A 205,000-nucleotide genomic window follows, 5' to 3' on the forward strand; every position below is an offset into this window, starting at 1 on the left:
CAATAATTTTTACTTAGTAAAACCAAATAATTTCAATATTTACTGTAGTATAACCTTTTAAACAATATTTATGTAGTATACCTTTAATTATCTATATATTACTGTAGTATAATTTTTAAAATATCATATATTACTGTGTATAACCTTTAAAATTTATATATTACTGTGAAAACCTTTTAATATCATATTTTAAACTGTAGTATAACCTTTAATATCTATATATTACTGTATTAAAACCCCTTTAATTAATTTTACTTATATTAAATTGTTATAACTTATTCCTTTAAATTCATATATTACGGGTTTAAATTTTTTATATCTTTTTAAAATTACTGTGTAAAACCTTTAAATCACATATATTATGTAGATAACCTTTTTATTAAATTTATTTTACGTGTAAAACCCTTAATATCATATTATTACTGTGTAAAACTTAATATCCATTTCCCTGTAGTAAAACCCTTTAATTCAATATATTTACTGGTATAACCTATACCTTTAAATCTTTATTTATTCTGTTTTAAAACCTTTTTAATTTTTCTTTAGTATAACCTTTAAATTCTATTAAATTATGGTAAATTTTAAATTCATTATTACGTAGAATTTAAATTAAATTTATTTTTTCCCTTTTTATCCCCTTTAAATCTTTATTCGTTATTTTTATAACCTTTATATAAATTATTACTGTGTTAACCTTAATACATAAATTATTTGAAACCTTTAATCATTATATTACTGTTTTTAAACCTAATTTCCTGTTATTCACCCCATTTTTCTCCCACATGACCCCGGACACATGACAAAATGACTGCATCCCCCAGGATACACACACCCTTTAAGGATCAGGACTTTAATCCCCCAAAAAGCCAAGAAAACTCTATCAAATGTAAAGGCATTTCAAAACAAAAGCGTACCTTAGGCCGGGACAACAGGTCCACGGGTTATCTTTAAAACTTACGTCTTCCTGTCGACCCGCAAACTGGGTTTTAAGAGACTGAAACGTGAGTATTTGTCCCCAGAAAGAGAATCTGTGAAGCGGGTAATATCATTTAGAATAAAGGACACGCTGCAGACTGTTCCTGGGAACATGGAGGCACATATCCTGACTGAGCAGCTTCAGCGTTATATAACAGAGCCTGACAGTTCCCTCTGAATTAATTAAACTCTTCCTCATTTCCCTCGACGGCTCTCTGACTGGAGGAAAAGAGGAACACTTCAATAGCTGCTAACTCACTTAGCAACTTACCAAAGCCAACCATAGAAGCCGATGAGCTAACAGGCAGCTAACGTAAGTCAAATACAAACGCAAGCTGTTAGTTTGAGTGAAGGTCCAATAAAAGACCAAGCGTAGATGCTGGACAGATACATGTAGGTAGCCTAGCTTGAGTGGAAGCGAATACAACTCAACGCTAATAATTTGTCAATGCTAATACTCAATGCTAATAGTCTAGTAGCGCCGCAAATTCCATGCGAACAGTCAGTGTTTGTTTTCTAAAGTCAAGGAAAAAGGAAAGAAGGATGTTGTAGCTGACGTCAAAAAACAAAGCTAGTAGCCTAGCTTCAGTGGAAGCTAACAGTCATATTCATTCAGTGCTAACAGATCAGTAGCTCACTAATGTCAAGGCTAACAGCTTTTTTAATACATGACATGCTCATGGCTAAGTTAGCTTGATGCTAACAGTCTGAGAGTTTAGTCAACAAGGAGAAGCTAAAAAGATGTTGAGTCGAATAAAAACATCTACAGTTCTTACTTTGAACAAACCATCAAGAGCCTAATCAATGAGAAAATAATGAACCACAGAGGAGGCTAACAGTAGCTAGCATAAGTTAGCCGGGTTCAGGTGAATACAGTCGACCATCCACACGACCTTTGACCTGCGACACAACACAACCAAACTAGTCACACATTAAGATTATTTTGGAGACACAGTTCATCCAATCAGAGAAGAGAATCTGCCCTCATGACAGCCTGATTGCCCCCCCCCCCCCCCGGAGCCAATCAGGCTGCTCTGAGCTAATTAGCGCTGTGAGCGAGGTTCCTACCATCATCCTCTGCCTGTGTCTCTTAGCTTTCCTCACGTTGTTGATGAAGCGTCTTCCCATCTTCTTGGCGTACCACACCGACACAAACATTCCTCCCCTGTCTCCCCCTCGCCTGTCTGTCTCTCCGCCTGTCTGTCTCTCTACAGGCTGTTACATAAAGACGGATGGAGATGGACTGACGGATGAATAATTAACGACCAGCAGCGCGGCAGCAGCAGAAGAAGAAGCTTGTTAATCTCGTTAGCCGTCCCTTCCTAACGAAGCCTGCGACTTGACAGCTCAGCACATCCCTCCCTCACTCAGGGGGGAGAGGGGGTGGCAGATGGGAGGCATCCTTTGTTAGACAAAGAAGAGAAACCAGGAGCATCAAAACCTACGAATAAGAAAAAAAAAAGAGAGCAGCTGAAACGCTCGCCCTCTGTCATCCCTCCTTCCTCCCCCGCTCTCTCTCTCTCACCCTCTCTCTCTCAATGCCTCTCTACCTCCCCCTCCTTCACGTCTCTGAAGGAATCCCCTCCCCTCCGTGATGTCACCGTCAGCCCGGAGCAAGGAGAGGAAAAAAGATTTTCCTTTCAAAGGAAATAAAACAGGAAACAGGAAACAGGAGTCGGTTTAGTAAATTAGCTAATGTGTGTTTTTTTAGCTACGTTAGCAAGACACACTCTTGCTATGCTAAAGCAGGATCTCTGAGTCAGAGGACCTTCAAGCTTACAAAAACAGAGGGCTCACACACACACACACAAACGCACACGCACGCACACACACACAGACAGACTAATGTTGTTGCCATGGTAACACCCCCATCCCCTTCTGCTGCCCCCCTCCTTCCATTCTAGTCGTTGCCATGGTGATGGCCCGAGCAAGAAAACAGTGTGTGTGTCTGTGTGTGTGTGTGTCAGTAATTAAGATGAACTCCCTCGGCTGCAGTGTGAATATTAATAACATGAAACGGCTGACCTCACATCACTCACTCTGAAGTGGGGGCAGCAGTTAAAGACTGCAGTACTGTGGAATCGCTTCTGATTCCAGACTATGAGTTCTCCTGATCCTGGGATCGAACTCATGTGAGTAGCAGCTCACAGAAACCTCCTCAACTTCCTCAAGAACATATCAGACCTTCTCAAAGACCTCCAGGTATTCACAAGTCGCCTCAAGGACACGTTTTACGTCTCTAACAACTTATCAACGTATGCCGCTTCCTCAAGGACCTCTCAAACCTCTTCAAGGACTTATCAAACTTCCTCTAGGACCTCAAGGACCTCTCAAACCTCTTCAAGGACTTATCAAACTTCCTCTAGGACCTCAAGGACCTCTCAAACCTCTTCAAGGACTTATCAAACTTCCTCTAGGACCTCAAGGACCTCTCAAACCTCTTCAATGACTTATCAAACTTCCTCTAGGACCTCAAGGACCTCTCAAACCTCTTCAAGGACTTATTAAACTTCCTCTAGGACCTCAAGGACCTCTCAAACCTCTTCAAGGACTTATCAAACTTCCTCTAGGACCTCAAGGACCTCTCAAACCTCTTCAAGGACTTATTAAACTTCCTCTAGGACCTCAAGGACCTCTCAAACCTCTTCAAGGACCTCTCAAACTTCTTCAAGGACTTATCAAACTTCCTCTAGGACCTCAAGGACCTCCCAAACCTCTTCAAGGACTTATCAAACTTCCTCTAGGACCTCAAGGGACCTCTCAAACCTCTTCAAGGACTTATCAAACTTCCTCTAGGACCTCAAGGACCTCTCAAACCTCTTCAAGGACTTATCAAACTTCCTCTAGGACCTCAAGGACCTCTCAAACCTCTTCAAGGACTTATCAAACTTCCTCTAGGACCTCAAGGACCTCTCAAACCTCTTCAAGGACTTATCAAACTTCCTCTAGGACCTCAAGGACCTCTCAAACCTCTTCAAGGACTTATCAAACTTCCTCTAGGGCCTCAAGGACCTCTCAAACCTCTTCAAGGACTTATCAAACTTCCTCTAGGACCTCAAGGACCTCTCAAACATCTTCAAGGACTTATCAAACTTCCTCTAGGACCTCAAGGACCTCTCAAACATCTTCAAGGACTTATCAAACTTCCTCTAGGACCTCAAGGACCTCTCAAACCTCTTCAAGGACTTATCAAACTTCCTAAAGGACTCAATGACCTTTCAATCAAAACTCCTGATCCTGATAAGATAAGATGAACCTTTATTAATCCCCGTGGGTGATCCTGATCCTGATCCTGATCACGATCCTGATCCTGACTCTGATCTTGATCCTGACCCCGATCCTGATCCTAATCCTGACCTTGATCCTGATCCCGATCCTGATCCTGACCCAGACCCTGACCCTGATCCCGATCCTGACCCTCACCCTGACCTTGATCCTGACCCTGACCCTGATTCCGATCCTGACCTTGATCCTGACCCAGACCCTGACCCTGATCCCGATCCTGACCCTGACTCTGACCTTGATCCTGACCCTGACCCTGATCCCGATCCTGACCCTGATCCTGACCCTGACCTTGTTCCTAACCCTGACCCTGACCCTGATCCTGATTCTGACCCAGACCCTGACCCTGACCCTGATCCTGATCCTGACCCTGATTCTGATGAGTCTCTCTGAAACCCTCACTGTTCTGATGTTTGCATTTCTGCTAACAAGTCCTTCTGTTTCAGGATGTTCTTCCTATGTGTCTGCAGGGCTCACACACACACACACACACACACACACACACACACACACACACACACACACACACACACACACACACACACACACACACACACACACACACACACACACTGTTTCTCTGACAAACAACAAAAGCCCATTCAAGGACCTCTTGAACTTTTAAAAGTATTTGTATGTGTGTGTGTGTGTGTGTGTGTGTGTGTGTGTGTGTGTGTGTGTGTGTGTGTGTGTGTGTGTGTACATACGGTGAGAGCTGCAGGGTGTGTGTATCCGTCCAGGTGTGTGTGAATAAGCTCGGTGCTGCATCCGTGAGTCAGGTGACCGGGGCTGGGATCGGCAGGTGGAGTCTCATCGCCCTGGTAACGGTACTTCTGAAAAGAAACAGCACTTTAGCTGTTAGCATGTTAGCATGTTAGCATGTTAGCATGTAAAGACTCGACCAGAGCTGAACCCCTGAGAATAAGAGACCCTACCAGAGCTGAACCCCTGAGAATAAGAGACCCTACCAGAGCTGAACCCCAGAGAATTAGAGACCCTACCAGAGCTGAACCCTAGAGAATTAGAGACCCTACCAGAGCTGAACCCCAGAGACCCTACCAGGGCTGAACCCTAGAGACCCTACCAGAGCTGAACCCCAGAGAATAAGAGACCATTCAAGAGCAGAACCCCAGAGAATAAGAGACCCTACCAGAGCTGAACCCCAGAAACACGACCAGAGCTGAACCCCAGAGACCCTACCAGAGCTGAACCCCAGAGAATAAGAGACCATTCAAGAGCAGAACCCCAGAGAATAAGAGACCCTACCAGAGCTGAACCCCAGAGAATAAGAGACCCTACCAGAGCTGAACCCCAGAGAATAAGAGACCCTACCAGAGCTGAACCCCAGAGAATAAGAGACCCTACCAGAGCTGAACCCCAGAGAATAAGAGACCCTACCAGAGCTGAACCCCAGAGAATAAGAGACCCTACCAGAGCTGAACCCCAGAGAATAAGAGACCCTACCAGAGCTGAACCCCAGAGAATAAGAGACCCTACCAGAGCTGAACCCCAGATAATAAGAGACCCTAGCAGAGCTGAACCCCAGAGGCCTTACCAGAGCTGAACCCCAGAGACCCTACCAGAGCTGAACCCCAGACACCCTACCAGAGCTGAACCCCAGAGAATAAGAGACCCTAGCAGAGCTGAACCCCAGAGAATAAGAGACCCTACCAGAGCTGAACCCCAGAGAATAAGAGACCCTACCAGAGCTGAACCCCAGAGAATAAGAGACCCTACCAGAGCTGAACCCCAGATAATAAGAGACCCTAGCAGAGCTGAACCCCAGAGGCCTTACCAGAGCTGAACCCCAGAGACCCTACCAGAGCTGAACCCCAGACACCCTACCAGAGCTGAACCCCAGAGAATAAGAGACCCTACAAGAGCTGAACCCCAGAGAATAAGAGACCCTACAAGAGCAGAACCCCAGAGAATAAGAGACCCTACCAGAGCTGAACCCCAGAGAATAAGAGACCCTACCAGAGCGAAACCCCAGAGAATAAGAGACCCTACCAGAGCTGAACCCCAGAGACCCTACCAGAGCTGAACCCCAGAGAATAAGATACCCTACCAGAGCAGAACCCCAGAGACCCTAGCAGAGCTGAACCCCAGAGACCTTACCAGAGCTGAACCCCACAGACCCAACCAGAGCTGAACCCAAGAGAATAAGAGACCCTACCAGAGCAGAACCCCAGAGACCCTAGCAGAGCTGAACCCCAGAGACCTTACCAGAGCAGAACCCCAGAGACCCTACCAGAGCTGAACCCCAGAGACCTTACCAGAGCTGAACCCCAGAGACCCTACCAGAGCTGAACCCCAGAGACCCTACCAGAGCTGAACCCCAGAGACCCTAGCAGAGCTGAACCCCAGAGACCTTACCAGAGCAGAACCCCAGAGACCCTAGCAGAGCTGAACCCCAGAGACCCTACCAGAGCTGAACCCCAGAGACCCTAGCAGAGCTGAACCCCAGAGACCTTACCAGAGCTGAACCCCAGAGACCCTACCAGAGCTGAACCCCAGAGACCCTACCAGAGCTGAACCCCAGAGAACAAGAGACCCTACCAGAGCTGAACCCCAGACATCCTACCAGAGCAGAACCCCAGAGAATAAGAGACCCTACCAGAGCGGAACCCCAGAGAATAAGAGACCCTACAAGAGCAGAACCCCAGAGAATAAGAGACCCTACCAGAGCTGAACCCCAGAGAATAAAAGACCCTACCAGAGCTGAACCCCAGAGAATAAGAGACCCTACCAGAGCTGAACCCCAGAGAATAAGAGACCCTAGCAGAGCTGAACCCCAGAGGCCTTACCAGAGCTGAACCCCAGAGACCCTACCAGAGCTGAACCCCAGACACCCTACCAGAGCTGAACCCCAGAGAATAAGAGACCCTAGCAGAGCTGAACCCCAGAGACCTTACCAGAGCTGAACCCCAGAGAATAAGAGACCCTACAAGAGCTGAACCCCAGAGAATAAGAGACCCTACCAGAGCTGAACCCCAGAGAATAAGAGACCCTACAAGAGCTGAACCCCAGAGAATAAGAGACCCTACCAGAGCTGAACCCCAGAGAATAAGAGACCCTACCAGAGCGGAACCCCTGAGAATAAGAGACCTGACCAGAGCGGAACCCCTGAGAATAAGAGACCCTACCAGAGCTGAACCCCAGAGAATAAGAGACCCTACAAGAGCAGAACCCCAGAGAATAAGAGACCCTACAAGAGCAGAACCCCAGAGAATAAGAGACCCTACCAGAGCTGAACCCCAGAGAATAAGAGACCCTACCAGAGCGGAACCTCAGAGAATAAGAGACCCGACCAGAGCAGAACCCCAGAGACCGTACCAGAGCAGAACCCTAGAGACCCAACCAGAGCTGAACCCCAGAGAATAAGAGACTCTACCAGAGCTGAACCCCAGAAACACGACCAGAGCTGAACCCCAGAGAACCAGAGTCCCTACCAGAGCAGAACCCCAGAGACCCCTAACAAAGCAGAACCCAAGAGACCCTACCAGAGCAGAACCCTAGAGACCCAACCAGAGCTGAACCCCAGAGACCCTACCAGAGCAGAACCCTAGAGAATAAGAGACCCTACCAGAGCAGAACCCCAGAGACCCTACCAGAGCAGAACCCTAGAGACCCAACCAGAGCTGAACCCTAGAGAATAAGAGACCCTACCAGAGCTGAACCCCAGAGACCCTACCAGAGCTGAACCCCAGAGACCCTACCAGAGCTGAACCCCAGAGAATAAGAGACCCTACCAGAGATGAACCCCAGAAACCCTACCAGAGCTGAACCCTAGAAACCCGACCAGAACTGAACCCCAGAGAACAAGAGACCCTAGCAGAGCTGAACCCCAGAGACCCTACCAGAGCTGAACCCCAGGGACCAGAACTGAACCCCAGAGAACAAGAGACCCTACCAGAGCTGAACCCCAGAGACCCTACCAGAGCTGAACCCCAGAGAACAAGAGACCCTAGCAGAGCTGAACCCCAGAGACCCTACCAGAGCTGAACCCCAGAGACCCTACCAGAGCTTAACCCCAGGGACCAGAACTGAACCCCAGAGAACAAGAGACCCTACCAGAGCTGAACCCCAGAGACCCGACCAGAGCTGAATCCCAGAAACCAGAACTGGACCCCAGAGAACAAGAGACCCTACCAGACCTGAACCCCAGAGAATAAGTGACCCTACCAAAGATGAACCCCAGAAACCCTACCAGAGCTGAACCCTAGAAACCCGACCAGAACTGAACCCCAGAGAACAAGAGACCCTAGCAGAGCTGAACCCCAGAGACCCTACCAGAGCTGAACCCCAGGGACCAGAACTGAACCCCAGAGAACAAGAGACCCTACCAGAGCTGAACCCCAGAGACCCTACCAGAGCTGAACCCCAGAGAACAAGAGACCCTAGCAGAGCTGAACCCCAGAGACCCTACCAGAGCTGAACCCCAGAGACCCTACCAGAGCTTAACCCCAGGGACCAGAACTGAACCCCAGAGAACAAGAGACCCTACCAGAGCTGAACCCCAGAGACCCGACCAGAGCTGAATCCCAGAAACCAGAACTGGACCCCAGAGAACAAGAGACCCTACCAGACCTGAACCCCAGAGAATAAGTGACCCTACCAAAGATGAACCCCAGAAACCCTACCAGAGCTGAACCCTAGAAACCCGACCAGAACTGAACCCCAGAGAACAAGAGACCCTAGCAGAGCTGAACCCCAGAGACCCTACCAGAGCTGAACCCCAGGGACCAGAACTGAACCCCAGAGAACAAGAGACCCTACCAGAGCTGAACCCCAGAGACCCTACCAGAGCTGAACCCCAGAGAACAAGAGACCCTAGCAGAGCTGAACCCCAGAGACCCTACCAGAGCTGAACCCCAGAGACCCTACCAGAGCTTAACCCCAGGGACCAGAACTGAACCCCAGAGAACAAGAGACCCTACCAGAGCTGAACCCCAGAGACCCGACCAGAGCTGAATCCCAGAAACCAGAACTGGACCCCAGAGAACAAGAGACCCTACCAGACCTGAACCCCAGAGAATAAGTGACCCGACCAGAGCAACAGGGTGACGGTGCATTTTACCGAGGCACCGACCTGTTGCTGTGAAATAAATCAGAACATTTTTATCGTTTTAAAAATAAAATAAAACGTCTGAAAAACACATTTACAGAAGCTACAGCCATGCTAACAGCTAGCTACAGGCTACGGGCTGTATGTTAGCCCGAGCTAACATACATGCTAATGTGGCCATGCTAATACACACACACACACACACACACACACACACACACACACACACACACACGGAGACACAGTGGATGAAAACATGACGGACAGCGAGCGATGAAACCCGGCTTCATGGTTCACATGGACTCATGTGTCCTCCTGAACATACGTGTGTGTGTCCTGATGAAGTGTGTGTGTGTGTGTCCTGATGCAGTGTGTGTGTGTGTGTGTGTGTGTGTGTGTGTGTGTGTGTGTGTGTGTGTGTGTGTGTGTGTGTGTGTGTGTTTTAGCGGGATGTGTGCGGGCGGTCTGCTCTTACCTTGGTGGTGACAATGCAGAGGCAGTCCATATCCACACACACACACTCACACACACAAACACACACACACACACATCTTTACAAACACACACGCACTCATCTCTCTTGGTCGCCCTCCCCCCTCTCTCTCTCTCTGTCGGTCCTCGCCGCCACGGTTCCGCCGTCTGTCGGGGGGGCAAGATGTGTTTTTTGGGGGGGGCTCCTTGAGTGTGTGAGGAGCGAGACGAGGGGGGGGGGGGTGGGCTCCTGTTGCCATGGTGTTATGCAGCTGTTGCCCCGGTGACGCTGCAGCAGCTGTTGCTAGGTAACAGAGACGGGTGTTGCCCTGTGGATTGAAGAGAGGGGGGCGGTGGGGGGGGCTGTACCTGTGCAGGTGTGTGTGGCCGGCTCGTCATCGTCTGGTTCTCACACACCGTCAGCTCATAGAACTCCTGGATGTCTGCACACACACACACACACACACACACACACACACACACACACACACACACACACACACACACACACACAGTTAAGTGGCTGACACAGATTTATTTTGAAGTTTAACGCTTTAAATGTTTCTGTCCGAAAAATCCCCAAAATGTCACAAAAAAAATCTGAAAAAGATGTTTATGTTTATTTTATGTGTGTGTGTGTGTGTGTGTGTGTGTGTGTGTGTGTGTGTGTGTGTGTGTGTGTGTGTGTTTGTGTGTGTGTTTGTGTGTGTGTGTTACCCAGCAGGGCCTGGAACAGGTCGCTCTGGAAGACGTTTAGCAGTTTCTCAGCGCGACCTTTGACCCCGTCTGCAACGCTGGCCTGGCACGCCTCCATCACCTGCAGGGCGCGCTGCGTGTCTGTCACATGTCACAAGTACACATCATGTATGTTATATGTATTTTACATACATCCAACCCCCCCATGAGCTGTTTATATGCAGAGTCACAGCGGTCACAGAGTCACATGTCCCCAGCTGGTCACATGTATATGACACCCCTGAAACACTGCAGGTGAGCAGGGTAGACTACACACACACACACACACACACACACACACACACACACACACACACAGTGAAGTCCTGATGCACTTCCTCCAGTCTGGAGTGAAACCCGTTATAGATCACACACCTGATTTAAAGGTGGATGCATTGTGTGCTGTGTCTGAAACAGTGTGTTACTGTGCTACAGTAGTGTGTGTAGTTATACTAAAGAGTCAAGAGGACAAACACACACACACACACACACACACACACTTTACATTAAGTACACACTGATGGTGTGTAAGGTCACAGAAAACATGTGGTATTCTTATATCGAGGTTTATTTGCTTTAAAGCGTCTCACCTTTTCTTTTCAGCGGCATGTCGTCTCTGTGATCCTCATAAATCCTCTTTAGGGATTTTACAAACACACGCAGGGCATGCTGGGTAATGCAGTCCTGACCTGCAGCGCAGATTAAACCCACGTGATTGGACGAGGCTCAGTTTGATTGACAGCTCAAAGTGATGTAAGCTAAAATCAAACATCACTTAAAGATGTGATTTAAACAGAAAGAGTTAACAGAAGTTATAAATGAAATATAGAGCAGTAAAACAATCATAGAAAGTCAGACAATAATTAAATAACCAGTCAGACAATAATTAAATAACCAGTCAGACAATAATTAAATAACCAGTCAGACAATAATTAAATAACCAGTCAGGTAATAATTAAATAACCAGTCAGACAATAATTAAATAACCAGTCAGACAATAATTAAATAACCAGTCAGACAATAATTAAATAACCAGTCAGACAATAATTAAATAACCAGTCAGACAATAATTAAATAACCAGTCAGACAATAATTAAATAACCAGTCAGGTAATAATTAAATAACCAGTCAGACAATAATTAAATAACCAGTCAGACAATAATTAAATAACCAGTCAGACAATAATTAAATAACCAGTCAGACAATAATTAAATAACCAGTCAGGTAATAATTAAATAACCAGTCAGACAATAATTAAATAACCAGTCAGGTAATAATTAAATAACCAGTCAGACAATAATTAAATAACCAGTCAGGTAATAATTAAATAACCAGTCAGACAATAATTAAATAACCAGTCAGACAATAATTAAATAACCAGTCAGACAATAATTAAATAACCAGTCAGACAATAATTAAATAACCAGTCAGACAATAATTAAATAACCAGTCAGACAATAATTAAATAACCAGTCAGGTAATAATTAAATAACCAGTCAGACAATAATTAAATAACCAGTCAGACAATAATTAAATAACCAGTCAGACAATAATTAAATAACCAGTCAGACAATAATTAAATAACCAGTCAGACAATAATTAAATAACCAGTCAGACATTAATTAAATAACCAGTCAGACAATAATTAAATAACCAGTCAGACAATAATTAAATAACCAGTCAGACATTAATTAAATAACCAGTCAGACAATAATTAAATAACCAGTCAGACATTAATTAAATAACCAGTCAGACAATAATTAAATAACCAGTCAGACATTAATTAAATAACCAGTCAGACAATAATTAAATAACCAGTCAGACAATAATTAAATAACCAGTCAGACATTAATTAAATAACCAGTCAGACAATAATTAAATAACCAGTCAGACAATAATTAAATAACCAGTCAGACAATAATTAAATAACCAGTCAGACAATAATTAAATAACCAGTCAGACAATAATTAAATAACCAGTCAGACAATAATTAAATAACCAGTCAGACAATAATTAAATAACCAGTCAGACATTAATTAAATAACCAGTCAGACAATAATTAAATAACCAGTCAGACATTAATTAAATAACCAGTCAGACAATAATTAAATAACCAGTCAGACAATAATTAAATAACCAGTCAGACAATAATCTGCATTATGATTAAATAAGAAGTCAGTTGTTGTTGTTGTTGTTATTGTTGTTGTTGTTTTCTTTTGGAGACTGGCACGATGTGACTATGAGCCCTCAGTCTAACCTGTCAGGCTGGATTCAATGCGCATGAAGTGTGTGACTACAGGTGTGTCACTACAGGTGTGTGACTACAGGTGACTACAGGAGGACAGTACACTCAGACACAGTCAGGTGTGAGGTTATTAACGGAGAGGTGTTTTTATGGAGGAGTTGACCAGAGAGTTGGCGGTACCTGCGAAGCTCCACTCAGGGTATAAGCTCTCACTGTAAGGCTTTCTGTGGCTCAAAGAGACAGAATCAGCTGTTTCCGGTCTGAACTTTAGTAAACATCCTCACTGTGCGTGTTTTAATCCGCAGTTCATACATTATAACGTGGTTTTTTATTTTATTGACGTTAAATCTTGTACTGGTTTGTGTTTTCGGTCAGGCAGCGCTCAGGACGCGGTCTTTCTCCCGCCCCCCCGAAGTGTGTCCAATCAGACGCCTGCTCGGACCAGAGAGTTTGTCTGATTGGTCACAGCTTGGGAGAGGCAGGAGCCCAGCTCGGCACGTGATTGGCGGGATGAGCCGTCGCTCAAGTGGCCTCGCGGCTGGAGTATAAATTGAGAGGATCGGAATCTGGAGTGAGAAGAAGCAGCTAGCCTTAGTTTAGAGCTAATCTGTAACATAGCACACACATTAACAAACACACTAACACAAACAGACAAACACACGCACGGTGATCAGCAGGAGCTCGCTCTCATGCACTTTTTATTAAGCTGTGTTTGTGCAACAGAACTCCCTGCATGTTAGCAGGACTGGGCTAGCTGCAGAAGCTAACTGTTTACCAGGTTAGGTTTAATTATTCATGAGGGTGCTACGTGATTGGTGGAGGCAGCGGAAAGGGCGGAGCTAGAGAAGTGAACGTTTTCTGCAGACAGTGAGTATAAAAAGTACTAATACTACTCTGTATACACTCTGTATGATACTACTCTGTAAACATACTCTGTATAATACTAATACTACACTGTATAATACTAATACTACTCTGTAAACACTCTGTATAATACTACTCTGTAAACATACTCTGTATAATACTAATACTACTCTGTAAACATACTCTGTATAATACTAATACTACTCTGTAAACATACTCTGTATAATACTACTCTGTAAACATACTCTGTATAATACTAATACTACTCTGTATAATACTAATACTACACTGTATAATACTAATACTACTCTGTAAACATACTCTGTATAATACTACACTGTAAACATACTCTGTATAATACTAATACTACTCTGTATAATACTAATACTACACTGTATAATACTAATACTACTCTGTAAACATACTCTGTATAATACTAATACTACTCTGTATAATACTAATACTACACTGTAAACATACTCTGTATAATACTAATACTACTCTGTAAACATACTCTGTATAATACTAATACTGCTCTGTATAATACTAATACTACACTGTAAACATACTCTGTATAATACTAATACTACTCTGTAAACATACTCTGTATAATACTAATACTACTCTGTAAACATACTCTGTATAATACTACTCTGTAAACATACTCTGTATGATACTACTCTGTAAACATACTCTGTATAATACTACTCTGTAAACATACTCTGTATAATACTACTCTGTAAACATACTCTGTATAATACTAATACTACTCTGTAAACATACTCTGTATGATACTACTCTGTAAACATACTCTGTATAATACTAATACTACTCTGTAAACATACTCTGTATAATACTAATACTACACTGTATAATACTAATACTACACTGTAAACATACTCTGTATAATACTAATACTACTCTGTAAACATACTCTGTATAATACTAATACTACTCTGTAAACATACTCTGTATAATACTACTCTGTAAACATACTCTGTATGATACTACTCTGTAAACATACTCTGTATAATACTAATACTACTCTGTAAACATACTCTGTATAATACTAATACTACTCTGTATAATACTAATACTACACTGTAAACATACTCTGTATAATACTACACTGTAAACATACTCTGTATAATACTAATACTACTCTGTATAATACTAATACTACACTGTAAACATACTCTGTATAATACTACACTGTAAACATACTCTGTATGATACTACTCTGTAAACATACTCTGTATAATACTACTCTGTAAACATACTCTGTATGATACTACTCTGTAAACATACTCTGTATAATACTAATACTACTCTGTATAATACTAATACTACACTGTAAACATACTCTGTATAATACTACACTGTAAACATACTCTGTATGATACTACTCTGTAAACATACTCTGTATAATACTACTCTGTAAACATACTCTGTATAATACTACACTGTAAACATACTCTGTATGATACTACTCTGTAAACATACTCTGTATAATACTAATACTACTCTGTATAATACTAATACTACACTGTAAACATACTCTGTATAATACTAATACTACACTGTAAACATACTCTGTATAATACTACACTGTAAACATACTCTGTATAATACTACACTGTAAACATACTCTGTATAATACTAATACTACTCTGTATGATACTAATACTACACTGTAAACATACTCTGTATAATACTAATACTACTCTGTAAACATACTCTGTATAATACTACACTGTAAACATACTCTATAATACTAATACTACACTGTAAACATACTCTGTATAATACTACACTGTAAACATACTCTGTATAATAGTACTCTGTAAACATACTCTGTATAATACTAATACTACTCTGTAAACATACTCTGTATAATACTACTCTGTAAACATACTCTGTATAATAGTACTCTGTAAACATACTCTGTATAATACTAATAATACTCTTTATATCTACTCCAATCGTGCATCAGTTGAAACTCTTAAACCACGCTGTTTATATACTTATACCCGAGTTAAAGTACTTCTGCTGTAAACTACTCGTTACACGGTGCGTTTCTAAAGTTTCAGGAGAAAGACACATTAATAATTAAAGAGTAAATTGTATATATTATATTGTAAGTAAAGTTATCACACGTGTGTTTCTATATTACTGATTATTTTAATTAGTTTGGTAAAGTACTGATGAATCTGATTGGTTCTGCCCCCTGTCCGTCACACTGATCCCTCCCCTCTCTGTTATTGGCTGGTGTGTCCACAGGAGGAAGATGATCAGGATGTCATTAGACACAGAGACTGTCCTCCCTCATGAGGTCAGCCCCGCCGCTGTCAGCCTATCAGAGCAGCCGCAGCTGGCCAAGTCCCACCCCCTACATGCTGCATACGGACTCCAGTTGCCCGACAACAGCCAGCCTGCCGCCGCTGGAGCTCAGCGAATAGTAAAGCGCCGTTACTCGATGGGCGTCGGGTTCAAGGGACTGGCCAAGCGTCGCCGCCGCACCAACAGCGACAGCCAATCAGAATCCGTGCTGCCGAGCCACTTCCTGTTGGGCGGGAACATCTTCGACCCGCTGAACCTCAACTCACTATTGGACGAGGACGTCAACAGGTGGGGGATTCATTTAATAAAACAGCAGTGAAACTCCCCAGCTCATTTCTGAAATACTACCTTTAAGTATTCTGATGAAGCATGATGTGACGCTGACCGGCAGCATTTACTCCTGCTCCCTCCTCAGAGCGACCAATCAGGAGACACCAAAGTGCTCACCCCTGCCACTGCGGGGCGGAGACCCTGTAGAGATCCTGGTTCCCCGTGACATTACAGACCCCCTGAACCTGAAGGGGGGGTGCCGCGGGGGTGGTGAGGTAGGGGGGCTGCTGCTCTCCCCCCTGAAAAGGAGGAGACACAGGAACAGACACCATGGGGGGGGTGGCGGGGGTGAGAGGGAGGCCGTACCTGCCCGGCTGTTCAGCTCCACGGTGGCTCTGACAGGTGAGAGGCCGGTGACGGTAGTAACCGGAGAGGTATTCATGTCAGTAATGATGTGACTGTGTTGCAGTTCCTCTGCTGACCAGAGAGGGCGGTGTCTCTGCGTCTCCGCTGCCCTGTGAACTGAACACCGCCATCACCTGTCGGGATGACGTGGTCCTGCCCCCCATCCTCCTCCGCAGACACACCCACCCCGCGCCGGGTAACCAGGGCGAGGGTCGCCAGCGGAGACAGCGCCGCACCACCTCCATCAGGTCGTTCGACTGTGCCGCTATTGCAACCACCGCAACCACAACACAGCCAACCAAATTCGAGACACCTCTGGTGGGAGGGGCTAAAGCTGGCAGGTGTGTTTTCTCTAAGTATTCAGACTTGTTCTCTAAGTATTCAGACTTGTTCTCTCAGTATTCAGACTTGTTGTCTAAGTATTCAGACTTGTTCTCTAAGTATTCAGACTTGTTCTCTCAGTATTCAGACTTGTTCTCTCAGTATTCAGACTTGTTCTCTCAGTATTCAGACTTGTTCTCTCAGTATTCAGACTTGTTGTCTCAGTATTCAGACTTGTTCTCTCAGTATTCAGACTTGTTGTCTAAGTATTCAGACTTGTTCTCTAAGTATTCAGACTTGTTCTCTCAGTATTCAGACTTGTTGTCTAAGTATTCAGACTTGTTCTCTCAGTATTCAGACTTGTTCTCTCAGTATTCAGACTTGTTCTCTAAGTATTCAGACTTGTTCTCTCAGTATTCAGACTTGTTCTCTAAGTATTCAGACTTGTTCTCTCAGTATTCAGACTTGTTCTCTAAGTATTCAGACTTGTTCTCTCAGTATTCAGACTTGTTCTCTAAGTATTCAGACGTGTTCTCTCAGTATTCAGACTTGTTCTCTCAGTATTCAGACTTGTTCTCTCAGTATTCAGACGTGTTCTCTCAGTATTCAGACTTGTTGTCTAAGTATTCAGACTTGTTCTCTCAGTATTCAGACTTGTTCTCTAAGTATTCAGACTTGTTCTCTCAGTATTCAGACTTGTTCTCTCAGTATTCAGACTTGTTCTCTCAGTATTCAGACGTGTTCTCTCAGTATTCAGACTTGTTGTCTAAGTATTCAGACTTGTTCTCTCAGTATTCAGACGTGTTCTCTCAGTATTCAGACTTGTTCTCTCAGTATTCAGACGTGTTCTCTCAGTATTCAGACTTGTTCTCTAAGTATTCAGACTTGTTCTCTATGTATTCAGACGTGTTCTCTCAGTATTCAGACGTGTTCTCTCAGTATTCAGACGTGTTCTCGACTTTTTAGTTTTGTGATGTTTGCCTTAGTCATTGAATGTTACACCTGAGTGAAATGCTGTTCTCTGACAGGTGTGGAGGCCCTCAGTCCGGCTCAGCTCAGCCACCACAGAAGAAGAAGAAGGACAAGCACCGCTATCAGCATGGCAACCACAGCCGTTACTACGGTTACCTTGGTTTCTATGGTGACGGGTGTGAGGGGCGCGTGGGCCCGCAGGACGACCCGCGGCTCCGCCTCCTGCAAGCCGATTGGTTCAGAGACAGGAAGGTGCTGGACATTGGCTGCGGCGCCGGTCACATGACGCTCGCTGTCGCCCGCAGATTTAACCCCCGCCCACATCCTGGGGGTGGAGCTTAACGAGAGGCTGGTCCACGCAGCCAATCAGAACATCAGACACTTCATGTCGCATGACCTGGTGCTGAAAGAGGAGGAGGAGAGGAGGAAGAGGAGAAGACGAAGAAGGAACAGGATATGGAGGAGGTGATGGTGGAGAAAGATGAGGTGATAGAGAAGGGGAAGGAGGAAGATATCATGGAGGTGATTAAGTTATTCCAGTGCTCTGTCTCCCTCCTTTCTCTCCCCCTTTCCTTCAGGGTGAGTCGGGGTCCTCTCTCAGCTCCACCCCTGCTCCTCCCCTCCTCCTCCAGGTTCCCTCAGAATGTCACATTCATCCAGGTGAATCTCTGATCTACAGTCAATCATGTTTAAATATACGCACGGTGACATCACTGTGACATCACTGTGACATCACTGTGACATCACTGTGACATCACTGTGACATCACAACTCCTCCTATAGGGCGATTACGTGTCACTGCAGGAGCTGTGGCCTGGGCGAGGCCAGTATGACGTCATCATTTGTCTGGGCGTGACCAAGTGGGTGCAGCTGCATTCAGGTGACGGGGGCGTGGCCACGTTGTTCAGGCGAGCCTATCAGAGCCTGTCGCCGGGCGGACTATTCATCCTGCAGCCCCAGCCATGGAGCAGCTACTGCCGCAGCAAGAGAGCCTCGGTACCATGCCTAAAATATACAGTATATATTTATACAGTACATATATTATAAATACAGTATATATTTATACAGTACATATATTATAAATACAGTATATATTTATACAGTGTACATATATTATAAATACAGTATATATTTATACAGTGTACATATATTATAAATACAGTATATATTTATACAGTACATATATTATAAATACAGTATATATTTATACAGTACATATATTATAAATACAGTATATATTTATACAGTGTACATATATTATAAATACAGTATATATTTATACAGTGTACATATATTATATATACAGTATATATTTATACAGTACATATATTATATATACAGTATATATTTATACAGTGTACATATATTATAAATACAGTATATATTTATACAGTGTACATATATTATATATACAGTATATATTTATACAGTACATATATTATATATACAGTATATATTTATACAGTACATATATTATAAATACAGTATATATTTATACAGTACATATATTATAAATACAGTATATATATATACAGTGTACATATATTATAAATACAGTATATATTTATACAGTGTACATATATTATATATACAGTATATATTTATACAGTACATATATTATAAATACAGTATATATTTATACAGTGTACATATATTATAAATACAGTATATATTTATACAGTACATATATTATAAATACAGTATATATTTATACAGTGTACATATATTATAAATACAGTATATATTTATACAGTACATATATTATAAATACAGTATATATTTATACAGTACATATATTATATATACAGTATATATTTATACAGTGTACATATATTATAAATACAGTATATATTTATACAGTACATATATTATAAATACAGTATATATTTATACAGTGTACATATATTATAAATACAGTATATATTTATACAGTGTACATATATTATAAATACAGTATATATTTATACAGTGTACATATATTATAAATACAGTATATATTTATACAGTACATATATTATAAATACAGTATATATTTATACAGTACATATATTATAAATACAGTATATATTTATACAGTACATATATTATATATACAGTATATATTTATACAGTACATATATTATAAATACAGTATATATATATACAGTGTACATATATTATAAATACAGTATATATTTATACAGTGTACATATATTATAAATACAGTATATATTTATACAGTACATATATTATAAATACAGTATATATTTATACAGTACATATATTATAAATACAGTATATATTTATACAGTACATATATTATAAATACAGTATATATATATACAGTGTACATATATTATAAATACAGTATATATTTATACAGTGTACATATATTATAAATACAGTATATATTTATACAGTACATATATTATAAATACAGTATATATTTATACAGTGTACATATATTATATATACAGTATATATTTATACAGGTACATATATTATATATACAGTATATATTTATACAGTACATATATTATAAATACAGTATATATTTATACAGTACATATATTATAATACAGTATATATTTATACAGTACATATATTATATATACAGTATATATTTATACAGTACATATATTATATATACAGTATATATTTATACAGTACATATATTATATATACAGTATATATTTATACAGTACATATATTATATATACAGTATATATTTATACTGTACATATATTATATATACAGTATATATTTATACAGTACATATATTATATATACAGTATATATTTATACAGTACATATATTATATATACAGTATATATTTATACAGTACATATATTATATATACAGTATATATTTATACTGTACATATATTATATATACAGTATATATTTATACAGTACATATATTATATATACAGTATATATTTATACAGTACATATATTATAAATACAGTATATATTTATACAGTACATATATTATATATACAGTATATATTTATACAGTACATATATTATAAATACAGTATATTTGTATACATTAATACAGTACATCGACTGTGTGTATACGTGTACACTTCTTTAAAGCGTTCTGTTTTGATCAGGAGAGGACGTGTGATGCCTTCAGGACCCTGAGGTTCAGACCAGAGCAGTTCACCTGGTACCTGACAGAGAGAGAGGGGTTCACCTCATACAGGATGCTCACACACACAGGTACACAAACAGGTACATACACAGGTACATACACAGGTACATACACACACACTTAGTCGCTAATCAGTTGTGTGTGTCCCCAGGTGACAAGAGGCCGATCTACCTATTCAACAAAGGCCCCGCCCGCAGGAAATGACAGCCTCTCTCTGATTGGTCTTTTTGTATTTGACTCTAACCTCGCAGCTAGATGGCTGAGTAGCCGATGACATCACAGAGGAGAATGAACTCTGATTGGAGCACAGTGTTTCTGTGACTGCGATTGGCTGCCAGAGCAAAGGATTGTGACTGCTGATTGGACGCTGACAGGAAGTGACACGTGTACAGGTCGACATGAAAACATTTATTGTTCAGTTTTTGTCAAAATAAAGAGAATTAACCCGTCTGTGGCTCTGAGGATTCATGTGTTCATTAACCCGTCTGTGGCTCTGAGGATTCATGTGTTCAATAACCCGTCTGTGGCTCTGAGGATTCATGTGTTCATTAACCCGTCTGTGGCTCTGAGGATTCATGTGTTCAATAACCCGTCTGTGGCTCTGAGGATTCATGTGTTCAATAACCGTCTGTGGCTCTGAGGATTCGTGTGTTCAATAACCCGTCTGTGGCTCTGAGGATTCATGTGTTCATTAACCCGTCTGTGGCTCTGAGGATTCATGTGTTCAATAACCCGTCTGTGGCTCTGAGGATTCATGTGTTCAATAACCCGTCTGTGGCTCTGAGGATTCATGTGTTCAATAACCCGTCTGTGGCTCTGAGGATTCATGTGTTCAATAACCCGTCTGTGGCTCTGAGGATTCATGTGTTCAATAACCCGTCTGTGGCTCTGAGGATTCATGTGTTCAGTAACCCGTCTGTGGCTCTGAGGATTCGTGTGTTCAATAACCCGTCTGTGGCTCTGAGGATTCATGTGTTCAATAACCCGTCTGTGGCTCTGAGGATTCGTGTGTTCAATAACCCGTCTGTGGCTCTGAGGATTTCGTGTGTTCAATAACTCGTCTGTGGCTCTGAGGATTCATGTGTTCATTAACCCGTCTGTGGCTCTGAGGATTCATGTGTTCATTAACCCGTCTGTGGCTCTGAGGATTCATGTGTTCAGTAACCCGTCTGTGGCTCTGAGGATTCGTGTGTTCATTAACCCGTCTGTGGCTCTGAGGATTCATGTGTTCATTAACCGTCTGTGGCTCTGAGGATTCGTGTGTTCATTAACCCGTCTGTGGCTCTGAGGATTCATGTGTTCAGTAACCCGTCTGTGGCTCTGAGGATTCATGTGTTCAGTAACCCGTCTGTGGCTCTGAGGATTCGTGTGTTCATTAACCCGTCTGTGGCTCTGAGGATTTGTGTGTTCATTAACCCGTCTGTGGCTCTGAGGATTCGTGTGTTCATTAACCCGTCTGTGGCTCTGAGGATTTGTGTGTTCAATAACCCGTCTGTGGCTCTGAGGATTCGTGTGTTCAATAACCGTCTGTGGCTCTGAGGATTTGTGTGTTCAATAACCCGTCTGTGGCTCTGAGGATTTGTGTGTTCATTAACCGTCTGTGGCTCTGAGGATTCGTGTGTTCATTTACCCGTCTGTGGCTCTGAGGATTCATGTGTTCATTAACCCGTCTGTGGCTCTGAGGATTCATATGTTCATTAACCCGTCTGTGGCTCTGAGGATTCGTGTGTTCATTAACCCGTCTGTGGCTCTCAGGATTCGTGTGTTCATTAACCCGTCTGTGGCTCTGAGATTCATATGTTCATTAACCCGTCTGTGGCTCTGAGGATTCGTGTGTTCATTAACCCGTCTGTGGCTCTCAGGATTCGTGTGTTCATTAACCCGTCTGTGGCTCCGAGGATTCGTGTGTTCATTAACCCGTCTGTGGCTCTGAGGATTTGTGTGTTCAATAACCCGTCTGTGGCCCTGAGGATTCATGTGTTCAATAACCCGTCTGTGGCTCTGAGGATTCATGTGTTCATTAACCCGTCTGTGGCTCTGAGGATTTGTGTGTTCAATAACCCGTCTGTGGCTCTGAGGATTCATGTGTTCAATAACCCGTCTGTGGCTCTGAGGATTTGTGTGTTCAATAACCCGTCTGTGGCTCTGAGGATTCATGTGTTCAATAACCCGTCTGTGGCTCTGAGGATTCATGTGTTCAATAACCCGTCTGTGGCTCTGAGGATTCATGTGTTCAATAACCCGTCTGTGGCTCTGAGGATTCATGTGTTCAATAACCCGTCTGTGGCTCTGAGGATTCATGTGTTCAGTAACCCGTCTGTGGCTCTGAGGATTCGTGTGTTCAATAACCCGTCTGTGGCTCTGAGGATTCATGTGTTCAATAACCCGTCTGTGGCTCTGAGGATTCGTGTGTTCAATAACCCGTCTGTGGCTCTGAGGATTCGTGTGTTCAATAACTCGTCTGTGGCTCTGAGGATTCATGTGTTCATTAACCCGTCTGTGGCTCTGAGGATTCATGTGTTCATTAACCCGTCTGTGGCTCTGAGGATTCATGTGTTCAGTAACCCGTCTGTGGCTCTGAGGATTCGTGTGTTCATTAACCCGTCTGTGGCTCTGAGGATTCATGTGTTCATTAACCCGTCTGTGGCTCTGAGGATTCGTGTGTTCATTAACCCGTCTGTGGCTCTGAGGATTCATGTGTTCAGTAACCCGTCTGTGGCTCTGAGGATTCATGTGTTCAGTAACCCGTCTGTGGCTCTGAGGATTCGTGTGTTCATTAACCCGTCTGTGGCTCTGAGGATTTGTGTGTTCATTAACCCGTCTGTGGCTCTGAGGATTCGTGTGTTCATTAACCCGTCTGTGGCTCTGAGGATTTGTGTGTTCAATAACCCGTCTGTGGCTCTGAGGATTCGTGTGTTCAATAACCCGTCTGTGGCTCTGAGGATTTGTGTGTTCAATAACCCGTCTGTGGCTCTGAGGATTTGTGTGTTCATTAACCCGTCTGTGGCTCTGAGGATTCGTGTGTTCATTTACCCGTCTGTGGCTCTGAGGATTCATGTGTTCATTAACCCGTCTGTGGCTCTGAGGATTCATATGTTCATTAACCCGTCTGTGGCTCTGAGGATTCGTGTGTTCATTAACCCGTCTGTGGCTCTCAGGATTCGTGTGTTCATTAACCCGTCTGTGCTCTGAGAATTCATATGTTCATTAACCCGTCTGTGGCTCTGAGGATTCGTGTGTTCATTAACCCGTCTGTGGCTCTGAGGATTCGTGTGTTCATTAACCCGTCTGTGGCTCTGAGGATTCAGTGTGTTCATTAACCCGTCTGTGGCTCTGAGGATTTGTGTGTTCAATAACCCGTCTGTGGCCTGAGGATTCATGTGTTCAATAACCCGTCTGTGGCTCTGAGGATTCGTGTGTTCATTAACCCGTCTGTGGCTCTGAGGATTTGTGTGTTCAATAACCCGTCTGTGGCTCTGAGGATTCATGTGTTCAATAACCCGTCTGTGGCTCTGAGGATTTGTGTGTTCAATAACCCGTCTGTGGCTCTGAGGATTTGTGTGTTCAATAACCCGTCTGTGGCTCTGAGGATTTGTGTGTTCAATAACCCGTCTGTGGCTCTGAGGATTCATGTGTTCAATAACCCGTCTGTGGCTCTGAGGATTCATGTGTTCAATAACCCGTCTGTGGCTCTGAAGATTTGTGTGTTCATTAACCCGTCTGTGGCTCTGAGTATTCATGTGTTCATAAACCCATCTGTGGCTCTGAGGATTCATGTGTTCAATAACCCGTCTGTGGCTCTGAGGATTCATGTGTTCATAAACCCGTCTGTGGCTCTGAGGATTCATGTGTTCATTAACCCGTCTGTGGCTCTGAGGATTCATGTGTTCATTAACCCGTCTGTGGCTCTGAGGATTCATGTGTTCAATAACCCGTCTGTGGCTCTGAGGATTCATGTGTTCAATAACCCGTCTGTGGCTCTGAGGATTCATGTGTTCAATAACCCGTCTGTGGCTCTGAGGATTCGTGTGTTCATTAACCCGTCTGTGGCTCTGAGGATTCGTGTGTTCAATAACCCGTCTGTGGCTCTGAGGATTCGTGTGTTCATTAACCCGTCTGTGGCTCTGAGGATTCGTGTGTTCATTAACCCGTCTGTGGCTCTGAGGATTCATGTGTTCATTAACCCGTCTGTGGCTCTGAGGATTTGTGTGTTCATTAACCCGTCTGTGGCTCTGAGGATTCATGTGTTCATTAACCCGTCTGTGGCTCTGAGGATTTGTGTGTTCATTAACCCGTCTGTGGCTCTGAGGATTCATGTGTTCAATAACCCGTCTGTGGCTCTGAGGATTCATGTGTTCATTAACCCGTCTGTGGCTCTGAGGATTCATGTGTTCAATAACCCGTCTGTGGCTCTGAGGATTCATGTGTTCAATAACCCGTCTGTGGCTCTGAGGATTCGTGTGTTCATTAACCCGTCTGTGGCTCTGAGGATTCATGTGTTCAATAACCCGTCTGTGGCTCTGAGGATTCGTGTGTTCATTAACCCGTCTGTGGCTCTGAGGATTTGTGTGTTCATTAACCCGTCTGTGGCTCTGAGGATTCATGTGTTCATTTACCCGTCTGTGGCTCTGAGGATTCGTGTGTTCATTTACCCGTCTGTGGCTCTGAGGATTCATGTGTTCATTAACCCGTCTGTGGCTCTGATGATTCATGTGTTCAATAACCCGTCTGTGGCTCTGAGGATTCATGTGTTCAATAACCCGTCTGTGGCTCTGAGGATTCATGTGTTCAATAACCCGTCTGTGGCTCTGAGGATTCGTGTGTTCATTAACCCGTCTGTGGCTCTGAGGATTTGTGTGTTCATTAACCCGTCTGTGGCTCTGAGGATTCATGTGTTCATTAACCCGTCTGTGGCTCTGAGGATTCTGTGTGTTCAATAACCCGTCTGTGGCTCTGAGGATTCGTGTGTTCATTAACCCGTCTGTGGCTCTGAGGATTCGTGTGTTCATTAACCCGTCTGTGGCTCTGAGGATTCATGTGTTCATTAACCCGTCTGTGGCTCTGAGGATTCATGTGTTCATTAACCCGTCTGTGGCTCTGAGGATTCATGTGTTCATTAACCCGTCTGTGGCTCTGAGGATTCATGTGTTCATTAACCCGTCTGTGGCTCTGAGGATTCATGTGTTCATTAACCCGTCTGTGGCTCTGAGGATTCATGTGTTCATTAACCCGTCTGTGGCTCTGAGGATTTGTGTGTTCATTAACCCGTCTGTGGCTCTGAGGATTCATGTGTTCATTAACCCGTCTGTGGCTCTGAGGATTTGTGTGTTCATTAACCCGTCTGTGGCTCTGAGGATTCATGTGTTCATTAACCCGTCTGTGGCTCTGAGGATTCGTGTGTTCATTAACCCGTCTGTGGCTCTGAGGATTCATGTGTTCAATAACCCGTCTGTGGCTCTGAGGATTCAGTGTGTTCATTAACCCGTCTGTGGCTCTGAGGATTCATGTGTTCAATAACCCGTCTGTGGCTCTGAGGATTCATGTGTTCAATAACCCGTCTGTGGCTCTGAGGATTCGTGTGTTCATTAACCCGTCTGTGGCTCTGAGGATTCATGTGTTCAATAACCCGTCTGTGGCTCTGAGGATTCGTGTGTTCATTAACCCGTCTGTGGCTCTGAGGATTTGTGTGTTCATTAACCCGTCTGTGGCTCTGAGGATTCATGTGTTCATTTACCCGTCTGTGGCTCTGAGGATTCGTGTGTTCATTTACCCGTCTGTGGCTCTGAGGATTCATGTGTTCATTAACCCGTCTGTGGCTCTGATGATTCATGTGTTCAATAACCCGTCTGTGGCTCTGAGGATTCATGTGTTCAATAACCCGTCTGTGGCTCTGAGGATTCATGTGTTCAATAACCAGTCTGTGGCTCTGAGGATTCGTGTGTTCATTAACCCGTCTGTGGCTCTGAGGATTTGTGTGTTCAATAACCCGTCTGTGGCTCTGAGGATTTGTGTGTTCATTAACCCGTCTGTGGCTCTGAGGATTCATGTGTTCAATAACCCGTCTGTGGCTCTGAGGATTTGTGTGTTCAATAACCCGTCTGTGGCTCTGAGGATTCGTGTGTTCATTAACCCGTCTGTGGCTCTGAGGATTCATGTGTTCATTAACCCGTCTGTGGCTCTGAGGATTCATGTGTTCATTAACCCGTCTGTGGCTCTGAGGATTTGTGTGTTCATTAACCCGTCTGTGGCTCTGAGGATTCATGTGTTCATTAACCCGTCTGTGGCTCTGAGGATTCATGTGTTCATTAACCCGTCTGTGGCTCTGAGGATTCATGTGTTCATTAACCCGTCTGTGGCTCTGAGGATTCGTGTGTTCAATAACCCGTCTGTGGCTCTGAGGATTCGTGATGTTACAGGCTTGGCCTGTCCCCTTTTAGTAACGGAAGCCGGGAGGTATGTGTGTGACGTGTGCACCTGGGGGTTGTGGGAAAGAGAACTGTCCGGCTGTGTAATGGCGACGACCGCGGTGAGGCGCACATGTGTAGTGTAGAGAGGGGAAAAGTGTCCAGTTTAGCTCATTATGAACCTGCTTGAAGACATGTTATCACGTTCTGAGTGAGATAAAGCGGCGGGTCTTCCAACGGCACCCAAACGCCTCCTCATCTTTTTGTGAAGGTAAAGATATCCTGGGCGGCTGATTACCGGCCTGACAACCAGCAAGGTCAGACATTCAAAGGCCAGTGAGCATCCCAGCTACGATTCAGGGCCGAGATACTGTCCAAGACTGAAGGAAAGGTAACACTGGGGGCTCGTCCGTGATGGCAACGTTCGTATTTAACGCTAACGCTAATCATGGACTGATGAAGCATGCTAATGTAGCGAGCCCAAAATCAGCTTTAATCCATTCCTGGTGGACATTAAAGAGTGTTGGAGCTAATGTGGACACTTTTAACCGGGCAAATGGTGGATTCGCTGGGTATGGGAATAGCACTAACCCCTTCATAACGAGTGTAGCGGGGTTCTATTTCATACCTGCACAAACACAGGCATAGGCGGAGAAGTAGTGATGTTACTTTATTTTGCCGGTCTCCCAAAGTGAAAAACAACTATTTACACCAAAATGAAAATAGTGGAAAAAGACTGGAAACATAAATAGTTTACCATGTAACAAATATTCACAACCAATGGAGTTCCTCAATAACTCTGACATACAATAACTCTGACCTACAATAACTCTGACCTACAATAACTCTGACCTACAATAACTCTGACCTACAATAACTCTGACATACAATAACTCTGACCTACAATAACTCTGACATACAATAACTCTGACCTACAATAACTCTGACCTACAATAACTCTGACATACAATAACTCTGACCTACAATAACTCTGACATACAATAACTCTGACATACAATAACTCCGACCTACAATAACTCCGACCTACAATAACTCTGACATACAATAACTCTGACCTACAATAACTCTGACCTACAATAACTCTGACCTACAATAACTCTGACCTACAATAACTCTGACATACAATAACTCTGACCTACAATAACTCTGACCTACAATAACTCTGACATACAATAACTCTGACCTACAATAACTCTGACATACAATAACTCTGACCTACAATAACTCTGACATACAATAACTCTGACCTACAATAACTCTGACCTACAATAACTCTGACATACAATAACTCTGTCATACAATAACTCTGTCATACAATAACTCTGACATACAATAACTCCGACCTACAATAACTCCGACCTACAATAACTCCGACCTACAATAACTCTGACCTACAATAACTCTGACCTACAATAACTCTGACATACAATAACTCTGACCTACAATAACTCTGACATACAATAACTCTGACCTACAATAACTCTGACATACAATAACTCTGACCTACAATAACTCTGACCTACAATAACTCTGACATACAATAACTCTGACATACAATAACTCTGACCTACAATAACTCTGACCTACAATAACTCTGACCTACAATAACTCTGACCTACAATAACTCTGACCTACAATAACTCTGACCTACAATAACTCTGACCTACAATAACTCTGACCTACAATAACTCTGACCTACAATAACTCTGACATACAATAACTCTGACCTACAATAACTCTGACATACAATAACTCTGACCTACAATAACTCTGACATACAATAACTCTGACATACAATAACTCTGACATATAATAACTCTGACCTACAATAACTCTGACATACAATAACTCTGACCTACAATAACTCTGACATACAATAACTCTGACATACAATAACTCTGACCTACAATAACTCTGACATACAATAACTCTGACCTACAATAACTCTGACATACAATAACTCTGACATACAATAACTCTGACATACAATAACTCTGACCTACAATAACTCTGACATACAATAACTCTGACATACAATAACTCTGACATACAATAACTCTGACCTACAATAACTCTGACCTACAATAACTCTGACCTACAATAACTCTGACATACAATAACTCTGACATACAATAACTCTGACATACAATAACTCTGACCTACAATAACTCTGACCTACAATAACTCTGACCTACAATAACTCTGACCTACAATAACTCCGACATACAATAACTCTGACATACAATAACTCTGACCTACAATAACTCTGACATACAATAACTCTGACCTACAATAACTCTGACCTACAATAACTCTGACATACAATAACTCTGACATACTCTGACATACAATAACTCCGACATACAATAACTCTGACATACAATAACTCTGACCTACAATAACTCTGACATACAATAACTCTGACCTACAATAACTCTGACATACAATAACTCTGACATACTCTGACATACAATAACTCTGACCTACAATAACTCTGACCTACAATAACTCTGACCTACAATAACTCTGACATACAATAACTCTGACCTACAATAACTCTGACCTACAATAACTCTGACCTACAATAACTCTGACCTACAATAACTCTGACCTACAATAACTCTGACATACAATAACTCTGACCTACAATAACTCTGACCTACAATAACTCTGACCTACAATAACTCTGACCTACAATAACTCTGACCTACAATAACTCTGACCTACAATAACTCTGACCTACAATAACTCTGACCTACAATAACTCTGACATACAATAACTCTGACCTACAATAACTCTGACCTACAATAACTCTGACATACAATAACTCTGACCTACAATAACTCTGACATACAATAACTCTGACCTACAATAACTCTGACCTACAATAACTCTGACCTACAATAACTCTGACATACAATAACTCTGACCTACAATAACTCTGACCTACAATAACTCTGACATACAATAACTCTGACCTACAATAACTCTGACATACAATAACTCTGACCTACAATAACTCTGACATACAATAACTCTGACCTACAATAACTCTGACATACAATAACTCTGACCTACAATAACTCTGACATACAATAACTCTGACCTACAATAACTCTGACATACAATAACTCTGACCTACAATAACTCTGACCTACAATAACTCTGACATACAATAACTCTGACCTACAATAACTCTGACATACAATAACTCTGACATACAATAACTCTCAAAACAACTCTCACTGGGTCTTACAGGTGCTACCTGCTCTGTAGCTTCCCAAGACTGAACCCCGTCCCAGGCCAAAACAGCCCCTTTTAACTGTATAGCCCCTCCCACTGGGCTTAACTTTCTCATACCAACAATAGTTTCATCTCGCAAGCGCGCGAGAATTCACTACCTAAACGGGAGAAATGGTGCGCCCCGTCTTGCCAGCCACTCTTGCCGGAAGAGGAGACGGTGGTGCATATGCCTCCCACACTTCAGGAAATGTCCGTCTAAAATCAGGTTTGTGTAAATGTATGATTAAATGCAACGGGAACGGCCAAGTGTGCACCCATGGTCGCGCTACTAACACCGAGGAGAAAACAGTGATAATAGTGAGGTTTGTCAACCAACATGCAAGAACGGAAGGGAACAGGGAATGTGTGTGAATGTGAACGTGTATGTGTGTGTGTGTGTGTATGCGCTGCCCGCAGCCAGTGGCGATTCTAGAGTCTGTTGGGGCCCCAAGCAAAAATTCCCAGGGGCCCTTCCGACCGGTGTCTTTTACAAATGCTGCTTACGGGCCTTGGCTTGTGCAAATGCTGACACTATGTCCTCCAGATCCACAGACCTTCGCACACTGTGCTCTATTGAAATAAGAGCCAGTCCTGAAAGTCTCTCTTGTGACATGGTTGACCTGAGATAGGTTTTGATTTGTTTTAAAGCTGAGAAACTTCTCTCTCCAGAGGCAACAGTGACTGGAAGAGTTGATGGCAGACGGAAGGCAATGCTGAGATTTCCATAAAGATCCAGAAGCTGTTCCTTGTAAATGTAATCAAGCATCTCTCTTGGGGAGGCAGATACATGATCAGGAAAGGCATAGACAGCAGCCCTGATCTCCAGAACCAAATCCTCAGAATCAATGTCATGTAGTGTGTTTTCCAGTTTCTTGCAGCCGTCTTCAAGTTTGCCACCCTGAATATTTGTTGACATATTTCCTTTGGAGAAGATAAAACCCTAAAGGGCATCAACATCCTCCATTTTTGAAAGTCTTTCATCCAAACGAGTGAGGGCTGTGTCCTCTAGGGGCAGAAGAAACTCTCTGTTAAAGTGCTCATCTGGAGTGGGCTGGTTTCTTCTCGGCCCTCAGACAGGAACTGCCTGGTTGTTTTCCGCTTTCTTTTTTCAGGAAACTTCATATCAATCTCTGGGTTTTCTGCTAGCTCTCTAGCATCAGTCCGAGAGGCAGCAAGTCCATTTCCCCTGAAATTCTCCAGATACACTCTCACTGTGCTTGTTTCTCTTTTAAGTGTTTCAAGAGGAACAGTGGGACTCTGGAGAATCTTGCTGACGTGGTTGATCTGATACAATATGTTGTACCAGATTACAGTGCACATTACAAAACTCCATGTCAGGAGTTGATCCTTAATGCTGGTTGCTGTGGACAATGTCTCTGAGTCCTTCTTCTGCACTGAAAGTTTTTGGAGAGCAGACAAAGCTTGTATGATCTCCGGCAGGTGGTAACGCACCACTTTCACACTGTCAATCCTGGCCTCCCATCTGGTCACTGACAACGATTTTACTGTTAACTGTTTGACATGTTCCTGTAAAACTGCCCAGCGTTGCACAGAGGAGCTAAAAAGATTATACAGTCTCTGGAGAACACCAAAAAAGGAGATGGAGACTACTGAAGATTTTGCAGCATCTGCTACAGCCAGATTAAGAGTGTGACTACTGCATGGGACACACAGTGCCTTCTCATTCATTTGCAATATTCTTGCTTGAACCCCTTGTTTATGTCCCATCATGTTGCTCCCATTATCGTAGGATTGTCCACGGCAATCTGCAATGCTCAAACTGAACTGGTCCAGCTTCTCCAGGAATGTGTCACACAGACCTTTGCCAGTGGTGTCTTGAACATCAACAAATCCTACGAAATGTTCAGAGATAGATGCGCCAACTGATGGCTCGCAGTTCACCACTCTCAAGACAACAGAAAGCTGCTCGGTGTGGCTCATGTCAGGAGTACAGTCCATTATGACAGAAAAGTACTTTGCTTCTTTCCCCTTTTTATCTATCTCATGAATTACTTTGTCTCCAATTAGTGCTATGATTTCCTTTTGGATTTGACTGCTGAGGTAGTGCACCTTTGTTTCCTTGTTTTGGATCCTCCTCAAATGTTCATTCATGATTGGATCAAATTGTGCCATTAATTCCACCTGTGACCAAAATGACCATTATGTGGGTCATATAGCACATTTGTATGCCCTCTCAAGGCGAGGTTCCTTTCAGCTAGGTGGCATATTATGGCAATCACTCTGCGTATGACACCTCTCCAGTGCTGCATCTCAAGATGCATCAAATCCTTGTTGATCTGATCAATGGCTGTTTTAGTTTTGAGCCTCATCTGGAGTTCATGCCAAGTTGTCATACAGGTAATGTGTGTTTTGGAATATTCATGTTCCTTTAGATGTCCAGCCAGATTCCTCCAATTTCTGAAACCTCCTTTTGTAAGTGCATTGTCCTGTTTACCAAAAACTTTGCACGCAAAGCAGAAGACAGAGTCTGTGCTAACTGAATAAAGAAGCCGTGTTCGCTGTATCTTTTCCCCATTTCTCATTACCATTTCGTAGTTTCCTTTGTGAATCTACGTGGATTTTTCTCAGAATTCTGTGGGAACATCTTTGATCTGCTTAGGCCTACTTGTGACTAATGCACACACTTCAGTATGGATGGAACACTGGACTTACGGTTTTCATCGTCAGCATTTGGTAGGGGCACTTCATCTGTGTTTTTTGGGGTCATAAATGTAAGTAAAGATCCTGAGGAGAGATCTGAAAGAGATGTGTACTTGTTCTCCTCGGGCATAGCTTTCATTATTCATTGCTATCATAGCATTCATAGTAGCTAGCTTAACACTAGCTGCTAGTCTGTCTCCCTGTTAGTTCAACAATAACTAACACTAGTCAGTAGTTCAATAACAGGAGTCATGTACTGTTGATGTTATCTTAGATCAGTATCTGCTCCGCTTACCACTGTCTGTCTGTCTGTCTGTCTGTCTGTCTGTCTGTCTGTCTGTCTGTCTGTCTGTCTGTCTGTCTGTCTGTCTGTCTGTCTGTCTGTCTGTCTTTTTCTTCATCATCTTTTTTTCCTTCTTCTTCTCACAACCAGATGGATAGCTCCTCTTCATTTTCCTCCAGCTTAGTTTCCAATTGAATGAACGATGGCATCACACGGGTTAACGTGAAGTGGGATAACTGACCTAGAGTCGTCACCCATTCACTTACGTTCATTTTCGAAACCGGGCGGGAAGTTGGGTTTCTGACTCGGCAAAGCCAATGTCAATCAACATTCCATCCTTACTTACTTTCATAAGGTAACTAGTAGTTGGCTTAACATGCCAGCTCTTGGGGGCCCCCTAGCGGCTCGGGGCCCCAAGCAGTTGCCTGCCTCGCCTGTTCACAAGCTGCGCGTCTGGACGGAGCCGATCCGTCACAACCGGCACGTGGCGCAGCAGACCGCGCAGTCCGTGCCTCCCCACCGGCATCACTTAACCCTTTCATCACCCTGACTAAGCAACGAGCGCTCACTGTAAGTGAGTTTATAAGCCCCTTTGAGCCAACATGTGACTGTTTAATGAACATGGCATCGACCCCATTGAAAGCTGTACATTGTGGGGGAGGACAACACTCGTCTCCGCTAAATAACCCCTTCACTGCCGTGGATTATCACTATTTTTCGCCTTTTATTCCAAGTGATTCAGCCTACGCCCAATGCCACTGTTCACACCTTTGCCCCCACCTGCCACACAGCCTTAGGGAGCACATGCACAGCCCAGCTCAGCCGTGCACTGCAGAGCTGCACCCCAACAGAGCGGGGAGCCTGACTGTGGCCAGCCTAACATGAGGAGGGCTCGGTCTGAACCGGGCAGCAGCTCAGCTCATGCAGCACGAGAAGAGGATGTTATTGACTCTAGTGATGACGAACAATATGGACAGAGAGAGAGAATTCCCACATTACGCCAGAGTCAGTTCGATGGTGTGGGATCTTGGAGAGACTTTCTTTATCAGTTTGAAAGTTGTGCTAAGGCTAACCACTGGTCAGAGAGGACCATGGCTGTGCAGCTTAAATTCAGCCTGACCGGCGCAGCGGGTGCCATCATCCACAAAAATACCAGGTCCGCTCGATGGAGTTATCAGCGGATTGTGAGTGAGATCGAGGCAGCCTACGGGCCATGTTCGGAGCATGCTGCAGCCATCGGCATGGAACTAAGACAGAGAGTGAGAGGACCAGGTGAGGCCCTACACCTTTTAAGAGACGATATCTACAAGAAAATGTCCATTGTGTACGGTGACCGTACTGAGTTGGAGCAGGACAGTATCAGCGTGGAGGTATTCACCAACGCCCTGGCTGACGCAGAGTTAATTCAAAGGCTATTGGAGGAGAAGCCATGCACCCTGGCTAAAGCCTACGAGATAGCCCACAGGTATGAGGCCACCAGGCGGGCCGCCAGAGCCGTCACACAGCTAATGCAGCCTGGTCATCGTAACGCTTCAGAGCGGAGACCCAGGGCAGCTATGGTGTATGAAACTGCTGACGTGTCAGCCTGTAAAGACCCAGTGGGGGTGGCTGAAGAGTGAGCTGCGGAGCCCGCTAGCACCCCCAGAGGAGCACCAAGGTTTCACCAGCAGTGGCAGTCCAACAAAGCTAAACCTGTAAAAATGAACTTTAAAGAAGTCATCTGCCACAACTGTTCTGGAGCTGGGCACATACAGAGAAACTGCCCTTCTCCCCGCAAGCCCAAGCAGCATGCACTTAACACCAGCACTTCTCCGGCTCCTAATTCAGGTACGGTGGTCACATGCACTGAAGGCTCAGAAGACGATATGAGTATCAAAATACAGATACATGGACTGGAACTGTGTGCTCTGCTAGACTCTGGTGCTCGGCAGAATGTACTCCCCCTCCACCATTTCGACGCCATTGCCACTGCATCCAGGCCTCAAATCCAGTCATCCACCGTGCAAGGAGAAGTCAACCTGCTAGTGCGAGTCGGGAGCAACTTTATTATGGCAGAGACAGCTGACAATATGGAGGTTATTATGGGGCATCCTTTTCTGCTGCAGTCACAAGCTCACCAGGACTATGGTCACAAAGAAATCACTCTTCGGTGAGAGTGGCTCGCACAACAGTGTTGGAGTCAGGATGTGAGGATGTAGTGCCTGGTGCTGCCTGCCTCCTCAATGCTGTTTGTGGAGATATGATGTTGACACCCACCACAGGCTTCATTGAGAGACAGCATGTCCTGGCAGCCCTTGTCGTCGTCCAGACCCAGCAGTCCTCCAACCTCCCCATGAGAGTTTACAATACTGGCCCCACACCAGTAACGCTGAGGAAAGGGACAGTGGTTGGGGTCCTCCAGCCGGCAGAGGTGCTGGGGGACATGGATCTCCAACTGACCAGGAAACCCGCTGCCCCAGAGTCTAAGGACAATCCTGCTCTCCCTGTACCCAGCCATCTACAGCAGCCTTTCTCAAACTGTTTTCAGTCAGTGCACCTTTCAAAAGTGCATAAAATCCCAAGGCACCCCAATGTAAAATATGATTAAAAACGACACTGCATAACTGCATAGCCTAAACATAAATGCAAATGTCCTGTTTATTTAGACGGGACAGTAAAGTGCAACACGAACTGTGAATAGTAATAATGATAATAACAACTTTATAGGAACTTTATCTCGCAGCACCTTTAAAAACACAGAAGTGCTTCACAAAACAATAAACCAGTCACAAATGTCATAAAACCACAAGTAGTAAGCAAGAACTCCACAACAAATTGAGACCAGGAGAACTCAAATGAAGTGCCGGATGCAGTTAAAATAAAATAAAGGGGGTAGACATGACAACAAATAAAATGAGATACAATGAACAAGATAAGAAAAAGATGCAGGTTAAAAAATGTCATCATAGTCCTTGTTTCCATCCGTGTTTCCATCCGTGTTTCCATCCGTGTTTCCATCCGTGCCATCTGCGCACCTACACACACACACACACACACACACACACAATAATCCACAATGAGAGAGGAAGAGAGAGAGAGGTCGACGTGCACGCAGAGCGCAGGCAGGCTGAGGCTCCATGTTACAGTCAACCATGTCCGGATCTTGTGGGGCTTTTCTTTTTAAAAAACGATCCATGCTGTTGTTGCTTGTTCCTTGCTCTTTTTGAAATGAAATGTATTTTCGCAGTTAAATCAAACAATGCGCTGCGCTGGCCTCTGACCCCGGCGGGCGGGTCCGCGAGTCAGATTTGTACATTTAAATGTTTTAAAATAAAAATGATATACATTATCAACATTATTTACAATGTTAGTAATCCATTAGCAGGTAAAATAATGTATTTATGTATTCAGATTTAAATATTTTTTGGGTTTTTTTAATTTTTTTATGTCAGAATACGTAATTTTTTTGGCGGCACCCCTGACACAGTCAGAGGGCACCCCAGTGTGCCGCGGCACCCACTTTGAGAAAGGCTGATCTACAGGACATGTACACTGAGAGTTGTGCTCGGCTGTCTGAGGGGGACCTAGCTGGATTAGCCCACGTGCTAAAGTCATACAGTGATGTGTTCTCCACTGGACCTACCGATCTTGGCCGCACGAACATAGTGCAGCATGACATTCAGACCACTCCAAGGCCTCCTGTGAAACAGCCACCACGCGGAATGGCCAGAGACAAACAGATCACTGCAGACCAGCAAGTACAGCAGAGCCTGGAGGCTGGCGTAGCCCAACCCAGCAACAGCGGCTGGGCTGCACCAATTGTATCTTATCTATTTACACATTACATGAGCGAAAAGGAGCAGGGAGAAGAATGCATCTTATTTAGCCTGCCCCTTACTCAAAACATGAATAAACAATCAAAATAAATGGTCTGTCAATTATATGAAATATTTAAAACAAATACAAATGTACTTATTATAAAGTAGTGATTCCTGAACCTATCACTTTGGATATCACAATTCAACATGTTTTAAAGCGCTTCAGAAACCCCACACAGGTCAGTGACTCTGAGACTCTATTTGATCCTTTCAGTAAAAACTTAGCCTTTAGCTTAGCGGTGGTGGAACGAAGTCATGTGACCGTGCTGTAGTTCCTTTATAGCCCAACATTAGCCTCCTTTAGCTTAGCGGTGGTGACCTGAAGTCATGTGACCGTGCTGTAGTTCCTTTATAGCCCAACATTAGCCGCCTTTAGCTTAGCGGTGGTGGAACGAAGTCATGTGACCGTGCTGTAGTTCCTTTATAGCCCAACATTAGCCTCCTTTAGCTTAGCGGTGGTGACCTGAAGTCATGTGACCGTGCTGTAGTTCCTTTATAGCCCAACATTAGCCGCCTTTAGCTTAGCGGTGGAGACGTGAAGTCATGTGACCGTGCTGTAGTTCCTTTATAGCCCAACATTAGCCTCCTTTAGCTTAGCGGTGGAGACGTGAAGTCATGTGACCGTGCTGTAGTTCCTTTATAGCCCAACATTAGCCTCCTTCAGCTTAGCGGTGGAGACGTGAAGTCATGTGACCGTGCTGTAGTTCCTTTATAGCCCAACATTAGCCTCCTTCAGCTTAGCGGTGGTGACCTGAAGTCATGTGACCGTGCTGTAGTTCCTTTATAGCCCAACATTAGCCGCCTTTAGCTTAGCGGTGGTGGAACGAAGTCATGTGACCGTGCTGTAGTTCCTTTATAGCCCAACATTAGCCGCCTTTAGCTTAGCGGTGGTGACCTGAAGTCATGTGACCGTGCTGTAGTTTCTTTATAGCCCAACATTAGCCGCCTTTAGCTTAGCGGTGGTGGAACGAAGTCATGTGACCGTGCTGTAGTTCCTTTATAGCCCAACATTAGCCACCTTTAGCTTAGCGGTGGTGACCTGAAGTCATGTGACCGTGCTGTAGTTCCTTTATAGCCCAACATTAGCCGCCTTTAGCTTAGCGGTGGTGACCTGAAGTCATGTGACCGTGCTGTAGTTCCTTTATAGCCCAACATTAGCCGCCTTTAGCTTAGCGGTGGTGGAACGAAGTCATGTGACCGTGCTGTAGTTCCTTTATAGCCCAACATTAGCCGCCTTTAGCTTAGCGGTGGTGACCTGAAGTCATGTGACCGTGCTGTAGTTCCTTTATAGCCCAACATTAGCCGCCTTTAGCTTAGCGGTGGTGGAACGAAGTCATGTGACCGTGCTGTAGTTCCTTTATAGCCCAACATTAGCCGCCTTTAGCTTAGCGGTGGTGACCTGAAGTCATGTGACCGTGCTGTAGTTCCTTTATAGCCCAACATTAGCCGCCTTCAGCTTAGCGGTGGTGGAACGAAGTCATGTGACCATGCTGTAGTTCCTTTATAGCCCAACATTAGCCGCCTTTAGCTTAGCGGTGGAGACGTGAAGTCATGTGACCGTGCTGTAGTTCCTTTATAGCCCAACATTAGCCGCCTTCAGCTTAGCGGTGGTGGAACGAAGTCATGTGACCGTGCTGTAGTTCCTTTATAGCCCAACATTAGCCGCCTTTAGCTTAGCGGTGGAGACGTGAAGTCATGTGACCGTGCTGTAGTTCCTTTATAGCCCAACATTAGCCTCCTTTAGCTTAGCGGTGGTGACCTGAAGTCATGTGACCGTGCTGTAGTTCCTTTATAGCCCAACATTAGCCTCCTTTAGCTTAGCGGTGGTGACCTGAAGTCATGTGACCGTGCTGTAGTTCCTTTATAGCCCAACATTAGCCGCCTTTAGCTTAGCGGTGGTGACCTGAAGTCATGTGACCGTGCTGTAGTTCCTTTATAGCCCAACATTAGCCGCCTTTAGCTTAGCGGTGGTGGAACGAAGTCATGTGACCATGCTGTAGTTCCTTTATAGCCCAACATTAGCCGCCTTTAGCTTAGCGGTGGAGACGTGAAGTCATGTGACCGTGCTGTAGTTCCTTTATAGCCCAACATTAGCCGCCTTCAGCTTAGCGGTGGTGGAACGAAGTCATGTGACCGTGCTGTAGTTCCTTTATAGCCCAACATTAGCCGCCTTTAGCTTAGCGGTGGAGACGTGAAGTCATGTGACCGTGCTGTAGTTCCTTTATAGCCCAACATTAGCCTCCTTTAGCTTAGCGGTGGTGACCTGAAGTCATGTGACCGTGCTGTAGTTCCTTTATAGCCCAACATTAGCCTCCTTTAGCTTAGCGGTGGTGACCTGAAGTCATGTGACCGTGCTGTAGTTCCTTTATAGCCCAACATTAGCCTCCTTTAGCTTAGCGGTGGTGACCTGAAGTCATGTGACCGTGCTGTAGTTCCTTTATAGCCCAACATTAGCCGCCTTTAGCTTAGCGGTGGTGGAACGAAGTCATGTGACTCTTTAAAGTAGAGACTCTACATACTGATATACACCTGAACATCAGCAGGAGAGGACTCTTTAAAGTAGAGACACTACATGCTGATATACACCTGAACATCAGCAGGAGAGGACTCTTTAAAGTAGAGACACTACATACTGATATACACCTGAACATCAGCAGGAGAGGACTCTTTAAAGTAGAGACTCTACATACTGATATACACCTGAACATCAGCAGGAGAGGACTCTTTAAAGTAGAGACACTACATACTGATATACACCTGAACATCAGCAGGAGAGGACTCTTTAAAGTAGAGACTCTACATACTGATATACACCTGAACACCAGCAGGAGAGGACTCTTTAAAGTAGAGACGCTACATACTGATATACACCTGAACATCAGCAGGAGAGGACTCTTTAAAGTAGAGACTCTACATACTGATATACACCTGAACATCAGCAGGAGAGGACTCTTTAAAGTAGAGACACTACATACTGATATACACCTGAACATCAGCAGGAGAGGACTCTTTAAAGTAGAGACCCTACATACTGATATACACCTGAACATCAGCAGGAGAGGACTCTTTAAAGTAGAGACGCTACATACTGATATACACCTGAACATCAGCAGGAAAGGACTCTTTAAAGTAGAGACGCTACATACTGATATACACCTGAACATCAGCAGGAGAGGACTCTTTAAAGTAGAGACTCTACATACTGATATACACCTGAACATCAGCAGGAAAGGACTCTTTAAAGTAGAGACGCTACATACTGATATACACCTGAACATCAGCAGGAGAGGACTCTTTAAAGTAGAGACTCTACATACTGATATACACCTGAACATCAGCAGGAGAGGACTCTTTAAAGTAGAGACTCTACATACTGATATACACCTGAACATCAGCAGGAGAGGACTCTTTAAAGTAGAGACGCTACATACTGATATACACCTGAACATCAGCAGGAGAGGACTCTTTAAAGTAGAGACGCTACTGATATACACCTGAACATCAGCAGGAGAGGACTCTTTAAAGTAGAGACACTACATACTGATATACACCTGAACATCAGCAGGAGAGGACTCTTTAAAGTAGAGACTCTACATACTGATATACACCTGAACATCAGCAGGAGAGGACTCTTTAAAGTAGAGACTCTACATACTGATATACACCTGAACATCAGCAGGAGAGGACTCTTTAAAGTAGAGACACTACATACTGATATACACCTGAACATCAGCAGGAGAGGACTCTTTAAAGTAGAGACACTACATACTGATATACACCTGAACATCAGCAGGAGAGGACTCTTTAAAGTAGAGACACTACATACTGATATACACCTGAACATCAGCAGGAGAGGACTCTTTAAAGTAGAGACTCTACATACTGATATACACCTGAACATCAGCAGGAGAGGACTCTTTAAAGTAGAGACACTACATACTGATATACACCTGAACATCAGCAGGAGAGGACTCTTTAAAGTAGAGACTCTACATACTGATATACACCTGAACATCAGCAGGAGAGGACTCTCTAAAGTAGAGACACTTCATAAACCTGAACATCAGCAGAAGAGGACGCTGGCTCTGGGGTAGGGGGCGGGACTAACACCTGTCTGTCAGCTTCCCCTCTTCCTGTTTGACAGACAGGTGAAACTTTCCCACAATCCTCCTCCGTTGCCTCTTAACCCCCCCCCCCCCCACACACACAGTTTTTATTAAACTCAGCAAAATAAAGTCACAGTTAGCAGTTTAGAGTAAATCCCAGAGTGTGTCTGACTTCCATCAGAATGAAAGCTTTACATATTTTTTTTTAAATGTGTGTTTATTAGAGCGACAGACAGGCAGAGAGCGGCAGACACATTCCTGCGCGGCACTCTGATGATTGACAGATTGGACAGCTAATCACAGACCGGAACACTTGAACGGCGTATCCTCGTAGCCAATCACAGGCGGCAGCGGGCAAGGAGGCGTGTCTTCTCGTGTTTCTCCGAGCTGAAACTTTTTGCTGCTTTTGTTCGGAAGTTTCTGTGTAGCTTTAAACCGGGAATACCGGGAACACCGAGGATACTGGGACACAGCAGGACGACAGAGCTCTCACCGTCGAGAGGAGCATGATATGAACTGGGTATTCCTATGATTTTCTTCGGGAGATCCACTGACCCCTCTCCTCTTTCTAATCCGCCTCTCGGAGACTCTTTCTCGGCCTCGGAGGCCGCCGCGCCCCGCTCCTCTTCTCCGGAGCATAGACTAATATTTAAGAAGAACCAGATGTGAGAGGATTACCGGGAGTTTACCCGCTCTGCCCCCGCTTTCAATCACCCTTTGGGGAGTCTTTCCTTCTGGCCTGCGTTCTGGAAGAGTTACTCCATGAGGCTCCTCTCAGCCCGCTGAGCACCGCCTCTCTGCCCGGAGAGGAGACGCTGTTCCCGGGGAGATGGAGGCTGAGAACCTGGCCTCCTGCTCCGGGCTGAGGCTGCTGCCGCTGCTGGTGCTCTGCTGCTGGGCAGAGGAAGGTACACACCTCTCATATTTATTACTCATTTCATATTATATTAGCAGTATGGGCGGTGGTGGCGAAGTCCATAGGGACTTGGCATGGGAACTAAAAGGTCACCAGTTCAAGTCCCCGACAGACCAAGTGCTACCGTGGTGTCCCTGAGCAAGGCACTGTTCCCTACACTGCTACCCACGCTGCTACCCACACTGCTCCCCGGGCGCCGTACACATGACAGCCCACTGCTCCCAACAGTAGTATGGTTCCCTCCGTGGGACGTTTAAGGGTTCCTTCTTCTATTACTTATATTTATTATATTTATATATTACCTATATTTATTATACATTATGTTATATTTATAATTTACTATTTATTATATGCTAACTACATATATTATATATTTATTACATATTTATTGTATGTATTACATGTTTTATAGATTCTTCATTCATCTCTAATCGCTCCTGTGTAACAGCAGCAGTGTGTTCAGGCATTAAAATAATTAAAGGTGAAATAAAGAAGAAACTTAATCAAATTAAAACATAGAATATTATCTAATAAATAAATGATACACCGTATGAAATATTCTGAATGAATTCAAATGTTCAATAAAAGAAATATTAAAGTCTCTGTGCAGAGAGAGAGCAGCTTGGTGTGCAGTCCGGTTACTGTCAGGGGGTCTCATGGTGAACCCCTTGGTGTGCAGCCCGGTTACTGTCAGGGGGTCTCATGGTGAACCCCTTGGTGTGCAGCCCGGTTACTGTCAGGGGGTCTCATGATGAACCCCTTGGTGTGCAGCCCGGTTACTGTCAGGGGGTCTCATGGTGAACCCCTTGGTGTGCAGTCCGGTTACTGTCAAGGGGTCTCATGGTGAACCCCTTGGTGTGCAGCCCGGTTACTGTCAGGGGGTCTCATGGTGAACCCCTTGGTGTGCAGTCCCGTTACTGTCAGGGGGTCTCATGGTGAACCCCTTGGTGTGCAGCCCGGTTACTGTCAGTGGGTCTCATGGTGAACCCCTTGGTGTGCAGTCCGGTTACTGTCAGGGGGTCTCATGGTGAACCCCTTGGTGTGCAGCCCGGTTACTGTCAGGGGGTCTCATGGTGAACCCCTTGGTGTGCAGCCCGGTTACTGTCAGGGGGTCTCATGGTGAACCCCTTGGTTTGCAGTCCGGTTACTGTCAGGGGGTCTCATGGTGAACCCCTTGGTGTGCAGCCCGGTTACTGTCAGGGGGTCTCATGGTGAACCCCTTGGTGTGCAGCCCGGTTACTGTCAGGGGGTCTCATGGTGAACCCCTTGGTGTGCAGTCCCGTTACTATCAGGGGGTCTCATGGTGAACCCCTTGGTGTGCAGTCCCGTTACTGTCAGTGGGTCTCATGGTGAACCCCTTGGTGTGCAGTCCCGTTACTATCAGGGGGTCTCATGGTGAACCCCTTGGTGTGCAGTCCGGTTACTGTCAGGGGGTCTCATGGTGAACCCCTTGGTGTGCAGTCCGGTTACTGTCAGGGGGTCTCATGGTGAACCCCTTGGTGTGCAGCCCGGTTACTGTCAGGGGGTCTCATGGTGAACCCCTTGGTGTGCAGCCCGGTTACTGTCAGGGGGTCTCATGGTGAACCCCTTGGTGTGCAGTCCCGTTACTGTCAGTGGGTCTCATGGTGAACCCCTTGGTGTGCAGTCCCGTTACTCAGTGGGTCTCATGGTAACCCCTGGTGTGCAGTCCGTTACTGTCAGGGGGGGTCTCATGGTGAACCCCTTGGTGTGCAGTCCCGTTACTATCAGGGGGTCTCATGGTGAACCCCTTGGTGTGCAGTCCGGTTACTGTCAGGGGGTCTCATGGTGAACCCCTTGGTGTGCAGTCCGGTTACTGTCAGGGGGTCTCATGGTGAACCCCTTGGTGTGCAGTCCGGTTACTGTCAGGGGGTCTCATAGTGAACCCCTTGGTGTGCAGTCCGGTTACTGTCAGGGGGTCTCATGTTGAACCCCTTGGTGTGCAGCCTGGTTACTGTCAGTGGGTCTCATGGTGAACCCCTTGGTGTGCAGTCCGGTTACTGTCAGGGGGTCTCATGGTGAACCCCTTGGTGTGCAGTCCGGTTACTGTCAGGGGGTCTCATGGTGAACCCATTGGTGTGCAGTCCGGTTACTGTCAGGGGGTCTCATGGTGAACCCCTTGGTGTGCAGTCCGGTTACTGTCAGGGGGTCTCATGGTGAACCCCTTGGTGTGCAGTCCGGTTACTGTCAGGGGGTCTCATGGTGAACCCCTTGGTGTGCAGTCTGATGGCTACAGGCTCAAAGGAGTTTCCCAGCTGTTAGTGCTGTGCCGATTTGGGATGAGTCTGTGAACGTACTCCTCATCTTCACTAGCTCTGCATGGAGGGGGAGGGGTTATCCAGGATACTGTCCTGTGTGTGTGTGTGTGTGTGTAGCTGTTAGGAGCAGTGGGCTGCCATATGTACGGAGCAGTGTAGGGAATGGTGCCCTGCTCAGGGACACCACTTTGCCACCAACGCCCTAAGGTGGTGGAATGAGGAATGAATCGAAATGAATACCTGTCTTTCAGCCTCTCACCTGTCTCTCTCTCAGAGGTGTTGATGAACACTAAGTTGGAGACTTCTGATCTCCACTGGACCAATCACCCGGCAGAGGATCCTCAGGTAAGCGCTGTTAGCTCAATGCTAATGCTCCCATTGATTCTTATGGAGGATGCTAACGGATGTGTCCTCAGTGGGACGAGGTGAGTGGAGTGGACGACGAGCAGAACAGCGTCCGGATCCACGAGATCTGCACCCCCGACAGCCCAGACTCCTATTGGCTGAGGACGCGCTGGATCCCCCGGGGGGCGGCAACCACACTCTATGTGGAGATCCGGTCCGTCCAATCACACGCTGACACACAGACACACCGGCCAATCATCAGAGATAACCTGCAACCAGACAGAGTTCACATTACACCAGTTCAGTACACCAGTTCAATACACCAGTTTATTAAACCAGTTCATTAAACCAGTTCAGTACACCAGTTCAGTACACCAGTTCAATACACCAGTTCATTAAACCAGTTCAATACATCAGTTCATCAGTTACACCAGTTCAATACACCAGTTCATTAAACCAGTTCAATACATCAGTTCATTAAACCAGTTCATTAAACCAGTTCATTAAACCAGTTCAGTACACCAGTTCAATACACCAGTTCAGTACACCAGTTCATTAAACCAGTTCAATACATCAGTTCATTAAACCAGTTCATTAAACCGGTTCAGTACCCCAGTTCATTAAACCAGTTCCTTACACCAGTTCATTAAACCAGTTCATTACACCAGTTCAGTACACCAGTTCAGTACACCAGTTCATTAAACCAGTTCATTAAACCAGTTCAGTAAACCAGTTCAATACATCAGTTCATTAAACCAGTTCAATACATCAGTTCATTAAACCAGTTCATTAAACCAGTTCAGTACCCCAGTTCATTAAATCAGTTCAATACATCAGTTCATTAAACCAGTTCATTAAACCAGTTCAGTACCCCAGTTCATTAAACCAGTTCATTAAACCAGTTCTTTACCCCAGTTCATTAAACCAGTTCAGTACACCAGTTCATTAAACCAGTTCATTAAACCAGTTCAATACATCAGTTCATTAAACCAGTTCAGTACCCCAGTTCATTAAACCAGTTCATTAAACCAGTTCAGTACACCAGTTCAGTACACCAGTTCAATACACCAGTTCATTAAACCAGTTCAATACATCAGTTCATTAAACCAGTTCATTAAACCAGTTCATTAAACCAGTTCAGTACACCAGTTCAATACACCAGTTCAGTACACCAGTTCATTAAACCAGTTCAATACATCAGTTCATTAAACCAGTTCATTAAACCGGTTCAGTACCCCAGTTCATTAAACCAGTTCCTTACACCAGTTCATTAAACCAGTTCATTACACCAGTTCAGTACACCAGTTCAGTACACCAGTTCATTAAACCAGTTCATTAAACCAGTTCAGTAAACCAGTTCAATACATCAGTTCATTAAACCAGTTCATTAAACCAGTTCAGTACCCCAGTTCATTAAATCAGTTCAATACATCAGTTCATTAAACCAGTTCATTAAACCAGTTCAGTACCCCAGTTCATTAAACCAGTTCATTAAACCAGTTCTTTACCCCAGTTCATTAAACCAGTTCAGTACACCAGTTCATTAAACCAGTTCATTAAACCAGTTCAATACATCAGTTCATTAAACCAGTTCAGTACCCCAGTTCATTAAACCAGTTCATTAAACCAGTTCAGTACACCAGTTCAGTACACCAGTTCATTAAACCAGTTCATTAAACCAGTTCATTAAACCAGTTCATTAAACCAGTTCTTTACCCCAGTTCATTAAACCAGTTCATTAAATCAGTTCAGTACACCAGTTCAGTACCCCAGTTCATTAAACCAGTTCATGAAACCAGTTCATTAAACCAGTTCAGTACACCAGTTCAGTACACCAGTTCATTAAACCAGTTCATTAAACCAGTTCAGTACACCAGTTCAGTACACCAGTTCATTAAACCAGTTCATTAAACCAGTTCATTAAACCAGTTCATTAAACCAGTTCAGTACCCCAGTTCATTAAACCAGTTCATTAAACCAGTTCAGTACACCAGTTCAGTACCCCAGTTCATTAAACCAGTTCATGAAACCAGTTCATTAAACCAGTTCAGTACACCAGTTCAGTACACCAGTTCATTAAACCAGTTCATTAAACCAATTCAGTACCCCAGTTCAGTACACCAGTTCATTAAACCAGTTCCTTAAACCAGTTCATTAAACCAGTTAAGTACCCCAGTTCATTAAACCAGTTCAGTACCCCAGTTCAGTACACCAGTTCATTAAACCAGTTCCTTAAACCAGTTAAGTACCCCAGTTCATTAAACCAGTTCAGTACACCAGTTCATTAAACCAGTTCATTAAACCAGTTCATTAAACCAGTTCAGTACACCAGCTCATTAAACCAGTTCATTAAACCAGTTAAGTACCCCAGTTCATTAAACCAGTTCAATACACCAGTTCATTAAACCAGTTCATTAAACCAGTTCAGTAAACCAGTTCATTAAACCAGTTCATTAAACCCATTCAGTACACAAGTTCATTAAACCAGTTAAGTACCCCAGTTTCATTAACCAGTTCAGTACACAGTTCAGTACACCAGTTCATTAAACCAGTTCATTAAACCAGTTCAGTACCCCAGTTCATTAAAGTAGTTCAGTACCCCCAGTTCATTAAACCAGTTCATTAAACCAGTTCATTAAACAAGTTCATTAAACCAGTTCATTAAACCAGTTCAGTAAACCAGTTCATTAAACCAGTTCATTACCCCAGTTCATTAAACCCGCTCAGTACACCAGTTCATTAAACCAGTTCATTATACCAGTTCATTAAACCAGTTCAGTAAACCAGTTCATTAAACCAGTTCATTACCCCAATTCATTAAACCAGTTCAATACACCAGTTCATTAAACCAGTTCAGTACACCAGTTCATTAAACCAGTTCATTACACCAGTTCATTAAACCAGTTCAGTACCCCAGTTCATTAAACCAGTTCATTAAACCAGTTCATTAAACCAGTTCAGTAAACCAGTTCAGTACCCCAGTTCATTAAACCAGTTCATTAAACCAGTTCATTAAACCAGTTCATTAAACCAGTTCAGTACACCAGTTCAGTAAACCAGTTCATTAAACCAGTTCATTACACCAGTTCATTAAACCAGTTCATTACCCCAGTTCATTAAACCAGTTCATTAAACCAGTTCATTAAACCAGTTCAGTAAACCAGTTCATTAAACCAGTTCATTAAACCAGTTCATTAAACCAGTTCATTAAACCAGTTCATTAAACCAGTTTCATTAAACCAGTTCATTAAACCAGTTTATTAAACCAGTTCATTAAACCAGTTCATTAAACCAGTTATTAAACCAGTTCATTAAACCAGTTCATTAAACCAGTTCATTAAACCAGTTCATTAAACCAGTTCAGTAGACCAGTTCATTAAACCAGTTCAGTAAACCAGTTCATTAAACCAGTTCATTAAACCAGTTCAGTACACCAGTTCATTAAACCAGTTCAGTACACCAGTTCAGTACCCCAGTTCATTAAACCAGTTCAGTACCCCAGTTCATTAAACCAGTTCAGTACACCAGTTCAGTAAACCAGTTCATTAAACCAGTTCAGTACCCCAGTTCATTAAACCAGTTCAGTAAACCAGTTCATTAAACCAGTTCAGTAAACCAGTTCAGTAAACCAGTTCAGTACCCCAGTTCATTAAACCAGTTCAGTACACCAGTTCAGTAAACCAGTTCATTAAACCAGTTCAGTAAACCAGTTCAGTACCCCAGTTCATTAAACCAGTTCAGTACACCAGTTCATTAAACCAGTTCATTAAACCAGTTCATTAAACCAGTTCATTAAACCAGTTCAGTACACCAGTTCAGTAAACCAGTTCATTAAACCAGTTCAGTAAACCAGTTCATTAAACCAGTTCAGTAAACCAGTTCAGTACCCCAGTTCATTAAACCAGTTCATTAAACCAGTTCATTAAACCAGTTCAGTTAACCAGTTCAGTACCCCAGTTCATTAAACCAGTTCATTAAACCAGTTCATTAAACCAGTTCAGTTAACCAGTTCAGTACCCCAGTTCATTAAACCAGTTCATTAAACCAGTTCATTAAACCAGTTCAGTACCCCAGTTCATTAAACCAGTTCATTAAACCAGTTCATTAAACCAGTTCAGTAGACCAGTTCATTAAACCAGTTCATTAAACCAGTTCAGTACCCCAGTTCATTAAACCAGTTCAGTACACCAGTGCAGTACCCCAGTTCCTTAAACCAGTTCATTAAACCAGTTCAGTAAACCAGTTCAGTACACCAGTTCATTAAACCAGTTCATTAAACCAGTTCAGTACCCCAGTTCATTAAACCAGTTCATTAAACCAGTTCATTAAACCAGTTCATTAAACCAGTTCAGTAAACCAGTTCAGTACACCAGTTCAGTAAACCAGTTCATTAAACCAGTTCATTAAACCAGTTCAGTAAACCAGTTCATTACACCAGTTCATTAAACCAGTTCAGTACCCCAGTTCATTAAACCAGTTCATTAAACCAGTTCATTAAACCAGTTCATTAAACCAGTTCAGTACACCAGTTCAGTAAACCAGTTCATTACACCAGTTCATTAAACCAGTTCATTAAACCAGTTCAGTAAACCAGTTCAGTACCCCAGTTCATTAAACCAGTTCATTAAACCAGTTCATTAAACCAGTTAAGTAAACCAGTTCATTAAACCAGTTCAGTTAACCAGTTCAGTACCCCAGTTCATTAAACCAGTTCATTAAACCAGTTCAGTACCCCAGTTCATTAAACCAGTTCAGTAGACCAGTTCATTAAACCAGTTCATTAAACCAGTTCAGTACACCAGTGCAGTACCCCAGTTCCTTAAACCAGTTCATTAAACCAGTTCAGTAAACCAGTTCATTAAACCAGTTCAGTACCCCAGTTCATTAAACCAGTTCATTAAACCAGTTCATTAAACCAGTTCATTAAACCAGTTCAGTAAACCAGTTCAGTACACCAGTTCAGTAAACCAGTTCATTAAACCAGTTCAGTAAACCAGTTCAGTACACCAGTTCATTAAACCAGTTCATTAAACCAGTTCAGTACCCCAGTTCATTAAACCAGTTCATTAAACCAGTTCATTAAACCAGTTCATTAAACCAGTTCAGTAACCCAGTTCAGTACACCAGTTCAGTAAACCAGTTCATTAAACCAGTTCATTAAACCAGTTCAGTAAACCAGTTCATTACACCAGTTCATTAAACCAGTTCAGTACCCCAGTTCATTAAACCAGTTCATTAAACCAGTTCAGTAAACCAGTTCAGTAAACCAGTTCAGTAAACCAGTTCAGTACACCAGTTCAGTACACCAGTTCATTAAACCAGTTCATTAAACCAGTTCAGTACACCAGTTCAGTACACCAGTTCATTAAACCAGTTCATTAAACCAGTTCATTAAACCAGTGGTCTGACTTCCTGCCCCCCCAGCTTCACCATGATGGAGTGCTCCTCTCTGGACCGCCGGCACTGTAAGGAAACGTTCACCGTGTTCCTGTTGGAGTCGGACGTGGACTCAGCGAGCGCGTCCCGCCCCCCCTGGATGGAGAACCCGTACAGGAAGCTGTCCACGGTGGCGGCGGATCACCTGCGGCGGCGCGGCGGCGGCGAGAAGTGGAGCAACGTGAAGCAGCTGAGGCTGGGGCCGCTGGGGGGGGCGGGGCTGTACCTGGCCTTCCAGTCTCAGGGTGCCTGCATGGCGCTGCTGGCCGTCAGGGTGTTCTACAGGAAGTGCCCCCCCCTCCGACGCGCCTTCGCCTCCTTCCCCGAAACCATTCCTCACTCACTGGTGGAGCAGGTTACCACGGCAACATGGAGCAGACTTTGCAAAATAAAAGCGCTGATGCTAGCTTAGCATTCTAATTTACTACAGTTGATGCGATAGTCCTGTTTCAGGCTCTTATTTTGAAATGTGTGTGTGTTCCAGGCTCAGGGTGTGTGTGTGGAGAACGCAGTGACTCCGCCCGGCGAGCATTCGCGTCCTCCCAGCATGCTTTGCGGCGAGGACGGTCAGTGGGTGGGGCAGCCGACCTCGAACTGCTCCTGTCGTCCCGGTTACGAGACGGAGGGGAACGACGTGCGCTGCAGGGGTGAGTTTCAAAATAAAAGCACCGGGATTTACCGAGACTCGACTGAGGACAGACGAGACAGCACTTTCCACTTCCTGTAGTAGTCGAGGTCACTTCCTGTCTCTGTGTGTCTCCTCCCTGCCGTTGCTGAAACAGCAGTGCCCTGTTCCAATACCCGTACTTTCCGCCCTTTCCGCCCTGTGTTTGGGTACGTAGGGTGTTCCATTTCTAATCGCGGCAGTGAAGTGCACTGTAAAATACCCGATACGCCCTCAAATCGTCCATTTTTTGAAGTGTGGAGTTACTGGACACTCAACCGCACTCAACGGCCGCCATATTGTCTACGTACAACCTACGTAGCGGAAGTTACGTACGTACGTACGTACGTACGTGCCCGCGAAAACAGAAAGGAGAAAATTGATAAAGGAGGGTACCTCCTCTCAAAGAAGAGAGGGCTGTTCCGGAGCACCCTCGCATCATGGACCGAGCCAGGAAAGCCCACACACACATCGATGTATTTGGTTGTGTGGTCACACACTGCCTGGAGCTGTATTGAATGGAACAGCTTCCTGTTAAAATACTGTAGTCCAACTGTAGTCACGTTCAGCATGTGGTAATAAGCACGGTATTTGGGAGAAGTTTTTTTTTGTGCAGAAGGAATTAATCGCCCAAAATACACGCATGCTCACTTATGTAATTCAGACAAATAAAAGCCCCGGCTGTATATTCGTAGTTCATGGTATGCAACAAGCTTCGCATCACATAGGTATACACACCAGTGCGTTGTTGGCCATTAGAAAGACACGTTGACGACGGCGGCGACGACAACGTATCAAAAACAGATTAAGGTTCACGAACAAAAGCAGTACAACAATGGCATCCATTTTGACAAAAGATTTGAATTATTGTATTTTTCGCGGTTTCTGGGGGTTTCGTTGTACACATCCAACGTAATTTCCGGTAAGTGCGGCAGGCAGGGTGAAGTTTGGAACGATACTCAGCCGTCGAATTTCGCCCACTCTCTGAGGGCGGACAGTGCACAGTGCACAGTACACAGTACACAGAACGGGTAACGGAACAGGGCACAGGATCCACCAAACCGGATCCGATGTTTTGAGTGTTCTGGTTCTAGCCTGCAGCACCCCTTGTGTTTCCACCAATGGTTTCCACCGCTCAGAGGCCGAGTAGAGCTCAAATGGAGCTGCGTCATCGCGTAACCGTTTGCGTGCCACTGATTAATTTTCACTGTCTGACTGTCACATGAGCTGTGTGACCCCCCCCCCCCATCAGTGACTGTTTCAGTCTGACGCTGTTTCTTCACAGCGCTGTTCTGAAAGTGTCTCTGGCTTTATCCGATGCTAATGCTAACATGTGTTTCAGCATGTTTATCCAACGCTAATGCTAACGTATGCTAATGTGTGTTTCAGCATGTTTATCCAACGCTAATGCTAACGTATGCTAACATGTGTTTCAGCATGTTTATCCAACGCTAATGCTAACGTATGCTAATGTGTGTTTCAGCATGTTTATCCAACGCTAATGCTAACGTATGCTAATGTGTGTTTCAGCATGTTTATCCAACGCTAATGCTAACGTATGCTAACATGTGTTTCAGCATGTTTATCAGATGCTAATGCTAACGTATGCTAATGTGTGTTTCAGCATGTTTATCAGATGCTAATGCTAACGTATGCTAATGTGTGTTTCAGCATGTTTATCAGATGCTAATGCTAACGTATGCTAATGTGTGTTTCAGCATGTTTATCAGATGTTAATGCTAACGTATGCTAATGTGTGTTTCAGCATGTTTATCAGATGCTAATGCTAACGTATGCTAATGTGTGTTTCAGCATGTTTATCAGATGCTAATGCTAACATGTGTTTCAGCATGTTTATCCAACGCTAATGCTAACATGTGTTTTAGCATGTTTATCCAACGCTAATGCTAACATTTGTTTCAGCATGTTTATCAGATGCTAATGCTAACATTTGTTTCAGCATGTTTATCAGATGCTAATGCTAACGTATGCTAATGTGTGTTTCAGCATGTTTATCAGATGCTAATGCTAACATGTGTTTCAGCATGTTTATCAGATGTTAATGCTAACGTATGCTAATGTGTGTTTCAGCATGTTTATCAGATGCTAATGCTAACGTATGCTAATGTGTGTTTCAGCATGTTTATCAGATGCTAATGCTAACATGTGTTTCAGCATGTTTATCAGATGTTAATGCTAACATGTGTTTCAGCATGTTTATCAGATGTTAATGCTAACGTATGCTAATGTGTGTTTCAGCATGTTTATCAGATGCTAATGCTAACATGTGTTTCAGCATGTTTATCAGATGTTAATGCTAACGTATGCTAATGTGTGTTTCAGCATGTTTATCAGATGTTAATGCTAACGTATGCTAATGTGTGTTTCAGCATGTTTATCAGATGTTAATGCTAACGTATGCTAATGTGTGTTTCAGCATGTTTATCAGATGCTAATGCTAACGTATGCTAATGTGTGTTTCAGCATGTTTATCAGATGCTAATGCTAACATGTGTTTCAGCATGTTTATCAGATGCTAATGCTAACGTATGCTAATGTGTGTTTCAGCGTGTCCTGTGGTGCAGTTTAAGGCAGGCTCGGGGCCGGAGGGGTGCAGCCCTTGTCCAGCCAATAGCAACACTCTGATCCCAGGCTCCGCCTACTGCCTCTGTCACCATGGTTACTACCGAGCAGACTCCGACCCCCCCAACGCCCCCTGCACACGTGAGTTATTTAGTGTTTCAGGTCAAAATATAAAATAAAGAGCAGCTTCCTAATAAATGTGTGTGTGTGTGTGTGTGTGTTTGCGTGTATGGTATTAACCAGGCCCCCCCTTGGCCCCCCGCCTCATCATCAGTCAGACCAACGAGTCGTCTCTGAGTCTGGAGTGGAGCGAACCACTGGAGCGGGGGGGGCGAGCAGACCTCTCCTACAGGGTGCTCTGCTCCCTCTGCACCCCCCCCAACACCCAGGTAACGAAACACATGATACTTTTACTATCAGCTGTTCAAACATTTCCTTTGACTTTACCAAAGTGAAGTTTTACAACATGTTGAAAAATGATTCCATTTTTTGCTTCAATTAAAACAACCTTATTCTTATTGTTGCTACATCAAGACTTTTTACCTCCAATTATGAAAGATTTGCTCTCTCAAAATAAGTTACTTTTAGTAACAGTTTTTATTTCCCCAAAGTTATTCTTTAATTACTCACAAATGTTTTTTCTAAAATGTTTGACTAATTATTCTTTCCTCATTATTTAAATCCATGTCGCTGACTCCGCCCCTCTCACATTCTGACTCCGCCCCTCTCATATTCTGACTCCGCCCCTCTCAAATTCGGACTCCGCCCCTCTGTCGTTTTGGCTCCGCCCCTGTCACATTCTGACCCCGCCCCTGTCACATTCGGACTCCGCCCCTCTGTCATTTTGACTCCGCCCCTGTCACATTCGGACTCTGCCCCTCTGTCGTTTTGGCTCCGCCCCTGTCACATTCGGACTCCGCCCCTCTGTCGTTTTGACTCCGCCCCTCTCACATTCGGACTCCGCCCCTCTCACATTCTGACTCCGCCCCTCTCATCAGGTATTGCTCGGCTCCTGCTCCCCCTGTGATGACAGCGTGTTGTACCGGCCGGCTCAGAGCGGCCTGACTCAGCGCAGAGTCATCGTTTGGGGGCTCCGCCCACATTCCAATTACGTTTTCACCGTCCAATCCCTGAACGGCGTCTCCGCTCTCAGCCAATCGGAGCCGGCCTCTGGATCAGTGAACGTCAGCACCAGCAAAGACGGTACACACACCTGAAGGCAGTGTGACACACACCTGATCCTTCCACGTTCATTCATACAAACAAAGTGTGTGTGTGTGTGTGTGTGTGTGTGTGTGTGTGTGTGTGTGTGTGTGTGTGTGTGTGTGTGTGTGTGTGTGTGTGTGTGTGTGTGTGTGTGTGCAGTGCCCCCCCCTGTGTCTGGCCTACTGCGTGCAGCAGCCTCAGAGTCCAGTCTGTCTTTGGAGTGGAGCAACCAGAACCAGAACCAGAACCCAGTGCTGGACTACCAGCTGCGTTACAGCCTCAAGGTACACACACACACACACACACACACACCTATGAACTCAGTTCTAATTCAGCAGAATCTAAATGTTCAATGTGTAACAGACTCATACACACACACACACACACACACACACACACACACACGTACACACACACCTGTCTGACTGTCCTCAGGAGGACGCTGAAGGGGGGGGGCAGTGGCAGTACGTGTCCTGCAGCTCTTCGTCGGTGGTCTTGTCCGGGCTGCAGCGGGGGGGTCGATACCTGCTGCAGGTCCGAGCCAGATCCCAGGCCGGGTTCGGAGCCTTCAGTGCTGCCAGCGTCTTCAGCACGCTGCCCGATGGTACGCCTCTCACTCACACACACACACACACACTATACACAATGTCAGCGTGCAGAATCAGAACCCCTCTGATGGTCCCACAGAGGGGAAGGTTCATGATTACAGCAGAGCCACAGACAGCTTCCCGTTTCACCCAGGTACTAAAACATATACAAGAAGCACGCAGTTTAGAAAATACACAGCGATAAAGGTATGGCAGCCAGACGTGTGCTGCAGCTATTAACACTCAGGAGGGTTATAGTCTGTGTGGGGGGGTCTGCTAGGGGCCATGATGGTTATAGAGTCTGACCGCTGCAGGAAGGAAGAACCGGCCAGCCTGCCGCTGCTGTACTAGCGTCTGTGTACTAGCATCTGAGTACTAGCGTCTGTACTATTGTCTGTGTACTAGTGTCTGTACTAGCGTCTGTACTAGTGTCTGTACTAGTGTCTGTGTACTAGTGTCTGTACTAGTGTCTGTACTAGTGTCTGTGTACTAGTGTCAGTACTAGTGTCAGTACTAGTGTCTGTGTACTAGTGTCTGTACTAGTGTCTGTGTACTAGTGTCTGTACTAGTGTCTGTGTACTAGTGTCTGTACTAGTGTCTGTGTACTAGTGTCTGTACTAGTGTCTGTGTACTAGTGTCTGTGTACTAGTGTCTGTACTAGTGTCTGTGTACTAGTGTCTGTACTAGTGCCTGCACTAGTGTCAGTAATAGCATCTGTGTACTAGTGTCTGTACTAGCGTCAGTGTACTAGCGTCAGTGTACTAGCGTCAGTGTACTAGTGTCTGTACTAGTGTCTGTACTAGTGTCTGTGTACTAGCGTCAGTGTACTAGCGTCAGTGTACTAGTGTCTGTGTACTAGTATCTGTGTACTAGTGTCTGTACTAGCATCTGTGTACTAGTGTCTACTAGTGTCTGTGTACTAGTGTCTGTACTAGCATCTGTGTACTAGTGTCTACTAGTGTCTGTGTACTAGCGTCTGTACTAGCGTCTGTGTACTAGCGTCAGTGTACTAGCGTCAGTGTACTAGCATCTGTGTACTAGCGTCAGTGTACTAGCGTCTGTGTACTAGTGTCTGTACTAGTGTCTGTGTACTAGTATCTGTACTAGTGTCAGTACTAGTGTCTGTGTACTAGTGTCTGTACTAGTGTCTGTGTACTAGTGTCTGTACTAGTGTCTGTGTACTAGTGTCTGTACTAGTGTCTGTGTACTAGTGTCTGTACTAGTGTCTGTGTACTAGTGTCTGTGTACTAGTGTCTGTACTAGTGTCTGTGTACTAGTGTCTGTACTAGTGCCTGCACTAGTGTCAGTAATAGCATCTGTGTACTAGTGTCTGTACTAGCGTCAGTGTACTAGCGTCAGTGTACTAGCGTCAGTGTACTAGCGTCAGTGTACTAGCGTCAGTGTACTAGTGTCTGTACTAGTGTCTGTACTAGTGTCTGTGTACTAGCGTCTGTGTACTAGCGTCAGTGTACTAGTGTCTGTGTACTAGTATCTGTGTACTAGTGTCTGTACTAGCATCTGTGTACTAGTGTCTACTAGTGTCTGTGTACTAGTGTCTGTACTAGCATCTGTGTACTAGCGTCTGTACTAGTGTCTGTGTACTAGTGTCTGTACTAGTGTCTGTGTACTAGTGTCTGTACTAGTGTCTGTGTACTAGTATCTGTTTACTAGTGTCAGTTTAGTAGTATCTGTGTGCTAGTATCTGTTTACTAGTATCTGTGTACTAGTATCTGTTTACTAGTGTCAGTTTAGTAGTATCTGTGTACTAGTGTCAGTGTGCTAGTGTCAGTGTGCTAGTGTCAGTGTGCTAGTGTCAGTGTGCTAGTGTCTGTGTGCTAGTGTCAGTGTGCTAGTATCTGTGTACTAGTATCTGTGTGCTAGTATCTGTTTACTAGTGTCTGTTTACTAGTGTCTGTGTGCTAGTGTCAGTGTGCTAGTGTCAGTGTGCTAGTGTCTGTGTGCTAGTGTCAGTGTGCTAGTATCTGTGTACTAGTATCTGTTTACTAGTATCTGTGTACTAGTATCTGTGTTCTAGTATCTGTTTACTAGTATCTGTGTACTAGTATCTGTGTACTAGTATCTGTGTACTAGTATCTGTGTGCTAGTATCTGTTTACTAGTGTCTGTTTACTAGTGTCTGTGTGCTAGTGTCAGTGTGCTAGTGTCTGTGTGCTAGTGTCAGTGTGCTAGTATCTGTTTACTAGTATCTGTGTACTAGTATCTGTGTTCTAGTATCTGTGTGCTAGTATCTGTTTACTAGTGTCTGTTTACTAGTGTCTGTGTGCTAGTGTCTGTGTGCTAGTATCTGTGTTCTAGTATCTGTGTGCTAGTATCTGTTTACTAGTGTCTGTTTACTAGTGTCTGTGTGCTAGTGTCTGTGTGCTAGTGTCAGTGTGCTAGTATCTGTGTTCTAGTATCTGTACTAGTATCTGTTTACTAGTGTCTGTGTGCTAGTGTCTGTGTGCTAGTGTCAGTGTGCTAGTGTCTGTGTTCTAGTATCTGTACTAGTATCTGTTTACTAGTATCTGTTTACTAGTATCTGTTTACTAGTGTCTGTGTGCTAGTGTCAGTGTGCTAGTATCAGTGTACTAGTATCTGTGTTCTAGTATCTGTTTACTAGTGTCAGTGTGCTAGTGTCAGTGTGCTAGTATCTGTGTTCTAGTATCTGTGTTCTAGTATCTGTACTAGTGTCTGTGTGCTAGTATCTGTGTGCTAGTATCTGTTTACTAGTGTCTGTGTGCTAGTGTCAGTGTGCTAGTGTCAGTGTGCTAGTGTCAGTGTGCTAGTATCTGTGTTCTAGTATCTGTGTTCTAGTATCTGTGTGCTAGTATCTGTTTGCTAGTGTCAGTGTGTTAGTATCTGTGTACTAGTGTCTGTGTTCTAGTATCTGTCTGTTAGTATCTGTGTACTAGTGTCAGTGAACGTGTACTGAAGTCACTGACCCGTCTGACTGTCCCTGAAGGTCCCTCGCAGCCCGTAGTGACCGGAGTCCTCGTCGCCATGGGGATCCTGCTACTCATCGCTATGGTGACCGTGGCTGTGTTTTGTTGCCGGTGGGTGTGTGTGTGTGTGTGTGTGTGTGTGTGTGTGTGTGTGTGTGTGTGTGTGTGTGTGTGTGTGTGTGTGTGTGTGTGTGTGTGTGTGTGTGTGTGTGTGTGTGTGTGTGTGTGTGTGTGTGTGTGTGTGTGTGTGTGTGTGTGTGTGTGTGAGAGAGAGAGAGAGTTCAGGAATTGTCTGAAAACCAGCTCATCATTCAGCACTGAAACCAAAGCATTTTGAAAGCTCCACATGTTCTGAAACTCCCCCACATTTTCTGTCAGATGAAAATAACTGAAATCAGTTTTGACCCTCGCTCTCACCATGCATTTAAAGATCAGCACAGCATCACAGGCCATCGAGTCCCCAACTTTATTTCTCCTGCTGAGGTAGATGGCCATTTTGGCCTGGCCCAACAAAAAGTTCAGGAGCTGACATTTCACCTTTTGTCTCTGGGTGTACCTGTAACCAAGGATAAACACTTGGGGGGAAAAAACCTCACCAAACCAAACAAACATCTGGGTCAGTAACTGAAAGAGACAGAGGAGTCGATCACATTCTGAGAAACAGTGGAAGATGGTTTCCCTTTGGTCACAGAACGGACAGGTGTCAGAAACAGCCGGGTTGATCACTGAAACAAAGGCATTGACAGCAACCGTGCAGAATCCTCCACTGTAGATCCCCCAGCCTCTTTGTCAGGCTTGTAAAGCGCTCTCCACTCAGGCCTCTGAGTCTCAGTCAGGGCCTGGTGGGCTCTCCACCGGGTGTCCACTCGGCCCTGCAGTCTGCTCTGGTTTAACACTTTGGTCATTAAATAATACATCCTTTTGTTGGACATGGTGCTAAACTTAAAATCAGTGACATTATTAAACCTTAACAGAAAACTATCACATGTGACGTCAGGAACACAAAGTATCTCTGGAAAAGAGTCATCTTCGTTTGGTTCAGTAAGTCCGTTACAGAAAGCAACAGCCAGTGCCAGTTCTGGGTCGCTGAGCTGCTGTTTCCACCCACTCAGCAGGAGGCCGGTCACTCGGACTGACCTGATGCCCAAACGTGCCGCCAGGCCCGCAGCATTGTCCAGGCGAGGGCCACACACCTCCAGCACATAAATATTAATGAAACATATTTTTACCTTCTCGAAAACAGCATTTAGTTTCAACAAGTGACCTGGAATGACGTCCTCAACAGTGCAGGAAAAGGGTGTGAAACCTCTGGCAAAGAGAATAGCAACCCCTCCACTATTGCTGCATTTATGGCTGAAGAAGCCCTCCCCACTCCATGCCCTCCTCCAGTCACTCTCATTGTCAGCAGTGCTGTGAGTCTCCTGGAGAAACGTCACATTTAGATTCTTACTCTCTATTAAAGAAACCAAAGATGCTCTCTTGGCATCCCCTCGAGCACCGTTAATATTCAGAGAGCCCAGCTTTATGTCACCCATAATGAGAGTATAGCTGCCTCCTAACCAAGTCAAAACGATAACTGAAGAAAAGGAAAGGAGAGAAAAGACAAACAACATGTACTTAATCATGACTTCCAGCAGTTTCTTCTCATATCTTCAACAGTAATGTCCTCAGCCTGTAGATCTCCTGTTCGCTAAAAGTAAGCTGCCCAAGGCCTGCTGTGCGCCGCATGAGAGCCCTAGCAGAGTCACGAAACATCAGCTGATCAACAAAAAAATCCTGCACCCTTACCGCCTTCCTCCCTTTAGTGTCCTTCAGGAAGCCTCTGATCCTCTGGAAGGAATACTCCTCACCCCTGTCTACCTGCATACTTTCACTGAAAGCCTCCCTGTCACTGTCACTGTCCTCCGAGTCCTCTGAGAGTCCCTCTGGCTGAGAGGAACACAGCGACTCTGTCTTCAACACCTTTTTTGTTTGGGCCCCGTTGTTGTTGCACACCTCTGCACTTTTTCTTTTAACCGGTAATTTGAGCAACTCCTCATCCATGATGACTTCCTCCAAAACAGATTCAGCCACCCTGGCTGCGGTGTGCCCACTGTCCCCGAGTGAGTTACTGAGTGAAGCGACAGCCGGCCCCGCCCCCTCCCCAGCGTTCCCAGCCGCCACCACAGCGACGGGAGCACCGACAGGCGGCACTGCTACCGCCCCAACGAAAGGCGGCACCGCTACCGCCCCAACGACAGGCGGCACCCGCCACCGACCCAACGGCAGGCGGACCCGCCGCCGGAGAAGCGACAGCCGGCCCCGCCCCCGGAGCAGTGTTCCCAGCCCCCACCACAGCAATGGGAGCACTGACAGGCGCCACAGCGACAGCCGGCACCGCCACCGCTCCAACGACAGGCGGCACCGCCACCGCCCCAACGACAGGCGGCACCGCCACCACCCCAACGACAGGTGCACCCGCCAACGACCCAACCGCAGTCGGACCCGCCGCCGGAGAAGCGGCAGCCGGACCTGCTGCCAGAGCAGCAGCAGGCGGACCCGCTGCCAGAGAAGCGGCAGCCAGACCCGCCCCCGGAGCAGCGGCAGCCAGACCCGCCCCCGGAGCAGCGGCAGCCGGACCCGCCGCCGGAGCAGCGGCAGCCGGACCCGCATCCGCCGCCGGAGCAGCGGCAGCCGGACCGCAACCCGCTCCCTCAGGGCACGCGCGGATCAGATGTCCCTGAGCTCCACATCCAAAACATCTCAGCGTATCAGACGTGACATGAACAGTGTAGGCAAAATCGTCAATACGAAAACTAAGAACCAAGTTGAGTTCCCCCTCATCCTCCTTTAGGATCATAAGCACCTGTCTCCTGAAAGAAACCACGTGCTTAAGGTGCGGTGACTTGCAGCCGAGGGGGATCATTTTTATCGGAGACACAAGCTGCCCGTGCCGAGCCAACTCTCTCTCCAACAACTCGTTCCGCAGAAACGGGGGTACATTTGATATTACCACTTTTTTCGCGGGAGTGGCAAGGGGTAGCACGGGTAGCAGCGTCCCTTTAACCACTATCCCGCTCTCCACCAGCTGATTAGCTTTCTCAGTGCTGTCTAAGAAAATAACCACAGCACTGTTCATCCGTGAGGCAGATTTCACCCTGCCATATCCCACCACAGCACCCACAGCCAAACTACACTCCTCTACCGAAACACCGCCAGGTGGAGAGAGCTTGACGGCGTGCTGGCGAGTCAGCTTCTCCAACCCGGAGCTGCTGCCACGAGACGCCATGCCGAGCCGAGAGGCTGCGGTAGCAGCCGCCTGGCAAACAAACCCACCAAACTTCGGTGACGTGATGCACAAAGTTATACACAATCACCCAGTGAAAGAAACAAATGTTTAAAAGGGTTTGAAAACTTACGAAACCGATAATCACCACTCTCCGCTATACTCACGATCCACTCAGAGAGAGAGAGAGAGAGAGAGAGAGTATACTGGTGTCAAGCGAACATACGGCTGTGGCCAACATACGAGCTAACGGCTGTGTGGCTAACATACGGCTGTGTGGCTAACATAGGAGCTAACAGCAGTGTGGCTAACATACGGCTGTGTGGCTAACATACGGCTGTGTGGCTAACATACGAGCTAACGGCTGTGTGGCTAACATACGGCTGTGTGGCTAACATAGGAGCTAACAGCAGTGTGGCTAACATACGGCTGTGTGGCTAACATACGAGCTAACAGCAGTGTGGCTAACATACGGCTGTGTGGCTAACATATGAGCTAACGGCTGTGTGGCTAACATACGGGCTAACGGCTGTGTGGCTAACATACGGCTGTGTGGCTAACATACGAGCTAACAGCAGTGTGGCTAACATAGGAGCTAACATACGGCTGTGTGGCTAACATACGAGCTAACGGCTGTGTGGCTAATATACAAGCTAACGGCTGGTAACCAGAGAGGATCAGCTGATGGCTTCTGAGGTAGCAGGAGTTCTGTTTCCTGTCGGGAATGTGTCTGATGTTTCAGAACCTCCAGAGAGACCTGTGATGTGTTCAGGATGCTCCCTCCCTGCAGGACAATGGAGTGCTGACCCCAGGGGCACACACACACACACACACACACACACACACACACACACACACACACACACACAGACACACACACACACACACACACCTCAGGAATGTTATTATCTGTTTGTGTGTGTGTGTGGTTTTGAAAGTTCTTAGAAACTGCTTTACCTTATAATACACTGAAAACTAAAAACCTGTCTGTCTGCCTGTCTCTCACCCTTCTCTCTCTCTTTCTGTCTCTCACCTGTCTGTCTGTCTTTCTGTCTCTCACCTGTCTCTCTCTCAGCAGGAAGTCTCTCTCCTCAGTGATCAGTGAGACTCATTACCAGATGGGACATAGTGAGTATCAGATCGACCAATCAGAAGCTGTCACTGCTGATGATGTCATGATGATAATGATGCTGTGATGTTGTGGTTGCCGTAGCGATGAAGGTGTACATCGACCCCTTCACGTACGAAGACCCTAACGAGGCAGTGAGAGAGTTCGCTAAGGAGATCGAGGCGTCCTTCGTGAAGATCGAGGAGGTCATCGGAGCCGGTGAGGAAACACTGAGATGTGTTCCATTTAGGAACTCTGTGGGTTTAAGATACACTTTAGGAACTCTGTGTGGGTTTAAGATACACTTTAGGAACTCTTTGTGGGTTTAAGATACACTTTAGGAACTCTGTGTGGGTTTAAGATACACTTTAGGAACTCTTTGTGGGTTTAAGATACACTTTAGGAACTCTGTGTGGGTTTAAGATACACTTTAGGAACTCTGTGTGGGTTTAAGATACACTTTAGGAACTCTTTGTGGGTTTAAGATACACTTTAGGAACTCTGTGTGGGTTTAAGATACACTTTAGGAACTCTGTGTGGGTTTAAGATACACTTTAGGAACTCTTTGTGGGTTTAAGATACACTTTAGGAACTCTTTGTGGGTTTAAGATACACTTTAGGAACTCTGTGTGGGTTTAAGATACACTTTAGGAACTCTGTGTGGGTTTAAGATACACTTTAGGAACTCTTTGTGGGTTTAAGATACACTTTAGGAACTCTTTGTGGGTTTAAGATACACTTTAGGAACTCTTTGTGGGTTCATTTACACTTTAGGAACTCTGTGTGGGTTTAAGATACACTTTAGGAACTCTGTGTGGGTTTAAGATACACTTTAGGAACTCTGTGTGGGTTTAAGATACACTTTAGGAACTCTGTTGGTTTAAGATACACTTTAGGAACTCTGTGTGGGTTTAAGATACACTTTAGGAACTCTGTGTGGGTTTAAGATACACTTTAGGAACTCTGTGTGGGTTTAAGATACACTTTAGGAACTCTTTGTGGGTTTAAGATACACTTTAGGAACTCTTTGTTGGTTTAAGATACACTTTAGAAACTCTTTGTGGGTTTAAGATACACTTTAGGAACTCTGTGTGGGTTTAAGATACACTTTAGGAACTCTGTGTGGGTTTAAGATACACTTTAGGAACTCTTTGTGGGTTTAAGATACACTTTAGGAACTCTTTGTTGGTTTAAGATACACTTTAGAAACTCTTTGTGGGTTTAAGATACACTTTAGGAACTCTGTGTGGGTTCATTTACACTTTAGGAACTCTTTGTTGGTTTAAGATACACTTTAGGAACTCTGTGTGGGTTTAAGATACACTTTAGAAACTCTTTGTGGGTTTAAGATACACTTTAGGAACTCTGTGTGGGTTTAAGATACACTTTAGGAACTCTTTGTGGGTTTAAGATACACTTTAGGAACTCTTTGTGGGTTTAAGATACACTTTAGGAACTCTGTGTGGGTTTAAGATACACTTTAGGAACTCTGTGTGGGTTTAAGATACACTTTAGGAACTCTTTGTGGGTTTAAGATACACTTTAGGAACTCTGTGTGGGTTTAAGATACACTTTAGGAACTCTGTGTGGGTTTAAGATACACTTTAGGAACTCTGTGTGGGTTTAAGATACACTTTAGGAACTCTTTGTGGGTTTAAGATACACTTTAGGAACTCTGTGTGGGTTTAAGATACACTTTAGGAACTCTTTGTGGGTTTAAGATACACTTTAGGAACTCTTTGTGGGTTCATTTACACTTTAGGAACTCTGTGTGGGTTTAAGATACACTTTAGGAACTCTGTGTGGGTTTAAGATACACTTTAGGAACTCTTTGTGGGTTTAAGATACACTTTAGGAACTCTTTGTTGGTTTAAGATACACTTTAGGAACTCTGTGTGGGTTTAAGATACACTTTAGAAACTCTTTGTGGGTTTAAGATACACTTTAGGAACTCTGTGTGGGTTTAAGATACACTTTAGGAACTCTGTGTGGGTTTAAGATACACTTTAGAAACTCTTTGTGGGTTTAAGATACACTTTAGGAACTCTGTGTGGGTTTAAGATACACTTTAGAAACTCTTTGTGGGTTTAAGATACACTTTAGGAACTCTGTGTGGGTTTAAGATACACTTTAGGAACTCTTTGTGGGTTTAAGATACACTTTAGGAACTCTTTGTGGGTTTAAGATACACTTTAGGAACTCTGTGTGGGTTTAAGATACACTTTAGGAACTCTTTGTGGGTTTAAGATACACTTTAGGAACTCTGTGTGGGTTTAAGATACACTTTAGGAACTCTGTGTGGGTTTAAGATACACTTTAGGAACTCTGTGTGGGTTTAAGATACACTTTAGGAACTCTTTGTGGGTTTAAGATACACTTTAGGAACTCTGTGTGGGTTTAAGATACACTTTAGGAACTCTTTGTGGGTTTAAGATACACTTTAGGAACTCTTTGTGGGTTCATTTACACTTTAGGAACTCTGTGTGGGTTTAAGATACACTTTAGGAACTCTGTGTGGGTTTAAGATACACTTTAGGAACTCTTTGTGGGTTTAAGATACACTTTAGGAACTCTTTGTTGGTTTAAGATACACTTTAGGAACTCTGTGTGGGTTTAAGATACACTTTAGAAACTCTTTGTGGGTTTAAGATACACTTTAGGAACTCTGTGTGGGTTTAAGATACACTTTAGAAACTCTTTGTGGGTTTAAGATACACTTTAGGAACTCTGTGTGGGTTTAAGATACACTTTAGGAACTCTTTGTGGGTTTAAGATACACTTTAGGAACTCTTCGTTGGTTTAAGATACACTTTAGAAACTCTGTGTGGGTTTAAGATACACTTTAGGAACTCTTTGTGGGTTTAAGATACACTTTAGGAACTCTGTGTGGGTTTAAGATACACTTTAGGAACTCTGTGGGTTTAAGATACACTTTAGGAACTCTGTGTGGGTTTAAGATACACTTTAGGAACTCTGTGTGGGTTTAAGATACACTTTAGGAACTCTGTGGGTTTAAGATACACTTTAGGAACTCTGTGGGTTTAAGATACACTTTAGGAACTCTGTGTGGGTTTAAGATACACTTTAGGAACTCTGTGGGTTTAAGATACACTTTAGGAACTCTGTGGGTTTAAGATACACTTTAGGAACTCTGTGGGTTTAAGATACACCTTAGGAACTCTGTGTGGGTTTCATTCCCCCTAATATTAATATCATATTTACAGGTGAGTTCGGGGAGGTCTGCCGCGGCCGGCTCCGGTTGCCGGGCAGAAAGGAGAACTACGTGGCGATAAAGACTCTGAAGGGCGGGTTCACGGAGAAGCAGAGGCGGGACTTCCTGTCGGAGGCGTCAATCATGGGTCAGTTCCAGCATCCCAACATCATCCACCTGGAGGGGGTCATCACCACTTCCTGTCCCGTCATGATCCTCACCGAGTTCATGGAGAACGGGGCGCTGGACAGCTTTCTCAGGGTATCCGTCTCCCTCTCTACCTGTCTGCCTGATTAACTGTCTCCCTCTCTAACTTTCTGTCTGCTAACCTGTCTCCCTCTCCACCTGTCTCCCTCTCTAACTTTCTGTCTGCTAACCTGTCTCCCTCTCCACCTGTCTGCTGTGTTGCAGATGAACGACGGGCAGTTCACCCCCATCCAGCTGGTGGGCATGCTGCGGGGGATCGCTGCTGGGATGAAGTACCTGTCCGACATGAGCTTCGTCCACAGAGACCTGGCAGCCCGGAACATCCTGGTGAACGCCAACCTGGTCTGTAAGGTGAGGGTCCTGAGGGGGTCCTGAGACCCCAGGAGTCCTGAAGGGGTCCTGAGACTCCAGGAGACCTGAAGGGGTCCTGAAGGGGTCCTGAGGTGGTCCTGAAGGGGTCTTGAGGTGGTCCTGAGGTGGTCCTGAGGGGGTCCTGAAGGGGTCTTGAGGTGGTGCTGAAGGGGTCCTGAGGGGGTCATGAAGTGATCCTGAAGGGGTCCTGAGGTGTTCCTGAAGGGGTCCTGTAGGGGTCCTGAGGTGGTCCTGAAGGGGTCCTGAGGTGGTCCTGAAGGGGTCCTGAGGGGGTCCTGAAGTGGTCCTGAGGTGTTCCTGAAGGGGTCCTGAAGGGGTCCTGAGGTGGTCCTGGAGGGGTCCTGAAGGGGTCCTGAGGTGGTCCTGAAGGGGTCCTGAGGTGGTCCTGAAGGGGTCCTGAAGGGGTCCTGAGGTTGTCCTGAGGGGTTCCTGAGGGGATCCTGAGACTCCAGGAGTCCTGAGATGGTCCTGAAGGGGTCCTGAGGTGGTCCTGAAGGGGTCCTAAAGGGGTCCTGAGGTGGTCCTGAAGGGGTCCTAAAGGGGTCCTGAGGTGGTCCTGAGGTGGTCCTGAAGGGGTCTTGAAGGGGTCCTGAGGTGGTCCTGAAGTGGTCCTGAAGGAGTCCTGAGAGGGTCCTGAGACTTTCACAGACACATTATCTGGGACTCCTCTTAAACAGTTCCTATAGGTTCCTAAACAGTTCCTATAGGTTCCTAAACAGTTCCTACAAGTTCCTAAACGTTCATAAACAGTTCACAAATGTTCCTAAACAGTTCCTACAAGTTCATAAACAGTTCCTACAGGTTCCTGAACAGTTCACAAATGTTCCTAAACAGTTCCTACAAGTTCAGTTCCTACAGGTTCCTAAACAGTTCCTATAGGTTCTTGAACAGTTCCTACGGGTTCCTAAACAGTTCCTACAGGTTCCTAAACAGTTCCTACAGGTTCCTAAACAGTTCCTATAGGTTCCTAAACAGTTCCTAAACAGTTCCTACAGGTTCCTAAACAGTTCCTACAGGTTCCTAAAAGTTCATAAACAGTTCCTACAGGTTCCTAAACAGTTCCTACAGGTTCATTAACAGTTCCTACAGGTTCCTAAACAGTTCCTAAAGGTTCATAAACAGTTCCTACAGGTTCCTAAACAGTTCATACAGGTTCCTAAACAGTTCCTACAGGTTCATAAACAGTTCCTACAGGTTCATAAACAGTTCCTAAAGGTTCCTAAACAGTTCCTACAGGTTCCTAAACAGTTCCTACAGGTTCATAAACAGTTCCTAAACAGTTCCTACAGGTTCATAAACAGTTCCTACAGGTTCCTAAACAGTTCCTAAAGGTTCATAAACAGTTCCTACAGGTTCCTAAACAGTTCCTACAGGTTCATAAACAGTTCCTACAGGTTCCTAAACAGTTCCTACAGGTTCATAAACAGTTCCTACAGGTTCCTAAACAGTTCCTACAGGTTCATAAACAGTTCCTACAGGTTCCTAAACAGTTCCTACAGGTTCATAAACAGTTCCTACAGGTTCATAAACAGTTCCTAAAGGTTCCTAAACAGTTCCTACAGGTTCCTAAACAGTTCCTACAGGTTCCTAAACAGTTCCTACAGGTTCATAAACAGTTCCTAAACAGTTCCCACAGGTTCATAAACAGTTCCTACAGGTTCCTAAAGGTTCATAAACAGTTCCTACAGGTTCTTAAACAGTTCCTACAGGTTCATAAACAGTTCCTAAACAGTTCCTACAGGTTCATAAACAGTTCCTACAGGTTCCTACAGGTTCATAAACAGTTCCTACAGGTTCCTAAACAGTTCCTACAGGTTCATAAACAGTTCCTAAAGGTTCATAAACAGTTCCTACAGGTTCATAAACAGTTCCTAAAGGTTCCTAAACAGTTCCTACAGGTTCCTAAACAGTTCCTACAGGTTCATAAACAGTTCCTACAGGTTCCTAAACAGTTCCTACAGGTTCATAAACAGTTCCTACAGGTTCCTAAACAGTTCCTACAGGTTCATAAACAGTTCCTACAGGTTCCTAAAGGTTCATAAACAGTTCCTACAGGCTCATAAACAGTTCCTAAAGGTTCATAAACAGTTCCTACAGGTTCCTAAACAGTTCCTAAAGGTTCATAAACAGTTCCTACAGGTTCCTACAGGTTCATAAACAGTTCCTACAGGTTCATAAACAGTTCCTACAGGTTCATAAACAGGTCCTACAGGTTCATAAACAGTTCCTACAGGTTCATAAACAGTTCCTACAGGTTCCTAAAGGTTCATAAACAGTTCCTACAGGTTCCTAAACAGTTCCTACAGGTTCCTAAAGGTTCATAAACAGTTCCTACAGGTTCATAAACAGTTCCTACAGGTTCCTAAACAGTTCCTACAGGTTCATAAACAGTTCCTACAGGTTCCTAAACAGTTCCTACAGGTTCATAAACAGTTCCTACAGGTTCATAAACAGTTCCTACAGGTTCCTAAAGGTTCATAAACAGTTCCTACAGGTTCCTAAACAGTTCCTAAAGGTTCATAAACAGTTCCTACAGGTTCATAAACAGTTCCTACAGGTTCCTAAACAGTTCCTAATGGTTCATAAACAGTTCCTACAGGTTCATAAACAGTTCCTAATGGTTCATAAACAGTTCCTACGGGTTCATAAACAGTTCCTACAGGTTCCTAACCCTGGCTGTGTCTGCAGGTGTCGGACTTCGGGCTCAGCCGGTTCCTGACGGAGAACTCGTCCGACCCGACGTACACCAGCTCTCTGGTACCCCCCCCTCCTCTTCATCACATTGCTCAGTGCTTTCTCTGTGACCCCCCCCCACTAACACTCTGTGTCTCAGGGAGGAAAGATCCCCATCCGCTGGACGGCGCCTGAAGCCATCGCCTACAGGTGAGCCTTCTTTACTCCCCCGCTAATGCCGCCTCATTGCTTTAGTGTTGTTGTTGTTTATTCCTGTTTGTTTGAAGGTAAATAAATCTAAGTGTTGTTGTTGTTTATTCCTGTTTGTTTGAAGGTAAATAAATCTAAGTGTTGTTGTTGTTTATTCCTGTTTGTTTGAAGGTAAATAAATCTAAGTGTTGTTGTTGTTTATTCCTGTTTGTTTGAAGGTAAATAAATCTAAGTGTTGTTGTTGTTTATTCCTGTTAGTTTGAAGGTAAATAAATCTAAGTGTTGTTGTTGTTTATTCCTGTTTGTTTGAAGGTAAATAAATCTAAGTGTTGTTGTTGTTTATTCCTGTTTGTTTGAAGGTAAATAAATCTAAGTGTTGTTGTTGTTTATTCCTGTTTGTTTGAAGGTAAATAAATCTAAGTGTTGTTGTTGTTTATTCCTGTTTGTTTGAAGGTAAATAAATCTAAGTGTTGTTGTTGTTTATTCCTGTTTGTTTGAAGGTAAATAAATCTAAGTGTTGTTGTTGTTTATTCCTGTTTGTTTGAAGGTAAATAAATCTAAGTGTTGTTGTTGTTTATTCCTGTTAGTTTGAAGGTAAATAAATCTAAGTGTTGTTGTTGTTTATTCCTGTTTGTTTGAAGGTAAATAAATCTAAGTGTTGTTGTTGTTTATTCCTGTTAGTTTGAAGGTAAATAAATCTAAGTGTTGTTGTTGTTTATTCCTGTTTGTTTGAAGGTAAATAAATCTAAGTGTTGTTGTTGTTTATTCCTGTTTGTTTGAAGGTATTGTTGCTCTGTTTTTGTTGATCAGGAAGTTCACGTCGGCCAGCGATGGGTGGAGCTACGGGATCGTCATGTGGGAGGTGATGTCATACGGGGAGCGGCCGTACTGGGACATGAGCAACCAGGACGTACGAGCAGGCAGTATTACAGCCCCCCCCCCACTGTGGCAGTCTTCCTGTTTGATTGATTTGTTAATTTCCTGCGTCAGGTGATCAACGCCATCGAGCAGGATTACCGGCTACCCCCACCCCCGGACTGCCCCCCCTCCCTGCATGCTCTGATGCTGGACTGCTGGCAGAAGGAACGAGCCAATCGGCCGAGGTTCTGTGATGTGGTGGCCTCGCTCGATAGGTTGATCCGAAACCCCGCCTCCCTGAAGGCCACGAGCGCCGAGGGAGTCAGGTGAGGCTCGTTTACACACCTCCTTCCGGGGGGGGGGGGGGGAACGTTAATGCAGCTTGTTAGAGGGGGGGTCGTTAATGCACCTTGTTAGAGGGGGGGTCGTTAATGCACCTTGTTAGAGGGGGGGTCGTTAATGCAGCTTGTTAGAGGGGGGGTCGTTAATGCAGTTTGTTAGAGAGGGGGTCGTTAATGCAGCTTGTTAGAGGGGGGGTCGTTAATGCACCTTGTTAGAGGGGGGGTCGTTAATGCACCTTGTTAGAGGGGGGGTCGTTAATGCAGCTTGTTAGAGGGGGGGTCGTTAATGCAGTTTGTTAGAGGGGGGGTCGTTAATGCAGCTTGTTAGAGGGGGGGTCGTTAATGCAGCTTGTTAGAGAGGGGGTCGTTAATGCAGCTTGTTAGAGAGGGGGTCGTTAATGCAGCTTGTTAGAGGGGGGGTCGTTAATGCACCTTGTTAGAGGGGGGGTCGTTAATGCAGCTTGTTAGAGGGGGGGAACGTTAATGCACCTTTTCAGAGGGGGGGTCGTTAATGCAGCTTGTTAGAGGGGGGGAACGTTAATGCACCTTTTCAGAGGGGGGGTCGTTAATGCAGCTTGTTAGACGGGGGGGTCGTTAATGCAGCTTGTTAGAGGGGGGGTCGTTAATGCAGCTTGTTAGAGGGGGGGTCGTTAATGCAGCTTGTTAGACGGGGGGGTCGTTAATGCAGCTTGTTAGAGGGGGGGTCGTTAATGCACCTTGTTAGACGGGGGGTCGTTAATGCAGCTTGTTAGACGGGGGGTCGTTAATGCAGCTTGTTAGAGGGGGGGTCGTTAATGCAGCTTGTTAGAGGGGGGGTCGTTAATGCACCTTGTTAGACGGGGGGTCGTTAATGCAGCTTGTTAGAGGGGGGGTCGTTAATGCAGCTTGTTAGAGGGGGGGTCGTTAATGCAGCTTGTTAGAGAGGGGGTCGTTAATGCACCTTGTTAGACGGGGGGGTCGTTAATGCAGCTTGTTAGACGGGGGGTCGTTAATGCAGCTTGTTAGAGGGGGGGTCGTTAATGCAGCTTGTTAGAGGGGGGGTCGTTAATGCAGCTTGTTAGACGGGGGGAACGTTAATGCACCTTGTTAGACGGGGGGGTCGTTAATGCAGCTTGTTAGAGGGGGGGTCGTTAATGCAGCTTGTTAGAGGGGGGGTCGTTAATGCAGCTTGTTAGACGGGGGGAACGTTAATGCACCTTGTTAGAGGGGGGGTCGTTAATGCACCTTGTTAGAGGGGGGGTCGTTAATGCAGCTTGTTAGAGAGGGGGTCGTTAATGCACCTTGTTAGAGGGGGGGTCGTTAATGCAGCTTGTTAGAGGGGGGGTCGTTAATGCAGCTTGTTAGACGGGGGGAACGTTAATGCACCTTGTTAGAGGGGGGGTCGTTAATGCAGCTTGTTAGAGAGGGGGTCGTTAATGCAGCTTGTTAGAGGGGGGGTCGTCAATGCACCTTGTTAGACGGGGGGGTCGTTAATGCAGCTTGTTAGAGGGGGGGTCGTTAATGCAGCTTGTTAGAGGGGGGGTCGTTAATGCACCTTGTTAGACGGGGGGGGTCGTTAATGCAGCTTGTTAGAGGGGGGGTCGTTAATGCACCTTGTTAGAGGGGGGGTCGTTAATGCAGCTTGTTAGAAGGGGGGTCGTTAATGCAGCTTGTTGGGGGGGGAACGTTAATGCAGCTTGTTAGAGGGGGGGTCGTTAATGCAGCTTGTTAGACGGGGGGGTCGTTAATGCAGCTTGTTAGACGGGGGGGTCGTTAATGCAGCTTGTTAGACGGGGGGGTCGTTAATGCAGCTTGTTAGAGGGGGGGTCGTTAATGGGGGGGAACGTTAATGCAGCTTGTTAGAGGGGGGGTCGTTAATGCAACTTGTTAGAGGGGGGGAACGTTAATGCAGCTTGTTAGAGGGGGGGTCGTTAATGCACCTTGTTAGAGAGGGGGTCGTTAATGCACCTTGTTAGACGGGGGGGTCGTTAATGCAGCTTGTTAGACGGGGGGGTCGTTAATGCAGCTTGTTAGACGGGGGGGTCGTTAATGCAGCTTGTTAGACGGGGGGGTCGTTAATGCAGCTTGTTAGACGGGGGGGTCGTTAATGCAGCTTGTTAGACGGGGGATCGTTAATGCACCTTGTTAGACGGGGGGGTCGTTAATGCAGCTTGTTAGAGAGGGGGATCGTTAATGCAGCTTGTTAGAGGGGGGGTCGTTAATGCACCTTGTTAGACGGGGGGGTCGTTAATGCAGCTTGTTAGAGAGGGGGTCGTTAATGCAGCTTGTTAGAGAGGGGGTCGTTAATGCAGCTTGTTAGAGGGGGGGTCGTTAATGCAGCTTGTTAGAGGGGGGGTCGTTAATGCACCTTGTTAGAGAGGGGGGTCGTTAATGCAGCTTGTTAGAGGGGGGGTCGTTAATGCACCTTGTTAGAGGGGGGTCGTTAATGCACCTTGTTAGACGGGGGGTCGTTAATGCAGCTTGTTAGAGGGGGGGTCGTTAATGCACCTTGTTAGAGGGGGGGTCGTTAATGCAGCTTGTTAGAAGGGGGGTCGTTAATGCAGCTTGTTAGAGGGGGGGTCGTTAATGCAGCTTGTTAGAAGGGGGGGTCGTTAATGCAGCTTGTTAGAGGGGGGGTCGTTAATGCAGCTTGTTAGACGGGGGGGTCGTTAATGCAGCTTGTTAGACGGGGGGGTCGTTAATGCAGCTTGTTAGACGGGGGGGGGTCGTTAATGCAGCTTGTTAGAGGGGGGGTCGTTAATGGGGGGGAACGTTAATGCAGCTTGTTAGAGGGGGGGTCGTTAATGCAACTTGTTAGAGGGGGGGTCGTTAATGCACCTTGTTAGAGAGGGGGTCGTTAATGCACCTTGTTAGACGGGGGGGGTCGTTAATGCAGCTTGTTAGACGGGGGGGTCGTTAATGCAGCTTGTTAGACGGGGGGGTCGTTAATGCAGCTTGTTAGACGGGGGATCGTTAATGCACCTTGTTAGACGGGGGGGTCGTTAATGCAGCTTGTTAGAGAGGGGGATCGTTAATGCAGCTTGTTAGAGGGGGGGTCGTTAATGCACCTTGTTAGACGGGGGGGTCGTTAATGCAGCTTGTTAGAGGGGGGGGTCGTTAATGCAGCTTGTTAGAAGGGGGGTCGTTAATGCAGCTTGTTAGAGGGGGGAACGTTAATGCAGCTTGTTAGAGGGGGGGTCGTTAATGCAGCTTGTTAGACGGGGGGGGTCGTTAATGCAGCTTGTTAGACGGGGGGGTCGTTAATGCAGCTTGTTAGACGGGGGGGGTCGTTAATGCAGCTTGTTAGAGGGGGGGTCGTTAATGGGGGGAACGTTAATGCAGCTTGTTAGAGGGGGGGTCGTTAATGCAACTTGTTAGAGGGGGGGTCGTTAATGCACCTTGTTAGAGAGGGGGTCGTTAATGCACCTTGTTAGACGGGGGGGTCGTTAATGCAGCTTGTTAGACGGGGGGGTCGTTAATGCAGCTTGTTAGACGGGGGGGGTCGTTAATGCAGCTTGTTAGACGGGGGATCGTTAATGCACCTTGTTAGACGGGGGGGTCGTTAATGCAGCTTGTTAGAGAGGGGGTCGTTAATGCAGCTTGTTAGAGAGGGGGATCGTTAATGCAGCTTGTTAGAGGGGGGGTCGTTAATGCACCTTGTTAGAGGGGGGGTCGTTAATGCAGCTTGTTAGAGAGGGGGTCGTTAATGCAGCTTGTTAGAGAGGGGGTCGTTAATGCAGCTTGTTAGAGAGGGGGTCGTTAATGCAGCTTGTTAGAGGGGGGGAACGTTAATGCAGCTTGTTAGAGGGGGGGTCGTTAATGCAGCTTGTTAGACGGGGGATCGTTAATGCACCTTGTTAGACGGGGGGGTCGTTAATGCACCTTGTTAGACGGGGGGTCGTTAATGCAGCTTGTTAGAGAGGGGGATCGTTAATGCAGCTTGTTAGAGGGGGGGTCGTTAATGCAGCTTGTTAGACGGGGGATCGTTAATGCACCTTGTTAGACGGGGGGTCGTTAATGCAGCTTGTTAGAGGGGGGGTCGTTAATGCACCTTGTTAGAGAGGGGGTTGTTAATGCAGCTTGTTAGAGAGGGGGTCGTTAATGCAGCTTGTTAGAGGGGGGGTCGTTAATGCACCTTGTTAGAGGGGGGGTCGTTAATGCAGCTTGTTAGAGAGGGGGTCGTTAATGCAGCTTGTTAGAGAGGGGGTCGTTAATGCAGCTTGTTAGAGGGGGGGAACGTTAATGCAGCTTGTTAGAGGGGGGGTCGTTAATGCAGCTTGTTAGACGGGGGATCGTTAATGCACCTTGTTAGACGGGGGGTCGTTAATGCACCTTGTTAGACGGGGGGTCGTTAATGCAGCTTGTTAGAGAGGGGGATCGTTAATGCAGCTTGTTAGAGGGGGGGTCGTTAATGCAGCTTGTTAGACGGGGGGTCGTTAATGCACCTTGTTAGACGGGGGATCGTTAATGCACCTTGTTAGACGGGGGGTCGTTAATGCACCTTGTTAGACGGGGGGTCGTTAATGCAGCTTGTTAGAGAGGGGGATCGTTAATGCAGCTTGTTAGAGGGGGGGTCGTTAATGCACCTTGTTAGACGGGGGGGTCGTTAATGCAGCTTGTTAGAGGGGGGGTCGTTAATGCAGCTTGTTAGACGGGGGGTCGTTAATGCAGCTTGTTAGAGGGGGGGTCGTTAATGCAGCTTGTTAGAGAGGGGGTCGTTAATGCAGCTTGTTAGAGAGGGGGTCGTTAATGCAGCTTGTTAGACGGGGGATCGTTAATGCACCTTGTTAGACGGGGGGGTCGTTAATGCAGCTTGTTAGAGAGGGGGTCGTTAATGCAGCTTGTTAGAGAGGGGGTCGTTAATGCAGCTTGTTAGACGGGGGATCGTTAATGCACCTTGTTAGACGGGGGGGTCGTTAATGCAGCTTGTTAGAGAGGGGGATCGTTAATGCAGCTTGTTAGAGGGGGGGTCGTTAATGCAGCTTGTTAGAGAGGGGGTCGTTAATGCACCTTGTTAGACGGGGGATCGTTAATGCACCTTGTTAGAGGGGGGGTCGTTAATGCAGCTTGTTAGAGAGGGGGATCGTTAATGCAGCTTGTTAGAGGGGGGGTCGTTAATGCACCTTGTTAGAGGGGGGATCGTTAATGCAGCTTGTTAGAGAGGGGGATCGTTAATGCAGCTTGTTAGAGGGGGGGTCGTTAATGCAGCTTGTTAGACGGGGGATCGTTAATGCACCTTGTTAGAGGGGGGGTCGTTAATGCAGCTTGTTAGAGAGGGGGTCGTTAATGCACCTTGTTAGAGGGGGGGTCGTTAATGCAGCTTGTTAGAGGGGGGGTCGTTAATGCAGCTTGTTAGACGGGGGGTCGTTAATGCAGCTTGTTAGAGGGGGGGTCGTTAATGCAGCTTGTTAGACGGGGGGTCGTTAATGCAGCTTGTTAGAGGGGGGGTCGTTAATGCACCTTGTTAGACGGGGGGGTCGTTAATGCAGCTTGTTAGAGGGGGGGTCGTTAATGCAGCTTGTTAGAGAGGGGGTCGTTAATGCAGCTTGTTAGACGGGGGGGTCGTTAATGCAGCTTGTTAGAGGGGGGGTCGTTAATGCACCTTGTTAGACGGGGGGGTCGTTAATGCAGCTTGTTAGACGGGGGGGTCGTTAATGCAGCTTGTTAGAGAGGGGGTCGTTAATGCACCTTGTTAGACGGGGGGGTCGTTAATGCAGCTTGTTAGAGGGGGGGTCGTTAATGCACCTTGTTAGACGGGGGGGTCGTTAATGCAGCTTGTTAGAGAGGGGGTCGTTAATGCACCTTGTTAGACGGGGGGGTCGTTAATGGGGGGGAACGTTAATGCAGCTTGTTAGAGGGGGGGTCGTTAATGCACCTTGTTAGACGGGGGGGTCGTTAATGCAGCTTGTTAGACGGGGGGGTCGTTAATGCACCTTGTTAGACGGGGGGGTCGTTAATGGGGGGGAACGTTAATGCAGCTTGTTAGAGGCGGGGTCGTTAATGCACCTTGTTAGACGGGGGGAACGTTAATGCACCTTGTTAGAGGGGGGGTCGTTAATGCAGCTTGTTAGACGGGGGGGTCGTTAATGCAGCTTGTTAGACGGGGGGGTCGTTAATGGGGGGGAACGTTAATGCAGCTTGTTAGACGGGGGGGTCGTTAATGCAGCTTGTTAGACGGGGGGGTCGTTAATGCAGCTTGTTAGACGGGGGGAACGTTAATGCACCTTGTTAGACGGGGGGGTCGTTAATGGGGGGGAACGTTAATGCAGCTTGTTAGACGGGGGGGTCGTTAATGCACCTTGTTAGACGGGGGGGTCGTTAATGGGGGGGAACGTTAATGCAGCTTGTTAGACGGGGGGGTCGTTAATGCAGCTTGTTAGACGGGGGGGTCGTTAATGCAGCTTGTTAGACGGGGGGAACGTTAATGCACCTTGTTAGACGGGGGGGGTCGTTAATGGGGGGGAACGTTAATGCACCTTGTTAGACGGGGGGGTCGTTAATGGGGGGGAACGTTAATGCACCTTGTTAGACGGGGGGAACGTTAATGCACCTTGTTAGAGGGGGGGTCGTTAATGCAGCTTGTTAGAGGGGGGGAACGTTAATGCAGCTTGTTAGAGGGGGGGTCGTTAATGCAGCTTGTTAGAGGGGGGGTCGTTAATGCAGCTTGTTAGAGGGGGGGTCGTTAATGCAGCTTGTTAGAGGGGGGGAACGTTAATGCAGCTTGTTAGAGGGGGGGTCGTTAATGCAGCTTGTTAGAGGGGGGGAACGTTAATGCAGCTTGTTAGAGGGGGGGTCGTTAATGCAGTTTGTTAGAGGGGGGAACGTTAATGCAGCTTGTTAGAGGGGGGGTCGTTAATGCAGCTTGTTAGAGGGGGGGTCGTTAATGCAGCTTGTTAGAGGGGGGGAACGTTAATGCAGCTTGTTAGAGGGGGGGTCGTTAATGGGGGGGAACGTTAATGCAGCTTGTTAGAGGGGGGGTCGTTAATGCACCTTGTTAGAGGGGGGGTCGTTAATGCAGCTTGTTAGAGGGGGGGTCGTTAATGGGGGGGAACGTTAATGCAGCTTGTTAGAGGGGGGGTCGTTAATGGGGGGGAACGTTAATGCAGCTTGTTAGAGGGGGGGTCGTTAATGCAGCTTGTTAGACAGGGGGGTCGTCCTGTCTGTTTCTCTCCCGTCTGTCTCTCTCCTGTCTGTCTCTCACCTGTCTGTCTCTCACCTTTCTGCCTCTCTCCTGTGTGCTTCTCACCTGTCTGCCTCTATCCTGTCTGTCTCTCTCTTGTCTGCCTCACTCCTGTCTGCCTCTCACCTGTTTGTCTCTCTCCTGTCTGTCTATCACCTGTCTATCTCTCTCCTTTTGCCTCTCACCTGTCTGCCTCTCTCCTGTGTGTTTTTTACTTGTCTGTCTCTCTCCTGTCTGTCTCTCACCTGTTTGCCTCTCTCCTGTCTGCCTCTCTCCTGTCTGTCTATCACCTGTCTATCTCTCTCCTTTTGCCTCTCACCTGTCTGCCTCTCTCCTGTCTGCTCTCTCCTGTCTGCTCTCTCCTGTCTGCTCTCTCCTGTCTGCTCTCACCTGTCTGCTCTCACCTGTCTGCCTCTCTCCTGTCTGCCTCTCTCCTGTTTGTCTATCACCTGTCTGCCTCTCTACTGTCTGTCTATCACCTGTCTGCCACTCACCTGTGTGTTTCTCACCTGTCTGCCTCTCACCTGTCTGTCTCTCACCTGTATGTCTCTCTCCTGTCTGCTCTCTCCTGTCTGCTCTCTCCTGTCTGTCTCTATCCTGTCTGTCTCTCCCGTCTGTCTCTCTCCCATCTGTCTCTCTCCCGTCTGTCTCTATCCTGTTTGTCTCTATCCTGTCTGTCTCTCACCTTTCTGCCTCTCTCCTGTGTGTTGCTCACCTGTCTTTCTCTCTCCTGTGTGTCTCTCTCCTTTTGCCTCTCACCTGTCTGGCTCTCTCCTGTCTGTCTCTCTCTTGTCTGCCTCACTCCTGTCTGCCTCTCTCCTGTGTGTTTCTCACTTGTCTGTCTCTCTCCTGTCTGTCTCTCACCTGTCTGTCTCTCACCTGTTTGCCTCTCTCCTGTCTGCCTCTCTCCTGTCTGTCTATTACCTGTCTGCCTCTCTCCTTTTGCCTCTCACCTGTCTGCCTCTCTCCTGTCTGCTCTCTCCTGTCTGCTCTCACCTGTCTACCTATCTCCTGTCTGCCTCTCTCCTGTTTGTCTATCACCTGTCTGCCTCTCTCCTGTCTGTCTATCACCTGTCTGCCTCTCACCTGTGTGTTTCTCACCTGTCTGCCTCTCACCTGTCTGTCTCTCACCTGTATGTCTCTCTCCTGTCTGCTCTCTCCTGTCTGCTCTTTCCTGTCTGTCTCTATCCTGTCTGTCTCTCTCCCGTCTGTCTCTATCATGTCTGTCTCTCACCTTTCTGCCTCTCTTCTGTCTGTCTCTCACCTGTCTGTCTGTCACCTGTCTGCCTCTCTCCTGTGTGTTTCTCACCTGTGTGTCTCTCTCCTGTCTGCCTCTCTTCTGTCTGTCTCTCTCCTGTCTGCCTCTCACCTGTTTGTCTATCACCTGTCTGTCTCTCACCTGTCTGTCTTTCTTCTGTCTGTCTCTCTCCTGTGTGTCTCTCTCCTTTTGCCTCTCACCTGTCTGCCTCTCTCCTGTCTGTCTCTCTCTTGTCTTCCTCACTCCTGTCTGCCTCTCTCCTGTGTGTTTCTCACTTGTCTGTCTCTCTCCTGTCTGTCTCTCACCTGTCTGTCTCTCACCTGTTTGCCTCTCTCCTGTCTGCCTCTCTCCTGTCTGTCTATCACGTGTCTGCCTCTCTCCTGTCTGTCTATCACCTGTCTGCCTCTCTCCTGTCTGCCTCTCTCCTGTCTGCCTCTCTCCTGTCTGCCTCTCTCCTGTCTGCTCTCACCTGTCTGCTCTCACCTGTCTGCCTCTCTCCTGTCTGCCTCTCTCCTGTCTGCTCTCTCCTGTGTGTTTCTCACCTGTATGTCTCTCTCCTGTCTGCCTCTCTTCTGTCTGCCTCTCTCCTGTCTGCCTCTCTCCTGTCTGCCTCTCTCCTGTCTGCCTCTCTCCTGTCTGCTCTCACCTGTCTGCTCTCACCTGTCTGCCTCTCTCCTGTCTGCCTCTCTCCTGTTTGTCTATCACCTGTCTGCCTCTCTCCTGTCTGTCTATCACTTGTGGGTTTCTCACCTGTCTGCCTCTCACCTGTCTGTCTCTCACCTGTAAGTCCCCCTCCTGTCTGCTCTCTTCTGTCTGCCTCTCACCTGTCTGCCTCTCACCTGTCTGCCTCTCTCCTGTCTGCTCTCTCCTGTGTGTTTCTCACCTGTATGTCTCTCTCCTGTCTGCCTCTCTTCTGTCTGCCTCTCTCCTGTCTGCCTCTCTTCTGTCTGTCTCTCACCTGTCAGTCTGTCACCTGTCTGCCTCTCTCCTGTGTGTCTCTTTCCTGTCTGCCTCTCTTCTGTCTGTCTCTCTCCTGTCTGCCTCTCACCTGTCTGTTTCTCACCTGTCTGTCTCTCACCTGTCTGTCTCTATCCTGTCTGTCTCTCTCCCGTCTGTCTCTATCCTGTCTGTTTCTCACCTGTCTGTCTGTCACCTGTCTGCCTCTCTCCTGTGTGTTTCTCACCTGTATGTCTTTCTCCTGTCTGCCTCTCTTCTGTCTGTCTCTCACCTGTCTGTCTGTCACCTGTCTGCCTCTCTCCTGTGTGTTTCTCACCTGTCTGCCTCTCACCTGTTTGTTTATCACCTGTCTGTCTCTCAGCTGTCTGTCTCTCTCCTGTCTGTCTCTCAGCTGTCTGCCTCTCACCTGTGTGTTTCTCACCTGTATGTCTCTCTCCTGTCTGTGTCTCAGTGTGTCTCACCCCCTGTTGGACCAGCGTACCCCCCCCCCTCTCTCGGCCTGTGCCTCGGTCTCTGAGTGGCTGCGGGCGATAAAGATGGAGCGTTACGAGGCCAGCTTCCTGTCGGCCGGACTCTCCAGCCTGGACGTGGTCTCGCAGCTGGACACAGAGTAACTATTCTCACACTTCCTGTCCTTCTGTCTGGTGTCTCCTTCAGTCAGACACCTGTCTCACTACCTGTCTGTCTGCAGGGATCTGCTCAGAGTGGGCGTGACCCTCGCCGGGCACCAGAAGAAGATCCTCTCCTCCATCCAGACACTCAGGATACAGAAAGCCCCGCCCACTCTGCTCCACTGACCAACCACTACACTCAGGACGCTGAGCCCGCCCTCTTTTTAACTGACTTTACACCAATCAGAGAGCCCCTCGTGATGGTCGGACTGTGACGTTTAAGAAGCACAAAATAAAACACTAAATATGAAAGTACGGTTACAAAGGTGCAACAGGACTCCGCCCACCTTGCTCCTCCGACCAATCAGAGAGGAGGACAGATCCTGTGTCCTGCAGTAGGGCTGCTCATAGGGGACACTCACCCACAGTACAGGACTGCAGTATAAAAGTGAGGAATACCCCCGCCCCCGCCCACCGCTCAGGTAAAAACCAAAGCTCCTCACACCCCAACCCTCCCAGCCAATCAGCATCAAGCAACTGTTCTGACCGCCTCATCCCAACACTTTGACTACAAGCACGACGGACGCTCTACAGACCGGCTGCTGCCATGACGACTGCACAGACTTTTAGTGAACTGAGGATACCTCCCAACACTCCTTTGGGAATATTATGGGATTCTAACCCAGGCGATTTCAAGGAACGTTGGGAAAACACTTCATTAAAATGGTAATGTTATCTGAAAGGAGTTCCAGGCCCTCGGCAGGATTCAAAGAGCCGTGTGGGATCCTGTTGTGGTCAGAGTCCAGCGTCAAAACTCTCCTAAATCTGAGAGGAGTATTCTGGGATGGCCTCAGGAAACAGCGGTGAACCTTTTCAGGAAATCTCTGGGAATCCTTGAGATTCCCCAAACTTTAGTGGAAATCTTTCGCCAGCATTGATGATTCCTCAGGGATCCTCTCCCCTCCGACGTTGGGGAACATCAGGAAGACTTTGGGAATGTTAGCCTGAAGGTCGACTGGTTTCTCTATTGGAGGATCTTCTCATGGTCCCTGGAGTCCGCTTCAGATGAAACACTAATCTCTAAACTGCATGACTCGCTCCTCTCCAAAGATCCAAACACTCCCAAAGCTCCTATGGACGTTTGAACCTTGTGGGACCCCTCCCTGCGGAGGGGGCTTTAGAGGACCTTCATGAAACCGATGTCTGATGTCTTCAGAGTTTCCACTCTGACGTTACGCAACGTTTTGTAAAACTGATTTTGTATTTTAGCACTTTCTTTATACCTGATATCATGTTTCAGAGATCAACGTTTTACACTAAAGTCGTTTCCTTTTTGTAAAAATAATCAAAAGCGATTTGTCCTATATTTCAAATCTCTGGGACGGAGGTTCAGGACCAAAGATCGTCCTGCGCATAATCAAAACGTCTGGAGATCTGAAACTGTGCTGTTGGAGGTGTTGTCTTTTTGGTCCGGGGTTGGCTTAGCATTAGTGTTAGCTAATGGGAATGTCATGAACCTTTTTGTTGTTGACTAAATCTAACGTGGGAGTTCTGAATACCACCAGTGAGACGCTTCTCCAGTTTCTCAGATTTTACATATCTGGAGATCGAGTCAGTCGGTTGATGTCCGACTTCAAGGCTCTTCCCTCATTGGTCCACTGAGCTGTCAGTCAAGCCTTTAACGAGCCAATAGCAGCAGACTGCCGCAGTGATGTCATCAGTGAGGTGATCATGTGACCACAACTTCTCTGCCTTTCCATGAATGTAAGTGTTATTGTTGATATTTAGCAGAATGTCCGCAGCCAATCACAATAAAGATGAACCGTCCTGACCAATCAGAAGTCTCCAGACTGTTTGTCTCCCAGTTAAATATTTTTAGGATTTATAAACTCTGGGACCGCCTCAGAAACACGGAGACTCTGCGGTAGGGAGCGTCTAAAAACCAAGAACCTGAAGAATCATGTCCCAATTACCCAGATCGGGAGCTGTTGAGGGAACCAGGGAGGCTTTATAGGGAACCAGGGAGGCTTTATCTACTTTAGGGAACCAGGGAGGCTTTAGACAGGAGCTTATAGGAACCAGGGAGGCTTTATATACTTTAGGGAACCAGGGAGGCTTTATATACTTTAGGGAACCAGGGAGGCTTTATATACTTTAGGGAACCAGGGAGGCTTTATATACTTTAGGGAACCAGGGAGGCTTTATATACTTTAGGGAACCAGGGAGGCTTTATATACTTTAGGGAACCAGGGAGGCTTTATAGGGAACCAGGGAGGCTTTATATATTTTAGGGAACCAGGGAGGCTTTATAGGGAACCAGGGAGGCTTTATATACTTTAGGGAACCAGGGAGGCTTTATATACTTTAGGGAACCAGGGAGGCTTTATATACTTTAGGGAACCAGGGAGGCTTTATAGGGAACCAGGGAGGCTTTATATACTTTAGGGAACCAGGGAGGCTTTATATACTTTAGGGAACCAGGGAGGCTTTATATACTTTAGGGAACCAGGGAGGCTTTATACTTTAGGGAACCAGGGAGGCTTTATATACTTTAGGGAACCAGGGAGGCTTTATATACTTTAGGGAACCAGGGAGGCTTTATATACTTTAGGGAACCAGGGAGGCTTTATAGGGAACCAGGGAGGCTTTATATACTTTAGGGAACCAGGGAGGCTTTATATACTTTAGGGAACCAGGGAGGCTTTATATACTTTAGGGAACCAGGGAGGCTTTATACTTAGGGAACCAGGGAGGCTTTATATACTTTAGGGAACCAGGGAGGCTTTATAGGGAACCAGGGAGGCTTTATATACTTTAGGGAACCAGGGAGGCTTTATAGGGAACCAGGGAGGCTTTATATACTTTAGGGAACCAGGGAGGCTTTATATACTTTAGGGAACCAGGGAGGCTTTATATACTTTAGGGAACCAGGGAGGATAAAACATACTTTAGGGAACCAGGGAGGCTTTATATACTTTAGGGAACCAGGGAGGATAAAACATACTTTAGGGAACCAGGGAGGCTTTACATACTTTAGGGAACCAGGGAGGCTTTATATACTTTAGGGAACCAGGGAGGCTTTACATACTTTAGGGAACCAGGGAGGCTTTACATACTTTAGGGAACCAGGGAGGCTGTATATACTTTAGGGAACCAGGGAGGCTTTACATACTTTAGGGAACCAGGGAGGCTTTATATACTTTAGGGAACCAGGGAGGCTGTATATACTTTAGGGAACCAGGGAGGCTTTATATACTTTAGGGAACCAGGGAGGCTTTATATACTTTAGGGAACCAGGGAGGCTTTATATACTTTAGGGAACCAGGGAGGCTTTATATACTTTAGGGAACCAGGGAGGCTGTATATACTTTAGGGAACCAGGGAGGCTGTATATACTTTAGGGAACCAGGGAGGCTGTATATACTTTAGGGAACCAGGGAGGCTTTATATACTTTAGGGAACCAGGGAGGCTTTATATACTTTAGGGAACCAGGGAGGCTTTATATACTTTAGGGAACCAGGGAGGCTTTACATACTTTAGGGAACCAGGGAGGCTTTATATACTTTAGGGAACCAGGGAGGCTTTACATACTTTAGGGAACCAGGGAGGCTTTATATACTTTAGGGAACCAGGGAGGCTTTAATACTTTAGGGAACCAGGGAGGCTTTATATACTTTAGGGAACCAGGGAGGCTTTATATACTTTAGGGAACCAGGGAGGCTTTACATACTTTAGGGAACCAGGGAGGCTTTACATACTTTAGGGAACCAGGGAGGCTTTAATACTTTAGGGAACCAGGGAGGCTTTACATACTTTAGGGAACCAGGGAGGCTTTATATACTTTAGGGAACCAGGGAGGCTTTAACATACTTTAGGGAACCAGGGAGGCTTTATATACTTTAGGGAACCAGGGAGGCTTTACATACTTTAGGGAACCAGGGAGGCTTTACATACTTTAGGGAACCAGGGAGGCTTTATATACTTTAGGGAACCAGGGAGGCTTTATATACTTTAGGGAACCAGGGAGGCTTTACATACTTTAGGGAACCAGGGAGGCTTTACATACTTTAGGGAACCAGGGAGGCTTTACATACTTTAGGGAACCAGGGAGGCTTTACATACTTTAGGGAACCAGGGAGGCTTTACATACTTTAGGGAACCAGGGAGGCTTTATATACTTTAGGGAACCAGGGAGGCTTTACATACTTTAGGGAACCAGGGAGGCTTTATATACTTTAGGGAACCAGGGAGGCTTTACATACTTTAGGGAACCAGGGAGGCTTTATATACTTTAGGGAACCAGGGAGGCTTAACATACTTTAGGGAACCAGGGAGGCTTTATATACTTTAGGGAACCAGGGAGGCTTTATATACTTTAGGGAACCAGGGAGGCTTTACATACTTTAGGGAACCAGGGAGCTTTACATACTTTAGGGAACCAGGGAGGCTTTACATACTTTAGGGAACCAGGGAGGCTTTATATACTTTAGGGAACCAGGGAGGCTTTATATACTTTAGGGAACCAGGGAGGCTTTATATACTTTAGGGAACCAGGGAGGCTTTACATACTTTAGGGAACCAGGGAGGCTTTATATACTTTAGGGAACCAGGGAGGCTTTATATACTTTAGGGAACCAGGGAGGCTTTATATACTTTAGGGAACCAGGGAGGCTTTATATACTTTAGGGAACCAGGGAGGCTTTACATACTTTAGGGAACCAGGGAGGCTTTATATACTTTAGGGAACCAGGGAGGCTGTATATACTTTAGGGAACCAGGGAGGCTTTATATACTTTAGGGAACCAGGGAGGCTTTATATACTTTAGGGAACCAGGGAGGCTTTACATACTTTAGGGAACCAGGGAGGCTTTACATACTTTAGGGAACCAGGGAGGCTTTAACATACTTTAGGGAACCAGGGAGGCTTTATATACTTTAGGGAACCAGGGAGGCTTTACATACTTTAGGGAACCAGGGAGGCTTTACATACTTTAGGGAACCAGGGAGGCTTTACATACTTTAGGGAACCAGGGAGGCTTTACATACTTTAGGGAACCAGGGAGGCTTTATATACTTTAGGGAACCAGGGAGGATAAACATACTTTAGGGAACCAGGGAGGCTTTATATACTTTAGGGAACCAGGGAGGCTTTACATACTTTAGGGAACCAGGGAGGCTTTACATACTTTAGGGAACCAGGGAGGCTTTATATACTTTAGGGAACCAGGGAGGCTTTATATACTTTAGGGAACCAGGGAGGCTTTATATACTTTAGGGAACCAGGGAGGCTTTACATACTTTAGGGAACCAGGGAGGCTTTATATACTTTAGGGAACCAGGGAGGCTTTATATACTTTAGGGAACCAGGGAGGCTTTATATACTTTAGGGAACCAGGGAGGCTTTACATACTTTAGGGAACCAAGGAGGCTTTATATACTTTAGGGAACCAGGGAGGCTTTATATACTTTAGGGAACCAGGGAGGCTTTACATACTTTAGGGAACCAGGGAGGATAAAACATACTTGAGGGAACCAGGGAGGCTTTATATACTTTAGGGAACCAGGGAGGCTTTACATACTTTAGGGAACCAGGGAGGCTTTACATACTTTAGGGAACCGAGGAGGCTTTATATACTTTAGGGAACCAGGGAGGCTTTACATACTTTAGGAAACCAGGGAGGATAAAACATACTTTAGGGAACCAGGGAGGCTTTATATACTTTAGGAAACCAGGGAGGATAAAACATACTTTAGGGAACCAGGGAGGATAAAACATACTTTAGGGAACCAGGGAGGATAAAACATACTTTAGGGAACCAGGGACGCTTTATATACTTTAGGGAACCAGGGAGGCTTTATATACTTTAGGGAACCAGGGAGGCTTTATATACTTTAGGAAACCAGGGAGGCTTTACATACTTTAGGGAACCAGGGAGGCTTTATATACTTTAGGAAACCAGGGAGGCTTTATATACTTTAGGGAACCAGGGAAGTTTTATGTACTTTAGGGAACCGGGGAGAGGATTATATACTTTAGGGAACCAGGGAGGCTTTACATACTTTAGGGAACCAGGGAGGCTTTACATACTTTAGGGAACCAGGGAGGCTTTATATACTTTAGGGAACCAGGGAGGCTTTACATACTTTAGAGAACCAGGGAGGCTTTACATACTTTAGGGAACCGGGGATGCTTTATACACGTTCCACAAGGAGGGGAGGATGTATTATCTGTGGAGATGAAAAGCACCGGGAGAAGATTTTCTTTTGCAAGCGGTTAAAAGAACTGAAGCCTGGCGAGAAGCTGAGTGCTGTGGAGAAGTTGGGAGCATGCAAGCGATGCTTAGTCTGTCATGGAGAAGATGAGTACTGTAAAGACACTTACCTGTGCAGGAACAGGGACTGTAAAAAAGGGAGCTCTTCGGACCACCATTTCTTTCTTTGCTCAAGAGGAGACTTCAAGATGAAGGAATCTGATGGAGGAAAATCCACCTGGAGAAAGCAAAAGTAGTGAAGTATCAAGAAATCACTGAAGCACAGGAGTTCAAAGCTGAAACCAAAAGTACGGTTGCTGGCAAAGAGTTCTTGGACTGGTGGAGATGGGACAGCATTGGAGCAGCCTGCGAACCAAAGTGTGGAGGATGCCGGTGCGGCAACTGTCAACCAGGAGGCAAGGAAATGACTCTGAGTGAAGAAAGAGAGCTGGAGATCATAAGGAAGGGGCTAACCTACATCAGAGCAGATGCACACAGTGATGGACCACACTGGGACACCAAGTATCCCTGGATTCAAGATCCAAGTTCCCTTCCCAACAACAGGAGTGGGGTGGAAGCCACTTTCTTGAGGACAGAGAAACAACTCAAAAAAGAGCCAGAGTGGAGAATGGCATACACAGCTCAAGTCCATGAGATGGTGGAGAGAAGAGCAGCAAAGAAACTCACCAAAGACATCACTGCAAGCTGGAAAGGACCAGTATGGTATGTCAGCCACTTGGTGGCACCAAATCCGCACTCGCTCACAACACCCGTGCGACTGGTATGGAACAGCAGCCGGAAGTTTAAAGGGCTCAGCATGAATGACCTTCTGCTGAAGGGGCCTGATGTCCTCAATCCCATCCGAGCAGTACTACTCAGGTTCAGAGGAGGTGTCCATGCTGCCCTTGGCGACATCAAGAAAATGTACAATTCTGTGTGGCTGGAAGACCTGGAGATGCACCTCCACAGATTTCTCTGGAGAGACACTGAGGAGGGAGAGATCGAAGAGTATGCCATCACCAGAGTCAACATTGGCGATCGACCAGCAGGGTGCATTGCACAGCTGGCCATGAGGGAGACAGCAAAGCTGCCCATGTTTGCTCACCTGGAGGAGGAACGTAGGATCCTTGATGAGGATGCTTATGTCGACGATGTCCTGACCTCCCATAATGACTTGCTAAAGCTGGACCAGAACACCAAAAGAGTTGAAGAGATCCTGAAGGCAGGCGGGTTCTTCCTCAAGCCCTGGGTCCGGTCAGGCCAAAGTGGGAGGCAGGAGGTTGTGCCAGGAGAACAAGGAGCAGAGGAAAACAGAATACTCATTCTTCCAAACCAGATGAGGGAAGGGGACAACAAAGCCCTTGGAATTGGATACCTCGTTGAAGAGGATAAACTTTACCTCATGACCTCAATCAACTTCTCAAAGAGGAAAAGGAAAATGAGAGTCGGCCAAAATCTCCTTGGTGAAGAGGTGAGAGAGAACACTCCAAACCCACTGACGAGAAGACAACTGCTAAGCCAAGTAGCAAGCCTGTATGACCCGCTGGGCCTTGTCACACCTGTCAAACAGAAGGGTGCTATTCTTGTCAGGAAGGCATTTCAGGAAGCTGGAGGCAAAGCTCTGACCAGAGACACTTGGGACAAACCTCTGTCTGAAAAATTGAGGGAAGAAGTCATCCTGCTGTTTGAGGAATACACACGTCTTAGGCAAATCACCTTCCACAGAAGCCTCACACCAGTCGATTGGATTGGAAAACCTTGGGGAGTAACATTCTCTGATGGAAGTGACAAGAGCTATGGAGCTGTGGTGTACTTCAGATGGGAAACTGAACAAGGCATCCGAGTCAGACTGGCTGAATCCAAAGCAAAGCTCACACCATTGGACCAAAAGGGAGAACCAGTGAAAGCTGAAACCTGCGGAGCGGTCTTTGCAGCACGACTCAGGAAGTACATTGAAAAACGAATGGAAATCGAACGATGGCTCCATCTGCTGGACAGTCGAACAGAGTTGGAGAGATCCAGAAATCCACCTCTGTCGAAGACTGGTGGTGGATCCCAGGAGACCTGAACATTGCTGACCTCGTAACAAGAGGAGCAAGGCCAGAAAACCTTAAAGAGGATTCTGTGTGGCAGAACGGACCAGACTTTCTGAAGGACCCTGTGGAAGAGTGGCCAAAAAAGCCAGCCAAAGAAGTCGCTGCATTTGCCAAAGAAGGCATAGACCAGCTCCAAAGGAAGTCTTTCACAGCAGCACTGACCAGAACCAAGGTCAAAAAACAAAGTGATGTCCCTTCTTTGACTGCAATGCCAGAGTCTCCAGTCTCAATTCAAGTGATGAGTGACCAGGAGGATGCACAGCAAAGTAGCCCTGATGAAAAAGAACCCAAGATCCAATTCCAGAGAGTACCAGCTGGTTCTGCAATGGAGGGAATCCTTGACACCAGGAAGTTCAGCAATTTGACCAAGCTGACCAGAGTCATCGCCTGGGTATGGAGAGCTGTAAAGAAGTGGAGGAAACTACTGACAAAGACCTCAGGCTCTAGCAAGCCAAAGTGGGAGGGAATTCCTTCAACACCAGAGATAACGTCCCGAGCTGAAGAAGCTGTACTCACCATTGCAGAATGTGAAGATGCACTCCGCGATCTATTCCTTGCGGCTCAAGAAGGTGAAACCTTTCCAGACACCACACTGAACACACTTGTCATGTACAAGGAGGAAGACACCAGACTTTTGCTCTGTGGAGGAAGGTTCCAAATATTTAACGAGGACAAAACTACAGTTCCAGTTATACCATATGATGCATGGATATCCACGCTTCTAGCTCAAGAAGCCCACGGTGCAAACCATGAAGAAATAGCGGGCACACTACTCCGGATGAGAAGCAGAGCCTGGGTGATAAAAGGCCGGAAACTGGCTCAGAAGATTGTTGACAGCTGTGTGACATGCAGAAAAGCTCGGGCAAGAAAGTGCCAGCAGATCATGGGAGACCTTCCATTGGAGCGGATAACACCGGCCAAACCATTTGAGTACACAACAGTGGACTTATTTGGACCTTGTGAAGTCAAGGACGAGGTGAGAAAGAAAGTCAAGCTCAAGGTGTGGGGAATTGTCTTCTGCTGCATGGCATCCAGAGCTATGCACACAGATGTTGTCAGTGACCAGTCAACTGAAGGCTTCTTACTGGCGTACCAGAGATTCACAGCACTTAGAGGGCATCCGAAGAAACTGTGGTCAGATCCTGGAAAGAACTTTGTGGGAGCCAGACCGGCCCTCAAAGAGCTCTACCTCTTCCTGGACCAACTGGGAAAATCTGAGCTTGAGAATGAAGCTTCCAAGCATGGAACAGAATGGAGTTGGAAAATCCACCCAGCAGACTCTCCTCACAGGAATGGAGCTGCAGAAGCAGCTGTTCGTGCTGTGAAGCGGGCCTTGCAAAACCTGGGAGGAGAAGGACTCTTCACATGGAGTGAGTTCCAGACATTCTTGTTCATGGCTGCCAATCTTGCTAATGAAAGACCCATTGATGCCAGGGTGCAGAGCCGGGAGGACTGCATAGACTACATTAGCCCAAATACCCTTCTGCTTGGACGGACTGGACCCAGAGGAGATCTTGGAAGCTTTAACCTTGAAGGCTACCCCTACAGAAGATTGAGGGCTATTCAAACAGAAATCGACCGATTCTGGAGGAAATGGAGTCAGTTAGCTGGGCCTAACCTATTCGTGAGGACTAAGTGGCACACAGTGCAAAGGAATGTGGCAGTTGGAGATGTTGTCTGGCTAGCGGACCAAAACGCCCTGAGGGGTCAGTATAGGCTCGCCAAAGTGATCAATGTCAACGCTGACAAGAAGGGCATCGTCAGGGATGTTCACGTCAGAACTTTTCCTAGCTACCCGGTCCCAACTATGAAGCCTGCTCAAAACCAGAAGGCAAAAAGACTCAAAGCCAAAATATCAGCTACAGTTCTTCAGAGATGTCAAGAGAAGAGCAACACTGAAGGGGCAACTTAAACAAACCCTGCCCAACACTAAGGTGCTGTGACCTCCTTGAGTTCAAGAACCAGGAGGTCAAGTGGGAGGTGTGGCGTCAAACAAGTGTGAGCATAGGACCAGCATCTGTGGAGGAACTCCAGGCCTGAAGGGCGCAGAGAGAGCTCACCCAACAGACAGGATGCAACCCATGTTTCTGGAGGGACCGATTTCACCTGCGCACCTCTAATCAAGCATGGGTATAACATGTTTGGAGTTAGCTCGGCGAGCCCTCTTTGCTCGGTCTCCTCAGCCTACTGACAGCTCATGTTCAACCACAGACGCAACTGGTATGGACTTCAAATGTTTAGTTTGAGAGAATCATTTGTTTGCTGTTTTCTGTTTGAGTTTGATCTGTGTTGAATTTAAATGAGATGTTTAGTTAAATGATTAGGATTGATGCGTACTGATGTGGAATGTAATTTGCCCTTTTGTTTCTTAAAGGTTATCAACCTATCTTCCTCTGGAATTTCTCTTTGTGCCATCAATCTGAAAGAAAACAAATCACCAGAACGGAACAGAGTTGTCCCCTTGCATCATTTGTGTTGAACAAGCCATTTTCAAGTTTGGGCAGAGCTGAATCTGAATCTTAACATCTGGATAACTTGACACACACATACATGTATATATATGTATTATACACATCTGCCATATACATCTGTTATACGTAAAATGTGCATCTGTCCATACCTCCTCATTCAACAGAGTAAAGTGTTTAAATACTCTCAATGTATTCCACATATATATATACAGTGGGGCAAAAAAGTATTTAGTCAGCCACCAATTGCGCAAGTTCTCCCATTTCAAAAGATGAGAGAGGCCTGTAATTTGTCATCATAGGTATACCTCAACTATGAGAGACAGAATGGGGGAAACAATCCAGGAAATCACATTGTAGGATTTTAATGAATTCATTTCAAACGATTGTGGAAAATAAGTATTTGGTCAATAACAAAAGTTCATCTCAATACTTTGTTATATACCCTTTGTTGGCAATGACAGAGGTCAAAGGTTTTCTGTAAGTCTTCACAAGGTTTCACACACTGTAGCTGGTATTTTGGCCCATTCCTCCATGCAGATCTCCTCTAAAGCAGTGATGTTTTGGGGCTGTCGCTGGGCAACACAGACTTTCAACTCCCTCGAAAGATTTTCTATGGGGTTGAGATCTGGAGACTGGCTAGGCCACTCCAGGACCTTGAAATGCTTCTTACGAAGCCACTCCTTCGTTGCCCTGGCGGTGTGTTTGGGATCATTGTCATGCTGAAAGACCCAGCCACGCTTCATCTTCAGTGCCCTTGCTGATGGAAGGAGGTTTTCACTCAAAACCTCACGATACATGGCCCCATTCATTCTTTCCTTTACACGGATCAGTCGTCCTGGTCCCTTTGCAGAAAAACAGCCCCAAAGCATGATGTCTCCACCCCCATGCTTCACAGTAGGTATGGTGTTCTTTGGATGCAACTCTGCATTCTTTCTCCTCCAAACACGACCAGTTGAGTTTTTACCAAAAAGTTCTATTTTGGTTTCATCTGACCATATGACATTCTCCCAATCCTCTTCTGGATCATCCAAATGCCCTCTAGCAAACTTCAGACGGGCCTGGACATGTACTGGCTTAAGCAGGGGGACACGTCTGGAACTGCAGGATTGAAGTCCCTGGCGGCGTAGTGTGTTACTGATGGTAGCCTCTGTTACTTTGGTCCCAGCTCTCTGCAGGTCATTCACTAGGTCCCCCCGTGTGGTTCTGGGATTTTTGCTCACCGTTCTTGTGATCATTTTGACCCCACGGGGTGAGATCTTGCGTGGAGCCCCAGATCGAGGGAGATTAGCAGTGGTCTTGTATGTCTTCCATTTTCTAATAATTGCTCCCACAGTTGATTTCTTCACACCAAGCTGCTTACCTATTGCAGATTTAGTTTTCCCAGCCTGGTGCAGGTCTACAATTTTGTCTCTGGTCTCATTTGACAGCTCTTTGGTCTTGGCCATAGTGGAGTTTGGAGTATGACTGTTTGAGGTTGTGGACAGGTGTCTTTTATACTGATAACGAGTTCAAAAAGGTGCCATTAATACAGGTAACGAGTGGAGGACAGAGGAGCCTCTTAAAGAAGTTACAGGTCTGTGAGAGCCAGAACTCTTGCTTGTTTGTAGGTGACCAAATACTTATTTTACCGAGGAATTTACCAATTAATTCATTAAAAATCCTACAATGTGATTTCCTGGATTTTCTTTTCTCATTCTGTCTCTCATAGTTGAAGTGTACCTATGATGAAAATTACAGGCCTCTCTCATCTTTTTAAATGGGAGAACTTGCACAATTGGTGGCTGACTAAATACTTTTTTGCCCCACTGTATATATTTCACCTCCTCAAATCTTCATTGTTATTGTAAATATTCTTCTCTCTTTCTGCACTATTTTATTTATCTTATCTGCACCATGTATGTTGAGTTGTTGGAGGAGCATGGGACATAAGATTTTCATTGCCAACATATACGCTGTATCTGCTGTGCATATGACCAATAACACCTTGAAACCTTGAAACCTTGAAACCATCTCTGCAGCTTCGTGTCTTCTATTAGGAGACCTGTATCTCTGACAGAGGGATACATCTGTCTGCAGCTTCATGTCTTCTATTAGGAGACCTGTATCTCTGACAGAGGGATCCATCTGTCTGCAGCTTCATGTCTTCTATTAGGAGACCTGTATCTCTGACAGAGGGATCCATCTCTGCAGCTTCATGTCTTCTATTAGGAGACCTGTATCTCTGACAGAGGGATCCATCTGTCTGCAGCTTCATGTCTTCTATTAGGAGACCTGTATCTCTGACAGAGGGATCCATCTCTGCAGCTTCATGTCTTCTATTAGGAGACCTGTATCTCTGACAGAGGGATCCATCTCTGCAGCTTCATGTCTTCTATTAGGAGACCTGTATCTCTGACAGAGGGATCCATCTCTGCAGCTTCATGTCCTCTATTAGGAGACCTGTATCTCTGACAGAGGGATCCATCTCTGCAGCTTCATGTCTTCTATTAGGAGACCTGTATCTCTGACAGAGGGATCCATCTCTGCAGCTTCATGTCTTCTATTAGGAGACCTGTATCTCTGACAGAGGGATCCATCTCTGCAGCTTCGTGTCTTCTATTAGGAGACCTGTATCTCTGACAGAGGGATCCATCTCTGCAGCTTCATGTCTTCTATTAGGAGACCTGTATCTCTGACAGAGGGATACATCTGTCTGCAGCTTCATGTCTTCTATTAGGAGACCTGTATCTCTGACAGAGGGATCCATCTCTGCAGCTTCATGTCTTCTATTAGGAGACCTGTATCTCTGACAGAGGGATCCATCTCTGCAGCTTCATGTCTTCTATTAGGAGACCTGTATCTCTGACAGAGGGATCCATCTCTGCAGCTTCATGTCTTCTATTAGGAGACCTGTATCTCTGACAGAGGGATCCATCTCTGCAGCTTCATGTCTTCTATTAGGAGACCTGTATCTCTGACAGAGGGATACATCTGTCTGCAGCTTCATGTCTTCTATTAGGAGACCTGTATCTCTGACAGAGGGATCCATCTCTGCAGCTTCGTGTCTTCTATTAGGAGACCTGTATCTCTGACAGAGGGATCCATCTGTCTGCAGCTTCATGTCTTCTATTAGGAGACCTGTATCTCTGACAGAGGGATCCATCTGTCTGCAGCTTCATGTCTTCTATTAGGAGACCTGTATCTCTGACAGAGGGATCCATCTCTGCAGCTTCATGTCTTCTATTAGGAGACCTGTATCTCTGACAGAGGGATCCATCTCTGCAGCTTCGTGTCTTCTATTAGGAGACCTGTATCTCTGACAGAGGGATCCATCTCTGCAGCTTCGTGTCTTCTATTAGGAGACCTGTATCTCTGACAGAGGGATCCATCTCTGCAGCTTCATGTCTTCTATTAGGAGACCTGTATCTCTGACAGAGGGATCCATCTCTCCAGCTTCGTGTCTTCTATTAGGAGACCTGTATCTCGGACAGAGGGATCCATCTGTGCAGCTTCATGTCTTCTATTAGGAGACCTGTATCTCTGACTGCTGTAGTGTGGAGGGTTAGCAGAGGAAGGGTCTCCTCCTGCTGGACTTTGAGGGAACTACCCCCCCTTCAGCTGAATCCTGTTCCACCCTTAATGTTATCTATCCAGTAATGGGGGGGGGGTCTCACGTCTCCTGACATCTCAATAAACACGCTGTCTGTTTCCCTTCACTTACACTGTTCGTGCTAAGCTAACAGAAGAACACACGAGGCCAGAGACAGACTGAAAACTTTATTGAAAACAAAACACAGCTCTGTGTGTGTGTTAGTGTGTGGAGAACTTGGGCAGCTCGTTCCCCAGGATGACCCGTCTCTCCACCCCCGCCTCGGAGATGCTGGCCAGCCGGATCACACCCCCGCTGGACCCGTCCCTCTCCATCGCCAGGGCAACCGCTGAGAGGCAGACAGGTGAGAGGGAGACAGGTGAGAGGGGGACAGGTTGTATCATTTTAGGGAGTTTTAACAAACGAGATATAACAGTAAAGCCCTCCAGTGGACCACATATCCCAGCATGCCTTGCAGCAGCCCTACAGAGGAACACATATCCCAGCATGCCTTGCAGCAGCCCTACAGAGGAACACATATCCCAGCATGCCTTGCAGCAGCCCTACAGAGGAACACATATCCCAGCATGCCCTGCAGCAGCCCTACAGAGGAACACATATCCCAGCATGCCCTGCAGCAGCCCTACAGAGGAACACATATCCCAGCATGCCTTGCAGCCTACCTGCTCCTACGAGCTCCAGGCTCTGTTCCTGGGTCATGTTGGGTTTGTAGTTGGAGTCCATGAAGCCATAGATGTAGGAGGAGCCGCTCCCTCCCACTGAGACCGGCTGCCTCACCAGCATCCCACCAATAGGAACGCAGTACACCTGGGGGACAGACGGAGACAAACAGTTTTTATGAATGGACAGTGTGTAGTAGTGTGTACAAAGTGTTATTACTGGCTGTGTGTGCATGCGTGTACCTGCCCCCCCCTCCTCCGGTCCCAGCCTGCCACCAGGATGCCAGCACTCAGCTCCTCTCTGTACCTGTAGCAGCTGGCTCTGAACAGGTTGGCTGCCGTCTCCACCAGCGGGGGCTCGTCCAGCTCAATGCTGAGGTCAACAACACAGGTCAACAACAACACAGGTCAACAACAACACACCTGAGGGAGCTGTCAATCAATGAGTGTGTGTGTGTGTGTTACCTGTGGAAGCCCAGCTGGTAGGTGACCACATCAGCGATGGCCTGAGTGTCAGCTGCTGAGCCCGACCTGAGGAGAACACACACTAGGGCTGCTCGATTATGGAAAAAAAATCATAATCAGCATTATTTTTAAATTTGAAAACACAATGCATTTATTCAGCACTTCTCTCCAAAAAACCTCACTGTAACTGAGAATGTTCTAAATGTCCCTTAAAAAGATAAGCCTATTACACAAAATGTTCAAATCGCATCAGCTGTGATTTTATTGTGCCCATCCGAATTCGACGGATAGGGAGTCGCATTATACAGTGTTTGAAATAGACGTCGGTGTTGATGTCGTGGGGGTTGTGGCCTTGTCTTTTCGTTTCTTTACTAATTCGTCCTGAGCGACTTTGTGCTTCAGTTTGAGGGGGTTGAATACGTTTGTTGTGTTGGCGCAGATATCACTTTGTAGCACATGGTGTCGTGCTGTGCCTCGAAGTGTTCCCATACAAGAGAACTTGTTCTACTCTTCCACTTGCACTGTTTTTTTTTTTTAATACAGCTGCTTTGAGAGCCAGTCAGCAGGGCCTAGTTGAATGCTTTGGGGGAGGGACTGAATTGCGCATGCACGTCTCTCTTCAAAATCTCTAGGCCTACCATAGACAACGGAAAACGCCAAATTAATCGTTTCGACTCGATTATGTTAGTTTGGAGATCGTTTGACCCAAAAATCGAAATCACGATCAAAATTTGATTAATTGCACAGCCCTAACACACACCATCAGACCACTAGAACCACTCACTACGCTTTGCAATACTAAAGAGAGGTTTGTGTGTGTGTGTGTGTGTGTGTGTGTGTGTGTGTGTGTGTGTGTGTGTGTGTGTGTGTGTGGTGGGGGGTACCTGCAGCAGAAGATCCGGTCGTGGATGGGGGTCAGTTTGTCCGTCACCCTGTTAGCGATGTATGCTCTGAGAGACAGACAGGCAGAGACAGAGAGACAGACGGACAGATGTCAGTATTTAGTGTAAATAAGAGCTGGTAATTAACTAATGTGTAATTGATCCTCACCCCGTGGTGGTTCTGGAGTCCGCTCCAATCACCACTCCTCCATCATACTCTACTGCCATGATGGTGGTCTACAGACAGACAGGACAGAGACAGGAGACAGACAGGCAGGTAGCGTTCATTAACATCAGGCAGCTGGTGCCTTTAACTCAGAACCAGGCAGGGCTGGAGCAGCATCCCTGCCTCCCTCAGTATCTCTGTATTATATTGGGAGGGATCAATAAAGTGTATCTCTCTATCATCCATTATCGGACACCGCCTCCAGGTGACCCTATTATCGGACAGTTGACTGGAAGGTGACATTATCCTGGAGAAGGAGACCGAGTTAGGTCCATCTAAACTGGGTTGGGTCTGTTAGGTCTCCGATAATAGGCTCACTTGGTAAACGTTTCACTGCTTTATTCAGTTAGCATTAGCCACCGTTAGCTCCTGAACTGCTGTCTCATCCAGCCGCTAAGGTTAATATCTCTTTAATGTCTATGTATATTATCCGTATATTGTATCTCCTCTCGGGTCCTGGGACCCGGTACTCACCCCGGTGCTGACTTCCTGAGAGGTCCAGTCCGGAACCAGAGAGTTCTGACTAATATTCGGAGAGAAAAACGGACTCACTGCTGCTGCCGCCATCTTGTCTCTGTGTACTGTGAGTCTCTTCTTCTTCTAAAAGGTGTGTGGCGGGAACCCTCTTAAATGCACAGTACCGCCCCCTGCTGGAGACATGTATTGATCGAGGATAGGGAGATTCAGTCTGATTAGATTAGAAAGCTACTTTCTGGTTAAAATTGCTTTTTCTGATCCTGAAAACATTTCTTTAAATATTCAGGTTAGTTATAAAAAACACCAAAGACAGTTTTAGTTCCGGCATGTCAGGGACAGCCTACCGCGGGTCCTGAGCTGAAACCGGAAAAGAAGGTAAACAGCGATTCTGCTTCTAAAATATCTCATGAAATCATTTAAAAATCACTTTAAATGCTGAATTTAATGTGTCTAACATCAAATGCTGCTCGTTGATAGGTCCTCGTACCTGTGTTGTTAGTGTTTTGTTTAAATGGTGTTTTAGGAGAGAAACAGTCGTTAGACCAGAGTCTGTTTAGTAAAGGGTCATTTTAATCCCGGTCTTTAACATCAAAAACACAGAAACAAACTCGAGATTAAAATGAATTTCAAAGTTTATTTATAATCAACACGAGCTTAATGTAAATTCGGTTTATATTTAATCCCCCATAGCTGTTTGATGTATTGATTTCTGACAGATAAACGCGTTGATGTTCATTAAAGTGTCAGAAATGTTTCCTGATAACATTATCCCTGCAGTAGGAAAGGATCTGTAATCATCTTATATTTAATACGAAGAAAAACACCTATCTTTTACAGCTGGTTTCTGTTTTGATGATAACAGCTGATACTACAGGTGTTGTTTCAGATGACGGTTCATAACCTGTACATATTCGACCGTAATGGCAGCTGTCTGTATTACAACGAGTGGAACCGCAAGAAGCAGGCGGGCATCTCAAAGGACGAGGTGAGATGCATCCAATCTGTCTGTCTGTCTGTCTCTCACCTGTCTCTCACCTGTCTCTCACCTGTCTCTCACCTGTCTCTCACCTGTCTGTCTGTGTGCAGGAGTTTAAGCTGATGTACGGGATGCTGTTCTCCATCCGATCCTTCGTCAGTAAGATGTCTCCCCTGGACATGTATCCTTCACGTCTGTCTGTCTCTGTCTGTCTCTGTCTGTCTGTCTGTCTGTCTGTCTGTCTGTCTGTCTGTCTGTCTGTCTGTCTGTCTGTCTGTCTGTCTGTCTGTCTCAAACCCACCCACCCAACCAACCTGTCTGCGGTCCTTAGCTACTCGTCCCCTGCAGGAAGGAGGGCTTCCTGTCCTTCCAGACCAGTAAGTACCGTTTGCATTACTACGAGACGCCCAGCGGCCTGAGGTTCATCCTGAACACCGACCTGTCCGTCAGCAACGCCCGAGACACCCTGCAGAGCATCTACAGCAGCGTGAGGCACACACACACACCCTGCAGAGCATCTACAGCATTGTGAGGCACACACACACACCCTGCAGAGCATCTACAGCAGCGTGAGGCACACACACACACCCTGCAGAGCATCTACAGCAGCGTGAGGCACACACACACACCCTGCAGAGCATCTACAGCAGTGTGAGGCACACACACACACCCTGCAGAGCATCTACAGCAGCGTGAGGCACACACACACACCCTGCAGAGCATCTACAGCAGCGTGAGGCACACACACACACCCTGCAGAGCATCTACAGCAGTGTGAGGCACACACACACACCCTGCAGAGCATCTACAGCAGTGTGAGGCACACACACACACACACCCTGCAGAGCATCTACAGCAGCGTGAGGCACACACACACACCCTGCAGAGCATCTACAGCAGTGTGAGGCACACACACACACACACACCCTGCAGAGCATCTACAGCAGCGTGAGGCACACACACACACCCTGCAGAGCATCTACAGCATTGTGAGGCACACACACACACCCTGCAGAGCATCTACAGCAGCGTGAGGCACACACACACACCCTGCAGAGCATCTACAGCAGCGTGAGGCACACACACACACCCTGCAGAGCATCTACAGCAGTGTGAGGCACACACACACACCCTGCAGAGCATCTACAGCAGTGTGAGGCACACACACACACACACCCTGCAGAGCATCTACAGCAGTGTGAGGCACACACACAAACACCCTGCAGAGCATCTACAGCAGTGTGAGGCACACACACACAAACCCTGCAGAGCATCTACAGCATTGTGAGGCACACACACACACACCCTGCAGAGCATCTACAGCAGTGTGAGACACACACACACACCCTGCAGAGCATCTACAGCAGTGTGAGGCACACACACACACACACACACCCTGCAGAGCATATACAGCAGTGTGAGGCACACACACACACACCCTGCAGAGCATCTACAGCAGTGTGAGGCACACACACACACCCTGCAGAGCATCTACAGCATTGTGAGACACACACACACACACACCCTGCAGAGCATCTACAGCAGTGTGAGGCACACACACACACCCTGCAGAGCATCTACAGCATTGTGAGGCACACACACACACCCTGCAGAGCATCTACAGCATTGTGAGACACACACACACACCCTGCAGAGCATCTACAGCATTGTGAGACACACACACACACACACCCTGCAGAGCATCTACAGCAGTGTGAGGCACACACACACACCCTGCAGAGCATCTACAGCAGTGTGAGGCACACACACACACCCTGCAGAGTCTCTACAGCAGTGTGAGGCACACACACACCCTGCAGAGTCTCTACAGCAGTGTGAGACACACACACACACACACCCTGATGTTGTTAGCTGATTCTGAGTCTGGGCTTTTATTGTGAAGGACCTGCAAGATAACAGTAAAACCTCTGTCTGTCTCTCCCCTGTCTCTCACTCTCCCCCGTCTCTCTGTCCCGTCCCTCTCTCCCCTGTCTGTTTCTCTCCCCGTCTCTCTCTCCCCTGTCTCTCTCTCTCCCCTGTCTCTTTCTCTCCTCGTCTCTCTCTCCCCTGTCTCTCTCTCTCCCCTGTCTCTCTCTCCCCCGTCTCTCTCTCCCCTGTCCATCTCTCTCCCCTGTCCATCTCTCTCCCCATCTCTCTCCCCTGTCTCTTTCTCTCCCCGTCTCTCTCTCCCCTGTCTCTCTCTCTCCCCTGTCTCTTTCTCTCCTCGTCTCTCTCTCCCCTGTCTCTCTCTCTCCCCTGTCTCTCTCTCCCCCGTCTCTCTCTCCCCTGTCCATCTCTCTCCCCATCTCTCTCCCCTGTCTCTTTCTCTCCCCGTCTCTCTCTCCCCTGTCTCTCTCTCTCCCCATCTCTCTCTCCCCTTTCTCTCTCTCTCCCCGTCTCCCTCTCCCCTGTCTCTTTCTCCCCCAGCTGTATGTGGAGTACGTGGTGAAGAACCCGGTGTGTGTGTTGGGTCAGAGTCTGGACAGTGAGCTATTCAGCAGCCGCCTTGACGCCTTCATCAAAGCTCTGCCCTACTACAGCCCCCGCGCTGCATAACACACACACACACACACACACACACACACACACACACACACACACACACACACACACACACACACACACACACACACACACACACACACACACACACACACTGTTTTGTATTTATTTGTTGGATTAAAGTCTCCTAACACGTGACTGCAGTCTGATGTTTTCCTCTCTATGTATTACCGTGGATCCTCTCCTGGAGGGGGGGCTATAGTTCTCCTCTGGACTCCTTTGTTTACTTCTGGAACATAGTGACATCACTATAGAACACTCGCGCTGCTATTGGTTAGTGCTCCGATACATTGTTCCTGAGTAAAAAAAAATCTAATCTTTTAGGAAAGAAGGGACAGTTTTGAAGAAATAGTTTGACACAATCCTGTCCACATTTAGAATTTTGGGGGGATTTCATAGGGGAACAAAATCCAAAATTTTAGGAAAAATTGATAATTTTGCAAAACTAATCGGACATTTAGAAAAAAAATCTGTTGATGTCGGAATTTGGAAGAATAATTGGACACTTTTAAAAGTCAAAGTTTTGAAAACAAGTCTGAATTTCTTTTTTAAGTCAGAATCTTTTTGGAAAAAGGGACAATAACAATTAAAAAATGGATATTTAGAAAAAAATTCTGAAATTTGATAAAAGGATTGAGAGTGATTTTGAAACCCTCATCATATCCACTAACAGCGAACTGAACGTGCACTCCTTCAGACTGAACGTGCACTCCTTCAGAATGAACGTGCACTCCTTCAGAATGAACGTGCACTCCTTCAGAATGAACGTGCACTCCTTCAGAATGAACGTGCACTCCTTCAGAATGAACGTGCACTCCTTCAGACTGAACGTGCACTCCTTCAGAATGAACGTGCACTCCTTCAGAATGAACGTGCACTCCTTCAGACTGAACGTGCACTCCTTTTGGTACATTTCTCATTTTTACTTTTAGTTCTAATTATTTGTTTTGCTTCTTCTTTTGGTATTGTGCTGCTGCTATCAAAGAATAAATAAAGTATTTCTGATTCTGACTTCCTGCTGATCACTCATCTCTAAACTGGAAAATCTGCTTTAATCCAAGGTAATCCTCCGTTAGCATTAGCTCCGTGTGCTTACACAGATGTAAATCGGTTGTGTGTGTGTGTGTGTGTGTGTTCAGCAGTCAGATAATCTCTGTGTGGGTTCAGCAGATCACAATGACAGCCCTCTCTTACTTAATCAGCGTTTTAATTCTTTGAATAATGAAGGTCTGTTACCCGTTAGCGGTTCGCTGTTAGTGGATATGAGGAGGGTTTCAAAATCACTCTCAATCCTTTTATCAAATTTCAGAATTTTTTTCTAAATATCCATTTTTTAATTGTTATTGTCCCTTTTTCCAAAAAGATTCTGACTTAAAAAAGAAATTCAGACTTGTTTTCAAAACTTTGACTTTTAAAACTAAGCTGAATACTAAATACTAAATAAAGTGAAAGTGAAGTGAAATGACAGCATTGCATGAAATAAAGTGTCACTGAGTCTCCAATGTTCCTCTAACGACCTGAGGTGGATGAGTTAAAGAGTCTGATGGCCACAGGAAGGAAGGACTTCCTGTGTAGCGTTCTGTCTCACACCGGGGTGGAATGAGTCTATTGCTGAAGGTGCTTCTGTATGAGGTCAGCACCTGGTGGAGAGGGTGAGCGTTGTTGTCCATGATACTACGCAGCTTGCGCAGCATCCCCCTCTCAGACACCACCAGCAAAGAGTCCAGCTGGACCCCCAGGACGGAGCCAGCCTTCCTGACGATCCTGCTGATCTTGTTGGCGTCTGCTGCCCTCAACCTGCTTCCCCAGCACGCAACACCAAAGAGGATGGCACTGGCTACCACCGACTGGTAGAACATCTTCAGCATGATGTTACATACATTGAAGGACCGGAGCCTCCGCAGGAAGTAGAGTCGGCTGTGTAGTCCTGAACAATGTCGGCAGTCACCCCCTTGATGGAAATGGGTGTGGAGGTAGATTTCCTCCTGCGGAAATCCACCACCAGCTCCTTTGTCTTGGCGGTGTTGAGCTGCAGATGGTTGAGCTCACACCACTCAACGAAGGAGTCCGCGACACCCCTGTACTCCTCATCATTTCCCTCGCTGACACAACCAACAACTGCAGAATCGTCTGAAAACTTCTGCAGGTGGCAGGACTCAGAGGAACTGAAAGTCTGAGGTGTACAGGGTGAACAGGAAGGGAGACAGAACGGTTCCCTGTGGAGTCCCTGTGCTGCTGACCACAGTGTCAGACACACAGTCCTGCAGTCTGACAAACTCGACCCGTCAAATAGTCCGTGATCCAGGAAACCAGGGGAGGGTCAACCTGCATCGCCGTCAGCTTACTCCCCAGCAGGGCAGGCCGAATGGTGTTGAACGCACTGGAGAAGTCGAAGGACATGATTCTCACAGTGCTTCCCGGTCTGTCCAAGTGGGCGTAGGCACGGTGAAGCAGCAAGATGATGGCGTCTTCCACTCCTAGCTTCGGCTGGTAGGCAAACTGCAGAGGGTCCAGCGATGAACTAACCAGGGGCCGAAGAAGTGACAGGACCAGCCTCTCCAGGGACTTCATCAGGTGGGACGTCAGCGCCACCGGTCTGTAGTCGTTGGAGGTGCTGGGACGCGCCTTCTTCGGTACTGGAACCAGGCAGGAAGTTTTCCACAGCACAGGGACCCTCTCCAGACTCAGACTCAGGTTAAAGATGTACTGCAGGACTCCACTCAGCTGGGCAGCACATGTTTTGAGGACCCTCGGGCTGACGCCGTCGGGACCTGCAGCCTTGCCTGGGCCACAAAATTCTGGGTTGTATAACAGAACCCATTCACAAACACCGGCCATAATGAAAACACAAACACAACAAAGCAGCATGAACCAGCAAAAGGAGCTTCCTATCAAAAGGATAAGAGAATTTGAGATTCGCTTGGCGCCTAGCAACAACTCATAATACTCCATAGACAAAATGAGGTGCCTTATACACCACACATATTCAGGCCAAACAACGTGGGTCCATGGACAAGAAACAGGGTTTGATACAGCAGTACATCACTATACCAACATAAAGAGTAGCCAAAGAACACATCATTGAAAACAAAAAAATATACCACTCAGATTTACACACTTCACACATGAATACCAGCACGAGAGTCATGCTCAACCCCTAGAAGGAACTCAAGTTGTGTCATGGACTCAATTAAACGACACATTGGCCTAATGACTCTGCCAAACCGTGAGGTAAGTCGGCTTTCAGCATTAGATGCCTGAGGCGGACTTGAGCAGGCAGGTGATGGATGTGGTAGGGGAGCAGGGAAAGCTGGTGAGAAGTCCACAACTTCGGCAGGAACATCTGAAGAGGGGGAGGCCACAACAGAGGGAGATGGTGGACTATCTGGGCCATGGGACCCGTCAATGGAGGGCTGCTCACGGACCCATGAGGCGGTGCGGCCATCATCCCAGTCATCAACACTCGAGAGGGACCCAGCAAGTGATGGTTCACCCATTGCGGCTGCAGTGTCTTCCAGACATCTCAGTTTCAAGCCAATCAGATGGAGGAGGGGCATTGGCCACACTAGAGGCAGGCACGGACACAGGAGTAGCTTCATCATCCAAGGTTTCATCTACGGGTAGGAAGTTGATCTGGAGCAGCAGGTTTCGGTGAACGACACGTTCATGTCCGCCCTGATCCCTGATCCAGTAGATATGTATGGCGGGTTTCGCAGCCACTACAGTGTAGACAGTGGGCTCCCACTTGTCAGAAAGCTTACGTTTCCCTCTGATACCCTTGTTTGCCAGCAGCACCTGGTCACCGAGAGACAGAGGCTGACCCTTGACCCGTTTGTTGTACTGATCACACTGATGTCTCTGCTCAGCTGTGCAATTCTTCTGAGCCAGTGCCATTGTGCAGTGCAGGTCTTCCAAAAGGGACTTCACATAGGCATCATAGTCACACACGGTCATATCATGGAGTACATTCTTTAACAGGAGGTCAACCAGCAGCCTAGGGACCCTCCCGAACATCAAATAGAAAGGTGCGAACCCGGTGGTCTCATGAACAGTGCAGTTGTACACAAAGGTCATGGTCTGGATCAACTGCGGCCATTTCTGTTTGGAACGAGGGGGTAGAGATCTCAACATGTTACCTAGGGTGCGGTTAAACCTCTCTGTGCCGCCGTTCCCCATAGGATGGTAAGGAGTGGTGTGTGACTTGTCAACCCCTGACAGCCTCAAGAGCTCAGCAATCAGCTCACTTTCAAAGTGTGCTCCCTGGTCGGAGTGCGGGCGCTGAGGGAAGCCGTAGATGCAGAAAAAGTTGTCCCACAGCTTCTTGGCTACCCTCTTGGCAGTCTGATCCTGACAGGGGAAAGCATGTGCCATCTTGGTAAAATGATCAGTGATCACTAGGACATCCACAGACTTGTTGTTACTGTCTTCAGCTGACCAGAAGTCCACACACACGAGTTCCAGATGAGCAGAGGTTTTAATGCTCTCCAGTGGGGCTCTGGCGGAGGGCTCAGGGGTTTTGCTGAGGACACATCTGTGGCAGCACTTCACATGATTGCGGACATCCCTCTCCATGTCATACCAGAAGAAGCGCCTGCGAGCCAGAGAAAGTGTGCGGGGCTGACCTTGGTGACCAGCGCGGTCATGAACACCAGACAGGGCATCTGCCTTCAGGGACTCAGGTACAATAAACTGGAACCTCTTCTGCTTGGTCAAGGGGTCCTTTGAGACCCTATAGAGGATGCCGTTCAGAAGTGTCAGTTTATCCCACTGCTTAAGGACTCTCAGAATAGGCTGACTCTCATTGCAGCATTCACGCCTGGGGGGCCTGCGTCTCCTGTCAACATAATGAGCAACCCTTGAGACGACTGGGTCCTGCTGCTGGTGTGACCGCAGGTCGGTGAGGGATAAGGAAGGCAACATGTCTTGGCCAGGAGGTTCCAAGATGGTGAGATGGTCAGCAAGAGAGACTGCACGCTGTCTAGGAGCAGAATCCCAGTTGTCCAAAGAGGAGAGAAGAGAGGAGACGTCATCTTCAGACAGGGAACCATCAATGGCAGCCGAGGGAGAGGGACTCCCCAAGGACTGTGGCTGGCAGGTGAGGCGAAAGGTGTCCTGCACACATCCATCATTGACATCATGAACTTGACCCAGCAGCTCAGAGTAAGGCTCGCACAGCAGCCGTTCCCTTAACGGCTTCACGAATGGGTCCCTACTGAGAGCATCCGCCACCACATTCAACCTCCCAGGGATGTGTTTGATCTCAAAGGAATACGGAGCCAGTTTGGAGACGCTGCTCACAGGCATCAAGCTTTGGCTTGGTCAGGATGTACGTGAGAGGACTGTTGTCTGACCAGGCGGTGAACCTGTGGCCCTTGAGCCAATGACTGAACTTCTCACAAACCGCCCATTTGAGGGCCAAGAACTCTAGCCTGTGAGCAGGATAGTTGGCTTGACTGCGACTGAGAGATTTGCTCGCAAAAGCGATGGGTCTTGCTCTCTCTTTGCCAGCAGGCACCTGTGAAAGGACAGCACCCAGACCATCAAGGGACGCATCGGTGGAGAGGATGAAAGGTGTATCAAAGTCTGGGTGTGCCAGCACCACACTGTCGAGGAGAGCACTTTTCAGATCTTCAAACGCTTTCTCGCAGGCAGGAGTCCAATCCTAGGGAGTCAGTTCTCGGAAGGGACCAGCTCTCCGTCGACCAAAGGAGCCTTTAACTCTCCTCTTCTGCCCTGCAGTCAAAGTGTAGAGCGGCTTTGCGATGGAAGAGCAGCCAGGAATGAAGTGCTGGTGATACAGCACCATCCCAAGGAAAGATTTAACTTTCCGCTGAGATGGAGTGCAGCTGTCATTGTTCATTAGGTCCTCCTTCCTAAAAGCTGAGATGACCTTCACTTTCTCCTGGTCAACTGAGACACCACTGCAGTCCACCACATGGCCAAGAAACCCCACAGACTTCCGAAGAAAGTGGCATTTCTTCTGTGTCAGCTTTAGGTTGTTGGCCCTGAGACGTGAGAAGACCATGTCCAGTCGCTTCAGGGCTTCCTCTTCAGAAGGTGCAAAGACGAGTACGTCATCCAGATAACAGAGGAGACTGGAGAAGTTCAGGTCACCAAAGACACTGATCATCATCCTTTATGCGGGGCTGTTGCACAGGCCCTGGGGAAGTCTGTTATATTCATACAGGCCTAAGGGTGTTGTGAAGGCCGTGCACCGCCTGTCAGACTCATGGAGGGGGATGTTGTAGAACCCCGATGTGAGATCCATGGTACTGAAAAAGGCGTTTCCACCAAGGGCAGCGAGACAATCAGCCTGGTGGGGCAGCGGGTGGGCATCCTTGACGGTCTTGGCGTTAAGCCAACGGAAGTCGGTGCAGATCCTCAAGTCTCCAGACTTCTTCCAGACCAGGACCAGCGGCGAGGCATATTCACTGACTGACTTACTGATGATGCCTTTCAATTCCATCTCAGACAGCACCTCTCTCAATTTATGATAATGTGCTGGAGGGACACGGCGATAGGGCAGCCGGAAGGGGTGATCATCAGTAAGGTGAATTCGGTGAACGAACTCCTTCACTTCCCCACAGTCCAGCTTGTCCTTCGAGAAGACATCCTGGTAAGTGAGCACTAGGTCAGCCAGTCGCTGTTTCCACTCATCTGACACATCACAGCCTTCAAGGTCGATATCTGTCAATCCACAGTCTTTCAGTCGCTGAAAGGGGGCCGAAGTGGCATCTGAGTGTGAGGCAGGGTCAGGAGCCCGGTCAGCCTGTGGCCTACTCACACCCTGGGAGATGGGAAGATCCTCCACTGCAACACATGGAAACACATCTGCCACTTTTGCATTGCGGCGCGGTGTTACAGGACTCTTTGTTGCGTTTAGGATTTTCAACGGGACCCAGCGATCACCCCACATGGGTGCAACAACCCGCCCGACAATAATGTCCTTAGGGGCTGAACGGGAGGAGGAGGGCTCCACAATGATAGTGCTCCCAGGTGAAACAGGGGCACTACTGGGCAACTTCCCCCACACCAAATACTCCTGCTGTGGAGCAAGGGTGACAGCCTGCCGTAGCCTAACGGTGCCAACCTTGTCAGGCAGTTCAGGACCAGACCAACGGGTTATGCAGCCAGACGCGCAGCTTGTGAACAGGCGAGGCAGGCAACTGCTTGGGGCCCGAGCCACTAGGGGGCCCCCAAGAGCTGGCATGTTAAGCCAACTACTAATTGATCATTTTTAAGAAACAAACACAAAAAAATGTACACGATCGTTTCAAAATAAGATACCGTGACTCATTTCATGATTTTTCGACCTTACAGTTTTTCGCGGGATTTAAAACAAAAAGACTTTCTGTCTTTTTCGTGATTTTGATGCTCTAGTTTTTCGCATGTTTTCCAAGTTAAGATCAAATCACTCTCACACTTGACCTTCAAAGATCTTTTTTAATACGTGAAACAGCTGCACCAATCAAATGAATGAACGGTTTTATACTTTTCTGTTCTCTCTTCTAGGATCCAACAGCTGTGTGCACAATAACATGACTCAGATCTAGAAGCTAGGCTATCTATACATACACAATGAGTTTTAAATGATTATTTAAATATATATTATTTATTTCTTTATAAAGGGATTTCTGTTGCGCTGCGTTCAGGTGCAGTTGGAAATGAACTCATATCGCTAACATAACTGTATATAATCAATCAATAATCTGTATTTGCTTTTGCTTGAATGTGTAATAATAGAACGGAGGTTTTGCTGAAGAAATAATTTATCATTAGTGTTAAATTGGAAACTAAAAACTACATTTTATATTTAACAAACCTTGTGGTAAATGCGCTAAAGGCGACATTTCATACGGTGATCAGATTACCGAGCTGTGACTGGGACCCTGAAGGCAACAGAACAATCCTCACCTACTGATTGGTCAGCCGGCTCTCCGTGTCTCCGGAACTATTCGCTCCAGAGGGTCACCTTGCAGCTTCTGATCCGCTTCAGAGGCTCCACAGACCGGCAGAGAGAGGCTCTTCTCACCGGGGACTGATCCACCGATCCGGAAACATGGCGGAGGCGAAGCCCAAGACCTCCCCGAAGGCAGTGAAGTTCCTGTTCGGAGGACTAGCTGGGTACGTGCTGCTGCTAACAGCTACTGTCAGGGGAGCAAACAGGGAGCTAACATGCTAACAGTAAACCAAAGTGTAGAAGTATACCTAGATAGAATCAGAGGGTTTCATCCTCCGATTCTATCTGATTCTATCTAGGTGTTACACGCAGCACCTGACAGGCTGATACTGACACATAGCAGGCAAGCTGACAGGTACATTAATAAGAGCATACCTTACAGGTGTTCACAGTCCAGATGCTAACAGTCCAGATGCTAACAGTCCAGATGCTAACAGTCCAGATGCTCACAGTCCAGATGCTAACAGTCCAGATGCTAACAGCAGGAGCGTTTCTGAGGCTAAACCTCTCCAGTGCAACAGTGTGTTAGCTGTTAGCAGCTAATGCTATTGTCGGGTAGTTTTTAATTGAACCATTATTCCACTTTATCAGAGAAAAGGCTCAAACCTCAGGAGAACTTTTAATCAGAGTCATAACCTCAGATACTAGCAGATACACTACAGTGTGTGTACAGTGTGTGTACAGTGGGTGTACAGTGTGTGTACTGTGTGTGTACAGTGTGTGTATAGTGTGTGTACAGTGTGTGTACAGTGTGTGTACAGTGGGTGTACAGTGTGTGTACTGTGTGTGTACAGTGTGTGTACAGTGTGTGTACTGTGTGTGTACAGTGTGTGTACAGTGTGTGTACAGTGGGTGTACTGTGTGTGTAATTGCTGTTGGCTGTAACACTCAACACACTCGCGTTAGAAGATTAAATCTGTAAAACTGGTTTTGTACTTTGTGACATTCCAGTACTAACACAGGGGCCACACACACACACACACACACACACACACACACACACACCGTAATGACCTCTGAGTTGAAACAATCAGCTCTGTGTTTTGTATTATTTTTGCTCTACACGTTAAATATACTTTCTGTTTTTTAAAAGTGATTAAAAGGTCAATAATAATAATAATTATTAGTCACGACGCTGACCGCAGATAAAGGCATTAAAACTAAACTTCAAAAATGTAGTTACACATTTAGTTTTTAAGCAATTCTTAAAAACAGAGAAATAAATCAAATATAAAAAAACATCTGTAAAAGAAATAGAATAACGAGGCAAAAAATCCAAGCAAAAATCTGTGGGTTTGGAATAAATAAGAACAGGTGTAAGAAAACACTGATCTATAATAACCTGCACTGATGCATTGTGGGGGATTTGTACAGTGTGATCTGGGCTCTAAATGTCACGACCCCCCTGCTAACTGTCAGAAGGCTCCAGCTGCTGGTGTCTGACACACACACACACACACACACACACACACACACACACACACACACACACACACACACACACACACACACACACACACACACACACACACACACAGTGTCTATACTCCAGGAGATTCTGCAGGTTATGGAAGAGTCTCACATTGGAAACGTTATGAAAGCTCTGGAGGAAGTGAGCACGGTGACTTCCTGAGCGATGTCTCAGCTCGGGGGCCGGGGGTCTGAGCAGATCTTTAAGTACAGATATGAATAATAATACATCTCAGAGTCTCTGAACCCTGACCTGCAGCTCACAACTTTTTTTTATGGAAGTTTTCTTCGACATAAGCATACACAATGTCATTTCAAAACAGACAGTTACATTTATGCGTAGTATAGAGAGAAACACAGAGTGAAAAAACAAACAAACAAAGAAATGAGATCAACTGCTCGCTTGGTCGCCTAACCCATCAAACACAAATACAAAGACCATAAACATTATCAAACACTATTCTAAAGTCCTGCCCAGAGAGAAGAAGAATAATGATGATAAAAACAGAGTGCCGTGATCAAACGTCTCAAAGAAATGCACCCAAGTCACCATGTCCAAAAAGAGAAGACAGAAACAGAATAAAAATAAGACGCTACGAAAGGATCTATGGTACATCGAAAGTGTGGTGTTCCTGGATGTAACTTAGAAAAGGACCCCATGTTTTATAACATCTGGACGCTGAGCCCCTTATGACACACCTTATCTTCTCCATCTTAATGAAATACAAGATGTCTCTTAACCATACAGCATGAGACAGAGGAGAGGGGGATTTCCACTTCAATAGAACCAACCGTCTGGCTAGAAGGCTTGGAAAGGCTATTAGATCTGCCTTATAGTGCGGTAGTACCAAAATCAGCTGTTAGGGCTGTTGGATCAATTGGAATGTCGATACTATCTGAAATAGTTTAAAACATTTCAGACCAAAATCGTAATGTAAGGAAGGGCACGACCAACACATGTGGCTATAGGTGGCCGGGGCCTGATGGCATCTCTCACAGGCGGGGTCAGTATTACCATAAATCTTGGAAAGTCTACCTTTGGTTAAATGTGTGCGATGGACCGTTTTACATTGCATCAGCCCGTGTCTGGAACAAATTGACGAGGAATGAACCCGGCGCAGAATTACATCCCATAGCTCCTCGGTAATCTCCTCACCCAGGTCCTCCTCCCACCGGTGCTTAGTGTTTTGTAGAGAGTTAGGGCGTAGTGAAGAGATCAACATATACATAACAGAAATTGTTCCCTTAGTACACGGTACAGGCTTCAAAAAGGAGTCAATGGGGACAGAGTCCGGGTGATTGGGAAACTGTGGACTTACATACGGACAAAATTGCGGACTTGCAGGTATCTAAAAAAGTGTGGTCTTAAAAGTCAGTACTTTTTATATAATTGTTCAAATGATGCAAATACATTTCCTATATATAGCTCTTTGAAGGTTCTGATACCAATTGTGGACCAGGAGGAGAAAGCCCTATCCATTACAGAGGGAGGGAAAACGGGGTTGGCTGCAATCGGAGCCAGTAGAGAAAAAGATTGTAAGCCAGTGTCGTCTGAACTGGTTCCAGCCCTGAGTGTTGATTTAACAATAACATCTTTAGAGTAGGGGGAAAAGAAAAGTTTAAAGGAGCGTGTGCAAGTGCTGCCAAGGAAGCGGGACTAGAAGAGGAGGCCTCTCAGGCCAGCCATGCAGGAGGAGAAGGGGAGTTCTCCTATCGAGCCCAGTGTTGCAGTATCCTGATATTGGCTGCCCAATAATAACATTTAGAAGCAACGCCTCCCAGAGATTTGGGGCTTTGTAATATAAGCCTGCTAAGCCTAGGGACTTTACCATTCCAGATGAATTCAGTCACCAAATGATCAACTTAATGAAAAAATGACTGCGTAAGGAAAATGGGTAGAGACTGAAAGAGGTATGAGAATTTGGGTAAGGAGTCATTTTAACCGCATTGACTCGTGCCGACAAGGATAAGGTCTGATATTTTACAAACAGGCTAAAAATGTCAAGGGCAGCTGGGGTAGACACAGAGAGATTAGAAACATACAATAACCAATCATCAGCATAAAGGGAGGTCTTCTGCTCAACTCCAAATCGCTTAATGCCAGTTATATGAGGGCTTGTTCTAAGGGCAATGGGCAATGGTTCAGTTGGAATTGCAAATAGCAATGGACTCAGATTGCAGCCATGCCTAGTAGAGCGAGCAAGAGAAAAATAGTCAGAGTAGGTGTTATTGGTCCTAACTGAGGGGGAGGTATAGAGCAGTCTAACCCAGCCAATAGAAGTGCCACCTAGGCCAAATTTCTCCAAGCGGCGAAAAAGGTAGTCCCACTCGATGCCGTCAAAGGCCTTTTCCGCATCAAGCGAAACCACAGCCTCCGACAGTGATGAAGTGGAGGGGGTGTACATGACATTAAGAAGCCTCCTGGTGTTGAAGAAAGAATATCTGTTCTGTGTAAAGCCAGTCTGGTCAGGGGAGATAATCGAGGTTAAGACAGATTCTAGGCGCATAGCTAGTAATTTGGAGAGAAGTTTCAAATCCACTGATAGTAAACTTATAGGGCGGTAGCTTCCGCAGGAGAGAGGGTCCCTGTTTTTTTTAGAATTTAAGAAACTGTAGCTTGAGTAAGTGTGTGTGTGGTAGCTTAAGAGAATGAAAGGATTCGTTGTAAACATCAATAACAATTGGTGCTAATTTATCAAAAATGTCCTATAGAATTCAATTGATATCCATCCGGACCCGGGCATTACCCGCCTGCATAGCGTGAGCAGCCCTCTGAAGCTCTTCCACAGTTATAGGCTCCTCTAGCTTCTCAGCTGAGTCAGAGTTGATCGTAGTAATGTCTACAGGATCTGAAGAGATGTTAAATGTAGACGGATCGTCCGGCGGCTCCGCCATATGAAGAGAGGAGTAAAATTGCTTAAATTGTGCATTAATCTGTTTGGGGTCAGTGGTTATACCTGATGGAGTCTGAATTTGAGGGATTTGATGAGAAGTTGATTTCTGTCTTAATTGGTGAGCTAGTAATTTACTTGCTTTGTCACCAAATTCGTAGTTAGCACTTCTGGACTCAAACAGCAGTTTCTCAGTGTGAGCTGTAGAGAGAACATCAAATTCCGCTTGTCGCAAAAGGCGTTCCTTATATAGATCTGGTGATGGAGTTACAGAGTAAGTGTCATCAATCTGTGTGATCTGTTCGGTCAAATTTGTCAGTTTCCTCCCCCTGGCTCTACTTTCGTGTAAAAAATGATTTACCCCCTCAAATATGCCTTCAGTGTCTCCCACAGTAATGAAGATGAGATCCCTGGTGTCATTCATTTCTAAAAAAAAGTCAATCTGCGGGGAAATAAAAGTGACAAAATCTTCATTTGATAACCGACATGTATTCAGTCGCCAGGATGGATGGGCATTATCGCATCCCTTTATTTGCAAGTCCATTAGAACTGGGGCGTGGTCTGATATGACAATAGCATCATATGAGCAGGATAATACCAATGGAATAAGCCGATTTGTCAATCAAGAAATATTCAATGCGTGAGAAGGTGTGATGGACATGAGAAAAAAAGAGTGTATCTTATTGGATAGATTATGAAAACGCCAAGGGTCTGAAAGTGAGAACCCGTCCACAGAGGACCGAATAACTTTGACAGAGCTTGATAATACTGTCGTTTTTGTGGATGAGCGATCTAATGATGGATTAAGCCAGCAGTTGAAGTCCCCCCCCTAAAATGAGATGAAGCTAGACTGATCAGGAATGAATGAAAATACTGATCTGAAAAAGCAACTGTCATCCCAGTTGGGGCCATAGACATTAAGTAGAGCTACCAGGGGGCCATTAAGTATCCCAGACACAAGAACATATCTACCATTTGGATCAGAGAAGATATCTGAGCACGTAAAATTCACTGATTTATGAACCAAGATTGCCACACCTCTGGATCTACTCTGGAATGATGAGTGATACTCTTGTCCAACCCACCTCTTCCGCATCCTGGTGTGATCCACTCTGCCGCGAGGCAGGCCCATCAGGACGGCTCATAGACTGGTGCTGGGTGTAAAATGTATATCACTATAGAATATGCTCTGCGAATGAATTCAGATCGTGGCAACCAAGCAATAAACAAAATATTGGAAATAACGTTCAAACAAAATTGTAAACAAGACGAGCGGTTCTCCCGTCTTAGGTTTGGCACGCAGGGTGCGATGGGCTCTGTCGAGTAGCGGGACTTCGTCTAGCTTCAGCAGGCCTTTCAAAAAACCCCGATGAATTCTGTTGGACGCTGTCCTTCAGAGCCCTCAGGTATTCCCACCAGTCGTAGGTTGTTCCTCCTCGATCTTCCCTCTAAATCCTCACATTTGTCCGTCAGTGTTTTCACTTGGGCTTTGAGTGCACTGACGGTGGAATCAAGTCAGGAGAGTCGGTCGCCATGATCGTTCGCCGCGAGCTCCAAGTTCTGAAGAGTTTGTCCATGTTCATTGATCTCTTGCAGCAGTGGTTCGGTTGCATTCTTCAATTCTGTGCATACTGAGCTGATTTCGGTTCTCAAATCAGATGCCAACGAGTCGATTCTGGCACATATATCCTCCCTTAGTGAATCCAGCATAGACTGCAAAGCCCGTAGATCGATGGAGTTAGCTGTGCTAGTAGCTTTGCCCAGCGATGGTGGTAGCTCAGTTGGCTGGTGGGCTTTGTTGCGGCCTCCCCGCGTCAACTCGGATTTCCGCTTTACAGAAGACATTGGTGAATTCAAAGCACAATACCAGCTCGGCACACTGATAAGCAAATAACATTGAGTCAGCTAGTATAAAGAAATGTTGATGAAGGGACTGTTTATAATGCACCACAGGACTGTCTCTCTGACCTGTCTTTCTGTAACCTGTCTGTCTCTCTGACCTGTCTGCAGTATGGGGGCCACAGTGTTTGTGCAGCCTCTAGACCTGGTGAAGAACCGGATGCAGCTGAGCGGTCAGGGGACGAAGAGTAGGGAATATAAGACCAGTTTCCACGCTCTGGTGTCCATCCTGAGGAACGAGGGGGTGGGTGGCATCTACACTGGGTAAGTCTAATCATCGTCGTCATCATCATCATCATTGTTATTATTGGTAATACAGAGGGTGATATACGTTGGTATGAGGGGGTGTGAGTGACGCTGTCTCCGTCAGTCTGTCTGCAGGGCTGCTGCGTCAGGCCACCTACACCACCACCCGGCTGGGGATCTACACCATCCTGTTCGAGAAGATGACCGGCTCCGACGGGCGGCCGCCCAACTTCCTGCTCAAGGTACCGCCCACCTCCGGCTGTCAGCGGCAATTCTTGTTGTCAACGTCACTTCCTGTGAGTAATGGCTCCCCCTGCAGGCGCTGATCGGGATGACGGCCGGGGCCACGGGGGCGTTTGTTGGGACCCCAGCGGAGGTGGCTCTGATCCGGATGACGGCTGACGGACGGTGAGATACATAAAGATCATCAGTTAGTTATTTACAGGAAAACAACATGTTTATGTGTGTGTGTGTGTGTGTGTGTGTGTGTCTGTCTGTTTAGTCTCCCTGCAGATCAGAGGAGAGGTTACAGTAACGTGTTCAACGCTCTCGCTCGCATCACCAGAGAGGAGGGGGTCACCACTCTGTGGAGGGTACACACACACACACACACACACACACGCACACTAGTTTATATGTCTTAATACAGTCTTTATTAACTGTGTGTGTGTGTGTGTTAGGGCTGTATTCCCACGATGGCTCGGGCGGTGGTGGTGAACGCAGCTCAGCTCGCCTCGTACTCTCAGTCCAAACAGGCTCTGCTGGACTCAGGTACTCCAAATACTCACTAAATACACAGCAGTACACAGAAGTACACAGAAGTACACAGAAGCACACAGAAGTACACAGCAGTACACAGCAGTACACAGAAGTACACAGAAGCACACAGAAATACACAGCAGTACACAGAAGTTCATTGAAGCACACAGAAGTACACAGAAGTACACAGAAGCACACATAAGTACACAGAAGCACACAGAAATACACAGCAGTACACAGAAGTACACAGAAGTACACAGAAGCACACAGAAGTACACAGAAGTACACAGAAGCACACATAAGTACACAGAAGCACACAGAAATACACAGCAGTACACAGCAGTACACAGAAGTACCCAGAAGTACACAGCAGTACACAGAAGTTCATTGAAATACACAGGGTTGAGTGGTGTTGTGTACTTGTGTTCAGGGTACCTGCAGGACGGTATTCTGTGTCACTTCTGTGCCAGTATGATCAGCGGACTGGTGACCACAGCGGCCTCCATGCCTGTGGACATCGTGAAGACCAGGTGAGGCTAACAGCTAACAAAAGCTAACAGAGAGACAACCAGCAGATAACAAAAGCTAACAGAGAGACAACCAGCAGATAACAAAAGCTAACGGAGAGACAACCAGCAGATAACAAAAGCTAACGGAGAGACAACCAGCAGATAACAAAAGCTAACGGAGAGACAACCAGCAGATAACAAAAGCTAACAGAGAGACAACCAGCAGATAACAAAAGCTAACAGAGAGACAACCAGCAGATAACAAAAGCTAACGGAGAGACAACCAGCAGATAACAAAAGCTAACAGAGAGACAACCAGCAGATAACAAAAGCTAACGGAGAGACAACCAGCAGATAACAAAAGCTAACGGAGAGACAACCAGCAGATAACAAAAGCTAACGGAGAGACAACCACCAGATAACAAAAGCTAACAGAGAGACAACCAGCAGATAACAAAAGCTAACGGAGAGACAACCAGCAGATAACAAAAGCTAACAGAGAGACAACCAGCAGATAACAAAAGCTAACAGAGAGACAACCAGCAGATAACAAAAGCTAACAGAGAGACAACCAGCAGATAACAAAAGCTAACAGAGAGACAACCAGCAGATAACAAAAGCTAACAGAGAGACAACCAGCAGATAACAAAAGCTAACAGAGAGACAACCAGCAGATAACAAAAGCTAACAGAGAGACAACCAGCAGATAACAAAAGCTAACAGAGAGACAACCAGCAGATAACAAAAGCTAACAGAGAGACAACCAGCAGATAACAAAAGCTAACGGAGAGACAACCAGCAGATAACAAAAGCTAACGGAGAGACAAACAGCAGCTAACAGAGAGACAACCAGCAGATAACAAAAGCTAACGGAGAGACAACCAGCAGATAACAAAAGCTAACAGAGAGACAACCAGCAGATAACAAAAGCTAACAGAGAGACAACCAGCAGATAACAAAAGCTAACAGAGAGACAACCAGCAGATAACAAAAGCTAACGGAGAGACAACCAGCAGATAACAAAAGCTAACGGAGAGACAACCAGCAGATAACAAAAGCTAACGGAGAGACAACCAGCAGATAACAAAAGCTAACGGAGAGACAACAGCAGATAACAAAAGCTAACGGAGAGACAACCAGCAGATAACAAAAGCTAACGGAGAGACAACCAGCAGATAACAAAAGCTAACGGAGAGACAACCAGCAGCTAACAGAGAGACAACCAGCAGCTAACAGAGAGACAACCAGCAGATAACAAAAGCTAACAGAGAGACAACCAGCAGCTAACAAAAGCTAACAGAGAGACAACCAGCAGCTAACAAAAGCTAACAGAGAGACAACCAGCAGCTAACAAAAGCTAACGGAGAGACAACCAGCAGATAACAAAAGCTAACAGAGAGACAACCAGCAGCTAACAGAGAGACAACCAGCAGCTAACAAAAGCTAACAGAGAGACAACCAGCAGATAACAAAAGCTAACAGAGAGACAACCAGCAGCTAACAGAGAGACAACCAGCAGCTAACAAAAGCTAACAGAGAGACAACCAGCAGCTAACAAAAGCTAACAGAGAGACAACCAGCAGCTAACAGAGAGACAACCAGCAGCTAACAAAAGCTAACAGAGAGACAACCAGCAGCTAACAGAGAGACAACCAGCAGCTAACAAAAGCTAACAGAGAGACAACCAGCAGATAACAAAAGCTAACAGAGAGACAACCAGCAGCTAACAAAAGCTAACGGAGAGACAACCAGCAGCTAACAAAAGCTAACGGAGAGACAACCAGCAGCTAACAGAGAGACAACCAGCAGCTAACAGAGAGACAACCAGCAGCTAACAAAAGCTAACAGAGAGACAACCAGCAGATAACAAAAGCTAACAGAGAGACAACCAGCAGCTAACAAAAGCTAACAGAGAGACAACCAGCAGATAACAAAAGCTAACAGAGAGACAACCAGCAGCTAACAAAAGCTAACAGAGAGACAACCAGCAGATAACAAAAGCTAACAGAGAGACAACCAGCAGCTAACAAAAGCTAACAGAGAGACAACCAGCAGATAACAAAAGCTAACGGGGAGACAACCAGCAGATAACAAAAACTAACGGAGAGACAACCAGCAGATAACAAAAACTAACAGAGAGACAACCAGCAGATAACAAAAGCTAACGGGGAGACAACCAGCAGATAACAAAAACTAACGGAGAGACAACCAGCAGATAACAAAAGCTAACAGAGAGACAACAGTAGGGTGGCCAGACGTCCGGCTTTAGGCCGGACTGTCCGGCCTAAAGCCGGACTTCTGGCCACCCTAGACAACAGCAGCTAACAAAAGCTAAGGAAGCTAACGAAAGCTAACTTGGACAACAAGCAGCTAACAAAACCTTTCTATTTATTAGCTCATTAGCTGCTAATGTACAGCTAACAGCAACTTACATAAGCTAATCAGGATCCAAGGAATAGCTAACAAACGGCTAACAAACAGCTAACGATCCACAGGGCAGCTCTGTGACATCTAGCTAACAGCTAGGGAAGAGCTATCAGAAGCCTGCATGCAGCTAACGCTAGGCTAATGAAGTTGACCTCTCACTCTGTTCCCCGTACCCGTCCCCCGTCACTCCCCCCTCTCTCTCTCAGGATCCAGAACATGAGGATGATTGACGGGAAGCCCGAGTATAAGAACGGTCTGGTGAGTCTTTAAAGGTTTTAACCTCACAGCTCTTCTTCTGCTCATTAATAATAATAATGTAAAATAATGTATAATATATATCCTGTGTGTGTGTGTGTGTGTGTGTGTGTGTGTGTGTGTGTGTGTGTGTGTGTGTGCGCAGGAGGTCCTGCTGAAGGTGGTGAGGAACGAGGGCTTCTTCTCGCTGTGGAAAGGCTTCACTCCGTACTACGCTCGCCTTGGGCCGCACACCGTGCTCACCTTCATCTTCCTCGAGCAGATGAACCGCCTCTACAAGACCCACGTGCTGGACCGCTAAAACACACACACACACACACACACACACACACACACACACACACACTCACACTCACACTCACACACACACACACACACACACACACACACACACACACACACACACACACACACACACTGTATTCAGAATTGTTTTTATAAGGAAAAGAGTGTAAGATATAAATCGTCACTTAGTGATGTTAATAAATAATAATGATGAAAAAAGTCTTATTTGTGAAACCATGATCTGTGCAAGGCATTATGGGATGGCTGTGTAACCATGACAACGGCCAAGTGAATAAAGGAATGGAGCCTCACTTTGTTTGCTGTGGATTTATTGTAATTATGTTTTTTGTTTTGTTATTAGTTTAAATGTCTTATTTCCATTTAATTAATTCCTAAAATATTAATTAACTTTCTAATAAAATATATTTGCAATATTTCTAAAATTCATCTAAATGTATATTAAAATAAAACAAATATATTTTTCATTACATTGAAATATCAGAAGTCTCGAGATCTTAAAACTAAATGTAACATTAAATGTTTTACAAAAATATGAACTTTCCCTTTATTTAGGATGCAGGAAGTACTAAACTACCAGAATAAAAGTCGATCAAATCACCCATATTTCTTTAAATACTTTATTTATCCCAAACTATATATCTACACATTTATTGTAAACATGAATTAAATATATATTTAAAATATTTCTGAAGTGTTGTTTTTTGATTGATTAAATACGAGTTGTTTAACTTATTGTTTTCTTGCTAAAGGTTCTTATTCTTTTTCCCTCATGAATTAAATGTAACATTTTTAATTTACTTCATCGAATTTAATCTGAATGTTTGTTTTTAATGATCAATATTTACTTTATTTATATTTAGTGCGAAATATGCTTTTATGATTAAAACGCTTTTTAAAACATTCATTATTTTAAGTGAGTTTTTTTACTTCCTTTTTATAAATATGTTTTTTTAATTTGACTTTAACGTTTTCTTTTCTCTTAAAAGGTAAGAATTTATTTTACACTTCTAAAATATTGTTCTTCATTTCGTGAAGAACAATATCAGAGAACTTTTAATATTGACGAGAACGTTCACTCTCAAAACCGTTCCGGTATGGTACTGCACCTGGGGGGCGCTGGTGGGCCAGTGCAGAATGAATGTGGTCCTATGGAGCCCCACCCATAGATTCCTACATTTCTTTGGATATAATTTTTTTTTAAATCACTGCTATAGTTTTTTAAACATGGAATGGATAATCCTCACAAACGACACATAGCTAGTATTTTATATTCGCTTGATTTTGACTAAAATTAGGTTTTTGTAAATCGGATGACGTCATGCGTGATAAATTGCTTTACGGCACCTTGTGTCTCTCCTTCCCTTTCCTTTCCTTTTAATATCGAACATACGCTCAAGGTAAGAAAACAAACACATGCTCGTAATCAGTTAACTTTCAAATTTATTTTTACAATACAATGTATGTGTGTGGTAGGATCAGTACATCCAAAGTTGACCATAATCAAATAAAAAAGTTCGATTGTAATGTCCTTTCAGAGTCCTCCTTAAGAGCTTTCTTCTTCTTCTCTTTTAACGGCGGTTGGCACCCTAAGAGCGTTGTTGATGTTCTGTGGACAGGTACCACAAAGCGTATTCTTCGGTCGTAACCAGTCGTGAGTTCTTCATTGACCAATCGGCTTTCATTAGCCAGATGCTAGCAGAACCTGGGTCGCAACTGCCCAACCTGTAAGAAAACAAAAGGCTATGACCCCCAGATTATTCCACTTTTGACGAAAAATCCCTGTCGACCTCTCGGAAACCACAGTAGTATTTTGGATTTTGTAGACGATATGCTAGGAGAATGATGTAGCTAGCCGCCTAGCTCCATAGGGGTCCATGTATTCTGCACTCGCCCGCGATCGCCCCCTAGGTGAACTGCAGCCAAATTCGGTACAATGGGGGTGAATAGAGAGTGAAGGGGCTTTCCGTAGACGGGCTTTGACAATATTCTCTCACATCCTAAAGTTGTGTGTGTGTGTCACATGAACAGGAAGTGGAGGCTGGCGACAGGAAGTGTGTGTGATCTGTTTATAAGACGCGAGAACATGAATTATCTCCAAAAAAACCTGAACCTCATTAAAATGCTGTGTGTGTGTGTGTGTGTGTGCGTGTGTGTCCTTATAAGGCAAAGAAGAAATGGTGTTTAGCTGAGATCACACACATACACACACACTTGCTCTGTAACGGTGAACTTTTTGGAGTAAAGTTGAAAATAGTTGAGGAAGTGTAAGTGTGTGTGTGTGTGTGTGTGTGTGTGTGTGTGTGCAGCACTTCCCCTCTCGTTCTTCTGCTTCAGCTTAAACTCAGAATCTTTAAATGCTTATTATTTAATCAGAGCGCCGCTCAGGAATACAACATTAGAAAATGAAATGTGGGAAACAGAGAGCGAGAGGAGAGGACCAAAGAATCGATTAAAAACAAACAACAAACAACCTTTCCTGTGAATAAAGATGAGCTGTGTCTTCAGGGTCACAAGGGTTCGCTGCCGGCGCTCCTCAGGGCGGCTTGGACCTTATAAAGTCACACAACACCAGGAGAGGGCTGCTCCCGATGGCCAACGATGCAGAGCTGAATAAGAACAGAACATTGAGCACAGAAACTTTACTGACACGTGTTTAAAGATTTCAGTTTGGGTTGAGGTTCAACTTCCTGTCTTCTTACAAACAGAGAGGGAGAGTGTGTGTGTGTGTGTGTGTGTGTGTGTGTGTGTGTGTGTGTTTTCCCCAGGGGTATGCATAATGTAGAGATGCTGGCTTGTATAAACCTGCCGGACTGAGACACCACACCCTTCCCCTTGCACGCGCGCGCACGCACACACACAGCCCTCCCTCTGCTGTCTGTCACTGATAATGCTCATCATGCTACATGTATGTGTTTGTTGGTTTATTGATATTCAGACTGCTGAAGTGGAGTGTGTACTCTCGCTGTTGGCCTGAACAGCGTGTGTATTCTGCTGCAGTCTGATGTAGTAATACTCTGGTACTTCATGTACTGTGTGTACTGTTTGTTCTGAGGAGGATTCACACCGAGTCACAACACGTCCCCCTGCCTCCTCACACACACAGGCCACAACTGGCTCAGGTATTCAGGGGTGTGTGTGTGTGTGTGTGTGTGTGTGTGTGTTGAAGACAAAGTCAGACACATCAGCAGGAAGTGGTTTGTGTGGAAACAAACTGCAGCTGTATTTATTTTCTCACTGGATCTGCAGGGAGAACTTTTTATTAAAGGAGAACTATTTTCTTTCAGGTCGTTTTAAAAACGATAAGACTTTTGAAGGACATTCAAATAACATAAGAATGTGTGAGGACACGGACACGCACATGCACACACACACACACACACACACACACACACACACACTTCCTTGTTTTCTCTTCCTTGGTGAGACTGAGGGGGCGGAGCCTCCTGTCTATAAAAGCAGACTCGTCTTCCTCCTTTCTGCATTTGACTCCTGCCTTCACCTCTTCCTCATACCTGAGACTCTACCTGCACAGGTACGCTGACGTGTTCTCTCTCTCTCTCTCTCTCTCTCACACACACACACACACACATTGTGTAATGCTTTTGTTGGTGTTTGTCTTTGAGTTTTTATCTCCTGAAGCTGGTTAGGGTTAGTGTGTTTAAGTGTTTCATATCACTGTGTGTATCTTACTGATCTGTGTGTGTGTGTGTGTGTGTGTGTGTGTGTGTGTGTGTGTGTTAGTTATTGATCACGATGTCTTGGGATGAGTACATAGACAACCTGATGGCGCCTGAAAAAAACGTGACTATCCTCATCGGGGCAGCGATCTGTGGACAGGACGGCAGCCTTTGGGCGGCATCACCTGACATGAAGAAAATCACGGTACACACACACACACACACACACACACACACACACACACACACACACACACACACACACACACACACACACACACACACACACACACACACACACACACACACACACACACACACACACACACACACACACACCTGGAGGAGCTCCTGGTGTTATCTCTCTCATATTTTCTCCTGGTGTTCACACATCTGGACGAGTGGCGTGTTGTTCTGCGTCGTGTCGCAGGTTTCTTCTTCTTGAGTTTCCGGCGTGTTCGGTCGCTCGGCTGGTTCCCGCTCTCCAGGCGGGGCCGCGCTGCCTTCAGATGCTGCAGGAGAAACCCTCACTCTTTTATGCTTGGTTTCTTTACTCTGAATTCAGTTCAAACGTCCTCTGGACTGCACTCATGGAGCTTTCAGGAAACAAAGGCAGCATTTCTAGCCTTTTTGTTCAAACTATTTGTTTAGAATTTGCTGATTTCACACCGTGATAAATACCTTCAGGTTTCTGATGAAGACCCTCACCATCCCTCAGCTTTAGCGAACAAATACAACAAATGAGAATTGTTTTCTTAATTTGTGCTGAAGTCGTTTCTTTAAAATCCTCAAACATTTAATTTGTGATTTGTGTCTGTAAAGTATAATTGGCCCCTGATCATGTGATCTCTTTCATGCTTCAGACATTTTCCGTTGGTTTCTACGAAACAAAAACATGACTTTTATCGATTTTACAAAACGGTCGTTATTCCCGAGCGAGGCGAGAATCTAACGGTCGTGTGAGAAGAGGATTTCTGTATCCTCTCTGCGGGCGCGTTGTTTCCGGGCGTTTCTGCGGGGCGGCTGCAGATCGACTCTGCTTTAAATGCCTTATAAGGACATGATGTCAGAAAACAGCAGCGAATACAGGAAGCACCGACGACCACTTCTGGTTTCTGCTGAGGCCTCTGATTGGCTGCAGGCAACAGGAACTGCTTGTTAGTGAGTGTGAGTGTGAGTGTGTGTGTGTGTGTGTGTGTGTGTGTGTGTGTGTGTGTGTGTGTGTGTGTGTGTCATGTCTGTGCTCGTCCTCACATTCTTCTGTAGCTCGTTGAAACCCGCTGATCTCTCGTCTCTTTGAATGTGTAAAACTTCAGGAATCCTGAGAAAAAACTACGTTGGAGGTTAAAGTACTGCGTTCAGAAAGAAGTACAAGTGCACAAAGTACACAGTACTCTCAGATTACTGTAGTTTAAAACAACCCTCAAGTTATGTGATGGAATTCCACAAAAATCAATTGTTATTATTTGAGGTTATTTTAAACATGACTAAACATCAATAATATTAAGAATAATTAAATACTGCATTTCCCACAACACTGTCCTAAATCATTTCAGAATAAAAGCCTTGTATTTAAAAAGAAAGGGATGCTAAAATAAAATAAAACACAGAAGGCTTTTATTTTGAGAAAACAGGAAACAGCTTGTGCTAATTTAAGTGTAACACATGTGTATGGCCGTCCTATAGCTCAGTAGGTAGAGCAGGCGGCCATATACCAGGTTCGAACCCCCCCTTTGCCGCGCGTCTTCTTCTCTGTCTCCCCGTTTCTGAACTGTACTATATTAAAAGGCACTGGTCGCCCAAAAAAAACGTGTGTGTGTTCCAGTCAGCGACACACTCGTCAGAGACAAGCAGAAGTGTGTGTGTCTGCAGCATTCAATAGTGGAACCTGTTCAACCAGTTTAAAGGAATCCATGTCAACACTGGAGGAGTCTGAGGAAAACAAGGGGAATGAGGATGTTTCTAAAAACGTTCACATGAATTCGATTTAGCGCCAAATGTAGAAAACAGCTGTTAGCTCTTACCTCCGTTAGCTGTTACATCCGTTAGCTGTTACCTCCGTTAGCTGTTACATCCGTTAGCTGTTACCTCCGTTAGCTGTTACATCCGTTAGCTGTTAGCTTCCTTAGCTGTTACCTCCGTTAGCAGTTAGCTTCCTTAGCTCTTACCTCCGTTAGCTGTTAGCTTCCTTAGCTGCTACCTCCGTTAGCTGTTAGCTTCCTTAGCTGTTACCTCTGTTAGCTTTCTTAACTGTTACCTCCGTTAGCTGTTAGCTTCCTTAGCTGCTACCTCCGTTAGCTGTTAGCTTCCTTAGCTGTTACCTCTGTTAGCTTTCTTAACTGTTACCTCCGTTAGCTGTTAGCTTCCTTAGCTGTTACCTCTGTTAGCTTTCTTAACTGTTACCTCCGTTAGCTGTTAGCTTTCTTAGCTGTTACCTCCGTTAGCTGTTAGCTTTCTTAGCTGTTACCTCCGTTAGCTGTTAATTGTGTTAGGTCTGTTCGCTTAGCTGCTACCACCGTTAGCTGTTAGCTCGCTTGCTGTTAGCTGGTTTGCTGATAGCTGGTTTGCAGATCGCTCCACCAACGATTTAAGATTACACCAACAAAATATTCCCAACTCAAAGAAGCAAACAGTATAAATAATATATAAAACTGAGCAGGCACACTTCAAGGTCAGAATGTATCAATGAATGTGAGGTTATCCACTGATAATAACCCGTCTGTCTGCCTGTCTTTCTCTCAGCCAGACGAAATTAAGAAGCTGATTGGGAAAACGACTAGTTTTCACCAGTGCGGTCCTACCGTCGCTGGGTTGAAGTGCATGATGCTCAAAGACCAGTACGATGACTCCAAATGTCCCTGCCTGCAGCTGAAGAGCCGGCCGGACGCTGATGGCGCCACCTACAACATCGTCGTTGGCAAGAGTATTCAAGGTTAGTCAGCAGACGGTACTGCAGGAATGACTCATCGCTGGTCTGGAGGTCAATGGCTGCTTGTGTGTGTGGTTGTCATCCATGTCTGTGGTTAACACGAGCTGAAGAGACTTTGATCTTTAGTTCTACGACAAATACTTCAGTAAATACCTCTCTGGTGGATTAAAAACGGAAGTTGTGATGACGTGAAGTCATGTGACCGTGCTGCAGTTCCTTTGTATATATATCTGAAGATGGTTTGTTTCTGCAATAATCCAAAATCTCACGAAGGAATCCCATTGGACCAGAGAGATGCTCCCTTCAGGGACCAACATCAGGAATATCTATACAAGGTACACTGTTCATCAACCTTATCTCTCTCTCCTCCAACAGCTCAAGCAGTGCATGGGCAAAGATAAATAAGCTAGTGACAAAAGTAACAAGGTAGATATTGAGTCAAATTTTTAACCCCCTATCAAGATTTAGGTATTGAAATATTTCATATGTGGATAAACAAGTATTTCAGAATTATTACACGGATGTTAGCAGATGCATATATTATTCGCAGATTTTAATGGAATATGTGAAATATAAAATATGTTACTAAAACACCGAGTTGTGTAGTGGCTGTGTGTTACAGTCACTATGTTACTGTGCTGCTACTGATAAAGATCGGAGTAATCATTCACCTCTGTGTTGTGTGTGTTGTGTGGTTATGTCTCTGGTCTGGTGGTCTTGGTCGGTGCATCTTGGGATCTACACGTTCTACACTTCACACGTACCACTCAGAAACACAGTATTTACTGACAGGGTTATGGGAGTCTCTGCAATATTCTAACGCTATTTTACACACTTAAAAACTACTGGTATAAGAGGTTCCCTCAATTATGATGCAGCTCTTCTCTGGTGACTTGTAACTGAGCAGATTTTTCACACCTACTGTAAGGGCTTACGTTGTCTGTCACGCGTGCAACTTTCTCATGGTCAAGAGCTGAGTGGTGGGGTCTTAGGATAGACTCTGGGTGTGATCCAAATCTCCTTCTGTAGAAGTAAATGAAGTATTTATAACATGATTGACTTCATTGTCTCAATTGCTTACCTTTCTGAGGAAAGAGTGTGTATTTTGGTTTGGATATGATCCCTGGTTGAATGTCGTAACATATTTAATCTGCAGTCATGTGGAACTTTTTTAGTTTACCAGAGGCTACAAGTGCTGACCGACTGCTAAAGGAGCCGTGTGGTGTGGTGTGTGTGTTTGTCTTAGCCTTTGTGTGTTAGCCACAATCCCCTTATGTTTGTGACCGTTGAGATGGAGGGTCGTCCTGCACCAAGTATGTCAGAGCTCTGACTCCTCACTGTACGCCAGTCTCGTCGCCGTCTGTGATCAGGACGATGACGGTCGTGTCGTCAGCAAACTTGATGATGGTGTTGGAGCGTGTGTGTGGCCACGCAGTCGTGCGTGAACAGGGCAGTAGAGGAGAGGGCTGAGCACACAACCCTGAGGGGCTCCGGTTTTTGAGGGTCAAGGTGGAGGATGTGGGTGTTCCCCATCCGCACTGCCTGGGATCTGCCGTCAGGAAGCTCATGATCCAGTCACAGAAGGGCGCTGTTGAGCCCAAGGTCCCTGAGCTTAATGATGAGCTTGGAGGGCACAATGGTGTTGAATGCTGAACTGTAGTCAATGACAGCTCTGTATGATTGCGCTTTTGATTGTTTCGTATAAAAGGTGACCTGTCTCACCCACCTTTCTCTCTTTCTCCACAGCTGTAGTCGTCGCTAAGGGCACGAAAGAATCCAACGCGGCTCAGGTGACCAAGAAGGTTTACACAATGGTAGACTATCTGCAGTCAAAGGGTTATTGAGATCCCCCCTCCATGTGTCCACCCTGAGCTTTAGGTATCTGAGTTCTGTCATCAGGGGTAAACAAAGTGTTCAGAGGTGTATTCCCACACGGCCTGTTAGCAGTGTTACCATTCCCCCCCCCCCCCCCCGCAGATCTTTGGAAATCTGGAAAATATCTGATGAATAAAAATATCTTTATCTTAAAAACAAGTACTCCGAGGGTTTGTGTGTGTCTGTGTGTGCACAGTCACTACTGTTACTGTCGCTGCTTTGAGTAGAAGATCAGAATAATTCTTCCTCTGTGTGTGTGTGTGTGTGTGTGTGTGTGTGTGTGTGTGTGTGTGTGTGTGTGTGTGTTGGTGTAGCATTCTTTGTGAGGACCTCTACACGTTTCCATTTAATACAACTTTAAATTTTCACATTTCTGTACCACTCAGATATACACAGTATTTACTGACAGGGTATAATGTAGTACTAATCTGCACAATATTTATAAATCTATATTTTACACACATTAAGAAACTACATGTATAACAGCATGGGATAATACCCATAACAATAATAATACTCACTGCGTAGTATTTCTCTTCTCTGTGTACGTACTTTGAGTTACACTGAAACGCGGAACGTAACTTCTTTTAACTAACTGTCAATGGGCTTACTGTTGTCTGTCACTTTCTGACTTTCTATTGGTCAAGAGCTGAAGTGGGTGGGGCTTAGAGATAGAACCTGGGGTGTGATCCAAATGCTCCCTTCTGTAGGTAAGAAATGATGTAATTTATAACAAATTGATTTGACTTCATTTTGTCTCCAATTGTCTTACCTTTTCTGAGTAAAGATGTGTATTTTGTTTGGATAAAGATCCTGTTGAATTCAGTAACAGTATTTAATCTGCAGTCATGTGCAGATACTTTATATTTAGCTTCAGTTAAAGGCTACAAGGACACCGGACTGCTAAAGGTGAGCCGTGTGTGTGTGTGTGTGTGTGTTTGTCGGGGTTAAGGCCTTTTGAATGAATGTTGAGCCAGTCTCACATTTCCCCTTCACATGAACTTTGACCTTCTGCCAGAGTTAGGGGTCGTCACTAAAGTACACACTGCAGTGTGTAGGTACACAGAAGTTTAGCACAGAGAAAATACTACGACAAGTTAAAGGAAAATGTATTTAATAAATATAAAAAATACAAAATTAAAAATAATAGATATTATTAGTTTGGTTTAAAAAATATATAGAAGAAAATTAGAAGAAAAACATGAGAAAATACTTAAAATACAAAAATAATATTCTGGAAAATACATTAAAACATAACCAAATGCAATATATATAAAAAGACGACAATAAAATATGAAGACCAAATGTATATAAAAATAATACAAAAAACGTCATTAAATACAGTCGGAAATAAAGGGTTAACATAAGATTTACAATAATTATGTAAATTAAAATAAAATAAGCAACAATAATATAAAATCTGTCCCAGAACAAAAAGATTCAGAATAAAAATAAAGATTGACCAACAAAATATCTCTAATAAAACATGTCAGGAATAACAAAGGTTATTCAGAGAGTGTGTGAGCTGTGTGTGTGTGTGTGTGTGAGCAGTGTGTGAGCAGTGTGTGTGAGCAGTGTGTGTGTGAGCTATGTGTGTGTGTGTGAGCAGTGTGTGTGTGTGTGTGTTTCTGCTGAACGGTACATGCAGACGCTCCCTGGGGTGGGGTGAGGGGGTGTCTGTCTATAAGAGCCCTGCAGCTGACAGACGGACACTTTCCAGTCAGAGGACAGACGGACGGACGCTCCTCTCCCTATCAGGTCGGTGGATACTCTGCTATAAAATAAAAGCTTTTATTTTGAAAATCCTCTTCAGTTTGCAGGAGAGCTGAGAGGATGTTTGTCGCTCTGTGTGAAATACAGGTTTATTTTAGAGCACCGTTGGCTTCTTCTGATCTCAGCGTCACTCTTTATCTGAGACACACAAACACCAGAGGACTTGAACCTTCAGACGATACGCAAGGTCAAACAACAACGAGACAAACAGAGACAAAGTCCAGACAGACAGACGGACAGACAGACAGACAGACAGACATCACATCAATACAAAGCAGTAGCAGTGTTAGCGTTAGCATGAAAGTCCACAAATAGCTTTAGCATTAGCTGCAATATTTAGCAATACTAGTATCAGTATGAAAGGTATTTAGAAGTAGTTGTATCTGTATCAGAAGTATTAGCAGTACTTGTATCTGTATCAGAAGTATTAGCAGTACTTGTATCTGTATTAGCAGTATTAGCAGTACTTGTATCTGTATTAGCAGTACTTGTATCTGTATTAGCAGTACTTGCATCTGTATCAGAAGTATGAGCAGTACTTGTATCTGTATCAGAAGTATTAGCAGTACTTGTATCTGTATCAGAAGTATTAGCAGTACTTGTATCTGTATTAGCAGTACTTGTATCTGTATTAGCAGTACTTGTATCTGTATCAGAAGTATTAGCAGTACTTGTATCTGTATTAGCAGTACTTGTATCTGTATTAGCAGTACTTGTATCTGTATCAGAAGTATTAGCAGTACTTGCATCTGTATCAGAAGTATTAGCAGTACTTGTATCTGTATTAGCAGTACTTGTATCTGTATTAGCAGTACTTGTATCTGTATTAGCAGTACTTGCATCTGTATCAGAAGTATGAGCAGTACTTGTATCTGTATCAGAAGTATTAGCAGTACTTGTATCTGTATTAGCAGTACTTGTATCTGTATCAGAAGTATTAACAGTACTTGCATCTGTATCAGAAGTATTAGCAGTACTTGTATCTGTATTAGCAGTACTTGTATCTGTATCAGAAGTATTAGCAGTACTTGTATCTGTATTAGCAGTACTTGTATCTGTATCAGAAGTATTAGCAGTACTTGTATCAGAAGTATTAGCAGTACTTGTATCTGTATCAGAAGTATTAGCAGTACTTGTATCTGTATTAGCAGTACTTGTATCTGTATCAGAAGTATTAGCAGTACTTGTATCTGTATCAGAAGTATTAGCAGTGATAGCTGGTGGTGTGTGAATATTCTGGTTTCAGTGGTGTTGTGGGGTCACTTATTCTTTAGGGACACAATGTCCCCGTAGTGTGTGTGTGTGTGTGTGTCAGGGAAGAAGTCATGACCTCTGCAGAAAGGTCAGGCAGAAGGTCAAACACAAGTCCAGTATTAATAATACCTCAGGAGGATAGGGGACATCCCCCCTCCTTTTCTCCACACAATGGTCTCTCCCTCTCTCCTATTGGTGCTCATTGTGCGCCTGTCAGGGGTAGTGCGCTGTGATTGGCTGAGAGGGGTGATGGGGCGGGGTTTGATCAGGTTCAGAGGCCTGCTGCTGCCAACATCAAGTCAGTATGGCTTTACACAGGATCTCTGCAGCAGGTCTCACACACTTACAAATTCACACATTCACCCACACACACACACACACTCACACACTCACAAACTCACACACACTCTCTCTCACAAACTCACACACACTCACACTCACACATTCATACACACACACTCACAAACTCACACACACTCTCACACACACACACCCAAACACATTTGTTCTTTTTACTCAAGGGCACTGATTTATTTTACCTGTCTGTCTCTAACCTGTCCGTCTCACTTGTCTGTCTCTAACCTGTCTGTTTCTACCTGTCTGTCTCACTTGTCTGTCTCTACCTGTCTGTCTCTCAGTCAGGATGTCTATCACTAAGATTCATGCCCGTGAGATCCTGGACTCAAGGGGAAACCCCACAGTGGAGGTAGACCTGTACACTGCCAAGGGTGAGCACACACACACACACACACACACACACACACACACACACACACACTGTGTTAACACCTGTCTGTCTCAGGTCTTTTCAGGGCCGCCGTCCCCAGCGGAGCTTCAACAGGAGTCCATGAAGCTCTGGAGCTGAGAGACGGAGACAAAAGCCGCTACCTGGGGAAAGGTGAGACTCACACCTGTCTGTCCTCACACCTGTCTGTCTGCCTGTCCCTCTGTAATGCTGTTCCCCACCCCCCTTCAGGTACGGTGAAGGCTGTGGATCACGTGAACAAAGACATCGCCCCCAAACTGATTGAGAAGGTAAACACCAACAAGTCTGAGAAAAGACAACAATGTGGATCCATTGGACCTGGAATAATAGCCTGTCTGCCTGCCTGTCTGCCTGCCTGCCTGCCTGTCTGTCTCTCCAGAACTTCAGTGTTGTTGAGCAGGAGAAGGTCGATAAATTCATGCTGGAGCTGGATGGCACCGAGAACAAATGTAAGCACCTTTCTGTCTCTCGCCTGTCTGTCTCTCCCCTGTCCTCTCTCTATATAACTGTCTCTCTGACCTTTCTGTCTGCAGCTCAGTTTGGAGCTAACGCTATCCTGGGCGTGTCTCTGGCGGTCTGTAAGGCCGGAGCAGCGGAGAAAGGAGTTCCTCTGTACCGCCACATCGCCGACCTCGCCGGGAACAAAGACGTCATACTTCCTGTTCCGGTGAGTGGGCGGGGCTTCACCGCAACCAACCAGCAAGCTCACACTGATCACTCTTAGCCAATGAAAATGACTTTGTTAGTGAGGTGTCATTTCTTCTGGCTGTCAGCAAGTAATTCTGATTGGTCCGCTAGTTTAGGTTCTTCTTTCAATAACATTGTTAAAGTGTCAATCAAACATGTTGTCTAGTTTTTCAAAGTAAAAGCGCAGTCTGCAGGTTTCAAAGTAAAAGCGCAGTCCTCAGTTTTCAAAGTAAAAGCGCAGTCCTCAGTTTTCAAAGTAAAAGCGCAGTCCTCAGTTTTCAAAGTAAAAGCGCAGTCCGCAGGTTCCCAGTGATCCTTCTGGTTGGCTGAAAGGCTCATAAACGCGTCTCCTCCGCAGGCCTTCAACGTGATTAACGGAGGCAGCCATGCTGGGAACAAGCTGGCGATGCAGGAGTTCATGATCCTTCCCGTCGGAGCCGCCAACTTCCACGAGGCCATGAGGATCGGAGCCGAGGTGACGGGGTTTACTTTAATGCACCTTGAGTTTGATCTTTGCAAGCACTGTGTCTGACTGTGTTCGGCGCTCAGGTGTACCACAACCTGAAAAACGTGATCAAGGCCAAGTACGGGAAAGACGCCACCAACGTGGGAGACGAGGGAGGGTTCGCCCCCAACATCCTGGAGAACAACGAGGGTGAGCTGCCAGCAGGGGGTCGCTGTGGGGGTTAGATGCTGCTTCTGGACGGTCTGCACCAGAGCAGGCAGGGAAACCGCATGAATCAGGTAGACTAGGCGAGAGCAGCGGGGGGCATCGCTAGCAATCAAGCTAAAGTAGCTACCATTAGCATAGCCACAGGAAAAGCAACTGGACTTAGCATAAGTTGCTAACAATGTGAATTCAACTGAAATATACCCCCCCCCACCCCCCACCCCCCCAGCCCTGGAGCTCCTGAAGTCGGCCATTGAGAAGGCCGGCTACCCCGATAAGATCATTGTGGGGATGGACGTCGCCGCCTCCGAGTTCTACCGCAGCGGGAAGTACGACCTGGACTTCAAGTCGCCCGACGACCCGGCCCGGCACATCAGCGGAGAGCAGCTGGGAGACCTGTACCGCAGCTTCATCAAGGGATACCCCGGTACTCTATATACTACAAATACTACAAATACTACAAATACTCTGTATACTACATATTCTCTGTATACTCTACATACGAATATACTCTGTATACTACATATACTCTGTATACTCTACATACGACATATACTCTGTATACTACATATAATCTGTATACTCTACATATACTCTGTATACTCTACATACGACCATATACTCTGTATACTCTACATACGACATATACTCTGTATACTACATATACTCTGTATTACTTACACTTACTACATATACTCTGTATACTACATATACTCTGTATACTCTACATTCGACATATACTCTGTATACTACATATACTCGTTACTCTTCTTACTCTGTTACCTCATAACTTTTTCTGTTAAAAACATTATTGTTAATTTCATACTTGTATATCACTCGAAAATATCCTGATACTACATAACTCGTTCCTAAACCATTTCTCTACATCGAATTACTCTGTTCTCTACATCGACATAACTCTGTTATCTATACTCGTATACTCTACATACTACATTTCGTACTACATTATCTTTATTACTACGACATATCCTGTTACTCATATACTTGTATACCCTACATAATCTGAAAATTAAAATACGACATAACTCTGTAAAAACAAATATCGTTTAAAATACAATATTGTTACTCACTACGACATATACTTTAAACAATTACTCTGTATACTACATATCTTACTACTACATATACCTCTATACACTATATCTTATATTACTACGAATTCCTGTATACTCTACATCGACAATACTCTGTTACCTTTTATACTACTTACTCTGAATACTCTCTACTACATATACTTCTACGACATATACTCTGTATATAAAATTTTCCCATATACTCTTACACATATACTCTGTTACTCCATACGAATAACTCTGTATACTCTACATTACATTTCTACATACGACATATACTCTGATACTCTATACTCTATATACCTAATACGACATATACCCTTTACTACATAACTCTTAACTTACATACGAATATATTGTATACACTACTACATTACTCTGAATACTTACATTTTACAATACTCTACAAAAAATAACTTGTATATTACATCGACATATTTCCCTTTTACTCTAAAACTACATTTAATCTGACAATACTCTGTAATACATTCTCTAAACTTACATCCATATACTCTGTAACTAATATACCATATACTCCATGACAATATCTGTATACTTAATACTCATATAACCGTATACGACTATACTCGTTACTACATATACTCGTATACTCTACTATACAATACTCTTTTACTCCAACAATATACTTGTAACTCTAATTACATATACTCTAATCTTACATCGACATATACCCGTATACTCTACTACAATTTTAAATCTATATATCTACTACGACATATACTCTGTTTACTCTAATATAATATATCATATACCTACTACGCAATATCTGTATACTTACTACTCAATATCTAATACTTACATTTAACTCTGTTAAAATTTTATACCTTACTCTGTATTCTTTCTATACTCTGTGTTCTTCATACCATAAACCTTTTTGTACTTACATACTACATTAATCTGTATTCTACATACAATATACTCTTATATTACATACGAATATACTCTGTATTTCCTACAATTTTATATATCTGGTTTCTTCTACTACATATCTCTTGTACTTCCCAACTACATTTCTCGTATCTTAAAAGAAATACTCTGTTACTCTAATCTTTATCCACATACACATTCTCGTATACTTACATAGGGGATTACTCTGTTACTCTACATACTAATATACTCTGTATACCCACAACTACATAACTCGTATACTTACATACTACATTTACTCTGTATCTCGTATAAAAATATCTGTATATTTATACTACATTACTCTGTTACTCTACAACTACATATACTCTTTATACTACATTACCTGGGTTTCTAATACTGTATATTCTACATACAATATACCTGTATACTCTACATAGTAATATACTCTGATCTTACTACTGTTATACTTACATTCTCTGTTCTTACATACTGATATACTTACATATACATATACTCTGTATATCTACATAGTACAATTTCGTATACTCTACATAGTCAATACTCACATACTCATATCTCTACTAGTAAATTATTGTTTTACTCTACAATACTTACTCGTATCTCTACAACTACAAAACTCTGTATACTCTACATATCATTACCTGTATATCTACAACTAAATACTCTGTTTTACTCTACAAACTACATATACCTGTATACTCTACATATACAAACTCTGATACTCACATACTACATTATTGTTATCTACATACTACATTATCGTTACCTAAATACTACTTTTCTCTTATACTTACATACACTATACCTGTATATCTACGTTAAACTTACTCTGTTAAAATACATTACTTGTAACGACAATATCTGTTAACAAAAACTCTGTATACTCACATACTACATAAAAATCATATACTTACTTTCATTTACCGTTTTTCCTCTACTCTATACTCTGATACTCTACTACGACATTACTCTGTAACTCACATACACATAACTCTGTTACTCACATACTAAATTTTTCTTGTTACTCTACAAAAAATTTTACTTGTTACCCATATACTAAACTCTTAATCTAAATAGTACATATCTCTGTAATCTCATCTTATATACTCTACTATACATATACTCTGTATACTCTACATACGACATATACTCTGTATACTCTACATACTACATATACTCTGTATACTCTACATACTACATATACTCTTGTATACTCTGTATACTACATATACTCTGTATACTCTACATACTACATATACTCTGTATACTCTACATACTACATATACTCTTTATCTACATATACTCTGTATACTCTACATACTGTATATACTCTACATACTACATATACTCTGTATACTCTAATAGTACATATACTCTGTATACTCTACATAGTACATATACTCTACATACTACATATACTCTACATAGTACATATACTCTGTATACTCTACCATAGTACATATACTCTGTATACTCTACATACTACATATACTCTGTATACTCTACATACTACATATACTCTGTATACCTCTACATACTACATATACTCTGTATACTCTACATACTACATTTACTCTGTATACTCTACATACTAATAACCTGTAACTCTACTAAACCCTAACTTACATACATTACTCTGTATACTCTACAAAAATCATTACTCTGTATATCTAATACTACATTTATCTGTAACTTACAACTACTATACTCTTTACTTACATACTAATTACTCGTATACCTACATACTCATTTACCGATACCTACATACACATATACTCTGTATACTCTACTTACAATACTCTACATAACATATACTTTTACTCTAATACTACATTACTCTGTATTCTACAATAATATACTCGTATACTCTACATATACATATACCCGTAACTCTATCAATAACTCTTATATACATAAATTGTATAGGGCATATACTTGTAACTACATTACTCTGTATATTACATACTCTTACCATATACTCTACAACGACATATAATCGATACTCTAAAATACATTTTCTTGTATACTCTAATACTCATAACTCTGTATACCACTATACATATACTCTGTATACGACATACTCGTAACCAAAAATCTCTGTTCTCACATACTACATATACTCTATTATCACTACGACTTACTCTGTTTAAAATCTAATACTACAAAACTCTACATAGACATATACTGTTACAATAATCTAATACTCACAACGACTATACTCGTTTAAATTAAAATACAATATACTCTTATACTAAATTTATCTATATATCTACAAAGCATATACTCTGTGTACTCTCTACTACATTCTCTTATACTTACTTACATATTCTTTTTACTACAATTTTCTCTGAAATCTACATACTACATTACTTGTAACACATATACTTTAAAAACTCTCATACGACTTTACTCTGTGTACTCTACATACTACATATACTCATAACCTCATAAATTTTACTCTGTAAGACATTCTCTGTTACTCTTATCTGTAATCTACATATACAATACTCATATACTCTACATACACATTACCTGTTACTCAATACTACTATCTCCATCGACAAAAACTCTGTTCTAATATACTCTATAACTCTACTTCCATATCTCTGTATACTCTACATACACATATACTCTGTATCTCTACATAGACTATATTGTTTACTCTACATATACTTTTATTTATACTCACATCGAATATTTCGTAATTTTAAAACTACATATACTCTAATACCTTTCATATATCTTTAACTTAAAATACACAATACTCTGTAACTCTAATAACTCTGTTTTCCCACATACTCATATACTCTGGTACTCTAAACTACATATATCGTATACTTACTTTCGACATTACTTGTTTACTCTACAACGACATAAAATTTTTACTTCATAACTCTGTGATCACAAAAATTACTCTGTTACCCTTTCATACTACATATATCTGTAAATCTACAAGACATATACTTTTTATCTCTAATACAATATCTCTGATACTCTACTATACTTCTCTGTGTACTTCATACTCATATACTCTGTGTCTCTACATACACATTATCTGAACTCACTAGTACATATACTTGTATACTCTAATACTGTATAACTCTACAACTACTTACTCGTGTATCTCATACGACATATTCTGTATACTCTACATACTACTTTAAAATCTGTATACTCACATACTACTATCTTACATTCGACATATACCTGTATACACAATTTCCCATATATTACTACGCATATACTCTGTATCCTCATATCATAACTTTATCTTAACACGACATATACTTTTTTACTCTACTAAATAACCTTTTATATCACCACATTACTCTGTATACTCTACATATACTATCCTGAACTCTACATATACTCTGTTACCTACTAGACATTACTCTGTATACTAACAATACTCTGTGTACTCTACATACTACTATACTTGTTACTCTCAACACAATTCCCGTAACCTACATACAAAATAAAACCCGTATACTCACAAAAGCAAAACTCGTATTTAAATTACCTGGTAACCCCCAAAAAAAAATTACCTGTGTACTCTACTACACATACTCGTATACTTACTCGCATATATCTGTATACCTACCTACGACATATCTCTGTTTTACTCTACATCACATATACCTTTTGGGACTCACAACACATATACCTTTTGTACCCACTACTACAAATTTTCCTGATACTCTACATATTAAAAAACTTGTATTACTCTAATACTGTAATACTCTAAAATACATTTACTCTGTGTACTCTAAATCAATATTCTGTTACTCTCATAACATTACTCTGTATATCTACATAAAAATATCTCTGTAATCTACAAAATCATACCTGTTTTCTTACATACTAATTTCTCTGTATACTCGTAACACATATACTCTGTATACCACATACTAATATTCTGTTACCCTATACAATACCTTTATACTACATATATCTTATAATCTACATACTTAATACTCACTATACATATACCTTTTTTATTACAAGTACAATACCTGTTACTCTCATGTAATATACTTAAACTACATATATTAAAAAAGACTATACTTGTTACCTACAAGTACATAATCTGTATATCACATACTACAATACTCGTATTTCCCACTACTAATTACTCTGTATACTCTACGTATAATATACTCTGTATATACTATACCTGTTACTTACTACTACAAACCTGTATCTTACTTGTACATTACTCTTAACTCTACAACTGATATTTCCCACTAACATATACTCTGTAACTCTACATATACATTAAAATCTGTATACCTACTATGAATATACTTGAAATCTACTACAAAATAACTCTGTTACCTAAAACGACATATACTCTTATACTCTACAAACTACAAAAACCTGAAACTCTCTAATTTGTATACTCTTCAAAAACATTACCTGTATACTCACATAACATAACTTGAATACCTAATATACTCTGTTCTCTACATTACATATACTCTTATCTCTAATACACATATACTCTGTATACTCAATACGACAATACTCTGTTACTTACAACGCATATATCTGTTACTTACATACGACATATATTGTTTCCCTACATCGACATATACTCGTATACCTACAACGACTTACTCTGTTATCTACATATCATATACTCGTAAACTACATATACTTTCATAGTAATATATTCTGTTACTCACTTTAAAAAATATTTTATACTCTAATTGACTAACTCTGATACTCTACATTACATATCTCTTTTACTCTACTAACTATCTCTTATACCTACTACGACATAACTGTATCTCTACATACTAATAACCTGAATACTCTACAATACTTGTTAAAACTAATACAATATTTTCCTGTAACTCTACTTATCTGTGACTCTACAAACACATATACCTGTGTACTCTACTCTACATATCTCTTTATTCTACATACACATATACCTGTATATCTACATAGAGTATACTTACATATCATATACTCTTGTTTCTCTACATATACCTATACTCTGTTAACCCACATAACATTACTCTGTATACTTACATATACTCTGTGTATTAATAACTATACTTGTACTCACATACGACATTTCTTGTATATTACATATTTCTCGTGTACTCTACAACAAAATTCTCTGTGTACTCTACATACCATATACTCTGTATACTTACATCGGGCTTTTCTCTGTATACTCTACTATACTAACTCTGTTACTCTACATACTACATTACTCTGTGTTCCCCATAATACAATCTCTGTATACTTACAATACTCTGGTACTTAAAATACTTACTTGTGTCTCAATATACATTTCTGTTACTCACATATACATATACCTGTTACTCTAATACGACATTTCTCTGTATACTCACAACGAAAAATACTCTGTATACTCTACAACTACTATATTTATACTTACAACACATTACTTGTAACTTCATACGACATATATCTGTATACTTTTACATATTTACATTACTCTGTGAAATTTTCCCTAAACAATACTCTGTTTTATTTTACATACAAACCTTTTACTCTGTTACTTACATACTAATATACTCTGTATACTCTACATACTAATTATTCGGGTTTTACTTCCTACTACATTTTACTTGTATACTCTACATACTACATAAAACTAAATTTCCAGGGTTAGTGTTTTAAACTCGAGTTTAAAACCAGGTTCCAGTTAGAAAAACATGTCTAAGAAAGGTCCGGAACACCAAAAACTGTAAGTGGTTCTAAATTGAGTGTGATACCCAATCAGCTAAAGACGCTGTATAAAGGGTCTGCATGCAATCAAAAAAACGGGATTGTCAAAAAACAAAAAAAGGGAAACAACAACAAAAAAACCCAACATGTCCCTGGAGCTACGAACCGAACCAAGGTGGGTTATTTTAGGTTCCATCGGGCTGGGAAAACCATAGGGAGAATGTTAGTTTTCCCACTCGGGCTAAAAAAACCACACGGGTAGTTATTTTTTGGGGTTCCACTGGGGGCTCAGAACCCCCACTTTTGTTATGTTAGTTTTCCCATCGGGCTCAGAACCACACTGTAGATATTTTTGGGGTTTCCACTCGGGTCAGAACCCCCACTGTAGAAAGGGTTAGTTTTCCCACTCGGGTCAAAACCCACATGTAGATTTTGTTAGTGTTCCCCGGGTCAAAACCCCCCCCAAAACACTGTGTTTTTTAGGGTTCCATCGGGCTAAAAAAACCATACTGTAGTTGTTAGTGTTCCACTCGGGTCAAAACCAAAACTGTAGATATGTTAGTGTTCCACCGGGTCAAAACCCACATGTAGTTTGTTAGTGTTCCCCCGGGGGTCAAAACCCACTTTTAGATATGTTAGTGTTTTCCACTGGGGGTCAAAAACCACACTTAGATTTTTTAGTGTTCCATTTGGGTCAAAACCCAATATTGAAAAGTTTAGGGGTTTAGTTTTCCCATGGGGGCTCAAAACCCCACTGTAGATAGTTGGGGTTTCCCACTCGGGCTCAGAACCCACTGTAGATATGTTAGTTTTCCCACTCGGGTCAAACCACACTGAGATATGTTGGTTCCTCGGGCTCAGAACCACACTGTAGATATGTTAGTTTTCCCCACCGGGTCAAAACCCCAAAACTGTAGTATTTGTTTTTCCAAAACCGGGCTCAGAACCTACTTTTAGAAAAGTTAGTGTTCCATGGGCTCAACCACACTGTAGATTTGTTAGTGTTCCATCGGGCTCAAAAACCACACTGTGTTGTTAGTGTTCCACTTCGGGCTCAGAACCAATGTAGATTTGTTAGTTTTCCCACTCGGGCTCAGAACCACATTTTAAGATATGTTAGTTTTCCCATGGGGCTCAAAAACCCACTGTAGATATTTTTGGGGGTTCCACTCGGGTCAGAACCAAAATGTAGATATGTTAGGGTTCATCGGGTCAAAACCATACTGTAGATATGTTAGTTTTCCCACTCGGGCTCGGGAACCCCAAAATTTTGATATGTTAGTGTTCCACTCGGGTCAAAAACCCACACGTAGATTTTGTTAGTGTTCCACTGGGGGTCAAAAACCACACTGTAGATATGTTAGTTTTTCCACTGGGTCCAAAACCATACTGTGATATGTTGGGTTTTCCCCCGGGTCAAAAACCACACTGTAAATATGTTAGGTTCCCTGGGGTCAAAAACCAAACTGTAGATATGTTGGGGTTTTTCCCCCCTCGGGCTCGGAACCCCACTGTAAAATTTGTTAGTGTTCCACTCGGGTCAGAACCCACGTAGATATGTTAGTGTTCCACTCGGGTCAGCCCCATACTGTGGGATAGGGTTAGGGTTCCATGGGTAGAACCACACGGTTAGATAGGGTTAGGGGGCCCCACTCGGGCTCAGAACCACACTGTAGAAAAGTTGTGTTCCCTGGGGCAGAACCATATGTAGAAAATTTTTGTTTTCCCACTCGGGCTGAACCCCCACTTGAAAGATTTGTTAGTTTTCCATCGGGTCGGGAACCCCAAAAACACTGTAGATATTTAGGGTTCACTCGGTCGAACCTTTAATGTAGTTTTTTTGGGGTTTTCCCTCGGGCCCAGAACCACATTTGATTGTTAGTTTTTCCAATGGGGGTCAAAAACCCACACTGTGATAGGGTTAGTTTTTCCACTCGGGCCCCGAACCACACTGTAGTTTTGTTAGTTTTCCCTCGGGCTCAGAACCACACTGTAGATATGTTAGTGTTCCACTCGGGCTCAGAACCACACTGTAGATATGTTAGTGTTCCACTCGGGCTCAGAACCACACTGTAGATATGTTAGTGTTCCACTCGGGCTCAGAACCATACTGTAGATATGTTAGTGTTCCACTCGGGCTCAGAACCACACTGTAGATATGTTAGTGTTCCACTCGGCTCAGAACCACACTGTAGATATGTTAGTGTTCCACTCGGGCTCAGAACCATACTGTAGAATGTTAGTGTTCCACTCGGGCTCAGAACCACACTGTAGATATGTTAGTGTTCACTCGGGCTCAGAACCACACTGTAGATATGTTAGTGTTCCACTCGGGCTCAGAACCATACTGTAGATATGTTAGTGTTCCACTCGGGCTCAGAACCACACTGTAGATATGTTAGTGTTCCACTCGGGCCTCAGAACCATACTGTAGATATGTTAGTGTTCCACTCGGGCTCAGAAACCATACTGTAGATATGTTAGTGTTCCACTCGGGCTCAGAACCACACTGTAGATATGTTAGGGTTCCACTCGGGCTCAGAACCACACTGTAGATATGTTAGTGTTCCACTCGGGCTCAGAACCACACTGTAGATATGTTAGTGTTCCACTCGGGCTCAGAACCACACTTAGACTTGTTAGTGTTCCCTCGGGCTCAGAACCATACTGTAGATATGTTAGGGTTCCACTCGGGCTCAGAAAACCATACTGTAGATATGGTTAGGGTTCACTCGGGCTCAGAACCACACTGTAGATATGTTAGGGTTCCACTCGGGCTCAGAACCACATGTAGATATGTTAGTGTTCCACTCGGGCTCAGAACCACACTGTAGATATGTTAGGGTTCCCTCGGGCTCAGAACCATACTGTAGATATGTTAGTGTTCCACTCGGGCTCAGAACCACACTGTAGATATGTTAGTGTTCCACTCGGGCCTCAGAACCACACTGTAGATATGTTAGTGTTCCACTCGGGCTCAGAACCACACTGTAGATATGTTAGGGTTCCACTCGGGCTCAGAACCACACTGTAGATATGTTAGGGTTCCACTCCGGGCTCAGAACCATACTGTAGATATGTTAGGGTTCCACTCGGGCTCAGAACACACTGTAGATATGTTAGGGTTCCACTCGGGCTCAGAACCACACTGTAGATATGTTAGGGTTCCACTCGGGCTCAGAAACCACACTGTGATATGTTAGTGTTCCACTCGGGCTCAGAACCACACTGTAGATATGTTAGGGTTCCACTCGGGCTCAGAACCACACTGTAGATATGTTAGGGTTCCACTCGGGCTCAGAACCACACTGTAGATATGTTAGTGTTCCACTCGGGCTCAGAACCACACTGTAGATATGTTAGGGTTCCACTCGGGCTCAGAACCATACTGGTAGATATGTTAGTGTTCCACTCGGGCTCAGAACCATACTGTAGTATGGTTAGTGTTCCACTCGGGCTCAGAAACCACACTGTAGATATGTTTGGGTTCCACTCGGGCTCAAGAACCACACTGTAGATATGTTAGGGTTCCCACTCGGGCTCAGAACCACACTGTAGATATGTTAGGTTCCACTCGGGCTGTGTGTAGAACAGAGAGATCAGTAGCTTTTGGAAATGTGTGCATCTCAACAGAGCTGAATGTAGAGAGCACAGAAAAGAGCAGCTGGAGGTTCCCTTTCTGAGAGAGATCTGAACAGTTATAGAACCATCAGAACCATCAGAGGACATCAGAAACATCAGAGACATCAGAACAGTTTACGGTCTGTCTTTCTGTCCCTCTGATGTTCCTCTCCCTCACTGTCTGGGGTTAGAGCACTGAGCTCCAGTCTGTCCCCACCATTTCACATCGGGGCTGAATTGGCGCCATTCTCTCCCCCTGCGCTCTCTGTCTCCCACTAACTCGTCTCTCCCCCTGCTCTCTGTCTCCCGCTAACTCGTCTCTCCCCTCACGCTTCTCTCCCGCTAACTCGTCTCTCCCCTGCTCTCTGTCTCCCGCTAACTCGTCTCTCCCCTCACGCTTCTCTCCCGCTAACTCGTCTCTCCCCCTGCTCTCTGTCTCCCGCTAACTCGTCTCTCCCCTCACGCTTCTCTCCCGCTAACTCGTCTCTCCCCTCACGCTTCTCTCCCGCTAACTCGTCTCTCCCCTGCTCTCTCTGTCTCCCGCTAACTCGTCTCTCCCCTCACTCGTCTCTCCCCCTCCTCTCAGTCTCCACTAACTCGTCTCTCCCCCCTCCTCTCTCTGTCTCCTGCTAACTCGTCTCTCCCCCTCCTCTCTCTGTCTCCCACTAACTCGTCTCTCCCCCTCCTCTCTCTGTCTCCCGCTAACTCGTCTCTCCTCCTCCTCTCTCTGTCTCCGCTAACTCGTCTCTCCCCCACCTCTCTGTCTCCCGCTAACTCGTCTCTCCCCTCACTCTTCTCTCTCTCTGTCTCCCGCTAACTCATCTCTCGCCTCACTCTTCTCTCTCTCTGTCTCCCACTAACTCGTCTCTCGCCCTGCTCTCTCTGTCTCTCGCCCTGCTCTCTCTGTCTCCCGCTAACTCGTCTCTCCCCTTCCTCTCCCTGTCTCCCGCTAACTCGTCTCTCCCCTCTCTCCCTGTCTCCCGCTAACTTGTCTCTCGCCCTGCTCTCTCTGTCTCCCGCTAACTCGTCTCTCCCCTTCCTCTCCCTGTCTCCCGCTAACTCGTCTCTCCCTGTCTCCCGCTAACTTGTCTCTCGCCCTGCTCTCTCTGTCTCCCGCTAACTCATCTCTCGCCTCACTCTTCTCTCTCTCTGTCTCCCACTAACTCGTCTCTCGCCCTGCTCTCTCTGTCTCTCGCCCTGCTCTCTCTGTTTCCCGCTAACTCGTCTCTCCCCCTCCTCTCTCTGTCTCTCGCCCTGCTCTCTCTGTCTCCCGCTAACTCGTCTCTCCCTTCCTCTCCCTGTCTCCCGCAACTCGTCTCTCCCTGTCTCCCGCTAACTTGTCTCTCGCCCTGCTCTCTGTCTCCCGCTAACTCGTCTCTCCCCTCACGCTTCTCTCTCTCTGTCTCCCGCTAACTCGTCTCTCGCCCTGCTCTCTCTGTCTCCCGCTAACTCTTCTCTCCCCCCTCCTTTCTGTCTCCCGCTAACTCGTCTCTCCCCCTCCTTTTCTGTCTCCCGCTAACTCGTCTCTCCCCCTCCTTTCTGTCTCCCGCTAACTCGTCTCTCCCCCTCCTCTCTGTCTCCCGCTAACTCGTCCCTCCCCATCCTCTCTGTCTCCCACTAACTCGTCTCTCCCCTCACTCTTCTCTCTCTGTCTCCCGCTAACTCGTCTCTCGCCCTGCTCTCTCTGTCTCCCGCTAACTCTTCTCTCCCCCTCCTCTCTCTGTCTCCCGCTAACTCGTCTCTCCTCCTCCTCTCTCTGTCTCCCGCTAACTCGTCTCTCCCCCTGCTCTCTGTCTCCCGCTAACTCGTCTCTCCCCCTGCTCTGTCTCCCGCTAACTCGTCTCTCCCCTCACGCTTCTCTCCCGCTAACTCGTCTCTCCCCCTGCTCTCTGTCTCCCGCTAACTCGTCTCTCCCCTCCTCTCTCTGTCTTCCGCCCTCCTCTCTCTGTCTCCCGCTAACTCGTCTCTCCCCCTCCTCTCTCTGTCTCTCGCCCTCCTCTCTCTGTCTCCCGCTAACTCGTCTTTCCCCTCCTCTCTCTGTCTCCCGCTAACTCGTCTCTCCCCCTCCTCTCTCTGTCTCCCGCTAACTCGTCTCTCCCCTCCTCTCTCTGTCTCTCGCCCTCCTCTCTCTGTCTCCCGCTAACTCGTCTCTCCCCCTCCTCTCTCTGTCTCTCGCCCTCCTCTCTCTGTCTCCCGCTAACTCGTCTTTCCCCTCCTCTCTCTGTCTCCCGCTAACTCGTCTCTCCCCCTCCTCTCTCTGTCTCTCGCCCTCCTCTCTCTGTCTCCCGCTAACTCGTCTCTCCCCCTCCTCTCTGTCTCTCGCCCTGCTCTCTCTGTCTCCCGCTAACTCGTCTCTCCCCCTCCTCTCTCTGTCTCCCGCTAACTCGTCTCTCCCCTCACTCTTCTCTCTCTCTGTCTCCCGCTAACTTGTCTCTCGCCCTGCTCTCTCTGTCTCCCGCTAACTCGTCTCTCCCCTCACTCTTCTCTCTCTCTGTCTCCCGCTAACTCGTCTCTCGCCCTGCTCTCTCCGTCTCCCGCTAACTCTTCTCTCCCCCCCCTCCTCTCTGTCTCCCGCTAACTCGTCTCTCCCCCTCCTCTCTGTCTCCCGCTAACTCGTCTCTCCCGCTAACTCGTCCCTCCCCATCCTCTCTGTCTCCCACTAACTCGTCTCTCCCCTCACTCTTCTCTCTCTGTCTCCCGCTAACTCGTCTCTCGCCCTGCTCTCTCTGTCTCCCGCTAACTCGTCTCTCCCCCTCCTCTCTCTGTCTCCCGCTAACTCGTCTCTCCCCCTCCTCTCTCTGTCTCCCGCTAACTCGTCTCTCCCCCTCCTCTCTCTGTCTCCCGCTAACTCGTCCCTCCCCTCACTCTTCTCTCTCTGTCTCCCGCTAACTCGTCTCTCGCCCTGCTCTCTCTGTCTCCCGCTAACTCTTCTCTCCCCCTCCTCTCTCTGTCTCCCGCTAACTCGTCTCTCCCCCTCCTCTCTCTCCCGCTAACTCGTCCCTCCCCATCCTCTCTGTCTCCCACTAACTCGTCTCTCCCCTCACTCTTCTCTCTCTGTCTCCCGCTAACTCGTCTCTCGCCCTGCTCTCTCTGTCTCCCGCTAACTCTTCTCTCCCCCTCCTCTCTCTGTCTCCCGCTAACTCGTCTCTCCCCCTCCTCTCTATGTCTCCCGCTAACTCGTCTCTCCCCTCACTCTTCTCTCTCTGTCTCCCGCTAATGGCAGTCCGCCTGTTGGGGAACTGCTTTAGATACTACATCTGTATACTCGGAGGAAAGCAGCTGGGAGACCTGTACCGAATCAAGGGATACCCCGGTATACTCATACTCTACATTCATTAACGGACGTCCTCTCTACCTGTCTGTCTCTCTACCCGTCTCTCTACCTGTCTCTCTTCCTATCTCTCTTGCTGTCTCCAGTCCAGTCCATCGAGGATCCATTCGACCAGGATGACTGGGAGAACTGGGCCAAGTTCACCGCGTCCACAGACATCCAGGTGAGGCAGTCAGGCAGGCAGGCAGGCAGACAGGCAGACAGGATTGTTCAGGGACTCACCTTTATGTTTTTAACCAATCAGATCGTAGGAGACGACCTGACGGTGACCAATCCCAAGAGGATCCAGCAGGCTGTGGACAAGAAGGCTTGCAACTGTCTGCTGCTGAAGGTCAACCAGATCGGCTCCGTGACCGAGTCCATCCAGGCGTAAGACCTGTCTGTCTGTCTGTCTGTCTGTCTGTATTTAGGCTTAACTTGAATTTACCAATTTTTTCCTGTCTCCCTCCCCCCTCATTCTTTTACCTTTCCCTCCCCCCTCTACCTGTCCCTCCTCCCTATACCTGTGTCCCAGGTGTAAGCTGGCTCAAAGCAGTGGGTGGGGGGTGATGGTCAGCCATCGTTCCGGAGAGACTGAAGACACCTTCATTTCTGACCTGGTGGTGGGACTGTGCACCGGACAGGTGAGCTATGAGAGACATACAGGGGGGGGGGGGGAGACGGGCAGCAAAGTAACAGCTGTGATGATGCTCTTTTTTTAATCAATAGTATGCTAATAGCCTGTCCCCTTCATCTGTCTGTCCTCTACCTGTCTGTCTCTCTCAGATTAAGACCGGTGCCCCCTGCAGGTCGGAGCGTCTCGCCAAATACAACCAGCTGATGAGGTGAGAACTTCCTGTCCTTTAAACCTTTACTCAGTGTACAGTAAAAGCATGGCTGTTTGGTTTTCAAAATAAAAGCATGGCTGTTTGGTTTTCAAAATAAAAGCATGGCTGTTTGGTTTTCAAAATAAAAGCATGGCTGTTTGGTTTTCAAAATAAAAGCATGGCTGTTTGGTTTTCAAAATAAAAGCATGGTACTTATCTTTTTTCAAACTAAAAGCATGAGCCTTTTGTTTTCAAATCAACACAAGATATTTTCAGTTAACAAAATAAAAGCATGGCTGTTTAAAGTATAAGCACAGTATTTAGTTTTTGAAGTAAAAGCACGGGGCTCGAGTTCAAGAAGTTAAAATCACGGACTCCAGTTTTCAAAGTAAAAGCACTCTGTGCCCTCTGACCTGCAGGATCGAGGAGGAGCTCGGAGACAAGGCCAAGTTCGCTGGTAAAGATTACCGTCACCCGAAGATCAACTAGAGCTCCGTCCTGACGTCCTGTCGGTCGCCACGACACCTGATGACCCCAGAGATTATTCCATGCAGATGTTTTCTACACAAAACATAATAAAGACGAACCAGTGAAGCTGTGTGTGTTTTTTGAAGTACCAGAACCAGCCATTCAAACCCAGAGAGTCCAGAGGTTCCTACTGGAGCTTCAGCACCTGAACGCATCAGAGAGGATCCAAAAGGGAATCTAAATTTAGCTTGAGAGCGAGATTACTCACACTCCACTGGAGACCATTACTCAGGGCCACACACACACACACACACACACACACACACACACACACACACACACACACAAAAGGCTGTGACGTCAGTGCTGATTGGCTGGGGGCCGCGCAGCCGTGTGTGAAGTTTTACTGGAGCAGCGAAACATCAAAATGAAAAGTTTAAAAAGTACTGAAAAAAAAGTTTGGATAATTTAAACAAACTTAAAAATGATAAAATATTAAGAGAAAAAAATGTTTTAATTAAAAGGGAAAAAAATCTGAAGATGAAAAAATATATTTGAATGAAAAGTTAATTAGGAAAAATGATTAGAAAAAAAAGTTGGAAATAAAACCAAAGAACTGTTTGAGAAACTATGAGAATAAATTAAAAAAAGGGGGGTAAACCGACAGAGGAAGCATTCTGAACACTTTGAAGACAAACTCAACAGGAAATGCGTTTAAAATAAAGTCAGAGAATGTGTTTATATTTGAAGTTTAACACTCGCACATGTGTGTGTGTGTATCCCTATTAGTGGGCAGGAATTTCTTGTGCGTCACAACACATACACACACGCACTCACACACACACACACTCAGTATAGGTTTTGTGATCAGCGGCCTCTCTCTCTAATAGGGTGATTAATGAGCCATTCTAACTCTGTGTGTGTTCTCTGTGACGTCGGAGCTGAATGGGGGACGGAGTTTTGTCTGATGGGCACAAAGACGATGGGGGGTCATTAAACACACACACACCTTCCCTCCGTACGATGTGATGTAACCCCGCCCCCTTCCGCAGGAAATAGTTGCTAACCACGATGCAGTCGCTGCGGTGACGGTTTACGACAAGGCGGGCTGCCGAGGTCAGAGGTCAGGAGGGTCTGGGAGAAACTGTCATCAGAATACTGGCTTCTGATTGGCTGGGGTAGGACGACAGCCCTATGATTGGCTAGCGTAAGGAATACTGCCCCCTAATTGGCTTAGGGGAGGAAATACAGCCCTCTGTTCGGCAGGGGGGAGAAATACTGGCCTCTGATTGGCTGGGGGATGAAATGCTGCCCTCTGATTGGCTTGGGGAGGAAAATTGCCCTCTGATTGGCAGGGGGAAGAAATACTGCCCTCTGATTGGCAGGGGGAAGAAATACTGCCCTCTGATTGGCAGGAGGTCTAGGTGTATTAACCTGCAGGTGACTCGTTGAATTGTCAATTTTCTAAACTTTCTTCCAGAGTAAGATAAATGATGAGCTTTGACTCCTTATTATGGGCTGTCTGTTCACCTATGAAGACGAACAAATATTTGGAGGAGAAAACGATCGTCTTCAGTCAACTTGAGATAAAAGGTTTTTCCGAAAAGTAAATTTAGAAAAAAAAATATGTTCAGAGAAACAAAGTTAAAATAAATAGACTCATGTTGAGATGAGAATAGTAAACGTGTCATAAGTTATTCGAAGATCTTAATATGTGTTTAAAGCGCTGATGTCGCTCCCCTCTCATGGGGAACAGAGCTCAGTTTATCAATGAACCGTCAGCTGATTTCTGCTTCAATTAACCTTTGAATCTGATCGTCTGATTGGTCGATATTCTTTTATCTTTCTTGCTCAAAGTTTCAATGTTTCTTTGTGTGAGTGTGTGTGTTGTCGGGGTTACAGCAGCAGAATGTGTGTGTGGTCGTATATAAGGCGGAGTGTCCTCAGCGTAGAGACAGACCCGTCCTGACACTGAGACAGGACAGACCCTTCCCTCCAATCAAACATCTTCTTATTGGATTAAAAAAACGGCGTTTGGATTGAATTCCTCTGAAACTCCTGAGACCAGAAACCAATCATCCTTTTATTGTTTTTTTTATTTTGTATTGAAAACATCTTGGGGATTGTTGGAATATTTCTTCATTTTTAGGTGAGTTTCATTTTCACTTCATTCCTGTAATATTTCCTTTTACATTTAAATACAGTTTGATTAAAGGCTTTTGAAGAGAAACCAGCAGAAACCTCTTTTGGTTTGTCTTTATTTGAATAATAATTCATTATTACAATTCTAATAAAGACATTTTATTTATTTGTATATTCATGTTATTTAAGTATTGACCTCACCTTTTGGAATTTCAATTATTATAAATATATAATATATTTCCATTAAAAAATGTTGAAAGTTAAATTCACAAATTTATTTGAATTTTGAATCAACAATTCATTTAACTGTTTTACCTAAAATATTTTGACGTCTGATTTATTTATCTTCAAAAGAAACAAAGATGGCTGCTTCCTCTATCTGCTCTCTCCTTCCTCTCCTCCTCCTCTTTCTCACCGTCGACGTGGAGTCGAGACCGTCACCTCAACGACACGACAAACAGGTAGAAGAATGTCTTCATCTTCATCAGCATCACCATCATCATCTCCATCTTCACCTAAAGAGTCACACTTCTTTTCCTTTTCAAACTTCAGATTCTTTTTCAAATTTCTGACAAATTCTTCAAAATGTTTTTTTGGTAAAGTTTCTGTAACTTTTTTAAATACAGTTTTTTCAAACTTCAGATTTTTCTCCAAATTTTGACTTTTTTGAATTTCCGACCCAATCTCCTGAACCCGACCCTGACCCCATCTCTCCCCCGGAACCTTCCCTGCAGGTTTTGGACTCTCTGTTCGGGTCTCTCCTCTCCGCTCTCATTCTGGCCCCGCCCAACTCTGATGACATCACAGAGGGCTATGCACAAAGTCCCGCCCCCTCCTCCTCGGGATTGGCTATGAGCCGCATCGACCGGAGGGAGGAAGTGCCGCAGTTCTTCCAGGATTTCCTGCGACGGCAGTTGATGATGAGGAGGCGGAGCAGGAAGTCGATGGTGGCCGGAGGAAGAGGATGCTTCGGGATGAAGATGGACCGCATCGGATCAATCAGCGGGCTGGGCTGCTAGAGGCTGGTGCCCCGTGTGAGGCTCCGAGCCTTCCTCACTAACGACGGACTAAACTAAAGACAGGTAGACGCAGGTAGACGTCCTACCGGTGACCCCTGACCCCCGACACCTGGTTACTACACAGCCAGCCGTGTGTGTGTGTGTGTGTGTGTGTGTGAACCAGCAGTCTGACTGCAGGATGTAATAAAATAAAAGAGAAACTCCTCTTGGCTCACGCTGCTTTATTTCTTTCATTTATCCAAAAGGTTCTGTAGAAAGCACAGAGAGAACCATCTGGAGGACGGGTCTCACTTTGAGTACTTTTGGTGATACAAAGGGTGCAGCTGGGACCTGCGTTTAGTATTAGTAATGACTGAATAGAGAAAAGTAAAGCAATGGTTGCTCCCGCTTTGCAGCTTTGCGCTACCGAGGTGTCCCTGAGCAAGGCACTGTTCCCTACACTGCTCCTCGGGCGCCGTACATATGGCAGCCCACTGCTCCCAACAGTAGGATGGATCAAATGCAGGATGTGAAATTTCCCCTCCGTGGGACCATTAAGGGCTCCTACTCCATCTCCTTCTTCATCATCTCCTTCTTCATCTCCATCTTCTCCTTCTCCTTCTTCTTCTCCTTCTCCTCCTTCTCCTTCTCCATCATCTCCTTCTTCATCTCCATCTCCTTCCTCTTCTTCTCCTCCTTCTCCTTCTCCATCATCTCCTTCTCCATCTCCTTCTTCTACTCCATCTCCATCTCCATCTCCTTCTTCTACTCCATCTCCATCTCCATCTCCTTCTCCTTCTCCTTCTCCTCCTTCTCCATCATCTCCTTCTTCATCTCCATCTCCATCTTCTTCTTCTTCTCCTCCTTCTCCTTCTCCTTCTTCATCTCCATCTCCATCATCTCCTTCTTCATCTCCATCTCCTTCCTCTTCTTCTCCTCCTTCTCCTTCTCCATCATCTCCTTCTCCATCTCCTTCTTCTACTCCATCTCCATCTCCATCTCCTTCTTCTACTCCATCTCCATCTCCTTCTCCTTCTCCTTCTCCTTCTCCTCCTTCTCCATCATCTCCTTCTTCATCTCCATCTCCATCTTCTTCTTCTTCTCCTCCTTCTCCTTCTCCTTCTTCATCTCCATCTCCACCATCTCCTTCTTCATCTCCATCTCCTTCTCCTCCTTCTCCTTCTCCTCCTTCTCCATCATCTCCTTCTTCATCTCCATCTTCTACTCCATCTCAATCTCCTTCTCCTCCTTCTCCTTCTCCATCATCTCCTTCTTCATCTCCATCTCTATCTTCTCCTTCTTCTCCTTCTCCTTCTCCTCCTTCTCCTTCTCCATCATCTCCTTCTTCATCTCCATCTTCTACTCCATCTCCATCTCCTTCTCCTTCTCCTCCTTCTCCTTCTCCATCATCTCCTTCTTCATCTCCATCTCCATCTCCTTCTCCTTCTCCTTCTCCTCCTCTTTCTCCATCATCTCCTTCTTCATCTCCATCTCCATCTCCATCTTCTCCTTCTCCTTCTTCTCCTTCTCCTTCTCCATCATCTCCTTCTTCATCTCCATCTTCTACTCCATCTCCATCTCCTTCTCCTTCTCCTCCTTCTCCTTCTCCATCATCTCCTTCTTCATCTCCATCTCCATCTCCTTCTCCTCCTTCTCTTTCTCCATCATCTCCTTCTTCATCTTCATCTCCATCTCCTTCTCCTTCTCCTCCTTCTCTTTCTCCATCTTCTCCTTCTTCATCTCCATCTCCACCATCTCCTTCTCCTCCTTCTCCTTCTCCTTCTTCATCTCCTTCTCCATCATCTCCTTCTTCATCTCCATCTCCTTCTCCTCCTTCTCCTTCTCCTTCTCCTTCTCCATCATCTCCTTCTTCATCTCCATCTCCATCTTCTCCTTCTTCTCCTTCTCCTTCTCCTTCTCCATCATCTCCTTCTTCATCTCCATCTCCATCATCTCCTTCTCCTTCTCCTCCTTCTCCTTCTCCTCCTTCTCCTTCTCCTTCTCCTTCTTCATCTCCATCTCCACCATCTCCTTCTCCTCCTTCTCCTTCTCCTTCTCCATCATCTCCTTCTTCATCTCCATCTCCTTCTCCTCCTCCTTCTCCTTCTCCTTCTTCATCTCCATCTCCATCTTCTCCTCCTTCTCCTTCTCCTTCTCCTTCTCCATCATCTCCTTCTTCATCTCCATCTCCACCATCTCCTTCTCCTCCTTCTCCTTCTCCTTCTCCATCATCTCCTTCTTCATCTCCATCTCCTTCTCCTCCTTCTCCTTCTCCTTCTCCTTCTCCATCATCTCCTTCATCTCCATCTCCATCTTCTTCTCCTTCTCCTTCTCCTTCTCCATCATCTCCTTCTTCATCTCCATCTCCATCTTCTCCTTCTTCTCCTTCTCCTTCTCCTTCTCCATCATCTCCATCTCCATCTCCATCATCTCCATCTCCATCTCCTTCTCCTCCTCCTCCTCCTCCTCCTCCTCCTCCTTCTTCTTCTTCTTCCGGTGCATGCTGGGAGATTTTGGAGTGTGAGCGAAAGAAAAGAGCGACGCTTTATAAGCTACATGTTTCCGTTTGTGCTGTTTTATGGGTGTTAGTTTCATATAGTTTATCGGTGATAGTTTACTTTGCTTAACTTTTGGGTGTTTTGGTGGTGGGTTTGGGGTGTTTTGGTGGTGGGTTTGGGGTGTTTTGGTGGTGGGTTTGGGGTGTTTTGGTGGTGGGTTTGGGGAAGCACGGCATCAAAATATCGGCCGGCTTCCCATGCACTGTGGAGGATATCGGGCTGGCTGTGGGGGAGAAGGTCGGACACAGCAGCATTAAGTCCCTGGCGCGGATGAACAGTGTGGTCGTGATCTTTCTGGACCAGGTGGAGAAAGTGAACCGCGTTATCGAGACGGGCATCACGGTGAGTGAAATGTTTGTGCGGGTGCAGCCGCTGACGCTCCCTGCAACCAAAGTGGTTTCAAGGTTTCAAGGTGTTATTGGTCATATGCACAGCAGATACAGCGTATATGTTGGCAATGAAAATCTTATGTCCCATGCTCCTCCAACAACTCAACATGCATGGTGCAGATAAGATAATAAAATAGTGAAAAAGAGAGAAGAATATTTACAATAACAACAGTAAAGATTTGAGGATGTGAAATATACATATGTGGTAATACATTGAGAGTATTTACACACTTTACTCTGTGGAATGAGGAGGTATGGGCAGATGCATATATTATGTATAACAGATGTATATGGCAGATATGTATAATATATAGATATGTGTACTATAAACAGATATGTATAATATATATATACATACAGTGGTATGCAAAAGTTTGGGCACCCCTCTGAGATTTCATGACAATTTGCTTTTCCTTTATAATAGAAGATCACAGCAACAACATTTGTTTTCCTACAAAGATGTAGACGTTTTAGTGTTTTCCAGACCAAAATTCTTAGGGTAGCATTACATAGTTTTATTATAATAAAATCAAATGCAAAAAATGGGATGTGCAAAAGTTTGGGCACCCTTATAAATAGCATTCATTTCAACACCTGTACGGATTTATAGCTGACAGGTTGCTGCACAAAATTGCTTTGATTAGCTCATTAGACCTTCAATTACAAAGACAGGTGGAACAATCATGAAAAAGGCTATTTAACATAGGTAATAGCTGGCTGTGCCTGGCCTAGGTTCTTTCTTAGGGAGTGGCAAGATGGGGACCTCAAAACAACTCTCCACTGACCTGAAAGCTAAGATAATCCAACATTAAAAATTAGGAGAAGGGTACAAAAAATTATCTGACAGGTTTAAACTGTCTGTCTCCACAGTCAGAAACGTAGTTGTGAAATGGAAGGCCACAGGAACAGTCCGTGTGAAGGAAAGATGTGGTAGGCCGACAAAAATAGGGGAAAGGCACAGGCGAAGGATGGTGAAAATGGTCACAGAGAAGCCACAGACCACCTCCAGAGAACTACAACAACATCTGGCTGCTGATGGTGTAGTTGTTCACCGTTCCACAATCAGCGTACTTTGCACCAGGAAGAGCTCATTGGAAGGGTGATGTGCAAAAAGCCTTTCCTGAGTGTTAATCACAAGAAGAGTCGCATGAGGTATGCAAAAGCACATCTGGACAAGCCAGAAGCATTTTGGAACAAAATACTGTGGTCAGATGAGACCAAGATTGAGTTATTTGGTCATAACATGAACAGGTATGCATGGCGAAAAAAACACACTGCATTCAATGAAAAGAACTTGTTGCCCACTGTAAAATTTGGTGGAGGATCTATCATGTTATGGGGCTGTGTGGCTAGCACAGGTACTGGAAAACTTGTTAAAGTTGAGGGCCACATGAATTCCTTACAGTACCAGGAGATTCTTGACAAGAATGTTCTAGAGTCAGTCACAAAGTTGAAGCTACGCCGGGTTGGATTTTTCAGCAGGACAATGATCCTAAGCACCGATCAAAATCCACCAAGGAATTCATGCAGAAGCACAGGTACAATGTTCTGGAATGGCCATCCCAGTCCCCAGACCTTAACATCATTGAAAATGTATGGATTTATTTGAAGAAGGCTGTCCATGCACGGAGGCCAAGAAACCTGACTGAACTGGAGACGTTTTGTGTGGAAGAATGGGCCAAAATACCACCTGCCAGGCTTAAGGGACATGTCTGTGGCTACAGGAGGCGTCTACAGGCCGTTATTGCAGCAAAAGGAGGCAATACTAAATATTAAATGGAATTATTTCTTAGGGGTGCCCAAATTTATGCACATGCCTATTTTTGTTTGAATGCACATAAACATGTTTCTGTTTGACCAATAAAAGTTATTTCACTACTGAGATGTTCTGTTACCATAAGGTATAACATATGTTAGAATGAAGTTGCTGCTTCAAAAGCTCAGCAAGTGACAAACTGATGCAGTGGTTTTCCTAAGGGGTGCCCAAACTTTTGCATACCACTGTATATATGTATATATACAGTGGGGCAAAAAAGTATTAGTCAGCCACCAATTGTGCAAGTTCTCCCATTTCAAAAGATGAGAGAGGCCTGTAATTTTTATCATAGGTATACTTCAACTATGAGAGACAGAATGGGGGAAACAATCCAGGAAATCACATTGTAGGATTTTAAAGAATTTATTTTCAGATGATTGTGGAAAATAAGTATTTGGTCAATAACAAAAGTTCATCTCAATACTTTGTTATATACCCTTTGTTGGCAATGACAGAGGTCAAAGGTTTTCTGTAAGTCTTCACAAGGTTTCCACACTGTTGCTGGTATTTTGGCCCATTCCTCCATGCAGATCTCCTCTAAGCAGTGATGTGTTGGGGCTGTCACTGGGCAACACTGACTTTCAACTCCCTCCAAAGATTTTCTATGGGGTTTGAGATCTGGAGACTTGCTAGGCCACTCCAGGACCTTGAAATGCTTCTTATCGAAGCCACTCCTTCGTTGCCCTGGCGGTGTGTTTGGGATCACTGTCATGCTGAAAGACCCAGCCACGCTTCATCTTCAGTGCCCTTGCTGATGGAAGGAGGTTTCACTCAAAATCTCACGATACAATGGCCCCATTCATTCTTTCCTTTACACGATCAGTCGTCCTGGTCCCTTTGCAGAAGAACAGCCCCAGAGCATGATGTCTCCACCCCCCATGCTTCACAGTAGGTATGGTGTTCTTTGGAGGCAACTCTGCATTCTTTCTCCTCCAAACACGACCAGTTGAGTTTTCACCAAAAAGTTCTATTTTGGTTTCATCTGACCATATGACATTCTCCCAATCCTCTTCTGGATCATCCAAATGCCCTCTAGCAAACTTCAGACGGGCCTGGCCATGTACTGGCTTAAGCAGGGGGACACGTCTGGAACTGCAGGATTGAAGTCCCTGGCGGCGTAGTGTGTTACTGATGGTAGCCTCTGTTACTTTGGTCCCAGCTCTCTGCAGGTCATTCACTAGGTCCCCCCGTGTGGTTCTGGGATTTTTGCTCACCGTTCTTGTGATCATTTTGACCCCACGGGGTGAGATCTTGCGTGGAGCCCCAGATCGAGGGAGATTAGCAGTGGTCTTGTATGTCTTCCATTTTCTAATAATTGCTCCCACAGTTGATTTCTTCACACAAAGCTGCTTACCTATTGCAGATTCAGTTTCCCCAGCCTGGTGCAGGTCTACAATTCTGTCTCTGGTCTCCTTGACAGCTCTTTGGTCTTGGCCATAGTGGAGTTTGGAGTATGACTGTTTGAGGTTGTGGACAGGTGTCTTTTATACTGATAACGAGTTCAAAAAGGTGCCATTAATACAGGTAACGAGTGGAGGACAGAGGAGCCTCTTAAAGAAGAAGTTACAGGTCTGTGAGAGCCAGAAGTCTTGCTTGTTTGTAGGTGACCAAATACTTATTTTACGAGGAATTTACAATGAATTCATTAAAAATCCTACAATGTGATTTCCTGGATTGTTTTTCTCATTCTGTCTCTCATAGTTGAAGTGTACCTATGATAAAAATTACAGGCCTCTCTCATCTTTTTAAATGGGAGAACTTGCACAATTGGTGGCTGACTAAATACTTTTTTGCCCCACTGTATACATATGTATGTGTGTACTATAAACTGATGTGAGTAGACATTCACACAGCTCAGGAGTTCAGTAGTCTTATAGCCGTGGTATAAAACGTCCGGGGTCTGGGGGGTCTTGGCCCGGGATGCGCAAAAACCGCTTGCCAGACGGCAGCAGCAAAAACAATTGGTGCGGGGTGATGGGGGCCCCTTTAAATCCAAACCGGGCCTTCTTTACAAAAAAAGGGGTTGGGTGGTGGGGGGTTTTCCCCCCCTTTTGGATGGAAAGCCCCGGGCCCTGGGGATGTGCGAGAAATTTTTCACCACCCTCTGTAGAGCCCTTAAAGGGTTTTTGGGGGCGGTGCAACTGCCAAAAACCGGGCGGTGATGCGCCAGTCGGGAAAAACTCTGGGAGGGTTTGGCCCCCTGTAGAAGTTGAAAGAGAAATCCTGGGAGCCCCAGGTTGAATTTCCGCACCCCGGGGGAAGAAGAGCCGTTTTCGAGCCGTTTTGGGATAGACCCTGGTGTAAAGTGCCCATGTCGGGCCCTCACTGAATTTTAACCCCGGGGAAACCCCTGAAGCTGCTGCCTCTCTCCCACGGGAGTCCCGCCCGAGGGTAAAGGGGTGTGGGGTGCCTCTCTCTGCCCTTCCTTTTAGTCCACAATCGGGCCCTTTTTTTTTGCTGACGTTGAAATGGATTTTTGTTGCCCTGGCACCAAGATGCCCCGGGCTCTGACCCCCTCCTGAAACGCCGCCCTCGTCCCCCGTCTTGACCCGGGCCATACGGTCCGGGGGTCGTCGGGAAAAACCTTAAAGATGGGTTGGAGCGTGTGTGGCCACGCAGTCGTGCGGGGAAAACGGGGAGAAAAGGGGAAAGGGGGCGAGCACAAAACCCGGGGGGGCTCCGGTTTTGAGGGTAAAAGGTGGGGGAATGTGTTGTTCCCCACCGCATTTGCCGGGGATCTCCCCCGTTAGGAAGCCCCAATGATCCATCCCCCGGGGCGCTGTTGAGCCCAACCCCGGACTTAATGATGACCCGGGTTTTCGGGGCCCAAACCCCCCCCCCTTTCCCAAAACCCTGATAAAGTTCCTCAGTAGAGAGCTATCCAGACACGGGAAACTTGTTTCTCCGGTGAAGAAGATGCTGTCTGGGTGTAAGTCTCAGTTACTGAAGCACGTGGTGTCTCATCGCAGACAGGTCTATATGATACTGAATAATCGGAACGCGGAGCTCAACCTCCGTTTTCACGTTAAAGTAGATGATTATGACTACGTGATTTGTTTTGGTTGCGGGGAAGAGGGGCACACCGTGAGTGCCTGTCCGGGGCGCGGGGGACTCGGCTCCGCCTGGTCCAGATGTCACTTCTGCCTCCGCGCCGGGGCCGGCTGCGGCCGTGCCGGTTGTAGTGGAGCAGCGGGCGGCTGCTGCTGCTGAGGGTGGGGTGCTCCAGCGGCGGTGTCCGCTGGTGCGGCCGCTGTGGCGGTGAGGGGCTCCCTTCCGGAGGCGGCGGCGGCTGCTGAGGGAGGGGTGTCTCCAGCGACGGTGGCCGTTGATGTGGCCGCTGTGGCGGTGGGGGGCTCCCCTCCGGAGGCGGCCGCGGCTGCTGACAGCGCCGCTGCGCCGGAGCAGCCGGCTGCACTGTGTCCGACGGGGCATGCGCAGAGTCGGCGTCAGAGCAGATCTACAGGAGGGGCATTGGTTCAGCAGTGGGGGGGCACTGCCGTTTGATAAATATTTTAAAAACAAAATATGTTTTTCTTTATTAATAATGATAATAATTTCATTAGCGAATTTCGTTTTTTGTTGTTGCTAATTTCTATATCATGTCACTCAGGGAAGCTACACCGGGCACATAACTGAAGCGTTCCGTTCGCGACACTTAAAAAACAACAACAACAGATTACCCCACCTCTGACATGTCAGAAATAGGTTTAAATGCACCTCCAGAAAACCATTTAGTAGGCGGTAGGCTGGTTATATACATATATACATTTAGACCACCTCATCACAGGGGCGCAGATAGGTTTTTGAAACTGTGGGGGGACAAAGCTGTCAGCAACGCCCCCCCTCCCCCCAACCCTGTGTTGTGCGAAGAATATACTCTGATGCCCTCAGGGCGGCGCTATTACTCAGCCATGACATAACCCATCAAACTTATTTGCCCATCATTGCAAGAAATAAAGCATATTGGTACTGCTTCCAATCACTCACCAAGCATGCCACATGCAGTATGCAAAAACTTTTTTATTTAAACATTAACTGACTTTAAGCACACTGATTCACACCAAAAGAGCAGGCTGTAAAAAACAAAAATGTAATTAAAACACTTCTTACTGTGCCTTACAAACACAAACAGCAAAGCCTACATATATACAAAAATAAGTTTGTAAAAAAGTACTCTACATGAGTTTTCAATAAGTGGCCTCAAATGCAAAAACAGATTAAGTGAAAGATCCAAAAATCTCTCTCCTCCGATCCTTGCCCTGAATATACTGTTGGGCAATGTCTTTGCTATTAAGTTTGTCCAGCCTCTCTTGGTGGATATGGCACACTGCCATTCCATTCACCCTTTTTTGGGTAGTGGTAGACCGCAACCATGTTTTAAGCCTGCGCAAGCCACTGAAACTCCTCTCTGCCTCAGCAGACGATGCAGGCACAACCATTAACAATCGGAACCACTGTCTCAACTTGCGCAAAAAGGGCACGAACTTCAACAGGCATTGCTTTTAGGAGCTGTGCAGCATCTGCAGTGGTTTTGTAATTGTACTTGTTCTTAAACATAGCTAATTGGATTTTCAAATCTTCCCACTGGAGCTCAGGTATTTCTCTGCATTTCTCTGGGCATCTCTCTCTACATTGCTTGCAGTGGGGGTCAGCAGCAAGGCCTCCAATTCCTTAAGTGCATCTATTCCAGGCTGCATAAACCTGTCGGTAAGTTGTGTGTCTACTTTGTCCAGGACTCGGTAGAACTCCACTCTGTGGAACTCCACAGCAGATGCAGGCCTGTGTGCAGGTGCTGGCCCAGAATACCTCTTAGGGGGCCTTTGTGTGCGAGGTAGAGCAATGGGCTCTAGAGACAGCTTCTCAACCATGTCCTCTGCTTCCTTAAAGACTGCCTCAAAGTGGTCTGACTTTCTTTGGATCTTAAACTCTCTTGGACAACAGAGACTGCAGAGACCATGCCCTCCACTGTCTGGGTTCTTTTCTGGAGAGATGTATTCAGCAATTCCAGTTCCCTAATCACATCTAAGGCCAGCATGAGCCCCAGTACAACATTGCCTTGTTGCAGCCTAACATGTAGGCCCTCTGCCCGACTTGCAGATTCCGAATTGCTTGCAGACATCTGATCGAGTGATTGCAGCACTGTGCCATATTGCCCGAGAACAGCACGGATAGCAGGTGTGCGTACTGTCCACCTTGTGGGACATAAAGGCCTGATAGACTGCACTGGCCCTTCTCCTTCAGATGCGGCAATGGCTTTGAATTTGTCTTTCAGTTTGCCAGACTGACCACAAAATGTGCCAAGGTCATGGATCCAGTCAAGGGCATTTCTGATGAAAGGGGAGGTTGTGCAAGCTTGCTGTGTGACTAAATTTACACAGTGTGCACCACAATGGATATATGGTGCTAATGGCTGGCTTCTTTGGATGACTGCTTGGGCGCCTGCATATTTGCCAGACATATTTGAAGCACCATCGTATGCCTGACCTCTAAGGCTCGATATTGGCAGATTTAATCTCAACAGCACATCCAAAATGATTTTGGCAAGATTTTCGCCTGTTGTTGAAGTTGTCTCATACAACCCAATGAACTCTTCATGCACCATCAAATCTTTGTCAACATAACGTAGACACAGGGCCTCCTGCTCCACGCCTGAGATATCCCTTGTCCCATCCATTATGATGGCATACTGTAAAACTGGGAGGGACTGTATCTCATGTGCAATTTCCCTGATGATTGATGTACTCATCAAATCTAACATCTCATTTTGGCAATCCCAAGATGTGTGCACTCCCCTCTTTGCAGACAACCATCTTGTAAAAGCTGGATCCCCCTCAGCTTTGTATTTCAGGAGCTGGTTAAAGTTGCCTTCATGATGTTCATGCCCCCTAAAGGCCATCCCCTGCCTTGCCAGGTGCATAACACCCCCTATTATTTTTAACAGGCTTTCTCTGCTTTCTGCCTGTTGCGCACTGACTGCACTGCTCAATTGTGTGGTTATAGGTTTACTTTCATATGCAGCTGTTGTGACAGCCACTTTGTGACCAGCTGATTTTTCGTGGATGGAGAATCTTTCCAGGGCTTTTCTCCAGTTTCTAAAGCCGGAGTTTACAAAGCTGGGTCTATGCTCTTGGCTTGAGCTGGTTTTGCACTTCTGTAATATTTAGAGCACTGAAAACACAGAACACCATCGATGCCAGGATTGACATGCAGCCAGGGATGCTTTTCATACCATGCTTTCTGGAATGACAGAGTACGGTCCTTCATCACTTGTTTTTTTCACAAATTTAGGGTCAGGTTGATTTGGTTTCGTATATGTACTAATCATGTCAACCTCCTCTCCCTTTCCTACATCTGCCTCTGGCCTTGCCATCTCGTCTCCTGTCCATCCTTCTTCTGACCCTCCTCCTCTCTCTCCTTCTTCTGTCCCTCCCTCTTCTCCCTCTCTTCCTTCTGCCTCTTCCAGCTGTAGGCCTAATGCACTACTACTGCTGCTACCCTCCAGTGGTGGATCACTTTCAGTTTCACCTCTCTCACTGCCATCTTCAGGAACTACCTGCAGGCCAGGACCATGATAACATTTTAATATACTATAAACATTATAACTGCTTTAAGGCATTAGCACCATTAACAGTAACTTAACGTGGACATACAAGCTACCACAGAGGCTACCGGTCCCAGACGGCATATCTCTACAAGAGATTGTAAGATTCTATAAGTATGCCAACATAATGTGTTGCTATGGGAGGCAAACTTCCTGTCTGTATAAATGAGTGTGTCAACCAGCATCATAGTAGCCTACAAGCATTTTATTTTCATAAGCTTCAAAATAATAAAATATATGTAATTTTGTGTAGTGCACTTTTGTCTATAATGGTTAGTAATGCCTACAAAGTTCGATTCTGGACAAAAAATAATGTACTGTGTCTGGTAAGATAGCAAGCTAACAGGCTCAGTCATTCAAGTTCAATGGAGGTTCAATGGGGATCTGCTAAACGCCAACACTGATTCACCTTAAATTGAACACATTGCGTCAGTCTAAATGATTGAATATTACCATGTCCATTTCAGTTAATATCTGTCATGATATCTGACTGAGTGTTAGTAATTAAAATTACTGTTTATAGTTTAAAATGATCACGTTAGCGCCACTACAGTGGCATTTGTCTAGCTCTAAAGTTCGTTTTTCTCATGATTCAACCTGTAACAACTTAGGCTAAGCCTACACCATTAGATACACCATCACAGATTCAAGTACACATTTCCAAAAGACCCCCAACAACTCCAGAAAGTTGCAATGGCCGATTAAACTGATAATAAATAAATAAATAAATGCATAAAGGTTGATTCCCTCCCCTTGTGAAATTGGCACTTCTCTTCCTCTACGTTCTCACTGTCTGTCTCTAGGCCTACTCCATACAGTGTTTCTTAAACGGCGACATTACTCCGAACAGACAACCAAAAAAATGCAAGGTGATATGATACCGTAATGCACAGTTTACTTACAGTTGATGCTTTTAAAAAAAACGATGCAATAGTTTTCTGCTTCTTAGGTTTGGCTGGCCTCATCCTGCATGTGTTATGGGGTCCTGAATTAGGAGGTGTCTCACTGATGCCTGTCATACTCGTTCTGGGTAACCATGGAAACCAGGCGTGAGACAACGCCAGAAAGATAACTTTTAGAATCTCTGAAAACGAAGATCCGTCTTTGATCTGACTGTTTTATGTGAGTTGTTGCAAAGCAGTAAATTAGTCTTTTGATTGTCTGAGAGGTTCGCCTTATGCAAAGACAGAAAGCTGATTTTTTTTTCCAAATAAAAGTGAGGGGGACGGATTGAAGGTCGTTCGAATCTGTGTACGTCAGAACCCCCACGACGTACACGCTATCTGCGCCCCTGCCTCATCATCATAAACAGGGCCGTGTACAACATATATATTAGGTCTAGGTAAAATGACCGGACGTTATCGGCTGACATCACGACATATGGCCTAGGCACGCATTCGGGCAGCAAGTAGCCTAACAGACAAGCCACACACCAGGCAGAAAAGTCATAAGCCCATGTATTTTATAGGCAGCCGAGTATAAAACACAAATGCAGATAGACCCAGTAAACGTTAATCAACAATTCACCTGCTTAGGCCTTATCATGAAAGCCAGGGCTGGCTTCAACAAGTGAAATTAACAAACAACAACTTACGGTCAGAAGAGCTGCAGGCGACGAGTGTTGCTGCTGAACTTTCGAAGTACTGTGTCCTTCCATTCGCTTGTGCATTTGCGAGTCAAGTCTTTTTCGAATGCAAGCTGTACCAACCGGGCCTTTCTCTCGTGTAACATTGAGCGTCTGTGTTCCGAAAAAACATTTCTCAGAGTGGAGAATGAATTCTCACACATTGCTGTAGATGCACCAAACGTTAATGCATGTTTAAAAGCAGTCAGCACACTGGGCATGGCAATCAGATGGTTGAGGTACTTTGAGATGATGTGCTGTATGGTCCAGTCTCCCTCCATTGCTTGCTTTTGTGACATTAAAAACTCTTTAGCAACTTCGAACTCAGCGTCAATTAAAACTGATTGTGACAGGTCGAGAATATGCTTCACAGCTTTCACACCAAGGAAATGATCACCTTCAGGATTTAGTGCTGCAAGTGCACTTGCCAGTTGTGAGTTGCACTCGCTGAATCTACGCTCCAGTTCCCCAACCACCAAATCAATCGTGTTGTAGTACAATCTCCGAAGTTCAGTTTCGCAGTCATCATCACCTCTGGCTCTGTATCCTCCTGTAGGCCCCATAACGATGTAACCATCCATCCGTGTGTTCTCTGTGCGTCTCCGTTTGGGCCCAGGTCTCAGTGACTCGCTGGTGGCTGTGGTAGTATCCAGCACCTGCTTAAACTCCTCATCACAACGCAGTTTTTTAACACATGCTGTTGCACTCGCCACAACACTTACACCCGTCAACAAGTCAGTGTCCTCTCTCTGTAGAAGCTTGTTCGGTGGATCCAATAGAGAAAGGACCCTGTGGGTTAAGTTGACAAGGAACATGAAACTTGGCTCAGACACCTCGCGTAGTAGGCCAGTAGCTTCCATTCTCGTCTCTGCGCCATAGTTCAGCACTGTGTCAGCATCGGTCAGAATCGATTTGATGTCATTGAAAGACTTACGAATGACTGAGACAGTGGCAAGATGCCCTGTCCATCTCTGCTCCAGAAGACGTTTAAGCTGAACACCTTTGTAATGCATAGCAACCGTTGGCTTCCTACAGAATTTGTAGAGGGAATTGCAAACCTCAAAAAACTCTGAAAGTGCAGACTCTGCAGACATGACATGGACCACAACCAAATGCAACTGATGGTTGAGGCAGCACACATACGGAATCTCACGTCCAAGTCTCTCCTGTAGAATTTTCTGAACACCACCACGTTTCCCCGACATAAGCGAAGCTCCATCATACACCTGACTCAGAATTTTTGAGGTATCCAGGCCAACCTTGTTCAGCTCTGTGAGAACGGTATCAGTTAATGTCTGTGCGTCACCTTTCTGACAAGTAGCGATGCACAGTAGACGCTCTGTAACTTCGTATGAATCATTCACAAACCGAAGCACAATGGAAATATTTTCACATCCTGTGGGGTCACGCGTTCCATCAACTTTCGAAGTATAGTAGGAGTCACCAACTTCTTCCACTATAGCCTCTGTCACGACACTACTGAGTGTTCTTATTAGTTCATTTTGCATATCATGACAGGTGTAAGTGGCATTGCGAGGGATTGTCTTCACGACATTAGCCAATTCAGGATCCTTGTGGATGGTATAATTAAGCATGGAAAGGAAAAGTCCAGACCCCCCTCCGACATGTCATCAAAAGCATCAACCTTCCCCCGTAGCGGCAACTGGTTTCCAACCAAGAACCCAACTATATCGATGAGTGACGACACATAATACCGGTTTTTCTTCAGTTGGCTTGCATTGACAAGGGTTGATACCTCATTCTCTGTATTGCGACGAATCTCTCTCTCTTTCCACATTGCATAACAAGACATGTGGTCCTTCGAAGTTTCATGTTTATGAAATCCACGGTCTTTGGCCATAGCGTGTTTCCAGTTACGATAGCCCACATTAGCGAAGGCATCCAATGTTCCAGATTTTCTAGTGCAGCTGAACATCCGACAGCAAAAACAAAATGCTGCGTCTGCCTTGACACTATACTCCAACCACTCTGTTGTGAAACCATTTCTCAACAAATGATCGCCCCTTACCATTGTAGTCAGTTACAGGATACTGTTTTAACACAATTTGGACAGGCCCGTCAGTCCCCAGATCATCAACCACTGTCCGCTGGCTAGGCGAGCTTGTAGATCGTTGCGCTGCGCTGGTTAAGACCGTTGGCGGTTGTCCGAAGCTAGCGTTAGCCGAAGGGCCAGGACCAGGTCGACTCTCAGAGACCGTGGCTGTACTGGTGGTGGTGGTGGCTGGATTGTCAGAGTCTACTGCTGGAAGAGGCTGGTGAAGAGGAGGAGGTGGAGGTCTAAGCCATTTTCGTAAATCCATTGTCGATAATTAGGCCAACTGCATTATGATATAGACGGACAAACTTTTCAATTTCAAACCAACAACTTGAAATGGATTCTGCGCGCTGCAGCTCACTGTTATGTTTAGAATGCGAAATCAAATGTATCAAGTTTATTCAGCGACCAATGAGCATTGACCAAGCCTAGTAGCTATGCATGCACAACCAAAATGATGCGTTCTTAAGTTACACTTTGCACATTTAATATTCAAAGAATAACTAAAAGGGATATTTTTTTTGCCGAGGTAAGTCCTGTGGTAGGGGGGGCATCAATGACCGCTAGGGGGGGCACGGCCCTCGAATGCCCCCCCATAGCGCCGGCACTGGGCATGCGGGGGTGTTGCACAGGGTGTGGGTGATGGTAAAGATGTTCACGAAAGGGAGGTTGTGGTTTTGTGTAGAGGTGAAGAAAATCATGTGGTGGGAGAAAAAGAAAAAAAAATGGTGAAAAAAACACAAGAAAAAACTGAGGTAATGTAAAAGATGGTAGAGACGGGTGAAGTCTGCCAAACACAGGAGGAAAATATGGTGAAAACAGGAGAGGAGAGGAAAACATGGGGTGAGCAGGTGGAGATTGCTGAGATGGAGGATGAAGAGGTGGCAACAGCAATAGCAACAACAAAAAAGACTGCTAATAAACGCAGAAGCACGAGGAACAACGCACCTACTGTTAGAAAGAGTAGCAAAGTGGTGAGCGAGGGAAAGAGAGGAAGAGAGCAAGGGCAGACAGATGAGAGTGGGGATGAGTGTGTGTCAGACGGCAGTGACGTGATAGGGTTCAGTGACAGTCAAAAGGGAAAAATGTACACAGCGGAAATGATAAAAAACTATCTACTGCAGACAAAGAACCAGCATGGGGTAGTTGTGGAAGACTATTTCCCTGATTTGGTCGTTTTTTGCTCTTCGGCCAAGTTCCATCTTAGTCGAAAAGAGGAGTCTGCCTTCACAGAACAGGAAGCTTGGAGACTAAAGAAACTGGTGCATAAAGTACGAAAACAGATAAGCAGCAATGAAGTTAAAACCCCTTATGTGTGTTTTATTTAACCTATTTGTCTTTATTGTTGTATGCACCACCTCACTCACAATGGACACTTTTAGAGTGGGAAGCCTGAACGTCAATGGAGCCAGAGAGCTAAGAAAGAGGGCGTTAATTTATCAAACAGCAAGTATAAAACATGTGGACGTGCTTTTTTTACAGGAGACGCACAGCGACGTTGGTAACGAGAATGACTGGAAAAAGGAGTGGGAGGGGGAAGTCATTTTAAGCCACAGCACCTCTCTCAGTGGAGGGGTGGGCTTCCTTCTCTCCAAGTCTTTTAATCCTGTCTCACTGGAGGTCGAGCAGTTTATCAAGGGGAGGTTGCTTCTAATAAAAGCACGGTTTGACCTTTTTACGACTGTTTGTATAAATGTGTATGCTCCAACAAACGGTGCAGAGAGGAAGCTGCTTTTACAAAAAGTGAATGAGGTTTTAAACGGCTGTGCCACGGAGGAGTTTTTATTCTGGGTGGGGATTTTAATTGTACGGAGAATGCATCTTTAGATCGCAACCATGCAGAGCCGCATCCAGCATCCCAGCATGCTCTGAGGCAGCTGGTCCACTCCCACGGCCTGGTGGATGTATGGAGAAGGATGCACACAGACGATAGGCAGTACACCTGGTCCCACATCCGAGAGAATAGGATTTCATCAGCCAGACTAGATCGCATTTATTGCTTTAAGCATCATTTCAATACTTTTAAAATGTGCAGTATACTCCCTGCTGGTTTTACAGACCACTCTTTGCTTCTATGTAATGTGTTTATTAGAAATGTTTTACCGAGAAGTGCTTACTGGCATTTTAATTCGGTTTTAACATTTGATAGACATTTTAAAGAGGCCCTCACTTATTTCTGGAGTGTTTTTAGACAGAGGAAGGGAGAGTTTAGCAGTCTTAGGCAGTGGTGGGACCATGGTAAGACTGAGATAAGAATGCTCTGTCAACAGCACACCCTCAATGTCACACAGGACAACATCAGATCTATGAAAGACCTGGAGAGTGATATAGTGGAACTAGAAACAATAAGCGAGTCCACAGGAGATCGAGGATATATTGAAATCCTCAAAGAGAAAAAGATGGCTCTAGCCAGCCTGCTGGACGTTAAAGTTCAGGGTGCACTGGTCAGGTCCCGGTTCTTAAACATAAGTGAGATGGATGCCCCCACTAGTTTCTTCTTTGGCCTGGAGAAAAGGAATGGGCAGAGGCGGGTAATCCACTCACTGCTGTCAGACACAGGGCAGGAATTAACAGAGCCAAGCCAGATCAGGAGGCGAGCTGTGAGTTTTTATTCCACCCTCTACAAGAGTGAGTACAACAAGGACGAAACGCTCTCAGAGGAGTTTTGTGCAGAACTACCTTAGGTCTCTGAGGAGGCCAACTCACAGCTCGCAGGGCCGTTGACAACGCAGGAGTTGCAGGCCGCACTGCAAGGCATGCAGGGACGGCGGGCTCCTGGTATCGACGGCCTCTCGGTTGAGTTTTTTAAAGCGTATTGGGACATCTTGTCTCATGACCTGTTAGACGTTTGTAACGAGAGTCTGGCCTCTGGCTCTATGCCAATGTCCTGCAGCAGAGCGGTGATCACGCTGCTGCCAAAAAAAGGGAACTTGCAGGACATCAAAAACTGGCGCCCTGTGTCTTTGCTGTGTGTGGATTACAAGCTTCTGTCCAAGGCTTTGGCCACCAGGTTGGGGAGAGCTATTGAGCAGGTCATCCATCGGGACCAGACCTACTGTGTGCCCGGCAGGTCCATGGTGGACAATGTCCACCTGATTCGAGATGTTTTGGAGGTCTCCAGCTCATTGGGCATTGATACTGGTCTGATTTCTCTAGATCAGGAAAAGGCTTTTGACCGCGTTGAGCACAGCTTCCTCTGGAAAGTAATGGAGAAGTTTGGGTTCAGCGCTGGTTTCATAGCTAAGATCAAAGTGTTGTACAATAAGATTGAGAGTGTGCTGAAGTTCAACGGTGGGCTGTGTGCTCCTTTTAGAGTGTGTAGAGGGGTCCGGCAGGGCTGTGCTCTGTCTGGGATGCTCTATGCACTCTCCCTAGAACCCCTCCTCTGCAAAATACGCTCTAAATTGCAAGGGTTGTTTTTACCTGGTTTTAATGGAAGCACGGTTTTATCTGCGTATGCGGACGACATCGCTGTTTTTATTAGAGACCAGAGGGATGCAGACATTTTAACCAATACTGTGACAGATTTTGGTTCAGCATCGGCAGCGAGGGTCAATTGGAAGAAAAGTGAGGCCCTCGCTGTCGGTGAGTGGCGTGGCGGTCTCCCAGTTCTTCCCCAGGGAATGACATGGAAAAGAGATGGCATAAAGTACCTGGGGGTGTTTGTAGGGAACACACATATAGTCCAGAAGAACTGGGAGAACGTCACAGAGAAGATTGAGGAAAAACTGTCCAAATGGAAGTGGCTGCTCCCGCAGATGTCTTTTAAAGGTAGAGTGTTGGTTTTAAACAACCTTGTGGCATCCCAACTGTGGCACCGCCTTACCTGTGTAGACCCTCCCTCAGGCCTACTGGCCCAAATACAAAAGAGATTGGTAGATTTCTTTTGGGATGGGCTACACTGGGTGCCACAGGGGGTGCTGTTTTTATCTAGAGAGGAGGGGGGACAGGGCCTTGTCCACCTGGCCAGCCGAACAGCCACTTTTAGAGTGCAGTTTCTGCAAAGGTATCTTACCGGCCCGGCTGATTTGGTGTGGAGAGATGTGAGCAGCTGCATTCTAAGACGCGTGAGTAACCTGGGGCTGGATGCTGCTCTGTTTTTAACTGATTGAACCAGTCTAAAGTTAAGTGGGTTACCTCCCTTTTATCAGGGTGCTTTTAAGTCTTGGGCCCTTTTTAACCATAGAAGGTGTCCAAAGACTGACTCTCTGCACTGGTTGTTAAAAGAGCCTCTGATTCATGGAGCCAGGCTGGACGTTAGCTGCAGCGAGACACCAGGACTGGCGGTGGTGCTGCGCAGATCTGGGACCCTGAGCCTTCAGCAGGTGGTGGAAGCAGTGGGGCCGGAGCTGAGCGATGCCCGGGCCTCGGGCTCTCTGCTGGGTCTACACTCTGTCCGGGTGGCCCAGAGGATCCTGCAACTCTGGAGCCGGAGCCTCTGCGCTGAGGAACAGAGACTGTTAAGGAGCTACGGACAGGGCAGAGCCAAACCAGACCCAACAGACCCTTTCCCGGAGATATACCTGAGCCCAGGGCTCGGAGAGCTGACGGGCCCCCTGCTCAAGGTTGCAAACCCAGAGAAAATGACTATACACAAAGCTGACAAAAAGACTACATACATGAACATTGTAAAAACCACTAACAAAAATGGACTGAAGGACAGGGCCTCCACTGTGTGGAGCACTAGACTGGGTGGCGGAAACGGACCAGGCCCACAGTGGAGGATTCTGTACAAACCCCCCTTAAAGAAACGTACTGCCGACCTCCAGTGGAGAATTTTACACGGCGCTATCGCCTCCAACTCTTTTATCTCTGTCATCAATCCTGCTGTCAGTAACAACTGTCCATTTTGTGGTTTTAGAGAGACTGTCTTCCATGTTTTTACAGAGTGCCAGAGACTCACGGGTTTCTTCTCTCTTAACATTGGTTTTTAGTCTTTTTAGTATAGCTTTTACAGAGAGCGTGTTTATCATGGGAGCGCCATACAAAAAGACAAGCAAGGAAAAGTGGCAGCTCCTAAACTACCTCTCTGGTGAGGCTAAAATGGCTATATACTTAAGTAGGAAGAACAGAGTGGAAAACAAAAAGGGACAAGAAGCAAAAGCGATCTGGCTGTGCAACATCAGAGCCAGACTCTGGCTAGAGCATCGTTTTTATAAACACATCGGGGACTTGGAAGCTTTTAAACAACGGTGGTGTTATGAAGATATTGTATGTTCTGTGGTTAACGACGATTTGCACTTTACACAAGTTTTTAAGGCTTAGCTTTTTATTTACCTATTCTAGGTAAATAGATTCTTGTTGTACTTGATATAAACCTGTAATAAAGTGTTTTTGTAAAAGTCAAAAGTCTTCTTCTTCTTCTTCTTCTTCTTCTTCTTCTTCTTCTTCTTCTTCTTCTTCTTCTTCTTCTTCTTCTTCTTCTTCTTCTTCTTCTTCTTCTTCTTCTTCTTCTTCTTCTTCTTCTTCTTCTTCTTCAGACGCGTCAAAAAAGTGCTGTAAGAATATGTGTGTATAGGTATGTTTGTTTGAGGGGGCCCTTAATTCAGCAGGTTTTTTAAATTATTAATGATACATTTTATTTGTATTGCACTTTTCATTTCAGCAATCTCAAAGTGCTACAGAGCAGGACAATAAATATTCTGTCTCTCAGTTTTGTTTGTATATTTCGCATGTGAGGTTTATTGTAATGTGCCTTTAAGAGAAGTCTATTGATTTGCGAGAATTACCGCCATCTAGTGGCGTTTTGCGGGAGCAGGAAGTGAGTTTGTATTGAAAGCTAGAGTACAGCCGAGTTCTCCGCACATGTCGTTCCTGTGTTGTCTGCCGTTTTCCTCACCTGGTGCACTTAAGAAAGGCATAATCTGTAAGTTCAGTACAAAGATGCCCTATTATGGATGCGTGTTGATACTTTCGTTTTTGTGTTATTATGGTCGGAATGTGATTTAATCCGTAAAAGCTACGTGTTAGCGTATAGCATTTTGATCGCTATTTGATATGTTATTAGTTGCTAATGCTAAAACCGGAGATTTGTTTATTTTACACATGGCAATACTGTTGAATGTGAAATGTATGTTTTTATACTGAAACTATGCTCTTTATTCTTTTTCTATTGTCACAGTTTTACAAATTAAGAAATGGTTTTGCCAGTAAAGCTCAGAAGAATTCCACGAGTGACTCACGAGTGATTACTGAAGCCATTTATGTTAAGCTCGCTGCATAAGCTAAAGCATTCAGTTTAGCCGAGGGCCGAAGAATAAAATCTGAAATAGTGACCCCTCTTCTAACATATATTTTGTTATGATATTTATTCTTATGAACCAGTTCTTCTTCCCGCCACTAGAGGGCTGCCTGTCCCCTGTCACGTGACTTGGGTTTTGCTTCACGCTTAGCTCGAGCTAACTGTTAGCCTCTTCAGACCGGCAGAGACTCTCCTCCTGCGGGACGTTTTCTCTCCGGTACCGGCCCTCCTGCAGACTCTGGTTCTACTTCTCTCCGGTACCGTTTTCCAGACTCCTTCTCCTCCCCGACCAGAACCCTGAACCATGTCTGCCATACAGCGAATGAAAGTGGCGAACGAGCGGCACAGCAAGAGCATCACCCAGCGGGGACACGTCCAGAAAACATCGGTATTTATTATTATGTGTTTGTTTAAATGTACAGTCTGCGGTACTGAACACATCGCTACTGTTATTTTATATTATTAAATATTATCATATATTATTAGATACAGCCTTTGGTGCTGACACGTCCAGAAGATACCGTTACTCTATACTTCTATATTGTCATTACACACTGACAGCCAGGCTAACCGCTAACAATGCTAACCGGCTAACCGGCTTGCAGATCCACGCAACCCCACACATTACACCAGAAACATCACACACATGCGGAATAATCCTTATTTAATTCAGCTTTTTGTGTTTAAATATCCAGGAACTAGAATACAGCTTAGCCGGGTGGAGCTAACATTAGCATTAGCAGCTCCACTGTAGGAAGAGAGAGCCAGACTGCCTCCAGAAATCTGCGGGTTTTCATGTTTCTGTGTGCACAGAGATATTTAATGATCATACATATTACTTTATGCGCTTAATTTACAGTTTTACAGATGATATTTGATTTGGCATACATATAACTCAATGTTTATTGTTAGTTTTGTGGTATTTTAACCGGTTCTCCCGGTCCAGACAGGTTGTAAACAGAGGAACAGGTCTGACACACTCACAGAGTTTATATATGACTTTAACAGCTAATTAAGCAGCAGACGAGTTAAAGAAAGGCTTCACAGGACAATTACCACGTATTGTATTTTGAACTGGTGTGTACTTTAGCAAACACAAAGTCAACATTAAATACAGAGATCTCTAAAGTTAGTCTGTGATTGGTTCAGCTTGAAGCTGTCAGCTGTGTCTGAGCCAATCAAAGCAGTGTGTTACCTTCACTAAAATAAACAGCAGGATTTAAGCGTGTGTGTGTGTGTGTGTGTTTCAGCGGCCTGTGAACGAGGAAAAGTCTCCGGTCGGTCCCTGGCTCCTTGCTCTCTTTGTCTTCGTGGTCTGTGGATCAGGTGAGCTGCCAGATATTTTCCCAATATAAATATATATTTGGGAACATTTAATATTTTTCCTTTCTTCATCTATTTTTGTTTTAAAATTTTATTTGTATTTTATTACATTTTTAATGATTTCTAACTATTTGTGTTGCAGCCATCTTCCAGATCATCCAGAGCATCCGGCAGGGCATGTGATGACCTCTGACCCCGAGGAGCATGACCCCCCGCACCACACACACACCCCACACACACACACACACACACACACACACACACACACACAGACAGACAGACAGACAGACAGACAGACAGACAGAGACACACTCACACACACACTCCCACACACACACACACACACAGACAGACACACACAGAGACACACTCACACACATGCACAGACACAGTTCCTGTGGAGCTGGTTTTTCTTCTGTTTTTTTACGCACCGATGAGGCTGATCAGATATTGGTTATTGATTACTGTTGGTTGTTCCCGTCAGAATAAAACTACTTCCTGTCGGTGTGACGCCGGTTTCTCAGTGACCTGAGATCAGAGGTTAGATCTAAAGTAACACGCTGCTGATTTAATCTCTTTTATCTCTATCTCTGTTAACTTTCCAGTAAAAGTCCTCCAGATTATCAGACTTTTATTGTGAAATATCAACAGGAAGTGTTGGTTTTCAGTGCTTTGGAGGAAACAAGTTTGACTTTTACGATTGGAAGTTAAATGATGTGCTTTATATGAAGCAGGAGTAAGATGTCTGCAGGTAAACAGAGAGGGGGGGTCACACAGAGGAAGGGGGGTCAGCTTAATGGGGAGCAGAGACCCAGAGAGAATACAGAGCTAAACAAAATAAAATGGCACTGTTTTAAAAACGTTTTTTTAGACTACTTTAACAAATGAAAATGAAAGACAATATTTACTCAGGATATAAAGAAGAACCTCCCCTTCAGATCGGTATTATTGATGCCCATTAACAATTAAATGTGCCTGAAACACCTCCATTGGATCCTTTGTTTACTTCAGGAAAACAGGGACATTGCTATGGAACACTCACGCTCCTATTGGCTACTGCTCCAACACATTGTACATGAGCAGCTGACAAATCCCAGCAGCCTCTGTAAATCAGCAGTTTGATCCTTTAAATCCTTCTTAAAGTGGGTAGAGTGCACCTGTCAGAAGCGCTGTGTCGCCGGGCAGACGGTGAACTGTTTTTAATGTGAAGAGCTCCGCTCCACTTTTCTACAAAATAAACGGCAGATATTTTCTCTACGTCTCTGTCTGTGTGCTGCTGGGTCTCCTCTAGCATCAGATAATAAAACTAGAAGTGATTCTTTAGAGTTTCACATGAATTTAATCCAATATGAGTTTCTTGTCTGTTATATTAATTTATTTTGTATTAAATATTATTTCTATAATTATATTTGTGTGAATTGAATCCTAACTGTGATCTGTTTTTTTATTTAAAGTGAATTATTTTTCATTAAACAAAAGAATATAAAAGTATAACGATTATAAATGTACTTTTCTGAATAAAAGACAATTTCATAGGAATTTTAATTAATCTGATATTTGGGAAACCTGAGCAGGTGGAAACCCACCAAATCTTTTTTCATGATAATGAGGGGAAGCCCGATTATCCCGTCATAATGCGGCCGAACCTGGAGACACCAGGGGAAACTGTTTAGTGTAATTCAATCTAATTCATGTGGACTTCCTTTTGCTTCCGACAGCTGAAGACTCCACTCTTTCTCCATCATCATCTTCACCCTCAGCTTCCTCCCAGATCCACTGTTCTAATATCCATACTGGCTGAGTGTCAAACCTGCACCATTAGTCTAAAAAATAATATTTGAAAAATCTCAAGAAGAGATTTGAAAACATTTTTGAAAAATCACCCCCCAAGAAATGAAAAATCTCTAAAATATATGTGAAAAAATTCTTAACAATACGTGACAAATCTCCCAAAAACTGAAAGATTTCTAGACAACTCCCCCCCCAAAAATGTCCAAATGCAATCTTTTCACATTTATTTGAAAAATGCCCCTAACAAATGTGAAAACTCTCTAAATAATATGTGAAACCCTCCAAAAAAGGTATGATAATAATTTGTGTCAGCTTTATTACTGTTATTATTGTTGTTGTGATTCCTGCCCCTCGCGCCGCCCCCGCAGAGACGTGGTGACGTCACAGAGAGAAGATGGCTGTGCTGAAGGCGGAAGGTAAAGAAGCTTAAAAACTCTCTGTTTTTATTATAAAAACTCCTTTTATATTTCTATTCAAACCGGGTTATTTGGTGTGATATCTTCAGGGTCCACAGCCCGCAGTATGGCCCGGTTAAACCCGGGTCAAAGAGCTGTTTAATCTGTTAGCTTAGCTGAGCTAACCTGCTAAAAACATTATTTATTAATAATTATTAAAAACTGAATTAATGTGGCTCGTTGGTTTTTTTTCAGCCTGTAATGATGCCGATGTGGTGTAAGCTGTATGTGTGTTAGAACCTGTTCTCGTGTCGTTAAATTATATAAAGAAGCGAAACTAAGAACCATGCTAACGTTAGTTTAGCAGACCGCCGGGTGGGGGCAGAGCTCCTGAAGCCGGGAATGAAGCTCCGAGAGGTGGGGAGAGCATCCAGGAGAGACCGGGGTCTGAGCCCGGCCTCCTTGAGCCCATCAGTGTGTATTAATATTGTATTGAAAGGGTGATATTTCATTAGTTAAAGCTTTATTATTACATTTTGAATTCACATGAGTTATCGTTTCAATAATAAAAAACATCAATAAAGAATCAGTATTTCTTACATTTAAATTATGTTTAAATATCTTTCATCATGTTTGTGAACCTTGACTGCGCTGGAGTGTGTGTGTGCGATATATAGATCCTGTGTGCGTTTCTGTGCTTATTGATGTTTATCAATCAGGGATTGGATCTAAGTCAAGTGTACAGATAAAACACACACACACACACACACACATAGTTGTATGTAACTGTAACACACACACTAACACAGACTCTTGTAAAGTGCCAGTGATGAACAAACACACACACCCACACTACTCATTTAAAGTGGGTGCAATTGTAGCTGTTGCTAGGGAACAGGGAGCTATTGGAGAAGTGTGTGTGATACTGGTGTCCTGTTGCAGACCTTGTTTCCTGTTAATCAGACTGTGTGTTTGTGTGCGTGCGTGTGTGCGCGCAGAGGGGCTGTGTGGGTGGCCGCATGGTGTGTGAGGCTCTTCCCCTGCATGGACTCGTCGCCATGAGCAACAAGGAGATGGTTTCCACGGAGACAGGTCAGTCTCACTCTCACCTGTAGAAACACAGCTCTGTTGCCATGGCAACCACCTGTCACTGATGACGTCACTTTCACTGTGTGTGTGTGTGTGTGTGCGTGTGTGTGCGCAGAGAATAAAGGCCAGAGGAAGGTGTTTGTCCCTAACAAGTTGTTCGAGTGTCTCCCTCGTCTGTCCAGTCTGCCCAACGAGCGCCTGCGCTGGAACACTAACGAGGTGACGATAATAAATCTATTCAAACAGCTATTCTTTATTTATACTTCCAAATCTTTTACTCTCTTTCCTTAATATTAAAAATACCCTTTTTGAAATACCTTCTTTTGTGTTTTCATTTATCTGCTATCATTTTTACATGTTTCCTCATTTCTCTTTTGAACTTTCAGTTACATATTTCTCTTATTTCATGTATTTCACTTTTTATCACTTTATTTTTTCAATATTTTATTCATTGTTCAATTTATCAGCTTTTTATTTGTAATATTTTTGTTTTATTTTGTAATTATTTTATTTATATTTTCACATTTTATACATCCAGTTTTTAATGGCATTAACATTACTACATAATCATCTAAGTGTGTGTGTGTGTGCGTTTGTGCGCAGGAGATAGCGTCGTACCTGATCTCCTTCGACAGACATGACGAGTGGCTCTCCTGCTCCCTGAAAACCAGGTCTGAGTATTGATGAAGTATCTGAGTGTTTATTATTGACTGTCAGCAGCAGCTGATGTGTGTGTGTGTGTGTGTGTGTGTGTGTGTGTGTGTGTGTGTGTGTGTGTGTGTGTGTGTGTGTGTGTGTGTGTGTGTGTGTGTGTGTGTGTGTGTGTGTGTGTGTGTGTGTGTGTGTGTGTGTGTGTGTGTGTTGCTCCTCAGGCCGAAGAACGGCAGCATCATCCTGTACAACAGGAAGAAGGTGAAGTACAGGAAGGATGGATACTGCTGGAAGAAGAGGAAGGACGGGAAGACCACCAGAGAAGATCACATGAAGCTCAAGGTCCAGGGCACCGAGGTCTTTATTGTTGTTGTTGTTTTTATTATTGTTGTTATGAATCACATGAAGCTCAATGTCTGCACTAACATTAATATTACTTACTGTCTGTGTGTTTCAGTGCCTGTACGGCTGCTACGTCCATTCCTCCATCGTGCCTACATTCCACAGACGCTGCTACTGGCTGCTGCAGGTACACACACACACACACACACACACACACACACACACACACACACACACACACACACACACACACACACACACACACACACACACACACAGAGTGAGTCTCTGACTGTGTGTGTATGTGTGTGTGAGACAGAACCCCGACATTGTGCTGGTCCACTACCTGAACGTGCCGTCCCAGGAGGATTCTGGGAAATGCAGTCCGCTGCTGTGTGCTGTTAACGAGCGCCACGACAGCCTGAGGTGGAGCAGAGAGGAGCTGCTGAGTCAGCTCAAACCCATGTGTATGTACAAATACTGCATGTACAAACACATGAAATACTGAGGCACAGTACTAATGCATGTACTAATGCATGTACTAATGCATGTACTAATGCATGTACTAATGCATGTACTAATGCATGTACTAATGCATGTACGGCGAGTACTTCTGATATTTATAGTACTTTGTTGTTGGTCACACGCAGTATCTGGTATATTTTTGAAGTGTCACAGGCTGTTTGTTTGTGTACTTTATGGTACTACTGTGCACTAATACTAACACTGTGTACCTTCAGTGTTTTAAAGTAGTAAAGTGCAGCATATTTGTGTGTAGTTGTATGTGTGAAAATGACTCACGTGCAGTATTCAGTCCACAGTATGAAGTGCTCTCTGGGCTCGGGGGATTTCAGCATCGAGGATCTGGTTCAACACATCCTGGAGAGGCAGAGAACCAAGCCTCAGCCGCGCACACACACCTGCCTCTGCACCGCCGCACACGGTAACACACACACACACACACACACACACACACACACACACACACACACACACACACACACACACACACACACACACACACACACACACACACACACACACACACACACACACACACACACCCTGACCCTAGTTTCTTCTTGTTTCTCTCAGTGTCTGCAGGAGGGAACATTCCTCACCGCTGTAACAGCACTAAGCACCGCATCATCTCCCCCAAGCTACCTCCCTCCTCCTGCACCTCCTCCCCCCTCAGAGGAGAGAGAGATGCCAAGCTGTCTCACCTGAGCAGCCCTGCTTCCTCACCCTCCCCCTCCACCACGTGAGTCTCTCTGTGAATACAGAAGAGTTCCCTTAAATGTCCTTAACTATCTAAGTGATTCAGTCTGTGTGTACTTTAAAGTACTGACACGCAGTCTGTGTGTACTTTAAAGTACTGACACGCAGTCTGTGTGTACTTTAAAGTACTGACACGCAGTCTGTGTGTACTTTAAAGTACACACAGACTGCGTGTACTTTAAAGTACTGACACGCAGTCTGTGTGTACTTTAAAGTACTGACACACAGACTGCGTGTACTTTAAAGTACTGACACGCAGTCTGTGTGTACTTTAAAGTACACACAGACTGCGTGTACTTTAAAGTACTGACACGCAGTCTGTGTGTACTTTAAAGTACACGCAGTCTGTGTGTACTTTAAAGTACTGACACGCAGTCTGTGTGTACTTTAAAGTACTGACACGGAGTCTCTGTGTACTTTAAAGTACTGACACGCAGTCTGTGTGTACTTTAAAGTACTGACACGCAGTCTCTGTGTACTTTAAAGTACTGACATTATCCCTGATGGTTAGATGTGGATCAGCTGTTAGCATGTTAGCTGTTAGCATGTCCTCCCTGATGATGGGATGTGGATCAGCTGTTAGCGTGTCCTCCCTGATGGTGGGATGTGGATCAGCTGTTAGCATGTTAGATGTTAGCGTGTCCTCCCTGATGGTGGGATGTGGATCAGCTGTTAGCATGTTAGCGTGTTAGGTGTCCTCCCTGATGGTGGGATGTGGATCAGCTGTTAGCATGTTAGCTGTTAGCGTGTCCTCCCTGATGATGGGATGTGGATCAGCTGTTAGCATGTTAGCTGTTAGCGTGTCCTCCCTGATGATGGGATGTGGATCAGCTGTTAGCATCTTAGCTGTTAGGGTGTCCTCCCTGATGATGGGATGTGGATCAGCTGTTAGCATCTTAGCTGTTAGCGTGTCCTCCCTGATGATGGGATGTGGATCCTGATGAAATATCTTTATATTTTCTCTCCCTTTTTCCTCCCGCAGCTCATCGTCCCCCCCGCAGCCTCACAGAGCCACCCTTGCAGTGGGTAACCACAGCAACGGTTTCTACGGTGACCGTCGAGGCAACCTGGCGACCGTTGCACTGCCTCAGAACGCAGTCATCGTCATGGCAACAACCGCCATCCCTCCTCCCGCCGCCTCCCCCTCCCCTCCCTGCTCCTCACCCACCCTCCCCACCCTCTCCCTCACCCTCCTGCCCTCCCCTGTCATCGGAGGCCTGCTGCTCACCCCTCCTCAACCCCCGTCTCCTCCTGCACCTCCTCCGTCACTCCCCCCCGCCTTCGACCCAGACTCCTTCCTGAACTCTCCCAAACAGGGGGAGACGTATGGAGGTCCTCCTCCTTCATCCTCGCCCCCCGTCCCCCCTCTCTCTCCCCCATCTCTCGCCCTTTCTCTCTCCCCCACGTCCACCCCTCCCTCCTCTGTCTCGCCCCCTTCCTCCCTCTCCTCTCTCTCTTCTTCCTCCTCCTCTTCCTCCCCCCCCTCATCCTCAGTCCCCCCCACCCTCTCCTTGTCTCCCACCGCTTCGCCCCCCCTCCCACCCCTCTGCCTGGAGCTGGGGGCTCAGGGTGAGGCGGTGGGCAGGCAGGCGGAGGAGGGGGGAGATAAAGAGGAGGAGGGAGGAGATGATGATGATGAAGATGATGAAGGCAGAGCCCCACCCACAAAACTGGCTCTGCTGCAGGTGAGACACGGGACCTGTAAGCATCAGTAGTAATAATGTAGTGAGTAAAGGACCATGTTTATAACGTGTTCATACCATGTTTATAACGTGTTCATACCATGTTTATAACGTGTTCATACCATGTTTATACCGTGTTCATACCATGTTTATAACGTGTTCATACCGTGTTCATACCATGTTTATAACGTGTTCATACCATGTTTATACCGTGTTCATACCATGTTTATAACGTGTTCATACCATGTTTATAACGTGTTCATACCGTGTTCATACCATGTTTATAACGTGTTCATACCATGTTTATAACGTGTTTTTTAATAAATTGTTCAACTCTGTGTGATCCAGACAAGCCACACCCCCTCCTGCCCGTCTCCACGGCAACATACAGGAAGTAGTGCTGCAAGCGAGTGGGCCAATCAGATGCAGCAGGACCCTCAGCTTTATAACCACCTAAGTGAAACCCCGCCCCCTGTCGCCGTCGCCATGGATACGGCTCCTGTGGCCTCACCGCCGGTGCAGGTGAAGGAGGAGCGGAGGCGAGGCTTAGAGGAAGCCCATATGGAGGAGGAGGCGGAGCCGGAGCCCCGTGGGGGGGACGGGGGGCACGAGCTGGACATCTCCTTCGACAGCTCCTTCCCCGACCTCATCTCTGACCTCATTACCGAGGAGGCCCCGCCCCCCGTGGTCACGCCAACCCCCCCCCTGTTCCCAGCAGGGGTCCGATACATGGTGCCCCCCCAACCCTCCCCATCCTCCTCCTTCCTCCCCTTCCCTCACCCGCTGCCATCCTCCAACCGCCTCGCCTCCATCACCGACTTCTCCCCGGAGTGGTCCTACCCCGAGGTGAGGAAGGAAATCTGCCCGGTTACCGTATACAAGTACACCGCTGACACACTCAATATAAAATAAATATTTATAGTGTCGGCAAAATATATGAAAAAACTATATATATATTTATATATATCAACAAAAAATAATATGTAAAAAAATGGAGAATTTCTAAACATTTCTGAATTTTTTTGAGAAAATGTAAAAAAAAATATTAAAATCTGTCAAAAAATAACCGAGCGTTAAATACCAGGGACATGAGGACAGATCATGTGTATGACCAGCAGGGGGCAGCAGAGACTTAGGAATCACTTTAGTGTGTGTGTGCGTGCGCGTGTGCGTGCGCGTGTGCGTGCAGGGAGGAGTGAAGGTGTTGATCACCGGACCGTGGAGCGAGCCGTCGGGTCGGTACTCGTGTGTGTTCGATCAGAGCAACGTCCCAGCAACCCTCATCCAACCTGGAGTGCTGCGCTGCTACTGCCCTGGTATACACACACACACACACACACACAGATTATAAACAAGTACATAATAAATGAATGAATCATAAAGTGTGTGTGTGTGTGCGTGTGCGTGTGCGTGTGCGTGCAGCTCACGAGGCTGGGTTGGTGTGTCTGCAGGTTCTGGAGTCTGGAGGCTCTCTCTCCTCCTCTGTTCTGTTTGAGTATCGGGCGAGAAACGCCAGCTCTCTGCCGAGCTCTCAGCTGGACTGGCTTTCTCTGGACGGTAAGACACACACACACACACACACACACACACACACACACACACACACACACACACACACACACACACACAATACAGCTTGAATTGAATCTGAGGTGGTAAAATGACAGACGTGTGTGAGCTGTATTTAAAGGAATAGGATGATATTTGAACGAGACGCAAACTGTGTGTGTGTCATTGAATAATGATGCGTGTCTGTTTTCCACTGTCACCACCATTAAACACACACATCAGTTTCTATTTCTGCCTGAAGCTGAGCCCCCCCCACACACACACACACACTCACACTGAGTTTCTCTGGGATATTTTATTTATCTGAAGGTCATGTGACCTGCAGGTTGTTTCATTACATTTTATAAAATAATTAGTGTTTGAAGTTTGTGAGGTTAAAGAGTGTGTGTGTGTGTGTGTGTATCATCATACACACACACTTCTTCTGTGCTGCCAGGAATGTGAGACAGCCAACCCCCTTTGACTGAGGATTTCCCATCATGCCTTGCTGCTGTTCACACACACACACACACACACACACACACACACACACACACACAGAGAGACAGCGAGATGGACAGGAAGTAGGAGGATGTTTTTTGGGACAAACACAGAGTGAAGATGCAGCAGTGACAGGAAAGAGTGTGTGTGTGTGTGTGTGTGTGTGTCAGGCTATATTAGGGAGTCTGCTTTTATTTCACAACCACACACACACTTACACTCAGTGGAAACTATCTCGACTTCAATCGTCCTGCCGCCTGGCTGCCACATGTGTGGCTCTTTAAACAGTTATTTAAGAGAGGAGTTTTCCACTTGCCCCCTGGTTAGAGCTGTCAACACACACACACACACACAGTAGTTTCGCTGTTAGCGCCGTGCTAGGTGGCAGCCTGTATGTACTTAACTGTTGAACAGCTAGGCTGACGTTCTGTTTGAACGTTTTTCACTTTTCTGCACTTTTTGTGACGGAGAGCCACGCTCAAAGCAAGCAGCTGATCACGCTCTGCAGACCCGTGCTGCTGCCGGGAGACTGGCATGACATCCTGGAGGAACCGGCGGAAGTTGAAGAGGAAGAGGAGATACAAGCCTTCCGTGCCGCCGATAGTAATGGGGAACGTGAGATCCTCTGCAAATAAGATGGAGGAGCACGGCGTGCTGACCAAGACCCAGCGGGAGTACCGTGAGAGCAGCCTCGTGTTTTACGGAGACGTGACTGCACTCGCATATCCCGGACAACAGCACGGCTCTCCCCGGCATCACGAGCGTTCGGGCGGACAGGGACGCTACTCTGAGCGTAAGAAGAAAGGGGGGGGGGGAGGGGGGATGCTCTGTATGAGAATGAACGATGGTGTAATCCCGGACATGTTACCATGAAGGAGCGTTTCTGTAGCCCGGACATTGAGCTGTGAGCTGGTGGATTGCGTCCTCACTACCTGCCCCGAGAGTTTCACTGCGCCGTTGTTGTGGTTGTTGTTGTTGTTGTTGTTGTTGTTTACATTCCTCCATCAGCTGATGGGGAGCTGGCTGGGGACGTCATCCACTCCACTGTGGCCAAACTCCAAACACTACACTCAAATGCTTTCATCCCCATCACTGGGGACTGTAACCAGGCTAAACTGGACAGAACTCTACCTACACTCACTCAGTATGTGAAATGCCCCCCCAGAGACAACAACACTCTGGACCTTTTATATGCTGATACCAAGAATGCATGGTATCAGCATATACCCCCCCCCTCAACCCTAACCCTAACCCTAACCACAACCTGGTCTTTCTGGCTCCAAAATATGTCCCCCTTGTTCAGAGGCAGCCCGTATCCACTAGGAGTGTGGGGAAGTGGACCCCTGAGGCCAATGAGGCTCTACAGGACTGCTTTGAGACCCCGGACTGGGATGTGCTTTGTGTGCCACATGGAGAGGACATCAACAGCATGACCCACTGCATCACCCGACTACATCAACTTCTGTGAGCAAACACTGCCAGCTAAAACTGTTCACTGCTTTCCAAACAATAAACCCTGAATCACCAGAGACCTGAAACAGCTTTTAAACAAGAAGAAGGAAGCTTTCAAGTCTGGGGACAAACCACTGCTGAGGAGCATCCAGCACGACCTGAGGGACAGGCTGAGGGACGACCTGAGGGAGAGGCTGAGGGACGACCTGAGGGACAAGCTGAGGGAGAGCAGGGATTCCTACAGGGAGAAGCTGGAGGCCAAGCTCCAGTAGAACAACAGCAAGGATGTGTGGACTGGGATGAAGACCATCACGGGGTTCAAGGGGAGAGACAGACTGACCTGGAGGGGTCGGGGTGCACTGTGAGAATCACCCTCTCTGATTTCTCCAGTGCATTCAACACCATCCAGCCCCGGCTCCTGAGGGACCAGCTCAGGCTATGAGGGTCCACCATCTCCTGGACCACCAGCTACCTCACAGACAGGCCACAGTGTGTCCGGCTGGGCAGTGTCCTGTCTGAGGTGGTGGTTGGTAGTACAGGAGCCCCTCAGGGGACTGTGCTGTCTCCCTTCCTGTTCACCTTACACACCACTGACTCTCATACAGCTCAGAGTCATGCCACCTGCAGGAGCTCTCTGATGACCCTGCAGTGGTAGGGTGTTTAAGGGATGGACGGGGGAGGAGTACAGAGCGCTGGTGGAGGGTTTAGTGTTTTTTATTTTTTTTATAACTTACATTTTTATTACGTTTTCACACACATAAGCAATACAGCAAACAAGGTACAAGTGAAGTAACAATAATAATAACACTAACACACTGTCTGGAGATGTTCCACTATTCAGTCCACTGTTCCATTTAACATTCGTTCAGTTGGTGTCATGTCTCATATAAATGTTCCATTTTTCCCAGTTCTTTTCAAATACGTTCTCTTTGAGTCTCAACAGGTATGTCAATTTTTCCATAACAAGGATTTCCTGGACAATTTCCAACCACTGTTCCTGTTTTGGAGTATTTACATTGAGACAGTTTCTTGTGACCGCTTTCTTACTTGCTGCGAGTAATACTTTAGTCAAGTACAGGGGTTCTTTCATTACAACCTCCTCAATATTCCCAAGGTACATCACTGGACAAGTATTTGGGATTTCATATCCCAAGACATTTTTTACAACTGAGTTAACATTTTGCCAGTATATCCTCATTTTTATACAGTTCCAGAAGTAACGCGTTAGAGTACTCACATTACTTTTATCGAGTAACGTAACGCGTACGTTTCGTGCGTTCGGTAATCAGTAACTTAGTTTTTTTTTTTTTTTTAAAGTAATCCGTTAAAATCCCGACTGCAGCCTGCTTTGTGTCAGACAGGTCTGTGCCACCTGCGGATGTGTCAGCGGAGGCGCAGCGCTGTGATGCGCCTGTGCCCTGCTGCTGACCTACATTACCTGTGTGTGTGTGTGTGAGAGAGGTCAGCGTGTTCATCGTGGAAGTACGCACATTATTTTCAATTCACCAGCGAAAAGGACAAGAACAACAGAACGGTAAAACGCACTCTCTGTGTTGTTGAAAAGCTTCTGTCGACCTCAAAAATTCCACTTTGAATTTAAAAACATCTTGCATCGAAGCAGCACTCTATCCCGCTGGTAGCAAGGCCTGCTGAGGAGGACGACGGTGGTGCACCAGCTCCAAAGCAACAGCGTCTGAGATTGAGCTCAGTACCCTCTCTGCCAGTGAGATTAAGAAGGTTGTCGCCGGTTATGTGGTTGAGGAGATGCTTCCAATTTCAACTGTGGAGTCTCCATCTTCGAAGAGTGAATGTGAGTTTAGGCCTGTGATACTTGAACAGTGTTTTCATAGTTCAGCTATGAGGCTATATTTGTCATGTGCCCGCTGTGTGCCAGTGAGCGATTTCATTGTTCGTTTTATTCGGCATGTTTGTTAGATCGTTGATTGGTCGTTAATTTATAAATGGATCTGAATCTGCAACCTGTTTACCTCAGATTCTGTTTACTGAAGCGCACGTAAATGTAGGCACTTTCATAACTGCATCATATCGGCTACCTGGGCTGGGTACCAAACGTTAGGCAACTCCTGAATGTTGATCACATGATCAGTGATTTAAAAAAGGCATATAACTGACTGTCTTGTTATTGTTATCCTGCAGAGTTCATTTGGTTGCGTGATGTTATTCATTGTCAGGACGTCTCGGTGCATTTAAAGTAGGCTGTGTGTCTGCGTCAGTTAAGCTGCAGCATGTGCGAGGCGCTGCACCCGGCTTTTAATTTTCGGTAACGCAGGAGTACTCTAACGCGTTACTTTTATGAATAGGTAACGCTGTAACGTAACTGATTACTTTTAATTGATAGTAACGTTGTAACCTAATTAACTACTTTCCAAAGTAACTATACCCAACACTGGTAGCGAGTTGCCTAGATTTTATCTTTGGTGTTATAAAATATCGAGTTAGATTTTTCCAGCAGAACTCCCTCCATATTAAGGAGTTTGTTGATGTACATTGTGTCTCACACATGTGGTACCACTCCTCCTCTTGTATTTGGATTTTTAGTTCTCTTTTGTGAAATAATCTCTCAACTGCGCATTTTGTCTTTAGTTCTTGGAAACTTAGAAATTCTCCACCCTCTGAAACTGAACATATTGCTGTCATACCTTTTTGTGCCCATTCTTTGAATGCTGGATCATATGTCCCTGGCTTAAACTTTGAATCATACGCGAACCACCTCAGAGTGGTACATCCCTCTTAAGTTTGTATTTTCTTACTACAGCGCTCCATATTTCTAGTGTAAAGGCTACTATTGAGTTCATAGCATGTTTCAAAGCACCTATCAAATGTTCATCCCCCACCAATATCTGGGTTTGATAGCCCTGTACTTCCCTTTCCATTTCTTTCCATTTAGATTCATAGTCGCGTCTACACCAACAAACCAGATGTCTAAGTTGGGCTGCATGAAAATATTCTGTGAGGCTAGGCAAAGCCCTCCCACCGTTGCTGTTAGGTAGTTGAAGTGTTGTACATTTCATTCTTGGTTTTTTACTATTCCAAATTAATCTAGAAATCATCTTGTTCCAGGTTATACATTTGTTTTGGGGGATATTTATTGGAAGAGCTTGAAATAAATATAACAATTTAGGTAGAATATTCATTTTGACTATCTGTATTCTAGCACTGAAGTCTAACGGAAGGGTAGGCCACCTTTCAATATCTTTTTGAATGCTTTTTTCAATTTCGCTATAATTGTTTTCAAACACGTCAGGAAGTGTTTTACTCAGAGTTACACCAAGATACTTCATTGATTTAGAATTCCATTTCAAATTATTTGTATCTCTTATTTGTCGGGATGGAGAATAATTTAAGGTGAGAATTTGTGTTTTTGATAGATTCAGTTTATACCCTGAATAGTTTTCATACGTTTCCAGTAGAGACATTAGGGGTGGGCAACATATATCTGGTTGTTCAAGAAAAACAATGACATCATCCGCGAATAGGCCAATGATATGTTCTGTCCCCCCTACATTGACACCCTGTAGTTCCTCACTCTGCCTTATTGCCTGTGCTAAAGGCTCGGCATATAAAGCAAAACCAGTGGGGGACAGACAACAACCTTGTCTTGTCCCCCTCTCCAACTGAATTGTATTGGACAGGCTTCCGTTTACTCTGATCTGAGCTGTGGGATCTTGATAAATAGTTTTAATACATTGGATTACCTTTTCATTGAAGCCATATCTCTTTAGTACCTCATACAAGAATAACCAACTAACACAATCGAATGCCTTTTCGGTCTCGTTGATCCGTGCTTCTGCTTCATCCAGCCTAGTTTCATGAGCCTGGATCCGAGCGGAGTTAGCAGAAAGGTTTTGGTAAATTTCCTGCTTGAGATCTTTGAGTTCATTTTTCATGTCTTCTTTGAGAGTGTGTAAGTCCGCTTTATGCTCAGTCCTGAAGTCGCGTATTTCCTTACTGATACTTTGAAGCACATGTTTTCTGCAGAGTTGTTGTTAGCGCGCTGAGCGTCGTCCATTTCTGGTGTATTCTCCCTTTCTTGTGTGTCACGTTTGGTTGACTTCTAGTCGTTACTCCCCTATTCATTCCAGAGTGAAATTACTATGAATTGTTCAACATATAGTGAATTTAGGGGGGTTGATTCTAACTTGCTATCGGGAGCTCAAGCTCATGCAGCCATCTTGTCGTCTTGCTCCACCGGAAGTCCCGTGTTTTGTTTTTATATTTAGTTTTTGTTAATATTTTCTTTAATTTTTTTGTCACAAATGTATATTTCGTTGTATTGTAATTTCATTGCCTTGTTTTTATGATGCTGCAACATAAACATTTCCCAAATTGGGATCAATAAAGTAATTCTATTCGATATCAGCAACAGCAGGTCTCACTCTGCGCGTTTTCTGGTGGTTTAATAAGAACTACAAAGATGGCTGTAGTCTAACAGGAGGTCTCACTCTGCAGATAATCAGTTCCGGATGTCGATCCTGGAGCGTTTGGAGCAGATGGAGCGCAGGATGGCAGAAATGGCCGCCCGCGACAACCATCAACAACAACAACAACACTACCACCATAAGCATCACCATGGCAACCAGCTGGCCACGCCCCCTGCCATACCCCTACCTGAGGACCAGGAACAGGTGAGAGGAACTGCGGCTCTCATTGAAGAGTTCCTCTCTGCCTGTGTGTAACCCTGAGTGTGTGTCTGTTCTCCCCCAGTCGTCCCAGTGGTTCGAAAGGAGGATAGTGGGAGTGTGTGAGAGGATGAAGAGAGGAGGAAGATGGTGCGGAGGGAGGGGAGGAGGAGAGAGGCTGCATCACTCCCCCCGACACCGAGGGATGACCCTGCTGCACCTGGCTGCTGCTCAGGGATACACACACCTGATACACACCCTCATCCACTGGAGGTAAACACACACACACACACACCTGATACACACTCTCACCCACACTCTCATCCAATGGAGGTACACACACAAACACACACACACACACACACACACACTGACTGTGTGTTGTTGCAGGTCCGTTAACCCCGACAGTTTGGACTTGGAACAGGAAGTGGATCCTCTCAACATCGACCACTTCTCCTGCACGCCGCTGGTAAACACACTCTCACACACGCTCTCTCAGACACGCTGATCCTGTTAGCGTGTTGTGTTCACGCATTTCCTGCGTGTTCAGATGTGGGCGTGTGCGCTTGGCCACCAGCGGGCGGCGGAGCTCCTGTACGGCTGGAACAGCTCGGCGCTGGGGATCCCTGACTCACTCGGGCGCCTGCCGCTCGCCGTGGCTCGGTCTCGGGGACACACTCGACTCGCCACGGCGCTGGAGGACCTGCACACACACACACTGCCTCGCGACATACACACGCCTCCCGAGGACACGCCACAACCGCCGTCTCCGCTGTCCACCAGCCCCGACACAGGTACACCTCCTGACGGTCAGGGGACCTCTTCCTACGCTCTGATTGGCTGCAGAATGTGAAGTATAAAAAAATGTCCAAATAAATCCTTTAAATGACTCTGCCCCCTGCAGGTCTGAGCTCCTCCAGCAGCCTTCCCTCCCCCTCCCCCTCCCCCTCCTCACCCTCCCCCTCCCCAAGTTCCGCCTACTCCAGTGGCCCTGCCCCCATGGACACCTCCCCTTCCCCCCCCTCGTCTCCTTCATCCTCCTCCTCCTCCCTCCCCATCTCCCCCTCCTCCCTCCCCCCCCTGCCTGAGTCCATGTGGGGGGAGGACCCGGACTCCGGTGCAGGTAAGCCTCCTTCAGGTTCTGAATGTTTAAATATCTCACTGTGTCTCCGGCTGACGGTTCTGTTGCCGGGCAGGTTTGAACCCCGGCGGCTCCAGAGCCTCTCCTCTGTTCCTGATGGATTACAGCGAGAACACCGAAACCGAGGAGGAGGAGGAGGAGGAACTTCTGGAGGAAGAGGTGCTGCAGGTACAAACACTGACACACCTACACACTCCTACATACACCTACATACTCCTCAGTGCAGACGGGGTTCGTCCACCCTCTCAGTTTCACCCTTACTCAACACAGTGCTCTGTTGCCATGGTGACTGCCCCCCCTCCACAGGTTGACATGGCGACGCTGGCGGAGCAGATCATCGAGGCGACTCCTGAGCGAATCAAACAGGAGGATTTCCCCCGGGGGGCGGAGTCTCCGCTCAGAGAGAGGCGGGACAACCCGGACATTCAGGACACCTGGTTGGCTACTTACCTGGACTCGGTCGACGCCCATCCACACTCCCCACCCAGGTGAACGCCCCCACCTGTATAACCCTGAAGATGTTCACAGTGAAAGAGTTCAGACTGAATGATATTTGACTTTGTTGCAGGCGGCTGTGCCCCCCCTCCCCCCTAAGTGTTGTCGCCCTGCAGAGGCTCCGCCCCCCCTCCTCCGCTGCGTGGGCAGAGTTCCTTAATGCCTCGGCCAATGGGAAGATCGAGAGAGACTTCGCCCTGCTGACACTAACAGACGGGGAGCAGAGAGAGCTGTACGAGGCGGCGCGGATCATACAGAACGCCTTCAGGAGATACAAGGTACACATGCTGACAACACGCTAATAACACGCTGACAACACGCAGACCACCACCTGAAGACACGCTGACTACAGTCTGACAACATGCTGACTACAGTCTGACAACATGCTGACAACACGCTGACTACAGTCTGACAACATGCTGACAACACGCTGACTACAGTCTGACAACATGCAGACAACACGCAGACTACAGTCTGACAACACGCTGACTACAGTCTGACAACACGCTGACTACAGTCTGACAACATGCTGACAACACGCAGACTACAGTCTGACAACACGCAGACTACAGTCTGACAACACGCAGACTACAGTCTTGACAACACACTGACTACAGTCTGACAACATGCTGACAACACGCTGAGTACAGTCTTGACAACATGCTGACAACACGCAGACTACAGTCTGACAACTCGCTGACTACAGTCTGACAACACGCTGACTACAGTCTGACTACAGTCTGACAACACACAGACTACAGTCTTGACAACACGCTGACTACAGTCTGACAACATGCTGACAACACGCTGAGTACAGTCTTGACAACATGCTGACAACACGCAGACTACAGTCTGACAACTCGCTGACAACATGCTGACAACACGCTGACTACAGTCTGACTACAGTCTGACAACACGCTGACTACAGTCTGACAATAGCTAACAACAGTCTGACAACACACTGACTACAGTCTGACAACACGCTGACTACAGTCTGACAACACACAGACTACAGTCTGACAACACGCTAACAGTCTGACAACACGCTAACAACAGTCTGACTACAGTCTGACAACACGCTGACTACAGTCTGACAATAGCTAACAACAGTCTGACTACAGTCTGCCAACACGCTGACTACAGTCTGACAACACGCTGACTACAGTCTGACAACACGCTGACAACACGCTGACTACAGTCTGCCAACACGCTGACTACAGTCTGACAACACGCTGACTACAGTCTGACAACACGCTGACTACAGTCTGACAACACGCTGACAACACACTGACTACAGTTTGACAACACGCTGACTACAGTCTGACAACACGCTGACAACAGTCTGACAACACGCTGACTACAGTCTGACAACACGCTGACAACACGCAGACCACAGCCTGAAGACACGCTGACTACAGTCTGAAAACACGCTGACTACAGTCTGACAACAGTCTGACAACACGCTGACTACAGTCTGACAACACGCTGACAACACGCTGACTACAGTCTGCCAACACGCTGACAACACGCTGACAACAGTCTGACAACACGCTGACAACAGTCTGACAACACACTGACTACAGTCTGACAACACGCTGACTACAGTCTGACAACACGCTGACTACAGTCTGACAACATGCAGACTACAGTCTGACAACAGTCTGACTACAGTCTGACAACACACTGACTACAGTCTGACAACACGCTGACAACAGTCTGACAACACGCTGACAACAGTCTGACAACACACTGACTACAGTCTGACAACACACTGACTACAGTCTGACAACACGCTGACAACACGCTGACTACAGTCTGACAGCACGCTGACTACAGTCTGACAACACGCTGACTACAGTCTGACAACACACTGACTACAGTCTGATAACACCCTGACTACAGTCTGACAACACGCTGACAACAGTCTGACAACACACTGACTACAGTCTGACAACACGCTGACTACAGTCTGACAACACACTGACTACAGTCTGACAACACGCTGACAACAGTCTGACAACACGCTGACTACAGTCTGACAACACGCTGACTACAGTCTGACAACACGCTGACTACAGTCTGACAACACACTGACTACAGTCTGACAACACACTGACAACAGTCTGACAACACGCTGACTACAGTCTGACAACACGCTGACAACACACTGACTACAGTCTGACAACACGCTGACAACACGCTGACTACAGTCTGCCAACACGCTGACAACACGCTGACAACAGTCTGACAACACGCTGACAACAGTCTGACAACACACTGACTACAGTCTGACAACACGCTGACTACAGTCTGACAACACGCTGACTACAGTCTGACAACATGCAGACTACAGTCTGACAACAGTCTGACTACAGTCTGACAACACACTGACTACAGTCTGACAACACGCTGACAACAGTCTGACAACACGCTGACAACAGTCTGACAACACACTGACTACAGTCTGACAACACACTGACTACAGTCTGACAACACGCTGACAACAGTCTGACAACACGCTGACTACAGTCTGACAACACGTTGACTACAGTCTGACAACACGCTGACAACAGTCTGACAACACGCTGACTACAGTCTGACAACACGCTGACTACAGTCTGACAACACACTGACTACAGTCTGACAACACGCTGACAACACGCTGACTACAGTCTGACAACACACTGACTACAGTCTGACAACACACTGACTACAGTCTGACAACACGCTGACAACAGTCTGACAACACACAGACTACAGTCTGACAACACACTGACAACCTGAGTGTGTGTGCAGGGACGCAGGTTAAAGGAGCAGCAGGACATGGCTGCAGCCGTCATTCAGAGGTGCTACAGGAAGTACAAACAGGTAAGTGTGTGTGTGTGTGTGTGTGTGTGTGTGTGTGTGTGTGTGTGTGTGTGTGTGTGTGTGTGTGTGTGTGTGTGTGTGTGTGTGTGTGTGTGCACTAACCTGTCTCTTTACCTCTCTCTCTCTCTCTCTCTCTCTGGCTAGCTAACATGGATAGCTCTGAAGGTAACATGTGTGTAGACGTAGTGATGTATGTGTTGGTCGGTTGATAAGTTATTAATAGTTAACGAGTTGTTAATAACTTGTGAGGGAACGGTTGCTCTCCGGGAATCAGGGAATGTTTTCCAAAAGAAATGTTCACTTATTGGTGAGATAAAGCCGCACATTTCCACAATGTTTGTCCTTCACACATTTTCAGACCCTTGAACCCTAACATGGAACCTTTGAGAAACAGCAGCTTACTCTCCCTTAGTGAACGATCCCGCGGTGTGTCCCCGTCAGGGGGTCTGACATCAGGAAGGTGTGTAATCGTTCTGCCTGCTTTGCACACTCTCTCTCTCTCCCCCCCGCCCCCCCCCAGTACGCACTCTATAAGAAGATGACGCAGGCGGCCATCCTGATCCAGTCCAAGTTCCGCTCCTATTATGAGCAGAAGCGTTTCCAGCAGAGCCGCCGCGCTGCCGTCCTGATCCAGCAGTACTACCGCAGCTACAAGGAGTACGAGAGGCTGAAGCAGGGGCCGCGGGGAGCTGCGGGGGCCCACCCCAAGATCAAGTCAGTAACAACACGGGAACACGTTCAATTACAGTTTTACAAGATCTCTCAGATATCTTGTAAATGTTCTACATTTCTTTCATATTCTTAAAGATCTGTTTTGTAATATTCATTATACATACAGTGGGGCAAAAAAGTATTTAGTCAGCCACCAATTGTGCAAGTTCTCCCATTTCAAAAGATGAGAGAGGCCTGTAATTTTTATCATAGGTAAACTTCAACTATGAGAGACAGAATGGGGGAAACAATCCAGGAAATCACATTGTAGGATTTTAATGAATTTATTTTCAAATGATTGTGGAAAATAAGTATTTGGTCAATAACAAAAGTTCATCTCAATACTTTGTTATATACCTTTTGTTGGCAATGACAGAGGTCAAAGGTTTTCTGTAAGTCTTCACAAGGTTTCCACACTGTTGCTGGTATTTTGGCCCATTCCTCCATGCAGATCTCCTCTAAAGCAGGGATGTTTTGGGGCTGTCGCTGGGCAACACGGACTTTCAACTCCCTCCAAAGATTTTCTATGGGGTTGAGATCTGGAGACTGGCTAGGCCACTCCAGGACCTTGAAATGCTTCTTACGAAGCCACTCCTTCTTTGCCCTGGCGGTGTGTTTGGGATCATTGTCATGCTGAAAGACCCAGCCACGCTTCATCTTCAGTGCCCTTGCTGATGGAAGGAGGTTTTCACTCAAAATCTCACGATACATGGCCCCATTCATTCTTTCCTTTACACGGATGAGTCGTCCTGGTCCCTTTGCAGAAAAACAGCCCCAAAGCATGATGTTTCCACCCCCATGCTTCACAGTAGGTATGGTGTTCTTTGGAGGCAACTCTGCATTCTTTCTCCTCCAAACACGACCAGTTGAGTTTTTACCAAAAGGTTCTATTTTGGTTTCTTCTGACCATATGCCATTCTCCCAATCCTCTTCTGGATCATCCAAATGCCCTCTAGCAAACTTCAGACGGGCCTGGACATGTACTGGCTTAAGCAGGGGGACACGTCTGGAACTGCAGGATTGAAGTCCCTGGCGGCGTAGTGTGTTACTGATGGTAGCCTCTGTTACTTTGGTCCCAGCTCTCTGCAGGTCATTCACTAGGTCCCCCCGTGTGGTTCTGGGATTTTTGCTCACCGTTCTTGTGATCATTTTGACCCCACGGGGTGAGATCTTGCGTGGAGCCCCAGATGGAGGGAGATTAGCAGTGGTCTTGTATGTCTTCCATTTTCTAATAATTGCTCCCACAGTTGATTTCTTCACACCAAGCTGCTTACCTATTGCAGATTCAGTTTTCCCAGCCTGGTGCAGGTCTACAATTTTGTCTCTGGTCTCCTTTGACAGCTCTTTGGTCTTGGCCATAGTGGAGTTTGGAGTATGACTGTTTGAGGTTGTGGACAGGTGTCTTTTATACTGATAACAAGTTCAAAAAGGTGCCATTAATACAGGTAACGAGTGGAGGACAGAGGAGCCTCTTAAGAAGAAGTTACAGGTCTGTGAGAGCCAGAAGTCTTGCTTGTTTGTAGGTGACCCAATACTTATTTTACCGAGGAATTTATAATGAATTCATTAAAATCCTACAATGTGATTTCCTGCATTGTTTCCCCCATTCTGTCTCTCATAGTTGAAGTATACCTATGATAAAAATGACAGGCCTCTCTCATCTTTTGAAATGGGAGAACTTGCACAATTGGTGGCTGACTAAATACTTTTTTGCCCCACTGTATTTGCACACATTCGTCTCTCGAGAGGAGGTGTGCTAAATGAGCTCCACTCGTCTGTCTCAGGGGCTCGTTCCTGACCAAGAAGCAGGACCAGGCAGCGAGGAAGATCATGAGGTTCCTGCGCCGCTGCAGACACAGGTTCGTTACCAACCGTCCAGAGCTTGTTAGCAGCTCGTTAACTCTGGTTCCAGAGCTTGTTAGAAGCTCGTAAGCAGCTCGTTCACTCTGTTTCTCGTTAACTCTGGTTCCAGAGCTTGTTAGAAGCTCGTAAGCAGCTCGTTCACTCTGGTTCAAGAGCTCGTTAGGAGTATGTTAGCAGCTCGTTAACTCTGGTTCCAGAGCTTGTTAGAAGCTCGTAAGCAGCTCGTTCACTCTGGTTCAAGAGCTCGTTAGGAGTATGTTAGCAGCTTGTTAACTCTGGTTCAACAGCTCGTTAGGAGTATGTTAGCAGCTCGTTAACTCTGGTTCAAGAGCTCGTTAGGAGTATGTTAGCAGCTTGTTAACTCTGGTTCAACAGCTCGTTAGGAGTATGTTAGCAGCTCGTTAACTCTGGTTCAAGAGCTCGTTAGGAGTATGTTAGCAGCTCGTTAACTCTGGTCAAGAGCTCGTTAGGAGTATGTTAGCAGCTCGTTAACTCTGGTTCAAGAGCTCGTTAGGAGTATGTTAGCAGCTCGTTAACTCTGGTTCAAGAGCTCGTTAGGAGTATGTTAGCAGCTCGTTAACTCTGGTTCAAGAGCTCGTTAGGAGTATGTTAGCAGCTCGTTAACTCTGGTTCAAGAGCTCGTTAGGAGTATGTTAGCAGCTCGTTAACTCTGGTTCAAGAGCTCGTTAGGAGTATGTTAGCAGCTCGTTAACTCTGGTTCAACAGCTCGTTAGGAGTATGTTAGCAGCTCGTTAACTCTGGTTCAACAGCTCGTTAGGAGTATGTTAGCAGCTCGTTAACTCTGGTTCAAGAGCTCGTTAGGAGTATGTTAGCAGCTCGTTAACTCTGTTCCAAGAGCTCGTTAGGAGTATGTTAGCAGCTCGTTAACTCTGGTTCAAGAGCTCGTTAGGAGTATGTTAGCAGCTCGTTAACTCTGGTTCAAGAGCTCGTTAGGAGTATGTTAGCAGCTCTTTAACTCTGGTTCAAGAGCTCGTTAGGAGTATGTTAGCAGCTCGTTAACTCTGGTTCAACAGCTCGTTAGGAGTATGTTAGCAGCTCGTTAACTCTGGTTCAAGAGCTCGTTAGGAGTATGTTAGCAGCTCGTTAACTCTGGTTCAAGAGCTCGTTAGGAGTATGTTAGCAGCTCGTTAACTCTGGTTCAAGAGCTCGTTAGGAGTATGTTAGCAGCTCGTTAACTCTGGTTCAAGAGCTCGTTAGGAGTATGTTAGCAGCTCGTTAACTCTGGTTCAAGAGCTCGTTAGGAGTATGTTAGCAGCTCGTTAACTCTGGTTCAAGAGCTCGTTAGGAGTATGTTAGCAGCTCGTTAACTCTGGTTCAAGAGCTCGTTAGGAGTATGTTAGCAGCTCGTTAACTCTGTTCCAAGAGCTCGTTAGGAGTATGTTAGCAGCTCGTTAACTCTGTTCAAGAGCTCGTTAGGAGTATGTTAGCAGCTCGTTAACTCTGGTTCAAGAGCTCGTTAGGAGTATGTTAGCAGCTCGTTAACTCTGTTCCAAGAGCTCGTTAGGAGTATGTTAGCAGCTTGTTAACTCTGGTTCAAGAGCTCGTTAGGAGTATGTTAGCAGCTCGTTAACTCTGTTCCAAGAACTCGTTAGGAGTATGTTAGCAGCTCGTTAACTCTGGTTCAAGAGCTCGTTAGGAGTATGTTAGCAGCTCGTTAACTCTGTTCAAGAGCTCGTTAGGAGTATGTTAGCAGCTCGTTAACTCTGGTTCAAGAGCTCGTTAGGAGTATGTTAGCAGCTCGTTAACTCTGGTTCAAGAGCTCGTTAGGAGTATGTTAGCAGCTCGTTAACTCTGGTTCAAGAGCTCGTTAGGAGTATGTTAGCAGCTCGTTAACTCTGGTTCAAGAGCTCGTTAGGAGTATGTTAGCAGCTCGTTAACTCTGGTTCAAGAGCTCGTTAGGAGTATGTTAGCAGCTCTTTAACTCTGGTTCCAGAGCTCGTTAGGAGTATGTTAGCAGCTCGTTAACTCTGGTCCAAGAGCTCGTTAGGAGTATGTTAGCAGCTCGTTAACTCTGTTCCAGAGCTCGTTAGGAGTATGTTAGCAGCTCTTTAACTCTGGTTCCAGAGCTCGTTAGGAGTATGTTAGCAGCTCGTTAACTCTGGTTCAAGAGCTCGTTAGGCGTATGTTCGCAGCTCGTTAACTCTGGTCCAAGAGCTCGTTAGGAGTATGTTAGCAGCTCGTTAACTCTGGTCCAGAGCTCGTTAGGAGTATGTTCGCAGCTCGTTAACTCTGGTTCAAGAGCTCGTTAGGAGTATGTTAGCAGCTCGTTAACTCTGGTTCAACAGCTCGTTAGGAGTATGTTAGCAGCTCGTTAACTCTGTTCCAAGAACTCGTTAGGAGTATGTTAGCAGCTCGTTAACTCTGGTTCAAGAGCTCGTTAGGAGTATGTTAGCAGCTCGTTAACTCTGTTCCAAGAACTCGTTAGGAGTATGTTAGCAGCTCGTTAACTCTGGTTCAAGAGCTCGTTAGGAGTATGTTAGCAGCTCGTTAACTCTGGTTCCAGAGCTCGTTAGAAGCTCGTTAGCAGCTCGTTAACTCTGGTTCCAGAACTCGTTAGGACCTGGTTAACTCTGGTTCCAGAGTTCGTTAAGACCTGGTTAACTCTGGTTCCAGAGCTCGTTAAGACCTGGTTAACTCTGGTTCCAGAGCTCGTTTAAGACCTGGTTAACTCTGGTTCCAGAGTTCGTTAAGACCTGGTTAACTCTGGTTCCAGAGCTCGTTAAGACCTGGTTAACTCTGGTTCCAGAGTTCGTTAAGACCTGGTTAACTCTGGTTCCAGAGTTCGTTAAGACCTGGTTAACTCTGGTTCCAGAGCTCGTTAAGACCTGGTTAACTCTGGTTCCAGAGCTCGTTAAGACCTGGTTAACTCTGGTTCCAGAGTTCGGTAAGACCTGGTTAACTCTGGTTCCAGAGTTCGTTAAGACCTGGTTAACTCTGGTTCCAGAGCTTGTTCAGACCTGGTTATTAAAGGTTGGGTTTTTTATTTCAGGATTAAGGAGCTGAAGCAGAGCCGGGAGCTGGAGAGGAGAGGACTGACCACTTAGATCTTAAACACAGACAGGGAGTGACATCAGAGAGAGACAGGAAGAGACGTCCGAGAGACGCCTCACCCAAGAAAACTCTTCCTCCTCTTCCTCCTCACCTGTCTGCCTGTCTGAATGAACTGTCTGTCTGCAGAGCTCCATCCTGAAATGAGTCCTCAGAACCGGACTCTGGGTTTGAAATCATTTCCTGTATTCAGTAACTCTCAGATTCTGCAGTCATCAGAAATCAAATATGAAGACCTTCTGAAAGCGTTTATATTTTTACTCTAATAAATAATCATAATTTGGAAAGAGAAATATTGAAACATGAAAAAAGTATCTGCTTATTTATTGTTGTTATTGACGGTTAGTTTTATTTATTGATTCCTTTTCCGTTTACAGCCGGAGAGAAAGGAATGGGGACGGACAAATATAGGTTACATGAAGATGAATCTGCAAACGGATATTATGAAATCTATTTGAAACCTTTACTTTATTTCCATTTTATTTGTACTATCTTTCCAGAGTTCTTCAGGAGTCTGCGGGGTATTTTGGGATGGAGTTCTTCACACTGCAGAATGTACCTGAAGATGAAGCGCTGCGTATAAATATATGAAACACAATCACACATACATATAAATACACATATATATTCTAATGTGGACTTTATAGAAGCTGTGGATGTCTTTATTTATGACAGCATGACCTGTTAGGGTGTGTGAAAGAGAGAGAGTGAGAGGTCCAGTCTTAAGGCCCGCCCCCTCCATGACATCATAGTGGCATGTTTTGGTCTTCTCATTATTTGCACAGATTTACCAACTGATTTCTGACGAGACTGAGGGTATGAATATATAATATCAACCCTACGATCGGTCCCCGCCTCGTCCCGGACATCCAGACTCGGTTTAATATTTTCTGAATCTGAATGTGGTCGTCTCTCGCATCGTGCGCGATAGGCTGAGGGGCGGGACTTCCTCTAGGCAGGTTGACCAATCAGGCTGGTTAGGGACAGAGGGTGAAGAGTGGAAGTCACCCGGCGATAAATCTGAATTAATATTTGAGTTTATTTTCAGAGGCTCCCTCGAATCTCACATTTCAGGACGAGGTCATCGTGAGCTTTCCCCGACCAGCGGCGTTACTTTATTATACAGAAATATCCTGCTCCTCTTCCTCCTCTTCTTCCTCTCCTCCTCCTCTTCTTCCTCTTCTCCTCCTCTTCCTCCTCTCCTCTTCCGCTCCTCTTCCTCCTCCTCCAGCTGTTGCCGTGAACTTTTGCATGAGATTGTATTTATGCCCCCCCCCTCATGAGATCATTATGAATAAATCAGCTGTTTGTTATTTACCTTTGAGTCCTGACTGTATTATTATTATTGTTGTTATTATCGTTTTACTGATAAAGTGATTGATATTAATATTGAAATTAATGGACGGTTTTTATTTTCTTATTTGATATTTTGTACTTTTTAAATTCAAAGATTTGGTTTTGGTGATTTGTGTAAAATGAGGATCAGGATGTGTGGGAAAGACGTCTCCAGGGCCGGCTCTCTGAGGATCCACTCCAGGATCCACACCGGGGAGAGACCGCACGGCTGCGACGTCTACGGGAAGGTGTTCACCCAGAGCTACGTGCTGCAGGTGCACCGGCGCGCTCACACCGGAGAGAGGCCGTACTGGAGCGACCGGTGCGAGAAGTCCTTCACCCCGTCGGATAATCTGAGCGTCCACCAGCGCCGCCGCGCCTTAATCTACCGTGACCTCTGACTCCTGACCCCTGCAGGGAGGCGGGCAAACCCTGTCTGTGAAACCCTCTCTGTGAAACCCTCTCTCTGAAACCCTCTCTGTGAAACCCTCTCTGTGAAACCCTCTCTGTGAAACCCTCTCTCTGAAACCCTCTCTGTGAAACCCTCTCTGTGAAACCCTCTCTCTGAAACCCTCTCTGTGAAACCCTCTCTCTGAAACCCTCTCTTTTAAACCCTCTCTGTGAAACCCTCTCTTTGAAACCCTCTCTGTGAAACCCTCTCTGTGAAACCCTCTCTCTGAAACCCTCTCTGTGAAACCCTCTCTGTGAAACCCTCTCTGTGAAACCCTCTCTCTGAAACCCTCTCTGTGAAACCCTCTCTGTGAAACCCTCTCTCTGAAACCCTCTCTTTGAAACCCTCTCTCTGAAACCCTCTCTTTGAAACCCTCTCTGTGAAACCCTCTCTGTGAAACCCTCTCTCTGAAACCCTCTCTCTGAAACCCTCTCTGTGAAACCCTCTCTGTGAAACCCTCTCTCTGAAACCCTCTCTTTGAAACCCTCTCTGTGAAACCCTCTCTTTGAAACCCTCTCTGTGAAACCCTCTCTGTGAAACCCTCTCTCTGAAACCCTCTCTCTGAAACCCTCTCTGTGAAACCCTCTCTGTGAAACCCTCTCTGTGAAACCCTCTCTGTGAAACCCTCTCTCTGAAACCCTCTCTCTGAAACCCTCTCTCTGAAACCCTCTCTCTGAAACCCTCTTTCCTGTCTGTGGACTCAGTGAGTCGGAGGGTCTCCTGACTGTGTTTGGGTGATAATGGTCTCTCTCTCTCTTTGGTTTTTAAATAGTTTGTTTACATGTTTGGATCAGATATTATTTTAGGTTTATTTTCTGAATCTATTCTTCATTATTTTGATGTTTGCTGCTGAACGTAAAGAATAAAGTTTTAGAAATATAAATTCTAATTTTGTTGTTTGTTTTTGTATGTTAGATTTCTTTGTTTTAATAAAATGTATTCAGTTTGTTTTCCTCTTTTCTTCTTGTTCATCATACAGGAATACCACAGAAATATATCTGAAAAATAAACGTGGAATGAAGAAAAAGCACTAACCAATAAATAAACTGACATAAATAACAATAAACAATATAACATGATCCACTAAAAAACATCCATTACAAAAATAACAATACAGGATTAAATAAGTAGTAAACTGACGAATATTGAGTTGGAAGAAACTCAATCAAGGCTTAAATATCTGAACAAAGAAAAGTATTACTGAAATTTAAATGATCTTCCAAAATGATTTCGTTTATTTGGTTGTGTTTTAAATATTTCATTAACAAGATAAATTATTATTTGTATTTTTCTGTTTTGGTTGTTGTTATTCATCCCTATTTTTTTAGTTAAATGAGTATTTAATAAATATTTAATTAACAAGATAAGAACCAAGTCCTCGTCTGCTTCTCCCAGAATGCACCGCGTTGTTATTGTTGTGTTGCCTGTCCATGATGGCGGCTGCGGACTGCGCCTTCCTCAGAACCCTGACCCGGTTCACACCAGAACCACGACCAGGATCCAGAGACAGGACTCGTGAGGTGTGCTCCCCGCTCATCAGCACTTTTTTTCGGTTTCGTTTCTCCATTTTCTCCGGTGTCCTGGAGGAGGAGCCGGAGTCCGTTCAGGAAACAGCGGATCTAGAGTTATTGTTTATCAGTAAACACCTTGCGAATCTTTCTGAATTAAATCATAATTATTTAATGAATGTTCACTTAATAAGTATCTCGGCTGTCATATTTACAAAAGAAGTGCTTTATTTTAGCCATGAAAGCGTTTTTTAGAGCAAGGATCTGCGTTTCTCTCAGCTACTGAGCTGGAGTCCTATTATTATTATTATCCTTATTATTGTTGTTGTTGTTGTTGTTGTTGTTGTTGTTGTTGTTTGTGTGTCAGTTTACTCCCAAGCTGCTGTGTTCCTGTAGTCACACACTCCCTGATGTTCTGTGTGAACCTCAGGTTCACGTCCTCAGGGCTCCGCGCCTCTCACTCAGTGTCCTCCTCAAGAGGCGTGCTGTAGGTCTAACTGCTCAGACCTGAGGCTTTATTTTGAAGGAGCTCACGCTCATTTCTGCATCACATGATGTTTGTTTGTTTGTTTGTTTGTTTGTTTGTTTGCTTGCTGTTGCAGGCGCCCCCCCACT

The 205,000-nt window shown here is 45.4% G+C and overlaps 12 protein-coding genes and 1 long non-coding RNA gene across 24 annotated transcripts in view; 10 read left to right on the forward strand and 3 right to left on the reverse strand.

The window, feature by feature from the left end:
* Window positions 1-11,154, reverse strand: part of LOC134876269 (disks large homolog 4-like) — a 31,985-nt gene extending 20,831 nt beyond the window's left edge. Inside the window, 7 exon segments of the mRNA XM_063901249.1 lie at window positions 2,044-2,190; window positions 3,015-3,091; window positions 4,333-4,555; window positions 4,965-5,090; window positions 10,166-10,239; window positions 10,514-10,633; window positions 11,122-11,154. Coding sequence (XP_063757319.1) covers window positions 2,044-2,190; window positions 3,015-3,091; window positions 4,333-4,555; window positions 4,965-5,090; window positions 10,166-10,239; window positions 10,514-10,633; window positions 11,122-11,140 — 786 coding nt within the window. The 5' untranslated portion in view covers window positions 11,141-11,154.
* Window positions 11,155-13,269: 2,115 nt separating this feature from the next.
* Window positions 13,270-21,533, forward strand: LOC134875671 (7SK snRNA methylphosphate capping enzyme-like). Its single transcript, XM_063900265.1, is given in 10 exon segments — window positions 13,270-13,643; window positions 15,921-16,268; window positions 16,396-16,652; window positions 16,720-16,996; window positions 18,005-18,257; window positions 18,259-18,379; window positions 18,382-18,608; window positions 18,732-18,944; window positions 21,043-21,151; window positions 21,235-21,533. Coding segments are annotated over 9 exon segments (1,851 nt in total). The 5' UTR covers window positions 13,270-13,643; window positions 15,921-15,927; the 3' UTR covers window positions 21,288-21,533.
* Window positions 21,534-42,065: 20,532 nt separating this feature from the next.
* On the forward strand, window positions 42,066-82,717 carry LOC134875799 (ephrin type-B receptor 4b-like). 4 transcript variants are annotated; one of them, XM_063900453.1, is made up of 21 exons: window positions 42,066-42,606; window positions 45,142-45,235; window positions 45,307-45,449; window positions 50,660-51,026; window positions 51,156-51,318; window positions 53,904-54,059; window positions 54,162-54,307; window positions 54,917-55,121; window positions 55,284-55,408; window positions 55,560-55,728; window positions 58,673-58,763; window positions 62,993-63,045; window positions 63,131-63,244; window positions 66,250-66,497; window positions 66,648-66,794; window positions 69,504-69,572; window positions 69,649-69,698; window positions 70,509-70,608; window positions 70,689-70,882; window positions 80,723-80,881; window positions 80,963-82,717. In XM_063900453.1, exons 2-21 carry the CDS (start codon window positions 45,173-45,175, stop codon window positions 81,066-81,068), a joined length of 2,868 nt encoding a protein of 955 aa, XP_063756523.1. In that variant the 5' UTR covers window positions 42,066-42,606; window positions 45,142-45,172; the 3' UTR covers window positions 81,069-82,717. The 4 variants fall into 4 exon arrangements, with proteins under 4 accessions (XP_063756523.1, XP_063756521.1, XP_063756522.1 ...); XM_063900451.1 differs by having other exon boundaries at window positions 45,165-45,235; XM_063900452.1 differs by having other exon boundaries at window positions 45,165-45,235; window positions 62,996-63,045.
* Window positions 82,718-95,442: 12,725 nt separating this feature from the next.
* psmb6 (proteasome 20S subunit beta 6) lies at window positions 95,443-98,160 on the reverse strand. The gene is made up of 7 exons (XM_063900458.1): window positions 97,996-98,160; window positions 97,465-97,532; window positions 97,299-97,364; window positions 96,415-96,480; window positions 96,193-96,322; window positions 95,953-96,097; window positions 95,443-95,618 (listed from the first exon to the last, which is right to left on the reverse strand). The coding sequence occupies exons 1-7, from the start codon at window positions 98,086-98,088 to the stop codon at window positions 95,491-95,493; spliced, it is 696 nt and encodes a 231-aa protein (XP_063756528.1). The 5' UTR covers window positions 98,089-98,160; the 3' UTR covers window positions 95,443-95,490.
* Window positions 98,128-101,674, forward strand: trappc1 (trafficking protein particle complex subunit 1). Of its 2 annotated transcripts, none has more exons than XM_063900461.1 (5): window positions 98,128-98,373; window positions 98,885-98,983; window positions 99,085-99,155; window positions 99,323-99,502; window positions 101,402-101,438. In XM_063900461.1, the coding sequence occupies exons 2-5, from the start codon at window positions 98,885-98,887 to the stop codon at window positions 101,421-101,423; spliced, it is 372 nt and encodes a 123-aa protein (XP_063756531.1). In that variant the 5' UTR covers window positions 98,128-98,373; the 3' UTR covers window positions 101,424-101,438. The 2 variants fall into 2 exon arrangements, with proteins under 2 accessions (XP_063756531.1, XP_063756530.1); XM_063900460.1 differs by having other exon boundaries at window positions 98,129-98,373; window positions 99,323-99,461; window positions 101,402-101,674.
* A 7,738-nt stretch (window positions 101,675-109,412) lies between these two features.
* Window positions 109,413-120,548, forward strand: slc25a11 (solute carrier family 25 member 11). Its single transcript, XM_063900457.1, has 9 exons — window positions 109,413-109,660; window positions 115,868-116,020; window positions 116,127-116,244; window positions 116,322-116,410; window positions 116,505-116,595; window positions 116,683-116,773; window positions 117,192-117,291; window positions 119,904-119,955; window positions 120,098-120,548. The coding sequence occupies exons 1-9, from the start codon at window positions 109,596-109,598 to the stop codon at window positions 120,251-120,253; spliced, it is 915 nt and encodes a 304-aa protein (XP_063756527.1). The 5' UTR covers window positions 109,413-109,595; the 3' UTR covers window positions 120,254-120,548.
* Window positions 120,549-121,680: 1,132 nt separating this feature from the next.
* On the reverse strand, window positions 121,681-123,451 carry LOC134875757 (uncharacterized). Its single transcript, XR_010167280.1, has 2 exons — window positions 122,730-123,451; window positions 121,681-121,980 (listed from the first exon to the last, which is right to left on the reverse strand). It is a non-coding gene; the product is annotated as an uncharacterized LOC134875757 (long non-coding RNA).
* Window positions 123,452-123,641: 190 nt separating this feature from the next.
* LOC134875756 (profilin-2-like) lies at window positions 123,642-128,898 on the forward strand. Its single transcript, XM_063900388.1, has 4 exons — window positions 123,642-123,790; window positions 124,000-124,140; window positions 126,678-126,867; window positions 128,611-128,898. The coding sequence occupies exons 2-4, from the start codon at window positions 124,012-124,014 to the stop codon at window positions 128,706-128,708; spliced, it is 417 nt and encodes a 138-aa protein (XP_063756458.1). The 5' UTR covers window positions 123,642-123,790; window positions 124,000-124,011; the 3' UTR covers window positions 128,709-128,898.
* A 1,391-nt stretch (window positions 128,899-130,289) lies between these two features.
* On the forward strand, window positions 130,290-149,953 carry eno3 (enolase 3, (beta, muscle)). 2 transcript variants are annotated; one of them, XM_063900386.1, is made up of 14 exons: window positions 130,290-130,497; window positions 132,405-132,494; window positions 132,569-132,664; window positions 132,743-132,801; window positions 132,912-132,981; window positions 133,066-133,199; window positions 133,578-133,694; window positions 133,769-133,874; window positions 134,119-134,316; window positions 148,640-148,716; window positions 148,798-148,922; window positions 149,068-149,176; window positions 149,319-149,377; window positions 149,779-149,953. In XM_063900386.1, the coding sequence occupies exons 1-14, from the start codon at window positions 130,329-130,331 to the stop codon at window positions 149,846-149,848; spliced, it is 1,479 nt and encodes a 492-aa protein (XP_063756456.1). In that variant the 5' UTR covers window positions 130,290-130,328; the 3' UTR covers window positions 149,849-149,953. The 2 variants fall into 2 exon arrangements, with proteins under 2 accessions (XP_063756456.1, XP_063756457.1); XM_063900387.1 differs by lacking the exon at window positions 130,290-130,497 and adding an exon at window positions 130,581-130,699.
* A 1,845-nt stretch (window positions 149,954-151,798) lies between these two features.
* nppcl2 (natriuretic peptide C-like 2) lies at window positions 151,799-153,191 on the forward strand. Its single transcript, XM_063901240.1, has 3 exons — window positions 151,799-151,976; window positions 152,324-152,430; window positions 152,704-153,191. The coding sequence occupies exons 2-3, from the start codon at window positions 152,332-152,334 to the stop codon at window positions 152,986-152,988; spliced, it is 384 nt and encodes a 127-aa protein (XP_063757310.1). The 5' UTR covers window positions 151,799-151,976; window positions 152,324-152,331; the 3' UTR covers window positions 152,989-153,191.
* Window positions 153,192-173,753: 20,562 nt separating this feature from the next.
* Window positions 173,754-176,832, forward strand: zgc:85858 (uncharacterized protein LOC405879 homolog). 4 transcript variants are annotated; one of them, XM_063900377.1, is made up of 4 exons: window positions 173,754-173,877; window positions 174,355-174,640; window positions 175,503-175,578; window positions 175,718-176,832. In XM_063900377.1, exons 2-4 carry the CDS (start codon window positions 174,557-174,559, stop codon window positions 175,756-175,758), a joined length of 201 nt encoding a protein of 66 aa, XP_063756447.1. In that variant the 5' UTR covers window positions 173,754-173,877; window positions 174,355-174,556; the 3' UTR covers window positions 175,759-176,832. The 4 variants fall into 4 exon arrangements, with proteins under 4 accessions (XP_063756447.1, XP_063756448.1, XP_063756446.1 ...); XM_063900378.1 differs by having other exon boundaries at window positions 174,404-174,640; XM_063900376.1 differs by having other exon boundaries at window positions 174,430-174,640.
* Window positions 176,833-177,742: 910 nt separating this feature from the next.
* camta2 (calmodulin binding transcription activator 2) lies at window positions 177,743-202,408 on the forward strand. 4 transcript variants are annotated; one of them, XM_063900372.1, is made up of 26 exons: window positions 177,743-177,782; window positions 178,760-178,853; window positions 178,966-179,069; window positions 179,454-179,521; window positions 179,723-179,858; window positions 179,959-180,030; window positions 180,163-180,310; window positions 180,658-180,786; window positions 180,939-181,104; window positions 182,104-182,806; window positions 183,152-183,649; window positions 183,993-184,119; window positions 184,226-184,360; window positions 190,775-190,950; window positions 191,030-191,217; window positions 191,335-191,413; window positions 191,495-191,738; window positions 191,849-192,067; window positions 192,141-192,253; window positions 192,392-192,573; window positions 192,654-192,858; window positions 195,377-195,448; window positions 195,593-195,613; window positions 195,969-196,162; window positions 197,944-198,018; window positions 201,033-202,408. In XM_063900372.1, the coding sequence occupies exons 2-26, from the start codon at window positions 178,781-178,783 to the stop codon at window positions 201,085-201,087; spliced, it is 4,182 nt and encodes a 1,393-aa protein (XP_063756442.1). In that variant the 5' UTR covers window positions 177,743-177,782; window positions 178,760-178,780; the 3' UTR covers window positions 201,088-202,408. The 4 variants fall into 4 exon arrangements, 3 of the variants coding, with proteins under 3 accessions (XP_063756442.1, XP_063756443.1, XP_063756444.1); XM_063900373.1 differs by lacking the exon at window positions 195,593-195,613; XR_010167277.1 differs by lacking the exons at window positions 195,593-195,613; window positions 201,033-202,408 and having other exon boundaries at window positions 195,807-196,162; window positions 197,944-197,998.
* A 1,865-nt stretch (window positions 202,409-204,273) lies between these two features.
* Window positions 204,274-205,000, forward strand: part of LOC134875694 (RPA-related protein RADX-like) — a 5,598-nt gene continuing 4,871 nt past the window's right edge. The window contains 3 exon segments of the mRNA XM_063900290.1: window positions 204,274-204,300; window positions 204,302-204,397; window positions 204,988-205,000. The exon segment at window positions 204,988-205,000 is cut by the window's right edge and continues 93 nt beyond it. Coding sequence (XP_063756360.1) covers window positions 204,274-204,300; window positions 204,302-204,397; window positions 204,988-205,000 — 136 coding nt within the window.

Source organism: Eleginops maclovinus, chromosome 14 (assembly GCF_036324505.1).
Source record: "Eleginops maclovinus isolate JMC-PN-2008 ecotype Puerto Natales chromosome 14, JC_Emac_rtc_rv5, whole genome shotgun sequence".
In the NCBI taxonomy this organism is placed as follows: Eukaryota; Metazoa; Chordata; class Actinopteri; order Perciformes; family Eleginopidae; genus Eleginops; species Eleginops maclovinus.

Excerpts from the sequence above, each read along its gene's own strand:
- LOC134875799 (XM_063900451.1), top strand. The coding sequence starts at position 42,528 with ATGGAGGCTGAGAACCTGGCCTCCTGCTCCGGGCTGAGGCTGCTGCCG. Across the intron at positions 42,607-45,164 it reads CTGCTGCTGGGCAGAGGAAG|AGGTGTTGATGAACACTAAG; the intron begins GTACACACCTCT and ends TCTCTCTCTCAG. Across the intron at positions 54,308-54,916 it reads GCACCCCCCCCAACACCCAG|GTATTGCTCGGCTCCTGCTC; the intron begins GTAACGAAACAC and ends CCCTCTCATCAG.
- psmb6 (XM_063900458.1), bottom strand. The coding sequence starts at position 98,088 with ATGGCGGCAGCAGCAGTGAGTCCGTTTTTCTCTCCGAATATTAGTCAG. Across the intron at positions 97,365-97,464 it reads GACTCCAGAACCACCACGGG|AGCATACATCGCTAACAGGG; the intron begins GTGAGGATCAAT and ends TCTGTCTCTCAG. Across the intron at positions 96,481-97,298 it reads GACCGGATCTTCTGCTGCAG|GTCGGGCTCAGCAGCTGACA; the intron begins GTACCCCCCACC and ends TGTTCTCCTCAG.
- trappc1 (XM_063900460.1), top strand. The coding sequence starts at position 98,885 with ATGACGGTTCATAACCTGTACATATTCGACCGTAATGGCAGCTGTCTG. Across the intron at positions 98,984-99,084 it reads CGGGCATCTCAAAGGACGAG|GAGTTTAAGCTGATGTACGG; the intron begins GTGAGATGCATC and ends GTCTGTGTGCAG. Across the intron at positions 99,156-99,322 it reads AAGATGTCTCCCCTGGACAT|GAAGGAGGGCTTCCTGTCCT; the intron begins GTATCCTTCACG and ends CGTCCCCTGCAG.
- slc25a11 (XM_063900457.1), top strand. The coding sequence starts at position 109,596 with ATGGCGGAGGCGAAGCCCAAGACCTCCCCGAAGGCAGTGAAGTTCCTG. Across the intron at positions 109,661-115,867 it reads CTGTTCGGAGGACTAGCTGG|TATGGGGGCCACAGTGTTTG; the intron begins GTACGTGCTGCT and ends ACCTGTCTGCAG. Across the intron at positions 119,956-120,097 it reads CCGAGTATAAGAACGGTCTG|GAGGTCCTGCTGAAGGTGGT; the intron begins GTGAGTCTTTAA and ends GTGTGTGCGCAG.
- LOC134875756 (XM_063900388.1), top strand. The coding sequence starts at position 124,012 with ATGTCTTGGGATGAGTACATAGACAACCTGATGGCGCCTGAAAAAAAC. Across the intron at positions 124,141-126,677 it reads CTGACATGAAGAAAATCACG|CCAGACGAAATTAAGAAGCT; the intron begins GTACACACACAC and ends TCTTTCTCTCAG. Across the intron at positions 126,868-128,610 it reads CGTTGGCAAGAGTATTCAAG|CTGTAGTCGTCGCTAAGGGC; the intron begins GTTAGTCAGCAG and ends CTTTCTCCACAG.
- eno3 (XM_063900386.1), top strand. The coding sequence starts at position 130,329 with ATGTGTGTGTGTGTGAGCAGTGTGTGTGTGTGTGTGTTTCTGCTGAAC. Across the intron at positions 134,317-148,639 it reads CTTCATCAAGGGATACCCCG|TCCAGTCCATCGAGGATCCA; the intron begins GTACTCTATATA and ends TGCTGTCTCCAG. Across the intron at positions 149,378-149,778 it reads AAATACAACCAGCTGATGAG|GATCGAGGAGGAGCTCGGAG; the intron begins GTGAGAACTTCC and ends TCTGACCTGCAG.
- nppcl2 (XM_063901240.1), top strand. The coding sequence starts at position 152,332 with ATGGCTGCTTCCTCTATCTGCTCTCTCCTTCCTCTCCTCCTCCTCTTT. Across the intron at positions 152,431-152,703 it reads CTCAACGACACGACAAACAG|GTTTTGGACTCTCTGTTCGG; the intron begins GTAGAAGAATGT and ends CCTTCCCTGCAG.
- zgc:85858 (XM_063900377.1), top strand. The coding sequence starts at position 174,557 with ATGTCTGCCATACAGCGAATGAAAGTGGCGAACGAGCGGCACAGCAAG. Across the intron at positions 174,641-175,502 it reads GACACGTCCAGAAAACATCG|CGGCCTGTGAACGAGGAAAA; the intron begins GTATTTATTATT and ends TGTGTGTTTCAG. Across the intron at positions 175,579-175,717 it reads CTTCGTGGTCTGTGGATCAG|CCATCTTCCAGATCATCCAG; the intron begins GTGAGCTGCCAG and ends TTTGTGTTGCAG.
- camta2 (XM_063900372.1), top strand. The coding sequence starts at position 178,781 with ATGGTGTGTGAGGCTCTTCCCCTGCATGGACTCGTCGCCATGAGCAAC. Across the intron at positions 183,650-183,992 it reads CGGAGTGGTCCTACCCCGAG|GGAGGAGTGAAGGTGTTGAT; the intron begins GTGAGGAAGGAA and ends GTGTGCGTGCAG. Across the intron at positions 184,120-184,225 it reads GCTGCGCTGCTACTGCCCTG|CTCACGAGGCTGGGTTGGTG; the intron begins GTATACACACAC and ends GTGTGCGTGCAG.